This window comes from Ranitomeya imitator, chromosome 10 (genome assembly GCF_032444005.1).
Source record: "Ranitomeya imitator isolate aRanImi1 chromosome 10, aRanImi1.pri, whole genome shotgun sequence".
Classification (NCBI taxonomy): Eukaryota; Metazoa; Chordata; class Amphibia; order Anura; family Dendrobatidae; genus Ranitomeya; species Ranitomeya imitator.
Window position 1 is genome coordinate 134,712,967 of NC_091291.1, and position 218,100 is coordinate 134,931,066.

At 44.6% G+C, this 218,100-nt stretch overlaps 4 protein-coding genes and 3 long non-coding RNA genes across 8 annotated transcripts; 5 read left to right on the plus strand and 2 right to left on the minus strand.

Moving 5' to 3' along the window:
* The first annotated feature begins 31,626 nt into the window (after positions 1-31,626).
* Positions 31,627-33,164, plus strand: BTG4 (BTG anti-proliferation factor 4). 2 transcript variants are annotated; one of them, XM_069741589.1, is made up of 4 exons: positions 31,627-31,799; positions 32,067-32,204; positions 32,278-32,485; positions 32,933-33,164. In XM_069741589.1, the coding sequence occupies exons 1-4, from the start codon at positions 31,627-31,629 to the stop codon at positions 33,116-33,118; spliced, it is 705 nt and encodes a 234-aa protein (XP_069597690.1). In that variant the 3' UTR covers positions 33,119-33,164. The 2 variants fall into 2 exon arrangements, with proteins under 2 accessions (XP_069597690.1, XP_069597691.1); XM_069741590.1 differs by having other exon boundaries at positions 32,278-32,473.
* Positions 33,165-35,712: 2,548 nt separating this feature from the next.
* Positions 35,713-47,551, plus strand: LOC138651094 (zona pellucida-like domain-containing protein 1). The gene is made up of 11 exons (XM_069741080.1): positions 35,713-35,751; positions 36,787-36,883; positions 36,965-37,191; positions 38,142-38,329; positions 39,028-39,100; positions 39,238-39,335; positions 41,751-41,837; positions 41,939-42,098; positions 43,285-43,369; positions 45,330-45,365; positions 47,298-47,551. Exons 2-11 carry the CDS (start codon positions 36,796-36,798, stop codon positions 47,369-47,371), a joined length of 1,116 nt encoding a protein of 371 aa, XP_069597181.1. The 5' UTR covers positions 35,713-35,751; positions 36,787-36,795; the 3' UTR covers positions 47,372-47,551.
* An 11,882-nt stretch (positions 47,552-59,433) lies between these two features.
* On the plus strand, positions 59,434-74,146 carry LOC138651049 (zona pellucida-like domain-containing protein 1). Its single transcript, XM_069740990.1, has 11 exons — positions 59,434-59,447; positions 61,353-61,451; positions 61,575-61,801; positions 63,962-64,149; positions 67,164-67,236; positions 68,116-68,213; positions 69,575-69,661; positions 69,744-69,915; positions 70,567-70,702; positions 72,327-72,350; positions 73,786-74,146. The coding sequence occupies exons 2-11, from the start codon at positions 61,358-61,360 to the stop codon at positions 73,962-73,964; spliced, it is 1,278 nt and encodes a 425-aa protein (XP_069597091.1). The 5' UTR covers positions 59,434-59,447; positions 61,353-61,357; the 3' UTR covers positions 73,965-74,146.
* A 14,165-nt stretch (positions 74,147-88,311) lies between these two features.
* On the plus strand, positions 88,312-202,652 carry LOC138652258 (uncharacterized). The gene is made up of 8 exons (XM_069743025.1): positions 88,312-88,434; positions 93,136-93,356; positions 132,304-132,597; positions 156,807-156,812; positions 170,640-171,054; positions 172,161-172,168; positions 180,399-180,909; positions 202,091-202,652. Exons 2-8 carry the CDS (start codon positions 93,179-93,181, stop codon positions 202,548-202,550), a joined length of 1,872 nt encoding a protein of 623 aa, XP_069599126.1. The 5' UTR covers positions 88,312-88,434; positions 93,136-93,178; the 3' UTR covers positions 202,551-202,652.
* LOC138651565 (uncharacterized) lies at positions 147,995-152,421 on the minus strand. The gene is made up of 3 exons (XR_011315506.1): positions 152,256-152,421; positions 150,463-150,544; positions 147,995-149,463 (listed from the first exon to the last, which is right to left on the minus strand). It is a non-coding gene; the product is annotated as an uncharacterized lncRNA (long non-coding RNA).
* On the minus strand, positions 184,304-198,912 carry LOC138651567 (uncharacterized). Its single transcript, XR_011315508.1, has 3 exons — positions 198,807-198,912; positions 187,578-187,911; positions 184,304-184,667 (listed from the first exon to the last, which is right to left on the minus strand). It is a non-coding gene; the product is annotated as an uncharacterized lncRNA (long non-coding RNA).
* Positions 202,653-207,816: 5,164 nt separating the features above from the next.
* LOC138651564 (uncharacterized) lies at positions 207,817-213,962 on the plus strand. Its single transcript, XR_011315505.1, has 4 exons — positions 207,817-207,959; positions 208,203-208,269; positions 212,797-212,993; positions 213,330-213,962. It is a non-coding gene; the product is annotated as an uncharacterized lncRNA (long non-coding RNA).
* Positions 213,963-218,100: the final 4,138 nt, after the last annotated feature.

The window sequence follows — 218,100 nt, forward strand, 5'->3', positions numbered from 1 at the left end:
CCTCTATAGGCCCCCGCCATTCTCTCCCCAACAGCCCACAGTCTTGGAACTCGCAGGTTTCCAGTTATGTTTTGTAGTGATCTCTTCATTAGATGCTGAATACTCTGCTGTAGTATCGGCATAATAACGACCAGGTATATAATATCCTACTGCCCGTCATTAACTGTGCGCTAAGTGAATAAGAAGCAACTAGATGACTGAACGGATCCAAAAATATAATATCTTGGGCAGAAATATCATTGGTGCAGCCAGTGGCGTAACTAGAACTAGAGTCCGATGGGCCCCGGAGCAAGAGTTGGACTGGGGCCCCTCCATCCATCCTGGTATATATGTCCTCCATACCTGATATATATCTGTATATATACAAGTATATATATATATACTGCTCAAAAAAATAAAGGGAACACTTGAACAACAGAATATAACTCCAAGTAAATCAAACTTCTGTGAAATCAAACTGTCCACTTAGGAAGCAACACTGACTGACAATCAATGTCACATGCTGTTGTGCAAATGGAATAGACAACAGATGGAAATTATTGGCAATTATCAAGACACCCTCAATAAAGGAGCGGTTCTGCAGGTGGGGACCACAGACCACATCTCAGTACCAATGCTTTCTGGCTGATGTTTTGGTCACTTTTGAATGTTGGTTGTGCTTTCACCCTCATGGTAGCAGGAGACGGACTCTACAACCCACACAAGTGGCTCAGGTACTGCAACTCATCCAGGATGGCACATCAACGCGAGCTGTGGCAAGAAGGTTTGCTGTCTGTCAGTCTAGTGTTCAAAGGCTGGAGGCACTACCAGGAGACAGGCCAGTACACCAGGAGATATGGAGGGGGCCATAGGAGGGCAAAAACCCAGCGGCAGGACCGCTACCTCAGCCTTTGTGCAAGTAGGAACAGAAGGAACACTGCCAGAGCCCTGCAAAATGACCTCCAGCAGGCCACAAATGTGCATGTGTCTGCACATACGGTTAGAAACGGACTCCATGAGGATGGTCTGAGTGTCCGACGTCCACAGATGGGGGTTGTGCCCACAGCCCAACACCGTGCAGGACGCTTGGCATTTGCCCCAGAACACCAGGATTGGCAAATTCGCCACTGGCACCCTGTGCTCTTCACAGATGAAAGCAGGTTCACACTGAGCACATGTGACAGAGTCTGGAGACGCCGTGGATAGCGATCTGCTGCCTGCAACATCCTTCAGCATGACTGGTTTGGCAGTGGGTCAGTAATGGTGTGGGGTGGCATTTCTTTGGAGGGCCGAACAGCCCTCCATGTGCTTGCCAGAGGTAGCCTGACTGCCATTAGGTACCAAGATGAGATCCTCAGACCCCTTGTGAGACCATATGCTGGTGTGGTTGGCCCTGGGTTCCTCCTAATGCAGGACAATGCCAGGCCTCATGTGACTGGAGTGTGTCAGCAGTTCCTGCAAGATGAAGGCATTGAAGCTATGGACTGGCCTGCCCATTCCCCAGACCTGAATCCGATTGAATACATCTGGGACATCATGTCTCGCACCATCCACCAACGTCACGTTGCACCAGAGACTGTCCAGAGTTGGTGTATGCTTTAGTCCAGGTCTGGGAGGAGATCCCACAGGAGACCATCCGCCACTTTATCAGGAGCATGCCCATGCGTTGTAGGGAGATCACACAGGCATGTGGAGGCCACACACACTACTGAGCATCATTTCCTTGCCATGAGGCATTTCCACTGAAGTTGGATCAGCCTGTAACTTCATTTACCACTTTGATTTTGAGCATCATTCCAACTCCAGACCTCCATGGGATATTAGTCGTGATCTACGTTGATCATTTTTAGGTTTTATTGTTCTCAACACATTCCACTATGTAAACTCCTGGAGCAGCACGTCCATGTTGAACTTTCCTCCAACCTCTCCACTAACTTGCTCTTCGACAATCTACAATCTGGTATCTGCCCCATCACTCAACTGAGACAGCTCTGACCAAATTACTAATGACCTACTTACAGCCAAAGCTAATGGACAATACTTTGTACTCCTCCTTCTAGACCCGTCCTCTGCTTTCGACACAGGGCTCCTACTACAGATCCTCTCATTCTTTGGCATCAAAGAACTCGCCCTATCCTGGATCTCCTCATACCTTTCAAACCGCACATTCAGCATCTCCCACTCCCACACTACCTCCTCACCCCACCCTCTCTCTGTTGGAGTCCCCCAAGGCTCTGTTCTAGGACCCCTACTCTTCTCAATCTATACACTTGGCCTCGGACAGCTCATAAAGTCCCATGGATTCCAGTACCACCTTTATGCTGATGACACTCAAATCTACCTTTCTGGCCCAGACATCACCTCTCTGCTGTCCAGAGTCCCGGAGTGTCTATCAGCCATATCCCCCTTCTTCTCGTCTCACTTCCTCAAACTCAATGTGGACAAATCTGAACTCATCATATTTCCTCCATCTCATAGATCTTCCTTATGTGACCTATCTATCACAATTAACGACGTCACGCTTTCCCCCGTACCGGAAGTCCGCTGCCTCGGAGTAACCCTTGACTCTGCCCTGTCCTTCAAACCACACATCCAAGCTCTTTCCACCTCCTGTCGCCTCCAGCTCAAAAATATCTCCAGAATCCATCCTTTCCACAACGGTCAACCTATTAAAATGCTTGTGCATGCCATCATCATCTCCCACCTTGACTACTGCAACATCCTTTTCTGTGGCCTCCCTGCTAACACCCTTGTACCTCTCCAGTCCGTCCTTAACTCTGCTGCCCAACTAATTCTTCTCTCTCCTCCGCTTCTCCCCTCTGCAAATTTCTTCACTGGCTCCCATTTCCTCAGCGTATCTAGTTCAAATTACTAATACTGACCTAGAAGGCAATCCATAAACTTTCTCCTACATATATCTCTGAACTAATCTTCTGATATCTTCCCTCACGTAATCTCCGGTCCTCCCAAGACCTCCTTCTCTCCTCCACACTTATTCGCTCCTCACCCAACTGCCTCCAAGTCTTCTCCCGAATATCCCCCATCCTCTGGAATTCTTTGCCCCAACACGTCCGACTATCAACCACATTCGGATCCTTCAGACGGAACCTGAAAACCCATCTCTTCAGGAAAGCCTACAGCCTGCACTGACCCAGCTGCCTCCTCACCACTACCGGAGCTAAAGCCTCACCAACACCAGAGCTCCTGCAACCCCCGACCTACTGTCTCCTCCCCACCATCCTGTAGAATGTAAGCCCGCAAGGGCAGGGTCCTCGCCCCTCTGTATCAGTCTGTAATTGTTAGTTTGCTTACTGTAAGTGATATCTGTAATTTGTATGTAACCCCTTCTCATGTACAGCACCATGGAATCAATGGTGTATATAAATAAGTAATAATAAATAATAAAGATTTACAACTGGAATACTTAATTCAGTCATATGTAGGATGTGGGATTTTAGTGTTCCATTTATTTTTTTGCTTGAGCAGTGTATTTGTCCTCCATCTTGGTACATGTCCCTTATCCTGGGCCCATTTGGTATATATATCCCCAATCCTGGTATATGTTCCCCGCTGTTCGGCCGCTCTTCTTTAATGCGTAGAAAAAAATAAACCATTATATTCCCCTTCCCTCCGCTCTCCTGTGTCCTCATCTGAAAGCTTACTGCAGCATATAAGCGAAAGGAGCGCATGATGTCACTTCCATACACCCCAGTCACATGCACGACAACATCAGCTGACGGCCTCTGATTGGTCGGCAGCGTGTATTGACGTGCATGGACCCCACGGGTCTCTACACCACAATACACTTCAGCTGAATGTGCGTCCTCTGGACCGTGAAGTACAGAATGGCCATGGGACTGCCGACCTGAACTCAGCACCCTCATATAAGCCTATAAATCTGTAAAGCTCAGGTCAGGAGACGCAGGGTCAGTCTGTGCATCATAGCTTATACTCGGACCATGTTTCATGGAGATCTCAACGATTGGGTTCAGACAAAAGTAACTTCAGTCATTGCGGTGCATTGGACAGTGCACTCATCAATGGTAATGAATGTGCTAGTGCATATTATCATTTTTCCAATGGACCCAAGGTCAGTGTGTAAAAAACGTAGCATTATGGAAGGCAGCTTCTGCACTTGTATTTGATGTGGACAAGCACATGGACACGCGTCACTCACGTCCACAATTAGCGAAGGTGATGGGTCTAGGGATGCTGGTGTTGATGCCTTAGGACATGACTGTGCCCTTGTGCAGCCCCGCGTGCAGGTCCGCATTGTGGACAGGTCTACAAACTATGTGCCACTGAAACTGCCTCCATGCCATCTGCAAAATGGATGAAATTAGTGTGTGCAGGAAAATTTGCACATTGCCGTAAATTTGCCAGTGTGCTGTTTATCTGCAGTCGATTGTCCACAAGGCTGCTGCACAGACTGAAACGTCAAAACGTCCGTCTTGATCTCATTTACTTTTTTCACCCATATGGGCCAATTCATAAAGGCTGGCATTGTGAAGGGGCTCGCTTAAGCTGGATTGGCCTACAGGAGAGCAGGAGAATCCTCCGGTGGGCCCCTGTGCAAGAGTGGGCCGCCGCTCTCTTATATGAGCAGTACTTGGCACAATATACATGAGTCACTATGTACAGACAACATCTTATTCATTTAACAATCTACCCAGTTCATTGTTATATAAAATTGTGACTGAGGATAATGTAGCTGAAAAGTGGGGCCCTGGAGTTGGTTATTGGTGGTCCCTTGGCACCCCAGTCTGACCCCGCCTTTCTGGAGTATGATGCATCAAATTTATTAAGAGGCACACACCATTAAATGAATCCAGCACATCTTCTCAGTGGTATGTGCCTGTGTGCACCTCACCAGAAATTCTACTCCAATCACAGACTAGAGTAGCAGTTCTGGAGTAAGAAACGCCAGCACTTTTGCCGAGTTTGGAGGGCGGGCATAGCCATGTCCCGTCTCCTCTCCGCTTTGCTTATTTTGAAGCAACAGCTTCAAACTGCTGTAAAAACTCCAAAAGTTGGTACATTTTTGCCCAACTGTGTATGAGATCAGCACTCGGTCTGAAAATACATTTACTCTAATGGATAGGAGAAGCTTTGCAATGCTTTTTTAGAAAAGAGAAAATACCGGATATAACACTGATGGTAAAAGCTGACACACTCACCAAACACTGATGACAATCTGATCACATATAAAGATGTGTGAATAAGGCTTTAGGTGATCAGAGGACATACCATTTTGCCCCTTATCACATTCACTGTTTTTTATTTACACTACATAAACAGTTTTGCTGACTCCATACAGCTGTGACCCGAAGCTGAACTCCTTGGTAATTTTCCTTTTTCTCATTAGTTTTGATTTGTAAATAATATAACAAATGCACAAAATATATCTTGTTAGTTTTTTTTTATTTGTATCATGTGCAACAAACATGTCAATAAATAAAAGCAGATAATAAAATAACATAATAGATACCTGTACACAGACATCGGTGCACTTGTGCTGGTGGTTAGGACTTCTGGTGAGACGATGTTGCTGCCCTGTCCCCTTTACCTGGCTGTATAGCTAGTGATTGATCGGATGTCAAATCATCTAACTACACTGCCTGGTAACCGGGATGTTACGCTCCATACCCCACCAGGGGTAGGATGGGGAAAACACTGGTGTTGTGGCTTAGTCACCCGCACAGACCTTGCTGCTTGCATGTTGCTTGCAAAGGTAAAGGGGGAAAGTCTGGCAATTCTTCACAGAAAAATACACATCTAATTATCAACAGGAAAATAAATCAATACATCTTGTAAGATTCCAGTCTGTCCATTACGGTTCTTTGTGTTAGGTTTTGATGGTAGTGTAGTTAGTGATTGTGATCTACATCCCCACACAATCAGCTAACTACACTGCCTGAAAACCTAGCACAGGCTGAAGATCCATCCATACTGAAGACCTGTAGAGTAGAAAGCAGCCTATTATTAATAATAATATACTGACCGTGTATAACAGTATATAGGGGCAGTCTAGAAGACCAGATTGCAGACATCATATCCATTTCTTAGACCCCCAGAAATAAGATCCCCATCTACAAGAAGCAGTTGTGGAGCAGCCAGAAGCCTTGGAAGTTCCTCCAAGCTAAAGCGTCTTCTTTTGACTCTTTGGACCTTACCCTAAGTCTATTGAAGTTTCTTTTTCTGTATACAAACCGTATCCATGGACGTGTGTATGTAATATAGCAGAAGGCAGGTGTACGGTCACTGCCCAGACACATGACAGACGGGGCTTGTTACCTATCACTGCACTTCAGAAAGGGTTTCCATGGACAGCAGGAAAGAACACGAAAAACTGAAGTGTAATCAGAACAAGTCATGGTGACCTCTGCCAGATTAGCTAATATTACTGGTGAGAAGGGTACATGCCTGGAGACGAAAAAGATCAACATAAGAGGGGAGGTTTACGTCTAGCTATGGTGAGAAATTGGTCATTACAGCCGGACGAGAAACCATTGTAAGACACACTCTAGAATGCGACACTCTACAGTACGGGACGCTCTACAGTATGTCACTCTCTACCATGTTACTCTCTACAGCAGAAGCTCCAGCCTTTTCGACCTAGAGAGCCACATTCAGCTCCAAGAGACGGTCGCAAGCCACATCCAGCTCCTGCCCCACTCACAATAGTGACACCAAAAGCCCCCCTTATTGGTATAATTCAGCCAAAGGTTTATGGCTGAAATCACACCAAGGCAGTACGCCCGGCTCCAGGGATTCCTACCTTACCCCCATTCAGATCTGCTCTTCTGTGCAGGCTACACACAAAATCCAGCATCTAGAGATCTACTCTTAATAGCTGTTTGGTACACCTGGTGCTAATGCACCGAGCTGGCAGACAGACGTGAGCCACACAGCACGGGCCCACGAGCCACATATGGCTCTTGAGCCACAGGTTGTGGACCCCTGCACTACAGTATACCACTCTTTACAATGTGACTCTCAATACAGTACAGTATGACACACTACAATTCCACCTTCCATTAGGACACACTCTACAGAACGGAACTCAGTCCAATGAGACACTCTCAACAGTACAGTACGGCACTCTGTCCAATGAGACACTCTCTACAGTACAGTACGGCACTCTGTCCAATGAGACACTCTACAGTACAGTACGGCACTCTGTCCAATGAGACACTCTACAGTACAGTACGGCACTCTGTCCAATGAGACACTCTCTACAGTACAGTACGGCACTTAGTACAATGTGACACTCTACAGTACAGTACGGCACTCTGTCCAATGAGACACTCTACAGTACAGTACGGCACTTTGTACAATGTGACACTCTCTACAGTACGGCACTGTTCAATGTGACACTTTCTATAGTTCAGTAAGAACCTCTGTACAATGTGACTCTCTACAGTACAGGAAGGCACTGTACAAAGTTGACACTCTACAATATACTACAACCCTCTGGTATACAATATGACACTCTACAATGTAACAGTTTCTATCCTACAGTATGATACTCTACACAATAAAACCCATCTTTAGCACAGTACGATATTCTACAATATGACACTCTCCACAGTACAGCCCAAACCTACTCTTCAATGTGACTGTCTACAATACAATGCTCTCTACAATGTTACTCTATGGTACAGTACAAAGTTACTCTCTTCAATGTGACTTTACAGTACGATACTTTCTACAGTGTAACACTCTACAGTACTTTACAACACTCTCTCCAATGTGACTCTCTACAGTACTTTACAATACTCTCTCCAATGTGACTCTACAGTACTTTACAACACTCTCTCCAATGTGACTCTCTACAGTACTTTACAACACTCTCTCCAATGTGACACTCTACAGTACTTTACAACACTCTCTCCAATGTGACTCTCTACAGTACTTTACAATACTCTCTCCAATGTGACACTCTACAGTACTTTACAACACTCTCTCCAATGTGACTCTCTACAGTACTTTACAACACTCTCTCCAATGTTACTCTCTACAGTACTTTACAATACTCTCTCCAATGTTACTCTCTACAGTACTTTACAATACTCTCTCCAATGTTACTCTCTACAGTACTTTACAACGCTCTCTCCAATGTTACTCTCTACAGTACTTTACAACGCTCTCTCCAATGTGACTCTCTACAGTACTTTACAACACTCTCTCCAATGTGACTCTCTACAGTACTTTACAATACTCTCTCCAATGTTACTCTCTACAGTACTTTACAATACTCTCTCCAATGTTACTCTCTACAGTACTTTACAACGCTCTCTCCAATGTGACTCTCTACAGTACTTTACAACGCTCTCTCCAATGTGACACTACAGTACTTTACAATATTCTCTCCAATGTTACTCTCTACAGTACAGTGTGACAATTTCTACACTTTATACAATGTGACACGTTACACTCTATAGTATGTTCCAGGCCCCTAAAACTTACAATTGAAACAAATGCATTCAAGATGACCTTAAGGCATATTCACACAGTACAGTGAGTTTGTCTTTATGACCTTTTTTTTGCCACAGTTTTCAAAAAATCATGGCAAATCTATATTGCAAAAGATCATTTGCAAACAATGCAATGTGGATGCACCCTGTGAATATACCCTTACCATGACACACAGTTTGGGGTCAGTAGCACTACATAGAGCAGTGGTCTGCAACAGCTGTTGGAAAACTACATCTTCCGGCATGTCCAGAGGGCCTGTGGCATAATATGCAGACAATCTGATGTGTATGGAGGCCTCCCAGATGTTACAAGAAGTCTGAGATACCAAAGATTGTGCATGATGTATTTTACGGAGTCTGATCCATGTGTTGGGCAATAAGCTGCTACATTATGAAAGATGTTCAAGAGATAACAGCTGGATGAGTGAGCATTCAGTGGGCGGCTTTAAAAGGTGTATAGCTGGCTTAAAGGGATTTTCCATGCATCTGATATTAGTAACCTGTCTTTAGGATAGCCTAATAATATCAAATTGGATAAGGTATGACTCTTGGCTACCCCACTAATCAGGTGGCTAAAGGGAATCTGTGGAGTGCCATGTGCTGTTAAGTGTTTACCAGGCTCAGACCCATACATGTCATGTCGGCTGTGCCTGGTACTGCAGCTCAGTCCCTCTGAAATTAATAGGACTGAGCTGCATTACCAGAACTGGTGTGTGCAAGACGCCTGCGACCGGATACTGAGCAGCAGAATCTCGCAATGCCCCATGCAGATATGAGAGGCGCTGCACAACCCCTTTAAACCAACCTCTTACATGTATGGTGTGGTCCTATGTAGCAGCCTCAGGAGCTGAACTCACTCCACACATGGAGGGTGCCGGCCGTGTTATGCTGCAACCACTGTCACCAGGTCATATGTCTCCGCTGCTCCTCTGTGAGTATTTAGCTTTTTTTTTTTTAAATCCGCCATGATGTTAGGCTACGTTCACATTTGCGGTGTGCGCCGCAGCGTCGCCGCCGCAACAAAACGCATGCGTCGTGCGGCCCTATCGTTAACATTGGCGCCGCATGGGGCCGCATGTACATGCGTTGTAATGCGTTTTGGTGCGTTGTACGCCGCATGCGGCGTTAGGGCGCACCTGTCAGGGCGCGGCAAACGCAACATGTTGCATTCTTCGGGCGGCGCCGACCTTTTAAAAAACGCATGCATCGTGTTTGCGTCGTCGATGCGCCTTTTTCCCCATTGACTTGTATTGACAACGCAGACGACGCAAGTACTTGCGTCGTGGTGCGTTGTACGACGCATGCGTTTTCCAATAAAAGTTGCAAAACATAACACCAACCCTCTTCTAGCCATTGGTGGTCCTTATCTATTGTGTAGACACTTTTTTTTTTGGGGGGGGGGGGATGAAGAATGACTCACTGCACAAAAAACGCATGCGTCGAAAAACGCTGCGTTTTTTGGTCAAAACGCAACTGCGTTTCCAAAAAACGCTGCGTTGTGCATGCGTTTTTTTTTTTGCGTTGTGCGTTGCGGCGACGACGCTGCGGCGCACACCGCAAATGTGAACGTAGACTTACAGAGATAAGGGGCTTTTTATTTAGTGCCAATTATTACGGTCTTTACCGAGGCGGCGGTTCTCATAGGAGAATAAGGCCAAGATGCCTAAAGACCCTCCCCTGAGGAACCAGTGAGCCATGCCCCCCTTGTAAAATGAGAAAAAATAGCTTTAAATATAAAGGGCAATATCTCTGGAAATACAAGGCAAATTTTAAACAAATAAAAAATAGAATAATGAGAACAGTGGGAATAAAATAAGGTAAAAAATGACCACTTATGGCCTGTTTTCGGGCCCTCTGTAACCTCTTACATGCTGCAACCTCTTACAAAATATATATATATATCTGTGTGTGTATGTATATATATATATATATATATATATATATATGTAAATATTCAGCTTGCCATGCAAAAAGCAAGTCCTTACACATCTCCATCAACTAAAGAAAAAAAGTTACGGGTCTTGGAAAATGGTGTCAGAATTTTTTTTTTTTTTTTACTAGTTTTACAAATTTTTTGTTACAACCTAAATAATAAAAAAAAAAATCCTACACAAGTTTGGTATTGCCATAGTTGGGTTACCCAGACATTGTTACCACACAATGAACCCCATAAAAATAAAATACTTTTTTTTTTCCACTATATCTTGGCTTTTTTCCCCCCCTTTTTTTGTAAGTAAATTAAATGGTAAAATAAAAAGTGTCATTCAAAGCCAACATCTAAAATCTTCGTGCGCCCGCCAGCGGAAAATAATAGAAAAGCTTGGAAAATGGGAAGAAAAGAAAAAAAAAAAAAGGAGAAAAATAAGAAAATCTCCACGGGGCTTAAAGGAACGATGAAGCAAATATATTCTTAAATAATGGAGAAAGTGCAATAATAAAGGAGCTGAGGAGGGTATATAGCGATGTACAGCTCCTGCAGGTGATGGAGGTGTAATATAAATGGCCATTACATGCCCCCAGTGTGTATATGTGTGTATATGTATATATCTGTGTCACCCCGTGGGTCCAGTCCATGTGCACACTCTCACCTGTGCCGCCTCCTCCTCACTGACTACACAGGCGGCTCTGCCTCACACCGCTTATATAGGTGACACGTGGGGGCGGGGCTGCCGCGAGTCAGCGGCGGGAACCCGGAGCCGCGCGCCTGCTGCTTCCCTCCTCACTCACCTGTCCGGTATTGTGAGCGGGAATCTGCGCATCGTCAGGGCAGTGAGGGGAGAAGCGGCAGTGACCGGGGGAGAAGCGGCAGTGACCGGGGGAGAGGGCATAATCAGTGATATATACCTCATATAATGAGAGAACTGCCGCAAAGTCACCTCATATAACGAGAAATGCGTCATATAGTGGCAGAACTACCTCATATAATGAGAGAAGTTCCGCATTTAGTGACACAACTACCTCTAATAATACCTGGCTAGTGACATAACTACCTCATCTAACGAGAACCACTCGTCGTATAGTGGCAGAACTACCTCATAATGAGAGAACTACCACATAGTTTGACAAAAGAAACTCGTATAATGAGAGAAATACCACAAGTAGTGACACAACCACCTCTAATAACAACTGACTAGTGACATAACTACCTCATATAATGAGAACAACGTCATACAGTGACAGAACTACCTCATATAATGAGAGAAGTTCCGCATTTAGTGACACAGCTACCTCATATAATGAGAGAAGTTCCGCATATAGTGACACAACTACCTCTAATAATAACTGGCTAGTGACATAACTACCTCATATAATGAGAACAACGTCATATAGTGACAGAACTACCTCATATAATGAGAAGTTCCGCATTTAGTGACACAGCTACCTCATATAATGAGAGAAGTTCCGCATATAGTGACACAACTACCTCTAATAATAACTGGCTAGTGACATAACTACCTCATATAACGAGAACCACTCGTCGTATAGTGGCAGAACTACCTCATAATGAGAGAACTACCACATAGTTTGACAAAAGAAACTCGTATAATGACAGAAATACCACAAGTAGTGACACAACTACCTCTAACACCAACTCAATAGTGACATAACTACCTCATATAATAAGAACAACGTCGTATAGTGGCAGAAGTACCTCATAATGAGAGAAGTACCGCATTTAGTGACACAGCTACCTCGTATAATGAGAGAAGTTCCGCATATAATGGCACAACTACCTCATGTATGGGAAAACGACCACATAGTGACACAACTTCATTTAGTGACACAACGGCCTCATAGCGTGACATAACTGCTTCATATAACGAGTCGACACAACTACCTCATATATGAGAAAACTACCGCATATAAGTGACACAACCAGATCATATATTGAGAACGATGTTATATAGTGACAAAAATAACATATAATGAAAGAAATGCCGCAAATAGTGACCCAACTACCTCATATATGAGAAAACTACTGCATATAGTGACACAACTACGGTAGTTGTGTCACTATATGCAGTAGTTTTCTCATATATAATAATAATCTTTATTTATATAGCGGCAACATATTCCGCAGCGCTTTACAGTTTAACAGTTTCAAACACAACAGTCATAGCTAACAATGTTAACAATACAGTAATAAAGCAAAATAAGACGAAATGAGCCGCCCCTGCTCGTGAGAGCTTACAATCTACAATGAGGTGGGGGAGATACAAAGTACAGGTGTATATTTACAATGATGTATTTACAATGATGGTCCGGCCATCTTCAGTGGATGGGGGATACATGGGGATAGTGAATGGGCTACACACACACACACACAAACATGAAATGTCTTTAATTAGTTAAGATAGGCCGCTCTGAACAAATGAGTTTTGAGCGAGCGCCTAAAACTATGCAAGTTCTGGATGGTCCTAATATCTTGGGGTAGAGAATTCCAGAGGATTGGTGCAGCACGGGAGAAGTCTTGGAGTCGGGAGTGGGAGGTACGGATTAGTGCAGAGGTTAGTCGAAAGTCATTTGCAGAGCGCAGTGGTCTGTTAGGCCGATAGACAGAAATGAGGGAGGAGATGTAAGGGGGTGCCGCACTGTGGAGAGCTTTGTGGGTGAGAACAAGTACTTTGAATTGTATCCCGTAATGAATGGGCAGCCAGTGTAATGACTGGCGAAGAGCAGACACATCCGAGTAACGATTAGCCAGATGGACAACCCTGGCTGCTGCATTAAGGATGGACTGGAGAGGGGAAAGTCGCGTGAGGGGGAGGCCAATTAATAGAGCGTTACAGTAGTCCAGACGGGAGTGGATCAGGGCGACTGAGAGTTTTTGTTGTTTCCATGGTGAGAAAAGGGCGGATTCTAGAGATGTTCTTTAGGTGTAAGCGGCACGAGCTGGCAAGAGATTGTATATGGGATGTGAAGGAGAGATCGGAGTCAAACATAACACCCAGACAGCGCGCCTGCTGCCGGGGTGTTATTATGGTGCCACCCACAGAGAGGGAAATTTCAGATTTAGGGAGGTTAGTAGATGGCGGGAGCAGAAGAAGTTCAGTTTTGGAGAGGTTGAGTTTCAGACAGAGAGTGGACATGATGTCGGAGACTGCAGACAGACAGTCAGTGGTGTTCTGTAGTACAGCGGGGGTAAGGTCAGGGGATGACGTGTATAGTTGTGTGTCATCGGCATAAAGATGGTACTGAAAGCCAAATCTGCTGATGGTCTGTCCAATTGGGGCTGTGTAGAGGGAGAAGAGAAGGGGGCCAAGGACTGAGCCCTGAGGTACCCCGACAGTGAGAGGAAGAGGAGAGGAAGTGGAGCCAGAGAACAGAACACTGAAGGAGCGGTCAGAAAGGTAGGAGGAGAACCAGGAGAGAGCAGTGTCCTTAATGCCTAGTGACTGGAGCCTAGAGAGTAGGAGAGGGTGGTCAACATTGTCGAAAGCTGCAGAAAGATCGAGAACAATGAGCAGATAGTGGTCACCATTACGTTTTGCTGTCAGAAGGTCATTGGTCACTTTGATGAGTGCAGTTTCTGTCGAATGTAGGGGGCGGAACCCGGACTGTGAAGGGTCTAGGAGGGAATGAGTGGAGAGGTAACGGGTAAGGTGGAAGTAGACTAGGCGCTCCAAGAGTTTTGAGATGAAGGGGATATATGAGGTAATTGTGTCACTACTGTATACGCGGTAGGTCGTATTATATGAGATTTTTGTGTCACCATATGTAGCTGTGTCACTATATGCAGTAGTGTTCTCATATATGAGGTAGTTGAACTACTGCATATATATCTTCCTTCATTAGGGAATACTGTCAGCAACAAAGGTAACTTTGTCTATGTATCATATGGTCACATATGTTCAATACATCTAACTTCTGTGGATTATTGCTGAGACCTTTGACGGTCTCCAATAATTGAGGTCTTTAGGAAAAAGGTTTTTAGTGAGTTGATTTTACTTACATTTCATTTCTGTTTTTGCATATTTTCTGCTATTTCCACTTAGGTGTATTATATATACCCTACAGAACAGTAATTTTAGAGTTCCAGATTTCTGGTGAGATAAGCAACCTGGTGCCACTATTTCAACCAGGTGTCTAGGAGGCACACTTTATTAACCATTTTGTGTCTCCGGTGACACTAATAGTTATTCCTCACATTGGGGTCTAAGAGCAAAATTATCTGTATGTTTGCCCTTGAACCTTTTTCTGAGTGAGGACAGATTATATATATTTAGTTTAGGGCTTTCATATGTCTTGCACTGAAGAGTGGGTTTCATCGGGCTACTCTGCCATGAAGGCCCGACTGGTGGAGGCTGCAGTGATAGTTGGCTTTGTGGAGCTTTCTACCATCTCCCTACTGCATCTCTGGAGCTCAGCCACAGTGATCTTGGGGTTCATCTTTACCTCTCTCACCAAGGCTCTTCTCCCACGATTGCTCAGTTTGTCTGGACGGCCAGGTCTAGGAAGACTTCTGGTGGTCCCAAACTTCTTCCATTTAAGGATTATGGAGGCCACTGTGCTCTTAGGAACCTTGAGTACTGCAGACATTCTGTTGTAACCTTGGCCAGATCTTTGCCTTGGCCACAATTCTGTCTCTGAGCTCCTTGGCCAGTTCCTTTGACCTCATGATTCTCCTTTGGTCTGACATGCACTGTGAGCTGTGAGGTCTTATATAGACAGGTGTGCGCCTTTCCAAATCAAGTCCTATCAGTTTAGTTAAACACAGCTGGACTCCAATGAAGGAGAAGAACCATCTCAAGGAGGATCACAAGGAAATGGACAGCATGTGTCTGAGCAAAGAGTCTGAATATGACCATGAGACATTTCAGTTTTTCTTTTTTATTAAATTTGCAAAAAATTCTACATTTCTGTTTTTTTTTTCAGTCAAGATGGGGTGCAGAGTGTAGATTAATGAGAACAAAATGAACTTTTTTTAATTTACCAAATGGCTGCAATGAAACAAAGAGTGAAAAATATTAAAGGGGTCTGAATACTTGACGTACTCACTGTATATCAGTCAACTAGATATGAAGAATTAAGAGAACAGTATCACACGTGGGGCAATGAAGAAGTGGAGGGGAATAATCACAATGTGACTCTTTTATTAGTCTTGCTTCTGCTTTATTAATTATCTGGCACATAGTAAGTCGTCCTATCAAATATTCATATTACAAGCAATGCACAAACACCATGACATCCACATCTAGATCAATAGTAGATGAAATTAGAATCACATTGCACTCAGAGGATTTTTGGGGACTTGGAAATCTGCGATTACGACTGACGGAGATTTGCCCCTTTATTTTTAGAATTGGTTGAGAACATCCACAAAGGATTTTCCGCACTTCCGAACATCCACACTGAAATGTTCTATGGAAAGACTGCGGACTTATCTCAGATCTCATCTTCAGCATGGCATAAAATATCCAAATTATGGCATTGCATTTCATGATTGTCAACAGAGCCTTGCTGCAATCCGGGGTTATCATCACAAGAAAATGCAAACCTGTTCAATTTCCAGTTTCAGCTCACTTACGACTTCAACGTAAACTTGCGTAAAATCACTGCTCTTAAATAGTCCCGCAACCGCATCCTGCGCAGTGTGTAGTCCTAGCCTTATGCTTAAAGGGGATGCCCACCTTTGGGGTCAGTTTTGTTCTTTTTACATAAATTCATGAATTTGGGGCTAAAAAATCATTTTTGGAATTTTTGTAAAGCCTCTTGCCTTTTATAGACTACATGGTGCACTGTCTATTGCTGAGCGCAGACTGAGTTTACTGAGAATCCATCAGGGAGCTTGTTCTGATTGTGAGTTTATAACACGTATCCGTTTTTTTTCTTAGCTCCTCTCTGCTGATTTATGACCACAGACTGTGCAGGGAAACAAAGAGCCTGTAAAAGCCAAACGGTGCAACATTTTTAAGGAAACCCAATCGCAAAAATGATTTTTAAGCCACAAATATATGCATTAAAAAATAAATTAAAAAAATATCACTGACTTAAACGCCACTTAGCAGGCAAGGAAATACAGATGTCAGACATGTAAATGAGTCACCTGTTGGGATTGATAGTCAAGGTAACCATGCCTCACAGCTCTGAGCGTTCACCCCGCCTGCAAACATCTCAGATTCCACCACGCTGCATCCATAGAAAAGAGTTTACTAACAAAGTCATGCCATTGTTGATCCACCGTGCCCCTTAATGAGTGACTCTTCCAACTGTCTTACCTGCAGCGGATTGTCTTAGGGAACCTGCTCAGCAAGACGCTCCAAGAGATGGATGTGCGACCCACGAGGAGGAAAAGTTGATCATCGCCTCCAAACACAAGCCACAAAAAATGAATAAATGTTTATTTCATGTATGCCTGGTTCTGCTGCCTGCGCCGAACACATGAATATCACAACTTTTTTTTTTTAAGTTGTAAAAACTTTTTGGCAATCCCGGTCTTGATTGGGTCCTGCGGTCACCATAGTCACCGGCCGGCGTGACACTTTTTTCTTTCTTGTACAAGCTCAGGCATGTCCGCAGTGCAAATATAATCAGCGTAAGAATGTTTGCTCAGATTCTGATGTCCAAATAAAAATGTATTAAAGGTGATCGGACATATATCGTCATATGCTTTTTTATGTTGCGGATGATTTTACCATTACGTGCTATATATTAGAAGATCAGTTGCTTATTTACCTGAATATTGTAGCAATATGTCAAGACAAGACTGTTCAACAAGACAGACATAGATCAAATTTAGGGCTGTATTTTTGGTCCAAGTGTGATCCTACAAAAGATCGGATCGCACGCAGACCAATGTTATGCTATGGGGCCGTGCATGGGGCTATCTTCAGATAGCACTCGACCATATAAATCAATGGTTTTGTAGAAAACGCCAGAATACACTTAAATGACATCTGAGTGGTTCTGCAGGGGTGACCACAGACCATTTCTCTTTTATCATCCTTTTTAGCTGTTGTTTTGGTCACTTTTGCAATTTGTTATTTCCCTCACCCCTAGAGGTACAGTAGCATGAGGTGGTGTCTGCAACCCACAGATGGTGCTCAGGTAGGCAGCTCATCCAGGATGGTACATCAATGTGAGCTGTGACAAGAAGGGTAGCTGTGTTTGTCAGCACAGTGTCCAGAGCATGGAGCAGATACCAGGAGACAGGCCAGTACACCAGGAGTTGTGGAGGGGGCCGAAGGAGGGCAACAACCCAGCAGCAGGACCGTTCCCGCCTTTGTGCAAGGAGGAACAGGATGAGCAATGCCAGAGCCCTGCAAAATGACCTCCAGCAGGCTACTAACATTCATTTGTCTGCTCATACTGTCAGAAACAGTCTCCAAGAGGGTGGTATTAGGGCTCAATGTCTACAAGTGGGTGTTGAGCTTACAGCCCATGACCATGCAGAGCGACTGACATTTGCCTGAGGCCGTCAAGAATGGCAGATTCAACATGGGTGCCCTGTGCTCTTCACGGATGAAAGCAGATTCACTCTGAGCACATGTGACAGACGTGACAGAGTATGGAGACACTCTGGAGAATGTTCTTCTGCCTGCAACATCCTCCAGCATGACCAGTTTGGCAGTGGGCCAGTAATTGAGTGGGGAGGCAATTCTTTGGAGGGTCGCACAGCCCTCCATGTGCTCGCCAGAGGTAGCCTGACTGCCATTAGGTACCGAGATGAGATCCTCAGACCCATTGTGAGACCATATGCAGGTGTAATGGGCACTGGGTTCTTTCTGATGCATGACAGTGCTAAGCCTCATGTGGCTGGAGTGTGTCAGCAGTTCCTGCATGATGAAGGCATTGACGCCATGGACTGGCCCGCTCGTTCCCCAGACCTGAATCCAATCTATCACATCTGGGATATCATGTCTCGCTTCATCCACCACACCACAGACTGTTCAGGAGTTGACTTGTGCTTTAACCCCTTACCGGCATCGGACGTACTATACCGTCCGATGCCGGCTCCCCTGCTTTGATGCAGGGCTCCGCGGTGAGCCCGCACCAAAGCCGGGACATGTCAGCTGTTTTGAACAGCTGACATGTGCCCGTAATAGGTGCGGGCAGAATCGCGATCTGCCCGCACCTATTAACTAGTTAAATGCCGCTGTCAAACGCAGACAGCGGCATTTAACTACCGCTTCCGGCCGGGCGGCCGGAAATGACGTCATCGCCGACCCCCGTCACATGATCGGGGGTCGGCGATGCGTCTGGATGGTAACCATAGAGGTCCTAGAGACCTCTATGGTTACTGATCGCCCGTCGCTGTGAGCGCCACCCTGTGGTCGGCGCTCACAGCACACGTGCAATTCTGCTACATAGCAGCGATCAGCAGATCGCTGCTATGTAGCAGAGGCGATCGTGCTGTGCCTGCTTCTAGCCTCCCATGGAGGCTATTGAAGCATGGCAAAAGTTAAAAAAAAAAGTTTAAAAAAATGTGAAAAAAATAAAAAAAACATAAAAGTTTAAATCACCCCCCTTTCGCCCCAATCAAAATAAATCAATAAAAAAAATATCAAATCTATGCATATTTGGTATCGCCGCGCTCAGAATCGCCCGATCTATCAATTAAAAAAAAGTATTAACCTGATCGCTAAACAGCGTAGCGGGAAAAAAATTCGAAACGCCAGAATTACGTTTTTTTGGTCGCCGCGACATTGCATTAAAATGCAATAACGGGCGATCAAAAGAACGTATCTGCACCGAAATGCTATCATTAAAAACGTCATCTCGGCACGCAAAAAATAAGCCCTCAACCGACCCCAGATCATGAAAAATGGAGACGCTACGAGTATCGGAAAATGGCGCAATTTTTTTTTTTTTTTTTTTTAGCAAAGTTTGGAATTTTTTTTCACCACTTAGATAAAAAATAATCTAGTCATGTTAGGTGTCTATGAACTCGTAATGACCTGGAGAATCATAATGGCAGGTCATTTTTAGCATTTAGTGAACCTAGCAAAAAAGCCAAACAAAAAACAAGTGTGTGATTGCACTTTTTTTGCAATTTCACCGCACTTGGAATTTTTTTCCCGTTTTCTAGTACACGACATGCTAAAACCAATGATGTCGTTCAAAAGTACAACTCGTCCCGCAAAAAATAAGCCCTCACATGGCCAAATTGACAGAAAAATAAAAAAGTTATGGCTCTGGGAAGGAGGGGAGCGAAAAATGAACACGGAAAAACGAAAAATCCCCCGGTCATGAAGGGGTTAATCAAGGTTTGTGGAGATCCCTTAGGAAAACATTCACCGCCTCATCAGGAGGTCATATAGGCACATGGAGGCCACAAACACTACTGAGCATCATTTCCTTGTCATTAGGCATTTCCACTGAAATTGGATCAGTCTGTAATTTGATTTTCCACTTTGATTTTGAGTATCGTTCCAAATCCAGACCTCCGTGGGATATTAGTTTTGATTTACATTGATCATTTTTATGTTTTAGTGTTGTCAACACATTCCACTATGTCATGAATAAATATTTACAACTGGAATATTTCATTCAGTGATATCTCGGATGCGGGATTTTAGTGTTCCCTTTTGTTTTTTTGAGCAGTGTATATATTGCACATCAGCAGTATCAGTAGGATAGCTTCACATCTCTGGAGCTTCACATCTTGGTACTATGGATTCCCTCCATTGACATAACATGTGTAAAGATAATGGCTATACCTTGTTTAGTATATGTTTTTCACATGCTTATTATAAATTTTTTCACATATCTTATGTTTGTATGTTCAGATGCCCTTGAAAAGCGCCATATAGCCGAAACGTTGTAATACGTACCTGTTCATCATCTGTTGGTTTAATAAGTTACTTTTTTTGGATTCACCTTATCCTACGTATCCTCATTCAGTGACGAAGGTTCTTCTTTTTACAATGGAAGGACCACAAACCGAATATCACAGATACGTCACAATGAAAGCTGGACTGAAGTAGTAAAAGTCAGAACAAATGAGCCGCATTATTCACGTGTGGTTCCTGTTTATTAATAGACGGGATGACGGCACAGTTTGTGCCACGTGTTTCAGGAAGCAGTATTTCTGTGTCTTGGTTTCTTTGTAGAGTCCAGTCATCCATTGTGTCACATGAGAATATCTTAATACTTTGGGCTTGTCTGGGCCTGTAAGAGAATGCCACTCACGGAGAGTATTGTACCATGCATGCCATGCTTCACTTGCTCGCATTTGCCTTCTATACAGACACTATTCACATCTCCTAACAGTTACCTTTAGTAAAATTTGGAATAGAAGATAGAAGTATCCAGAATAAAGACAACATCAGTAGATAATACATACTACCACCTAATTGGACAGCCTTTTTAGAGATACACCCCATTGACAAGTGGAATGGAAACAACCAGTTGACATTTTATTTGTGCATTTCCAGGAATAATATCAGAGACATGGCACAACACGGAAGAAAAGGGTTCACAGCGCTGTTATTTTTATGGGGAATTTATGCATCTACTGAATCAGACCTGCACTCTATGGAGAACAGTATTGAGATCCACGTCTTAATCATTGAATTCTCATTCCCCCGCGTCTATAATATCTGTCCCCATTGCCCCTCCCCAGGTGTATAAGGGCTCACTGTTACCAACATGGTCCTGTAATAGGATCCCCCTGGTGTAACAAGTCCATTAATGACATTTCGTCCTCCTGAATCTTCCTCCATCTCCTGTTAGTGATATTATTGAAAAGTGGGAGGAACTGCAGCAACTCAGCCACGAAGTGGAGACCCCATAATGTTACAGAGTGGGGGCAGAGTACTGAGGATCAGAGGTTAGAATAGTCACCACCGCTCTGCTGACCCCATAACTGCGGAGTCCAGACCTCCTCTGTTATTAACATCAGCACAAAGACTGCGTCCCCGCCGGGAGCTTCATGCCCGAGCCGTACATCACCAAGCACAATGCCGAGCATCGGATGGAGTGGTGTAAAGCTGCCACCACTGGACTCTGAAGGAGACGTGTTCTGTGCAGTGAGGGATCGCACTTCTCTATCTGCGTCTGATGGAAGAGTCTGAGTTTGGTGATTCCAGGAGAACGTTTCCCTCTGACTGCATTATGCCCCCTGTACAGATTATTATTGTTATTTATTTATTTTTATAGCACCATTGATTCCATGGTGCTGTACATGAGAAGGGGTTACATACAAATTACAAATATCACTTACAGTAAGCAAACTAACAATTACAGACTGATACAGAGGGGAGAGGACCCTGCCCTTGTGGGCTTACATTCTACAGGATTATGGGGAAGGAGACAATAGGTTGAGGTTTCCAGGAGCTCCAGTGTTGTTGAGGAGGTAGCTTCAGTAGTGGTGAGGAGGCAGCGGGGTCAGTGCAGGCTGTAGGCTTTCCTGAAGAGATGAGTTTTCAGGTTCCGTGTGAAGGATCCGAATGTGGTTGATAGTCGACGTGTTGGGGCAAAGAATTCCAGAGGATGGGGGATATTCGGGAGAAGTCTTGGAGGCGGTTGTGTGAGGAGCGAATAAGTGTGGAGGAGAGAAGGAGGTCTTGGGAGAGCCGGAGATTACGTGAGGGGAGATATCGGGAGATTAGTTCAGAGATATATGGAGGAGACAGGTTATGGATAGCTTTGTAGGTCAGTATTAGTAATTTGAACTGGATACGCTGAGGGAATGGGAGCCTGTGCAGAGATTTGCAGAGGGGGGAAGTGGAGGAGTAGCGAGAAGATAGATGAATTAGTCGGGCATCAGAGTTAAGGATGGACTGGAGAGGTGCAAGGGTGTTGGCAGGGAGGTCACAGAAAAGGATGTTGCAGTAGTCAATACGGGAGATGTGAGGGCATGCACAAGCATTTTAGTAGATTGACGGTTGAGGAAAGGACGGATTCTGGAGATATTTTTGAGCTGGAGGCGACAGGAGGTGGAAAGAGCTTGGATGTGCGGTTTGAGGGACAGGGCAGAGTCAAGGGTTACTCCGAGCCAGCGGACTTCCGGTACGGGGGAAGGCGTGATGTCGTTAATTGCAATAGATAGGTCAGGTAAGGAAGATCTATGGGATGGAGGAAAGATGATGAGTTCAGATTTGTCCACATTGAGTTTGAGGAATCGAGAGGAGAAGAAGGAGGATATGGCTGAGAGACACTCCGGGATTCTGGACAGCAGAGAGGTGACGTCTGGGCCAGAAAGGTAGATCTGAGTGTCATCAGCATAGAGGTGGTACTGGAATCCATGAGACTTTATGAGTTGTCCCAAGCCAAGTGTATAGATTGAGAAGGGGTCCTAGAACAGAGCCTTTGGGGACTCCAACAGAGAGAGGGTGGGATGAGGAGGTAGTATGGGAGTGGGAGACGCTGAATGTGCAGTTGGAAAGGTATGAGGAGATCCAGGATAGGGCGAGGTCTTTGATGCCAAAGGAGGAGAGGATCTGTAGTAGGAGGCAGTGGTCAACTGTGTCGAAAGCAGAGAACAGGTCTAGAAGGAGGAGTACAGAGTATTGTCTGTTAGCTTTGGCTGTAATTAGGTCATTAGTAATTTTGGTCACGGCTGTCTCATTTGAGTGATGGGGGCTGAAACCAGATTGTAGATTGTCAAAGAGCAAGTTAGATGAGAGGTGGGAGGAAAGTTCAGCGTGGACGTGCTGCTCCAGGAGTTCGGAAGCGAATGGGAGCAGTGATATTGGGCGATAGCTGGACATAGCAGTTGGATCGAGGGTTGGCTTTTTAAGGATAGGTGTGATTGTGGCATGTTTGAAAGCAGAAGGGAAGGTGCCAGAAATTAGTGATAGGTTGAAGAGGTGGGTTAGGGATGGGATGAGAGTGGTGGTGAGGTTAAGGAGGAGGTGGGATGGGATGGGGTCGAGCGCACAAGGTGGTGAGGTGCGCTTTCGAGAGGAGACAATTAAGTGATGTTGGATAGGGAGGTTATGGGGTTTGGGCATTGGTCTGGTATACAAAGGGGTTGTGGTGGTTGAACAATGAAGACGTGGCTTGTTTGGTCGATCTTATTTTTAAAGTGTGTGGCACTCAGTCCTCAGCAGAGATGAGGGAGGTTGGAGCGGGTAGTGGGGGGTGGAGGAGGGAGTTAAAGGTTTTGAATAACTGTTTGGGGTTGTAGGATAGGGAAGATACGAGGGCTGTGAAGTAGGCCTGTTTAGCAGAGGGGAGAGCAGATTTAAAAGCGAGTGTTGCCTGTTTGAATGCAGTGAAGGCATCTTGTGAATGTGTTTTATTCCAATGCCGCTCCGCAACCCTGGACACTTGCCAGAGCCTTTTAGTTGTGTTATTGTGCCAGGGTTGGAGGAGGATAATACTATGGGCTGTTATCGGGGGGACGGCCTCAGCCCCTTAGTTATAGCGAAGGGAAAGCTTAATGCTTCAGCTTTATGTAGGATTTTGGGGACTGCCTCATGACTGTGCCCACTGCACAAGGTCCATACAGACATGGAAGGGGAGAACATGAGCGGCCGCACAGAGACTGGATCTCGGACCCATCCAAGACCTTTGGGATGAACTGGATTGGAGATTGTGAGCCTGGCCTCTCCCCAACATCAATATCTGACCTTACAAAAGGTCTTCTGGATGAAGGGGAAAAAATTACGATAGGCACCTCCAAAATCTTGTTGAAATCCTTCCCAGAAGAGTCAGACCTGTTTTATCTGCAGAGGGCCGACTCCATATTAATATCTATAGAATGAAAGCTCCAGTAGGTGGAATGTGGAGGGGGCACATACTTAGGAGGAACTTTAGGAACTATGAGGCCAATGCTTGGGTGAGTGACTGTGTGTTGCTGGAATGAGTGCTGATAGGAGAGCGAGATGAAGATATGAATTGCTACTTCTATATTTCTGTACAAGATTATTCAAAATTTGGTTATTTTCACCATCCTTCTCACCCCTTATAAATACCAGAGATCCTCGCACAGCCAGCTTTCTACATAGAAATCATGGGGCCCCATAGCAGAAGTTTTAATTCGACCCCCCTAAAAAAAATAGATAAATAATTGTCGGGGTCAAAGGAAAGCATACCTCACAACTTTCCAGACTTTACATAGTAATTTTCCTCTTGCTGAAGTCCTAGATTACTTTTTCATTTCCCCATAAAGTATGATACCAACAAAAGGGCCCCCCAAACACAGTATGATACCCCATAGTGAATTCTTCCACATTAGCCTCCATATGCACAGTATAATGACCCTACTGTATCCCACCTCAACTCCCAAGGCAAAGTATGGTGACCCCAACACAGTATGATCCCCCAACTGTGACCCCTACACAGCCCTCCATGCAATATAATGGCCCCCACACCTCACCATACTGTATAATGGCCCCCACACAGCCCTCCACACAGTATGATGGACCCCACGCAAATCTTCATACTGTATATTTGCTTGCATACAGTATAATGCCCCCCATATAGCCCTTCAAATACTATAATGGCCCTACATAGCCTTCCATATAGTATAATGAGCCCCATATAGTCCTCCATATAGTATACGTCGCCCCCATAATCCTCCATGTAGTATAATGGGCAGTACGTGGCGCAGTGGTTAGCACAGCAGCCTTGCAGCGCTGGGGTCCTGGGTTCAAACCCCACCAAGGACAACATCTGCAAAGAGTTTGTATGTTCTCTCCGTGTTTGCGTGGGTTTCCTCCGGGCACTCCGGTTTCCTCCCACATTCTAAAGACATACTGATAGGGAATTTATATTGTGAGCCCCAACGGGGACAGCGATGATAATGTGTGCAAACTGTAAAGCGCTGCGGAATATGTTAGCGCTATATAAAAATAAAAGATTATTATTATTATAATGCACTCCTATGGTTCTCCATAGAATCTAATGCACCCCCATAGTCATCCAGTTGAAGTTTCTGCTGGCATCGGCGGGCACCTGACCCAGCAGGCCCGGTTGCAGCGGTGACTACTGCAACCATGATTGTTTTGCCCCTGGTTACGGCAGGTTGCAGGCTTGTCGGAAGAAGTAGGCCTTCAGGTTCTAGAAGGTTTTCATGGTAGATGAGAGTGTTGTATGTTGAGATAGAGAGTTCCATAGTAGGGGGGATGCACGGGAGAAATCTAGTGTGAGATTATGGGAAAAAGTGATTAGAGGGGTGTAGAGAAGGAGATCTTGTGAGGATCAGAGGTTGCGTGCAGGTAATGTCATGGTTAAAGTTTTGTACTGGAGTCTAAGGGCAATGAGGAGCCGATGAAGGGATTGACAGAGAGTAGGGGAATAGCGGGGGGACAGGTGGATTAGTCGGGCAGCAGAGTTTAGAATAGATTGGAGGGGTGCGAGAGTGTTCGAGGGGAGGCCACAGAGCAGGAGGTTGCAGTAGTCAAGGCGGGAGATAATGAGGGCATGGATTGGGGTTTTTGCAGATTCTTGGTTAAGTAATGTAGGGATCTGGGAAATATTTTGGAGTTGGAGTCGGCAGTGGTAGAAAGGGTTTGGATGTGTGCTTTGAAAGAGAGATCAGTGTCAAGGATTACCCCGAGGCAGCGAGCTTGTGGGACTGGGGAGAGTGAGCAGCCATTGACTTTGCTGGCCAGGTCTGTTGGGTGTGTTGAGTGAGATGGGGGAAAGATGATGAATTCTGTTTTGTCAATGTTAACTTTTAGAAATTGAGCAGAGAAGAAGGATGGAATAGCAGACAGACATTGTAGGATGCTGGTTAGAAAGGAGGCAATGTCAGGTCCAGAGAGATAGATCGGTGTCATCAGCATAGAGGTGATACTGAAAGCCATGGGACTCTATGAGCTGTCCTGGGCTGAATGTGTAGATGGAGAAGAGCAGGGGCCCTAGAACTGAACCTTGCGTGACATCGACAGATAAGGGGTGAGATGAAGAGGTGGTGCGTGAGTGGGAGACTCTGAATGTCCGGTCTGTTAGGTAAGAGGAGATCCAAGATACGGCCAAGTCTGTGATGCCAAGAGATGAGAGGGTCTGTAGTAAGAGGGAATGGTCCACTGGGTTGAAGGCAGAGGACAGGTCCAGGAGGAGGAGGACGGAGTAGTGTCGCTTAGCTTTGGCGGTTAGTAGGTCATTAGTGATTATAGTCGGGACAGATTCAGTCGAGTGATGCGGTCATATAGGGAGCAGGAGGAGAGATGATAGGACAGTTCAAGATGGACGTGTTGTTTCAGTATTTTTGATTCATAGGGGAGAAGTGATATGGGGCGATAGCTAGACACAGAGGATGGGTGTGATTGAGGCATGTTTGATGCATGAGAGGAAAGCACCAGTTATTAGTGATGGCTGAAGAGATGGGTTAGGGTTGGGAAGAAGACTGAGGATTTAGCCAGCTTCAGAGCAGTGCTCGCAGGAGCTACAGCAGATCATGCAAGTACTCTGCTCCTTGATTACGGGATCGGCCACCGCTGATGGGCTGCAGAGGTGGCCGGTAACATTGTCAAAGAGCAGAAAACTTGAGAATGAAAAAGTTTGTTTTACCAGCAGGTTGCGATTTTACCCATTTAAGAAAATGAGACGAAGCTGGCCAAATATATGAGCTAGCTACTTGCTAAGCTGACAAGTTTATTCAGTAGGAAAGAGGGAGTCAGGCTGCTGCGAAACCATTCACTTCCGTGGGTGTAAATGGAGAAACGCTACAGATATTGTGAGAACCGTGGCCTCAAATCTGACCAATGGAATCATCAGCCTGGAGGTTGTATGAATTTGTGTGAGATTCTCCGGTTTCCGCCAAACACTCCAGAAACATACAATACTGAAAGTTTAAGTAATAGCCTGTGTACATTGCTACAGAATATGTTGGTGCTATGTATATAAAGTAATTATATGTGTTATATATGCAAATAAAGATATGATCGTGCGGTTTAAACTAGTACTCCGCGAGCTGCAACAGAAAATTATGACATTTCTATATAGAACTTCTAAGCGTCATCCACTTGTTGGAAAAGAGACAAGGCCACAACAGACATCCAAAAAAGTCACAAAAGAGTATACGGGGCCCGAACTCTTCTTTACTAGTGCAGATCTCACAATGTGAACTTTGGCGCCATCTATTGTAGAGTCTGTGGTACTGACACCACTACATTCAGCATGGACCCACCATAGAGGAATCCCACGGCACTGCTATGAGTCCAGCACTGAGAATGGGATGGGGTCCAAAATTCTTATTCTATTTTTTCTTTTTTTTTTAAAAAAAGGGTCCAACCAACCCAGAGTTTTTAGACAAAGCCAAGAATTCATCCACTGAGGATGCAACCTGTTCAGAAATACTGGCACACCGCTTATACTGCGTGCTGACATTACCGGGGCTATAACCATCTAACCACCATTAGATCCATGCTAAGATTAAGGTTTCTGTGTATGACCCTGGTTTCATAAATCCTGCAGGATTAGATGCCTGCACCGAGCTAATGAAGTACAATATCCTTGTGGGCAGCGGGTGCACAGGCAGAGGGCACAGGTCCTATGTGCGGATGTCAGAGCAGGGCACCATGATGCAACTGGATTTTAGTGTATTTATATCATGTGTCAGTTTGGGATATCAAGACCCCTGGTTAGCCTGACACTTACCTCTACAAATCAGGCATGAAAAAAAATCATTCATCTGAAATTAACCAAAAACGATTAAAAAAAAGGGGTCAAAACACCATCTCTTAGATCTGATGAGACTGGTGTACTTACTATATGGGAAACAAAAAATAATAATGTCATAACGACTGTATTTGAGCATATTTTAATCCATCCCTGGCTCAGGATAAGAGCATGTGCACACATTGAGTATTTGGTGAGTTTTTTTTACCCCAGTATCTGTAGGCCAAAACCAGGAGTGGAAGAGTCAGAGCTAAAGCATAATAGAAACATTTGCACCCCTTCAGCATTTATCACCCATTCCTGGTTTTGGCTTACAAATACTGGGGTAAAAAAAACGCACCAAATACTGAATGTGTGCATTCGGCCTAATACAGCCATTCTAAATGGAACTTCAAAGTAAGTATATCAGCCTCATCAGGTCTAATACATCTGATTAATAGCGTATACAGCTTGCATCACGACACCTGGTGACAGATCCGCATTCATACAGTTGTCAGTATTATTATATGGCGCTCTAGACCACATTATCCTCATACCAGCAGGGGGCACTCTTAGGCTGCCTTTACACTCACAGATTACCGTGAACGAGCGCTCTTTAAAAGGAGATTATCTTTAATTTTAAAGAGGCTGTCCATCACTCGTTAGATGAGAAAAATGTTCATTCATCGGGTGAAATGATCTTTTGCAGAAGATCCTTGTATTCCGTGGTGCATCTTCCTGTGCAGACGGGACTTGTACGACCGCGAACCGCCGCAGCACGCACGCACTGAGCCGTCCATTACAGGTTGGGGGCTCTAGTACTTTGGTGGCAGAAATGATAAAAGAATTTGCCGTCTTCCGCTAAGCTCAGTTCACTTTTCAAAAAAAGTGCCAAAAGTAGCAAAGTTTTTGCCCAACTACAAGTTGTACTCGTCACATTTGAAAAGTTTTTTTCCCTCCAGATTGTCCGTTACGTTCCTCGGCGTTCATTTTTTAATTGTTAAATTATTTTTTTCGATTGATTCAGACGTCAAATCTGAAACATTTTTTTTTTAAGCCGATGCGCCTCAGAAATTGGAATGTTGCTTCTCTGTCCACGTGGAAAATAAAACAGCACCAATGTGCACTCTAGGTGCGTTTTTCTATGGAAATGAGTAGGACGCTTGTTCAAAGAGTTATGTGAAGTGGTAGTAAATGTGGATTTTGGTGCCAAATTCTTTCCAAAACGTTTTTTTTTTTTCAAGGATTCGTGCATATGACGTCTTTTTCAGTAGATCGCCTGAAAAAAAAAAAAAAAAACCCCCGCAAAAGTGGTGCTGAAGAGGAATATTAAAAACAATATTGCTGCGCATGTGTTCAGTCTATTGTTACCTCTTTTTAGGCTGTGTGCGCACGTTGCGGATTTAGTGCAGATCAGCAGCGTTTTTTTTCCACGCAGAAACGCTGCAGATCCGCAAAGTGATTTACAGTACATTGTAAATCAACAGGAAAAAAAAAATGCAGTGCTGATGGTGCGGAAAATTCCGCATGGAAAACGCAGCGGATTGAAAGAAGGAGCATGTCACTTGTTTTGTGCGGATCTGCCGCGTTACTGCACCCTTCCATTATAGAAATCCACAGGGGTAAAAAAAACGCATAAAATCCGCAACAAAGACGCGCAAAATCCGCATCAAATCTGCACCTGCGTTTTCTGCCAGGAGATGCAGATTTTGTGCAAAAACTTCTGCACCCCAATCTGCAACGTGTGCACATAGCCTAACTGTCTCAGTTAAAAGAAGTAGCATTTTTATTGCTTGTATAGTGAAACCGCCACAAAATGACGCTAAACCCATCAGTTTTCCTTAAGGCTATGTGCACACGTTGCGGATTAGGCTTAGGAATTTCTGGTGCGAATTCTGCCTCTCCTGGCAGAAAACGCACCTGCGGATTTGTCGCGTTTTTTGTGCGGTTCCGCAGCGTTTTTTGTGCGTTTGTGCTGCGGGTTTCTTGCGGATTTGCTGTGGGTTTTTTTCCCCTGCGGTTTTCTATAATGGAATGGGTACAAAAACGCTGCAGATTCACAAAAAAGAAGTGACATGCTTATTCTTTTGAACCGCAGCATTTCCGCAAAGTGTGCACAGCATTTTTTTCTCGTTGATTTACATTGTACTGTAAATCAATTGCGGATCTGCAGCGTTTATACACTGCAAAAAACGCTGCGGATCCGCAGAGAATCCGCAACGTGTGCACATACCCTAAGCGTTTCCATTGGCAGAACAAAGACATAATGCGCACATACCCCAACCTGCATAGAATGGTCATGAGATCCTAGCCTACATGTGGTCAGATCCCTCTGTGAGCTCCCGGTGATTAGTGTCATCTAGATCCACCTGTGGCGGTAAGACTACTCCTATATAATCCTCCATCACAGAGCTGAGTGCTACATCAGAGGAAGCTTGTACTCAGGTGAGGATGGAGACAAGTGGCTCCTTGTGAGCAGAGGCTAACAGGTTGTGGAGTCTCATGGACGGTTTTGCCCTTCTGCGAAAATGTAGACGTTTTCTAAGACTGAAAGTTGGTTTCATGGGCTTGTTTCTGATGACTGGGAATGGTTGCAGGTTGTGCTGAGAACTTAAATTTTGCAGGCTACCCACTGCAGCCCAAAGAGGGAATATACAAGTCCATGCACAGTGGACATTAACCTTCTCTTTTTTTTTTTTTTTTTGCACAAGTGACACTTTCTGCAGTGGACCAACATGAATATCTGTTGCAGGTTTTGGCTTATAATTGGAGGAAAAGTATACTAGGAAACCTGTCACTGCTTTTCACCCATCCCCGGCTTTGGCTTACAAATGTTGAACAAAGCTTTAGAGAACTGCCATCCTCCTGATCAATAGGAGCCCTAAAGATTTATTAGCACATACTAAGCTACTTTCTCACCAGCGTCGGATTCGGCCCGTCGCACTGCATCCGCTGCCCCATTGGGAGGTGGGGGCAGAGTTCCGGCTGCGCATGCGCGGTCGGAAAAAGCGGTCTTTAGGCAGCAAATAAACGTTACATTTAACGTTTTTTGCTCCCGGCGGTCTGCCACAACACGGCGCAACCGTCGCACGACAGTTGCGACGTGTGACAATGTGTCGGTAATGTTACTCTATGGGGCAAAAACGCATCCTGCAAACAACTTTGCAGGATGCGTTTTTTCCCCTAAACGACGCATTGCGATGTATTAAAAGCCAGTGTGAAAGTAGCCTTAGATACTTATTGGTCTTATTGTGGCCCATTGGGTAGGTTGTCCGGCAATGTGGCCCTTGGACTGTAGAGGGAAGGGTAGGGACTCTCCATATCCCAAAAGATGAATGTGTAGTAGTAAAAAAAAAAAAAAAACCCTAACAATTAAACCCTGAATGCACTGGAGAATCAGATGATCAAAGCCCTGTTCACACTGCAAGTCGACCATGTGTGCGCTGTCTTTCCCTTTCTGACATAACTGCAGCACATGCTCACTGGAATCCTGTGTTCAAAGGGTTAACAGCACCAAAGCAACAGGGGATAAGTAACATGCAACGTATTAAAGTGCCGCTTCTTCAAATGCCTTGTGTACTTGTTCAGTCTTCTGCAATAATTCAGTAAAAAAATGCCCCGTTTTATTCCCCTCCACAGCTCTTCCATCACCCAGTGTCATTTACTAAATTAAATAATGAAGGAAGAAATTGCCGCCACCGTTGTCTTCATCACGATGCTGGTGAAGAAGCACCAGAAGCTGAGCAAGCAGAAAATAGAAAAGTTCGGTGCCAAACTGACGACCATCCTATTTGCAAGATATAAATCCCACTGGTATACAGAAAATCCATCAAAAGGACAAGCTTTTCGGTAAGATGGTTGAGATGATCGCTACACCTCTCCCAATATATAGTTTCTCTTTAATCCTCTACATACTGTCTAACTGCAGATATTAGGGACTTGTGATTGGAGAAGGAAGCAGACTTCTGATATCGCAAGTTTCTTATCTCCCAACCCTCCAACATATAGTAGTTTTGGTGGCCACATTGCCAATATGAGTTACTTGGAGGCCAAAGTACCGTAATTGTATAGCAATGTCCTGCTTACCTGCTTGGTAAAAGGCAAAATCTCTTCCAGATGCATAAGAATTAATAAGTGTCAGTCGGTTGACTCAGTCTTGGAGCAAACCTGTGCCGAGAGCGACGTAGACTTTGAGGATCTTGGATTGCCAAAGGAAATGACCATCTGGGTGGATCCGTTTGAAGTCTGCTGTAGGTAGGTGGTGGAGTGTGTTTTGCATAGCTAGTGAGAAGTATGAAGACAAAACTCATGTTCTACTTCTGCACAGATATGGTGAGAAAAACAACCCGTTCACAATCGCAAGCTTCATGGGTAAAGATGATTGTAACGTGTCAAAGAGAATTAGCACCGCCGTAGAGAAGGCCACTTCTGACTATCACTCCGGGACGTCTTCGGATGAAGAGACTTCTGTAAAAGAACCGAAGATCATCCCTACTGTGAGCAATCCCAAGAGTATCTACCGGGCACACCCGAAGGTATGGAGGTCTTCACTTATGGCTTACTGTGCTATAGCAATGATGCGCCGTAGGTTTGGCTTTCTAAAAGGGACTGTCGGCACAGAATGACTGTTAAAAACTAGGTCCTGACTCTCGGCGCTTCACAGCAGAGCTGGCCACTTGGATACCTTTTCCCTCAATCACCCCCTCATTTCACTACCAGCTCTGGTGTTATTGAGACAGCAGTGTGGGGAGTGTATGTAAAGGTTTGCCTCCGCCTTGAAGCACCGAGCGCCTGTAACTAGTTTGAACAGTCATTCTGTGAAGTCTTGGCACAAAATGATCAACCAATGCGCAGGTGCTATGCCACAAATACTGTAACGCTGCCTTTCTCCATTGGTGGAAACCCAATATGGCTCCTTTTGTTTAGGTCTTCATGTTGCACTACTGTCTGTACCCCATAACCCTGTCCTGTCTCTCTTGCAGTGCACAGAATACAGCCAACCTACCCAAACCTGGTCCCAATTCCCTCGTCGAAAGAACTACCCAAATGATGGCTACCACCAGCCCCAGCCTGCGGGTTACTATCCTCAGCACAGAGCCTACAAACCCTACAGAAAGGCCGCCGGCCCTCGCCTTGACCGATATCACTGGGTGAACACAAAACGATGACAAGAAAATGACCTGGTTTTAGAAAAAAAGTGGTGCTCTGATTTTATACAATGTTTTTATGAAAACTGACTATTTATATTTTTATGTTTTGTTCTGTGACATGATCTATGCACTGACATTTTTATTTTTAACAAATGAATAAATTAAGTAATTCTTTTATTTCTTACTGGCTTGATCTGTGTATATGGTGACAGATTCCCTTATACTTCTAATTGCATAGCTCCCCACCGTGAAATGGTCACTCTTGGTACTGCAGCTCCTATATCAGCTGCTGTATGTCTGGCAGGGACTGATGCACAGGGGCCCAAGATGTAACTGGGCCCATTTCCACAGCCAAAGCAGGTGGCCTACAAAAGGTTCATATACTGATCTTGATCTCTCATGCCTGGCCACTTCAGGCCCTGCTGTGTGGAGTTTTGGAACCCCCTCCAATTCAGCATTGATCTCCACAAATAGAAGTCCTGGATAATTCATTCTTACACTTTTAAGAAACCGCTCTATGCCGGACCATGGTCTGTCTGGTATTGTAACTTTGGAGCACAGCTGGTATGCCACTGGCAAGGGTGGTGCAGTTTCTGATCTCAGGTGACACAACTAAATTGGACCTACTCACTTAAATGGGTGTACCGGCTCTAGGTCTTCACACCTAGCATCAAGACTTATTATGATGTTGGAGACTTAACGTCCTATAGAAGGATAAGTGTCCTATGTAGGTCAACTGAGATGTTGGGACAACACGGCTAGACTTGGTACATTGACATAACTGATATCACAAACAGTTGGATGACAACCTACAAAAATATGCTTGCACCTGATATCTTGGCATGTTCATCTACTGTAAGTGGTACAAATGACCGTGTCTCTGGACACCTGATACAGACTGTATTCATGGCCACCCACCTGTATCACTTCACAAGGTGAGAACAACGCTCTTGGCTGTAATGACTCGGGTGCTATTTAATAGTTCATGTAGGGGAACTTCCTTGTAACATTGAAGCCATAAGGAGAATCGGGAGCCACAGAAGTAGGGCATCTTGATCCTGAGCTCAACTGTGTTACTGGATTTTTAGGGAAAAATTCATCCATTGTAATTCCAAAAAAAAAAAAATATTTCAGAAGGGCAAGGTTTATTAAGCAATAATGAAGGCATGTATACTCTTCACCAGTTTCTAGATCAGCTACAGACTTAAAATCCACTACATGTGGATGGGGCCGTTTACAGCCTCCGGTGCAGATACTGAAGCTGTCTACTTTCCACCAACTTGCTCAATTTTCATCAACTCTTTAATGACTCCTCACGTTCTTCACCTCATCTGTGGCCTAAAATAAGCAAATGCTCTGTTAGACTCCACCTTTTTGACTCCAAATGTAATTTCTCAAGCCTGTCCTTTCCTTAATCTTGACTCAACAAAATTGTACTGCTTGCCCTAATCTCCGCTCTCCTGGACTACTGCAACATTTGTTCTTAGGTCTTCCGTCTAACTCTTGTGGTTCTCCAACTACCCATGTGAATCTCTTCACTGACCACAACCCAAAGAATTATACTGACTTAACCTGACCCCTTCCACACATCTCTGATGTAATCTCTTGTTCTCTCCCTCTTTTTACTCGCGCAGTCTTTCTCCTCTGCTTCCCTCATACTGTGGAGCTCGCTACCCAAAAGCCTCCTTCGCCGTCTAAATCTTTAAAAACAACACAAACACTCTTTTGTATAAAGGTACCTTCACACTGAGCAACTTTCCAACGAGAACGACAGCGATCCGTGACGTTGCGGCGTCCTGGATAGCGATCTCGTTGTGTTTGACACGCAGCAGCGATCAGGATCCCGCTGTGCCATCGCTGGTCGTTGCTGGAAGTCTGGAACTTTATTTGGTCGGCGTGATTCGTCATGTTTGACAGCAAAAGCAACGATGCCTGCAATGGTTTTTCATGGAGCTAACAACCGGCGAGAACGATAAGTACGTCACTGGATCGCTCCTGCATCGTTCAGCTGTTGCCGGTGTTTGACGTCTCCTAGCGACCTAAACCGCGATGCTGCAGCGATCGGCTCATTGTCTATATCGCTGCAGCATCGCTTAATGTGACGGAACCTTAAGTCTGCAAACTACAATGACTCCTACTGCCCCACCACCATATCCCTCACCTGCTGTCCTCTCCCCCTTCCTTCCAGGTCTCTGGAATAAAGGGTCTGTTAAAATATTTTGATTATTTATTTTTTTTAAATGGCAAAAAAAACACCTAAATCTTATAAACTGTCTGAAAGGCCCAAAGTAAAAAAACAAACAAACAAACAAAAAAAAAACACTTGTTAAACCATACATATCCTGTAGCATTGTGTCTTTATATTTACAAGGCGTTGTTCGTCCATCCACATTTATATTACAGATTTAGCTGATATCTGTAAAGGAGAATTGTCTCCGCAACTTGATTCTGTCTGGTCAGGTGTCCTCTCTCCTGGGGAAAAAAAAAAAATACAGAAAAGATGAAATTACACCTGATTCCCATCTCCAATTACATATTCGTGTAAAATCTACTGTCCTAATGTGTCATATAAATATTCTGAGCCCCGAACCTGCGGATTCCAGAAGAATATGCCGCAGTGGAATGAGCAGGGGAATCACTTGCCTGTCCCGGTGAGTAATTCTCATTGTTGACTTCAAAATACATTTATATTTGTATTATAATATTATATTTTCATATTAAGATATGGCGATTCTGCATCTCTTGGTAGGAAATAAGCTGCATAAAATACGTGTTTTTGATGCATTTTTTTTTTTTCATGCACAAATACGCAACATGTGCCTGAGACTTCAGGAATCTCATTCCTTTTGGCACTAGAATATCCATGTTTTTTTGTGACAAATCTGCACAGAAAAGTGACAAAAACACGACAAATCTGCTACGTGTGCACAGGCCCTTATACTAAATTTGATTAACTTTCCTATTTATCTCATTCTGAATTTTATGCATTTAAGTTTTGAGAAATGTGTATTCAACATTTTTTTATATTTTTAAGTCTATAATATTTTCCTAAGGATTTCTATTTTATTACCATATTCCACAACCTGCAATTCTAAGACTTTATTTCTAATTACATTTCATTCTATATATTAATCACCTAACTTTACTCTTAAATTGAGCCATATTTTATTTTCAGATTCGTAAAGGTTTGCAATCCATTGGGCTCACATCCTCTTTTATTTTTTCCCCTCCTCTCGTCTTTGCTAATAAAAAAAAACAGCTCAAATCTGTGATTTATGAATGATTCTATCATAATATTTTCTCGTCTTTGCTAATACTTAATAAAAACAGCCCAAATCTGTGACTTATGAATGAATCATAATATTGGAGCATTTTTTGGCATAAAATTCCACCGCTGCGTGATATACACCAACTTAACCATTTCCTTTTGTCTTGTACACCAAACTGGACTACAAACACCAATTTTTAGCATACAAATTGTGTAAAGTATTCTAACCCTGACTTGCATGTATTTTTATCATGATTATTATTTTGTTAAAATTTGCAATTTTCTCGTTTTTCACCACTTTTTTTTTTTTTATCGTATCGTATTCACGAGCAATCCATCCATATTGTATGTAACTTTTTTGGCATGGCGACGACATAAGTATAAATGTATTCTCATGGGTATATTTTGGTATTTGCAGATTTTGAAGATGTATCTCGGCATAGTCCTGCTCATATTCTCCTACTTGGAGCCCCATAATTGTCAGACATGTTCCCCAGCGTATGACCGTCTACCGGGTAAGATGAACCCTTTGAATCGGCTGCTAATCTGAGTTGGATGTTATGTGAGCAGCTTTTATGTTTTTTTTGTTGTTGTAGAAAACAGTGATATATCTGTTACGTGCGGATCCTCAGATATTCACCTGTCCATAAACATCTGCCCGGTTTATTTTGCCAATTTTCTTCCCAATGAGCTTGCCTTGAATGGAAAACATAACTTAACGGAGTGCAAGGGTCTCATGGATATCTCAACAGATCCACCGGTCTTGAATTTCACTCTACATCTCGATGACTCTAGTAATAATACTTGTGGAAATTTCATTGACGTGAGTACTGACAGTATTAAGAAGTTAGAAGGTTTTTTTGTTTTTTTTTTTCTATACAGGAAAATGTTCAATTTATTAAAAGTTTGAGCTCAGATATAGCCGAACTAAATTTACGGGACTGATAGACATCCATCCAGGTGGTCCTATAGAAGTGTAAGGAGTGGTGTCTCAGCATGGAGGCCAGTGCTCCATTCACGCAGATGATGTTGGGATCTACAGGGTCCAAAATTATTGGACCTACAACAAAATTAATCAATGTATAAAAAAAAAAATAGCAAATGTGTCACCTACAGCATGGATAGGTTAAATTTGTATGTAATGGACAACCCCTCTAAAGGTTTTTTCCCATGTTGGACATTGTGATTAATGTATGTAGTACGAACACCCCTTTAAAGGGGTTGTTGCATCCTTTCCAAAATGGAGTCAGCACATGCACTTAATAATTTACAGAACCCCTATAGTAACGAAGGGGGGAGCCGAGCATGTACGGACACCACTCTGCTGGCAACAGGACCCAGTGATTGAGGTATAACCGGAGGAATCATGTGGATAGGCCAGAAATGTCCGAGATGGGTCTACCCCATCATACTGGACATACAATAACACACCCCAGAGAGCTGTGGTGCATACGTGTGCCGAACGTATAATAGGCTATCAACTCTTCAAAGGATAAGTGATTTATGTGCAGATCAGCAAGGTCCTGACTGCTGGGAATCCCCATAGACCCTGATAAAGGGGCTCTGAAATGCCAGTCACCGTCATTCCATTCATCCTCCCTAGGTCTGCCGGATATAACCAAGCACAGAACGGTACTGAACAAATCGCACAAATTCATTTCAGTGCCCATTTTTCAGCAGTGGTCAGAGCTCCACCGATCTGCAAGTTATCCTTTAGGTGGTTGTTATAGATTTTATATTGGAATTCTTTAATATGACTCTTTGCCTCCACAGATTATAAATGAGGTTGGCGTAGGTCAATTCAGTGCCTATTCAAATGTCCAAGCAGTCAGCATCTCGGGATTTGTGGATTCATTGCCAATAGCCGAAATGGGACTTGTGTCCTACAGCACAAATCTATACTACAACTTCTCCTGCCACTACCCGCTGCAGTACATATTAAACAACACCGAGCTGCTAACGTAAGTATGTGGACACGTTTTATTTATTATGCTCTTATGTCGAGGAGTATGGGGAGTGCATTATACTATGTTGAGGACTATGGAGAGTGCCTTATACTATATGGAGAACTATGGGGAGTGCATTATACTCTTATGGAGGACTATGGAGAGTGCCTTATACTATATGGAGAACTATGGGGAGTGCATTATACTCTTATGGAGAACTATGGGGAGTGCATTATACTATATGGAGAACTATGGGGGGTGCATTATACTCTATGGATGACTATGGGGATACATTATACTGTATGGAAGAGTTTGAGCAGTGCATTCTACTATATGGAGGACTATGGGGAGAGCATTATACTATAGGGAGTGCATTATACTCTATGGAGAACTATGAGGAGTGCATTATATTCTATGGATGACTATGGAGGTGCATTATACCATATGGAGGACTATGACAACTTTGCAGGGGTAGTTGAGGTGGGGTACAGTAGGGTCATCATACTGTGCATGTGGAGGGTACTGTGAAGGAATTCACTGTGGGGGTATCGTACAGTGTTTGTGGAGTACTTTTGTTGGCATGTTGCAATGAAAGTGGAATCTAGGGCTTCCGTATGAGGAACACACTAGGCTGACGGGTATCTACTGTGTATAACCAGCTTTACGTTTTTTTCCTATTAAACCTTTCAATTATATCTAATCATTTCCCATAGTTCCTTTGGAGCGGTCGCCATTAACAACAACAGTGGTAGCTTCATCAGTACTCTCCGGATGGGGATTTTCACGGTATGTGGGATCAAAAGTCATCGCTAAAACTTATCAGTAGTCTTTTTCTCTTATAATTTCTTAGATTTTACCCAAGTGTTTTTGGCAGTGTATAATTGTACGATTGTTAACTAGACCATATACATTGTTCATCAAAGGATGAAAACTTCACCACAGAAGCAACTGGAAATGGCAACACTTATGAACTGAGGAAAAAAATATACGTGCAAGTAGCCAGCAATAACACGGCTATGAGGTACAGCATGGGTTCAACTGATGAATGTGTAATTTCTTTGTTGATTTTTTAGTCACATCGTTTCATTGTCAACTATATTGTCACCAAAATGTTTCCAAAGGTATAGTTGAATAGGCTGCTCCAAAAGGTTGGGCCCATTTAGACAAGTCTATAACCGAGAACTAGAGTTCCTAGGAATCCTCAATTGTCCAATATTGGCTCGTCCAAACAAGCCAACAATCAGCTGCCGAACGAGAAAAAAGCTCGTTCAACAGGTGAGATTATTTTTAAGTTTGCCTTAGGCCTCATTCAGATGTCCGATTTTTGTGTACGAGTGCTATCCGTGTTTTTCAAGGATAGCACTCATACCCATGATAGTCTATGGGACCATCCACAGGTCCTATTTTCTTCCACAGACCAAGTGGTCTTGGGCAAATATTGGAGCCATGTCTGATTTTGATCTGAGGGTCGGATCAAAATCGACAATGAATGTCAACAGGTCTGTAAAACAAAAATTGCACTGCATTCGGATGAAATGCGAGTACAGTCCGATTTACACAAACTGTCAGAATGGAGAAGACTCAAATAACACTCTGATCAGAATAATTGGTCAGATTTTCTCGTATGTGAAAAAAATCAGACAAGAAAATGAGGACTAAAAAGTCATCATTCTTGGCAGCACATTACCCGTGTAAACAGGACATGTGCTGCCTGTATAATATTCTGTGTGCTGTCGGCCAGTCTATTAAGGTCTATTAAGTTACCGCCGATCAACTTGTATGTATCCAATTGGCCATCGTTTAACAGCCATGGTTGGGCAGTCTAAATGGGCCTTAACTCTACTGGTAGAAGGTGAATTTTATGTTAAGCCTGCCAAGCCATCTTGCCTCTTCAAGGTAAGTGACTCGACCAGGGCTTACAACTTCCGTATCCTCTGACCAACTGGTTGCAAAGAACGCACCTCCTGACAACCCTATGGAAAAGACTGGTTATTAGCCAGTTTATCCCTAGGAAGCAGTTTGTCCAACAAGATCTAGCAGAGGCAGCCAAACCTTGATTGGGTACATGGAGCAGTTCTCAAAACTAAAACCGTGACTAAATCTACGATAAGTAGATGGTTTCCACTGACCGTGAAATCGTAGTGTTTTGGACCTGGCACAACACTATGGCTTCTACTGCCCAAGGCTGTGTTCACATGTGTAGTAGTTATCTCCATCTTTTGACAAACAGAAATATAATGATTCAGTATAGGACCCATTCATTTGAATGAGGATCGAAAAGTCCTAAGAGGTCTTGACTGCAATCCAGCTAAAATCCAACCAAAAACAGTTAGCAACTGGATCCATTTTTTTTCAACAGTGAAACATTTGTGTTTTGGGGAAATTAATCTTAATGGAAGGTCATCTGTAAAGTCATCCATTAACGGATCAATTATTTTAGCACTGTGCATGCTCTCAGGTAGGCATTAGTTAGCGTTCACATGGGCAATACGATTTTGTCCAAACATGCAGTTTTATTACTTTCATAAAACTCCAAGGGATTCAAACAGAACAACCTCATCTGGGCACAAAGGTATTACAGCAAATAAACAGATCATTCATCAGGCACATATCACATATATCACTGTGGGCTAACCCAAACAGATTACAGTCCTTTCTCCAGGAGCAAACTTTACACACAGAAGAGGTAGTGTCTTACCAGCCTCGGTATCACCTTCAACCTGAGCACCAGCAGTTTCCAGCCCCAAACAGAAGTGTTCAACTCCATACACAGCACACACTAAACAGACTGCAGCTGCCATAAGTTACTCTGCAGCTCCAACACACAGACTGCTCAGCTTTCCTAGCTGACCTGAGCAGTCTGCATTCAGAGAGAGACCTAAGCTTGTCTCTCTCCCAGCTACAGCTCACATTTTGGCTGGTCACTCACCAGCTTCAACACACTCGACTATGCTCAACATCGCCAGCAGACTGAGATCTACCAGGTGAGCACATGCCTTGGTTCTTAGTCAAAGCTAGCCAAGTGTATCGAATCAGGACATAGTGCTAGAATTTAACCAACTACTACCTGGCTTTCTAACTATACCTGGAACACTAGAAAGGTGCAGAGACTCCTCTAGTAAAAACAGATCCGTTACAAATAAAACAAAAAGGTATGTAAAACGGAAACCAAAGTGTGCATCCGGAGAAGTGAACAGAGGCTAATCATCATAGATCGGTATCTGCATAGCGTTTCACTGTATTTGCAAAGATATTATATATGTTGGGCATAAATGTTGTAAATAAAATTGTGCTAATTTTTTAAACTTTTTGAGAATTTGTCTAAACAAAATCAGGTTAGAAAATCTTCTGCTGATTCCCTGTATTTGATATTAACTGTATGACAATTTTGCACAATTACTCTACAAATCCTTTTTTATTTTTGTTTTATTTCTAGCTACTATGTTAATCTGGATGAATGTTTCGCCACACCTGGTCCTATTATCACAACTGTGGGAAATGATAGCTACTCTTTCTTCACAGGGTAATGTAATGCCTGTTTCCAGAGTTAAACTAAGTAGACTGTAGTTTCTATTGTACTGGAGACATTACCTAATCTATGTATTTCATCTTGATTCATTACAGCTGTAACAAACAAAACAAGACGACCATTATTCAAAATGGGCAAGCCACGACTGCAAAATTCAGTTTTGAGGCATTCCGATTTCTGCAGCACAGTGGCCAGAAAACGTCGTCAATATATCTGCACTGCTTCACCCGCCTCTGTCTGGCTGATCAATGTGCTGTAAGGGATCTTCTATTGGATCATACTTATGTAATAGGGACATAAATCTCAGGTCTACATTATCCACATATGTTGCTCATATCTATAAGGAGAAACAACCCTAGAAAAATGGACTTATATATAAATATCAGACAAAGTATATTGAATATAAAATTGCCTTTATTAAATACACATTGGCAAACGGTAATACTAATTAAAAAGAAAAATGTGCACGCGTCTGGACAATTTCTCCAGCAAAAATGTATATCAATTATATAAAGGTTTTAAGAAATCCTAAAATAGAAATCGGACCAAAGGATAATATAATTTATATCTGTATTGCTGACAAATATATAATGATATAAGAGCCCCCCCCAAATAAAAATATGATGCTTAAGAAATTTTATGGATTCATGAAATCATAAAAAATCCTAAAAAATGTTTGTAGTTGTCAAACTCATTTAAATAACAAATCTCAACGTAATATATAGTGCAAAAAGCGCATAGTTATCATTAGGAATAAAACTTGATAGATGGGACTTAACTCACAGTGAATGGCAAGAAAGTGAAACAAAAACTTCACCATTAATGTGGATCCATATTGGATTGTGAGGGTGCAGTAATGCAAACAAAAAAATCCCACAAATATATAAGGGCAATTCTGGGGCAATATATCTTTAAGGTCCGGTTCCGGGAGAGTCACAGACAACGCAAACACCCCGACGCGTGTTTTATATTCAATATACTTTGTCTGATATTTATGTATAAGTCCATTTTTCTGGGGTTATTTCTGCTCTTCTTCTTGAGTGGTTATCACTCTTTGTCACAAACACTTTCTGGCTATCACTGTTATTGAAATATATATATACATGCTTATATTTCTATGATTTAATTTGTGTATACCCATTAAGTGTTGTTTTACTCATATCTATAAGCAGTCAAGTCAGGTGCATTTTTAGTGTTTTTCACCAGAATTACCGGCATACACCAAGGCCCCTGTAAATGAAAAAGTATACACATGTTCACTAGGTTTCCCCACATACAAAATATAAGCGGAAAATATAAAAAATGTCCAGTTTTAGAACAATATAGAACAGCGATTCTTATAGCCTGTGTATATAGTTTTGCATTTTAGGTATAGCAGTATTTTACAAAATGGGAAAATGCTGATAGAAATGTTTTACCAACATCCATATTTCCTGTCTAGAAATGCAGCGGCTCACGAAAAAGGAGAGAAGCTAATGCTAATAAAGAGCAGGTGATGGTTTCATCCGGACCCCTCTATGTAACAGGTACATGTCTGCAACTGAGATTAAAGGGGACCCATCACTTTTAGGACTCCAAACCACAACGTTTAGCTGACAGTGCCGCTCCCTTGCTTTCTAAAGGTGCCATAGCAGATTCTGGATTTTGCTTAGGGAGAACTTTATCTCCCCTGTATGTATAACAATAATGTTTTTGTAGTAAAGCAGGTGGAGATGATCGGGAAAGAAATCTGACATGGTTAACGTAGCTGAAGACAAGGGCTTGTAATGACATACTGTCCTCTGGGATGTCAATCAAATTAATTGGGCAGAATTAGGGTGCAACAGTCCTCTCTCCCATTCACTGCAAGGAGGTTATTAACATACAGCATGCACAGTAATTAAAGGGACTGTCCAGGACTAAAGCCCCAAATACAATACAGATAGTTGTCGGCCAAGTGATGTTTGGGTAGTAGCTAATTTGCCCAACTGTCCCATACACAGGAGCGCTCCTGTGTTCTCTAAACAGACCTTCTGCTAGACTCCTGCCGCAGCGGACTATCTCTCGAAGGACAAAAGCAAAGTCAGTCCTAAATTGGAAATACTGGATCCTTATCTCTCCCCACAATCTTGTCGGGGACCTCTATACACCCTAGACTGTCGGACGATCTTGTGGATATTAGCGGGTTTGGCTGACAACAGTCTAATGTGTATGGTAGTCTTAAGATCCTTAGGATAAGTCATCGGAGGGATGACATCAGACATCCGGCACCTCCACCAGTTGGCCATATCCCGGTCTTGCATCTGATGGATGTTCATAGTGTACAGATACCATTCACATGAGGGGCACCATCAGCTAGTGATGGCAGTTTGGAGACCAAAAAGCTACTGATGAATCCTCTTGGCGGTTGGCATCGGCGTAATAGAACATCATATGACATTATTCATAAACTTTTTTTTTGCATGAGTCACAAGTTCAGGGTCCAGTGCCCCCCGTTTGGTAAGAATTCTGTTCTGTATCTTCATTTTCAGTACAATAAATGAGGTAAAACTAAAGCCAAACAGAACAGCAGAAAACTAGGATCTTTTTTATATAAATAATTACCAGTCGGAAGCTTTTTGCGTGGATTCTTCCCACTGTTCCCTGCTGAAAAGATATGACATGTCATCTATTCGTGTCCTGGTCCAGACGCGTAACATAATCCGAAAAACCCAGGTTTCTCCACCAACCGTGTATCTTTCATCCACTAAATTTAATTGTTTTTGCTTCCATCAGAATTTTACATTAGGAGTGTTCCCCGACATTTATTTCGGACTGAAGTCTCCTTCGCAGGCCACTGCATGTGCATAGAGGATCATACATTGGCACATTGACTCCCATAGTAAAAAAAAGTAACTTTTTACTGTGTCCCTATATACAAAAACCCTAAAGAAATGTAAAACAGATGACATAGTAAAAAAAAAAGGTGTGTGTTCACGCTTTTTCATAGAAGAACTTGGGCACCATGGTTTGAGAACGACTGGAACTTCTGCCCTTATCAGTTACCAATACTTCTCATCTCAATTTTCATCATTTCTAAGGTTACTTGAACACTTTTGGTAATTTTTCTGATAGTTTCTGCTGCATCTGCTCAATGCCAATTTCAGGGAAGAGGTGGCTAAAATTCCCTGGAATAGAAGGCACTCTAAATGGCACTTGTGATTGGCTTTTTTGATTTACTTTTGTTTTATTAAAGGAGTTTTTCTTTCACTCCACCCTTGAAAATTGCCCACTGTGCCTAGTATTTATGTACTTTTAACCTTAATCATGACCATTTGTAATTCGTGGCATCCCTAGCTGTACTGGATTGGTTTCCTGAAAGAAACTATACAGAAAAAAATATCCCATTTTTTTTCCCCCTAGTTATTCATAGGAAATGTTAATTTCTAATTGGCTACTAAGATACAACAAAGCATCTGCGTAATAAAATAAAACTCGGCATGATATTGTCTTTTATCTGTTTTGCAGGGGAAACGGGTGAATGGTCTGGATTTAACAGTGGTGGTATGTGTTCCTCTATGTACAGGTCCTTCTCAAAAAATTAGCATATAGTGTTAAATTTCATTATTTACCATAATGTAATGATTACAATTAAACTTTCATATATTATAGATTCATTATCCACCAACTGAAATTTGTCAGGTCTTTTATTGTTTTAATACTGATGATTTTGGCATACAACTCCTGATAACCCAAAAAACCTGTCTCAATAAATTAGTATATTTCACCCATCCAATCAAATAAAAGTGTTTTTTAATAACAAACAAAAAAACCAACAAATAATAATGTTCAGTTATGCACTCAATACTTGGTCGGGAATCCTTTGGCAGAAATGACTGCTTCAATGCGGCGTGGCATGGAGGCAATCAGCCTGTGACACTGCTGAGATGTTCTGGAGGCCCAGGATGCTTCAATAGCGGCCTTAAGCTCATCCAGAGTGTTGGGTCTTGCGTCTCTCAACTTTCTCTTCACAATATCCCACAGATTCTCTATGGGGTTCAGGTCAGGAGAGTTGGCAGGCCAATTGAGCACAGTAATACCATGGTCAGTAAACCATTTACCAGTGGTTTTGGCACTGTGAGCAGGTGCCAAGTCGTGCTGAAAAATGAAATCTTCATCTCCATAAAGCATTTCAGCCGATGGAAGCATGAAGTGCTCCAAAATCTCCTGATAGCTAGCTGCATTGACCCTGCCCTTGATGAAACACAGTGGACCAACACCAGCAGCTGACATGGCACCCCACACCATCACTGACTGTGGGTACTTGACACTGGACTTCAGGCATTTTGGCATTTCCTTCTCCCCAGTCTTCCTCCAGACTCTGGCACCTTGATTTCCGAAGGACATGCAAAATTTGCTTTCATCAGAAAAAAGTACTTGGGACCACTTAGCAACAGTCCAGTGCTGCTTCTCTGTAGCCCAGGTCAGGCGCCTCTGCCGCTGTTTATGGTTCAAAAGTGGCTTTACCTGGGGAATGCGGCACCTGTAGCCCATTTCCTGCACACGCCTGTGCACGGTGGCTCTGGATGTTTCCACACCAGACTCAGTCCACTGCTTCCTCAGGTTCCCCAAGGTCTGGAATCGGTCGTTCTCCACAATCTTCCTCAGGGTCCGGTCTCCTCTTCTCGTTGTACAGCGATTTCTGCCACATTGTTTCCTTCCAACAGACTTACCATTGAGGTGCCTTGATATAGCACTCTGGGAACAGCCTATTTGTTGAGAAATTTCTTTCTGGGTCTTACCCTCTTGCTTGAGGGTGTCAATGATGGCCTTCTTGACATCTGTCAGGTCGCTAGTCTTACCCATGATGGGGGTTTTGAGTAATGAACCAGGCAGGGAGTTTATAAAAGCCTCAGGTATCTTTTGCATGTGTTTAGAGTTAATTAGTTGATTCAGAAGATTAGGGTAATAGGTCGTTTAGAGAACCTTTTCTTGATATGCTAATTTATTGAGACAGGTTTTTTGGGTTATCAGGAGTTGTATGCCAAAATCATCAGTATTAAAACAATAAAAGACCTGACAAATTTCAGTTGGTGGATAATGAATCTATAATATATGAAAGTTTAATTGTAATCATTACATTATGGTAAATAATGAAATTTAACACTATATGCTAATTTTTTGAGAAGGACCTGTATTTTCCTACATATAAAAGGACCCTAAAGCAGCTTTTATACAAGGGCTGGACAATTTCCTTGATACGCATAACATTGCTGGTTGAAGAAACAACATGATTATTGCCATCAGCTTTGTCCCGTTATTACAGCCCAGCCCCCTTCACTTGAGTAGCGATAACCTGTAATACCAGGCACAGCCTGCTGACGGGTGGCGCTGGTTCTGGGCAAAAAAAAAAAGAAAAACTCGCCAATAATTTGTAACTATTTTTTCCTGATTATTTTACATCATATTAATTTGCCTGTTTTTGTTGATTTACAGGGACAAATCTTCTGACCGGAAACCATGCAGGACTTGCTGTTGGTCTCATCGTCGCTGCCGTCATAAGAGCTTGACTCTAAAATGTCTTTAATGTTGCCGTAAATAAATGACTAAGAGTGCACAAAGCGTATAATGATGATACATAAATTACAAGGATTGCGTACAATGATAGACCGCTGATTGTAAAAATTGTAAAAAAATATTGTAAACTGTATGATTCCTGTGTAATAAAGCACAGATTAAACATGGCTGAATATCGGGTCTGCTTCGTTCTTCCCACGTGTAAGAATAATGAATTGAATGATGCACAATGTGACCAACAAATACATCAAAATTGTCAAACTGTTATATTGTAAAGCGTTATTCCCAACATATAAAATAATCACCTGTGCATAGGACAGGTGGTAATAAATGGTGGATCAGTGGGTGTCCGAATGCAGGGAACCCCAACGAGTCCAAGAACGAGGGTTTGAAATGTGCATTTGCAGAATCACTCCTTTCATTATTTGTGTGTGCCAGAGATGGCCAAGTGTGGTCACCTCTGTATTTCAGATAATTTCCCTCTTTGTCTTACTTACTCTGTCCTATCTAGATCCGCAACCTTTGCGAGTTATAAACTCTAGGCTGCTCTGCTAGGCATCCTGACCATGAACCCGTCTCCAATTGTCACTCTGTTCTTTTGGTCACTTATTTTGCTCTTTCCGCTAGGATCTCGCTATCTCTCAGCTTGGTCTCCTTTTACAGTTTGGACACCCTTGTCATGCGGCACTGATCACAATAGACCTTAGGTCTTCTTTCTATGCACACTGGGCCCTTTCCAACCTCCTAACAGGAAAAAACCTCTATCCCTTCAGCTTGCCCTTCCTACTCTGGGCTAGTCCCAACCATTAACTCTTACTTTTCCACTGTCAAAAATACATCATTAAAGGGAACCTCTCAGCAGGATTGTGCTGAGTAACCTACACACACTGTTAGGTTGGCACCGTTATACTGATTAAAATGATACCTTGTTTGATTAAATGCATCTTGTGGTTGTTGTTTAATCTTTATTCTCAGTTTTTAGTTAATGATTTGCTCGTGCTTCAGGGTTGGGCTGTGGGGGGTCTTCATGTGGTGCTCTGATTAGCTATCCATCAGTATGGCTTCTGACAGGTCACTGATTTTAACAACTGTTAAGAGGAGACTTAGTGCAGCAGGCCTTCATGGTAAAATAGCTGTTATGAAACCACTGCTAAGGACAGGCAACAAGCAGAAGAGACTTGTTTGGGCTAAAGAACACAAGGAATGGACATTAGACCAGTGGAAATCTGTGCTTTGGTCTGATGAGTCGAAATTTGAGATCTTTGGTTCCAACCACTGTGTCTTTGTGCGACGCAGAAAAGGTGAACGGATGGACTCTACATGCCTGTCTCCCACCGTGAAGCATGGAGGAGGAGGTGTGATGGTGTGGGGGTGCTATGCTGGTGACACTGTTGGGGATTTATTCAAAATTGAAGGCATACTGAACCAGCATGGCTACCACAGCATCTTGCAGCGGCATGCTATTCCATCCGGTTTGTGTTTAGTTGGACCATCATTTATTTTTCAACAGGACAATGACCGCAAACACACCTCCAGGCTATGTAAGGGCTATTTGACCAAGAAGGAGAGTGATGGTGTGCTACGCCAGATGACCTGGCCTCCAGTCACCAGACCTGAACCCAATCGAGATGGTTTGGGGTGAGCTGGACCACAGAGTGAAGGCAAAAGGGCCAACAAGTGCTAAGCATCTCTGGGAACTCCAACAAGATTGTTGGAAAACCATTCCCGGTGACTACCTCTTGAAGCTCATGAAGAGAATGCCAAGAGTGTGCAAAGCAGTCATCAAAGCAAAAGGTGACTACTTTTGAAGAACCTAGAATATAAGATATATTTTTAGTTGTTTCACACTTTTTTAAGTATATAATTCCACATGTGTTAATTCATAGTTCTGATGCCTTCAGTGTGAATTTACAATCTTCATAGTCATGAAAATACAGAAAAATCTTTAAATGAGAAGGTGTGTCCAAACTTTTGGTCTGTACTGTATGTGTGTGTGTGTGTGTATATATATATATATATATATATATACATATATATATATATATATATATACATACACACTGTGTGCAGAATTATTAGACAAGTTGTATTTTAGAGGATTATTTTTTATATTGATGAACAACTATGTTCTCAATCAACCCAAAAGACTCATAAATACCAAAGCTTAATGTTTTTGGAAGTTAGAGTGGGGTTTTTTAGATTTGGCTATCTTAGGAGGATATCTGTTTGTGCAGGTAACCATTACTGTGCAGAATTATTAGGCAACTTAATAAAAACCAAATATATTCCCATCTCACTTGCAAATATATTCCCATCTCACTTGTTTATTTTCACCAGGTAACCCAATATAACTGCACAAAATTTAGAAATAAACATTTCTGACATGCAAAAATAAAACACCAAAAAATGAGTGACCAATATAGCTGTGGCGCACCAGGGTCCTGGTCGTCACAGTGTTGTCACTTTCCTCACGGGGAGAGTGTTGTTACGTTTGGAGGCAAGAAAGGATAACTGTCACCAGGTACCACAAGCATGCAACATATTCACATTCCAGGCCACCAGGGGGAGCTTTTGATATTGTTTACTAGTTTACTCCCCATATATATATATAACTGGTAGTCTGTAGGGAAAGTTAGTGAGTTCCAGACAGCTGTCTGAGGAGGATAGAGGGTTCACGGAGCTGTGCATGCCCTAAGAGCTGCAGCTCCCGGGAAAGAGACACATAGAAAGCCGAATACCTTGCAGTGAGCATGCAGGAAAGCAAAGCACGGGAGAGGATACCAGAAGGGGACCAGCCCCGAGCAGGCTGCCTCCTTCTGAGGCGCAGAGAGCCGGTAGCCGGAACACCGAGGTAGTAAGGACCTCTACGCCTTACTTCAGAGACCGGCAGGACAGCTAATTGCACGTTACCTGTCATGCACCTACACCCAGGAGGCACGGTGACACCCCACAGAGCCGGGTTATCTAAGAGACCCTATAAACAGGCTCAAGTCACCAGTCATACGGGTTTTGTCCTATCCTATACGGGGGACAGAGAGAGAGACACCACATCTGTGAGGACCTTATGAGAAGCTTAGCAGTAAGGGACTATACCACTACAGTACAAGGTAAGGCTATTGATTTCCACCTGGACAAGGGGACTCTGGACTTGCCTCCAAACTGGCCCGTACTCTACCTGCCCTGGGATCCAGTGCCCTGGACTGTGGCTGCTTAAGATTTCAGTAAACGAGGTAAAGAGACTGCAAACCTGTGTCCTCGTTCCTTACTGCACCTCTCACCATTCTATCATCTACACACCGGGAAGCCCTGGGGACATACTTCACCTGTGGGAAGGTATACCATCTAGCTGCCATAACATCACCCCAGCGGACCCCTTAAAGCAGCGTCGGTCACCCTGACTGAACACCACAGGTGGCGTCACAAACATAAACTTTATCCCTTTAAAGATCTTTGCCTTTTACATGGGTGCCCAGGGCACCGGACTGGGTCGCAGCCACCGTGACATCCCCCTGTGAACCAGCTGGACCTTGTACCGAGTACCCCACGGCCCTGGTGGGCAACTCATAGCCACCTTTCTTTATGATGACCCTCAGCAGCCTCCATCCATAGATTCTGTCAGTTGCTTGATCTCTTTACGACCAACATTGCGTGCAGCAGCCACCACAGCCTCCAGACACTGTTCCGAGAGGTGGACTGTTTTCCCTCCCTGTAGATCTCACATTTTATGAGGGACCACAGGTTCTCTATGGGGTTCAGATCAGGTGAACAAGGGGGCCATGTCATTTTTTTTTCTTATTTGAGACCTTTACTGGCCAGCCAAGCTGTGGAGTAGTTGGAGGCATATGATGGCGCATTGTCCGGATTGAAAATCATGTTTTTATTGGACGATACCGACTTCTTCCTATACCACTGCTTGAAGAAGTTGTCTTCCAGAAACTGGCAGTAGGTCTGGGAGTTGAGCTTCACTCCATCCTCAACCCGAAAAGGTCCCACAAGTTCATCTTTGATGATACCAGCCCATACCAGTACCTCACCTCCACCTTGCTGGCGTCTGAGTCGGAGGGGAGCCCTCTGCCCTTTACTGATCCAGCCTCTGGCCCATCCATGTGGCCCATCAAGAGTCACTCTCATTTGATCAGTCCATAAAACCTTTGGAAAGTCAGTCTTAAGATATTTCTTGGCCCAGTCTTGACGTTTTATCTTATGTTTCTTGTTCAGAGGTGGTCGTTTTTCAGCCTTCCTTACCTTCGCCATGTCCCTGAGTATCGCACAACTTGTGCTTTTTGTTACTCCAGTAACGTTGCAGCTCTGAAATATGGCAAAACTGGTGGTAAATGGCATCTTGGCAGCTTCACGCTTGATTCTCCTCAATTCATGGGCAGTTATTTTGCGCCTTTTTTGCCCAACACGCTTCTTGCAACCATATTGGCTATTTGCCATGAAACGCTTGATTGTTCGGTGATCACGCTTCAAAATTTGGCAATTGCAAGACTGCTGCATCCCTCTGCAAGACATCTCACAATTGTGGACATTTCAGAGCCGTCAAATCTCTCTTCTGACCCATTTTGCCAAAGGAAAGGAAGTTGCCTAATAATTAAGCACACCTTATATAGGGTTTTGGTGTCATTAGACAACACCCCTCCTCATTACAGAGATGCACATCACCTGATTTACTTAATTGGTAGTTGGCTCTCAAGCCTGAACAGCTTGGAGTAGGACAACATGTATAAGAAGTATCATGTGAACAAAATACAACTTGCCTAATAATTCTGCACGCAGTGTAGTGAATGGATCTCTTGGGGGTTTCATCTGTCATGTCACTTGGAGATTTAGATGGAAACTCTGATGTAAGGGCTTAGCGTGGAGCCCCGGATAAATGTGATCCCAAATGTTATGTAAATTGTTCCTAACAAAAGCTTCAACTCAATCCGCAAAAAACAAGTCCTCACTCAAATCCATCATCTGTTAACGGAAATATAGGGACCTTTCACGTTACTGGTAATACAAAGGATCTGGAAAAGCAAATTGGCTCCTCGCCCCCCAAAAGAAATTCAGAAAATTCTGCACTCCCAAAAACAAATGCCCCTATCCCTTCTGAGCCCCAGTGTGTCTAAACCACTTATAGTGTCCACAAGTTTGGCATTTCTGTAGCGATGAGAGGCCACCTAATTTACAGGTGCATGTCTCCAGAAGGATGAGCGGGGCATGATGTGCTGGTCACTACAACGTACTGGTCACTACAATGGCAGTTTGCAATTTTCATTCAGCAACATCCACTGCTGCTTGCTTCTGCAAAACAGCCATGGAGTCAAAATCGTCACTACACCAGTAGATAAATTCCAAATGGGGTATAATTTCTAAAATGGGGTCACTTGAGGGAGATTCTACCCTTCTAAAACTTAGGGGCTCTGTATATGGAGTCCACAAACTATTCTAGAAAAATCTGCGCTACAGGAGGAAAATAGAGCTTTGTCCCTCCAGTTTCAACATGTAGCTAAGCAGTACTGTACAGCCATACATGGGGTATTTTTACATTCAGCAGTAATTGTAGGACAAATTTTGGTGCCATTTTTACCCATTTCCCAGTGTGCAAATGTAAAATCTCAGGCTAAAACAACATTTTGGTGGTAACAGTGCAATTATTTTTTCTTCATTGCCCAATGATATAAAATCCTGTGGCACACGTTTGGTGTCAATATGATCACTGCACCCGTAGATGAATTCATTGAGAGGTGTAGTTGGAAAAATAGGGTCTCATATGGGGGGAGGGGTTCGGCTTTTCTGGCACCTCAAGGGTTCTGCCAATGTGACATGGCACCCTCAAACCAGTCCAGTAAAATCTGAGCTCCAATATGGCGCCTCTTCCCTTCTGAGCTTTGCACTGTGCCTCAAAAGTAGTTTTCAACCATATGTGAGGTATCTGTGAACTCAGGAGAAATTGCCCAATACATTTTGGTGGTCCATTTTCTCCTGCTATCCTTGCAAAAATGAAAAAAAATTGGGGCTAAATCACCATTTTTGTGGGAAAAATATATATTTTTTTATTTTTACAGATCAATGTTGTAAAATTCTTTGAAGCACCTGTGAGTTCAAGGTGCTTACCACACATCTAGATAAATTCCTTTGAGAGGGTCTAGTTTCCAAAATGGGAACACTTGTGGGGGGTTTCCACTGATTAGGCACATCAGGAGCTCTCCAAATGAGACATGACACCTGCAGAACAGTCCATCATAATCTGCATTGCAAAACGTCACTTCCTCCTTTCTGAACCCTGCCGTGCGCGCAAACAGTAGTTTTCCTCCACATATTTGGTATCGGTGTACTCAGGAGAAATTGTACAACAAATTATATGGTGCAATTTCTCCTGTTACCCTTGTGAAAATAAAAAAATTGGGGCTAAATGAACATTTTCATGGGAAAAAATGTGGTTTTCACCGCTCAACATTATAACCTTCTGTGAAGCACCTGATGGTTCAAGGTGCTCACCACACATCTACATAAGTCCCTTGAAGGGTCTAATTTCCAAAATGGGGTCAATTGTGTGGGGTTTCAACTGTTAAGCATATCAAGGGCTCTCCAAACACAACATGGCGTCCACTAATGACTCCAGCAAATTTTGCATTAAAAAAATCAAATAGTGCTCCTTCCCTTCCGAGCCATGCCGTGCGCCCAAAGAGTAGTTTCCCCCCACATATGGGGTATCGGCATGCTCAGGAGAAATTGCAAAATAAATTTTGGGGTCCATTTTCTCCTGTTACCCTTGTGAATGTAAAAAAAAATGGGTCTAAATTTACAGTTTTGTGAAAAAAAGTTAAATGTTCATTTTTTCATTCCACATTGCAATAATTCCTGTAAACATTTTGCATGTGCTTTTGAGCACTTTGAGGGGTGCAGTTTTTAGAATGATGTACATTTTGGGTATTTTTTTTGTCATATATACCCCTCAAAGTCATTTCAAATGTGATGTGGTTCCTAAACAAAGTGCTGTTGTAAATTGTGTTGTAAAAATGAGAAATCGCTGGTCAATGTTTAACCTTTATAAATTCCTAAGAAAAAAAATTATGATTCAAAAATTGTGCTGATGTAAAGAAGACATTTGGGAAATGTTATTTATTAACTATTTTGTGTGATATGACTCTCTGATTTAAGGGCATAAAAATTAAAAGTATGAAAATTTAAACATTTTCAAAACTTTTGCCAAATGTCCGATATTTTCACAAATAAACGCAATTCGTATCAAAGACATTTTACCACTATCATGAAGTACCATATGTCATGAGAAAACATACTCAGAATCAGTGGGATCCATTGAAGCTCTATCTACAGCATCTAGGTATCACATATTATTGCCAGTGCCGTACTGCCACCCAGTGGCAACATATAAGTATTTGTTTTTTCTTCCGTTCCTTTCAAGAGCCATAACTTTTTTTTTAAGAACATAGCATAGGGAGGGTATTGCTTTTTTTGTTTTACAGGGCAAGTTGTTGTTTTGAATTCACTTTGCTACTTACTATGCTGACAAAACTAAAAAAAATTCCATTTGTGGAAAAAATAAATAAATCTGCGATTGTGTTTTGGGTTTAATTTTTCAATGTTCATTCTGAGGGAAAAATGACTTCACTGCAAGATTATACTGGTCAGTGTGATTACTGCAATGCTTAATTCTGAGGCTTTTTTAATTTACCGTATTTTATTTTAGTAGTTAAAAAATTATGAAGTTTGAAAAAAAAAACATTTTGGGCTACATATGAAGTTTTTATTGCATCTTTTAGAGGGTAATGTGGTGATTGAAAAATGGCAATTCTGGCTTTTCAATGTTTGTTTTCTTTTCAGTGCTTACTGTACTGTTTAAATGGTTTTATATAAAGTGGTCAGAATGTGTAATATACAGTGGGGCAAAAAAGTATTTAGTCAGTCAGCAATAGTGCAAGTTCCACCACTTAAAAAGATGAGAGGCGTCTGTAATTTACATCATAGGTAGACCTCAACTATGGGAGACAAACTGAGAAAAAAAAATCCAGAAAATCACATTGTCTGTTTTTTTTACATTTTATTTGCATATTATGGTGGAAAATAAGTATTTGGTCAGAAACAAAATTTCATCTCAATACTTTGTAATATATCCTTTGTTGGCAATGACAGAGGTCAAACGTTTTCTGTAAGTCTTCACAAGGTTGCCACACACTGTTGTTGGTATGTTGGCCCATTCCTCCATGCAGATCTCCTCTTGAGCAGTGATGTTTTTGGCTTTTCGCTTGGCAACACGGGCTTTCAACTCCCTCCAAAGGTTTTCTATAGGGTTGAGATCTGGAGACTGGCTAGGCCACTCCAGGACCTTGAAATACTTCTTACGAAGCCACTCCTTCGTTGCCCTGGCGGTGTGCTTTGGATCATTGTCATGTTGAAAGACCCAGCCACGTTTCATCTTCAATGCCCTTGCTGATGGAAGGAGGTTTGCACTCAAAATCTCACGATACATGGCCCCATTCATTCTTTCATGTACCCGGATCAGTCGTCCTGGCCCCTTTGCAGAGAAACAGCCCCAAAGCATGATGTTTCCACCACCATGCTTTACAGTAGGTATGGTGTTTGATGGATGCAACTCAGCATTCTTTTTCCTCCAAACACGACAAGTTGTGTTTCTACCAAACAGTTCCAGTTTGGTTTCATCAGACCATAGGACATTCTCCCAAAACTCCTCTGGATCATCCAAATGCTCTCTAGCAAACTTCAGACGGGCCCGGACATGTACTGGCTTAAGCAGTGGGACACGTCTGGCACTGCAGGATCTGAGTCCATGGTGGCGTAGTGTGTTACTTATGGTAGGCCTTGTTACATTGGTCCCAGCTCTCTGCAGTTCATTCACTAGGTCCCCCCGCGTGGTTCTGGGATTTTTGCTCACCGTTCTTGTGATCATTCTGACCCCACGGGGTGGGATTTTGCGTGGAGCCCCAGATCGAGGGAGATTATCAGTGGTCTTGTATGTCTTCCATTTTCTAATTATTGCTCCCACTGTTGATTTCTTCACTCCAAGCTGGCTGGCTATTGCAGATTCAGTCTTCCCAGCCTGGTGCAGGGCTACAATTTTGTTTCTGGTGTCCTTTGACAGCTCTTTGGTCTTCACCATAGTGGAGTTTGGAGTCAGACTGTTTGAGGGTGTGCACAGGTGTCTTTTTATACTGATAACAAGTTTAAACAGGTGCCATTACTACAGGTAATGAGTGGAGGAAAGAGGAGACTCTTAAAGAAGAAGTTACAGGTCTGTGAGAGCCAGAAATCGTGATTGTTTGTTTCTGACCAAATACTTATTTTCCACCATAATATGCAAATAAAATGATAAAAAAACAGACAATGTGATTTTCTGGATTTTTTTTTCTCAGTTTGTCTCCCATAGTTGAGGTCTACCTATGATGTAAATTACAGACGCCTCTCATCTTTTTAAGTGGTGGAACTTGCACTATTGCTGACTGACTAAATACTTTTTTGCCCCACTGTATATATATATATATATATATATATATATATATAGTGGCAGAGTTACTGGTGAAGTGGTAAAGTGATGGAGGGGAGATACGTGTCATTGTGCATGATGGCGTCAGTGATACAAAACCAGAGTAGTTTCCTCCAGCACACTGTTGAGAGTATGAATGAGAATTATGTTATGGGCTGGTTCTAGTAGACCTTCATACAGCGGGTGGGAGGGGGTCCACCATATCTCCCCATGCACAGCCCTTACAGGACCTGTGTAATGTCAAGATCATGTGATCAGTCACATGATGTAGAGTCACATGGTCTGGCCATAAATAGCTGAACTCCAGGGTTAGTCTGGGCTGTTGAGGGCCTGGAGAGGAATACTCCAGGAGAGTGTTTATGCAAATAGTGCTTGTGCAAGGACATTGTTAACCCTGAGTGGGCTGACCCGCACTGGTGCAACGACTGCACGAAGGGCTATGTTGTGTTTTTTTTTCTGTTTTTTGCCCAGAGGGCCATGTTTATTTTTGTGCTTAAAACTTTTGCTTAAAACTTTGGTTTATGCTTTACTAAATAAACAACAAGTGCATCATTAAAAGCGCAGTGTTGCATTTACTACCTCCGTGTGCAGCCGAGTGAGCCGATCTACCACATGTGATGTGCGGGCAGCGTTTCCAGTGAACACGTGTGATTGCCATAAGCCAGCGGACTAAGTCAGGCAAGATGGAGGACCTGCTCAAACATCTACTACAAGCACAGCCGCAACAGCAGCTACAACAGCAGATGCATCAGCAGCATCAGCAACACCAGCAGCATATTGACTGGATTACAGCACCTCCCCCAAGTCCAGGTGAAGACACGTACGTCCGGAAAATGGTAAGAGGAGCCATGCAAAAAATTACCCCGGGTGATGATGTGAGTGTATTTTTGACTGTGTTCGAGTGGGTAGCAGAGCGTGAGAAGCTACTGCCAGAGCAGTGGGCAGAGGTGCTAGCCTCCTATTTGACTGGTAAGCCCCAGAAGGCCTATTATGAATTGGCATTATAGGATGCGCAGGAGTATGCCAAGTTGAAGACTGGAATTTTGGCACGCGCAGGAGTGACTGTCGGTCAGAGCACAACGGGTTCATCACTGGGCATATTATGGGGACAAACCGCCTCGGTCTCAAATGTTTGAACTACTGCATCTGGTGCAAAAATGGCTGATGAACTGGTAGGCCTAGTGGAACAGTTCCAGGTGGTTGAGAGGTCCCTAAGAAAGATGGGGGGGGGGGGTGATGCATCCTCATTTTGGGGTACTCAATGACAAACTGAGCCTCAAAAGAGGGGTAGTAAAGCCACCACTGTGGGGAGTCCTAGATCCCAAGGGGTCACTGAGGAGTCGTCAAAGGCCACGAGTAAAGACTTGCTTTGCTGGAGATGTCGCGGTCCTGGTTATATAGCCGCCCGTTGTGCCTTGTCCTCCGAAGAAATGGACTGTAGCCTAGGGAGGCACTGCGCCTACTATGCCAACCCTGCCTACAGCATAGACTATCAGCCTGGTGAGGGGCCGCAGGCATGTCCCGTGCTGACGTTTCTTATAACGATATTGAAGTTGAGGTTTCTCCATCTTTTTTTAGGCCACCATTCCAGACTTGTGTAATGTGTTTCGCACGGTGCTTACATCGCTGTCTGTGATCTCACTATTATGAAGCATACAAGCCTCCTCCACTGCTGTGTTTGTCGCACCGGAACTGATAGACCTTGTGATGAGCCGACTTGTTGACTTGATATTTTACCTGGACGTCCGTCCACCTTTTGGCTTCATTTCGTAGTCTTCCACCTGTCATGGCGCTCACATGATGCAGTTTGGCAATTTTCTTGGCCGAGAGACCGCATTGATGAGCTGGATGCTGCTGCTTCTCTTTTCTTGGGAAATTGTTATCATGGCTGCACCTCGATTCGAACCAATTACCTTTCTCTTGGGAATCAACCTAATAACACACGGAGCTATTAGGAAATGTGAGAACAGGCGGGAAAACAGTAACAATGCAGTGACATGACAAGAACCTGCATAACTAATCAAATGCAAAATTCTCGTGTGAACGATGGAGGATCGAAACAAGAACAATTGTAAATCCGTACATGAGGACAACAACGCATCTACTGCCAGATTATATTTATTCTGTTTCTAGATAATAGACATTCGTCACAAAAACTTAAATATTATCGTGACACCAATATGAAATGTTCTCTACCCACCTTCTGCCGGGAGGAATAGATTAACATTTACCATGATTCCAGGTCATCGATGTATCATTTCTGCACATAGATTGAATTTATGATTTAGCGCACGATATGTAATCGGAGGGGGGTAAAGAACATTCTCCTGTATCATAATGTCCCAAATTCTTACAGAGAAACCGATATCTTTTAGTTAAGTATTTCCCATTGTATCTATGATGGGATAGTCAGTGACAATGAAATACATACCGCTCTCCGCCCCGGGCCGTAGCCAGAAATTCACTCCTTTCCCAAAATATCACTTTCCCAGCCTGTTAGTATAAATGGTCCTGACGGCCAATTGTCCTACCGTATATTCACCATAGATCCTCTGCAGGTAAGACTGTGTTACTTACTTTGTAGGAGAATATGTGGACTCAGGACCAAACTCCACAAGGGGCATTTTTTTATCAAATATTTGCATCCTCAGCAGCAAATTCTAAATTGTCATTGCATTACGTTATTGTATTACTACATTGCATTGTTTTTTTTATTTATTTTTTGACTTTTTGAAAGTTGTAAATTAAAATGCTTTTATGTAAGGTTGCTAAACACTGTGACACACTTGCATTTCTGAATACTTTTTCCTGAGCTGCGGCTTTGAAAACAAACAAAAAAAAATTCCACAGCGCAAAAAATTTCAAATCCTTTCACTATAATTTAATAAACTATTTTAAAAAATGTTTAGTAAGCAGGAATTTTATATCCCATTCTCAAACAAATAGCCCGTTGGAGTAAGATGCACCAAACTTTATTAAGAGGTAAAATTTAAAAAAAATTCTGTGAACAAGAACTTTATTGATGAACTGGAGTAGATTTTGCAACAGCTTTTTTCATATACTTTATGGTAAATATTTTGCATGATGATGATTGAACCAGCACTCTTTTGCTAAAGCCCTACTTGCTTGAAGAAAAAGTAGCAGGAAACATAAAAAATGGCAAAAAAAGTGGCAACATTTTTGTACAATTTAAATTCTCATCATCACAAAAGGGTAAAATTGCAAAAGGTTGGTAAAAACAAGTAACTTAGAAATTTGCCTCTTATTTAAGATCCTCTCAGTTCTTACAAATGTTTAACCCCACAGTTTAACTTCTCCACTGCTGCAGTCAGAGATGGCCTCCGTACACGCTGTTTGCTATAAAGTTTGCAAGTGCGGTTCTGAAGGTGGCCGGATTGATGCGTCCGGCCAACTTTAGTACCCTTGCATCCCTCTGATGCTGCAGAGGCAAAGCTGCCTTTGCTTGCAAGCATGGGAGAACACAAGGTAAGGGACTCTCATTTATGTTAATCATTCAGGAGCGCATTGCCACCAGCAATCAGAAATCCAAGAAGCAAAGGAACGGTGCGCTCCTGATCAGCCATTATGACAGCAATCCTTAAAAGAGGTTTCCCAGTAACAAAATTTACGATCCATTCAATTACTTGATTGAGGAATAATGATGAGCGAATGTGCTCAGGTAACATCTTATCTGAGCACGCTTGGGTGTTATCCGAGCATCTTGTAGTGCTCGTATATTATGTTCGAGTCCCTGCGGCTGCATGATTTGCAGCTGTTAGACAGCCTGGACACATGTGGGAATTCCCTAACAAACAGGCAATCAACACGTGTTGAGGCTGTCGAACAGCCGCGAATCATGCTACCACAGGGACTCGAACATAATATACAAGCATGCCCCAGTTGCTCTGATAACACCCGAGCATGCATGGATAATACATTATCCGAGCACGTTCCCTCATCACTACTGAGGAACTCACAAGTCTCACCCTCCTCCTGACCAGCTCATTTATGATCAAAATGTGCTTTTTAGATTAGTTAGCGAAATGAATGCTGACATTCACACATCACTGGTGGGAAGGAATTCAGGCCCCACACTAGTGATCGGTAGTCCCCTCATCATCTAACATCTACCACCTATCAGTTGTTGCATCACTCTTGTGTATACCGGATTAAAAAATGCTGTTTGCAACATTATTTCTTGGGCCGACTGATGTATCAATAGTCAGGATCGATTTCACTACCATCTTGAAGAAGAAAAATAATTGGTGGCTGGATACATGAAAGTGAAGCCTAAGTCAGCTAGTGTTCCACCATTGACTCTACCTTTCCGTTGACATTTTTGCCACCTCCTTTTCTTTTATGTTGATATACAGTATTTGTGTTCTTCTTTGACGTCAGAACCTCATAGAATAGTCTGTACCAAGTTCACTATTCTCATAATATTGGGTTTTCTTTTCTTGCAGGCACAATGATTACACTTGTGGTTCTTCTACTTGGTTTAGCCGGGAAAGAATGTCTTGGAAACTACTTAAACTGCTCATCCCTTTATGCTCGATATCCAGGTTAGTTTTGTTTCCGCCTACAAATCTCTGTGATTTTACCTTTTCGTGTTGTCTCAATTTTGCTTCAAAATCTGTATAAAGTTTACATATTGCATCCTAATAGTAACTTTGTCTCTCCTTCAGTGGACAGTGACATTATGGTTAATTGTGGTCCATCCACCATTGTGTTGACCATCAATGCCTGTCCAGTTCAGTTTGCGGAGTTTGACCCTACCAGTTTGGCTCTTAATGGAAAACACACCTTGCTTAATTGCAACGGAACACTGGATACTACGGTAGACCCCCCAGTCGTAAAATTCATTTTTCCAATTAATGACACAACAGAAAATGCGTGTGGGAATAACATTGCGGTAAGTAATGTAACGTGTGTAACTTCTGTATAGTTTACCAGTTTATCAAGTATGTAAAAAAAAAAAATTTGTACAGTCTGAAGATATGTCATTGTTATAATTGTTGAGCCATTGGTAACTTGGAGAATTTCTATAGTAGGACATTACGCTTTCAAGCCACTTTCCAATTGAGCAGCTAATGCGGTCCACAAGATGAACTGCACTCTGAACTTTGAAATCAGTGTTCGCATTGTCATGGCATCCATTATTACAGGAGCCATTAAGAATTCAAAGCATCAATTGTGTAGCAGACCCTAACCTGTGCCAATGACTTATCACAGGGGATATCCAGAATTGAAAATATGGTTAGTAGTAATATTGATGGATGATGTTTCAAGTCTTGAGACCTCCACCAATGTTGGGTGTCATGGGGTTACCGTGACAGTGTGGAGCCAGAAGACCGCAGCATCTGATTGCTCCTACTCTGGCGTTGAGAAGAAGCACTTCTCCTTCATTTTAAATGTGTTTATCTCTTCTGGCAGAACAGGGGTTAATCGGCCATGTTGGAAATCTCTGTGCTCACAGCTGTGCTAGGTTAGCCACTACCTTCCCCTTTATAATCTGGGCTCCGTTACAAATTCTTGTCAGAGCTAGTATTTGCTGCATAGCTAACAGAGGGAGAGGAGCACATATGAGAAGGAGAGTTGGAGGAGTTATCTGTGACTGTTGCTTGCTTTGAATGTGTGATAACTCCCTATCCTTCTCTATTTTGCTTTATTCCCCTACCTCCATGCCCCAGTGCATTCCTCAGTTATATGTGAGTGAATATTTTGTATGCCTGGAGTTTTCTGTTAACCCTTGTTTGTGTTGACATGTTTGTTGGGTTGGTGTACTACGGTGCACAGTAGCACACCTCTTCCCTGGGTGGGGGAAGAGAACAGACGGAGGGCTAACTCAGGAGATAAGGCAAAGGTGGAGGCCCTGGCATCTTCACATTCAGAAGTATCCTGGGGAATAGGGTGAGCTAGGGCGCCCCCTCGTGTTAGGGACAGGGAAGTAGCCCCTGGTCCCAGGTCACCCGACAGCTGTGTCATGACATTGGGTCAGAAGTTTTCAGCTTATCCTCAGTAGTGTTACAGAGCTATGTACAGGTTCACTAGAAAGTACATGGGTCCATACACCACATTGCTTACACTCTGAGAATTGCCCTGACCTCTTCTGACTCTTGGTTTGTGCAAGGGGTCTCAGGACCTGGTACCTTGCCAATCAACCCTTTTGACCCAAATCTCATATGCAGACCAGTAACTTTTCTCAATCCAGTGATTTCCAACACTCCACAATTTTTCCTTCTTGGTGTTACAATTTCAGTGTTGAGGAGTACGTGTTTTCATATGTGACCTACAGAAGTATCCCCAAGTGCCGTGTCTTCCAATATTCACGTAAACAGGAAGCTATAAAGAAATTATGACCCATGCTCTATTTTATGGTTGTAATCTGTTTCTTTGGGTCTTGAAGTCTAAGGAATTTGCTGTTGCTGCTGTTTCATAACTTAATGGACTCTAGTGGAGGAGGCCATGTGAGGCCTGAATGTGGCAAGATGTTTGCAGGTGGCTGACACACTTTTTTGCCCAAGGACCTCCACCAACCTTCATTCATCACTGTCACCTTATATTAATCGTTGTCCAAAATGACCAATACGTTCTACATTTTCTTTGTTTCCACATCTGAATTACAGAATATCTGTTTTCTCCATAGCTTTCATCATATTTCAAGAACTTTTTTTTGTTTTTTTAAACAGTAAGTTTGCTCAGATCTAAACATACTTAACAGTAATTTAGTAGTTGGAGATGCTCGAAAAAAAAAAAAGATATTTGATTTTTAGCTTTTTGTAGATGAAAAGAGGCAACTACATTTTGAGCTAAAAATATGAAATCTGCTCAGGCAGTTGTCACTTTCTCTCCTTTACTCCTAAGAACATTATTCAATCGTGTAGGTCAATCAGCCCATGATTTATACAGAAAACATTGCTGTCCTTTTGTGTTTGACGGGAATAGAATTCAGAATAAAATGGCATTTAATAAGACATATTTTCAAAAATGTGAACACTTATTTCACCACTTTTCTCCCATTAATTCGAACTTTTCGTTACTATTTATTAATAACAATTTTTCTTTTTTTCAGATTGAGGATGACGTAGGAACTGGGATATTCCAGTCTTACTCTATTATCCAAACAGTGGTCATCTCGGGCTTTGTGAACACCCCGGTGATAGAAGACAGCAAACTTATCAGCTATAGCACAAACCTGAATTATAATTTCTCCTGCTATTACCCACTTCAGTACTTCTTGAACAACACTGAGCTTTTGACGTGAGTACAGGACATACTGTATATATTTTGCTTAGCTGAGCAAATGTACTGAAATGAAAAAAATGAAGTAAAATTAAAGATTACATAGTGTTACTCGTGGTCTTACAGAGTATAAAGAACCTGAGTCGACTGTTACAAAGTTTTAGTGAAAAGATTCATATATATATATATTTTTTTTGTGCCAATTTATTATTTAGTGGCTTTCAGCTGGATCTCGCGGCATGGCGACTTGATGGATGAACACTCTTTAGGAAGATCGAACTTGTGCAGCCTAGATAGGTTCTACAGGGTCTTGTTAGTATCAAAACATCAGGTCACTGATCCTCCTCTTCCCCTTGTTTCTTCTTTTCTTCCGACCATGATGTCCTTCTCCAGTGATTGCTCTCTTTGTATGATGTGTCCAAAGTAACATAGTAACATAGTAACATAGTTAGTAAGGCCGAAAAAAGACATTTGTCCATCCAGTTCAGCCTATATTCCATCATAATAAATCCCCAGATCTACGTCCTTCTACAGAACCTAATAATTGTATGATACAATATTGTTCTGCTCCAGGAAGACATCCAGGCCTCTCTTGAACCCCTCGACTGAGTTCGCCATCACCACCTCCTCAGGCAAGCAATTCCAGATTCTCACTGCCCTAACAGTAAAGAATCCTCTTCTATGTTGGTGGAAAAACCTTCTCTCCTCCAGACGCAAAGAATGCCCCCTTGTGCCCGTCGCCTTCCTTGGTATAAACAGATCCTCAGCGAGATATTTGTATTGTCCCCTTATATACTTATACATGGTTATTAGATCGCCCCTCAGTCGTCTTTTTTCTAGACTAAATAATCCTAATTTCGCTAATCTATCTGGGTATTGTAGTTCTCCCATCCCCTTTATTAATTTTGTTGCCCTCCTTTGTACTCTCTCTAGTTCCATTATATCCTTCATTAGCACCGGTGCCCAAAACTGGACACAGTACTCCATGTGCGGTCTAACTAGGGATTTGTACAGAGGCAGTATAATGCTCTCATCATGTGTATCCAGACCTCTTTTAATGCACCCCATGATCCTGTTTGCCTTGGCAGCTGCTGCCTGGCACTGGCTGCTCCAGGTAAGTTTATCATTAACTAGGATCCCCAAGTCCTTCTCCCTGTCAGATTTACCCAGTGGTTTCCCATTCAGTGTGTAATGGTGATATTGATTCCTTCTTCCCATGTGTATAACCTTACATTTATCATTGTTAAACCTCATCTGCCACCTTTCAGCCCAAGTTTCCAACTTATCCAGATCCATCTGTAGCAGAATACTATCTTCTCTTGTATTAACTGCTTTACATAGTTTTGTATCATCTGCAAATATCGATATTTTACTGTGTAAACCTTCTACCAGATCATTAATGAATATGTTGAAGAGAACAGGTCCCAATACTGACCCCTGCGGTACCCCACTGGTCACAGCGACCCAGTTAGAGACTATACCATTTATAACCACCCTCTGCTTTCTATCACTTAGCCAGTTACTAACCCATTTACACACATTTTCCCCCAGACCAAGCATTCTCATTTTGTGTAGCAACCTCTTGTGCGGCACGGTATCAAACGCTTTGGAAAAATCGAGATATACCACGTCCAATGACTCACCGTGGTCCAGCCTATAGCTTACCTCTTTATAAAAACTGATTAGATTGGTTTGACAGGAGCGATTTCTCATAAACCCATGCTGATATGGAGTTAAACAGTTATTCTCATTGAGATAATCCAGAATAACATCCCTCAGAAACCCTTCAAATATTTTACCAACAATAGAGGTTAGACTTACTGGCCTATAATTTCCAGGTTCACTTTTAGAGCCCTTTTTGAATATTGGCACCACATTTGCTATGCGCCAGTCCTGCGGAACAGATCCTGTCGCTATAGAGTCCCTAAAAATAAGAAATAATGGTTTATCTATTACATTACTTAGTTCCCTTAGTACTCGTGGGTGTATGCCATCCGGACCCGGAGATTTATCTATTTTAATCTTATTTAGCCGGTTTCGCACCTCTTCTTGGGTTAGATTGGTGACCCTTAATATAGGGTTTTCATTGTTTCTTGGGATTTCACCTAGCATTTCATTTTCCACCGTGAATACCGTGGAGAAGAAGTAGACAGGTCATAGTGGTGAATTTGATCCTTGCTTCGAGTGACACCCTGTACCAATATTTTGGTGCCAATTACTGATGCAAAGTAAGCCAAATAATAGGTGGTGTAAACTTAGAGTACAGACAGTCTAGAGAGGCGCCAGATTTATCATAGTCTTTCATGCTGGCTAATCATTTTGACTCCTCTTTAATCTACGTTTACGCCACCTATTATTTGGCTTAATTTTGGGCCAACATTTTATGCCAAAATGTTGACCCTTTTTGTGATGTTCGCACTGTTGGAGTTTTGACCGTGCCCATTTCCTTCAAACAATAGGATTAAAATAGCCGCGCTCGTAGGTGAACGCAAATACTAGAAAGTTTTATGTACAATAGTCACCACACTAAGAAATATATTACAATAGGTGATGGTTCAGGAGATAGAATTATGCAACGTTTCGACCCAATCCTGAGTCTTTTTCAAGCATTGCTAGAAGAAATGTACACAAGCATTGGGGTGTCATATGAACGAAACAAAAACAAAACATACAAACCAAACATACAGAGATATGTAATTAATACAGCTTTTTTTTGTAAATTGTTATGTTGGATTAGTCCAGGTCTGCCGGCACCAACCCACCGTTCTGAGCGCGCACCTTTTCTGTAAACCCCACCACTTGTATGGTGAAGTTCTCCCACCACTCGTCAGACATGATGCAGGAAGTGCCTAAAGCAAATCATAATTTCAGAGTAAATCATGGAAAACAATTTTTTTGGGTAAATGTTATACGGACCCCAGTGATGGACATCGACTCTCTCATTTTATCAATCAAGCAAATTATGACAAAGAGATGTGAATGCAAGACAAGTGTGGAAGTGAATAATACTAATATCAATATTTTATTGGCAGCTCTTCAGCTAATGTTGCTGTCAACACGAATAACGGCACCTTCATCAGCACCTTGAGTATGCAATTATTCATTGTAAGTATTTAACCCCAGAAACCTAATTGTGACACTTCTTCCTGTTCTATTAGTAAATTATTATTTATTTTTGTCCTTCCCTACAGCAATTTGATCTCCCCAGGTAGTAGATAATTGGCAATTAATTTTATACTCCACACCGTTAACTAAGAATATTTATTTCTGTAATATTTTTCATTGGACAACCCCTCTAAATGTTCTTTTTATGTCAGAGTCTTTTTTAATGACTTGTGTCGTTTTTTTCTTCTTTAGATTGATTGTTAGATTTTTTCTTATCATTTTTGGCTTCTGTCTTTTCTTTTATAGAATCTAGATCTCTAAGTTTTCTATCTTTCATTACTAAGTTGATCTCACGATAGTGGGCCATTGCCCCCAAAAACGAGGACTCTTAACCGTTTTTTGGCTTTTCGTTTGCAAGGCCCTGCTTGTGATCCAAGCTCCAAGCCAAGAGTGGTGGTGAAAAAAAACTGAAATTGCAGAGACATAGGATTTTTATATGTGTTTGCCTATTTTTTTTTTTTTAAGTTTCAATTTTTTAATTATTTCAATTCTGATTCAGCATTTGAACATTTTCGAAAAAGTCGTACAATTTGTTGAAAATTTACTCCGGTCCACCTAAGTACAATGTTTGTTTTCATGCAAGTTCAGTTCAATTTGACGAAAAGTTACAAAGAAGGTTAAAGACAAAAAAGGGACCGTTTTAGACTTTACGCAAAATTTGTGAAAAGATATTGGTGCAATAAATGGCAAAGAATATCACAACACAAAAATAGAAAAGTGATTAAAATTTTTTTGCACATGATGAGTCGGGGCCATCGTCAGTTTAGTTTGATCATTTGGTGCGAAATCAATATAATATATCAATGTATTTTCTTATAGGATGAAAATTTCACCGTTCCTCTGCAATTTAATGGCAGTGCCCTCTCACTGAAAAAGAATGTGTATGTGCAAGTGACAGCAACGAACCTCACTGCCAAGTAAGCAAGGGCCACATGATCATGGACCAAACTGATAATATGTTGTTTACTGGTAGGAATGAGCGGACTCATGGAAGTCCAGGTTCTAGTGCCGGATCGAACTTTATTTCGAAGTTCGGTCTCCGTACCAGAACAGTACCCAAACTTAAACCAGAACCTGAACCCCATTGAAAGTGGTTGGAAAAAATAGTTCTCTCTTCTCTCCCTTCTGTCTCTTCTCCCTCTCCTGCTCCCTCTTAAAACTGACCTGGAAATATTATTCTCCAGGCCAGTGTGAGTACGCAGACACCAAACATGTATAGTTTTTTTTTAGTTAAGTGGTTAAAAAATTTTGAAAAAAATTTGTAATTTTTTTTTTTTTGCTTTTGTCGTCATTTTCCGAGACCCGTAATGTTTTTATTTCTCGTGATCGGGTGTTATCCGAGTATCTTGGGTGTGCTCATATTATATGTTCGATCTTATCCGATCATGTTCGATCATCACTATTGACAACTCATCGGTGCCCCGGGATCATGTCACGGTCAGGCCGACGGGAGAGTGGACCGACGTGATTGACAGTGGCGTTTAGCAGGCTAACAGCCATGAGTGGAGCTGCACTTCTTCCGTGCTTTTAGAGGCACATGATGGCGGATATAATCAGCCATCATGAGCGGTGAGAGATGTGGGTTTGGTGTGAGAGTCTATTTAAAAGGCAGGGACAGGGACACGACACATTTCATAAGTTTATGTCGTATGTTGTGAAGGGATTAATGATGCAATATTCAATAATACAAGCAAAAAGAAGAAACAATGTAATGTTTCTTATCGGAGAAATATGCTTCTTCCTTCATTTTTGAGCCACCTGGTCTCCTCTCCTTCAATAACTCATCACTCACTCTGAAAATCCAACTTGCTCAAGATAAGATAGATTAGAAACTCACTGAGGTATCAGATTACTGCAGCCCACTAAAGTATACAGAGGGAGGATAATGAGAAAATTAGGGCAGGCAAAGTCAGACAGGCAGGGCTTGCTGGACCTTTGTAGTAAGTGATTAGCTTATCCTAGTGTTGGATTCACAGCTACACTGCTCAGTACTGTTGTATAATGTCCTCCATGCTGCTGCTGCTGCTGCTGCTTCTGAACATGTGCTACATAGAGACAGGAGAGCAGGAATCCCTCATGTCCGTGTGTTCTGTGTATGGGGGACATGAGAACAGCTTATCTCCATCCACGAGATCACAGACAGCTGAAAATTAAAGATAGTACCTGCAGAGGGGAAACTGGTGAAAAATAGAGGATACAATGACCGGTTATAGGGTTATTCCTCATGCACACAGACATAATGGCCTATTCTGAAAAGATTTTCTTTCTTATTTTTTAGCTTCTATGTCCATCTGGATGAATGTTTCGCCACTCCGTCACCATTGTTGACAACTGACGTTGCAAGCAAGTTCTCTCTGCTGTCAGGGTAAGCATTCATGCATTAATGTGAGAATAAGCACCTGATATAAATGTTCTTCATATTCCCTAATTACTCCTTCTCCCCTCAGGTGTAGCACTGCCAACAAGACTAAAGTACTGTCCAATGGACTCGGAAAATCAGCTCAGTTCTCATTTGAGACGTTCCGTTTCTTGCAACACAGCGGTCAGCCTACGTCTACCATCTACCTGCACTGCGCCACCAGACTGTGTCAGCCTGACACCTGCGCAGCCATTAATCAGGTAGCTAGGCGGTATTATAGAAATCCACCATAAGGAAAAGGAAGCTGCTGCCAGACACCTGGTTTAAAAAGAAAAAAAATCAGCCATGTTGAAACCCAACATGCCCAGTCCTAGACACAGGAATATGTATGACCTTAATGGTCGTCCCACAAACAACATTTATCACCTATCTATGGGGCACATAATAAGTGTACGATCTGCCTGATTAGACCCCACTGATCCAATGACCGGGGAGTCCAAGGTATGGAGCTGAAGTGTGCATGTGCGGCCCTCAGCTCTATTAACAGTCAACATAGCAGTGGTCGCACATGTGCACTACTACTCCATTCACACAGAGGATATTGGGACCCCTAATCATGATTGTGGGGGTCTCATTGCCCCTGATATCCACCATTGGTGTTATGGGCTCATCTGATGAGGTGGATTTGCTAAGTCATAGATAAGGGTGAGCAGCACGGACCAGAGGTGTTAGAGCAGCACGGACCAGAGCAGCTGGGTCTGCAGGATGGGTTTCATCTCATTATATAAAATATCAGCAGCAGCATTATCTATATGACCAGTGAAAAGTCTCGTAATAAACAGCACAATAATAGTGAGTTACATATAAAGCCAGACGCAGCTCTAAATGGTATTCTGTATATGCAACATCAGGCGTGTAATGCTGTGTCCGCCACATCGGCTGCACCCAGTTCACAAAGGAGGAGGAGAGCGGCGGAGGTGTCAGCATCAGAAGGGACGACAGAAAGTGTCACCGTGTCTTCTGGCCCCATAACTACCAGGGATGAAGGTAGGAGAATTGGAGAAGTTTCTTTCTTTCTCTTTCTTTCTTTCTTTCTTTCTTTCTTTCTTTCTTTCTTTCTTTCTTTCTTTCTTTCTTTCTTTCTTTCTTTCTTTCTTTTCTTCTTTCTCTTTCCTTTCTTTTTCTTTCTTTTCTTCTTTTTCTGTTTCTTTGTATCTTTTTCTATCTCTTTCTTTCCTTCTGTCACTCTTTCTTTCTTTCCCTACTTTGTATCTTTTTCTTTCTATTTCTTTCCTTTTGTCACTTTCTTTCTTCTTTCTTTCTCTTTCTTTCTTTCTTTCTTTCTTTCTTTCTTTCTTTCTTTCTTTCTTTCTTTCTTTCTTTCTTTCTTTCTTTCTTTCTTTCTTTCTTTCTTTCTTTCTTTCTTTCCTTCCCTCTTTCTTTCTTTCTTTCCCTCTTTCTTTATATCTTTTTCTTTCTTTCTATATCTTTCCTTCTTTCTTTTTCCTTCCCTCTTTCTTTCTTTCTTTCTTTCTTTCTTTCTTTCTTTCTTTCTTTCTTTCTTTCTTTCTTTCTTTCTTTCTTTCTTTCTTTCTTTCTTTCCTTGTCTTTCCATCTTTATTTATTTGTCTCATTCTTTCTCTCCCTTTTTATCTCTTGGTCTCTTTCTTTTGTTCTTTCTCTTTGTCTTTCTATCTAATTTTGTCTATTTCTTTCCCTCTTTCTTTCTTTCCTTTTTTCAAACATTTGACTGCCCCAAAAATCCCCCAAATCTCCAACAATCCGCAGTGCTGAGGAATGTTGCTTCCTGAGATAAACATCTGTAAGTTTGAGATATAACGTAACTGTAGAACATTAAGCCCCCGTCACACAAAGCGAGATCGCTAGCGAGATCGCTGCTGAGTCACAAGTTTTGTGACGCAACAGCGACCTCAGTAGCGATCTCGCTATGTGTGACATGTAGCAGCGACCAGGCCCCTGCTGTGAGATCGCTGGTCGTGTCGGAATGGCCTGGACCTTTTTTTGATCGTTGAGGTCCCGCTGGGTAGCACACATCGCTGTGTTTGAAACCTTACCAACGACCTCATGACAGGATGTCCCTCATTGAGGTCTGTTTATCGTCATGAAATAGCTGTTATGTGACATCGTTGTACAGGTCGCTACAGGTCGCCGCATCGCTGCTGCGTCGTTGGGGAGATCTCACAGTTTGACATCTCACCAGCGACCACATAGCGACGCAGCAACGATCCCTGACAGGTCGTATCGTTGTCGGGATCGCTTTAGCGTCACTAAGTGTGACGGGGCCTTTAGAATGCTGAGAGTCAGAATGAAATATGTTATTCAATAAATACATTTCCACAAGGAAAAGCTGAGGAACAGCACAACACAAAGCACAGATTAGTGACAAAGCAAGTATTTTCCGTGGGCAAACAAGTATTTGCTAAAACATACATATAAGGAGAGAGCAAAGGTCCTGTGTTACTGCTGGTGGCAGGACGTATCTCCGTGTGAAATGTAGGCTCTCCGCTAACTTCTCCTGGTTCTTCCACTTTGTATAGTTCTCTGCTTTCGTGTCCACTTCTTGCATCACAGGAAATGATAAAATAGGTAATTGTTTTATGTTGTTTGCTAAATTGTTATATAATCGCACCTAATTTCCTTATTTTTGTAGAATCCACTGGGAGTCACCCCAGCGGTGAGTATCCTCACATATTACCTACTTATGTCCTCTACAATTCTAGCGCTTCCAGTTTCATCTGTGCACCAGAGCTTCAGGGCCACCCTGCAATATTAGAGAGGAGCATTACTATAAGTGGCCACAACGAAATATCATGGGTAATGTGCAAATTGTCTCTTCAGAGAGGAAAAGCGCCACCTATTGCAAGTAGCAATACTAAAAGTCAATATCGACCCTTTAACAAGACACATGACTTACAATAAAAGCTAAACCAAAATCTCAATTTCCAGGCACATGTTTCGGGGTTTTGCTACTCTTCAGTGCAAAGCAAGATATCTGATTTGGCTGTATAAAATGTCTCTGACCGGGGTCTAAGCAGTCATGTTTCTTCTTGCGGAGAGTGACATGCCTGGTAAGGACTCTTATAGGTAGTGCACAGGCATTCAGTTCTCCATGGCCCAAAACTTCAGAAAAAATTCTGATTCACCAGAACCTGAATATTTTATGATTCAATTCGCTCAAATCAAGAACAATGGCATCCGTCTGGCACTGACCAGGGCTCAAGTAACGTCATTAAGGTGCCGAAGAGCAAAATAATGGAAGAGAAAACTGGACTTGGATGGAGGAAGCAAACAAGTTGAGGACTGGGCAGGGAGCGCTGGACCTAGGCAAACATGGGGGAGAGGGGAGTATAATATATTTTTAAAGACCTTTATTTATTATGCTCTAGAGTCTGGAGAGACCTCAGAACGTAACAAAAAAGTTATTCCAGTGATTCTATTTGCGCCAAAAAATGGTTTTTCACGTGGCCTCCACCAAGCTTGCTGGGCTCCTTCCTGTGGATTCTGAGCGAATGGCAACGTGTTCTGCCGAGTGATGTGGAGGGTGTACCGTTCAGAGCACAATGACAGCCGAATGGCACACAATTTCGGCTAGTCATACACGACGACATGTATCCGCACGATTTGGGATCACAATGTTGCACGGACATGCCGCAAGATGCATTGTGCAAGATGCTGCGTCCGTGACCCGACACTCGTCAGAAGGCCAACCTTGCTGGATTTCTCTGTGACCCCATTCACTGCTTGCGCCCTCACCTCCATCGTTTCAGCACATTTTGCTTCGGCGCTCTCTGTCGGGATTGTAAAAGATGAGTTCTAACGTCAAACATCTGGTGATGCACCGTTCTGGTCTCATGACCGCTGCGACAAATCACTGGCCCTAGAGGTCAGGTGACTGGAGAATTGGACATCATCTCTTGCGGTACCGATGGAGACCTCCGGAGCAGTCTGCCCTGGAGTGCCGGAAGTATAAGTGGGTGGATATTCCTCATTTTTGAATTGTATCTTATTTTATCCATTATCTGCCTACAGAGTGATGTATGTTAGGGTCAGACGACCCTCGTTAACTGTTCACATTAATGAAGATTAATCTTCGATTTTTCTCTTCCCAGGCGTTTCTGAAGTCAATCAGCTTCATGGGACGCTAACGGGACTCATCGTTGGAATCATCATTGCCGCTTTGCTGGGGGTAGCCCTCGCCATTGCCAGCCTGATTTTTTACAAAATGTCCCGACTCCGGAGTCAGAATAATAAGAGCGGGGTGGACAACTTCTCCTACACTGGGAAATAGGCGCTTCCTGTAATGACCACAGCAAAAATAAATCTCTTCTGACTTTAATTGATACGTTGAGCTTCTACTCTAGTGTAATATAATCTATTGTGACGCTGCCATTATGGACTCTAGTATGTTAGGAATTAAGTATTGATTATTTTTATGATCGCCTGTAAAATAAAAAAGAGCCGAATGTTCGATCATTTTTGCCATTGATTGTGTCGATGCTGATATACAGTTACTTGCATTAAAATGTAATGACCAGAGGTCCGAATAAGATCCAGTGAGTCACAAACCAAGACCAAGGCAGAAATCTCCAAAGGTATTTACTCAAAGGCAAATTAATCAAGGTAATATGGAGAATATTAAGGCAGATGCACCCCAAAGATACACTAATTCAGCAGCAGCTGAAATCACTGTGCCACTCAAAGGTCTCCTGAGAACTGTGTACTACAACAGACTAGTAAGAAATTTACCTAACAGGCAACTAAAAACAGAAACAAGTGTAAATTGAATGTAGTGTTATTAAGGGAGCCCCTGGAATGGCACATTGAGTATAACTTACACAACTCTAATATAAGATACACCTCTAAAGTAACAATTTAACACTCTGAGCAGAGATACCCGGGTATCTATAACTATGGTACCGTATCCTGAGATAGATTTCCTCTCAGGCAGGAATCCGCAGAGGCTGTAGCCAGTCCATATCTTCAGCGCCAATAAGTTACAGCAAGCTCCTCTTGTCTCTGCTTCTGTAGCTCCTAGGAATGGTTCCACGACAATCCGTCTGTCTCTGTATCAGCAGTCTGTCCAGACTTGTTCCTCCACTCAATGCACAGGGAATCCACAGACTTCCAAATTCGTACTGGGTTCTTAGCAAAGTCTCCGTCTTTTCTTAGATAAAGGGTTAGCTCCTCTCCAGGAAATGTTAGCAACACAAGTCTCTCACAGAGTTAAACAAAAGGTTAGCTCTTCTCCAGGGGAACGTTAGCAACAAAAAGTCTCTCAAAAGCTTCTTTTCCTCCAAAAACACTTGCAGTAAATCCACACAGTCTCTTTTTAAGATCTCACAGCAGCTTCTCCTTTTCTTCCCGCCTTTTCTCTCTCAGCTCTCACTTCCTACTTTCACTTTACACTCGAGACACTAGACCCCACCCCGCAGCACACATTGTCTCTGGGAGGTCTGTCCTCTGCTGCAACAGGCAAAAACCACAGGGTCCTAGTGCCCTCTCAGTGGGACTACAGTTCACCCTCTTACATGCCACCCCACTAGAGGTTGGCGTCCTCGACATACCTTCCCACTCAAATTCATCTTGAGCATATCGCTGAGGCGGTATTCCTGCCGTAGATCGTGTAGTTCTCCTGAGTCCTACATCAACAGGTGCGACCTTAGAGGGAGCTAGAGTCTCTTCCGTGGTCGTGTTAGTGGACGTAAGTGGAGTTGTCTCCTCCTGCGGCTCGATGTCCTGTGATACAGCGTCAGGACCAAGCAGTTGACCTGATGCACTCTCCTCAACAACATCCTCCATATCCCCAACATTCTCATCACCCGAGGCCAGATCGGTCACAGGGGGCAAATAAGCAGGCGCAGGAGTAAGCACACCATCAAACTCAAGATCATTCAGAGCTTCCGCCCCTTGGAACATGGCCTCTGGCTCTAGGGGGGTAGGCGCTGAATCTTCAAACCAGCACCGTTGTAACATGTTACGATGCAAATTACGGGTTGGCCCCCCTGTCCCCACCGGTTCGACCTCGTACACTGGAATCTCAGGGTTCACTTGTTTTTTTATCAGATACGGTATCGCCTCCCATCGGTCACTCAGCTTTCCTGGCCGTCGTTTTGTCCTCACCAACACTCTGTCCCCCGGAGAGAACAGCTCTGTTTGTACAGGTCGCGTGTCCTTATGGACCACCTGTCGAAGGCGGTCGCCAACCACCTGATGCACCACCCTCAACCGCCGCCGATGCTCTCGTACCCACTCGGATGCAGTCCGAAGGGGGGCGGAGGAGGGATCTGGCATGTTCAAATCCTCAATGTCTCGGCCAGGTCTACCAAACATCAACATGTGTGGTGAGTAACCAGTAGTACTGTGCACCCTGTTATTGTAAGCCCACATCAATTCGGGGAGATACTCAGGCCAGCATGTCTGTTGCTGACTCTCTAAGGACCTCAACATTTGCAACAGGGTCCGATTAAAACGCTCACACGCCCCGTTACCCTGAGGGTGGTAAGGCGTTGTTCTCGACTGCTCGATACCATAGAGCTGGTGCAACTCTTTCATCAGCGTCCCCTGAAAGCAGGCCCCTTGATCTGAATGTATTCTCTGCGGACACCCGAACACTTGGAAGAAATGTCGGCACACTGCCTCAGCCGCCGACTTGGCCGTCTGATCTCTTGTCGGCACCGCTACAGCATACTTGGTAAAGTGATCTGTCATCACCAGGCAATAGGAGTACCCTGACGTAGAGTACCCTATCAACACGTAGTCAATCATGAGTAGCTCCAGTGGAGCTGAAGTCTTAATAGACTGTGTGGGAGCCCGCTGTTCAGGGCTTTTGTTGAGCCCACAAATTCGGCACTGCCGACACGCGTCGGCCACCATCCCTCCCAACTCAGGGCAGTAGAGGACTCGCTGCAACCACTGAAGTGTCTTTTCACTTCCAAAATGGGCCCCCTTCTCATGCGCCTCACGAGCGACCACTGGCCCCATCCCCACAGGAATTATCAGTTGGTACCGATGCTGCAGCTCCGATGGCAGGTCCACCTTACGATACAAAAGACCTTGCTCCACACACAATTTATCCCATTGTCGAAGGAGTTTCATTCCTTCCATGGACAACTGAGCCTTGTCCTCTGCACTGGGCCAGGCCTTGTTTTGTACCCAACGGCGCACAAGTGCAATGTCCGGACACTCATCCTGGACTCTTGTCCAATCTGAGGGTGTTTTACCCAGGACACAGGGCATCCCGGTGGCCACCCCACTTGAGTGTACCACACTTTGGAAGATAGGTATCTGCCCCAAAGCTGGAGTTTCAGTATCCTCAAGTTGTTCGTCAACATCTTCCCCGGATGACCCAAGGGGCACCCTTGACAATGCATCTGCATTGCCGTTCTCTCGACCAGAGCGAAATTTAATGCGGTAATTGAACTTGGCCAGTCTGGCGACCCACCGCTGCTCCAACGCCCCCAGTTTTGCATTCTCTAAGTGAGCTAGCGGGTTGTTATCTGTCATGACTAGCACCTCAGCCCCTGTTAGATACTCGGCGAAGCGTTCTGTCATTGCCCACACCAGGGCCAGCAATTCCAGCCGGAATGAGCTGTAGTTAGCCGGATTTCGCTCAGAGTCTCTTAAAGATCTGCTGCCATAAGAAATCACTCGTTCTCGGCCGTCCTGCACCTGTGCTAGTACTGCCCCCAACCCATGAAGACTACCATCGGTATACAACAAAAAAGGGGTGTCAAACCGGGCGTAGGCCAGCAATGGGGCACTCGTTAGGGCGGTTTTCACTCCATCAAATGCCTTTTTCTGTAGGGGCCCCCATGGAATGGGGCGATTTCGAGGACCCAGCGCTGTCCCTCTCAAAAGTTCATTCAAGGGACTCACCACTTGTGAGAATTTAGGCACAAACCGCCGATACTATCCTGCTAGGCCCAGGAAGGCCCGAACTTCTCGCAGGTCACAAGGAGGTGGCCACTCTTGTACCGCCTTAATCTTACTGGCTAAAGGTAGTACCCCGTCCGGGGTCACCAGATGCCCCAAATATTCAATCTGGTTTCGTAACAGTTGACATTTTTTTGGCTTTATTTTCAGGCCGTAGCTCTTGAGCCGCCGGAGAACTTGACGCAGCTTCTCCAGATGATCTTCAAATGAGGTTCCGAACACCACAATGTCGTCTAGATATATCAGGACTGATTCAAAATTTAGATCGCCCAAGCAATGTTCCATCAGGCGTTGGAAGGTTCCTGGGGCGGTAGCGAGGCCAAAGGGCATCCGGTTGAACTCAAAGAGCCCCATTGGCAAGACAAACGCCGTCTTGGCCCGATCTTTTTCAGCCATTGGGACCTGCCAGTACCCGCTTGCCAAATCCAACGTTGAGAAATACTTGGCCCGACCCAGGGCCGACAGGGATTCTTCAATACGGGGTAAAGGATATGCGTCCCGTACGGTGTGGGCATTCAATTTCCGATAGTCCACACAAAATCGGAGTGTCCCATCCTTCTTGCGGACCAAGACTACAGGGGCCGCCCAGGGACTCCGGCTCTCTCGGATCACTTGGTTGTCCAGCATACTGGCCACCATGCTCTTCACCTCTTGATAGAGCGCCGGAGGAATTTGACGATATCTTTCTCTAATGGGTGGAGTATCCCCCGTTGGAATCTCATGCTCAATCGTCTGGGTACACCCGAAGTCCTCTCCATGTCGGGAAAATGTCTCTTGATGTTCCCACAAAACTCTCTCCAACTGCTCCAACTGCACGAGGGTCAGCTTCTCCCGATCCACTCCCATCTGCTCCATGATCACATGAACATTCCATTCCTCCATAGGAGGTTCAGTCCGGCCTACCTCGACCGCGAATGTCCAGGATGACTGTTGGTCTGGTCGCAATTCGAACCCTGCATTTTCCGGCACCTTCTCTGCCGGCACGAACAGTTCAGCCAGTATGGTCCCAGCGGGAATTGCAACAGCTTCATCTAAAACATTGATGCATCGGACCGGCACTCGTCCATTCTTCACAATCGCCAAAGACCGGGCCACATGTACCTTGGCAAATGAGGAACCCTCTCGGGCGGGCTCAAGTAGCACTTCAAGCCCATTCAATCTCTGTGCAGCTCCCACAGGCAGCATTAAGAGTTCCTCTTGTCTGGGTCCCAGCAGGATCGGGGCCCTCGAAGTCACTCGGACCCGGCCCACCCGGCCACCTGGGACCGCACTTTTCAGCAAGTCGCAACTCAGCACTAGACGGTGTAGAATTCTCTGTGTGGGTCGGTGTCTTGTCGCACGGGCCCAGTATCGGGGTCCTTCACTGGCATACATCTGGTGATTCAAATCTCGCAGCACGTTCATTCCGAGCGTCACTTCCATCCCTCTTCTAGGGGGGTGATCCACCAGTACTACCCCTTTCTGCCCCAGCTCTTGACCAAACATTTTTAGTTGCATCCACACGATCCCTTTGACTGACAATTGACCATTATTTGCGGCGGTCAGTCGTATCACTCGGCCATCCTCTGGAATCACTAGTCGACTGAAGTATCTCTCATATACTTCTAGAGGCATTATAGTACATTCGGATCCCGTGTCAACCAAGCACCTCATCTTCCGCCCTTCAAACTCTGCTTCTATCACTGGACTACATGCAAACAAATCTTGTTCATTCCGTCGAGGGCTTTGTGTGGGTGGGGCCGCTGCTGCTTGCCCTCTCATGGCAGCGGCCGGAAGTTTAAAGCCGGCGACGGGGTTTCTGGGGCTGTAAGCGCCCGGCAGTAACGCGAGATGTGTCCCTGGCGGCCACACTTCCAGCAGGTGATTGTTCCTCGTGGGCGAGGGCTTGACTCATTCTGATAGGACGACCTGGCCATTTGCGGGGTCACCGTTCCAGGGGGTGGGGCAGGAGGTTCCCGTGAGGTGGTAGAGGCGGGATCAACTGTCAGTTGAGACAATTTCAGCTTCAACTCCTTCACCTCAGCACGCAAAGCTTGTACCACGCTTACAAGCCCCTCTCCCCCGACCCTGATGACACACCTTCCTCCAGCTGGGCACTGTTCACTGACCCTTCGGGAACATAGGCTGATTTCTCTTCCCTTTCCACTGCAGCTCGGTAAATCTGCCAGAAAGATAACTCTGGTGCAACCCGGGCCATTTCCAACAGCTTGTCCCGGAGAAGTCTATGGGCTAAACCGGTGATGAATTGGTCCCGGAGCAAGCGGTCTACCTCCCGGAACGCCCCCATGGCCCCCGGGTCTAGTCGCTGCATCTCATTCAACATCTCTTGCAAAATATTAGAGTACTGCATCAGGGACTCACACTCTCTCTGGGGACGATTAAAGAATAGGGACCGAAGCTGGGCCACACGCGCTCGGCCCCCCAAACTCCCCTCTAACAGTTCCAAAATCTTTTCTAATGTATCCCTCTCTGATTCTGGGCGCACCATCACCATATGCCTAATATCACCCTCCAGTGCATTTAATGCCAGCTCAGCGCGTAATGCGGGGGTCAAATTACACATGCGCAGAATACTCCGGATTCTCTCAGCCCAATCTTGCAACGCCATATTGCGCCCATCGTATTTCGGCATGTGCTGAAGTAAAGCTCCTACAGGCACATACCCTCCCGGAGTCGCCGCGGCTGCCAGGGGAACCCCAACCCCCGAGGAGGATGCGGATACAGCGGGGTCATTTCCACCCTCGCCCTCGTCCATGACAAACACTGGATCCTGCCGACTACGCCAAAAATGTAATGACCAGAGGTCCGAATAAGATCCAGTGAGTCACAAACCAAGACCAAGGCAGAAATCTCCAAAGGTATTTACTCAAAGGCAAATTAATCAAGGTAATATGGAGAATATTAAGGCAGATGCACCCCAAAGATACACTAATTCAGCAGCAGCTGAAATCACTGTGCCACTCAAAGGTCTCCTGAGAACTGTGTACTACAACAGACTAGTAAGAAATTTACCTAACAGGCAACTAACAACAGGAACAAGTGTAAATTGAATGTAGTGTTATTAAGGGAGCCCCTGGAATGGCACATTGAGTATAACTTACACAACTCTAATATAAGATACACCTCTAAAGTAACAATTTAACACTCTGAGCAGAGATACCCGGGTATCTATAACTATGGTACCGTATCCTGAGATGGATTTCCTCTCAGGCAGGAATCCGCAGAGGCTGTAGCCAGTCCATATCTTCAGCGCCAATAAGTTACAGCAAGCTCCTCTTGTCTTGTCGGCCGATGCCGAGCCCAAACGCCGGGGACTTAGTTAGTGGTCTCACGATGTTGTCTCTGCTTCTGTAGCTCCTAGGAATGCTTCCACGACAATCCGTCCGTCTCTGTATCAGCAGTCTGTCCAGACTTGTTCCTCCACTCAATGCACAGGGAATCCACAGACTTCCAAATTCGTACTGGGTTCTTAGCAAAGTCTCCGTCTTTTCTTAGATAAAGGGTTAGCTCGTCTCCAGGAAACGTTAGCAACACAAGTCTCTCACAGAGTTAAACAAAAGGTTAGCTCTTCTCCAGGGGAACGTTAGCAACAAAAAGTCTCTCAAAAGCTTCTTTTCCTCCAAAAACACTTGCAGTAAATCCACACAGTCTCTTTTTAAGATCTCACAGCAGCTTCTCCTTTTCTTCACGCCTTTTCTCTCTCAGCTCTCACTTCCTACTTTCACTTTACACTCGAGACACTAGACCCCACCCCGCAGCACACACTGTCTCTGGGAGGTCTGTCCTCTGCTGCAACAGGCAAAAACCACAGGGTCCTAGTGCCCTCTCAGTGGGACTACAGTTCACCCTCTTACAATATTACATTTGAGGATTGTACCTTCGCTCAGTAATGATCTCTGCCTGCCTGGCACGGTGGTGTGATCTCCTGGAGCACAGCACTCTAGGGTCTATCATCCATATCAGCAACAGGTTGAGGATCATTTGGCCCAACCACTATCTGTACAGAGCACGTCCACTTTTAATTACATGCTATTGTTTATTATATTTATACAAGTAGGATGGGTCACCTGTGGGGTCAAACAGAAAATTTGTGAATGTATCTCATGCAGGATCTTATTAAAATGTTGCAAGACAAAGACAGATTGTGCTGCAGCTTTCTAGTGTTTTATCTCACTCCAGAGCTGGATTCACTGCTACATTGCTCAGTTCTGCTGTATAATGTTCTCCATTCTGCTGCTTCTGAACATGAGCCACATAGAGACAGGAGAGCAGGAATCCCTCATGTCTCTGTATGCGCTGTGTAAAGGAAAAATGTTGGGAGACAAAGATAGATTGTGCTGCAGCTTTCTAGTGTTTTAGCTCACTCCAGAGCTGGATTCACTGCTACATTACTCAGTTCTGCTGTATAATGTTCTCCATTCTGCTGCTTCTGAACATGAGCCACATAGAGACAGGCGAGCAGGAATCCCTCATGTCTCTGTATGCGCTGTGTATAGGAAAAATGTTGGGAGACAAAGACAGATTGTGCTGCAGCTTTCTAGTGTTTTATCTCACTCTAGAGCTGGATTCACAGCTGCACTGTTCAGTTTTGCTGTATACTGTCCTCCATTCTGCTGCTTCTGAACATGAGCCACACAGAGACAGAAGAGCAGGAATCCCACATGTCTCTGTATGCGCTGTGTATAGGAAAAATGTTGGGAGACAAAGACAGATTATGCTGCAGCTTTCTAGTGTTTTATCTCACTCCAGAGCTGGATTCACAGCTGCACTGTTCAGTTTTGCTGTATACTGTCCTCCATTCTGCTGCTTCTGAACATGAGCTACATAGAGACAGGAGAACAGGAATCCCTCATGTCTCTGTGTGCGCTGTGTACCGGACACATAATAGCAGCTATTCTCCACCCACTAGCTCAGAGACAACTAAAAATTAACAAATGAGCCAGCAGAGGTGAAAACAAGAGAAAAATGCAGCATACAAATCATATAATGGCCAGAAATAGTGTTATTCCTTATATTCACAAACAATATGTTATTCTGAAAACTCACCAGAAACTACAGGTACAGTCCTCTAATAAAGCGAAGACCTTGCAGTTAGTAAGTTCCAACACATTTTAAGATGTGTATATAGTTTGTTGTACTTAAAGGGAACCTGTCAGTTTCTCCAGGCCCCTCGAATAGCTTCTCCAGGCCCCCCAAACAGCCACTATGTATTTATTACAACCACTTTTTTTTTTGATTATTCCCTTCACGACATGGCCATTTTTTGTTATTTAGTTTTTTCTTTTTTTCCCTCCCCTTCTTCCAAGATCCATAACTTTATACTTCCATCAATACAGCCATGTATGGGCTTATTTTTTTGTGGGATGAGTTGTACTTTTGAATGGGACCATTGATTTTACCATATAGTGTACTGAAAAGCAGGAAAAAAATTCCAAGTGCGGTGAAACTGAAAGAAAAAGAAGAACTGCAATTTCACATTAGTTTTTTTTTTTTTTAATCATTTACCATGTTTCTTATATGGTAAAAGTGACCTGGCGATATGATTCTCCAAGTCAGTATGATGACACAAATACTAAACATGTATATGGTAATTTATTTTTTATTTAAGTGGTGAAAAAAAAAAATCTGAAATTTGTATGAAAAAAAAGTTTTTGGGTTTGTCGGCATTTTCCGAGACCGGTACGATTATCATTTTTCGGGATCTGGTGCTGTGTGACAGGGGGATTTAACTGGTTAACAGCTGATCCACCCCGGCTTCATCAGTGCACTACATATGCCCAGAGAGGCGACGGTGATGTAGGACACAGCCGGCTACGAGAGTCTCCGCTACTGGTGATAGAGGAGGCCGGCGGATGGAAGGAGGGAGGTCAGTAGATCCCATGGGGTAAGGACAAAGTATAGTACAGTTTGGCTATGTAACATGTCAGACTCATGGGGTAAGTGCTCAAAGTATATGAGAATGTTACAAGCAGAGATCTCCCCGGGGAATTCATGCGCAAAGTATTAGAGAAAGTTTAAAACTTTTTCATTACTTGGTTAATATGATTTTTTCACTGAGCACAGACACCTCTGTAAAGACAGCTGCAATATCACAGTATGTACGAGGGCTCTGCCATGTGCCAAACTCAAGGAGTGAGAAATCAGATCACATGATGATTAGTAATGAAGTTATTAGATCCGCGGGCAGTCACCGGGATAATTATAGAAAAGGTGGAATCAAAGGGGAAAACCAAAGAGTCATTTACTGGAATAACAGACACGTTATAAGAAGATGAAAGTAAATTCTTTTTTTTTTTGGATATTAAAAAAAGCTAAAAGTCAAAATTAGCACCACTGCTCTATTCAATGTCTTTCGGACTGTCGAAGATAGTTGAGTTATACCTGAGAGTCCCATAAGCAAGTAATGGGTCTGTGGAATTCCGCTTCACCTTCATGGGTGATTTCAGAGCTCCATTATCAGTATCAGTCGGTGTCCCAGCACTCGGACCCCCAGCGATCAGTAACTTATCCTTGCGGATGGTTTGTCGGCCAACAATTGGATTACTGATTGGAGCTGCCAAGAATATCAGCATTCGTAACGAAAGACTGAAAATAGCAGTGGTGACCAAAAACTTTGTATAAATTATAAAAATTAGCCATTCCTTACGATGTATCAAAAATTACGTCTCTAAAAAGGTTCAGAACCCCCAACCCTCACACATAACATTGGTCTATGTACAGTCAGACATTTGTGAATATTTGCTCAATAACTACAGTATGAGAATAATTTACCTAATGGGGGTACAGATGTGCATCCAAAAGTGTGAGCATACCACCGGTGCACATATGGGAAATGGTCCTCTCCCTCCTGAATCCTGGCACACTGGACTGTTTCTCCTGGGAGCACAGCATTCATGTGTTCGGTCTGAGTCCTAGGTCTTTGATGCAGCGGGTCAAGACTCTATCAAATCTCTGTTGCACCCTATATCGCTCTCCACTGACCTATAACATCCCCATATTGAGTCGCCCCCTGTCTTATCCCTAAATATCAGAATGCGTCTAAAGGAGACAAAAAGCTAGTGGGAACCTCCAGGGTCTGGGTACTAAAACTTCCCGGAAGCTTCAGAAAAACTCATTTGGAACGCATCATGCAAATGCAGCCTCATGGGTTTTTGATGCATATTTAATGCAGTGTTTTAATAAGTTTTTTTTAGTGCAGAAATCCTGGGGGTTCTGAACTTTAAAATACAATTGAAAAATTGAATCCACAGCAAGGAGCAGAGCAAGCTTGGCGGAGGCAATGGGAAAAATCATTGTGGTGCAAATCGAAGTGCTAGTAAATTCTGTTTCGTATGTTCTCAGGACTTTCCAGACCCAAGAACATAATAAATGGAGGGCTTAAAAAAAAAAAAAAAAAAAAAATATTATACTCACCTTGCCCCTTCACCTGTAATGGCTTCAACGTTCCCCAGCGGGTCCTCCACTGGCTCGCTTTCTCCATCCAAGTCCTGTCTTCTCTTCGCTTCCATCTTCAATATCAGAAACACACAAAACACACCCAGATGACATTTGCCTTTGTACAGTGAGACATTTGTGAATACTTGTCCCTTAATGGCCGTACAAGAATGACCTGCCTAATGGTGGTGTAGAAGCACATCTAAAAGTGTAAGTGAACATGTGGAAAATGGTTCAATCCCACCCAAATACTGGACAGATTCTACTGGGAGCACGGCATTCATTTGGGCTTTCTGTTTCTTAGGTCTTTAATGTAGCGCGTCAGGACTCTATCTAATCTCTGCTGCACCCTATGTTGCTCTCCGCTGACCCTTAAAAGCCCCATATTGACTCCTCCCTGACTAATCCCTCAATGCTCCTAAAAGGGACATAGAACTAGGGTGCTGATGACCTGGCCTCACACTTTACAGAGAAAATAGAGAATATCCGTCAGGAAATTTGCTCCCCACCACCATGTGCATCACTCCTCATATCTCCTCTGGCTCATTCTACACATTTGATCCAGTCACAGAAGAAGAAGTCTCCAAGCTCCTCTCTTCTTCTTGTCCGACTACATGCACTACTGACCCTATTCCCGCACATCTCCTCTAGTCTCTCTCTCCTGTCGTCACTACTCACCTAACTAAAATCTTCAATCTCTCCCTCTCCTCTGGTATTTTTCCTTCCTTCAAACACTATCATTACTCCATTATTAAAAGAATCTTCTTTCAACCCATCCTGCACAAATAACTACAGACCAATCTCCCCTTCATCTCTAAACTATTGGAGTGCCTGGACTACTCCCGCCTTACCCGTTACCTCTCCACTCACTCTCTCCTGGATGCATCACAGTCCGGCTTCCGCCCCCTACATTCTTCAGAAACTGCACTTATAAAAGTGACCAATGACCTTCTGACAGCGAAGTGTAATGGTGACCACTCTCTGCTCATTCTTCTTGACCTCTCTGCAGCTTTAAACACTGTTGACTACCATCTCCTACTCTCTAGGCTCCAGTCAATAGGCATTAAGGACAGACACTGCCCTCTCCTGGTTCTCTTCCTATCTTTCTGACCGCTCCTTCGGTTTTTCGTTCGCTGACTCCACTTCTCCTCTTCCTCTCACTATTGGGGTCCCTCAGGGCTCAGTTCTTGGCCCCCTTCCCTTCTCTCTCTACACTGCCCCAGTTGGACAGACCATCAGCAGATTTGGCTTTCAGTACCATCTTTATGCTGATGACACACAACTATACACGTCATCCCCTGACCTTACCCCAGCTGTACTACAGAACGCCACTGACTGTCTGTCCGCAGTCTCCAACATCATGTCTGCTCTCTGTCTGAAACTCAACCTTTCCAAAACTGAACTTCTTCTGCTCCCACCATCTACTGACCTCCCTAAAGCTGACATCTCCCTCTCCATGGGTGGCACCATAATAACGCCCCGGCAGCAGGCTCGCTGTCTGGCTGTTATGTTTGACATCAATCTTCCTACACCTCCCATATACAATCTCTTGTCCTCTCTTGTTGCTTGCACATAAAGAACATCTCTAGAATCCGCCCTTTTCTCACCATGGAAAGAACAAAAACCCTCACTGTTGCCCTGATCCACTCCCGCCTGGACTACTGCAACGCTCTATTAATTGGCCTCACCCTCATTCGACTTTCTCCTTTCCAGTCCATCCTTAATGCAGAAGCCAGGGTCGTCCATCTGGCTTATCGGTATTTGGACGCGTCCGACTTTTTGCCAGTCATTGCACTGTCTGCCCATTCATTACAGGATCCAATTTATTCCTCAACCATGAATCTGCAAAAACCCTAGTCCATGCCCTCATCATCTCTCGCCTTGACTACTGCAACCTCCTGCTCTGTGGCCTCCCCGCTAACACTCTCTCACCCCTCCAATCTATTCTAAACTCTGCTGCCCGACTAATCCACCTGTCCCCCCGCTATTCCCCGGCCTCTCCCCTCTGTCAATCCCTTCACTGGCTCCCCATTGCCCAGAGACTCCACTACAAAACCCTAACCATGACGTACAAAGCCATCCACAACCTGTCTCCTCCATACATCTGTGACCTCGTCTCCCGGTACTTACCTACCCGCAACCTCCGATCCTCACAAGATCTCCTACTCTACTCCCCTCTTATCTCCTCTTCCCACAATCGTATACAAGATTTCTCTCGCGTATCACCCCTACTCTGGAACTCTCTACCACAACACATCAGACTCTCGCCTACCATTGAAACCTTCAAAAAGAACCTGAAGACCCACCTCTTCAGACAAGCCTACAACCTGCAGCTACCACCGATCGACCAAACCGCTGCATGACCATCTCTACCCTCACCTACTGTATTCTCACCCATCCCTTGTAGATTGTGAGCCCTCGCGGGCAGGGTCCTCATTCCTCCTGTACCAGTTATGACTTGTATTGTTTAAGATTATTGTACTTGTTTTCATTATGTATACCCCTCCTCACATGTAAAGCACCATGTAATAAATGGCACTATAACAATAAATAATAATAATAATAATAATACTGCTTGTTCTCACCCACAAAATTCTCCACAGTGCGGCGCCCCCCTACATCTCCTCCCTCATTTCTGTTTATTGACATATCTGCTTGCAATGCTTTTAGAGCGACTTTCGACTAACATCTGCACTAATCTGTACCTCCCACTCCCGGATCCAAGACTTCCCAAGAAATCAGGACTAGCCACATTTTTTACAGTTTTAGGCGCTCCCTAAAAACATATCTGTTTAGAGCGGCCTATCACGTTCCCTGATGGAAGTCCTTTTGTATATAACCCATTCACTTTCTCTGAACATAATTCTCCATCAAACTCCACTGCACCCAACAGCACCACAAACACTGGCTGGTGACTAGCTCATGCAGCCTTTATCTATCCCCATTCCGTCAAGATGGCTGGACCATCATTGTAAATAAGGCCCTGTACTTTTTGTCTGCCCCACCTCACTGTATATTGTAAGCTTTTACGGGCAGGGTCGTCATTATTTTGCTTTGATTATTGTATTGTTACTTATGACTTTTATATGAACTGCTGAATTGTATATGTTGGCGCTATATAAATAAAGATTATTATTAGATTATTGTTAGGGGGTTCCTCTAGGGTCTGGGGATTGAGATATCCTGGATGCTTCAGGGTTTTACCATGTTCATCATTCTGTGTTAATAATAACCTCAGCTGTGATATTTTCATCTCTCAAACATGAAACGAAAGTAAAACTCGACCCACCCTGGATCATATGAGACCCTTCCTATAAAAGCAGATTCCCCAGCCCTGGTCCTCAAAACCTCTGAGCAGCAGCCGGTGACAGCGGCACGGTCCTTACTGAACGGTAAGTGTTTTTGATACAGGATATGTGCAGATTATAATCTATATTATTACATATCGGGTCGGGTATCCAGCACTTGATAGACACTTCAGGGATATAAAATTTAACCCCTTGAGTAAGAGTTACGGCGCAGGCATGCTTGGCTTCCAATAGCACTGGGTCACTAGTGGTTATTGTTGATGTGACTAAAGACAGAAGCAGACGGACTAATTCTGTGTGTACAGGGAGATGATACCTTCTGCTCAGATTCTACCAAATGCAGCAAGGATGACTGAGCAGCAAAGCATTAGAAATTAACATTTTCTTTACGGTAAAGTTAATTTTTACCTATTACTTTTGAGCTCCTGAAATTAGAATAATGGCTGCAATTCCTAAAAGTTTCACACGATATTTTTGTTCAACTCTTTTAATTAAACGTGAAAGTCTGCACTTCAGTTGCATCTCAGTTGTTTCATTTTAAATCCAAAATAGCGGCCTGCAGAGCTGAAGTCATGAAGATTCAGCCACTGTCCAAATAGTTCTGGACTTAGCTGTATATGGCAATGTTTACCATTGTTTTAAAAAGAAGCCAATTTTGCCCAACTTGAAGTGCAACTCTATCTAGAAATGCATTTGCATTGTTGGTTCTTTTATAAAGCTCTTTGCTGTACAGTACATCTAAGAATTGTTCCTCCTGATCTCTGCTTGTATGGCACACACAGCTACATGATCCCCTGGAGCACAGCAGGGTCTATCATCCATATTTAGTGAGAGAATGGGCATCCTTTGGCCCAACCACCATATATAGAGAACATGTATGCATCTGTAAGGGAGGGTGATGCCATGCTTGGAAGCGAGGAAGGATCCCATTAACAGATAACCAGTGCATGCAGCACTGTTCTGACTCAAGGCCAGAAGGGGGAGCTCAAAACCCTGATTCAGGGGAACTTCTCTATATATTCTGGCTGGAGGAGGAGTTAATCAGTCAGTCTGTCAGAGGGACAGAGGAGAGAGGAAGCAGACAGAGAGAGTCAGAGAGAGGAAAGCTGGGACCGTGCAGATAAGTGGATCTGCAGCTCCTGGACGGAGGAAAGAGAAACAGAGCAGTCTGTAGGAGACAGAAAGGGGAAGAAAAGCAAAGGAGAGTGAGGAGCTGGAGAGAAGCTGCGACTGAGCTTCCCCCACGCTGAAGTGCAGGATCTGGTGGCCGGAAGACTGAGGCTGTGTGGGACTGTATGCCCCACAGCAGAAACCGGCGGACAGCTGTTTGCAAGTCGCCTGTCCACCATTAACACCCGAAGGCACAGCAGCACATAGAGCCTGGAGTCATCTGAGAGACACCTGTAAAAAGGCTCTAGTTGCCTGCCATGCAGGTAGTGCGCTACCAAAATGGATAAAGAGAAAGTGAGGACCTTGTGTGCGGCCCAAGGCAGCAAGGGACTACAACACAGCACGTAGTGGAAGGCTTCCAACCCTACCTGGCTAGGGGGATTCCCGAATCGCTTCCAAGCAAGCCAGACAACCACCAGCATCCGTATCCTGGACTATGGCTGCCTTACACCAGTAAAAAGGTAAAGAGACTGCAACTTTGTGTCCTCTGGTTCTTTCTACACCACCTACCACCTGGCCCTGCTACAATGGGAGCCCTGGGGATCCAGCTTCACCTGTGGGAAGCCATACCATCCCTGCTGCTGTACCATCATTCCCCATTGGACCCCTTTAAGCAGCGTTGGTCATCCCTGACCGAATACTACAGGTGGCGTCACAAACAAATAACTTTCATAAACTTTAATTCCTTTTTAACTTGGACGCCCAGGGCCACGGACTGGGTCACTGCCACTGTGACAACCCTTTAAGAACCGGCCCGATTCCGAGTACCCCACGGTCCTGGCAGGCTCTCTGCATCCACATTTAGTGATATGGCATTATTTGAACACATAGGACAGTTAATTAGTATGGTGAAGTAAAATATTTGTGAATGTAGAGGCTGCTGTAGCAGAAATGTTGGGAGACACAGGGATTGTGTTGTCTTTTTCTAATAAATCTTTTTCTCATACCAGGGTTGGATTCACTGCTGCACTGCTCAGTACTGCTGTATAATGTCCTCCATGCTGTTGCTGCTTTCTAACATGTTGAACATGGAGGCAGGAAAGCAGGAATCCCTCATGTCTGTGTGTGCTGCAGTCTCTACCCACTAGCTCAGATACAACTGGAATATAGAGATATAATCTGCAGGGGGGAAACTGGTGAAAAATGTAGGATACAAGCCATATAGGTATTAGAGCCGGCTGTAAGTCAATGCGTGGGCGCAGTTACAGTCACTGTTCTCTATACACCGAACAGTGACTGAAACTGTACTGACACCGCCTGTATGACTGAATACTGTCGGGGGAATAAAGTTACTTTTCTCCTGCCTCTCCGTGCAGTGGACACATGATGGTATAAAGCTAGGATATATTACCATTGCAAAGGGTTGTTTCAGCTTCTTACGCGTAAATAGGTAAAATTGCAATGTGCTTATACAAGCAAGTTCTCAAATAAATTAAATAGTTCACTGCTCTTTGCCCAGGTTACCGGCTACCACTGCAGTCTGTAAGTTGTCACTGCTTCATTGGAATGGATCATTTCAGAACTCCATTACCAGTGCCGGACTGCATTCCAGCACTCAGACACCCAGCGATCAGCAAGTTATCCTTTTGATAAATTGATGGTCCACCGACCATATCAGTTGTCTTTGGCGACCAAAGGGTAACCTTTTTCTCTAGGTTTCTCATACTTCATATGACAGCTATGGCAAAGCTCCTCAGAGGGAACAAAGTGCCCCCATTTTGCCCCCTAGAAAGTAATAATGCCCTCTGTGTGCCCCTTTGACAGTCATAATAATCTGAGTTCCCCTATAAAAATAAGTGCCCACTTAACATCTAATAATGTCTCCAGTCTCCCCCTGTTCAGCCCCTCTATGCACAGTATGATGTTCTCTTATACATAGTAAAATGCTCCCTCACTGTATAGTACCACCCACATAGTATACTGACCCCTTAGCACCCTTCAAACTGTTTGATGGCTTCAACAATCTATGATGGCCCCCACACTGTACAGAGACCCACATTATGCTTTGCACTTTATGATGACCCCCTCACTGTAAGCCCCACACTGTACAATGGCCCCCTAAATAGCCTCCATATAGTATAACACACCAGGTAGTCCTCAATATAGTATAATGGACTCCCCATAGACAGACTCTATATAGTGTAATGCACCCCCATAGGCAGACTCTATATAGTATAATGCACACCCCGTAGGCAGACTCTATATAGTATAATGCACACCCCGTAGGCAGACTCTATATAGTATAATGCACACCCCGTAGGCAGGCTCTATATAGTATAATGCACACCCCGTAGGCAGACTCTATATAGTATAAAGCACACCCCGTAGGCAGACTCTATATAGTATAATGCACACCCCGTAGGCAGACTCTATATAGTATAATGCACACCCCGTAGGCAGACTCTATATAGTATAATGCACACCCCGTAGGCAGACTCTATATAGTATAAAGCACTCCCCATTAAAAAAAATGCAATACTCACGTCTCCTCCTTGTTCCCCCGATGCTCTGAGCACAGCTCACCACCTCAGGACAGCAGGTGTCAACTAATGACGCTGAAAGTGGGAATGATGGGAGAAGGAGCATAACGCTTCCTGTCTCATCAGTGCTTTCAACTGTATAGGCCTTCAGCCGATACAGTTGAACTTACAATAAAAGGGGGGACCCAGTGCTGACACCAAGCCCCCCTTCTGCTCAAGGGTCTGGGTCTCATAGCGGCTGGGTGGCAGACCAGGGAAATCGAGTCTCCCTGCTCTGCCGCAGAGTGTAACTGTTTGGGCATGGTGTGCACGCCCATACAATTAACAGTAGCATAGCCCCAGGTGGGCCTCAGAGCGCAGTGACAGGGGCAACAGCCCCCTCTACCTCTACCCCCCAGTAGCTACACTAATGGATAAATATATTTGATTTTAATTTCAGACCAGAATTTAGTACAAAATAGTGGGTTGTACGCTAGGAGAAAGATGAGGAAATGTACACAACTGAATAACCAAGCAACAGTGTTTAGATAAACAGTCCAAATGCCTCCTCAAACAACCAACCCCTCCAGCTCATGAGCCAGTCAGCAAAAAGCTAACACTGGCATCCTTGATAGCCAGAGACAAGTATGTATAGGAGATGGGAGTGGCCAACACTGAACAGCTGAAATAATCAAAGCTGGAAAGCTCCAGCAGCTCTCAACTGCACTGCTAAATATGATGGTGAGGTGTTTCTAATCAGTGCAGGAGTGCGGGAAATCAGATGACGCGGTCTTCTGGCTCATCTCTGTTGCAATAAACCTGTGAGATCTCCAACCAGTATTCCAAAATGTGTTTACATGATGGGGTATGAGTAGGTGTTAGAAGAAAGCACAACAATGCCGTCTGTTCTAAGAAGGCTTCTGTTTTGCCATTTCATCCCTCTTAGTAATCTTCACCTTTATCCTGCTATCTAACTTCAATAAATGCAAATATAAATTAATTACGCTTTAGCTAGGCACAGTAATGAATGTAAGGGCTATGGACACTCCAGTAATATTTCGAGCATGCGCAGAGAAATGAGAAGTTGTGGTCCCAGCTTCATGTTTGCTTCTCCTTCAGTCAATATATGGTAATCTTTTTCTTTTCTTTTTTTTAGATAAACCATTCTACAGTGCTGTCCTCTATTACCTATTTTTACGATGGATCCATGTAACACTTGGCAAGAAGAGTGTTTACCAACATTTCAGGAAATCTCCCTGCAGAGCAGTGAACATCCAACAGATAACAAGAGCTATACGATGTATCATGGAACCACCTACCATGCAACCAAGAAGATCATCAGGAATGGATTCATGGCATCCCCCGATGGCATGCTAGGCAAAGGGGTCTATGTGAGCCGAGAGATAAACAAGGCTAAGAGATACCAGAAAAGTTAAAGTTGAGGGTGAATGTTGGCAAAGTAAAAAAAATTGAATGAATGAAGCGTTTACTCAACGATTACCGCTGCTGACAACGGCTGTATACTACTCGGCACAAGAATAAAACATGGAAAAGTGATGACTTCACCCTAGCCTTCAATCAAATGTAACTTTATATTTTTAAAATCAAGTAAAATCAATGATTTGAGCTAATCTCCATCTTTTAAGGCAAATCATTTCACATAATAAAAAACAGTATAAAAATTAGTTTTCTAATTGTTTTTTTTCCTTCATAAATTCTGTAATCTAGACACCTTTGTTATATAGTATAAGGACAACTATACAAGCATAATCTCTAATAGAGGGCATTAAAGGGGTAGTCCAGGCAATGATACTGAAGACCTCTTGGCACCCCTACTGAACAGGTATTATACCTGCAGATGCCGCAAGTATACAGTATATGCAGCTGGAACACCCTATTATGGAGTGGTGGCTCTTTGGTACGGCACCTTAGCTCCTATTGAAGTTAACGTACTGAGCTACAGTACTCAATGATGCCCGCGACACAATGTACAGTACTGTAGTATTCTAGCTTCATATACTGTTTGCTCCAGAGATCTCACCATTTCTATTGGTCAAATTTCTGTTGCGGAGACGCCCGCTCATAAACTCGTGCCGCGTGTTAATTTCCGCAGGTGCACATACACGCATGGTCGACATGGGATTTGTAGAAATCCCATCCACTATGCTGTAACATCGGGCCGCTGCAGCTTTTACGGCGGAATATATCCGCAACGTCAAAACTGCAGCAATTCCTGATCGTGGGAACGTACCCTAAGAGGTAGAAAAGAGAAAGCAGCGGACGAGGACAAATAGCTCAAATGGATAAAAAATAATAAATAATAAAAATAATATAATAATAATAAAAATGACACTAATATATATTACTACCCAAATGAGGAAATATGTAAATATATCTAATCCGTAAAAGAAGTCTGCTACTAAAAAATGAATGGCATACCATTCGGTAAAGACAACAACAAAAGCCCTATGTATGGAAGTAAAACCGTAAATGACTTAAAAAGATAACCAAATGAAAAACCCAAGATAGTAATAGAAAACACAAGTATAATAAGGTAAAATGCCTTTATTATAAAAAATACACATATATATTTGGTTTATTATACATCCTTTCCTCTAGTTACAGGCACAGTACGACTGTTGCCATTTATTGCCCAGTGTGTATTTTTTATAATAAAGGCATTTTACCTTATTATACTTGTGTTTTCTATTACTATCTTGGGTTTTTCATTTGGTTATCTTTTTAAGTCATTTACGGTTTTACTCCTAAGAGGTAGAGTAGAGTCAAAGGGGAAAATCAAAAAGTAATTTACTGGAATGACTGAGACATTATCAGAAGATGAACATAAATGGTGATGTCCTCACGTATCTGTATACAGCACAAAGGCAATATCACATATCTATTTATATTAAAAATGAAAATGTAAAAGTAACCTACCTAACCCACGTACACGTCGAACACCAAGCCTATTCCCCATTCCACCACAACCTCGCTTTTTCACACTCATGTTGGATGTACCCGTCCCCTCTTTTAACCTGCTGTTTCACAACCCTACACCCAGACCTGTCAGTCACCTGTGACTAAATTAATAATCAGCAATTATTGGCTGACATAAAGTTGTGCTCAAAAGTTTACATACCCCGGCAGAATTTTTGCTTTCTTGGCCTTTTTTTTCCAGAGAATATGAATGATAACACCAAAGCATTTTCTCCACTCATGGTTAGTGGTTGGGTGAAGCCATTTATTGTCAAACTACTGTGTTTTCTTTTTCTAAACGATAATAAAAACACAAAACATCCAGATGACCCTGATCAAAAGTTCACATACCCCATTTCTTAATACCATGTAATAAATGTCGTGGCTGGGAGATGTCGACATAAAGGTCTGACCAGATGGAGAAGAAGCAGGAGAAAATTACTCTAATCAGACGAGACGTCAGCGATAAGTGCCTGGATGTAGATATTATTCTGTATCTGCACTGTGTGACATGGAGTGATTATGTTGCCAGGAGCAAGCGACACTACTCTGTCCTCCTTCTCCTGGACCTGTCTTCTGCCTTTGACACTGTAGACCACTCCCTTTTGCTACAAATCCTCTCATCCCTTGGCATCACAGACTTGGCCCTTTCCTGGATCTCGTCATATCTGACAGACCGAACATTCAGTGTCTCCCTCCCCCACACCACCTCCTCACTTCGCCCCTTGTCAGTCGGTGTTCCTCAAGGCTCTGTTCTAGGACCCCTACTCTTCTCCATCTACACTTTCGGCCTGGGACAGCTCATAGAATCCCACGGTATGCAGTACCATCTCTACGCTGATGACACGCAGATCTACCTCTCCGGACCTGACCTCTCCTCCTTGCTTACCAAAATCCCGCACTGTCTGTCTGCCATTTCAGCCTTCTTTTCTGCTCGCTTTCTACAACTGAACATGGACAAAACAGAATTCATCATCTTTCCCCCATCTCACTCTACCCCTCCACCAGACCTATCCATCAATGTCAATGGCTGCTCACTTTCCCCAGTCCCACACGCCCGGTGCCTCGGGGTGATCCTCGACTCTGCCCTCTCTTTCAAGCCACATATCCAAGCCCTTGCCTCCTCCTGTCGTCTCAAACTCAAAAATATTTCCCGGATCCGTGCTTTCCTTGACCGCAACACTGCTAGTGCATGCCCTTATCATCTCCCGCCTCGACTACTGCAACCTCCTACTCTCTGGACTCCCCTCTAGCACTCTGGCACCACTCCAATCCATCCTACACTCTGCTGCCCGACTAATCCACCTGTCCCCCCGCTATTCCCCAGCCTCTCCCCTGTGTCAAGCCCTTCACTGGCTTCCTATCGCCCAGAGACTCCAGTTCAAAACCCTCACACTGACATACAAAGCCATCCATAACCTGTCTCCTCCATACATCTGTGACATGGTCTCCCAGTACCTACCTACACGCAACCTCCGATCCTCCCAAGACCTCCTTCTCTACTCCCCTCTCATCTCTTCTTCCCATAACCGCATCCAAGACTTCTCCCGTGCTTCCCCCATACTCTGGAACGCTCTAACCCAACACATCAGACTCGCGCCTACCATAGAAACCTTCAAAAAGAACCTGAAGACTTATCTCTTCCGACAAGCCTACAGCCTGCAGTGATCCTCAACCTACTGAACAGCCGCACAGCCAGCTCTTCCCTCTCCTAGTGTATCCTCACCCACCCCCTGCAGACTGTGAGCCCTCGCGGGCAGGGTCCTCCCTCCTTATGTACTCGTGTGCCTTGTTATCTGCTCATGTTTAATGTATTTGTCTATATTTGCCCGTATTCATATGTAAAGCGCCATGGAATAAATGGCGCTATAAAAATGTATAATAATAATAATAATAAATTATGTTATCTGTAAAATCCCTTAGGCCACATTCTCACATTCGTGTGAAATGTCCGTGTGCTGCCAGATTTTTTTTTATCAGATGGCACATAGACTTGTAGAGTTTTATAGGTCCATTCACACATCCGTGAAAGTCATGGATCTGAGAATGAGATCCATGATTGCCAGAGAATGTCTTGTTCTGATCCGATTTTGAGGATCAGAATACGACATCCTCATTGTGTCTGTAAAAGCTTGCAGCACACAGACAATGCACACTGATACAGATATGTATAGCACAGTCCCTTAGTATATAGTGCATTTACTTATTATGTTTAGAACAGTCCCTTAAAGGGGATCTGTCACCTCAAATTTGGTCTCCCATCTTCACTAAATGATGTCCTCTTCTTGTCTTCCTGCCGCGGCTCCGGCGCAGGCGTACTTTGTCTGCCATGTTGAGGGCAGAGCAAAGTACTGCTGTGCGCAGGCGCCGGGCCTCTGACCTTTCCCGGTGCCTGTGCACTACAGTACTTTGCTCTGCCCTCAACAGGACAGACAAAATACACCTCCGCAGGCCTCGGCAGGAAGACAAGAAGAGGACATCATTGAATGAAGATTGGAGGCGCCAGACCGCAACAACTATCAAACCGGACCGCAACACCCGTCGGACTGGACCGCATCGGGACCGCCTCTGGGTGAGTATAATATAACCTGTTTTTCTTATCTTTCAGGATACATCAGGGGCTTATCTACAGCAATACAGAATGCTGTAGATAAGCCCCTGATGCGGTGGCCTTAGTTTATAGGCCAATTTTGGGGTGACAGATCCCCTTTAATATAGAGTGTACTCACTTATTATGTATAACACCGTCCTTCGTTGCATAGTTTCCTCTTTTATTATATATAACACCATCCCTTATTACGTACCATCCTCTCTAGTTATATATGGTGCCGTCCCTTATTATATAGCTTACTCTGCTGTTATGTGCAGTGCTGTCTTTTACATAGCATATACTTGTTTTTGTTCTTAACGAGGGCACTGTGTAATAAGGGACGGCAATATACATAATAAAGGAGACTATATATTTACATGTATCTGTATGTATGACTATATGTATACAACTCTGGCAAACATTAAGAGACCACTGTAAAGTTTTCTAAAAATCATCATCTTTACATGTCGGACAGCCATTCCATTCCAGTGTCAGTTGAATTCCAACCAAACTACACCTCATTCTACTTAATGTGCTTCTGATTAGGTGATCACCTGAACCAAATCTTATTTAACAAGGGAAAAGTATAAAAAACACTGCTGTGGTCTTCACAATCCTCTTGCAATAGGGCAAGCTGGATGGCCAAACAAGTGCTAAGAATAGCCCAAAATTCATTTGAATGAAAAGATAACTTTTAACCATGTCAAACGAGTTGAAAAGAAAAGTCTTGAGTGAGGAAAAGAAGGGCTCAATTCTGGCTTTACTAGCAGAGAGACACAGTGAGTGTCATGTTGCCTACATACCTAAAATTTCGAAGGCGGCAGTCCATTGCAGTCCATTACAACAAGGTCAAGCTGCAGACATTGGGGACAACAAAGCTACAGACCGACAGAGGACAAAAGTGACTCTCCACTGACCGGGCTGACCGTTATCTAATTCGAATGTCACTCAGCAACCGCAAGATGACATCAAGTGACCTACAAAAGGAATGGCAAATCTCAGCTGGGGTGAAGTTCACAGCAAGAACAGTTCGTAACAGGCTCCTAGAGGCAGGACTCAAGTCATGAAAAGCTAGAAAAAAGCCTTTCATCAATGAAAAGCAAAGGAGAGCCAGGCTGAAGTTTTCCAAAGGCCACAAGGATTGGACCATAGAGGAGTGGAGAAAGGTAATCTTCTCTGATGAGTCTAATTTCCAGCTTTGCCCAACACCTGGTCAAATGGTTAGACGGAGACCTGGAGAGGCGTACAAGCCACAGTGTCTTGCACCTACTGTGAAATTTGGTGGAGGATAGGTGATGATCTGGGGATGCTTCAGCAATGCTGGAATGGGGCAGGTTAATCTTTTTGAAAGACGTATGAATCAAGCGCATACAAGGTTATCCTGGAAAAAACAGTTGATTCCTGCTGCTCAGGCAATGTTCCCCTACTCTGAGGACTGGTTTTTCCAGCAGCACAATGCGCCATGCCACACAGATAGGTCAATCAATGTGTGGATGAAAGAACACCACATGAAATCCCTGTCATGGCCAGCCCAATCTCCAGACCTGAACCTCATTGAAAACCTCTGGAATGTAATCAAGAGGAAGATGGATAGTCAAAAGCCATCAAACAAAGAGCTGCTTACATTTTTGTGCCAGGAGTGGCATAAGGTCACCCAAAAGCAGTGTGAAAGACTGGTGGAAAGCATGCCAAGACGCATGAAAGCTGAGATTAAAAATTATGGTTACTCCACCAAATATTGATTTCTGAACTCTTCCTGAGTTAAAACATGAGTATTGTTGTTTCTACATGAATAATGACTTGTTTTTTTGCATTATTTGATGTCTGAAAGCGCTGTTTCTTTTTTATTATTTTGTTGATTAGTCATTTGCTGCAAATACCGTATTTTCCGGCGTATAAGACGACTGGGCGTATAAGACGACCCCCCAACTTTTCCAGTTAAAATATAAAATCTTAAAAGTCGGGGGTCTTCTTATACGCCGTATGTCATCTTATACGGCCGGTGACTAATGTGCCTTTTTTTTGGGGGGGAGTGGTCCCGATGACGGAGGGGGCGTCTCACAGGGAAGTGTGAGTATGCCCCATTACCTCATATTGTAGCTGCAGCGTCAGCGTGGGGTGCTGGGGAGCGGCGGCGGCTGCTCCTTTGTGCCGCGTGGGTGTGTGGGGCGGCGGTTCCTCTTGGTACAGCGTCGGGGCTCTGTGCTGTGGGGCGGCAGCGGGGGCGGCAGCAGCGGTGTATCTTCAGGGAGAGTCAGTCGGGGCTCCTCCGGCATCTCCTGAAAGCCCGGAGGCGCCGGCAGCTCCATTGCTGCGATGCGGTGGCCTCCAGGAAAATGGCCGCTGGGGGCGGCGCAGGCTCAGATTCAGATCTCGTCTCCCGAGATCTCGGGACGAGATCTGAATCTGAGCCTGCGCCGCCCCCAGCGCCCATTTTCCCGGAGGCCACCGCATCGCAGCAATGGAGCTGCCGGCGCCTCCGGGCTTTCAGGAGATGCCGGAGGAGCCCCGACTGACTCTCCCTGAAGATACGCCACCGCTGCCGCCCCACAGCACAGAGCCCCGACGCTGCAGGAAGAGGAACCGCCGCCCCACAGCACCCACGAGGCATGAAGAGGAGCAGCTGCCGCCGCACCCCAGCACCCCACGCTGACGCTGCAGCTACAATATGAGGTTATGGGGCATACTCACACTTCCCTGTGGACGCCCCCTCCGTCATCGGGACCACTCCCCCCCACCCACCCACCATAGATACCCGGCGTATAAGACGACCCCCGACTTTTAAGAAGATTTTCAGGGGTTAAAAAGTCGTCTTATACGCCGGAAAATACGGTAAATAAAAATTTTTTAGCTTTTAAGTTTCGGAGACCTGTTGTCAGTAGTTTATAGAATAAAACAACAATGTACATTGTACTCAAAAAATATACCCATAAAAGGAAAAATCAGAGAAATTGAAAATTTTGCAGTGGTCTTTTCATTTTTGCCAGAGCTGTATATATACACAAGTGCTTCTCACTAAATTAAAATATACCGGGAATGTCAAGGCGTCATCGCAAAAACATTAGCAACAGCAGCAGTGCAAGTGGCCTAAGCAATTTCTGTGAGTCGTGTCACACATTTTTTAGACCAGTCCGGGTACCAGCAGAACAGAGTACAAGTCTGACACATTGTGAACGACTGGAGAGGATGGTACAGGAGTATCTGGAGCTCAATATCAATGCCTCAGGGGGAATTTGGACCCTTTTGCATTTTGGTCTTTATAAATGAAAGAGTGACCCGAGCTCGCCTGTCACACCTTGGAGGTTTTGTCATGCCCGGCAGCCAGCATTCTCTCAGGACGCTGCCATTGGTGTCCTGACGGATAAGCGCATCCGGCTGTATCCTGAAACTGTAGACCGCCTCACTTTCATCAAAAGAACAAGTCATGGATCTCCAATGACTTTTGCACCCCAGTCGCAGACTGGGCAGACTAGGCGATGGTGTTGTTTTTACTGTCATGCATTGACTTGTCTAATTGCAGTTTGTGCCATTTTTTTTTATGTCTTTTGTGCCTGCTGTTGCTACTTCTGCTAATGCTATAAACATTTTGATGAAATGTGGAGGCTCGAATTTGGATCTCCATCTGGTGTGTTGCCTGTAGTAGACGGTGTGTCAGAGGCCTATTATACTGTTTCTACTCTTTAGAAAATGATGCCACTTTAGTGGTGTATGACAGTTATTTTTTTGAAATGTGGAGACTCCCAGTTGGGTCTCCATCAGGTGGGTTGCCTCTGGTGGAAGGTATGTCAGAGGCCAAGGAAAAGGTTCAATCCCACCTAAATCCTGGCATACTGGACTGTTCCTTCTGCAATCTCCGCATTCATGTGGGCGGTCTGGGTCCTAGGCCTTTGATGCTGCGGATCAGGACTCTATCTAGGGCAGCACGGTGGCTCAGTGGTTAGCATTGCAGCGCTGGAGTCCTGGGTTCAAATCCAACCAACGACACTATCTGCAAGAAGTTTGTATGTTCTCCCCGTGTTTGCGTGGGTTTCCTCTGGGTTCTCTGGTTTCCTCCCACATTCCAAAGACATACTGATAGGGAATTTAGATTGTGAGCCCCATCAAGGACAGTGATGATAATGTGCGCAAACTGTAAAGCGCTGCGGAATATGTACTGTAAACTCATGGGAAACTGCTGTGGATCGGCAGCTGCAGAAACGCTGCGGATCCGCAGCAAAATCCACATCGTGTGCACATACCCTAAGAGAGCAAGCGGACTCACCTCAGATCTGGGGAGTGAAATTTCCTGGATACTTTGGTGTTTTACCGTGTTCATCATTCTGTGTTAATAATAACATCAGGTGTTTGATATTTTCATCTGCTCAAACATGAAACGAAAGTAAAATTCGACCCACCCTGGATCATGTGAGACCCTTCCTATAAATGCAGATTCCCCGATTTTGTTCCTCAGAAACCTCTGAGCAGCAGCCGGTGACAGCGGCGCGGTCCTTATTGAACGGCAAGTGTTTTTGATACAGGATACGTGCAGATTATAATCTACCGGCATATAACTGGGGTCGGGTATCCAGCACGTGATAGACACGGAGATCCTGACTTCAGGGATATAAAACTTAACCCCTTGACTAACCAAACAATTTGTGTGAATTTTTTTTTTTCTTTTAGTTTATTGTCTCCTCCTTCCAAGTGCCAAAACATTTTTTATTTAACAAACATGTCTGTATTCCTTTAATTTGTTTTTTTTTTTGTAGGACAATTCATAACTTTTAATGCAGTCATATAACCTTTAGCGTGTTGTACTGAAAAATGGGAAACAAATCTTTATGAGGTAGAATTGTAAAAAAAAAGAAGCATTTTTTAGTTTTGTTTTTGCAGTGTTCACTGTACAGTAAAAATGACAAGTCCATATTATATTGTGGGTAAAAACTGTTCCGTTGACGCTAAATTTATGCAATTCTTGCTAACCTTTTACTACTTTATAATGCAATAATTTAACATTTTGGTTTCTGCTGGCGTCTGAGAGCCAAAACTTTTTTTTAAAATTTTTTCCAATGATCTAACTTTATGAGGGCTTGCTGTTTGCAGAAAGGATATATTTCTTATTCGGATTAATTTAGGGTGATGACCAAAAAAAATGCAGTGCTAATGCTTTGATGATGCAATAGACCAATTAGATGCTGTGACTGCTGCATTTAAGTGGGTAAACCGTCGCAATTGGTGCTAAGCCACATATTGAAAAGGAACCTGACGGCTTATGACATGCCCACAGGGCAGTGGGATACTCGGTACCGGGTCCGGTCGCAAAGGGGATGTCACGGTGGTTGCGACCCAGTCAGTGGCCCTGGGCATCAACGTTAAAGAGGGTTAAATGTTCAAAGTTTGTTGTGACGCCACCTGTGGTGTTCGGTAAGTATTGGGGACCGATGCTGCATTAAAGGGGTTCCCTGGGGGATTTTGCGGCAGCCCAGATGTTTCACTTCCCACAGGTGAAGTGGGGTCGCCAGGGGTCCTATGGTGTGTGGCCTAGATGGTGTAGCCTGTGACGGGGTGTACGGCAGAGCAAGAAGGGACAACAGGCCAAGGGATGATTCCACAGATTTATTATCAAGAACGCTGGAGCAACACATGCAGGTAGATCTACAGAGTCCACAATTAGTCCAACGGAACAGGTTCGGGGGCACCTCCCGATAATCCTTGTGCCAGGTAACAAAGCAATAGTCCACAATTAGTCCAATGGATCCCAAAACAATCTCCCGAACGATGAGATATGTCCTCAGCTCAAGTCTCGCCCCGTTCGCTTCCGCAGTCACAGCTGGACGTGGGGTCTTGCCTCAGCTAAGAATCCCCACTCCTTCTCCTTCAAAGATCAACAAAATTAATAAAGGGGATGGGAGAACTACAATACCCAGATAGATTAGCGAAATTAGGATTATTTAGTCTAGAAAAAAGATGACTGAGGGGCGATCTAATAACCATGTATAAGTATATAAGGGGACAATACAAATATCTCGCTGAGGATCTGTTTATACCAAGGAAGGTGACGGGCACAAGGGGGCATTCTTTGCGTCTGGAGGAGAGAAGGTTTTTCCACCAACATAGAAGAGGATTCTTTACTGTTAGGGCAGTGAGAATCTGGAATTGCTTGCCTGAGGAGGTGGTGATGGCGAACTCAGTCGAGGGGTTCAAGAGAGGCCTGGATGTCTTCCTGGAGCAGAACAATATTGTATCATACAATTATTAGGTTCTGTAGAAGGACGTAGATCTGGGGATTTATTATGATGGAATATAGGCTGAACTGGATGGACTAACTATGTTATGTTACTATGTTATCAACTCACATCTGATCTCAAAATAAGAATGGATTGTCTGAGCTCCTGGGATCCGCCCATGAAGGGGGGTAGGGGTCACACCTTCTATTCAATGGTTGGGTCCACCAGAAGATTTTAGACTGGTGGGCTCCGCGGAGTCTATGTAGTATGTACATTTGACTAGCCACCTGCTGTGAGGAAGAATGGCTATTCCTCCACTAGTGATGTTGACAAAGCTTAATTACATTATAGCTTAAGGCTGCAAGTATTGGGGGAAGGAGACATATTGTTACAGGTGAACTCCCAGCCCAAGACAATACACAAATTACAGCTAATAGAAACCAGAGAACAGTTACATACATCAAATGGCATATTATTCAAATACAGGACAGGGCAAAACTACATATCATGACAATCCCTTCCCCTCCCAATTTGTGTACGTACTAGGGACCTCTACAGGTCACTGGTTAAGTACACACAGGCAGAGCGTAACTTACATGTGGCTTCATGCAGCCACGAATTGGCATCGTAGCTCTCCCACATCATTGCCCAGGAGAACATCTGCAGGCAGACCACCCATCACCCCAACCACACATCGCCTGACCCCAAAACCAAAGTTCAGATCCACAGTGGCTGTGGGAATAGTCCTCCATTGTCCACCAGCCAGTTCAATGACAATCCCAGGTCCTCGATGGATTGCCTCAGGCCGAACCACTCGGGGATCAGCCAGTGTGAGGAAAGCCCCTGAGTCACAAAATCCAATAAGTCTCTGTCCATCCAGCACGACCTCCTGCAAGTGCTTACCTCGATGAGCAGACGTCGTCATAGCTGCAGGTCGCACACCATAAACTCCTAGTGGTGCAACATGGGTGGGTGATGCACAAGGCCAGTCCTCACGTAGTGGTGACACGTTGTCCTCCATGGCACTTGGCTGTACATAATTAATAATACGACTGGGTACAGGATCAATCCTCATTTGAACAGCTGGGCAGGAGGCTTGCAGATGCCCCGGCTGTCCACATCGATAGCATCTGTGCTGGGTCTCACTCCATCCAAGGCGTCCTCTTGAGCGAGGGGTAAGGGAACCTGGAGGCTGGCCCCCACTTGAAGGTGCTGTAGGGTTTTGAGGACGACTCCTCCATGGGCTGGCTGGGCATGAGGCCTGCAGATGCCCCGGATGCCCACAACCATAACACCTGCGCTCTGCTACTTCCTCTCCTCGTCGTATTCCAGAAAACGCAGTAGAAGCAACTGGAGGCACATTTACACGGGTATCAGCATGAGGTGGTGGCTTAGAGGAACGGGGAACAATGGGGACAGAAGAACAGGGGGCCACCGGTGTTGTGGAGCTGGTAGGCCTCTCTCCATCCTCCAACAGAATCCTCCACTGAGGCTTGATGGTGAGAGCCTCATCAGCTAGAGCTGCAGCTTCCTCCACAGTGGCTGGTCTCCTTTCACGCACCCATTCCCGGATCTCAGCAGGGCACTTGAAGTAAAACTGCTCTTTTAGGATAACCTGGAGGAAGGTCTCCAAGGTTAAGGCCCCCTCTGCCTCCAGCCAGCGATGACATATCTGTTTGAGTCTGTGGGCATACATCTTGAAAGACACTTCCTCATCACAGGCTAAAGTACGGAACTGAGTCCTGTAAGTGTCTGGGGTAACAGCATAATGTTCTAGAATAGTCCGTTTAATCTCCGCATACTCACAGTTCCCCTGAGGGTCCATAGCTCTATAGGCTGCGGCAGCTCCACCCTCTAAGAGCCCCACCAGATGTCGGACTCAGTCCCTTTCTGGGACTTCCATTAATCGACACTGATGCTCAAAGTCCTGGAAGAAGCCCTCAATGTCGCCTGCAGCCTCATTAAAGGGCTTGAAGTCTTTGCGGGACACTCTGGGGAGTTCCCTCATGGTGGGTGCTGGGGTTAGAGTCTGTCTGGAGCTTCTAGCTGCTTCCAAAGTGATCTGCCTCTCCAGCAATGCCATCTCCTGAGCTCTGTCCTCGGCTCTGTGAATGGCCTCCCTCTCCCTCTCCTCGGCTCTGTGAATGGCCTCCCTCTCCTCGGCTCTGTGAATGGCCTCCCTCTCCCTCTCCTGAGCTCGGTGAATGGCCTCTTTCTTATAGTCTATGGTCGCCTCTTCTCCCAGCAATGCCAACTCCTCCTCGTACCACACAACCCACTGACTTTTTGGGGTATTTGCCTCCGGCTGCAGTCTTTCCTCCATTTGCTGTGAGGATCCTTCCTCAGCGTCATCTTGTAGGCGAACTCCTTCCAAAGCCTCAATAAGCTGCTCCTTGGAGAGTCCCTTAAAACGGACTCCTAATTCACGGGCCTTTGATTGTAGGCTCCCCAAAGTCCAGTTCTTGTACTCTGCGGTGTTGGTTCCCGATGTTGGGCCATTGTCCTCTATTCCTTCTGCTCTGATCCCACTGCTTGCCACCAGTTTGTGACGGGGTGTACGGCAGAGCAAGAAGGGACAACAGGCCAAGGGATGATTCCACAGATTTATTATCAAGAACGCTGGAGCAACACATGCAGGTAGATCTACAGAGTCCACAATTAGTCCAACGGAACAGGTTCGGGGGCACCTCCCGATAATCCTTGTGCCAGGTAACAAAGCAATAGTCCACAATTAGTCCAATGGATCCCAAAACAATCTCACGAACAACGAGATATGTCCTCAGCTCAAGTCTCGCCCCGTTCGCTTCCGCAGTCACAGCTGGAAGTGGGGTCTTGCCTCAGCTAAGAATCCCCACTCCTTCGCCTTCAAAGATCAACTCACATCTGATCTCAAAATAAGAATGGATTGTCTGAGCTCCTGGGATCCGCCCATGAAGGGGGGTAGGGGTCACACCTTCTATTCAATGGTTGGGTCCACCAGAAGATTTTAGACTGGTGGGCTCCGCGGAGTCTATGTAGTATGTACATTTGACTAGCCACCTGCTGTGAGGAAGAATGGCTATTCCTCCACTAGTGATGTTGACAAAGCTTAATTACATTATAGCTTAAGGCTGCAAGTATTGGGGGAAGGAGACATATTGTTACAGGTGAACTCCCAGCCCAAGACAATACACAAATTACAGCTAATAGAAACCAGAGAACAGTTACATACATCAAATGGCATATTATTCAAATACAGGACAGGGCAAAAGTACATATCATGACATAGCCCAGAGGTGTCAAACTACATTCCTCGAGGGCCGCAAACCATGCGTGTTTTCAAGATTTCCTTAGCTTTGCACAAGGTGCTGTAATCATTATGTGTGTAGGTGATTAAATTATCACCTGTGCAGTACAAGGAAATCCTGAAAATATGACCTGTTTGCAGTTTGACACCCCTGGTGTAGCCAGTGAATAAATGGAGGAGACAAGTGATAAGTCTTTACCTGGTTTACTTATGGGTGACCGGCCACAGTCCAGGGTACCAGGCACAGATGATGGTGGTCCGGCCGACTCAGAGGCAAGTGAGAGTTCCCTTTTCCCAGTAGAGGTCCATGAGCCTTTCCTACTTGCGCCTTTCTAAGTGAGGTCCCTACTGCTTTAAGCTTCCTACAAGGTCCTCCGGTTTCTCCCTGTCCTGGGACAGGTACCTGCATGACGGGCAGCTTGAGCCTTTTTACAGGGACTCTTAGATGCCCCGGGCTCCTCAGGTGCTGCTGCGTCTCAGGCGTAGAGTCCACGAAAGCCTCAGGCTCCCGGTCCCCGGATTACTGCGCTTCAGCTCCGAGGGTGCCCTGACACAGTTCCCCTCTGAGCTCTGCTTCTCTCCTGTGCTCCTACCCTTCCAGCTGCTCCACATGCAACCCATCAGGTTACTCCTTCCCAGAGGCTGCAGCTCCACGTGGCTGCCAGGCCTCTCACGTCTGCTCCAGACGTCCTTCCCCTTCTCTGTTTCCCTACAACTGAACCAACTTCTCCTCCAGGTCAGGAAGCATAAAGCCTAGGGAAGCTCCCCTGAATCCGGGTCTTGAGCTCCCCTTCCTGGCCTGGATTCAGAATGTGTTGCATTTAAGTGCCTTACCTGGTGAAGAGAACTCCTTTGTCTCTGAATGTGACATCACTTTCCCTGAAGGAAAAGCAACATCACTGCAGCAACCGGTGATCTGGGGTGCTGCACTTATACATTCTGCCTGATCCACAGGCAACATGTATCTAGCGCTGGCTGCATGATCTCAGCCAGGTATGTCTGATTTTAAAACACTGCCGCGTTTCAGAGAAAAACATGCTTTACAAGCCACATGGGAGACTAGTCGGATAGGCATGTCTTTTGTGCTCCTCTGCGTCCCCGCTGCCGGGGACCAAACCACGTGGGAGTCTTGTCGGACAGGCAAGTCTTGAGTGCTCCTCTGCACCCCAGCTGCCGGGGACCAAACCGTATGGGAGACTAGTCGGATAGGTGGGTCTTGGCTCTTCTACTGCACACCTGCTGCCGGGGACCAAACCACGTGGGAGTCTTGTCGGACAGGCAAGTCTTGAGTGCTCCTCTGCACCCCAGCTGCCGGGGACCAAATCGCATGGGAGACTAGTCGGATAGGTGGGTCTTGGCTCTTCTACTGCACACCTGCTGGGGACCAAGCCGCGTGGGAATCTAGTCAGATAGGCGGGTTCCTAATGATTTCTCCCCACCCACGTCACGTGAGCATAAGGTTTCTTCGGGTATGCCTGCATAGGGAGACCTGTCCATCATTTGGGGAGAAGCCACCAGGAACATGCCTGTCCGACTTGACTCTCATACAGTTTGACCCCCAGAAACTTTTAGTCCCTAACAGTGGACGCAGAGAAGCAGCCGGGACCTGCGTATCCAACTAGTCTCCCATGCAGCTTTTAAAATAGGTTTTTTTCTGAAACGCTGTAACACTTCATAATCGGACATACCTGGGCGAGATCATGCAGCCAGTGTCTGATTCATGCTGTCTTTGGATCGGTCATCATGTATCAGTTGTCTGGTTCCCTTTAAGAAAGGGAGAAAGGATTGGACAATCCCCTTAATATTTTTGTAAGTGGTTGGAGTTCATCCTGTTAGTAAAGTGATGGTGCTATAAGGTAGACATTCATTTCATCTAAGCTGTTCCGACATGCCAGAAGACACCTGACTCGAGATTCTTTGGAAACACCACCTGAGAGCTGCGGGGCATGCCATGTCACAGGTAATTCTCACGTGGGTTGAGAGTTTTCAGAGTACAGAGAAAACACCTATATAGGGCTAGGGCTAAATGGTGACTGGCTGATACGAGTTATAGTTCGAGGTTTGTATTGGGGGCTTCATAGACCACTCCTGGTCATGTCTCATGAGCGACATCAGTAACTCAGTAACATAATCGCTCGTGACATGACTGGGAGTGACCTATGGAGCTTAGTTCTCAGAACGATTATCCATAGGTTGCAGTAGAGAGACGGTGGATATTGTGGGACCGCCATGGATTATGTCAGACCTGCAGGAGTTATGTTTTAATAATAAATGGATGAACCAGGGAATGGATTGGGGGAATCTTTGTTTAAATAATCTTTTTTTTCCCAGTGTGTATCCTTTTATTTTTAAATACAGGGTAAGGCCGGCATCACACTAGAGAGTTTTACGGACGTATGAGTGGCGCAAAAACAACGCATTGCACACGGACCAATGATTCTCTATGGGGCAGCTCCTATCTGCCGTTTTTTTCTCGGACGTATTTTACGGGCTGAGAAAAAAAAATCGCAGCAATGCTGCGTTTGTCAGCGTATTGCACAAAAAAATCCGCCAATGAAAGTCTATGGGGTAAGAAAAATACGAATAACACACGGACCATCAGTGTGACTTGCGAGAAATACGCACCATTGTTCTATAGAAAAGCCGGTAATTCAGTGCGGTGTACAGTAAAATCACACTGACAGGTTAGAATACAATAGCTAAAATAAATGTCTACACATAGAATAGGTATATATTTATATATCATGCAGCGCTAGATTGCTTAAAAGCCGGTAATTCAATTGCCGGCTTTTGCTATCTCCTTATCAAACCCGACAGGATATGAGACATGATTTACATACAGTAAACCATTTCATATCCCTTATTTTTTACAAATAAGGAGGAGGTGTGATGGTGTGGGGGGGCTTTGCTGGTGACACTGTTGGGGATTTATTCAAAATTGAAGGCATACTGAACCAGCATGGCTACCACAGCATCTTGCAGTGGCATGCTATTCCATCCTGTGTGCGTTTAGTTGGACCATCATTTATTTTTCAACAGGACAATGAGCCCAAACACACCTCCAGGCTGTGTAAGGGCTATTTGACCAAGAAGGAGAGTGATGGGGTGCTACGCTAGATGACCTGGCCTCCACTGTCACCAGACCTGAACCCAATCGAGATGGTTTGGGGTGAGCTGGACTGCAGAGTGAAGGCAAAAGGGCCAACAAGTGCAAAGCATCTCTGGGAACTCCTTCAAGATTGTTGGAAGACCATTCCCGGTGACTACCTCTTGAAGCTAATCAAGAGAATGACAAGAGTGTGCAAAGCAGTCATAATAGCAAAAGGTGGCCACTTTGAAGAATCTAGAATAGAAGACATAATTTCAGTTGTTTCACACTTTTTTGTTAAGTATATAATTCCACAAGTGTTAATTCATAGTTTTGATGCCTTCAGTGTGAATGTACAATTTTCATAGTCCTGAAAATACAGAAAAATCTTTAAATGAGGTGTGTCCAAACTTTTGGTCTGATAGATATATACATAACTGTATATATGTTTTCATGAATATTTGAGCCCATGGATCTATTCTATGTCCATTTTGCAAGCCGGCGAGAACGGCGGATGCCATACGGGCTCATACTGACTTGCGAGCAACTCGGCACTCAGGAGCGAAGCATGCGTCTGCATGTATTCCTATGTGGCCGCACGCTCCGAGTGCCAGCAGCAGCGCCGGGTATTAACATGTGAGACTCTTCCAAGTTTCTCGGAAGCGAGTATGAGCCCTAAGGATTACATACGGATGACACACGGAAAATTTATAGGGAAAAAAAGAAAAATCGCATCCTCGCGTTCAATACAGATTACTGTTCAGGAACTTTTCTGCGTATTACGCTTGTAAAAAATAGACCATATTTCCCTACGCTAAGTGTGATGCCGGCCTTAGTAATGGGGGTATCTGATAGATGCCTCTCCTTACTAATCCCTGGGTTTGATGCCAGCGGACATTACACAGCTGACATCAACCCCAGAAACTATTACCCCATTGGCAAAGCACCAGGGCAATAACAATGGCTCTTCCCAGCCCATTAATATCAGCCCACAGCTGTCTGATTTGCCTTTACTGCTTACAAAAAATAGAGGACCCAACGTTATTTTTTTTATGGTCTCCCCCATTTTTTTTTAAATGTAACTAACAAAGGCTAAGCAGACAACTGTGAGCTGATATTATGAGGCTGTGAAGCAGGGCCGGACTGGCCATCGGGCACTTCTGGCAAATGCCAGAAGGGCCGGTGCCAGTCGTGGGCCGCTCGATCCGCCTCCCCCCGCCGCCGACTCACCCCCCTGCCGTCGCATTCAACTATACCAGCGTCTATGACGCCGGTACAGTTGAATGCAATGATGGAGGAGAGAGCGTCTACAGATGTTCCCTCTCCCATCATTCCCCGCTCTGCATCTGACACTGCGGGTGCGCGATGATGTCATATCATCGCGCACCTGCTGTGTCCCGGGCAGACTGCAGCCGCTGAGACAGGAGCAGGAAGCAACGCGGGGCACGAGGAAAGGTGAGGAGAGTGTTTTTTTTTGTTTTTTTTTGCTGGACTGTGGGGACATTCTCTGGGGGAGGAGGAGAGATGTGGGCTGTGCTGGATATACCACTGTGCAGGCTGTGCTGGATATACCTCTGTGCGGGCTGTGCTGGATATTCCACTGTGCGGGCTGTGCTGGATATTCCACTGTGCGGGCTGTGCTGGATATACCACTGTGTGGGCTGTGCTGGATATTCCACTGTGCGGGCTGTGCTGGATATACCACTGTGCGGGCTGTGCTGGATATACTACTGTGTGGGCTGTGCTGTATATACTACTGTGTGGGCTGTGCTGTATACTGCTGTGTTATCTACTATGCGGGCTTTGCTATATACTATGGGGAGTATATTATCTTCTATGGGGGGAGTATATTATCTTCTATGGGGAGGCCATGTTATGTACTGTGTGGCATATACTGTTGTGGGGGTATATTATATTCTATGGGGGAGGTTGGGTTATATACTATATTATGGGGAGGTGGGCTGTATTATATTCTATGGGGTTACATTATACTCTGTGGGGTGGCTGCATTATACTGTGGGGTGGCTGCATTATACTCTGTGGTTGCCGCATTATATTCTGTAGGGTGGTGGCTACATTATACTATATGTGGGCTGCATTATACTGTATCGAGGACTATGGGGAATACGTTATACTATATGAAGAACTATGGGGTGCATTATACTATGGGAAGTGAATTGTACTACATGGATGACTATGGCGGTGCATTATACTATATGGAGCACTATGACGAGTATATTATGCTATATGGAGGACTATGAGGAGTGTATTATACTATGTGGAAGACTGAGCAGTGTATTTTAATATATGGAGGACTATAGGGAGTGTATTATACTATATGGAGGACTATGGGGTGTATTTTACTAATCAAGTAAAATGCTGCATATTCAGATTGTTTTTGCCGGAGCAAAAATCATTGTTCTCAGCAGCACATTCAGCGTAAACTGTAGATGTGCTGCTGATAACATGATACTGTATGGGGATCTGTTAGTGCTCTATTAGTGATCGTTCTGTCCCATCATTCTTTCTCAGACGGTGGAAAGAGGCCGGGAAACAAGTGTTGAACAACGTCAGTATTGTCGATCAAACTCATTTAGCGGCCTGATCTCAGCGCTTGTAAATACAACCGAAATGCTTTTGTGTGATGTGCAATACGTTAGCATTTTGGGCCCCATTTTAAACTTTGCCTAGGGCCCCACTTTGCCTAAAACCGGCCCTGCCTACAAGTGTACAAAGATATTATACAGTCACCATGTGACAAGTGGGCCTGTGTAACTTCAAATGCCAGGGCTGAATTTTAGTCCCAGTCCGGCCCTGCTGTGAAGGTCCATGGTTATCTGGCTTTTCCCAGCCTAAAAATACCAGCTCACAGCTGTCTGTTTTACTTTGGCTGGTTATTTAAAAAAAAAAAAAAAAAAGGAGGTGACCACACATCATTTTTTCATTTATGTATTTATTAACAAGAACAATAAATTACACACACAAGGCACTGCTCCACTTAAACCTCCGCCTCCTGGCTCCAAATTATTATTATGATTTTTTTTTATTCTATGTTATTTTAAGCAATTTCCTTATCCACATTTGTTTACAGGGCAATTGTCCTGCTCTTACCCCCATGTTGCAGCCCCCAATTTCTTACTCCAACCAGTTTGCAGCACAAAAGTTGGCTTCTATGGAGTTTGGGATCAAGTTCTGGTACCTGAACCAAACTTTGAACTACGGTTTGATCGAACCCAATCATCCACAGGTCCACTCATCCCTAGCTGTAATGCAAATTGTCATGGCCAAACTTTCCATTTAGCACCAGCCTAAAAAGGTTGCTAATGCTATTTAGTTAAAATAAATATATCTCTGCTTACTAACAACATATGGATTTTTTTTCTATTCGAAGAATGAAAACCTCTACAAACCTAGATTTTGCTTTAATGTATCGGGAGAGCAGGAAAGGAAGCAAACTGTCCGATCTCCAGTTTTGCAACTCCATTGAAGCCTGTAAACTTATACTCTGAAACTGTAGATTTATTCTGTGCTTATAGGTCCATAATTAATATTTATGTCAATTGTTCCATTTTTAGGTAATACCTTTGCTGCTGGGTGTACGGTCTTGGAAAGAACATGTGTGGACCTCAATATTTGCACAGTTGTCAGCATCCGAAGAATAGGAAGATCTATGTAATGTTTCACGGCTAGTGTTGAGCGATACCTTCCGATATCGGAAAGTATCGGTATCGGTTTGGATCGGCCGATATTCAAAAAATATCGGATATCGCCGATACCGATACCCGATCCCAATGCAAGTCAATGGGACCAAAATATCGGAATTAAAATAAACCCTTTCTTTCCTTGTAGGTTCATTCTACATGAAGGAAAACAACTAAGAATAATGTAGGATGTATTGGGGGAGGTGGCGGAGACATTAAAGGCAATGAGGATTAGCCCAATCAAATAGAATAGCATGATTTTTTTTTTTTTTAAAGACGTTCGGATTGAAAAAGATATTGACTATGTAAATTTTTTTTTATTTTGTCAGATATTGATGTTTCACTATTCCACGACCTTCCCCTTCTTTTTTTTCCTTTTCCCACACTTTCATCTTCATCATCATCAGCATCTTTGACATCAACTTCTTCACCTTATTCATCTTCTTCTTCATCTTCTACCTATTTTTTTTTTTTATTACATTCTTCATATTCATTTTCTTCAACTATTATTATTCTTCCTATTCTACATATTCTTTTTATTCCACTGTTATTATTCTTCCTATTCTACTTCTTCATCATATTCTCATTTGTGACAGGCATTCCCGTAGTTGTTATCTATAAAAGTTTGAAGATTACACCTTCCGTTCTGCCAGTCACAAAAGTTACATTTGTCCGCGTTCAGTTTGGCCTGCAGCATCAGGCTTTATCCAGGGGCACCACGAGGAGGAACGGACTCACCCCCATACACTGCTTAGTCTTCTTCTGCATATAATTTAGATAATATCTTTTGCTCTGATATTAAGTGTTATGCTTAATGTTCTTCTGCTCTTTGTTCTGCAGCCTCTTGTTCTTCTGCTTCTCGGTCTTCCATGTCGTCGTCTCCAGGGTCGTCGTCTTCAGTGTCGTCATCTCCGCCGTCGTCGTCTCCGCCGTCGTCGTCTCCGCCGTCGTCGTCTCCGCCGTCGTCGTCATCGGGGTGGTCTTCCGGGTCGTCGTCGTAGTCGTCATCGGGGTGGTCTTCCGGGTCGTCGACTTTAGGGTCTTAAACTTGGAAATGTAGCAGAAGGTACAAGAAGGCTGAGAAAATGCCAAGAACCAGCTGATGGAACTGGAACTCGGATGGCTACCCGAAGGTTCAAGAGCCTATGGAACTACCGAGGACCAGCTGACGTTACTGGAACCCGGTTACTAAGCAGGAGGTACCCGTGCTAAAAAGCACTACCAAGGACCGCCTGACATTGGCGGAACTCGGATACCCAGAAGGAGGCACCTAAGCCAAAGGCTCTGCCCGGAACCAGCTGACGTTACTGGAACCAGGATGGGGAGCAGAAGGTACAAGAGCAAAAGACACTGCCGAGAACCAGCTGACGGTACTGGAACCCGGATGGGTAGCCGAAGGTCCAAGAGCCAATGGAACTACCGAGGACCAGCTGACGTTACTGGAACCCGGTTACTAAGCAGGAGGTACCCGTGCCTGAAAGCACTACCAAGGACCACCTGACGTTGGTGGAACTTGGATACCCAGAAGGAGGCACCTAAGCCAAAGGCTCTGCCCGGAACCAGCTGACGTTACTGGAACCAGGATGGGGAGCAGAAGGTACAAGAGCAAAAGACACTGCCTAGAACCAGCTGACGGTGCTGGAACCAGGTGGTGGACCCGAAGGTCCACAGGAGAGGAGAGAACAGCTAGGCCGCGAGGCAGCCGCAGTTACCGAACCCCAACAGTCCTACATGGGGAGCTGGGCCTACTGGCACTACAGAACCAGCCTTGACTACCAGTTCACGCAGCCCACATAGGAAGCTCCTAAACTGGAGGCACCCTGGAGTTGGCTAACTCGACCGCACCACGACGGGGCAAGCATAGGCGTCTCAGTGAAGTTGACACAACCCGGAAACAGCTGACGGTGCTGAAACCAGGCTTGGCACGAGGGAGTACCTGTGACAAGAACACTGCCGAGAACCAGCTGGCGGTGCTGGAACCCGGATGCGTTGCCCCAGTGTGCAAGAGCCAATGGCACGACCGAGGACCAGCTGACGGTGCTGGAACCCGGTTACTAAGCTGTAGGTGCCCGCGCTTAAAAGCACTACCAAGGACCGCCTGGCGTTGGCGGAACTCGGATACCCAGGAGGAGGCACCTAAGCCAAAGGCTCGGCCCGGAACCAGCTGACGGTGCTGGAACCAGGTGGTGGACCCGAAGGCCCACAGGAGAGGAGAGAACAGCTAGGCCGCGAGGCAGCCGCAGTTACCGAACCCCAACAGTCCTACAGGGGGAGCTGGGCCTACTGGCACTACAGAACCAGCCTTGACTACCAGTTCACGCAGCCCACATAGGAAGCTCCTAAACTGGAGGCACCCTGGAGTTGGCTAACTCGACCGCACCACGACGGGGCAAGCATAGGCGTCTCAGTGAAGTTGACACAACCCGGAAACAGCTGACGGTGCTGAAACCAGGCTTGGCACGAGGGAGTACCTGTGACAAGAACACTGCCGAGAACCAGCTGGCGGTGCTGGAACCCGGATGCGTTGCCCCAGTGTGCAAGAGCCAATGGCACGACCGAGGACCAGCTGACGGTGCTGGAACCCGGTTACTAAGCTGTAGGTGCCCGCGCTTAAAAGCACTACCAAGGACCGCCTGGCGTTGGCGGAACTCGGATACCCAGGAGGAGGCACCTAAGCCAAAGGCTCGGCCCGGAACCAGCTGACGGTGCTGGAACCAGGTGGTGGACCCGAAGGTCCACAGGAGAGGAGAGAACAGCTAGGCCGCGAGGCAGCCGCAGTTACCGAACCCCAACAGTCCTACAGGGGGAGCTGGGCCTACTGGCACTACAGAACCAGCCTTGACTACCAGTTCACGCAGCCCACATAGGAAGCTCCTAAACTGGAGGCACCCTGGAGTTGGCTAACTCGACCGCACCACGACGGGGCAAGCATAGGCGTCTCAGTGAAGTTGACACAACCCGGAAACAGCTGACGGTGCTGAAACCAGGCTTGGCACGAGGGAGTACCTGTGACAAGAACACTGCCGAGAACCAGCTGGCGGTGCTGGAACCCGGATGCGTTGCCCCAGTGTGCAAGAGCCAATGGCACGACCGAGGACCAGCTGACGGTGCTGGAACCCGGTTACTAAGCTGTAGGTGCCCGCGCTTAAAAGCACTACCAAGGACCGCCTGGCGTTGGCGGAACTCGGATACCCAGGAGGAGGCACCTAAGCCAAAGGCTCGGCCCGGAACCAGCTGACGGTGCTGGAACCAGGTGGTGGACCCGAAGGCCCACAGGAGAGGAGAGAACAGCTAGGCCGCGAGGCAGCCGCATTTACCGAACCCCAACAGTCCTACAGGGGGAGCTGGGCCTACTGGCACTACAGAACCAGCCTTGACTACCAGTTCACGCAGCCCACATAGGAAGCTCCTAAACTGGAGGCACCCTGGAGTTGGCTAACTCGACCGCACCACGACGGGGCAAGCATAGGCGTCTCAGTGAGCTTGACACAACCCGGAAACAGCTGACGGTGCTGAAACCAGGCTTGGCACGAGGGAGTAACATAGTAACATAGTAACATAGTTTGTAAGGCCGAAAAAAGACATTTGTCCATCCAGTTCAGCCTATATTCCATCATAATAAATCCCCAGATCTACGTCCTTCTACAGAACCTAATTGTATGATACAATATTATTCTGCTCCAGGAAGACATCCAGGCCTCTCTTGAACCCCTCGACTGAGTTCGCCATCACCACCTCCTCAGGCAAGCAATTCCAGATTCTCACTGCCCTAACAGTAAAGAATCCTCTTCTATGTTGGTGGCAAAACCTTCTCTCCTCCAGACGCAAAGAATGCCCCCTTGTGCCCGTCACCTTCCTTGGTATAAACAGATCCTCAGCGAGATATTTGTATTGTCCCCTTATATACTTATACATGGTTATTAGATCGCCCCTCAGTCGTCTTTTTTCTAGACTAAATAATCCTAATTTCGCTAATCTATCTGGGTATTGTAGTTCTCCCATCCCCTTTATTAATTTTGTTGCCCTCCTTTGTACTCTCTCTAGTTCCATTATATCCTTCCTGAGCACCGGTGACCAAAACTGGACACAGTACTCCATGTGCGGTCTAACTAGGGATTTGTACAGAGGCAGTATAATGCTCTCATCATGTGTATCCAGACCTCTTTTAATGCACCCCATGATCCTGTTTGCCTTGGCAGCTGCTGCCTGGCACTGGCTGCTCCAGGTAAGTTTATCATTAACTAGGATCCCCAAGTCCTTCTCCCTGTCAGATTTACCCAGTGGTTTCCCATTCAGTGTGTAATGGTGATATTGATTCCTTCTTCCCATGTGTATAACCTTACATTTATCATTGTTAAACCTCATCTGCCACCTTTCAGCCCAAGTTTCCAACTTATCCAGATCCATCTGTAGCAGAATACTATCTTCTCTTGTATTAACTGCTTTACATAGTTTTGTATCATCTGCAAATATCGATATTTTACTGTGTAAACCTTCTACCAGATCATTAATGAATATGTTGAAGAGAACAGGTCCCAATACTGACCCCTGCGGTACCCCACTGGTCACAGAGACCCAGTTAGAGACTATACCATTTATAACCACCCTCTGCTTTCTATCACTAAGCCAGTTACTAACCCATTTACACACATTTTCCCCCAGACCAAGCATTCTCATTTTGTGTACCAACCTCTTGTGCGGCACGGTATCAAACGCTTTGGAAAAATCGAGATATACCACGTCCAATGACTCACCGTGGTCCAGCCTATAGCTTACCTCTTCATAAAAACTGATTAGATTGGTTTGACAGGAGCGATTTCTCATAAACCCATGCTGATATGGAGTTAAACAGTTATTCTCATTGAGATAATCCAGAATAACATCCCTCAGAAACCCTTCAAATATTTTACCAGTAGAGTACCAGTAGAGTACCTGTGACAAGAACACTGCCGAGAACCAGCTGGCGGTGCCTATTAAAGATTGTCTTCCTAGAGCCCCAACTAGCGGTGTTGGAGCAAAGGGTAAGCAGGGGGAGATGAGTGTAGGCCGAAGCCTGCACTGGAGGCAGCTTTGTGTCTGCGTTGCGTTTGCAGGACACTTTGCCGGCTACACACTGGGGGAACAGCTGGCGTTGCTGAACCCCACTAACACAATGGCGTGTGTTTTTCTCTGTGCAGCTAGCACTTGCGGGCAAAAACTAGCGATGTTAGAGCCCGTGTTGAAGCAGGAGGAGGAGGAGAGGAGCAGAGTGTAGGCCGAAGCCTAGTTGAACCAATTTCAAAGGAAACCTTTAACCCCCCCCTCAGGTGTTACAAAGTACAAGAGACACACCTTGTGCAGTATTAATGCTGCACAAGTGAAAGGTTGCTCTATTAATTTGTCTACTTGCACACGCTGAATGAAAGACATACACAATTTACCCCATTCTACAGTCAAACTGTAGTGGATGCGTGACTTGGTTTTTTGATGAGACGCAGCACAGGTGTCCAAAATAACGCCTTGGTGCTTGGCGCAGCTTCCTGAGCGTTGTTATTTGCTGTACAGGAGTCTGCGCTCTTGTGTTATCCCTTGGCAATGCCCTGTTAGCGCTGCCCATCTTATGACATCATTTCATGTTGGCCGGTGCGGTTAACGATGGCCATAAATCCCAGACCCACAGTGTCTTTTCATAAAGCCACACTGCGGTGCTGGGATTCGTGGCCTTGAGCAGTAAATATTTTGGCCGCTCACACACGTCCTTACACCTGCTTCAGACTGGGCGGCCTCTGCTGATCCCTTCTCGCATGCCGCGGCCATGAGGCTGCACAGTCTGAAGAAGGCGGAAGGAGATGAGTTAAGACAGGCGAAGATATGCACTGCTCGTGCCCATCAATCACACCCTCGCAGTCAAAATAAGTAAGACAACGAGGAGCATTTTATTCAGGCAGGGCGGACGAACAGGCGCAAGTAGCCAACCAATGATGTCAGAAGACGGGAAGCGCTACCAAGGGGGGTGCTGCGTATCATTAGAAAGGAAAGTCACACCTCAGGGACAGTGGAATGGTCTCAAAGAGACACATTTTGTACGTGTTGAGTTCCACGTGGGCAAGGAGAAAACATCAGCCACCTTGTACAAATGCAGCAGTACTGCTGTACAAGGTGGCTGTTATACATAGAAACACCTGGGGGTGGGGGGCAGGCTCCCTTCAATTTCAGTTCATGTGCCTGCGTGGCGTTTGCAGGTCACGTTGCAAGCTACACAGCAGGGGAACAGCTGGCGTTGCTGAACCCCACTGACACATTGACTGGTGTTTTTCTCTGTGCAGCTAGCATTTCCGGGCAAAAACTAGCGGTGTTAGAGCCCAGGGTCAGCAGGAGGAGTAGAGGAGCAGAGTGTAGGCCGAAGCCTAGTTGAACCAATTTCAAAGGTTACCTTTAACCCCCCCTCAGGTGTTACAAAGTACAAGAGCCACTCCTTCTGCAGCATTAATGCTGCACAAGTAAAAGGTTGCTCTATTAATTTGTCTACTTGCACACGCTGAATGCAACACGTACACTATTTAGCCCATTATACTGTTAAACAGTAGTGGAGGCGTGACTTGTCTTTTTAAAGAAAAGCAGCACAGGTGTCGAAAATAACACCTTTTTGCATGGGCGCAGCTTCCTGAGCGTTGTTAGTTGCTGTACAGGAGTCTGCGCTCTTGTGATCCCTTGGCTATGCGCTGTGAGCGCTTCCTGTCTTATGACCTCATTTCATGTTGGCCGTTGCGGTTAGCGGTGGACATGAATCCCAGACCCACAGTGTTTTTTTAAAAAATCACACTGCGGTGCTGGGATTCTTGCCCTTGTGCACTAAATATGTTTGCCGCTCACACATGTCCTTACACCTGCTTCAGACTGGGCGGCCTCATCTGATCCCTTATCGCATGCCGCGGCCATGAGGACACCCAGTCTGAAGAAGGCGGAAGGAGGTGACTTAAAACAGGCGAACATATGCACTGCACATGCCCATCAATAACACCCTCGCATCCAAAATATGAGACAACGAGGGGCGTTGTGTCGGGCAGGGCGGACGCACAGGGACAGGCAGCCAACCAATGATGTCAGAAGACGGGCAGCGCTAACAATGGGGGTGCTGCGTGTCATTAAAAAGGAAAGTCACACCTCAGGGACATTAGCATTGGTCTCTGATGAGACACATTTTGTACGTGTTGAGTTCCACGTGGGCAAGGAGAAAACATCAGCCACCTTGTACAAATGCAGCAGTACTGCTGTACAAGGTGGCTGTTATACATAGAAACACCTGGGGGGTGGGGGGCAGGCTCCCTTCAATTTCAGTTCATGTGCCTGCGTGGCGTTTGCAGGTCACGTTGCAAGCTACACAGCAGGGGAACAGCTGGCGTTGCTGAACCCCACTGACACATTGACTGGTGTTTTTCTCTGTGCAGATTGCATGTCCGGGCAAAAACTAGCGGTGTTAGAGCCCAGGGTCAGCAGGAGGAGGAGGAGAGGAGCAAAGTGTAGGCCGAAGCCTGCACTGGTGGCAGCTTTTGGTCGGTTGTGCCAGCGTGGCTTTTGCTGGACACGATGCCGGCTACACAGCGGGGGAACAGCTGGCGGTGCTGAACCCCACTAACACATTGGCTGGTGTTTTTCTCTGTGCAGCTAGCATTTCCGGGCAAAAACTAGCGGTGTTAGAGCCCAGGGTCAGCAGGAGGAGTAGAGGAGCAGAGTGTAGGCCGAAGCCTAGTTGAACCAATTTCAAAGGTTACCTTTAACCCCCCCCTCAGGTGTTGCAAGGTACAAGAGCCACACCTTGTGCAGCATTAATGCTGCACAAGTAAAAGGTTGCTCTATTTAATTTGCTCCTTGCACACGATGAATAAAACACGTACACTATTTAGCCCATTATACTGTCAAACAGTAGTGGAGGCGTGACTTTCCTTTTTACGGAGATGCAGCACAGGTGTCAAAATTAACACATAGCTGCTGTGCGCAGATTCCTGAGCGTTGTTATTTGCTGTACAGGAGTCTGCGCTATTGTGTGATCCCTTGGCCATGCGCTGTGAGCGCTTCCTGTCTTCTGACCTCATTTTATGTTGGCCGTTGCGGTTAGCGATGGACATGAATCCCAGACCCACAGTGTGTTTTCAAAAAATCACACTGCGTGGCTGGTATTCGTGGCCTTGTGCAGTAAATATGTTTGACGCTCACACATGTCCTTACACCTGCTTCAGACTGGGCGGCCTCATCTGATCCCTTATTGCCTGCCGCGGCCATGAGGACACCCAGTCTGAAGAAGGCGGAAGGAGATGAGTGAACACAGGCAAACATATGCACTGCACATGCCCATCAATCACACCCTCGCTGTCCAAAAACATAAGACACCGAGGGGCGTTGTTTCGAGCAGGGGAGATGCACAGGCGCAGCCAGCTAACCAATGATGTCAAAAGACGGGCAGCGCTAACAAGGGTGGTGCTGCGTGTCATTACAAAGGAAAGTCACACCTCAGGGACATTGTAATGGTCTCTAATGAGACACATTTTGTACGTGTTGAGTTCCACGTGGGCAAGGAGAAAAAGTCAGCCACCTTGTACAAATGCAGCAGTACTGCTGTACAAGGTGGCTGTTATACATAGAAACACCTGGGGGTGGGGGGCTGGCTCCCTTCAATTTCAGTTCATGTGCCTGCGTGGCGTTTGCAGGTCACGTTGCAAGCTACACAGCAGGGGAACAGCTGGCGTTGCTGAACCCCACTGACACATTGACTGGTGTTTTTCTCTGTGCAGATTGCATGTCCGGGCAAAAACTAGCGGTGTTAGAGCCTAGGGTCAGCAGGAGGAGGAGGAGAGGAGCAAAGTGTAGGCCGAAGCCTGCACTGGTGGCAGCTTTTGGTCGGTTGTGCCAGCGTGGCTTGTGCTGGACACGATGCAAGCTACACAGCAGGGAAACAGCTGGCGTTGCTGAACCCCACTAACACATTGGCGGGTGTTTTTCTCTGTGCAGCTAGCATTTCCGGGCAAAAACTAGCGGTGTTTGAGCCCAGGGTCAGCAGGAGGAGGAGAGGAGCAAAGTGTAGGCCGAAGCCTGCACTGGTGGCAGCTTTTGGTCGGTTGTGCCAGCGTGGCTTTTGCTGGACACGATGCCGGCTACACAGCGGGGGAACAGCGGGCGTTGCTGAACCCCACTAACACATTGGCTGGTGTTTTTCTCTGTGCAGCTAGCATTTCCGGGCAAAAACTAGCGTTGTTAGAGCCCAGGGTCAGCAGGAGGAGTAGAGGAGCAGAGTGTAGGCCGAAGCCTAGTTGAACCAATTTCAAAGGTTACCTTTAACCCCCCCCCTTAGGTGTTGCAAGGTACAAGAGCCACACCTTGTGCAGCATTAATGCTGCACAAGTAAAAGGTTGCTCTATTTAATTTGCTCCTTGCACACGATGAATAAAACACGTACACTATTTAGCCCATTATACTGTCAAACAGTAGTGGAGGCGTGACTTTCCTTTTTACGGAGATGCAGCACAGGTGTCAAAATTAACACATAGCTGCTGTGCGCAGATTCCTGAGCGTTGTTATTTGCTGTACAGGAGTCTGCGCTATTGTGTGATCCCTTGGCCATGCGCTGTGAGCGCTTCCTGTCTTATGACCTCATTTCATGTTGGCCGTTGCGGTTAGCGGTGGACATGAATCCCAGACCCACAGTGTGTTTTTAAAAAATCACACTGCGGTGCTGGGATTCGTGCCCTGGTGCACTAAATATGTTTGCCGCTCACACATGTCCTTACACCTGCTTCAGACTGGGCGGCCTCATCTGATCCCTTCTCGCATGCCGCGGCCATGAGGCTGCACAGTCTGAAGAAGGCGGAAGGAGATGAGTTAAGACAGGCGAAGATATGCACTGCTCGTGCCCATCAATCACACCCTCGCAGTCAAAATAATTAAGACAACGAGGAGCATTTTATTCAGGCAGGGCGGACGCACAGGCGCAACTAGCCAACCGATGATGTCAGAAGACGGGAAGCGCTACCAAGGGGGGTGCTGCGTATCATTAGAAAGGAAAGTCACACCTCAGGGACAGTGGAATGGTCTCAAAGAGACACATTTTGCACGTGTTGAGTTCCACGTGGGCAAGGATAAAAAGTCAGCCACCTTGTACAAATGCAGCAGTACTGCTGTACAAGGTGGCTGTTATACATAGAAACACCTGGGGGAGAGGGGGCCAGGCTCCCTTCAATTTCAGTTCATGTGCCTGCGTGGTGTTTGCAGGACACGTTGCCAGCTACACAGCAGGGGAACAGCTGGCGTTGCTGAACCCCACTAACACATTGGCTGGTGTTTTTCTCTGTGCAGCTAGCAGTTCCGGGCAAAAACTAGCGGTGTTAGAGCCCAGGGTCAGCAGGAGGAGGAGGAGAGGAGCAAAGTGTAGGCCGAAGCCTGCACTGGTGGAAGCTTTTGGTCGGTTGTGCCAGCGTGGCTTGTGCTGGACACGATGCCGACTACACAGCAGGGGAACAGCTGGCGGTGCTGAACCCCACTGACACATCACCTAGTGTTTTTTCTGTGTAGACAACACTTCCAGGTGTCAACTGACAGTGTTGAAACCCAGGGAATCAAAGAGGAGCAGAGTGTAGGCCGAAGCCTGCAGTGGAGCAAGTGTAAAGGGAACCTTTAACCCCCCCCCCCCCAGGCATTTGTTGCTGAAAGAGCCATCTTGTACAGCAGTAATACTGCACATGGAAAATGGTGGCTCCGAAAATAATGCTCCTTGCAAACGCTGAAGTACACACTCATATAATGTGTCCCCTCACACCGTCAAACCATCCCGGAAGTGGGACTTTCCTTTGTAATGTGACACAGCACAGCCGTCATTCCAACCCCCTTGGTGCCGTGCGCCACCTCCTCAACGTTGTTTGGTTCTGTCACGGAGCCCGCGCTGTAATGTTATCCCTTGGCCATGCACAGTTAGCGGTGCCCGTCTTCTGACATCATTTAGGTGTCAGGCTGGCAGTGCCTGTGCGTCAAAGCTGCCCGAGATCCAACCTTGCAGTGTCATCAAATGTAATCCCACTGCGGGCCAGGGATCCATGGGCATGCGCAGTGCATATCATCGCCTCTCACTCACCTCCTTCATGCTTCTTCAGACTGTGCGGCGTCACGGCCGTGGCATGCTATTAGGGATCAGCTGACGCCGCCTAGTCTGAAGAAGCATGAAGAAGGGGAATGAGAGGCTAGTATATGCACTGCGCATGGCCATGGATACCAGGCCCACTGTGGGATCACATTAGACGACACTGCGAGGTGGGATTTCGGGCAGCGTGGACGCACAGGCGCAGCCAGGACGACAACAAATGATGTCAGAGGACGGGCAGCGCAAACTGTGCATGGCCAAGGGATAACATAACAGTGCAGGGTCCATGACGGAATCAAACAACGCTAAGGAGGCAGCGCATGGTGCCAAGGGGGTAGCAATGACGGCTGTGCTGCGTCACATTACAAAGGAAAGTCCCACCTCTGGGACGGTTGGACGGTGTGAGGGGACACATTACATGAGTGTGTAGTTCAGCGTTTCCAAGGAGCCTAATTTCAAGAGCGACCTTTCCCTTGTGCAGTATTAGTGCTGCACATGGTGGCTCTTTCAGTAACAAACGCCTAGGGGGGGGGGGACAGGTCCCCTTACATTTTAGTTGTGCCAGCGTGGCGGTCGCATGACACGTTGCCGGATACACAGCTGGGGATCAGCTGACGTTACTGAACCCCAATAACAGAGGAGCGACTGTTGACTATGCACACAGCACTTCCAGGCACCAACTGGCGGTGTTAGAGCCCAGGGACAGCAGGAGGAGCAGATTGGAGGTATTACCGCACACACAGCTGGGGATCAGCTGACGTTACTGAACCCCAATAACAGAGGAGCGACTGTTGACTGTGCACACAGCACTTCCAGGCACCAACTGGCGGTGTTAGAGCCCAGGGACAGCAGGAGGAGCAGATTGGAGGTATTACCGCACACACAGCTGGGGATCAGCTGACGTTACTGAACCCCAATAACAGAGGAGCGACTGTTGACTGTGCACACAGCACTTCCAGGCACCAACTGGCGGTGTTAGAGCCCAGGGACAGCAGGAGGAGCAGAGGAACAGAGTGTAGGCCGAAGCCTGATTGGAGCAAGTTTAAAGGGAACCTTTAACCCCCCCCCCAAGACGTTTGTAGCTGAAAGAGCCATCTTGTGCAGCGCTAAGGATGCAAAAGGAAAAGGTTGCTCTTTTAATTATGCTCCTTGCAAACACAGAAGTAAACACTAAAAATGTGTCCCCTTATACCGTTAAACCGTCACGGAGGTGCGAATTTCCTTCGTAATGGGACACAGCACAGCTGTCATTCCTATCCCCTTGGTGCCGTGTGCTGCCTCCTCAGCGTTGTTTTAAGCTGTCACGGAGCCTGCGCTGTTCTGTTATCCCTTGGCCATGCCCAATTAGCGCTGCCTGTCTTCTGACATAATTTGGTGTCAGGCTGTCAGTGCCTGTGCGTCCACGCTGCTCCAGATCCCACCTCGCAGTCTCGTCTAACGTAATCCCACTGCGGGCCTTGGATCCATGGGCATGCACAGTGCATATCCTCGACTCTCACTCCCCTCCTTCCCTCTTCTTCAGACTGTGCGTTGTCACGGCCGTGGCATGCTATTAGGGATCAGCTGACGGCGCACAGTCTAAAGAAGGCGGAGGGAAATGAGCGAGAGCCCGAGGGGAAGATATGCACTGCGCATGCCCATGGATCCCAGGCCCGCAGTGTGACTCAATCAGAAGACACTGCGAGGCGGGATCTATGGCAGCGCGGCCGCACAGGCGCAGCCAGCCTGACACCAAATTATGTCAGAAGACAGGCAGCGCAAATAGGGCATGGCCAAGGGATAACAGAACAGCGCAGGCTCCGTGACAGCTTAAAACAACGCTGAGGAGGCAGCGCATGGCACCAAGGGGGTAGGAATGACGGCTGTGCTGCGTCACATTACGAAGGAAAGTCCCAGCTCTGGGACGGTATAACGGTATCAGTGAACACATTTTATAAGTGTTAAGTTCTGCGTGTGCAAGGAGCCCAAAAAAAATAGCTACCTTTTCCTTGTGCAGCATTACTGCTGCACAAGATGGCTCTTTCAGTAACAAACGACGGGGGGGGGGCCTTACATTCAGGTTGTTGTGCCAGCGTAGCGGTCGCAGGGCACATTGCCGGCTACACAGCTGGGGATCAGCTGACGTTACTGAAACCCAATAACACTGGGTCGTATGTTTTGACTGTGCAGCCTGCACTTCTGAGCCGCAACTGGCGGTGTTGGAGCCCAGGAATAGCATTTCAGGTGGTAGAAAGATGAACACAGCAGAAGACCTGGATGACACCCAATTAATTAATCAGGCAGAGGAGTGGCAAATTCCTGCGAGATCCAGGCCTGGTTCATTTTCAGGAAAGTAAGCCGGTCAACGTTATCGGAGGATAGTCGCATGCGACGGTCTGTTAGTACACCACCTGCGGCACTAAAGACACGTTCCGATAAGACACTAGCCGCAGGGCAAGCCAGCACCTCCAATGCATACTGACTTAGCTCTGGCCATGTATCCAGCTTAGAGACCCAAAACTTGAACGGGGAAGAGCCGTCGGGGAGTACAGTAAGAGGGCAAGCCATGTAGTCTGTCACCATCTGACGGAACCGTTGCCTCCTGCTGACTGGAGCCGCCGGTGATGGTGTAGACATTTGGGGCGGGCACACAAAAGTGTGCCAGAGTTGTGCCATACTCGGCTTGCCTTGGGCAGAGGCACTGCTTCTGCTCCCTCTTTGGGCAGAGCCTCCCCCACTGCCTCGACGCACTGAGCTGCTTTGTAAAGCACTAGCAGCACTCCTCTCAGTTGGACAGGAGAAGATGATGGAATTCACCAGTGTGTCGTGGTACTCCCGCAATTTACGTTCCCGGGTCAACGCAGGGATGAGGTTTTGGACGTTGTCCCGGTAGCGAGGATCGAGGAGGGTGAACACCCAATAATCAGGCATGTTGAGAATGTGGTCGATGCGGCGGTCATTTCTCAGGCACTGCAGCATAAAATCCACCATGTGCTGCAGAGTGCCAACCGGCCCAGAAACGCTGTCCCCTGCTTGAGACATGATCTCTGCCCGCTCGTCATCACCCCACCCTCGCTGTACACACTGACCACTGGACAATTGTGTCGCTCCCTCCTCTGGACGGAGCTCTTCCTCGTCCATTGACTCCTCCTCATCCTCCTCACAAATTGGCCCCTGCGTACCCCTTTGTGAGGAACCACGTGGCGCTGACTCTCCAGAAGCTGATGGAAAAGGTGACTCCTCATCCTCCACCTCTTCCACCACATCATCCCTTAACCCTTGCAAAGTTTGCTGAAGCAGGCAGATAAGGGGGACAGTCATGCTGACTAGTGCATCATCTGCACTTGCCATCCGCGTGGAATAATCAAAAGGACGCAAAACCTGGCAGACGTCCTTCAGAGTGGCCCACTCTGTGGTTGTGAAGTCTGATCGGCGCTGACTGCGACTTCTTTGCGCCTGATGCAGCTGGTACTCAATAACTGCTTGCTGCTGCTCACACAACCGCTCCAACATATGTAACGTGGAATTCCACCGGGTAGGTAGGTCACATATGATGCGGTGTTCCGGAAGGCGGAATCTGCGCTGCAGAGCAGCAATGCGGGATCTGGCCAAGCTGGAACGCCGCAAGTGAGCACACTCTAGGCGGACCTTGTGCAGCAGGGCATCAAGATCCGGATAGTCCCTCAGAAAACTCTGCACAACCAAATTGAGCACATGTGCCAGACATGGGATGTGAGTGAGGTTGCCAAGGGCCAAAGCTGCCACCAGATTTCAGCCATTGTCACACACTACCATGCCTGGCTGGAGATTCGCTGGCAGTAACCACACATCGCTCTCCTGCTTGATGGCATTCCAGAGCTCCTGCGCTGTGTGGCTTCGATGCCCCAATGAAACTAGTTTCAAGACGGCCTGCTGACGTTTGGCCACGGCTGTGCTCATGTCGGTCATAGGTAAACGTTCACGGGTCCATGTGGGGCTGGACTGTGACGGATCCTGCAGAGAGGAATCAGAGGAACTGGTGTAAGAGGAGGAGTCGATGCGTACAGACTGGATTCCTGCAATCCTTGGAGTGGGCAGGACACGTCCTGCGCCACTCGCACGATCTGTACCTGGCTCAACAACATTAACCCAATGGGCAGTGAGGGAAACATATCGCCCCTGTCCATGCTGACTGGTCCACGCATCGGTGGTGAGGTGGACCTTGCTACTGACGGCGTTCAGTAGCGCATGTTTTATGTTTGCCTCAACATGCCTGTGCAGGGCAGGGACAGCCTGCCTGCTGAAGTAAAAGCGGCTGGGCACCTTGTACTGTGGGACTGCCAATGCCATCAAGTCACGGAAGCTGTCAGTCTCCACCAGCCTGAACGAGAGCATTTCCAGGGACAACAGTTTGGCAATGCCTGCATTCAGAGCCTGTGCTCGGGGGTGGTTGGCCGAGAATGCCCGCCTTTTCTCCCATGCCTGTACTACCGATGGCTGTAGAGTAGACTGGGAGTGTGAGGATGACTGGGAAGGTGGTGCTGTGGGTGGAATTACACAAGGTCTCTGGGAGGAAGCCAAACCAGCTGTGCGTGAGCTGGAGGAAGAGGCAACACGAGCTGAAGAGGTGGTAGCTGCCGCTGTTGGTTGGCCTACATCTTCAGTGTGTTTCTGTAACTCCACCGCGTGCCTGGTCCGCACATGTTTCCACATATTTGTGGTATTGAGGTTGCTGACATTTTTCCCTCTTTTTACTTTATGATGACACAGCTTGCATTTGACAAAACAAATGTCATCTGCAACTGTGTCAAAAAAGGACCAGGCACTGCAAGTCTTGGGAGCGCCCTTTTTGGCTTTGGAAAGAGACAGGCTCCTAACGGGTGCCAAAGTGGAGGCTACAGGCTCCGCAGTCTTCCCCCTCCCTCTCCCTCTTTGGCCCGTAAGAGGAAGCTCTTCCTCTGAGCTGCTCCCACCACCTTCCTGTTCCTCACGCCACGATGGGTCAAGGACCTCATCATCTCCACTACCCTCTGCCACCAACTGCTCCTCCTGGGTAGTCTCAGCAGCACAGTACGCACGAGAAAGCGGCACCTGAGTTTCATCATCAGATGCGTACTGCGCTGTGGTCACCGGAGGCACTGGCCCACCTGCCTCTTCAGAGTCAGAGAGAAAAAGGTGTTGGGCATCACTGCACACTGCCTCTTCTTCCATTTCTCCAATGCTGCTTGGCTGGCCCCCTGTTTCCAAGCCAAGAGATTCAGAGAACAGAAGTAGAGACGGCTCCTGTCCTGGGCTCTCTGACTGCCTGGCCAATTTGGCAGGTGGTGAAGAGACAGATGGCTGCTCTCCAGTGCTCTGTGCCTGAGAGGATGTGGCACTAACTGAAGTCGATGCCGAGGCGTTAGCTGCCATCCACCCGACAACGGCTTCAATTTGGTCTTCACGCAGCAGCGGTGCACGGCGCTCTCCGACAAAGCTGCGCATGAAGGACTGTTCCCTGCTGAAACTGAGTGACGACGAGTCACCGGCGCCCGCAGCAGGCACAGAATCACCACGTCCTCTCCCTGCTCCTCTCCCTGCTCCGCGCCCACGCCCACGTGCCTTACTCCCTGCCCTCTTCATCTTGGTTGACAGATAAAGATAAGCAGAAAAGTACTAAGGCCTTAGTGTGCTTATTCCTGTAATGCTCCTCCTAACAGGTGTAAGAAACACTAATGTTGTAAATTGTGGACTAAACTTTATTATTTTTCAAATGTGGCCTACACAAGTGTTAAGTTCACCAAACACAACTTAACTTTTTTTTTGGTGCAGATCGGGCTACAGAGCTAGTTTAAATCACACGGAGACCGTGCAGACAGCCGTAAACGGCGCTGCAAGGCCAAAAAACCCTCCTCTAGGTTATCCTATATAGTGTTTTTCCACTATTTAGCTGGATACAAGTGGAAAGACACTAATAGGAATTTTTTTTTTCAAATTTTAAACTGGCTGCACTATTTGAAAAAAAGGAAATTGTTTTTCAAGGTATGAGGCAGTAACGCACCCTGAGCTGAATCCAACCGGCTATGGCTGCACACAGACTACAGGGCGAGCTGCGCTCACACAGAGACCGTGTAGACAGCCGTAAACGGCGCTGCAAGGCCCAAAAAAAAACCTCTAGGTTATCCTATATAGTGTTTTTCCACTATTTAGCTGGATACGAGTGGAAAGACACTTATAGGATTTTTTTTTTTTCAAATTTTAAACAGGCTGCACTATTTGAAAAAAAAGGAAAATTTTTCTCAAGGTATGAGCCAGTAACGAACCCTGAGCTGAATCCAACCGGCTATGGCTGCACACAGACTACAGGGCGAGCTGGGCTCACACGGAGACCGTGCAGACAGCCGTAAACGGCGCTGCAAGGCCAAAAAACCCTCCTCTAGGTTATCCTATATAGTGTTTTTCCACTATTTAGCTGAATACAAGTGGAAAGACACTAATAGGAATTTTTTTTTTCAAATTTTAAACTGGCTGCACTATTTGAAAAAAAGGAAATTGTTTTTCAAGGTATGAGGCAGTAACGCACCCTGAGCTGAATCCAACCGGCTATGGCTGCACACAGACTACAGGGCGAGCTGCGCTCACACAGAGACCGTGCAGACAGCCGTAAACGGCGCTGCAAGGCCCTAAAACCCCCCTCTAGGTTATCCTATGTAGTGTTTTTCCACAATAGAGCTGGAGACTGGTGGAAAAACACTAATAGGAAATTTGAGAAAAAATGTGCAGCAGGCTGCACTAAGAGCAAAAAAGAACAACTGTGTGAGGCAGTGTGAACCCCCCCTGAGCTGAATACAACCGGGTATATGGCTGCACACAGACTACAGAGTGAGCTGCACACACACACACACACAGAGACCTTGCAGAACGCTGTTAAAACAGCGCTGCAAGGCAAGAGCAAGGTGAACAGTGAAGAACACACAGCGTTTTGCTAAATTAGCCTTTGGAAAGGAAAATAAAGCAATTAGCAAGCTCAACTGGCCCTCAGTTAGAACACAGCGTCCTGTCCCTAACTGAAATCACAGCAGAGTGAGCGCAAAATGGCGGCAGCGCTTTTTTATAGTGCAGAGTGACATCATTTCAGCAGCCAATCCCAGCCTTGCCAGTACTTACATGCCCACCATGCTAAACAGGATGTGCCCACACTTTCATTCATTCCTCATTGGCTGCTGCGTTCAATTTGAATTCTGGGAACTTCCGATTCCGGTATCCGATACGCGGGAAGTATCGGAATTCGGTATCGGAATTCCAATACCGCAAATATCGGCCGATACCCGATACTTGCGGTATCGGAATGCTCAACACTATTCACGGCACCACGTACGCATCTGCCAAGCAGATCATCAAACATGGATTCAGACCATCCAAAGATGGCATGTTAGGGCCGGGGGTTTATGTGACCCGAGACATATATAAGGCTATGAAATACCCACTGAACAACGATCTCAGAAAGGTTGTGTTAATGCTAACGGTGAATGTTGGCAAAGTCAAGAAAATAGACCGTCATGGCCACCCATTACAGAAGACGTGGCACCAGCAGGGCTATAACACTGCCTGGGTGCCACCACTCTGCGGCATGAATACGAGCGGCCAGGAGGAAGACTGCATCTACAATCCTCAAAGGATTAAAGTGGTCGACGTCTATGGGAATCCCAATGATGTTTGTAAACTGAAGCGTTATCTTTGACATTACATATACAGACTGCAATGCCTGTCCACCAAGTGACCTGAATATTTCCTATTTTTCTGGTCCATATTTCTTTCTTGATAGTAAAGTAAAAGTAAATATTGCAAACTATTTTTTGCATGTTTGCTGTTCAGTAAAATCAGAGTCATAAATTGCAATTCTGGAATATAATGGCATCAACACAACCAGTGAAACCTTAAAGGGAACCTGTCACCTGAATTTGGCGGGACCGGTTTTCGGTCATAGGGGCGGGGTTTTCGGGTGTTTGATTCACCCTTTTCTTACCCGCTGGCTGCATGCTGGCCGCAATATTGGATTGAAGTTCATTGTCTGTCCTCCGTAGTACACGCCTGCGCAAGGCAAGATTGCATCAATCAAATCAAACACCCGAAAACTCCGCCCATATGACCGAAAACCGGTCCCGCCAAATTCAGGTGACAGGTTCCCTTTAAGGGCACATTCACACGAGTGTAGATTCTGTCATCAGAGCTCATCCGAGAGCGTTGGGTTGATTATGCTAATGACACTCCGATCCCAATGTCAGCACAGTGTGAGCCGTTTCTCTCTGATGAGAGAATGAGAGCACACTGTTAGGAGAAGATGGAGTACATAATGTCTCCATCTTTTCTACTCTGTGAATCCACGGAAATTAGACTGCACTCAGGTTTTATCCGAGTGCAGTCCGATGACTTCCATGCACCCACAGAATTGAATGGGTGCATGTCGTCCGTTTGCGGAGCTACTTGCAGCATGCTGTGTTATTTTCTAATGCAAAATCGATATTAGAAAAAACAAACAAACCTTGATCTGCACTGCCCCATAGTATATAACATTGGTTCCAGTGCCATCTGATAAAATATCTGGTAGCTCTCGTCCGATGTATACGCTCTTATGAGTGAGTCCTTACGGGTTTATCCAGGACTATTTTTTTCTTTTACTATGGGCCTAAAAACTAACAGGCAGGAAACTACTTGCCTGTTCTAACTGGCGTTGGCTCAAAGTAGTCACTGACCGCTCCTGCCCGTGATTCAGCTGCTCCATGTTAACAAGACAGCTCTTTTTTTTTTCTTGGCTGTTTTGTCATTAGGGCAATGACTGCCAACGTCATGCTGATCGACAGCTGGCTCCCACTGCTGGTGTCGACAGTCACACCCTGTCAACAGAGTAGAACAGAAGTGAAGCCACTGCTTGGTTGACATAACGTCAGTTGTATCGCTGGCAGGAGCCGTCTGTGACCATTCTATGCTTGTCAGATATCGGCATCAGACAACAGAAAAGTAGTTAGAAACGACCTGCTTCTTAGTCCTATATTACAGAAATTAAATAGTCCTGGATAACCCCTTTAATATATCTTAAAGAAAAATGTAGTTCCAGGCTAGCTACCAAGTTGTGTGTAGAAGAACAAATAAGCTTCAAATGTTTTGTAAAACATATTGAAATTTTTCAGAATTGAAGCAACGTATTCATAATGTTTCAGCACTTTATTATGCCTTAGGACTAATCCAACAGCACATAATTGACCATTGCTTTGTCGTAGACTCGACCTAAACACTTGACTTTTTCCTGTGACAATGTTATCACTTCTGAATGTGCAGAAAACAAAACATCACTATATTATAAATAATCATCCGTCTTTAGCGTTATTCTACATTAGCTACATACGGCAACTTTTACTGCACAAACAAACAGGAAGGGATAATGGCGAAAAGGCATGAAACAATTCAGTCCAGATTCACGTCACAAAGAAATGTTTGGAATTAAACTTCTTGAAATGTCGCATGACTCAAAGTTGTGTAAAGTTTGGCAACTTGACATTTTTAAACTAGTCCCAGCTCAGTCTTATGACTTTAGTGTCCTCCAGGTAGTGAGGATATGATTACTGAGGACACCACTTCTCCACAGTCGTCACAAGTCAGCTGCTTATAAACAAAACCCAGTGAGATCACCAGGGATTTTTTTGTGTAGTACTGAACACATGAGTGGCAAATTATACTTTTGAGACCTCTAAAGTCAAACACTGCCAGAATGAAGACCTCAACAGAAAGTGGCTGCAGCTGCTTCATAATGGACAGTTCCATCTGGCTTCTGTCCAAATCCCGGTTTAGGCATTCAGAAGGAAGCCCAAAAACATGAGGCCTGAATGTGATGGGATCATAGCCTAATGCTAATGGACTCTATGGTTGCAGAAGAGCAATGCCCAACATGCTGTAACCACCGAAGGGTGGAGATCTTCATATAGGAGGTCGCTGCATTAGTATATAATCATGCCATTGTACACGTAGTCATCTAAGCTACCATACATTTTGGACTGAAACCAAACATTTCTGGAGATCAAAAAAGTTTTTTTTTTTTTTTTTTTTTTAAATGTAAACCTCTGATTCACGCAACCCAGAGCAGTAGTGTTGTATTGTATAGTAACAGCTTTCTAAGGAAACAAATGCTGACATGGGCTTTGCAGCATAAAGAGACACATTAAAGTTATAAAGTAGTGCACACAATAGATGTATAGAGTCAAGTGGGCGGTCCCAGCCACCTCCAGAATCACGCTGTCCTGACATTATAAGTCAACTCTGCTTGTATCCGGCGCATATGCAGATGGGGCAGTATATTTGTTAACAGGTTCCCTTTGTAGTGCAACTCTAACCTGAGGATAAAGTTTTCACAAAGTATGAGAAAACTCCTAGAATAAGTTTATGATTCATTCACATTCACGAGAATTTTAGAACTTTAGGTTTTTCTGCCAATTAACTGTTTTAAATAAATGACGTGCTGAGCAGGACCACCGACAACATCGGTCACTTTAATCCTCCAAGGCTCATAAATACAGTCTTCTTCTAGGTTACTCTGCACCATGCCACATCCCGGAGGTACCCAAGCGCTGTCGTATCCTTCATCATGCCAGGTGAGCCGCATTGGGTGATCTTGGCTGTCAATCTTCTTAACCTTTCCCACTCTTACAGAAAGCTCCAAAACCACTTTCTGATCTGCCTGCGTCACTTTTATTGGATATCTTGATGCTTTCTCTACATCTCTACTAACGTAGACTCCTTTCCCCAACATCCCATCATCGGAAACTTGAAATCCGTCCTTGATGATACTCTCAGCTGCGTCTACAGTTGTCCCATGGTACATGGTATAGAACCTTCTTCCAGGATATTTTACTTCCATTTCATCGAAAAGGAATTCAATTCTGAGAATGTTCAACCTGGAAAAGAAGAAGATTTACTGGGCAGCATGATGGATGATTCATCAAATCCAACCAGACCCCTTTTCACCTCCATATTGCTGCCAGTCCACTGGTTCCTCTACCGGTAAGGGGACATCAGGTGGCCACTGATCAGCTACAGCAGTCACTTTTCATTTGGGCCTAAAGAAAGAGCTAGAGTCATATGGAACGTGACCACTGCAGCCGATCAGCAGCCCCATGATATCTCTCACTGAGAGAAGAAGCCAGGAGACCAGCGGGGGCCACTAGCAGCAATATGGAGAAGTTACACAGGCATAGAGGAGTATATTTTGTGTGTTAGCACCACCATGGGTCTATTTATTCCATCAGTAAAATATAGCCAGTTTACATGTGTTTGGACCCCCCCCCCCCAAAAAAAAAAAAGCGCACCCAAGAGATGATTTTGCTCACCTGGTTCTGTTGCATAGTAAAACGGGGATGGTACAATTTGGGTTAAGAAATACGGCTGCTGTTCTTATCCAAAGTCTCAGATCTAGAAACAGACAAAAAAAAAAAAAAAAACACTGATGAGAATACATCAAGACTTCATGGGAAGACTCGAAGGGGACGGCCATGATACAGCTGCACGTTCTACAACGATTGTTAAAGGTTTTTACTGGAAGAAAGTCATCTCATCCTGTAAACCAGATGACTTTATGCCACCTCAATATTTGGCCGTGTCAGTGCCACCTCAGCTGGCACTAACCTCCTGAGATGGCAGAGGCAGCTTAATACATCACCAGCGCAATAGTCTCTCGTTCTCTATACTGAACCAAGATTGTGGGGAGACTCGTGCCAAATCTGCTCCTTCATGATGAACTTCAGAGCTGCGTCACAAGTCAGCTCTCCTCACAACTTCTGTACCCGAGCAGTCTAACACCTCATTCAGATGTCAGTTTGCTTTTGACGTACGAAAGAAAAAAAAAAAAAGTCTGAATGTCAGTGATTTTTCTATTTTTTTTTCCCACTGGTTATGAAAAAAAATAAAAATTCTCCACCTTCTCCTATTAGTCAGTGAAAAACAGAGCGTGCACGTGGCATCCAAGTGCTCTCAGACCTTTCTTTTTTTCACCGACCGATTTTGATCGGACATTTACGCTGTATATGGAAAATAAATAAAAAAAGAATTGATAGCACTCGTACGTCAAAACTGGTGTGTGACTGAGGCTGAAGTTATTAGCTCCAACGATATTTGCCGGAACCAGGCATAAATACACTGATGGGAATGCACTAGTTTAATTTTTTTTTTTATTAAACAAGTCCAACTTTGTGTCATGGTGCCCATAACTAGGCCTCTGGCAACACAGCACACAGGATTTCTCACCCATCTACCATGTTGTATAATGCAAAGGAAAAAAAGTCAATATACGGTCAAATTTGCAGCAAATTAAAGACACAGTATAGCACCATTTGGATACCGTTGCATGGACCTAAACTTGTTTTCTGGTGCCACTCGCTCCTGTGTCAAGGGGCTAGTGGTGCCAACGAGGAAGCATCTGCACGAGGCTGCTAGGAACTGTGCCCGGTTGGCAAGTCACACACTTCTCTTACTATATAGGTCATGTGCACCATGCCTACTGATCGTGTGACGGTACCAGCAGATACCTGTAGACGTGTTGTCCATTGTGCACCGCCAATCATCTGATGCGCAGTGACCCCAAATCAAAATCCTACATGACCCTAGACTGGAGAATGTAATCAAGGGTCTCACCGGCTTTCACACTTCGCTCCTCAGAATGGTAGAACAGACGTAGTCACATACCCAGAATAGTCACCAGTTGGCAGCCAGACGCAAATGTGGCAACAGGACAAGACTGGTTTGACGAGGATAGAATCACAGGTAGTCACTACAACTACCATCTAGCCTGCGCCAGCGCACACCCCAACCCCAGTGGTGACTGCACTGACGCTCAAGCAATGAATGAAAGACCTGTCTGGTATAAATAGCAGATCCTCATGACCTCATTGTAGATGCAGCTAATGTAGCAGATCCCAGCACAGAAGGAGTTAACCAATGCTACCTGCAGGGCAAGGTGCGGTCTCATGCAAGGAAACTACTACTCCAGTCCCCCCCCAAGTGATTTTATGTACATCTGTATAATTTGTGCTAATTTTGTGACAATATAAAGAAACCTGCTACATTTTGCACTAAAAAGTTGCAAAAGGAGGACAAAAAAAGAAGACAAAGAAAGGCCTGTTGTATTTTGAGCTAAATTCATGTGTGCCATTTTGAAATGTTTTGGTGAAAAAAAACCTTCGACGAATACCACAAGACATAAAAAAGATAGGTGCCTTAAAAAAAAGAGATCTCAAGCTCATAATAGACCACATTTGTAAAAAAAAATAAAAATAAAAAATTGTTAGTCCACGTTCACACGTTCAGTATTTGGTCAGTATTTTACATCAGTATTTGTAGCCAAGACCAGGAATGGGTGAAAAATACAGAAGTGGTGGTGACGTGATTTTTTCCTCTGATTGTTCCACTCATGGTTAAAAATACTGACCAAATACTGATAGTGTGAACGTGGCCTTAAAGAGGTGGAAAATGTTACTCAAGGTAAATTTTATCCATTGTTTTTCTGTTTTTTTTTTTAACACCACTGCTCAGATGAAGTGTCTTCGCACATAGAACATGTGCTCATTATAGTCAATGGGGCTGTTCACATGTTCATGAATTTTAGGAAAAAGGAGGGAAGAGATCGGGTAAAACTTATTAGGCCGGGATCACACATACGCGAGATACGGCCGAGTCTCGCAGGTGAAAACCCAGCTCTGGCGCTGGCACTCCGGAGTGGAGCGTGCAGCCGCACAGCAATACACGGAGCTGCACGCTCCGCTCCAAAGTGCCGGCGCCAGAGCTGCGTTTTCACCTGCGAGACTCGGCCGTATCTCGCGTATGTGTGATCCCGGCCTAAAAGAGGAAAGAGATGATGTGAATTAGAAGGTTGGATACTTTGATCCCAAATGGTTTAAACTAAATAAGCCCGGATTCATAAAAGCTTTTACGCCAGACAATTGCTGTACAAAACTCCGAAAAGTCTAAAAAATTTGGTGCAATGTGAGGCTGTGCAAAAATGTTGCCACCTTTGGGGTTTTCACATCATTTTTGCCCAGACCTGACAAAGCTGGGGTGTGGCAACCCCCTAGTCGTCAAATTTATGATGCGCGGTGGCGTTCCTATTCCATAAATCTTACTCCATTTTTGGTAAGGTGCACGTCTTATAATGAATAAAGTGACTTATATTCCACCCTGCCCCTCATCAAGACTGGCAGGAAAAACACAATTCTTGATGAATCAGTGCCATAATCCATTTATCCAAATACTTCACTGATCCCTAATTTATGTGCTCGGCCGTAGGATGAAGTTCTGCTGTGTCTATGTTGGGTGAGGGTACAGGTGTATATGTTTACTGTGGGATAAAGCTGGGATACTTTCCAGTGTTATTTTATATTACTAGGTTTTTCTATATTCAGTATGTATTTAGGATATTAGAGGAGCACAAATGAATTTTCATCCTGAATCTCTATGTATTTAATGCCATAATCTAATCTATTTTCTTATATGTTAATTAAAGAATCCCTATCTTTCCCAAACTACACAATGTAACTTCTTTTGTTTTGTTTTTTTGTTCTCCCTTTTTGATGAAGCTTTGTTTGAGAATCCAAGTGCATGCTGGTATAGTCAAACAAGTGTCATCAGAGGCTGAAGTCCCCGCCCCTTCCCTGAAACCAATCATCGTGGGTGACCTTTGGTTTAGTGGCTGGGCTAATTCCTACTCTGTTACCACGCAGTGTTCACAATGACAGTGCGCTCTCTCATTGGCTCAGATCAGTAGAGGGCAACTGAGTGCACTGTCAATGCACTTTGTAAGATGAATACCAGGCTTTCAAAAAACAGCACTGTCCCCGCAAGTCAAGTGAAGTCACTTGTGGGGGTAGCGCTGATGTTTGTACCCCAGGTATTCTTGCAACATTATTGTTTGGAGGTGCGATGTATGGAGACTCGGCAATTGTTGCCAATTGTGGAATGTTGCGGTTTCCACTGTATCCTCAGTGTGTGGTACCCCTGAGGGTCCAGTCACCACATAGGTACTGCACCTCAGCCAGAGGTGTGGTTCTCCACTCTCGGGTAAGGAGGGGACACTACCCAGGACCCACACACTAGCATCCAACACTAGATCACTATAGGCCTGGAGGGAACTAGGTAGAGGGTGTGGGTGGAAGAAGTAGAGAGGAGTTGTCATGAAAACAGGAGGGAGGAGTCAGGAAGACTCTGGAAAGGCAGTAAGTGATTAGATGAGTTCACTGTGAGAGTGAGAGAGAGTTGCAACTGCAGACTTGAGCAGTGAGGAGCTTGTCCCAGCACCAGAGAACAGAAAGAGAGAACAAGGAAGATAGAGAGAAGCTCCTGACAGAAAGAAAAGAGAGAAGGGGTCCTAGGGGCACGGGTAGTGAGGAATCCACCCATGGAGCCTGTATCCACGCTGACTGTGGTTGGGTGAAGGGACCAGGTTGCAGTGGGGGACCGGCCCACAGACTAGTGGAAAACTACAAGGCTCAGCTAGCCAGCCGGAGACTGTGGTGTCTGTTTGTGCCACAGCCACAACCACACACACTCGCTGAAAAGGCAGCTACATAGGATCAAGGGGACCAGAAGGACATGGCCCGACAAGATTCGAGGCTGCTGGTTTGGGACACTGTGTGTGAAGGCTTAGGGCAGGAGAGGCGGGAGCTAGCGCAGTGAGAAGGCCAGGGAAGGAACATAAGAAGGGGGTTCTGTCAAAATGGATCCCAAATTACCTGAGAGCTGGCTGGACCACAGACCCGGAGGACACAGCACCTGGCTGGGACTCCATTTAAGAACTGTGAGTAAAAGTGTGGAAACTGCACCGTGCTGTGTCCTCTGAATTATTACTGCGTCACCTGCCCTGCATCACAACATTCACTGTTGTGAATTCTGTTATCGAACTCCCTCCTGTGGTCATGAATGGTACTTCGGCGAGTTCTGTCCATGGACTCCCTCTGGTGGCTGTGAGTGGTGCTGCTGCTTCTGAGGTTCCTTCCACAGGTGACGGAGTTTATTCATTGGCTGGCTGCTCTATTTAACTCCACTCAGATCGTTACTCCATGCCAGCTGTCAATGTTCTTGTACTGGTTCAGTTCGCTCTTGGATCTTTCTGGTGACCTGTCTACTCCAGCAGAAGCTAAGTTCCTGCTAGTTATTATTTGTTCATTGTTTTCTGGTCCAGCTTGCTATCATGATTTTGTTTTGCTAGCTGGAAGCTCTGGGATGCAGAGTGGCACCTCCGCACCGTGAGTCGGTGCGGAGGTCTTTTTGCACACTCTGCGTGGTCTTTTTGTAGTTTTTGTGCTGACCGCAAAGATACCTTTCCTATCCTTAGTCTGTTTAGTAAGTCGGGCCTCTCTTTGCTGAAACCTGTTTCATTTCTGTGTTTGTGACTTTCATCTTTACTCACAGTCAATATATGTGGGGGGCTGCCTTTTCCTTTGGGGAATTTCTCTGAGGCAAGGTAGGCTTTATTTTCTATTTCTAGGGCTAGTTAGCTCTTAGGCTGTGAAGAGGCGTCTAGGCCTTGTTAGGTACGCTCCACGGCTATTTCTAGTTGTGTGATAGGATTAGGGGTTGCGGTCAGCAGAGTTCCCACTTCCCAGAGCTTGTCTTGTGTGAGCCTAACCACCAGGTCCATAACAGTACAGCTGGCCATCTCCCCTGATTTGCGGCGTGTGCTGCAGAAATTTCAGGCTGATAGACCTGACCGTTGTCCAGCGGAGAAACTGTTTGTCCCTGATAGATGGACTAGTAGAGTTATCTCTGAGGTTCATTGTTCGGTGTTAGCGGGTCATCCGGGAATCTTTGGTACCAGAGATTTGGTGGCTAGATCCTTTTGGTGGCCTTCTTTGTCACGGGATGTGCGTTCTTTTGTGCAGTCCTGTGGGACTTGTGCTCGGGCTAAGCCCTGCTATTCTCGTGCCAGTGGGTTGCTTTTGCCCTTGCCGGTCCCGAAGAGGCCCTGGACGCATATTTCCATGGATTTTATTTCAGATCTCTCTGTCTCTCAAAGGATGTCGGTCATTTGGGTGGTTTGTGATCGCTTCTCTAAGATGGTCCATTTGGTACCCTTGTCTAAATTGCCTTCCTCCTCTGATTTGGTGCCATTGTTTTTCCAGCATGTGGTTCGTTTGCATGGCATTCCGGAGAACATCGTCTCGGACAGAGGTTCCCAGTTCATTTCGAGGTTTTGGCGGTCCTTTTGTGCTAAGATGGGCATTGATTTGTCTTTTTCTTCGGCTTTCCATCCTCAGACAAATGGCCAAACCGAACGAATTAATCAGACTTTGGAAACATATCTGAGATGCTTTGTTTCTGCTGGTCAGGATGATTGGGTGTCCTTCTTGCCTTTGGCTGAGTTCGCCCTTAATAATCGGGCCAGCTCGGCTACTTTGGTTTCGCCCTTTTTCTGTAATTCTGGTTTCCATCCTCGTTTCTCTTCAGGGCAGGTTGAGTCTTCGGACTGTCCTGGTGTGGATACGGTGGTGGACAGGTTGCAGCAGATTTGGACTCATGTGGTGGACAATTTGACATTGTCCCAGGAGAAGGCTCAACGTTTCGCTAACCGCCGGCGCTGTGTTGGTCCCCGACTTCGTGTTGGGGATTTGGTTTGGTTGTCGTCTCGTCATGTTCCTATGAAGGTTTCCTCTCCTAAGTTTAAGCCTCGTTTCATTGGTCCGTATAAGATTTCTGAAGTTCTCAATCCTGTGTTATTTCGTTTGGCCCTTCCAGCTTCTTTTGCCATCCATAATGTGTTCCATAGGTCGTTATTGCGGAGATACGTGGCGCCTATGGTTCCCTCCGTAGATCCTCCTGCCCCGGTGTTGGTCGAGGGGGAGTTGGAGTATGTGGTGGAGAAGATTTTGGATTCTCGTATTTCGAGACGGAAGCTCCAGTACCTGGTCAAGTGGAAGGGTTATGGTCAGGAAGATAATTCCTGGGTTTTTGCCTCTGATGTTCATGCTGTCGATCTAGTTCGTGCCTTTCATTTGGCTCGTCCTGATCGGCCTGGGGGCCCTGGTGAGGGTTCGGTGACCCCTCCTCAAGGGGGGGTACTGTTGTGAATTCTGTTATCGAACTCCCTCCTATGGTCATGAATGGTACTTTGGCGAGTTCTGTCCATGGACTCCCTCTGGTGGCTGTGAGTGGTGCTGCTGCTTCTGAGGTTCCTTCCACAGGTGACGGAGTTTATTCGTTGGCTGGCTGCTCTATTTAACTCCACTCAGATCGTTACTCCATGCCAGCTGTCAATGTTCTTGTACTGGTTCAGTTCGCTCTTGGATCTTTCTGGTGACCTGTCTACTCCAGCAGAAGCTACGTCCCTGCTAGTTATTATTTGTTCATTGTTTTCTGGTCCAGCTTGCTATCATGATTTTGTTTTGCTAGCTGGAAGCTCTGGGATGCAGAGTGGCACCTCCGCACCGTGAGTCGGTGCGGAGGTCTTTTTGCACACTCTGCGTGGTCTTTTTGTAGTTTTTGTGCTGACCGCAAAGATACCTTTCCTATCCTCAGTCTGTTTAGTAAGTCGGGCCTCTCTTTGCTGAAACCTGTTTCATTTCTGTGTTTGTGACTTTCATCTTTACTCACAGTCAATATATGTGGGGGGCTGCTTTTTCCTTTGGGGAATTTCTCTGAGGCAAGGTAGGCTTTATTTTCTATTTCTAGGGATAGTTAGCTCTTAGGCTGTGAAGAGGCGTCTAGGCCTTGTTAGGTACGCTCCACGGCTATTTCTAGTTGTGTGATAGGATTAGGGGTTGCGGTCAGCAGAGTTCCCACTTCCCAGAGCTTGTCTTGTGTGAGCCTAACCACCAGGTCCATAACAATTCACCATCATTAACTTTAACTCTTTAACTGCCCTGGGGCCTAGCTCTTTCCGTGGAGAGCTAAAACATCTCTGCTGTGTCACCATTTGCCCCAGTAGACCAGAACCGCAGCGTCGGCCATTTCCCTATTGCCGAGCACCACAGGTGGTGTCACAAGCAAATCCCCTATAAACTTTATTTTCCCCTTTAATTGCCTTTTATTGGACTCCCAGGGTCACAGACCGGGTCACTGCTGCTGTGATATCCCCCATAAGAACCGACGGACCCGGCCCGAGTACCCCACGGCCCTGGTAGGCTCTCCAAATGTGTTATATCAACAATGTTCTGTGGGTTTACCTTGGACATGAGATCCGATGGGTCTTTGGCACCATAATAATGGCAGGGGTGATACCAATTCCACCTCTTTGAGACTACCTGTATTATTCACAGGCGTGGTGACGACATTGGTCATGTGAAGGCGGACATCAATTTTTAGTATCAGAGACGCTGACTCATTGGTGCCATGTTCTGTTCACCTTTTCTAAATCATTGTAGCATTCTCTGGTGAAATGGTAATCTGTCGGGGTATAAAGAGGAGTACGTCAGAATAGTTTGGTTTCACCACCTCCATGATGATTAGAGTGATCTGTTTGATGTGACCAAGGCCGGCGAGATGGGGGGCCCATTCAGGGCCGACGGTAGGGGCAGGCAGCTGCCTAGGGCCCCCGCTCCCCCAGGGACCCTCAGCTAGCAGCACATCACGCAGCCGCTATGGGGCCCCTGTGAGGCAAGGGGGCCCACCTGCCGCCAGCGCCGACTCCCCCGCCGCCGCATTGAACTATACCGGCGTCTGCCAGTACAGTTCAAGGCAATTATGGAGGAGAGAACGTCACCTGACGCTCCCTCTCCCATCATTCCCCGCTCTGCTTCTGACACTGTGGGTGCTCAATGATGTCACCGCGCACTCACTGTGTGCCAGGCAGTGCAGCGGCACCCACCGAGACAGGAGAAGGGAGCAGCATGGTGCGGGCACGAGTAGAGGTGAGGTTTTTTACTATAACAGTGAGTACTGGACTGTGGGGCCATTCTTGGGGGGCTGTGCTAGTGCTATATACTACATGGCTGTGCTATATGCTACGTGTCTGTGTTATATACTACATGGGCTGTGCTATATGCTACGTGGGCTGTGTTATATACTATGTGGCTGTGCTATATACTACATGGCTGTGCTATATACTACGTGGGCTGTGATATATACTATGTGGCTGTGCTATATACTACATGGCTGAGCTATATACTATGTGGGCTGTGCTATATGCTATGTGGGCTGTGCTATATACTACATGGCTGTGTTATATACTACGTGGGCTGTGCTATATGCTACGTGGGCTGTGTTATATACTACATAGCTGTGCTATATGCTATGTGGATGTGCTATATACTATGTGGCTGTGCTATATACTACGTGGGCTGTGCTATATACTACATGGCTGTGCTATATGCTGTGTGGGCTGTGTTATATACTATGTGGGCTGTGCTATATGCTACGTGGTTGTGCTATATACTACATGGCTGTGCTATATACTATGTGGGCTGTGCTCTATGCTACGTGGCTGTGCTATATACTACGTGGGCTGTGATATATACTACATGGGCTGTGCTATATGCTACGTGGGCTGTGTTATGTACTATGTGGCTGTGCTATATACTACATGGCTGTGCTATATACTACGTGGCTGTGCTGTATACTACGTGGCTGTTCTATATACTATGTGGCTGTGGTATGTACTACGTGGCTGTGCTATATACTATGTGGGCTGTGTTATATGCTATGTGGCTGTGTTATATACTACATTACTACGTGGCTGTGCTCTATACTATGTGGGCTGTGCTATATGCTATGTGGCTGTGCTATATACTACGTTGCTGTGCTATATGCTACGTGGCTGTGGTATATACTACGTGGCTGTGCTATATACTACATGGGCTGTGTTATATGCTATGTGGCTGTGTTATATACTACGTGGCTGTGCTCTATACTATGTGGGCTGTGCTATATGCTACGTGGCTGTGTTATACAGTATACTACTGTACGTGGCTGTGCTATATACTACGTCGCTGTGCTATATACTACGTGGCTGTGCTATATGCTACGTGGCTGTGCTATATACTACCCATTTTTAACTTGTACAAATGTTCTACGTTAATACTTTCTAATGTTTACTTTAAAAAGTTTTCCATTAAAAAATTGTCATATTCAATGCATGCAGTTTTTTTCTTTGCAGCAAGTTCAGCTAACAATAAAATGCCTACTGGTAACTGAGGAAGAGGGAGTAGGTCACAAAAATTGACATATAAGGGGTTGACTTATATAAAACCCCTCTGCTGTATGGTATTGTAGAATTTACAATAGCTATCACTCATGTAAGAAGTGAAATCTGGCATTGTACTATACCTATATTTCTCTGCTGTATATGTGCATCATGAATCGTGGTATGTGTTAAAAGGGGGGGGGGGACCGCTGAGACTCTTTCGTCCGGGGATCTCAAAAACCTGGAGCCGGCCCTGGATGTGACCATTTCATGCTGAGCTACCTTGGGTTCATTGATTCATGTCACTTGATTTTTTATCTCTACAGTATATCCCTTTATATGATTGAGTGTTTGATTTTAAATCAAGATTTGTTTTCCTTTTATACATTATATAACTTCATTTCTTAAATTGTTTATAGTTTCCATGTTATTGGAGGAAGAGGGAGAAGATTGCAAGAGGAACAATGGGAAAAGATTGGATAAGGATAGTCCCTTGTATCGAACAGGATAAAGTGGCCTGTATGTGTTTAAAGGGAATCTGTCAGCAGAATTTCACACCCCAAACTATTTATATGTGCATGGAGCTCTTTCAAAGACAAATCCAGCAATACCTTTACATGGTCGGTCACTTCCTCCATTACTGAGAAATTGGCGCTTGAACCGATATTCTATTGAGCCCAAAGAGCTACAGTATTTGTAGATCTGAAGCCCTTGTCACTCCAGCTCTATTCCCCACCTCCTCCTGCTTGACTCACACCTGAAATCACACAGCATAAAGGCTGTCAGTCAAGCAGGAGGAGCATGTGGCACCGGGCGGGCAGTAGAGCTGGAGTGACGAAGGCTTAATATGTACAAATAGTTCTTTAGACTCAATCTTTTCAGCAAAGTTCTTGTAAGTGCTTCTCTCCTTGCCCCGAAGACTAGCAACCGCTACAAGACTGCAGAAGTGGCCAGTAATCTAGGCCACGAGCACCAAACAATAGAATTAGCAATCCTGCCAATCTTGGGAGGATTTTTAATAAGAGTTAAGTTGATCTAGCGTTAAGTTATTTCTAGAAGCAGTTTTACATTTTACCCATTTAAGAACTTGAGAATGACGCTTTAAACTTTTAATTCAGCACTTTAAAAAATTTTTTCTCATCCTGTCTAGCTACCCATATGTTGTAGTGTAAGAGCGTTAATATACTTATCGATTGCCATTATACGCAGTTTCCAGCTCTGCTCCAGTCCTCTGCCAGGTCACGTGAGCGCTCCTCCTTCTTTGCCGGTTCACACAGGGACCGTTGTGTTGAGAAGTGCTACTTTCTTAATATAAGCCTATGGAACCTTGAGGAAGCGACTTTCGACTCACACTATAATGAAGGAATCCTTCACACATGGCGATCTCTATCTCCAGTCACTGTCTCTGTGGTATCTGTTTTTGGAATCCTTAACATAAATCCCTTTTACAAGTAATTCAATTCACAATTAATAAATTGAATACAAACACAAATTTGCGGAGAAATTTGATCGAGTCCGGCAGATCGCGCTGTGGCAGTCGTGCTCATCACTACTATAAATCCAGTATCGATCCTTTATGATCCTGAGGAATAAATCATCACATATATAGTGAGCTATATATAGTTTGTAAGTTTGTATATATATATAGTTATGTATAGTGAGCTATATATAGTTTGTAAGCTTGCGAGCAGGGCCCTCACTCCTCCTGGTATCTGTTTTGAACTGTATTTCTGTTATGCTGTAATGTCTATTGTCTGTACAAGTCCCCTCTATAATTTGTAAAGCGCTGCGGAATATGTTGGCGCTATATAAATAAAATTATTATTATTATTATTATATATAATTAAGGAACTCAGAGTTATTAGCCCGACATTAAACATCTGGGACTTTTTGATTAAAACTTAAGATTTCCTAAATATTTGGACCTTTTCCCATTACAAGTTCTCAATTTTGAATGCATAGAAAGTAAAAGATTTGTAACACAATCATATTTATTACACAGATTTGGAAATATAATAATCACAATTATTATCCGTGATCTTCACAGCAACAGAGCCAAAGCGTCCATGATTAATGAGCCAAAGAAATATTTCATTTTTGTGCTTGTGCTTCACACGTTCAGCTGAGTTTCATTAACTTGGCCAGTAGACGGGACCCCTTCACCCATCTACCGGCATCCCTTTAACTCCTCTGGACCAGTGCTCCTGGCGGCAGGTAGGAGGAGGTTCGCAGGGTTCTGGTCTCTGAGCCAAGGACCACCGACATGGAAACTAGATCAGAGTCTTGGAAATCTTTCTGCTCAAATCTACTGAGCAGTGATACCAGTAGCACCACATGTGAGAGCAGATTGCCTGACCGGGGGACTGCCGGAGCATCAGAACTGGTCCAGTGGGGACTATAAAAAGTTAGTTTGAGTTTTTTCTTATAATGGTGAGTTAATCGTTTTAAAGTATTGTGTTCATATCCTCACATTTAGGAGAGGTGCAGATGACCATGTGTTCTCCATCCGAGGAAGACGGTCTGATTACGTTGCTCACTCTCTGACCAGAGTGGAATCCGTTTTGCTCGGATGTGGAGAAATAAAAATAAAGTAAAAAGGCATCCCACAGTGTAAAGTAAACCAGTCATCACATATACCAACCCTAAACGGCAATACATTCTCTTCCAGAATGGGCCTTGGAGCATGAAGGTAAGAGCAGAGTTCTAAAATAGGGGATCAGGTCAAGGGGCCAGGTTAGTCTCCTTCAAAATAATGCAATCCTGGCACTATAAGCTAGTTACGATGCCCTCTGGTGTACATGCAGATGAACCTAAATGCACCGCTTTAATAAGCTAACACTATTGTGTATGCTACATTGGACAGCGGACAGTATATTTGATGACCGGCTCCCTTAAAAGTGTACTTATGAGAAAATTCTCTTTATAGAAACTTTATAGAAACTTTATAGAAACTTTATAGAATCTTTATAGCAAATACTCAAGTTCTTGAAAATTCTGCCACATCAATGTTTTGCGGCAATTAATTTCTTTAAAGAATCAATATGCTGAGGCAGACCTGCCACTGCATCGGTCACTTTAATTCTATGAGGGTCATAAATACAATCCTCTTCTAGGTTACTTGGCACCATGCCACATCCTGGTGGTACCCAAGCGCTGTCGTATCCGTGATCATGCCAGGTGAGCCGCAAAGGGTGATCTTGACGGTCAATCTTCTTAACCTTTCCCACTCTTACAGAAAGCTTCAATACTACTTTCTGATCTGTTTGTGTTGACAATAGTGGATATTTTGAAGCCTTCTGTTCATCTTTACTGACGTAGACTCCTTTCCCCAACATTCCACCATCAGAAACTCGAAATCCATGGTTGATGATATTCTGAGCAGCATTTACAGTTGTCCCATGGTACATGGTGTAGAATCTTCTTCCAGGATGTCTGTTTGGCATTTCTTTAAAAGAAATTCAAGTGTGAGAACGTACAACCAAGACATTACCAAAGACATCTTATGACATTGTATAAAGATGGAGCCTCCTCATTCAATGGTTGAAGGAGGTAACCACCTATTACCCTGGTATTACAAGCCTGTAGTGGTAGGAAAACCACAGAATTAACCTGTCGTAGGGGACTGGCAATCTGATTTTTATCTAATTAAATGAAAGATTGGTTTACTGACCAAAAGTTAGACTGAAATGGACCGATGGGAGATCTCTGCTTGGTCAGATTGATAATAAAGATGAGTGGATCTATTTGCGACAAATCGGATTTTACAAAAAATTGAATTCTTCCAAATGTCTTTTTTCTTTTGTGATTTGCTTCTAAGAATCCAGCAAAATGCAGCCAGGAGTGTGAAATTTTGCAGATTTTTAGATGTCCAGAAAAGGAATGGAAGAAAAAACTTTAAGAACAAATGCCTCTCTGGTCACCTGTCCCACCACTGCAGCCTCCTGCCCGGTTCACCATGTGGCTTACCCCGAAATCTCCTGGGCAGAGTGAAGATAGAGAAAGAGGACATTGCATGCCATGGAGAAGTAAAGAAGAGGCCGGAGGAAGCTACGCCGAGGACTGGATAGGGAGCTGCGGCAGTGGGGAAGGTGGTTGGAGAAATTAAATAAGAATCAAATTTCCTGGACAAATTCAAACAAACTGGTGAATTCACATTTCGGCAGACTTGCTCTTCCTAAGTTTATGATCCTATTAAAACTCTTCAGATCTTGAAGCAACATCTTATGTCATACAGTGTGTTGGTTCATAGGACCTCATAGTGACGCAAGTCTGGTAAAGGTATCATTCCTGCAAAGACCACCGTGGCCAGATGTTGGCTGTCAAATGATGGGTAGCAGATTTTTTTTCCCATCACATTTGAACATACCCCGATAGGCATAAGACGTTCCCAATACAAATCTGTGTCAGAAAATCTGCTGCGTATCAGTCCATGATTTTTGCTCACCTGGTTCTGTTGGATATCAATATTAGGCACAGTACAATTTCGGTACCAGATACGATTGCTGCTGTGCTCCAAGCTCTTGGACCTAGAAATAGAAAATGTATATGAGTCAGACTAATATTTTTCAGGGGAGGACACACTAGAACTTTTTGGCTGTCCTGTGGCCTACGGAGTGACCATACCTGGCAGCTAATTAATCTGCGTGATATCCCACATAGGACGTGCTGCAGGGAAATTAAACACTTGCTGTAAAGATTTCCGGCTGATCACAGCTGATCACTAGGGAGGGGTCTCAAAAGTTGGACACCTTGTGATCAGTTTATTGTCATGGCTTCTATCGGGGCTTCCTCTGAAATCGTCCCTAATGTTTGTGCTCCTGGTATAGGGATAAAATGAAGGAATGGAATTTTGTGAATGATAATGTGTGTGCAGTCCCATGGAAAATGTTGCGGCTATAAAAGTAACGAGATGCCGAATAAGATGAACAATTCATTGAAAATATGGCATAAATATCAATGACCTAAAAAGAACCAGTTAGGGTATGTGCCCCATTGATCTAGAATTGCTGCAGGTTTGACTATGCATACTTATGCAGTGTCCAACCCACAGAGTTCAGATGTTGAAGACACAAAAGCGCACAGAGAGGTAAAAAAATACTCTGTTGTAAAAAAGTCACAGTAAATAAGTGCTAGTCAAAAAATGAAAAAATACAAAAATACAGGGTATTTAGTTAATACGTTTTTTTGCAAAAAAAAGTATGTTAAGCTGCTCCACCAATCACCAAGGTATACCCATAATAGAGCAGTCCTATCTAATGTATATAATCCCTATCTGATGTATTTAAAAAATGCTCATACAGGTACTATACAGATGATCAGGTTTTTAAATACATCAGATAGGGATTATATACATTAGATAGGACTGTGACTTTTTTACAACAAAGTATTTTTTGACCTCTCTGTGCGCTTTTGTGTCTTCAAGTTCTTTGGTGGTATGAACAGGTTTCTACAGACTTGTTCACTGTGCAAGTAGCCCATGTGTTTTTGGTTCTATAATTGTTCTCTTGTTTCTACCACTCCTCTGTGGGTCATTTGCATTGTAGCTGTTCCATCCTGCAAGTTCCACATGGATATTTTCTCTCTGAAACCTGCTCATACAGGTACTATACAGATGATCAGGTTTTTAAATACATCAGATAGGGATTATATACATTAGATAGGACTGCTCTATTATGGGTATACCTTGGCGATTGGTGGAGCAGCTTAACATACTTTTTTTTGCAAAAAAACGTATTAACTAAATACCCTGTATTTTTGTATTTTTTGACTAGCACTTGCTTATTTACTGTGACTTTTTTACAACAGAGTATTTTTTTACCTCTCTGTGCGCTTTTGTGTCTTCAAGTTCTTTGGTGGTGTGAACAGGTTTCTACAGACTTGTTCACTGTGCAAGTAGCCCATGTGTTAGAGTTCAGATGTTACAGCATAGTGGATGGGATTTCTAGAAATCCCATGTCCTCTATGCATCCATAGACGCCCTCGGATCACATGTGGAGACGGACGTGCACCGCGTCTTTCCAGACCGCAGAATTTCAGTTTCTCTTGCGGAGACGCAAGTCTACATAAGAGAAATTGCATCAATAGAATATATTATGTATGTGCATATACATATATATATATATATATATATATATACCTATATGTGTGAATATATGAGTCTATAGATAGATAGATGATAGACAGATATATCTACAGATAGATAGAGGTACAAGATTGGGCATGGTGGCCAGGGCTCACCTGGTGTCGCTCTCCCGTGTGCACAACGGTGCAGATGGGTCGTAATTCTGGAATTGGCTATGAGGCTGCTGTTGTGGAAAGGTCCTGGTGACTTGTCGGGTTCATGAAGAAATGTACAATGTATAGATATATATGTGCACTTATTAAAGACTATTTCTTGAGGGGTTTTCCTTTTTTTCTCAGAAGCAGTGCTCAAACAAGTTTTACCACTTCCTGCATTTTTGTCTAATCCACGATGGTCTCCTCCTTGTTACATGCGTCATTTTTTGGTTTTGTAACACTTTTAGATTCTAAAGTTCAGACAAATTCCTGTAAGTTTCGTTTCTAGAGAAATTTTTTCTGTGCTATGTTGTGCATAAATATGTGATTCTTCAGAATTTCTTTTAGTCTTTGCCTGATGAAGAGACCTGTGTAGTCTCGAAAGCTTGCAATTTACCATCTTTTCAGTTAGCCATTAAAAGGTATCAACCACTGAGGACTCTCATTTCTAAATATTTTTTTAGAGAAATGAAAGTCAGATTTTGTGCATCTATATCAGAACCTGCTCATCCATTAGTACCAATTAGATTATGCCCCGATCATTATGACTGGTGTTTTGTGAATGGAGCGCGGGAGTGAGATTTGCCCAATTCATTGAGTCATGTGCCTCTTAATGAATTTGCAGCATCTTTCAACTGAAGTGCCCAACTACCAAAAATGTACACTAGCCGGCCATTGTGCCATTGACAAAATATGTAGACACTTTTTACGCCTCACTTGACAATTGGGGTGAGTTCCTAGAAATTGGTCAGGGGCTGAAAATGCAACAGCAGGTGCTCAACTTTTGGCAAAAAAATATTGGCTCAAACTAAGCCATCCAATATCGAAGAAAAGTTAAGAGAAGGTTGGATCAGGGGGGCAGGAAGGCATGAACGCCCTGCGTCAGTCTCCTTGTTGTTTTGAGTTTTAATGGGGGCTACATGGAGATGCCCAAAGCTTAAACTAACCACTAAACTCTGGCCGCTACTTCTTAAAGATGACATGGGTTGGGTGAAGGTGCCAGCTGTAGCCCACTGCTTGGAGGGAGATATATCCAAAGGTATCTATAAATATGAGACAAATCTGGGCTGATGGGCAGTAAAAAACAAACATCTCAGACAGTATCAGTCATGTTATGATGATGCAGCCAGTGCTTATTATTGGCGAAAAAAAATACAACATTTACGATCCATCTTCTGAATGATAATGAACGTTCGTCGGTAAGCCATTGTTGGAAACGAACAAATATTTATGATAAATGTTCTCAAATTGTGAACATTACGAACATAGAGAGGGGTGGGGGGCAACATACTGTATGGGAGGCTATGAGGAATGTTATACAGTATGGGTATGTGGAGGAAATGACACTGTATGTGTGGCTGTGGTGACCATAATGTGTGTGTGGGGTGATGGGAACTATGGGGGGTATCAGTCTATCTGGGGGACCTCATGCTGTTATGGGGGCATCATACTGTATGGGAGGCTATGAGGGATATTATACAGTATGGGTATGTGAGGGAAATGACACTGTCTGTGTGGCTGTGGTGACCATAATGTGTGGTGAATATGAGGGTATCAGTCTATATGGGGGACCTCATGCTGTTGTGGGGGCAATATACTGTGTGGGGGTCTCAGAATTTGTCTCTCTTTTCTTTCTTTGAAGGTTGGGAGGTCTTCTTTTCAGCCTTTTTACTAGAACACGAAAACAAAGGTTTTTAGATTTCCCGCTGTCTCTGTCATCCACATCCTCACCCACCCCCATGGTTGAAAATGAATAGCGACCTTGTATTCATATTATCTTTATATGTAACTGTACAAGAGATGTCAAAAGGTGTTTTACATTTTGAAAACTGTTTTGACCACTGTGTCCAGTTGCGATCCACTGTCATGTTTGGGGGAACAAGTGTTTGGTCTACTTACAGCGCCACCCAGGGGGAATGATAAACTACACAATCCAGGCCCCGGTGACTGAGGAAGACAAGGTCCCTTATGCTACATAACAATACATCAGTATTATAACTGACACAGATAGACAAAGAGTATCACAAATTTTGCACTAGAGACCCAGCATTTCAAGTTTACATGTCCAAATGGCACTAGGTGCCTACAGAGGAGGTGTTCATGAAAGAACACAATTTAAGGAAAGTATCTACTTACCCTAATGTTTTTTCAGAGGCTACAATAACTAGGGCTGAAATATTTATACTAAATACCCTGTATTTTTTCATTTTTTGACTAGCACTTGCTTATTTACTGTGACTTTTTTACAACAGAGTATTTTTGACCTCTCTGTGCGCTTTTGTGTCTTCAAGTTCTTTGGTGGTGTGAACAGGTTTCTACAGACTTGTTCACTGTGCAAGTAGCCCATGTGTTTCTGGCTCTGTAATTATTCTCTTGTTCTCTACAAGACTGGGGAATCCACCACTCCTTATGGGTCATTTGCATTGTAGCTGTTCCATCCTGCATGTCCACATGGATATTTTCTCTCTGAACCCTGCTTATACAGGTACTATACAGATGATCAGGTTTTTAAATACATCAGATAGGGATTATATACATTAGATAGGACTGCTCTATTACGGGTATACCTTGGCAATAGGTGGAGCAGCTTAATGTACATTTTTTTTGCAAAAAAACGTGTTAACTAAATACCCTGTATTTTTTTTCATTTTTTGACTAGCACTTGATATTTACTGTGACCTTTTTTTACAACAGAATATTTTTTGACCTCTCTGTGCGCTTTTGTGTCTTCAAGTTCTTTGGTGGTGTGAACAGGTTTCTACAGACTTGTTCACTGTGCAAGTAGCCCATGTGTTTTTTGGTTCTATAATTTATATACTGTATGTTAGATTCCGGTTGTGACCTGCCCAACTCCTACCTGTATGTAAGTGCTGCAGCCGTGCTCCGAAGATGGAGATCCCTTACAGCAGGGGTGTCAAACTGCATTCCTCGAGGGCCGCAAACCATGCGTGTTTTCAAGATTTCCTTAGCATTGCACAAGGTGCTGCAATCATTATGTGTGTAGGTGATTAAATTATCACCTGTGCAGTACAAGGAAATCCTGAAAACATGACCTGTTTGCAGCCCTCGAGGAATGCAGTTTGACACCCCTGCCTTACAGGATATCACAAGTTTCCTCTTATCTCAGTGATTTGCAGTATAGCATAATGTGTCATATAGTGATACTCCACGATCAACCCTGACACCATTTACTCGTTCAGACAGATGACGGTTGGATGACGCTTAGAGATCAGTCCGACAATTTGATGTTGATGATGACATTTTTTTTGTCTGATAAATGTATGATTCAGCAATGTCATTAGCTGCAGTGTGATGAAAGGGGTTTTACATCTCATACATAAATATATACTATATATGGTTCCCACAAATGGGACCTGCATCTATCCGAAGAACAGAGTCAGGAGGCACGCCATAGTCAGTGGAGAAGTGGTCCCATTCATATGTATGGAATTTCCGATCATCTCTCCGGTGACTGCAGTACACAGTCTCGGTGTCCAGACAGATGCAGTTCACATTTGTTGGGTTCTGCGTCTTCTATACATTTTTGGCATATACAGTAGAGGTCATAAATGTATAAGATGTGATTTAAAAGAGTCTTCTTTTCTTTGGGTAAAAGAGGGAATTTCCAATCTATACATTTTCAAGAAAGCAAAACTAAAGTTTCTACCAAGTCCTTATAAGAAAAAAGAACCAAAATGAACTTACAGGAAATGTCACCATTGCATAGGTTTAACCCTTGCAGGAAGTGTTGAAGAAACCAGTAACAACAAATCAGTTTAAGCACAGAATGTCACAGTTACAGATATACAATATATTTTTATAATTATTGGTTTGTGACATTTGAGCAAATAAAAATGTGATTCTTATATTTAATGCTTTAATTATTTATTTATATCACATTAACTTTCTCAACTTAAGTCGATTTATGAGTCTTCAACTTTTCAGCATTTATTCTTTTTTTTTGTAGTCTGCATATTCCAATAGATTACCTTCTTTTCAAGAAAAATGCACAGACAACTGATGGAGTATACATAACAACAGGGCCGCCATCAGGGCATTACAGCCCTTACTGGCGTATGGGGCCCGGTGAGCAGAGAGAGGCTTCGATCGGCCCCTCACTTCTGCTCTCCTGGTACAGCCGGCGTGCTGGAACGCCCAAATGCAAGTACTTGATAAAGACCTATAACAGGTCAAAATGTTGTATCCCTGGCGGAATAAAGCACCTTTAAGTCTCTTCACCTGGACTGGACGCTGTTCTCATTTGTCTTTGACTCCTGTTGCTTTTCCAAGTGGGTTCCTTGGATTGAGAGTGGGCGTCCATACTTGGTGAATGCTGTCAGCTTCTCTTTATATGTTTTACCAGCCCCCAGCTGTCTGCTTTAGCAAGGCTGGTTGTCAAAAATGGGTGGGACCCCATGCCTCATTTTTTTTTTTAATTATTTATTTAAATAATTAAAAAAACAGCATGGGGACACCTCTATTCTTGATAACCAGCTTTGCTAACACTGACAGCTGAGGGTTGCAGCCCTCAGCTGTAAGTTTTGTCTGGCTGGTTATCAAAAATACAGGGGAACCCATGCCTATTTTTTTTAATGGTTAGCACTGCAGCCTTGCAGCACTGGAGTCCTGGGTTTTATATCCCACCAAGGACAACATCTGCAAGGAGTTTGTATGTTCTCCCCGTGCTTGCGTGGATTTCCACCGGGTTCTCCGGTTTCCTCCCACATTCCTAAGTCATACTGATAGTGAATCTAGATTGTGAGCCCCATCAGTGACAGCTTGGGAACCGCACCTGTCTGACTGGTGGTAATGATTTTACCAACGATTAAGAGCAGTGATTGCCGTGCTGTCAAGCACATGACAGCATGACAAACACCTGGCGTTCGGGGAGCCGGGCCCAAACAGTAACACGGACTTTCTAGTGAAGTCCGTGTTTGGTGTCTTTGCTCATTGTTTACAGGACCGGAGATAGCTGAGGGCCGTACTTGAGTAAGCAGTTCAATAATTGATGGGTCGATGGGTCTATGGGATTCATGCTCAGCTACTACATGATTGGAATGGATCATTTCAGAACTCCATTACCAGCATCGGTTTGTGTTCCAGCACTCGTACCCCTATCGATCAGCAAGTTATCCTTCACATAAATTGATGGCCCACAGCCATACCGAACACCTACTGTTCGGGTTTGCCCATCTCTACTCCTGGTGCAAATCTGGTTGGAGGACTGGCCATTTTTAGAAAAGGGACACCCCCTTTAATTTTTTCTTTATGTGGATATAACATTAAGGGCTCGTTCATACAATTGACGATTGCCAGAGAATCAGATTGATTATGGTATGTTATGGTTTGGGTTACTGTAATCTCATTCTCTTGCATGAGAGAATGGTATCACAGATGTGGAGAAGATGGAGAACTTAATTTCTCCATCTTCTCCATTGTTGGTGTTTGCTTAAATCAGACTGTCTGATTGACGTCCGAGTGCCGTCAAAAGCATCACATGCACCCATAGACTTGTACGAATTCCGGAGGCACTCACAGCATTCTGCAAATTTTTTCCCCCACAGATCGATTTGGTCTTTAGAAAACAATGCAGATCTGCATTGCCTCATAGTATAACATTGGTCCGAGTGCTATCTGGCAAAACATCGCGCTGCACACGGCCGTTTTATGCGCCAGTGTGAACGAGGCCTTACTGTGCCAAACACATTCTCATCTGTATTCCTCAATACAAAAGTAAAAGAATTGAATGAGAAGTAACAAGAATGTGTTGGCAAATCGCATATTTATGCTTACGTGACAACTGCCGAACCGTATGGTAAAGCCAAATCCCAATGTTACACTTTTTTTCGTATTCAGCAAGCTACACTGATCACTAACAATGTGCGCTGTGTGGAAAACCCCTTTAACACTGTGGGAGGATGGGCTGAGTGAATAAATTATAGTTATTATAATATGCACTGACCTTTGGTCCTCCTGCAACTAGGGACTTACACAGAAGTCTTCATTTTGGTTTCCCCTTCCAAAACCAAAAATTGTCAATGGGGTCAGGGGGCATAGGCGCCATCACAGAATGCCATATCTCCCAACTTTTAAAGACAAGGAAAGCGACATATATTGTACTTTGCCACCTATTGAACATCCTTAGTGTTCTCACCCAGAAACTACAGAAAAGGATACATAGAAAAGATACACTCCTATTTAAAAACAAGGATTTGCATGTGTGCCAGGTCTGATTTTCAGTCCCAGTCCCGCCCTGACCGAGCCTCACCCCCCAATGCGCTGCTCCGGTTTGTGCACTGAGGCTGTGCACAGGAGGAGTGGTGTAGTGACCCTCAAATGCACAGGCGCAATGGTGGAGCAAGGAGGTGACAGCTCGGCCATTGCATTCAACTGTATCTGCCCCCATTAAAGTTGTGCCGCCAGGCAGGTGGGGCCCAGTGCCATTCTCCAACGGACTCCCCCCAACTCAGTGGCCCCACTATTAGCGGTGCACCACGACTCACACAGCTAGATTGACACAACAATATCGAAGGTATGGATCTCAGAAACTAAAAGTAATACCATTAAAAATGTAAAGTGGTAAAATGTTAACACAAACTATATCATTTTGGCATCGCAAAAACTGTACTGACCCAATGAATAAGAATATCATGTCATTTTTATCGTACAACAAACTCCCATCAAAAAAAAAAAAAAAAAAAAGTTTTTTTCAGTTTAATTCCACCCTATAAAGATTCCATGACCATTGTTTGGCACAATCTGCTCTAAATTAAATATTGCCATCAGATGTTAAAAAATGATCCACGATTCTGATATCCTTATGGAAAAGACAAACAAAACAAAAACAACTTATGGTTCTTGAATGACGAGGATGAAAAACATAAATCATAAAAAAAAACAAAAATGGCTGGTTCCTGAAGGGGTTTAAATAAATAACCCTGAACTCAGGATCTCCCCATCGATCACATATTGCCCTCGGACAGCCGACCGGACGAACAATAAAATAAATTTTAATTCGCACATTTAACTGCATAAATAAGACTTACCCTTCACGAGGTCCGTGCCGATTCCACTGGCTGGAATTTGTTTAGTGACCACAGTCAGGAAAGCTATTAATAGGAGGGGTCTCATATATCCATGGGTGGGTTGAGTTTTACTTTCAATTTGGAAACTCTAATAACAAACAGCTGAGGTCATTATGAACAAATCAGTTTTATATTTATTTTTAAATTGATATATTTATTTAAAAAAAATTATTTATGTACATTTTTAGTCCCCATTGGGACTTGAACCTGTGATCATCTGTTCTGCAATGCCAGAGTACTGTAATATAAATGGAGAACAATGGTCTCCTAAGTCCAGCCTGTGGGCCTCACCGTAGCACCAAGACAGCAGCCATGGAGCTGTCACGGGTGTGTCAGAGGCTGCAGTCACATTGCATCTGGCTGCAGAAGGTCTCAGTGGTTGGTTTTTCAGATGCCTTCCTAATCCTTGGGACTATTGGACCCAATGGCAATGTCCCCCTGACTGTAATTGACACACCTGAACCTAGGTGTTTATAGACTCCCAGTTACCGGTCATATTTACATTTCCCCCATTAAGGCTTGGAGCTATAGCAATCAGCTATCTTCCTCTTTGTTGTTTGGAGTATGTCTGTGTTACCTCTCTGAGTCAACTCAAGATATGTGTTCCCATTGTTTGTCTATCCCAGCTGTCTTTAGTGGTAGTGGGGATAGACTAGTTCCCAAATCTGTCCTTCCCTAAGCAGGTATTGACAGGGTCAGGCAGGGCTTAGATTCGTGCTTGGCGATATGTGCAGAACCTATATAGGGACGTTTAGGGCAGACAGGGTGACTTTAGATCTAGGGGTCTCCATTCCCCCTTCCTTAATGTTAGGCTCCTTCCCCTTGCACTGTCTTCCCACACTGTGCATGACAGGAGCGTCTAGCCGAACGCATCCCAGATGGGAAAATGACAGTCCAAAATTGAGTGCCACCTGAATTTGGATAGGTTTAACATACCTCCTGACTCATATTGCATGGCTTATAAGTCTCCTCACTCTGACATGCCAGGCTTGGCTTTTTCACTCTCCTCAAGGAAAAATGTTACCACTTAGATCTCAAAATATAAAATGTAACCTGTACAGTAAACACCGTAATGCCCAAAATAAAAAATATATATAAAAAAATTGAAATGCCAGCATTACGTCTTGTTTGGTTGTCATTTCTATTCTGAAAAATGCAATACAAAACATCTAACATACCGGGAATTTCTGTCAATAACAACTGCAGCTCAAGGTGCAAAACAAAGCCAGGCCGTCTCACAGTTCCATTAATGGAAAAATGACACCAAGCACATTTTTTCTTGTTTTCTTTTTGTTTTACAAATTTTTAAATATTTTCATCACTTAAAAACAATCTGTAAAAATATGGTATTGCTGGAATTGTAGTGATTTTGAAGAATCCAATTTCCACATAATTTTTACTGTACAAAAAAAAAGCTTTAAAAATAAACCCACCAATAAACAATGGCAAAATTGCGTTTTTTCACCATTTCACCCCACATAGATTTTCCCCCTTATTACTATCAGCACATTATATGGTAAAATGTTTGATGTCATTCAAAACTACAACTCGATCTGAAAACAAAAAAGGCTGTGTGGATGGAAATATACATTAGTCCTGGCTTCTGGAAGAAGACGAGAAAAAAATGAAAGAATGAAAAGGGAAATGTTGCCGCAGTGTGAAGCGATTATTACATACATTGTCCTCCCTTATTATGTGCAGCACCCTCTGTGTATGGTTTGCATTTTCTTAGTGGCTGTGCTATGTATCAATTATGGGGTGTGATGAATACGGATTCATATGTTATTTTTACGAGTCAAATGCTGTAGGTTGGTGGTCCAAAACTGTTAGCTATCCATGTTACACACTGAGATGTTGGCTACCTTAGGTAAATGTTCCAGACAGAAGCAACCACAGCCGATATGGAATAATCCAAGAAGAGCCACCAGACAGGGATAAGGTACAAGAAATGTCTTTATTATATCTGATTGGCAATTATTAACAATAATAAAAAATCAAAAAATTGTGCGCACAAAGGGACAATATAATTTGTAATTAAAATCAATACAGAATGGTACAGGCTGACCCAAATAATAATAATAATAATAATAATAGTAATCTTTATTTATATAGCGCCAACATATTCCGCAGCGCTTTACAGTTTAACAATTTCAAACACAACAGTCATAGGTAACAATGTTAACAATACAGTAATAAAGCAAAATAAGGCAACCCTGCTCGTGAGAGCTTACAATCTACAATGAGGTGGGGGAGATACAAAGTACAGGTGTGTATTTACAATGATGTATTTACAATGATGGTCCAGCCATCTTCATGGAGTGGGGGGTAGATGGAGATACTGAATGGGCTACACACACACAAACATAAAATGAGTTTGATTAGTGAACGTGATAGGCCGCTCTGAACAAATGAGTTTTGAGGGAGTGCCTAAAACTATGCAAGTTGTGCATGGTCCTAATATCTTGGGGTAGAGCATTCCAGAGGATTGGCGCAGCACGGGAGAAGTCTTGTAGTCGGGAGTGGGAGGTACGGATTAGTGCAGAGGTTAGTCGAAAGTCGTTTGCAGAGCGCAGTGGTCGGCTAGGCCGATAGATAGAAATGAGGGAGGAGATGTAAGGGGGGCCGCACTGTGGAGAGCTTTGTGGGTGAGAACAAGTACTTTGAATTGTATCCTGTAATGAATGGGCAGCCAGTGTAACGACTGGCGAACAGTGGACACGTCCGAGTAACGATTAGCCAGATGGACAACCCTGGCTGCCGCATTAAGGATAGACTGGAGAGGGGAAAGTCGCGTGAGGGGGAGGCCAATTAATAGAGCGTTACAGTAGTCCAGACGGGAGTGGATTAGGGCTATAGTGAGAGTTTTTGTTGTCTCCATGGTGAGAAAAGGGCGGATTCTAGAAAATATATAGATAAATGTAGAAACAGGTACATACACCCCCAGAAAATTTATAAATAACTAAAATCATATGGCCAGAGATTACATATACTTATGGATGTTCCAAAAATGTGCAAATTATAGCAAAGAGTCCTTGATCATAAATGCCAAGATGTGCGTGCAAAACTGCAGTATAAAGTGCAAAAAAAAAAAGGGAGAAAACTTATATGAAAAAATAATAAATTAATATGGCATTTGATAAAATGTCATAAGGTGTATAGTGCAAAAAAAGTGCAATGTGCAATATTGTGCAAGGACCGTAGAGGTTGTAACTAGCACAGAAAAGTGCATAGACCAAACAAATACAGAGTTAATGGCAGTGTATAACTAAATTAAAATGTGCAAAAAAGCGCCAAGAATGGTCATATGTAAATAACTGAACGTTTGTACAATAGCATAAGATCTTAATGCTGTCCAAAGACAGGAGAAAGCTGCCACTGCCTGGCCACAGTTTAGCCTAAATACTACAGCGAGAGCCAAGTGCCAGTATGATAGCACAAAATAGAAGGGGAATGTATGTTATATTGAATATACCTGTAACAATGGGTCAGCCAGGTCCCAGAAAGGCGCACCCCGACGCGCGTTTCGGATCTCAGTCCTTCGTCAGGGGGTGGCCACTGTATCAAATGTGGGGCCTTTTATATAAATCCCACCCCCTGACGAAGGACTGAGATCCGAAACGCGCGTCGGGGTGCGCCTGGCTGACCCATTGTTACAGGTATATTCAATATAACATACATTCTGTGCTATCATACTGGCACTTGGCTCTCGCTGTAGTATTTAGGCTAAACTGTGGCCGGGCAGTGGCAGCTTTCTCCTGTCTTTGGACAGCATTAAGATCTTATGCTATTGTACAAACGTTCAGTTATTTACATATGACCATTCTTGGCGCTTTTTTGCACATTTTAATTTAGTTATACACTGCCATTAACTCTGTATTTGTTTGGTCTATGCACTTTTCTGTGCTAGTTACAACTATTATTATTGTTAATAATTGCCAATCAGATATAATAAAGACATTTCTTGTACCTTATCCCTGTCTGGTGGCTCTTCTTGGATTATTCCATATCGGCTGTGGTTGCTTCTGTCTGGTACGTTGGTGTTTCTTACACTTCTTTTTCCACAGGACACTAGCCACTGATATTTATATATACAGTTTATTTTTTATTCTTTATATCGGTATTTTCATTTGGTATTTAGTGATTGGTGTACTTGTGGTTTTTATTTAACTTAGGTAAATGTTAAATACCTTTGCATGGAACGCTACTACCACAGCTTTTCATTTATCTCTTCCAGATTTCGCAAATGTCTCCCCAAAGTTGTCAAGTATAGCTATGTCCTAGATCTCCTTGAAATGAAGGTTTTTAGTAATATCCTTGAGCAGTGATGTCCTTCACATGTAAACAAAAGTGGTCTCCAATTGCTGCTTGTTTTCTTGTGTCCTGTGCCCTGAACTAGGGTTTAAAAGGTTGGTCCACTTTTCATAATCCCTTTTGGCTAAAGGTGACCTATCAGGCGATTCTTGCTGCCCAAACCACAGGTAGTGTGAACCAGTTCTGGGCTGCATGACTGCAGATAGGTATATTATTCCCTCATGTGGTCCAGTATCTCAAAGAAAGTGTACTTTGAAGAACTGGTCAGTGATTGATAGATGGAGATGAGACTATTCCATAGCTGACCCCGGCCGGCTTCTTCCAGCCACCACTGGTGATTGACAAGTCTCTCCCTATGAACATGAGAGTGAAAGTGTAACAACTCTGCTGGCATCACGGCATGGCCTCTCATTTCTCACACAATCTTACCCACTGCTCCAGGCCATGATGCGGTTTCTGTTTCATGCCAGCTCCATGTTCTGTGTCTCTGCTCTCTGCATGCTTCATGGCTGTGTGTATAGGGGGCCGGCGCCTGAACTCTCTGGTTCTTATAGGAATCAGGTGCATCTGTCTAATCAGTTCCTGACCAATTACCAAGAGGCCTCCAGTATTTAGTGCAGCTCCACCCAGTGTTCTGGGCCTGTGCAATGTGTTAGCTCAGTTTGTGTTTAGCTGCTGAGTTTGCCAGGCCTTGCTCTGAGTTACTCCCTCTCTGGAGGCTTTTCTCTGTGCTATTGCCTTGATCTTGTTGTCCGCCCTCCAGGAGGCAGAATATCCTGGTCCCTGTGTCTTTGTCCCTGTGTCTTTGTCCTTGTGTCTTGTTCCATTGCCTTGTCTGTACTTAGTCTTATCTCGGTTTCCTTGTCTGTGGCTTCCTTCCCTGCTGTGTCTTTCCTTGTGTTCTCAGTCTGCTTACACTCCACACACTTGCGGCTCTGCCTGCTCTGTGTCTTAGTGGCTTTACCACTGTTCCACACTCCTGCGGTTCTGCTCCATTCTACTTTGCTCCGCTCCCGTTGCTGCAGTAATCTATTGCTGCAGCTCCTCTCCGCAATCCTTGCGGTTCCACTCTGCTTAGCTTCAGCAGTATCTCTTGCTGCAGCTCCTCTCCACATTCCTTGTGGCTCCACTCTGCTTAGCTTTTAATGCTGTGCTATCTCTTGCTGCTCTACCGCTCCTATTCGCAGCCTTGCAGTTCTCTTCCAGTCTGAACAGGTCCCAACCTGTTCTCTCTTACTTCTTTCTGCTTGTTTCCTTATCTGCACCTCCAGTGTGAACAGGTCCCTTCATGTTTATTCATTCTTCTTGCACCTCCAGTGTGAACAGGCCCCTACCTGTTCCTTCATAACCAGTCCTGAGTTCTCTGCCGTGCCTTCCAATCCAGTGTTCCCGCCAGTCCTGCCATTCCTGCCGTGCCTTCCAGTCCTGTTTCCTGCCATGCCTTCCAGTCCTGTGTTCCTACCGTCCTAGCCAGCCCTGTGTTCTCTGCCGTGTTCCTGCCAGCCTTGTGTTCTCTGCCGTGTTCCTGCCAGCCTTGTGTTCTCTGTCATGTTCCTGCCAGCCTTGTGGTCTCTTCCATGTTCCTGCCAGCCCTGTGTTCTCTGCCGTGTTCCTGCCAGCCCTGTATCCTCTGCCGTGTCTCTACCAGCTCTGTGTCTCAGCCGTGCCAGCCTACTCGTCTGAATCTCATCCGTGCTCATCTGCTAGCCCTGCCTGATGCCCACACCAATCCTAGTGTTCCTGTCTCCCAAGTGGGATCAGCAGCCTCAGCCAGACACCACACTGGAGTAGCACCTGGCAGCTGCCTGCCGCACAAGCCTGACCTCACCATCAGAGGCTCCAGTGAAAACCCAGGCAGCTGTCATAGTCACGCCCCTTCCAGAGTAGTCTGGTTTGTGGCACAGTGGGGCCACAAACCCCCCAAGCTCACGCCCACTAGTCAGGGCGTGAGCGTGACAGAAAGACCTTACAAGCACCTCTATAGTAGACTCACCAGATGAGGTGGATCCTCTAAGCCCAAGGTCCAGGTGGGCACATGTAACACCTCAGGAAGCCGGTTGTTACAGTGGTTTTGCCTTCCTCTTGGGGAGGGTGATGCCATGCCTGGAAGCAACAAGGATCCCTTTAACAGTTAACATGTGCACACAACACTGTTCTGACTCCAGGCCAGAAGAGAGAGCTCTAGACCCGGTTTGAGGGTGGCTTCCCTATATATTCTGGCTGGAGGAGGAGTTAGGAGTTCAGTAAAGAGGAGAGCTGGAGCCATGCAGACACGAGATTCTGCAGCTCCTGACCGGAGTTAGACAGATTGTAGGAGACTGTGAGGGGAGAAGAGGCAAAGGAGAGGAAAGATACTGGGAGTGGAGCTGCGAGTGGACTTACTACGGAATCAGTGCAAGAAACCGGAGGCCGGTGGCTTCCCTATATATTCTGGCTGGAGGAGGAGTTAGGAGTTCAGTCAAGAGGAGAGCTGGAGCCGTGCAGACACGAGATTCTGCAGCTCCTGACCGGAGTTAGACAGATTGTAGGAGACTGTGAGGGGAGAAGAGGCAAAGGAGAGGAAAGATACTGGGAGTGGAGCTGCGAGTGGACTTACTACGGAATCAGCGCAAGAAACCGGAGGCCGGAATTCCGAGGTTGTGGGGGTGACTGTATGCTCCACAGCAGAAACCGGAGGGCAGGAGATTCCAAGTCTCCTGGCCACCATTAAACCAGAAGGCACAGCAGCATATAGAGCCCAGACTCACCACGAGAAGGGACACCTGTAAAACGGCTCGAGTTGCCTGCCATACGGGTAGTGTCTACCTAAAAGGGACAGAGAGAAAGAAAGGACCTTGTGTGAAGTCTCAGACAGCAAGGAACTTAAAACACAGCGCAGTAAGGAAGGCTTCCAACCCCACCTGGCTAGGGGATCTCTGAATCACTTTCAGGCTGGTCAGACCTCACTATCACCTGTTACCGGTACCCTGGACTGTGCCTACATACTACCAGTAAAAGGTAAAGAGACTGCAACCTTGTGTCCTTCAATTCTTTCTGGCATTACACCATCTATCATCTTTGCCTACTACACCGGGAGCCCTGCGGACTAAGCTTCACCTGTGTGAAGCCACACCATCCCTGCTGCAATAACATCATCCCCAGTGGACCCCTTTAAGCAGCGTCGGTCATCCCTGACGAATACCAGAGGTGGCATCACGAACATTCTTTATTCAAAACAACCCCTCTAAAGGCCTTTCCTTTAACTTGGACACCCAGGGCCACGGACCGGGTCACTGCCACCGTGATAACCCCTTTGATGACCACTGGACCCGGTACCGAGTACCCCATGGTCCTAGCGGGTGCTCCACACATGCACCACGAATGTCAGTGCAGCATATAGGTGGGGTACACTGGACACGGACAGCTGATGAGAGACAAGAGACCACCATTAGATAGGCGGGATGTAGGAAACCGCAGGCAGGCAGAATACATCTAGGAGACCACAGGCAAGCGGGCGGGATACTGGAAACTGCAGACAGGTGGGAGATGTCCAAGAGACCACAGGCAAACAAGCGGGATGCAGGAAACTGCTAAAAGGTCGGCGATGTCCAGGAAACCACAGGCCACTAGGCGGAAGACATCCAGGAGACTGAAGGGAAGCAGACAGGAGATGTCCAAGCGACCAAAGGCAATTTAATTGGGCACATTTGAAATTTCCTATAAGTTATGGAACAATGATGCAAGACCCAATTTTTAGAATATTTTCTATTTTGTTCCTCCTCATTGCCATAATGTTTATTAATGTCTATGAAAGGTAACTCTAAGTTTTTTAGGCATTCTACCTTTCAGTAATGGAATCTGATCTAATATTGGCCAGTGTCTTTTAAAAGTATAATGATCTTTAAATGTTATAAAGTTTATATGATCTTCCCTTCCTGTTCCATCAGGAGTATTTCTATTCTTATTGTTAATGAAATAGTCCTGTAAGGTTGCAGGAAAAGGAGGAGAAAACAACATTTCAAAACGGAAATTGGCCATCACAAAAACATTTTCAGCGCAGCATTACTCGTCATTTGTTCCATCTCTCCCCTTATGGTCTCCTTTTTACAACACTGTCAAGAAAGCCAAAGGAACACTCAGTAGTTGGTGTTATAGGTGTTTTCTCCAGCTGTGACATCTGCAATTTGTTGCAAGGAGAACAAGAAGCGCTGAGTGCAACAAAGGAGCTCGGAGAGAAGACGAGGCTGAGAGAAAGGACAACTCACGTAAAGGGGTGAGAAATACATTTTTAGTTCATTTAAAATTTTCAGAAACTTTTTTTCCTACAAATTTTAGCTCCAAGATAACTTTTTAAACCTTTTGTGACTTTATGTATTGATCCATCAGGTATCGACGCGTCTTGTTGATTTGAGTTGTTATAAGCGTTTTCTGCCAACTGACAATGTTCTATCTGTTACGTTTGTTACTAATACTTTCTTGTGCTGTGTTATCTGTAGGTTTATTGCACTTGTATTTTATATAATGTGAGGATTTAGCTCAATAGTTACAGACAAAGACACAGAGAGACTTCAAGTGTCCAAAGTTCAGCCCCCCTCTGGCTTTTAATAACCCATTCATGACTGATCCATTTTCATTTTTTTTTTTTTTCGTTTTCATTTTTTCCTCCCCTTCTTCCAAGAGCCATAACTTTTTTTTATTTTTCCATCCATATAACCATAATATATATATATATATATATATATAATTATTATTATTATTATTATTTATTTATATATATTATAACTATACAAGGGTTTGTTTTTTTGTGGGCCGAGTGTCAGTCATTATCTGTCGGGAAAGATGTGGGATCAGTGTATGAGCCTGCATCAAAGGCAGGAACATGACTTTTCACGTACAAGTACATCAAAAATCGTAAAGTGGTTAAAGTGAATATGTTACCTCCAGAAATGGTATGTACCTGCAGATATAGTCTTCATCTGCACACATTTGCTGCAGAGCAGGATGTCAATGAATCCATCAGGGGAGAAAAACCATTGGCTTTTATTGATCTGAAAATAATCTGCTTTTTGCACAAACATATTTTCCCTGAGTATGCGAAAAATGTAAAGAAAAAAATAATGTTAAAATAAAAATTTATGGAGTCTGCTTATAATAAAACCAGGCCCTGATCTCAGACAGATCACTACAAATCCTGACAGGCACTATTGATAGATATTCTGGCTTTTATATCGCTGGAAAACCTGAGAGAAAGCATGTAATGCAAAAGTGAACCTGCAGAAAGTGACCTGATGATGGATTACTGTTTGGGGTGTTTTTGGACTATTATAGTAAAATTATGGCTTATCTCATGCCATTGTATAAGTCATGGAAATTTTTATTTTGTAATTGAAGTACATTAAAGGGATTGTCCACTACTAGGACAACCCCTTCTGGATCAAAATGTTATGCCCCCATGAAATAATAAAGCCTATACTCATCTCCCGTGCCGGTGCCGTTTCCACAGTGTCGGCAGTCGCTCTCCCCAGGGCTCTCGTGGTTGTTGTGACACGCCACCCCAACACCCAATCAGCGCTGGCGTTACTGTCCCCGCCTTCGGACAAATCGAACAGGAAGAGGAAGTCCGGGCTGCAGCTCATCGTTCCTGGCCATGCCACTGCATCTTCAGCTCTCCGTAGGAGAACTCATGTCCCAGTATTTCGACTCTCCAGCCTCTTCTCTAATATAGATAATTATTTGCTTATAATCTGTTTGCCTGAGAGATGAGGACCCTTCCTTCAGCTAAACCCCTTTAATTAGGCCTCCTGTCCTGCAGCCCACCTGAGCAAAGTTCCGTTCTGTTAACTAGGCCTCTTGAACTGAATTAAGGACCTCATCCTGCTCGTCACCTAAGCACTATTTCTTCCCGTTAAGTAGGCCTCTTGGCCTGAACTAAGGACCTCATCCTGCTCGTCACCTAAGCACTATTTCTTCCCGTTAAGTAGGCCTCTTGAACTGAATTAAGGACCTCGTCCTTCTCGTTACCTGAGCACTATTTCTTCCCGTTAAGTAGGCCTCTTGGCCTGAACTAAGGACCTCATCCTGCTCGTCACCTAAGCACTATTTCTTCCCGTTAAGTAGGCCTCTTGAACTGAATTAAGGACCTCGTCCTTCTCGTTACCTGAGCACTATTTCTTCCCGTTAAGTAGGCCTCTTGGCCTGAACTAAGGACCTCATCCTGCTCGTCACCTAAGCACTATTTCTTCCCGTTAAGTAGGCCTCTTGAACTGAATTAAGGACCTCGTCCTTCTCGTTACCTGAGCACTATTTCTTCCCGTTAAGTAGGCCTCTTGGCCTGAACTAAGGACCTCATCCTGCTCGTCACCTAAGCACTATTTCTTCCCGTTAAGTAGGCCTCTTGGCCTGGACTAAGGACTTCATCCTCCCTTATTTTCTGCTAGGCTCCTGCCTGAAATCCTGAAGCCACTTAATCTTTGCTTCCTTCAGAATGTACTATCTGACATATCGTGGTCTCTACTGTTTGCACACAACATTTCTTCCATGCAGGTCTGCAAGCATCTAGACCAGAGATCTGTTCACTTATAAATTCTACCCTATCTAAATAATCAACTGGAAATTGTTTTCCTGTGTGCCCATGTACTGTACCTCCTCCCACCATAGGCTGTTCCCAATGATTAACCCTGTCTGCTGCTAACTGTTGCTGGGTAGAAAATAGTTAAAACAACATTTTAAGCATAGCAGTGCATTATATAATCATCATATCTTCAAGGGGGGTGTGGGCAGCGTCCCCGATCCTTTATACATGTGTTACAGGTATTCGGACCTCTGCTTGCTCAGGATGATGCTGTATACCACTCACCGTATTGTCTCTTTATTTTAGTAATCATGGCACATCACTTTGGAAATGTTGAAGATTTTTGGGCAGAGGAAAAATCACCGTTGTATCAGGAGCGTGATATCAGCTATACTGAAGAGCCAGAAGATGGAAGGATCTATGTGATGTACCACGGCACCACATTATCTGCCGCTAAAGCAATCATAACCTATGGATTTCAGCAATCTACAGATGGGATGCTGGGAAGAGGGGTCTACCTCACTAGAGACAGGAAAAAAGCTCTCAGATACCCAATAGGTGATAAATCACAGCAGGTTGTGCTGAAGCTCAGAGTGAACGTGGGCAGGGTCATCATGATTGATCGCCAAAATCATCCTTGCCAGAAGATATGGCATAGCTATAGCTACGATACCGCCTGGGTGCCACCAAATTGTGGGATGGTGGCGAGTGGGCTAGAAGAGGATTGTATCTGGGATCCAAGAAGAATCAAAGTGGTGGGCGTTGAAGTAGCCCCACGACTATTTTTTATGCTCTGTCAGAACAATAGTTGGTAGTAACGAAAGCCAAAGAAAGAAATTATTAAAGTCGTTTAATAAATCACATATGTGTCTAATTTATTTAGGAAAGATGCTGCCCCATTTATGAGTAAATCCCACCACCGCCCCCTGTCCGTGGCCCAGCTCAGGATATATGAGAGGGTATTGATATATAGTTAGCCCAGCCTTGAAAAAAGGACATGCTTTCCAAATAAATATCATTCATCATAACCATATTTCCACTCTATACATTTATTGCATTGCTAAAAAAAAAAATTCTAATCTTTAAAAAAAATATACCCTGTTCTGCAAATCGTGACTCCACAGCATCAATTACCGTCTCGATTATAGTAAATTTTCATCCATTTAATTATTTTATTTTTTTCTTGAGTTTCGGTAGTGGGTTATAATTTTAATCAGATAGAGCAAGATCAAAAGAATATGGTGGGTGATCAACAATTTGCAAGACAATTTCCTTGAATTTTTTTCAGGGCAGTACGAGATTTGTGAGAGTATTACGGTAATTTTTCTGCAAAAACAAGAGCGTTTTTTTTTTTGCTGAAGTTCCAATCATCACCTGGCGGAGTTAATTTTCGACTGCCAGAACAGTTGAGATGGAAATAAGGAGCCATCGCATGATTTTTCACCTTTTCATGTTAGGGAAGGTGGTCGTTCTGTTCTTGGTAGTGGTGTACCACCAATAGCGGCAGACCAGGCCGCTGCTGTGGAATCGGTGAGTTGGGGATGCCCAAAGCTGAACAGCACTGCCCTCTTCCCCCAATAAGTGTCTCGATTTCAGCAGTATTTGCATCCTTAGGACCCTCCCTGCTCCACCAAATACTTTGAGTTGGGGCCAAAGCACTGTACGGAGGGTGGTCATTATTGGGGGAATCATGTCTGTCTGAGGGGCATAATACTGTGTGAGGCTTCATGAGAGCTCCCCACCTTCCCGAATTCCGATGGACTGTCCCAATAGGTGAGGGCTTTTGTCCCAGCTTCTAATACCCATCCAACATTTTTATCGCTCTGCAGCTCCTCCTCCACGGGGGGTGGGCACACATCTCTCTGCTCAGCGCATACAATAAATTCTATATTCACCCCTTTTTCTTTTCTTGTGATTGAGTCTACTTGGTAATCAATTTCGCATGTCTCAGGCAGCAGAAAGCACATAATGATAAACAATGGAGAATTTGGTAATCTTGACATGTATTGCAGATTATACATGTACATTCTATACAGCAGTGTATCTCTATGTTTCTTCAGTTTTTTTTTGTTCCTATAAAACTGCCAAAAATAATGAAAAGCAATTACTAAAATTCCATTTTTGCGAGTCTCTCCAGGTCTCGAACTCACAGCCTTCAACATTACAGGCAGCAGCTAAAGCAATTGAGCCAAAATCTCTTGTAATGTTATGGAGAGAATTTTGTATACTTGATCTGTATTGCAGGCTCCGACTCCACAGGCAGATTGTACGGATACATTGTACACAGCAGTCTATTTCTATTTGCCTGGACTCTAGAGAGAGAATAAAAGTGTTTTTTTTTTTCTTCTTATAAAATATAATGAAAAACAATTACAATAATGTCAGTTTTAATTTGCTTTATTAAAAAATAATAAACATCACAAGTCAGCAAATAACAGACATATTTGGTGTCCCTGTAATCGTAACAACCCACACAACACTGCTCGTATATTATTCATGGGGTACGGTAAGTGGCAAAAAAAAAAAAAAAAAAATAGATGATTGATATTTTTTCTCTATTAACCCACCCATAAAAAATGTAATAAAAATGTAACCCTGAGCCCGTGTTCACACGTCGTGTAAATGCTTCGTTTTCTACTGCTTTATTTCACGCACGTTTTCTACAGCTGTTCACACCATACAACATAATAACAATCTTCTCTTATTATTGCGTGTTTGCTGCATTTCTTTTATGCACGTTTCCCCCATATTTGATGCGTTTTTGGTGCAGATGGGAAGTCGTATTTGTAATAGTATAGAAAAACTTTGATTCTGCACATAAAAATGTAACAGTGATTTTTTTACATAGAAGCCTAAAGAGAAAAAAAAAGCACCGAAACCGCAGAGTTCAACAGCGTCTTTAGACGCACCGAGGGAGAAGATTTCATGGGATCACATCCACTTTGCTTGACCATTTAGTCTGTGTTCACATGTAGCGTAAATGCTGCATATTTTTCTGCTGATTTAAGCAAAGTGGATGTGATTTCATGAAAACGGCGCCTCCTGTGGTCTAAGGTTTTGGTGCTTTTTTCTTCTGTCTTCTCTAGTATGTGGAGCCTAAAAAACGTATGTAAAAAACTGCAGTTACTTTTTTAAGTGCAGAATCAAAGGTTTTCTGTATTATAAAAAAAAAAACACATTAAAAACGCGGCTTCACACCTGCACCAAAAATGCATCAAATTATGAGGAGAAGGCCGGGGTCACACTGCGATCGGGAGCCGAGTGTCATGCGTCTGTGCTCCGAGCCTCTCGCAATGCTGCGATTGTCTCGGACATAGGAAAATGGCCGACAAAAAAAATCGGTTGCTGGGAGCTGCCCCATAGTGTAACATTGGTCCGAGTGCAATGCGATTTTTTTATCGCATTGCACTCGTCCGTTTAAGTCGCCAGTGTGACCCCGGCCAAAGGCGTAAAAATGCAGCAATAATCACATAAGATTGTTATTGTGTAGTTTGGTGCGGATCCTGCAGAAAACAAAAAACACAGGATTTCTGCAACATGTGAACACGGCCTTACAGGCAGCAGATGTCGTATAGAGAGACTACATAAAGATGAGAACGTTTCTGGCAGCTCCGACTGTGAATGAAGAAACAAAAAATAAATCCACAAGCCCCAACTAGAGATGAGCAGGACGCACAGATGACGTTGTGCCGACCCTGGGTGATCAAAAGCCGCGCTGGGGACACCGAATGGTAAGAGATACGCGGCCTCCCATCCAACCGCCAGGTAGCACTGACCTGGACCAGAGACCCGGGAATCGATCCGCTCATCTCTAGTCCTAACTGTCCAGGACACAGCGCACAGTCCCGGATTTGGGTCTACGCCCTGCAGTCCCAGGCGGCGGCAGAATGTCCCTCACTACCAGCGCCCCTCTGACATCTCCTCCTGTCAGGGAGAAAGAAATGGGAAATGGGCCTGGATTGGGGTGTGGCCAGGGGCGTGACCAAAATGTTCAATATGCGCATTACGCATGATCTGTCCTTCTTTCTATTCTTCAAAAGTTGGGAGGAATGGCTTCATACTGTATTGGGGGCATTAGACTGTGCTGCAGCCAATGTGGGGGCTTGTTCTTATTATGTATTGAGGACATTGTGGGGTATAACACTGTGTTGGGTGCACTGTGGGGGGCATCATACTTCGCTTAGGTCACGGTGGGAGCATCATACTATGTATGTGGGGTGTACTGAGGGGCCAAACTGTATGGTGAAAATCACTTTAAGGGCATTATAAAGTGTGTGCAGTGAGACAGTTTTGGGGGCTTCATACTGTATGGAGGGGCATCATTTAGCATGGTGACCGCAGGTGTACTGAGCTCCTGTGCTTAGTTTGCTTTGACTCCCTTTAAGTACTTTCCTATAAATATACTGCCATGCCTATCAGCAATATATACCTCCTGTCTTATTTCTTCATTTTTAACAATGTATTTGACACATACGCCAAATCATCATTCATCAAAAATTTGTTTAATCTCATCTAAGGATCTGTATTACGGCTCGCGCACACTTGCCAATAAATCAGACCAATGCAATCCGATTACAAAAAAAAAAAATCGGATTGCATTCGGACCAACGTTCTGCGATCACCTCAGATCGGATCGAGATCAGACTGAACAAAACAAAAAATGCTGCGATTGCATGCCAAATTCGGATCGCACCCATACAAGTCTATGGGTGCGTGTGAAACATTGCACTGCACTCTGATGTCACCCGAGTGCAGTGCGGTTCCCGCGGACGCTGGAAATGGAGGAGATGGAGAAATTACTTTCTCCGTCTCCTCTGCAGCTGTGCTGCGATTCTCTGATGCGAGAGGATGGGAGCACAGAGCAAAGTTTATACTGACATATAGACAAACATCATAATATCCTGTGGTGCCGGCCTCCTGGTCATCAGTTAGCTCAGGTGTCAAGAATCAGTCACTAATGTGAGTCCTGTCCATGGAGCTGCCATTGTCTGAGGGGATTTCTCCTCTTCATACAGAGCACAAACCTGGGAACTGAAGGTAAAGAGACGAATGAATGAGGCACCGGCGCTTGTAGCAAATTTGAGGCTGTTTTTCTGCAGCAAAACATGCAAGTGTTACATGTGAATTTTCTTGCTGATTTGTGGCAGATTTCACCTTGTACGCTGCAAACTTTGCAACGAAAATCTACAAAAAGAATCAAGGTGTTGCACATTTCAGCATCTCTACAAGGTGCAGTAAATCTCATCTGCTGAGCTGGTGCTGTATTTTGAGGTGGTTGCTAAAAAAAACTCACCATGTGGGCGAGATTGAGTTAATTCTATTACTTTGCCGCTGCGGACTTTGTGTGAAAAATTCACGCCAAACATGCAAGGTGTGAACCCAGCCTAAAAGGTCAGCAGGGTCTCCGGGGTCACTGGGTTTATGTGAGGGTCTAAAAACCCTCACTCCAGGCTGCGGACACAGTCGATACCTGGGGACTGTATTTTGGGACTCATTGCCACTGCGGATCCCTTAAGGGCACGGACTCTATATGGACCTATACGGACTCCATTTGAATGAACCTTTTTCTTGGACTATTTGAACGGACCCACTGGTTATTGCCTTGCACTAAATAGAACTCCCCTGATGATTCTCCCCTATTGGAGTTGAAACGCGTTGGGAGATATAGAGACATTGCATTCATCCTGTTTCTTTTTTTTTTCTTTCTTTGGTTGGTGGGTGTCCATAGCAGGACTTATTTGGGGCCTGTCCTTGTTAGGGCAGGAGCTCTTTAGGGGGGCTTACAGGGAAGATAGTAGTGACACATCTTTTTCCTACCCTCCAGTCTTATGTTTATTCTTGATACCACTCCCCTTACAGAAGCGTGAGGGGGTTCCTTTCATGTCCGTCTAATTGGTAAGACTGCTCCAATTTTTTATCTTGAGCACTGTTTCACTTGAGCACATTGTTCAATGTCTATATATGTGTTGGTTAGGATCCTAGTTTTTTATTAATTTATATATATTAAAAGTTACGTTTTATTTAGTGGATATCCTCCACAGCTACTTCTAGGTCTAAAAACCTGTCCAAGTTTCATCTAGAAAACCAATGTTGTTTTTTTTTTGGCTTCCTCAGGCTAGCTCCCACAATGAGTTTTTGGTGAGCAAGTTTCACACTAGGTGTTTTTTTTTTTTTTTTTTTTCTCTGCGCTAAAACCTGATCTCTTGTCAGGATAGAAGCTGCCGATGAAAGCATGTTTTCCCTGCATTTTTCGCTGCGTTTTTCGTTTTTGCAGCTATTTTGGCATGCTAGATTTGTCTATTGTGCGTGCCGTGTCTTTTGTGCTCTGCAAAAAATGATACCTGTAGTTTTTTGGCATTTTTTTTTTTCACCACTCATTTTAGTCAATAGGTAAAAAATGCTGAAAGAAGTGACATGCTCTGGGTCCAAAAAAAATCATGCAAAGCACAAAATATTGATGACAGAAAAACTAATGTGCGTGCATGAGATTTCTGATGTCGCATAGGCTTTGCTGGTACTGTAAAACGCAGCTGAAAATTGGCATTAAAAAAAATCAAAATAAAAAGCAGCAAAATCGCCCAGTGTGAACATAGCCTTATTGTATATTTTAATTGAAAGAGGGGTAAGGTAAAGCTTCTGGGTCCTAATATAGCCTGTACACCAGGGCCCACCTACCACGGATCATCTGTAGTGTCAAGTATCACTGTAGGACACATTTATTTCTAGATCACCCCGAGGAAGCGCTGATTTCCTGTAAGGGAGCTCTGACCTCCGTGCACGGCTCCAGCACTCGCGTGTAGTCCGGAGACCGGCAGGGCGTCTCCAAGATCAAGAAAATAAAGAGTAATATTGGGGAGAAAAAAAACCCTGGAAGATTTCAGCTCTGAAGCACACCAAGGTAATCATCTAGTAAGAGACTTTGTGATAAAACTTATTGGAGAAATCTTTTTTTTTTATCTCTCCTCCGGGACTGATCTTTCATTCCCAATATTATTTTCATCTTTACTATTGATTTATGAAAATAAAAATTTAAACCAGCTACTCTTCAATTCATTATTTTTTTTTATTTTAAAGGGACTCTGTCACCTGAATTTGGCGGGACTGGTTTTGGGTCATATGGGCGGAGTTTTCGGGTGTTTGATTCACCCTTTCCTTACCCACTGGCTGCTTGCTGGCTGCAATATTGGATTGAAGTTCATTCTCTGTCCTCCATAGTACACGCCTGCGCAAAGCAATCTTGCCTTGTGCAGGCGTGTACTATGGAGGAGAGAGAATGAACTTCAATCCAATATTGCAGCCAGCATGCAGCCAGCGGGTAAGGAAAGGGTGAATCAAACACCCAAAAACTCCGCCCATATGACCCAAAACCAGTCCCGCCAAATTCAGGTGACAGGTTCCCTTTAAAGGCAAATGTTTTCATTTTTTTGGGTTTTTGTTTCCCCTCTTAGCATTACAAACTGCTCAGTTTTGCACTAATGCCCCTTTTGGTTGGTATTTCACAAGGTCTCTGATATGGTCTCTCAGGGCAGTTGTCCTGCTTCCTCAATATTGTCTCTGTCACGTGTTTAACGTGTCAGAGAGGAGCCAGAAGATCGCAGCGTCTGATTTCTCCTGCGCTGGTCAGAAGCACTTCACCTTCATATTAAACGGTGTAAATTTCTTTTAGAAGTGCAGGGCTTAATCTGCTCAGTTGAGAGCTCCTGGAAGCTTTCCTGCATTTAGGCTCTCGGCTGTTCACTGTTAGCCACTCCCATCTTCTTTATGATCTGGGTCCTGGCTAGCACTCATAGTCAGAACTAGCTTCACCCTGAATCAATCTACTCCCACCTATTGTCAGTGATAAACCTACACTGGACTACCTATAACTTCTACATTGTGGGCTCCTTCATAATGCATACTCTCCTGGCTGGAAGGCAGAGGTGGGTACTCTCTCTGACTTCAAAATGTACCCGGTTTATGAGGGGGTATCGGCATCTAAGCAATTAGGCCTCACCTTTTTTTTGGAGATGTCCAGCTCACCAATGTTCAGGATTCCTGGGTGCATGGTTCTCAACAGTTCAACCTCTACATCAGTGTTCCCCAACTCCAGTCCTCAAGAGCCACCAACAGGTCACGTATTCAGGATTTCCTTAGTATTGCACAGGTGATGTAATTCTTGACTTTCCAAGTAATGCAATTATCACCTGGGCAATACTATGGAAATCCTGAAAACATGACCTGTTAGTGGCTCTTGGGGAACACTGCTCTACGTCAAGGCTCTGCATTTTGAGATGGAATCATTCAGGACATTCATTGCATGGAACCTGGAAAACTTCTCTTCCATTGACCTCAATGATGTGCACTCACACACCCCCATCTGCCAGACTCCTCTGTGTTTCCCTTGTTTCGACACTAATCCCATTCAATACCAATTTGTTGACCTCCCATTCGGCCAGCCTTCAGCCTCATGGGGCCCTTGCCTCTGTGATAGCCATCCTGCACTGCAGGGTGGTTGTAGCCCAAACTTCACTTATATCGTGGTAAAAACACAATCCAGAGTGGACAACTGGAAGAGCCTTTACATCACTCTGAACATGCTGAATTGCTTCCTTCCCTCTCTCTAACTTTCCTAGAAGTTTTAACTCTGCACTAGCTAGAATTTTGTTTCCCATTGACTAATTACACATCTTCCAGTAGCCTGTCTTGCCTCGCCCCAATCTCCCCTATGAGATGCAAGTGCTGGAACTCACGATTTCCTCTATAGAACAGTTTCCATAAGCCAAGTTTTTCCCACTTCTGTGAGTAATGGTTGTGCAATGGAACAAATCCAAGTAGTCTCTAAACCTACTCCTCTAATCAGTACATCACTCTCTTAAGTGGTGGTTCCAGTCTCCTTTTCGCTCTCTGGGATGGCCCTAGCTCCTATATCACTGGAGATTCTTTACGTTAGATGTCGGGCTAAACAATTGCAAAAGAGTCCTAAAAGTTGAACAACTCAACAAATGTGCTTGGCCTCATGGGTTTTCACTCCTGCTCAATGTCTTTGGAACTCCAAGCCATCCTCCTGTGTGTGGATATGTGACTTATCTCATGACAAGTGAACTTGTCAGAGTCCAGACAGACAATGTTGGAGCTGTCACTTACCTGAGCTACTAGGATGGCACCCAGAGTACAGCCGCCATGAAAAAATATGCCAAAATCCTGTGGTGGGTCAAAGAACACACCCCATTGAACAAATGGATTGATATCTTATTTTTAATTGATAGGTACTTGGCTCGGGAAGTAGAGCGCTACATCTCAAGGTGTCTGTAAAGTTCAACTCCAGAATGGCCCTCTTGATTGGTCTACTATATGGCAGACTCGACCTCAAGTTGCCAAGATTTGCATCCAGATGTCCCACAGCTCTTGTGTTGAATACTTTAATTACAGACTCTCCTCCACTGATTCCTCAGCAAGGTTGAAGCGTAGGTCACACCAGTGATTCTCATCAACTGGTGCACTGATAGACAGTTGATTATCTGATGTTCCCTGGTTCTTTGATCTTTGGATAGATTTATCCAAGTTGAAAAAGTGCCTACTGTGATTATAGTATAGCATTTACTGACTTGTGTTGGTGAGGGTCTCAATTACTAAAAATTCACTATTTAGCATTCTGCTCAGTGGACAGAAGCATCGGGCTCCTGTCGAGCATGCAGAGTGGAGCATGCATCAGTTTCGCAGTAACCCATAATAAACTATGGTGCTATGCACATGTCCATGTTTTCATTAACCGTGTGCATGTGTAAAATGCACGGTGACATGTCCGTTTTTGTTTTTCCAGCAGTAGGGATGTAAAGCACCAATAGAAGTCTATAGGTCTGTCAAAACAAAGTGTTAGCATTGGCAGCTGTGTCTTCTAAATAGTCTTTTATGGTTTTTCATCAGGATACCTTTTTACCCCCAAGAAATACTATTGGTGAAGTGCATGCACCCCTTCCATGTCCTATCCATCAGTTATGCCTTTGGTGGTTCTTCTATTTTTTTTTTTGTTTATAGTTAAAGCTGAGTAAAACTGAATGGTGTCCCCAATGGAAGGAACATGAAAAGGCTTTTGCTGATAAGTGACTGACAGTTTTGTTGACCTCTTACTGCACCATTTGCTGCTTTATTCTCTCCCCATTTCTTACTTCTCTATTCCAGTAATCATGGCACATCACTCCGGATATTCCCCGAACTACACTGAAGATTATTGGAGAGAGGAGGCTTTGCCTGGATTTCATGAAGTCATTCTCCGCAGTTCTGATCTTCCGCAGGATGGAAAGGTCTATGTAATGTACCACGGGACCACGTTCTCTGCAGCTCAAGAAATTATCGGAAATGGATTTAGGCAATCTGACGATGGGATGCTGGGACGAGGGGTCTACGTCAGTAGGGACAAGAACAAAGCTCTCAGATACCCCATACGTGACAAAACAGATCAGGTTGTCCTGAAGCTTAGCATCAATGTTGGCAAGGTGAAGAAGATTGATTATCAAGGTCACTCTATGCAAAAAACATGGAATGACCATGGCTACGATACCGCCTGGGTGCCGGCGTATTGTGGGATGGTTGACAGTGGGCTGGAAGAGGATTGTATTTGGGATCCCAAAAGAATTAAGGTGGTGGGCATTGCTGAAGCCTCATCGCTTCATCTGGAATGTCTAAATATGATGTTAATATTGAAGCAAGCAAACGGTATCCTCCACCAAGTGATTGATACAATTAGCATTATGATTAACGGGTTCTAATTTCTCTGTTAAAATTGATGCCTTATTTATTAGGACCTCCACCATCCAGTGTCTGTGGCCTCACGGTAACATTACAGGAACAGCTCAGGCTGTACGAGACTGCTCCTCATCTTCCGACTGCGCACAAGATTTTCCAAGTGGCCAACGGGTATAACATCAGAAGCTACTCTTTCCACCCAGTGGGAGAAGAAACAGCATCTGGATGACTCCATTAAAGCTGAATTAAAACTAACCCTATGCCACGTTCATTCCCTGGTTCTACCATTACAACTTTAAATAATGTCAATTCTTGAAACCAGGAAAATTCTGACCAGAAATCATATCTGCACCATGTACACAAGAATTAAGAATGTGGGTTATCCAAGATTTGCATATCCTCGTCTCACGGTCCCAGTATGGTCCACGATACTCGGATTGAAAAACTATTGTGAATGATTAAAGGGAACCTGCTCTGTAGCAACAACACTATTTAGTTGTTGATATAGGGTTTTTCTGCTTCAGTGCTGTCTGGCTGCAGCCCTGAAAGTGCAGCTACAGGTAGAAAATTACGGTAACTTATTTCCTCCTGCTATCCACCGGCTTTCAGTCATGGGACAGCGCGTGTCACCACTCAATATTCTGTGTCTGTAAGCACTCTTTGGCACTATGATAGCTCACTGTGAAAAGTGCTGGAGTGTTCTTACAGGCACTGCTCACAGAATAGCGAGCGATGACTGTAGCCGCTTTGGGCTCACTTCTATGACTGAAAGCTGGCGGCTCTCGGTGGGAAAAAAAAAAGTGCATTTTCTCCTGGAAGCTGCTCTTTCACTACAATGGCTAGGCAGCATTATAGCGGTATGTACCTGCAGGATAAAGCTGAAGCAACTTTCATTTTGCTTGTTGACAGGTTCCATTTAAGTATAACATGATATTCCTCCTAACCATCATCTTCGATATTAGAGATGTGATGTCACGGTATTAACTAAATCTTAACTCAAAAGTAATTTTTTTTTTTTTTTTTTTTTTAATCTTACATCATCTTAAAAAAATATATATAATTCTATTCAAAAGATTAAAAAAAAACAAAGTCTCATTGAAAGAGAAGGAAGAATAAAGGAAACATCCTACTGCATTAAAAAAAAACCCCACGGGTATTCCTTGAACCTCTCGTTCCATTGTGCTCCCTACTCATTCAGTTCTTACCTGTAGGTAACGCGTATCATTTCTTTATTGTACACCCATTTATCTTAGAACATCGCCCAGATGATGTAGCACAAGACGCGCTACTTCTCAAATTACTTGTGATTGACCTTTAAGGCAAAACTTGTGCTGTAGGTACAGTCACAATTATAGAGTACTTTTTTTTTTTTTCTGCCCATTTTTATATATTTTTGAGGTGTTTAAGTGCATGCAGATAAGCGGGGGTCCGGGTCCTGAGACCACCACGGATCATGCTCAGAAGCGAGTACGGATTTAAGAAAAAGTTTACGGCCCTGATTCATTGTTGCTGTTTCTCCACTTTTCTGGAATACTTTTCTCCTTTTAGTAGCTTTAGTATCTGCACCTCATTCTCTCTACATTATATACAAAAGAATTTGCCTTTCTTTTGCATATCTATATACATAATTGTCTAAGGGGCACTTCCGTCTGTCTGTCTGTCCTTCTGTCACGGATATTCATTGGTCGTGGCCTCTGTCTATCATGGAAATCCAAGTCGCTGATTGGTCGCCGCAAAACAGCCACGACCAATCAGCGACGGGCACAGTCCGGAAGAAAATGGCCGCTCCGCTCCCCGCAGTCAGTGTCCCCGGCGCTCCGCTCCATACTCCCCTCCGGTCACCGCTAACACAGGGTTAATGCCGGCGGTAACGGACTGCGGCATGGGTAACGCATTCCGTTACCGCCGCTATTAACCCTGTGTGTCCCCAACCTTTTACTATTGATGCTGCCTATGCGGCATCAATAGTAAAAGAAAGTAATGTTAAAAATAGTAAAAAAACAAAAAACCTGCTATACTCGCCCTCCGTTGTCCGCTGAGCCACTCGCGCCTGCCGCCATCTTCCTTTCCCAGCGATGCTTTGCGAAATTACCCAGAAAACCTAGCGGTCTTGCGGTAATTTCGCAAAGCATCCGGGGAACGCAAGATGGCGGCAGCCGCACGCCCATCTGCACAGCGCCGTTGGATCTCAGGAAGTGGAAAGACAGGACGCTGAGGAGCAGCGACCAGAATGGTGAGTATGTTCAACTACAAGGGGCCCTCGGATCGTTAGGTGAGTATGTTTATTTTTAATTTTTTTTAACCTGTGACATTCTTGGCTCGGTAATATACTACGTCACTGGGCAATATACTACGTGGCTCTGTGCTGTATACTACAAGGCTGGGCAATATACTATGTCGCTGTGCAATATACTACGTGACTGGACAATATACTACCTCGCTCTGCAATATACTACGTGGTCATGCATATTCTAGAATACCCGATGCGTTAGAATCGGGCCACCATCTAGTATATATATAATTGTCTAAGGGGCACTTCCATCTGTCTGTTTGTCTGTCACTGAAATCCCGCGTCGCTGATTGGTGACAGGCACAGCCCTGCCGAGAATTAGTCCCTACCTACTTCCGTCCAGTCAGTGCCCGGCGCCCGCTCCATACTCCCCTCCAGTCAGCGCTCACACAGGGTTAATGGACCGTTCTATGCCGCGGTGTAACGCACTCCGTAACCGCTGCTATTAACCCTCTGTGACCAACTTTTTTTTTACTATTGATGCTGCCTATGCAGAATCAATAGTAAAAAACTCTAATGTTAAAAATAATAAAAAAACAAAAACCTGCTATTCTCACCTTCCGTTGTCCGCCGATGCGCGCGCGGCTGCCGCGAGCTTCCGTTCCCAGAGATGCATTGCGAATTTACCCACAAGACTTAGCGGTCTCGCGAGACCACTAAGTCATCTGGGTAATTTCGCAATGCATCTCTGGGAACGGAAGCTGGCGGCAGCAGCGCGCGCATTGGGACAGCTTCGCTGGACGCCGAAGGGTGAGTATATAACCATCTTTTATTTCAATTATTTTTTTTAACAGGGATATGGTGCCCACACTGCTATATACTGCGTGGGCTGTGTTATATCCTGCGTGGGCTGTTATATACTGCGTGGGCTGTGTTATATACTGCGTGGCTGCTATATACATACATACATACATACATACATACATACATATTGCGTTAGAATCCAATGCGTAAGAATCGGGCCACCATCTGATAAAAAAAAATATATATATTTATTAATTAATTTATTTATTTTTAATTATATATACCTTGACAACTTTGCCAATCCAGTGCTTCAGGCAAATTAATAAAATATGACTTTAGCTAAATGGAAAATCTTGCTCCGTCACCACCCCCTCTTCAGGTGCTCAATTTGAACTTTTATTTGTGATTCTTTTTTCAAGGTTTTTTGTGACTTTGTGCAAAAAAAAAAAAAAAATTTAAAAAAAAAGAATTTGAAGAATTTGGCACAAAAAATGTCAGTGAATACCACAGGACAAAAAAAAGTGACTTCAGTAAATTGCAAATGATAAATTGGGGCCACAGACTGAATTGAATCTGTACTTCATTCTGTGCTTTCTTGTCTTCTCAGCTGCACTCTTCTCAGACATCTTTGGAGGGATTGGTGGGGCACTCAGGATTTTAAATTAAGGGACCTAAAAAAAAAAAAATTAAAAAAAAATTATATAAATTATCTAGAGTAAAGTATTAACGACTATTCATTTCCCGAAAGATGTTTATATCAGAAGTGATATATATAATTTTTCAATTGAGTAGCATTTAACGGCAGAAAAAAGTCATTATTACTTTGTTCTTGCAGATCTATACATTCTCTAACTTGATTTTTGTGTAATATCTGACTAATCCACAATTCTTACTCTAAAACGCATCACTACACAATGTCTTAAAGGGAACCTGGCAGAAAAAGGTTAGTATCAAACTACTGGTATGATTGTGCAGGTCCTAGTAAAACAATAACATTTTTCTTTGTATTGTAAATTGTCTCTTCAGAGAGGAAGAGGACTAGAACTCTAGTGCCACCTATTGGAGGTAGCAATCCTAACAGTCAATGTCGACCCTTTAACGAGCCTTGTCACATGACTTAGGATAATAGCCAAACCAGAATCTCAATTTGCAGACAATTTGCAGTACCCCGAAACAGTGTCTGCAAATTGAGATACTGGTATGGCTTTTATCATAAGTCATGTGACAAGGCTCATTAAAGGGCCCTGGGCGCTCATGTTAGGCCGGCGTCACAATGGCATATTGCATCCGATGCGAGATCGGATGCGATATGCTAATGACCCTCGGAGCACAGGGAGGATCGGAGCACAGCTGCGGAGGAGGCGGAGAAATGAATTTCTCCATCTCCTCCATTACTAGGGTCCGCTTATAGCACACATCACTCGGATGACATCCGAGTGGTGTGCGCTGTCTCACTCGCCCCCATAGGCTTATACGGGTGCGAGTGAGCTGAGCGTTTTCTGCGGTCCGAGACAATCGCAGCATGCTGCGATTGTCTTGGACCGAGAAAAACGGCCGACAAAAAGTCAGCTGCTGGGAGCTGCCCCATAGCTTAACATTGGTCCGAGTGCAATGCGATTTTTTTTTTTTTTTTTTTTTTTATCGCATTGCACTCGGCTGTTTTAAACGCCAGTGTGACGCCGTCCTTAAAGGGAAAGTCCTTAAAGGGGTTTTGAATAAAGTTTGTGTTCGTGACACCACCTGTGGTGTTCAGTCAGTAGAGACCGACGCTGCTTAAAGTTGTCCTCTGGGGTGATGTTAAGGCATCTGAGATGGTATAACTTCCCAGAGGTGAAGTAGGTCCCCAGGACTCCTGTTATGTAGGTGAAGATGGTGAGTGGTGCAGTAAAGAACGGAGGACACAGGTTTGCAGTCTCTTTACCTGGTTTACTGATGGTAGCAGGCAGCCACAGTCCAGGGCACCAGATCACAGGTACAGGCAGGGTCCGGCCAGCTTGGAAGCGAGTTCAGAGTCCCTTTTACCAGGTGGAGTTAGAAGCGTGGTGGTGTTGTAGTCCCTTACTGCCTATGGCTTCTGGCAAGGTCCTCACAGTCCTCTCTGTCCTCCTTAAAGGTGGGACACAAACCCATATGACAGGTGTCTCGAGCCTTTTTACAGGGTCTCTATCACGACCCGGGCTCAATGTGCCACTGTGTCTCCTGGATGTTAGGGCGGACAGGTGATGTGTAGTCCAGTTGCCCTGCCGGTTTCTGATGTAAGCCTTAGAGTCTCTCACAACCTCGGTCTTCTGGCTACCGATATCTGCGCTTTTAAGGGAGGTAGTCCAATTGCAGCTGTCCTCCCCAGGTGTCACTGTCCTGTGCTTTGCTCTCCTGCACGCTCACTACAAATCTGTTCGTTTTTCTGTGTTATCTCTGTCCAGGAGTTGCAGCTCTTTTTTGTGGCTGCACGGCCCCTCAGTCCTTTATCTCTCTTTCTGCCAGGAGCTGCAGACGCCCATGTCTGCTCAGCTATACTCCTTTCTTACCAGCTCCGCCTGGCTGAAGTTCCGTGACAAGCTCCTCTCTGGCTTTCTCTCACTCTCTGACTGACTTTCCCTCCAGACCAGAATATTTATATAGGGGAGCCACCCATAAACTGGATCAGGTCTCCCCCTTCTGGCCTGGAGTGTGAACATGTATGCTCGCATTTACCTGGTAAAAGAGATCTTACTTTGCTTCCAAGCGTGACATCACTCTCCCTGTGAGGAAAGCAATGCCACTGTGACAACCAGGACCCTGGGGTGTCACACGTGTGTGTGTGTGTATGTAATGTGTAAGTATATCTATATGTGTGCATGTATATGTAGTTTGTTTTTTTACCTACGTTTGTTATGCTCTGTCTCCTGGAAAGACTTAAGAGCATAATAAGACACATTTTGATTTGATTGGAGTCATTAAAAACGACAACTGGTATTGCAGAAAACAAGCCCTTGGTACAGCTATGTCAGCATAAAAAAAGTTACGGCTCTTGGAAGCTCTCGTGGTCCTTAAGGGCTTAGTTTGCCACATTTGATAAATCTGGAGGGTCGTTGTTGAAGTGAGTGTATTAAAAATAAGACAAATTTATGCCATTTTTGGAAAGGGCTTGTTCACAGGCTGCACTTTTTTTCCACAAGTACAAAATGCAGTGTTTTACCGCACTTGGAAATGATTGGATTTCTGAATTCTCAATCACATGCTAATAATATTTTTTCTTGCATATTTGAACCATAAAAGCGTTTTTTTGTTTGTTTGTTTTTTTTAATCTGCAGCCTGTCAATTCTTTCAACATTTCTGCAGCATTTTTCACCCATTCAAATGAATAGGAAAAAAAAAGCTAATAAAAAATGCAGGTAAAAAAGTGACACAAAAGTGGCTTCTTTCTGCCAACACTCTTGATTTTGGTGCAGAAAAATCTGCTGCAAATATTCAAGGTGTGAACATACCCTAAATGTGGCCTTGTAGCTCCAAGCTTCATTTATGTCGTGGAAGCCATCTTTGGATTCAGTGGAACAAATGTACTATTGAGCCTTTATTTTATTGCGCAAATCAATACTTACCATTTTGTAGCGACTGTTGGCCGAGGTGTTATCGATTTACTGTTGACCTCTTGTTGAATGTTTGCCGGCGGTGAGAGAAGCTGCCGGTGCTTTTACAAATAATCTCTTATCAGGAGCAGTTTACAGACTATTAAAAGTTTTTACAATGCAGTAGGAAAACCTGGTTACCCCTCCAAGAGCTGATCTCCAGAAACGAAACTAAAGAAATCTCCAGGAGGTGAAATCTTCAGGAGGTGAAGTCCTCTGTCGTCCACCACTCCGCAGCAGAGGAGCTCTGGTAAGTACATGAAACTTTCTGGGGTCCATAAGGTGGCTCCTCGGGTCTTGTTAGGCTCTGTTAATATTTCCAGTAAAAAAAAAAAACTGATCTGTTAAACACTTTAACATTTTTTTTCTCAAAAAACGCACACTTTATTTTTTTTTTTAACAGATCTTTCTTAACGTTCTGGGGCTGCGCAGTGTTAGAAAACAGATCGGTTAAATAATTCTTATGATTTATTTCCCTTAGGCCGGCTTCACACTCAGCGTATGAAAATACGGTCAGTATATTACGGCCGTAATACGCTGAAATGTCCCGAAAATAGTGGTCCGTAGCTCCTCCGTAGGCAGGGTGTGTCAGCGTTTTTTGCGCATGGCATCCTCCGTATGTAATCCGTATGGCATCCGTACTGCGTGGTTTTCTCGCAGGCTTGCAAAACCAACATACCGCTATAGAAATGATCCATGTGTCCCAAAAAGAAAAAAAAAAAAAAAAAAATATATATATATATATATATATATATATATATATATATATATATATATATATATATATATATATATATATATATATATATATATATATATATGTCATTAGACACATATATGTATATATATTAATATTTATTCCAGCGCTAGCCTGGGAGCTTTCTAGGAAATTTCCCACAATCTATGAACATCCAGCAGAGGGCGCCTCACCGAAAATGAAGCTAAATATAGCTCATTGATCTATATTTAGACTCATTCCCCGGGGTTTTGCAGCGAGGAGCAGCCTGCATTAGCAAAGCTCCTTGCTGCAAAATGTTTTAACCCCTTCAGAAGGATTTACATCGTTGGACGTTACAGATCTGCGGAGGGTAAGTATATTGTTGGTTTATTATGTTATTTCTTTCACAGAACGAGGGTCTTCAGTGACTGGATTGGGCGTAGAATAAAATACTCAAACAACCATTGTTTTTATTTCATTAAAATAATTTTAAATAATGTGTTTGTGTTTTATTTAACCCTTTACTACAATTGGATTAATAATGGATAGGTGTCATAATTGACGCCTCTCCATTATTAATTAGGCTTAATGTCACCTTACAATAGCAAGGTGGCATTAACCCTTCATTACCCCATATCCCACCGCTACACGGGAATGGGAAGAGAGTGGCCAAGTGCCAGAATAGGCGCATCTTACAGATGTGCCTTTTCTGGGGTGGCTGGGGGCAGATATTTTTAGCCAGGGGGGGGCCAATAACCATGGACCCTCTCCAGGCTATTAATATCTGCCCTCAGTCACTGGCTTTACTACTCTGGCGGAGAAAATTGCGCGGGAGCCCACGCCAATTTTTTCCGCCATTTAACCCTTTATTTTAAGAGCTAGAACGGCCAAATTTTGCAGATACACTCTACTGACATTAGTAGTGTGGAATCTGCAAAAAAAATGGAGAGAAGACATGGTTTACTGTATGTAAACCATGTCTCAAATCATGTCGGGTTTTAGGAAGGAGAAGGAAAAAGCCGGTAATTGAATTACCGGCTTTCAAGCTGTATAGCGCTGGAAAAAATATTAATATATATACATATATGTGTCTACTGATATAGATAGATATATATAGACAGTATATATATATATTTTTTTTTCTTTTTGGGACACATGGATCACTTCTATAGCGGTATGTTGGTTTTGCTAGCCTGCGAGAAAACCACGCAGTACGGATGCCATACGGATTACATACGGAGGATGCCATGCGCAAAAAAACGCTGACACACCCTGCCTACGGAGGAGCTACGGACCACTATTTTCGGGACATTTCAGCGTATTACGGCCGTAATATACGGACCGTATTTTCATACGCTGAGTGTGAAGCCGGCCTAATACTGATCAGTAAAATACGGCAGATAGGAGCAGGGGCATAGAGAATAATTGTGCCGTATTTTTTGAGAGTTTTACGGACGTAGTTTCTGCGCTCTTACGTCCGTAAAACTCGCAAGTGTGAAGCCGGCCTTAGACTTTAATGTTTAAGGCTAAGTTCTCACTGGGCGTTTCTGCAGCTTTTTTTTTTTTTTTTTAACACATTTTCAGCTCCGTTTTACAGTACCAGTAAAGCCTATGAGATTTCAGAAATCTCATGCACACACATTGGATTTTTTTGTCAACAGTATTTTGTGCTTTGCATGTTTTTTTTTTTTGTTTTTTTTTTACATGGAGCACATCACTTCCTTCAGCATATTTTCATTGAAATGAATGGGTGGTGATGGTGAAAAAAAGCAGGTATCAGGTTTTGATGCTTTTTTTTGTGTGTGCTAAAACCTGGATTTTTTTTTTCAACACTAAACTTTATCAGCATTCACAAGACCCAAATCTAGCTGGTCACAAACACAGCAAAAAACGCATCAAAACCATAAGAAAAATCAAGGAAATCCTGTTTAATTTTTTTGTCCTGCCAAGAGATCAGATCTTGCTGCAGAAAAAAACACTTAAACGCCTAGTGTGAACTTCCCCTTAAAAATTAAACTGTGTTTATCCAGATATATATATATATATATATATATATATATATATATATATATATATATATATATATATATATATATATATATATATATATATATATATATATGATCAGGATAAAATAATGTACAAGCAGAAGAAGCTTCAATAAACTCACTCTCATACCCTCACATACTCTCTCTCTTGTACTCTCACTCTCTCGTACTCTCACATACGCTCTCTCACATACTCTCTTACTCTCACTCTCGTACTCACTCTCATACTCTCTCTCGTACCGTCTCATACTCTCTCTCTCATACTCTCTCTCATACTCTCTCTCTCATACTCTCTCTCGTGCTCACTCTCTCTCTCGTGCTCACTCTCTCTCGTGCTCACTCTCTCTCTCGTGCTCACTCTCTCTCGTGCTCACTCTCTCTCGTGCTCACTCTCTCTCTCGTGCTCACTCTCTCTCGTGCTCACTCTCTCTCTCGTGCTCACTCTCTCTCTCGTGCTCTCTCTCTCTCGTGCTCTCTCTCTCTCGTGCTCACTCTCTCGTGCTCACTCTCTCTCGTGCTCACTCTCTCTCGTGCTCTCTCTCTCGTGCTCTCTCTCTCGTGCTCTCTCTCTCGTGCTCTCTCTCTCGTGCTCTCTCTCTCGTGCTCTCTCTCGTGCTCACTCTCTCTCGTGCTCTCTCTCTCGTGCTCTCTCTCTCGTGCTCTCTCTCTCTCTCGTGCTCACTCTCTCTCTCGTGCTCACTCTCTCTCTCGTGCTCACTCTCGTGCTCACTCTCTCTCTCGTGCTCACTCTCTCTCTCGTGCTCACTCTCTCTCTCTCGTGCTCACTCTCTCTCTCTCGTGCTCACTCTCTCTCTCTCGTGCTCACTCTCTCTCTCGTGCTCACTCTCTCGTGCTCACTCTCTCTCTCGTGCTCACTCTCTCTCTCTCGTGCTCACTCTCTCTCGTGCTCACTCTCTCTCTCGTGCTCACTCTCTCTCTCTCTCTCTCTCGTGCTCACTCTCTCTCTCTCGTGCTCACTCTCCTCTCTCTCGTGCTCACTCTCCTCTCTCTCGTGCTCACTCTCCTCTCTCTCGTGCTCACTCTCCTCTCTCTCGTGCTCACTCTCCTCTCTCTCGTGCTCACTCTCTCTCGTGCTCACTCTCTCTCTCGTGCTCTCTCTCTCGTGCTCTCTCTCTCGTGCTCTCTCTCTCTCGTGCTCACTCTCTCTCGTGCTCACTCTCTCGTGCTCACTCTCTCTCGTGCTCTCTCTCTCGTGCTCTCTCTCTCTCGTGCTCTCTCTCTCGTGCTCTCTCTCTCGTGCTCTCTCTCTCGTGCTCTCTCTCTCGTGCTCTCTCTCGTGCTCACTCTCTCTCGTGCTCTCTCTCTCGTGCTCTCTCTCGTGCTCTCTCTCTCTCTCGTGCTCACTCTCTCTCTCGTGCTCTCTCTCTCTCTCGTGCTCACTCTCTCTCTCGTGCTCACTCTCTCTCTCGTGCTCACTCTCTCGTGCTCACTCTCTCTCTCGTGCTCACTCTCTCTCTCGTGCTCACTCTCTCTCGTGCTCACTCTCTCTCTCTCGTGCTCACTCTCTCTCTCGTGCTCACTCTCTCTCTCGTGCTCACTCTCTCTCTCTCGTGCTCACTCTCTCTCTCTCGTGCTCACTCTCTCTCTCTCGTGCTCTCTCTCTCTCTCTCGTGCTCACTCTCTCTCTCTCTCTCTCGTGCTCACTCTCTCTCTCTCGTGCTCACTCTCCTCTCTCTCGTGCTCACTCTCCTCTCTCTCGTGCTCACTCTCCTCTCTCTCGTGCTCACTCTCCTCTCTCTCGTGCTCACTCTCCTCTCTCTCGTGCTCACTCTCCTCTCTCTCGTGCTCACTCTCCTCTCTCTCGTGCTCACTCTCCTCTCTCTCGTGCTCACTCTCCTCTCTCTCGTGCTCACTCTCCTCTCTCTCGTGCTCACTCTCCTCTCTCTCGTGCTCACTCTCCTCTCTCTCGTGCTCACTCTCCTCTCTCTCGTGCTCACTCTCTCTCTCGTACTCATACTCCGTTTTTCTTGCTTTCTCTTATACTCTTATTCTTAGGCTGCCGTCACACTAGCAGTATGTGGTCAGTATTTTACATCAGTATTTGTAAGCCAAAACCAGGAGTGGGTGATAAATGCAGAAATGGTGCATATGTTTCTATTATACTTTTCCTCTAATTGTTCCACTCTTGGTTTTGGCTAGTGTGACGGCAGCCTTACTCTCGCTCTCTATACTCTCTCACACTCATTGTCACTCTCATACTCTCTTGCTCGCACACTCTCTGATACTCTCAGTCTAACAATCTCTCACTGTCATACACTGGCACTCTCTCTTGCTCTCTCTCTCTCATATAGTCTTTCTCTCTCTCTCGTCAGACTAAATGTATGGAAAATTGGTCCAAGTCTCCCTGCCGAGAGTCGCACAAGTGTTCTCCGTATGGTCATCCGTGTGTAATGCGTTTGCAATGCGATGATATGATTGTCTCGCACCTTCAGTGCCTACAAGTAGTATTCAACCCCCTGCAGATTTAGCAGGTTTACACATTTGGAATTAACTTGGCATTGTGACATTTGGACTGTAGATCAGCCTGGAAGTGTGAAATGCACTGCAGCAAAAAAGAATGTTATTTCTTTGTTTATTTTTTTTTTTTAAATTGTGAAAAGTCTTTTCAGAGGGTCATTTATTATTCAACCCCTCAACCCACCAGAATTCTGTTTGGTTCCCCTAAAGTATTAAGAAGTAGTTCAGGCACAAAGAACAATGAGCTTCACATGTTTGAATTATCTTTTTCCAGCCTTTTCTGACTATTTAAGACCCTCCCCAAACTTGTGAACAGCACTCATACATGGTCAACATGGGAAAGACAAAGGAGCATTCCAAGGCCATCAGAGACAAGATCGTGGAGGGTCACAAGGCTGGCAAGGGGTACAAAACCCTTTCCAAGGAGTTGGGCTTACCTGTCTCCACTGTTGGGAGCATCATCCGGAAGTGGAAGGCTTATGGAACTACTGTTAGCCTTCCACGGCCTGGACAGCCTTTGAAAGTTTCCTCCCGTGCCGAGGCCAGGCTTGTCCGAAGAGTCAAGGCTAACCCAAGGACAACAAGGAAGGAGCTCCGGGAAGATCTCATGGCAGTGGGGACATTGGTTTCAGTCAATACCATAAGCAACGTACTCCACCGCAATGGTCTCCATTCCAGACGAGCCCATAAGGTACCTTTTACTTTCAAAGCGTCATGTCAAGGCTCGTCTACAGTTTGCTCATGATCACTTGGAGGACTCTGAGACTGACTGGTTCAAGGTTCTCTGGTCTGATGAGACCAAGATCGAGATCTTTGGTGCCAACCACACACGTGACGTTTGGAGACTGGATGGCATACGACCCCAAGAATACCATCCCTACAGTCAAGCATGGTGGTGGCAGCATCATGCTGTGGGGCTGTTTCTCAGCCAAGGGGCCTGGCCATCTGGTCCGCATCCATGGGAAGATGGATAGCACGGCCTACCTGGAGATTTTGGCCAAGAACCTCTGCTCCTCCATCAAGGATCTTAAGATGGGTCGTCATTTCATCTTCCAACAAGACAACGACCCAAAGCACACAGACAAGGAAACCAAGGCCTGGTTCAAGAGGCAAAAAATCAAGGTGTTGCAGTGGCCTAGTCAGTCTCCTGACCTTAACCCAATTGAAAACTTGTGGAAGGAGCTCAAGATTAAAGTCCACATGAGACACCCAAAGAACCTAGATAACTTGAAGATCTGCATGGAGGAGTGGGCCAAGATAACTCCAGAGACCTGTGCCGGCCTGTTCAGGTCTTATAAAAGACGATTATTAGCTGTAATTGCAAACAAAGGTTATTCCACAAAATATTAAACCTAGGGGTTGAATAATAATTGACCCACACTTTTATGTTTAAAATTTATAAAAATTTAACTGAGCAACATAACTTCTTGGTTTGTAAGATTTATGCATCTGTTAATAAATCCTACTCTTGTTTGAAGGCTCTAACTTATCTGCATCTTATTAAACCTGCTAAATCTGCAGGGGGTTGAATACTACTTGTAGGCACTGTATGTATCCGTATGACATGAGTATGGCTTTATATTTCTCACTGATTTCCCCCTTTGAATTTAATGGCTCAATGGGCTGAAATGAGGAAAATGTGTGCGTATCTGTCGCAAGTCACACGGATGGTCCATTTGCTGTCCGAGTTTTTCTCGCACCCTCTTGGAGCCAACATGGACAGTTTATGTATTATAAGAGCAATGAACATTCCTTGAGCTCTACAGAACAGCTAAATCCTACATCAAAGACACTGACCATAAGATGTGATTGCACAGGAAGGCAATTATGTCCTGGGCTGTGAAGTCTTTTGTTCTTTATTGAGAATCTCCTTTGTAGATGGACATTGTTTCTCCATCCTCTTGGATGATACATAACCCCTGTGGTGTTGGGAGTATAAGCTATTGCTCCTGAACTGAACATCTTCTCTTTGCTACACATTCCATGTGGAGGTTAATTACAAGCCAATGTTCTTCAGAAGGACATCTAGTCTCCGGCCTAAATGGAACGCCCTCAGGCCTTCTGACACCAGGACTTTATCCTAAATCCAAGGACACCATCCAGGGGAAAATGATGACCACTGCAAACGTAATTTCTCATATTACCAGAAGATGATTGGACATTCCACTACAAAGGAGCAAGGGTGGACTCATGGCTTGTATGTGGGTGTGGATGTGTATTGCTTTAGTATGTCTGTAAGGATCCGTTAGATCTCTATTAAGGTACCGTCACATTTAGCGACACTGCAGCGATATAGACAACGATGCCGATCGCTGCAGCGTCGCTGTAGGAGACGTCAAACACCGGCAACAGCTGAACGATGCAGGAGCGATCCAGTGACGTACTTATCGTTCTCGCTGGTTGTTCGCTCCATGGAAAACTAGTGCAGGAATCGTTGCTTTTGCTGTCAAACATGACGAATCACGCCGACCTGACGACCAAATAAAGTTCCGGACTTTCAGCGATGACCAGCGATGGCACAGCGGGATCCTGATCGCTGCTGCGTGTCAAACACAACGAGATCGCTATCCAGGACGCTGCAACGTCACGGATCGCTGTCGTTCTCGTTGGAAAGTTGTTCAGTGTGAAGGTACCTTTAGATACTTGGGGTTGGAGAGCCAGCAGGAAATCTGGACCAACACACCCATAGACTTTCATTGGCGAGTCTCGGACGATATACGTGTACAGTCACGGCATGCTGCGATTTTGCACGCACGTCAAATACGGCTGAGAAATAACGACGGTAATGTGAGCTGCCCCATAGATTAACACTGGTCCGAGTGCTATGCGATGTTTTCTCACAGGGCACTGGTCGCCGAGCACTCGTCAGTCACCAAACCTCCACCATCCCGGATCCAGCCGGCATCTTCCTGTCCTGCACTGGTGAGAACAGCGGACACGCCTCCGCCTCCCCTCTGCTCGTCCTACAGCTCAGCTCGTCTCCTGCTACTTCCTCCTGGACTGAGGTAATTTCTGCAGCAAAAGCAAGAAGACCCCTGACCTCCAGCAGCCGCAGGTCCTGTGCGCCCCATTGTGGCTGCTCCCCGTGTACCTGCATCTCATGACGGCCAGTCACAGCAGTGAAGAAGCCGGCACACACGAGGACAGCAGCCAGAATGGAGCATGCAGGACCGTGAGGAGAAGACACAATGTGCCTTTTGCAGGCACAGCACAGTGTGGCTGTAGCAGAGCCGCGTGTGTGCGTGGTGTACGAAGCAGAGCCGTGTGTGTGCGTGGTGTACGAAGCAGAGCCGTGTGTGTGCGTGGTGTACGAAGCAGAGCCGTGTGTGTGCGTGGTGTACGAAGCAGAGCCGTGTGTGTGCGTGGTGTACGAAGCAGAGCCGTGTGTGTACGGCGCAGAGCCGTGTGTGTACAGAGCAGAGCCGCGTGTGTGCGTGGTGTACGAAGCAGAGCCGTGTGTGCGTGGTGTACGGCGCAGAGCCGCGTGTGTGCGTGGTGTACGGCGCAGAGCCGCGTGTGTGCGTGGTGTACAGAGCAGAGCCGCGTGTGTGCGTGGTGTACGAAGCAGAGCCGCGTGTGTGCGTGGTGTACGAAGCAGAGCCGTGTGTGCGTGGTGTACGGCGCAGAGCCGTGTGTGCGTGGTGTACGGCGCAGAGCCGTGTGTGCGTGGTGTACGGCGCAGAGCCGTGTGTGCGTGGTGTACGGCGCAGAGCCGTGTATGCATGGTGTACGAAGCATAGCCGTGTGTGTACAGAGCAGAGCCGCGTGTGTGCGTGGTGTACGAAGCAGAGCCGTGTGTGTACAGAGCAGAGCCGCGTGTGTGCGTGGTGTACGGCGCTGAGCCGTGTGTGTACAGAGCAGAGCCGCGTGTGTGCGTGGTGTACGAAGCAGAGCCGTGTGTGCGTGGTGTACGGCGCAGAGCCGTGTGTGTGTCTGCAGGGGTACGGAGTGGAGCCGAGTGTGTACAAGGTGTACGGAGCGGAGCATGTGTGTACGAGGTGAGAGGAGCCATGTGTGTAAGACATGTACGGAGCGGAGCCATGTGTGTAAGACGTGTATGTAGCGGAGCCATGTGTGTAAGACATGTACGGAGCGGAGCCATGTGTGTAAGACATGTACGTAGCGGAGCCATGTGTGTAAGACTTGCGGAGCCATGTGTGTAAGACGTGTGCGGAGCCATGTGTGTAAGACGTGTACGCAGCGGAGCCATGTGTGTAAGACATGTACGTAGCGGAGCCATGTGTGTAAGACGTGTACGTAGCGGAGCCATGTGTGTAAGACGTGTACGCAGCGGAGCCATGTGTGTAAGATGCGGAGCCATGTGTGTACAAGGTGTACGGAGCGGAGCCATGTGCACTAGGTCAACGGAGCAGACTGTATATAACAGAAGTTCTGGGTGTAGGCTACTCGCAGAGCGGCAACGAGTGTGATGCTTCAGATATATAGTCCGCAGTGCAGATACGTCCCGGATCCAGCGGGACAGTCCCGATTGAGACTCTGTTCCGCTGTCCCAGCTGGGATCTTACTTTTCCCGGACTGCTGAGAATCAGAAATCCCCCCCCCCCTCTTCACCATGCACCCCATCCTCGCCCTCCCAGAGAGACCCACTGCTAATAAATCCCAGCAATGACGTCGCTCCATCCCCCCAAAAAAAAGCCCCCTGTGAGTCCCAGACCATGTGACAGGCACTGTTATGTGATCTCCTGACGTCAAGAGGTAATCGCCGAGCAGAACTGCTGGAGCTGCCTGCGATAAAACTGCCCGCAACCGGGTGGTGCCTGTCAGCTGCAAATCGGAAGGGTCGGGGGTCTCTGCAGCACACAACTGGTGAGGAGCAAGCGGGGCGGCTGCGCACCGTTGTGTACCCGCGGCTCAGTGCAGACAGCGGCGAGCAGTGGCTCCCGCACATCACTAGGCAGCTCATTATGAGGTCACACTGAGCAGAGCTCAGCATGCCCATGCCAAGGTGCAGTGTCCTTGACATTGTGCAGGAGGAGCAGGTATGTGAGGTGGAGGGCACTACTTGTCCCAGCAATGCCGCAGATGGGGGATGGGTGTATGATTGTGTCTGTGTGTCTGGACCTCAGTCATTGCAAAGGCTGTTCCACCTAATCATGTACAGAGGCAGACTTAGGGGGTGACAGTCACAGAAAATAGGTTCTGTCCAATGTGATGATGATGATGACGGCACAGAGCCCAGTTTCTGTCCAATGTAATGTGATTATTGCACAGAGCCCAGGTCCTGTCCAATGTGATCGTGATGATGGTTATTGCACAGTTGCACAGAGCCCAGGTTCTGCCCACTGTGATGATGATGATCACTGCACAGAGCCCAGGTCCTGTCCAATGTGATGATGATGAGTGACAGAGCCCAGGTCCTGTCCAATGTGATGATGATGACTGCACAGAGCCCCAGGTCCCAACAGATGTGATGATGATGACTGCACAGAGCCCCAGGTCCCAACAGACGTGATGATGATGACTGCACAGAGCCCCAGGTCCCAACAGACGTGACGATGATGACTGCACAGAGCCCCAGGTCCCAACAGATGTGATGATGATGACTGCACAGAGCCCCAGGTCCCAACAGACGTGATGATGATGACTGCACAGAGCCCCAGGTCCCAACAGACGTGACGATGATGACTGCACAGAGCCCAGGTTCCAACAGATGTGGTGATGATGATGACTGCACAGGGCCCAGGTCCCAACAGACATGATGATGAGAATACTGCGCAGAACTCGGTCAGACCTCCCAGCTGTCCTGGATCCAGCGGGACCGTCCCAATTTTGAGACGCTGTCCTGGTCGGGATCTTTTCACGCACTGCACTGAAGTTGTACCAGCGTCAGGAGAAACTACAAAAGCAGCGCATGGACACGTGGGTCACATGACTGCGATAAGTCAGAACTTGTCTAGTTGGGAACCTGAACCCCGCCCCTCTAGTGACGTCACTCACCTATTTATGCCTCATCCTGAAGCTGCAGGAGCTCGGAGTCACTGATGAGGAGTCTTCATTGTCCTCACATGATGCCCGGTCTGCCCATCCTGTTGCGTCTGTCTACGTTTCCGGGGGAGCTGTGTAGTTACCGGAGCCACTCCTGACGCGCTCCCTCCTGAAATGAAGACGCTTACAACCTGGAGTGAGGTGTGTGGACGTGTCCGGGGTCACGTAGTGTAAACATCAGTGTCGTTTACCCCAGATTACTAGCACAGCATGCAGTGTCAGTAATCCATGATAAAACTACTACTCCCAGCATGGTAAAACTACTACTGAGTAGTTTTTACCATGCTGGGAGTAGTTTAACATGTATCTCTGACACAGCATGTTAGGAATAGTAGATTTATCACAGATTACTGACACTGCATGCTGGGAGTAGTAGTTTTATCATGTATTACAAGCACAGCATGCTGGGAGTAGTAGTTTTATATATAGTGTACAGGGTATATGTACAGAGGGAGGTGAATAGTGTGAGGAGACAGTATGGGGGGGAAAAAGTGAGTGGGCACTGAATAGAAACTAGTAGTGCGGTGTAGAATGTACTCATTCCTTGTAAATATTTTTTTTTTCTGTTTAAGTATTGTTTATGATGGTGTGATCAGCAGTGCTAACTGGGTGTGATTGGGGCATGGATATGGGTGTGACTAGTTGTGAAATGGGTGTGGTCAGGGGCGTGGCCTAAAATTTGCCGCAGTGCGCCGCAACCTTTGTCCCTCTTTCCCTTCTTCAAAAGTTGGGAGGTATGGACTCCAGCCTTATACTCTCGCTCCTCTTCCCTATGTGTATTTTCCCAGCAATTACAAGCTTTCCATCATTGAGATTCGCGCAAATTTCTTTGCTGCAAACCACGAATTGCGAACGATCCTTTAATCTGTCTCTATGTAGTCAAGATATTAAATGTACTTGAGTTGTCTGTAATGCCTGTAGCTACATGTGAAATGTGAGTTATTGGATAGTTGCTTTACACACACTGAGATACATAAGTATAGATATTACACATACAAAAGATGAGTAAATTGATATAATGCAACTATAATTTGCATAAAATTTTACATAATTCACTGGACATGGCCAATTCTAATAATATGCGATTTTATTTGTGCAAATTGCCTAAAATGGCGGCTATCATTTTAAACAATGCAGACAATTGCGTCAGCCAAAGAATTATCACATGACTTCAACAAATTAAGCTTCTGTGTACTGCCTTGCAGCTATCACATCACATACTATATTGCAGTCAATCAGCAGAGACTCCCACGCCTCTATAAAAGCCAAGGCAGGGAATGCAGCTACCATTTTTGGATGAACTTGGATCGTAAGCGGGTGTCATAGCTTATCCATAGAGAGAGAGTGAAAAAAGCCATAAAACACTGAATAAACATTACATTTAGTGTGCGACTATTTACAGTGGGGGAAAAAAGTATTTAGTCAGCCACCAATTGTGAAAGTTCTCCCACTTAAAAAGATGAGGCCTGTAATTGACATCATAGGTAGACCGCAACTATAAGAGTCAAAATGAGAAAACAAATCCAGAAAATCACCTTGTCTGATTTGGCAAGATTTATTTTGCAAAATATGGTGGAAAATAAGTATTTGGTCACCTAAAAACATGTATGATTTCTGGCTCTCACAGACCTGTAACTTCTTAAGAACCTCCTCTGTCCTCCACTTATTACCTGTAGTAATGGCACCTGTTTGAACTTATCAGTATAAAAGACACCTGTCCACAACCTCAAACCCCACTATGGTGAAGACCAAAGAACTGTCGAAGGACACCAGAAACAAAATTGTAGCCCTGCACCAGGCTGGGAAGACTGAATGTGCAATAGGCAATCAGCTTGGTGTGATGAAATCAACTGTGGGAGCAGTAATAAGAAAATGGAAGACATACAAGACCACTGATAATCTCCCTCGATCTGGGGCTCCACGGTCTCCACCTCGTGGGGTCAAAATGATCACAAGAACAGTGAGGAAAAATCCCAGACCCATGCGGGGGACCTAGTAAATGACCTGCATAGAGCTGGGACCACTGTGACAAAGGCTACCATCAGTAACACACTATGCTGCCAGGGACTCAGATCCTTCAGTGCCAGACGTGTCCCCCTGTTTAAGCCAGTACATGTTTGGGCTCGTCTGAAGTTTGCTAGAGAGCATTTGGATTATCCAGAAGAGTATTGGGAGAATGTCCTATGGTCTGATGAAACCAAAGTAGAACTGTTTGGTAGAAACTCGTCGAATTTGGAGGAGACAGAATGCTGAGTTGCATGCAAAGAACACCATACCTACTATGAAGCATGGGGGTGGCAACATCATGTTTTGGGGCTGTTTCTCTGCAAAGGGACCAGGGCGACTGATCCGTGTACATGAAAGAATGAATGGGGCTATGTATCGTGAGATTTTCAGTGCAATCCTCCTTTAATCAGCAAGGGCATTAAAGATGAAACGTGGATGGGTCTTTTAGCATGATAATGATCCCAAGCACACCGCCAGGGCAACGAAGGAGTGGCTTCGTAAGAAGCATATTAAGGTCCTGGAGTGGCCTAGCCAGTCTCCAGATCTCAACCCCATAAAAAACCTTTGGAGGGAGTTGAAAGTCCGTGTTGCCCAGCGAGAAGCCCAAAACATCACTGCTCTAGAGGAGATCTGCATGGAGGAATGGGCCAACATACCAACAACAGTGTGTGGCAACCTTGTGAAGACTTACAGAAAACGTTTGACCTCTGTTATTGCCAACAAAGGATATATAACAAAATATTGAGATAAACTTTTGCTAATGACCAAATACTTATTTTCCACCATAATTTGCAAAATGAATCTTGCCAAATCAGACAAGGTGATTTTCTGTATTTGTTTTCTCATTTTGGCTCTCATAGTTGTGGTCTACCTATGATGTCAATTCCATGCCTCTCTCATCTTTATAAGTGGGAGAACTTGCGCGATTGGTGGCTGACTAAATACTTTTTCCCCCCACTGGAAAAAATGCCACTATAATTATGCTTAAAGACCAAGCTTACCGTTTCTTAGTGTTTCTGGTGATCTTGGATATGAAAAAGCTGTCATTTCAAGTTTCATTTGATGACCTCCTTTAAAAATGGTTTGCCAACCCCGAAAATGTGCGCTCAAATATTGTAACTTCAATTTTAATACACATTTTTCTTTGTAGGGAACATGGCCAGCGCATATGTTGAAAATTTTTGGGAAGCGGAGACCCTGCCTAACTTTCGTGAAATCAAACTTCGCAGCAATGACATCCCGAAACATGGAAAGATTTATGTGATGTTCCACGGAACCACACTGCAGGCGGCCCTAGAGATTATTAAGCATGGATTTAAGAGATCAAGTGACGGCATGTTGGGGGCCGGAGTCTACGTCAGCAGAGACCAAGAGAAAGCCGCGCAGTATCCATTAGAAAATCGATGGAACCAGGTCATCCTGAGGCTGAGAGTGAATGTCGGAAAAGTAAAGATGATCGATCACCAAGGCCATCCACTGCAGAAAACGTGGCGCAGTAAAGGGTATCACACCGCCTGGGTGCCTGAGTACTGTGGCATGGTGAACAGCGGATTAGAAGAAGATTGTATTTGGGACCCAAAAAGGATCAAAGTTGTTGGAATTGCTCGATCTCCACCATTCTCTGTGCACAAATATATGCAGCGGTTTCTTTCGATGTATACGGATGATGATGATGATGATGATGAATGATCCCACCAGCAAAATATTCACAACTCCAATTTTCCATGTACCTGTAATGGCGTATAATGCCGCTATACTTTCATTTATTCAATAAAAGATTTTAGAAAATTACCATCAATAACATTTATAGCATTATTCATAAGGCTACGTTCACACCATGAGTTCTTGATGTTGCAGATTTTCTGCACCCATTAAGTAAAGTAGGTTACTTGCAATTTTTTTTTTTAGAAAATATACAGCTTGATTCCAGCGATGTGTCACTTAAGGAGCTGCTTGCTGTGATTTTGATCAAATCACTGTTTTCTCTGCTGTAGATGTAGCAGTGCTCTGAATGCTGAGCTGTGTATAATCCCGCCCCCCCCCCGCCACTGATTGGCTGCTTTCAGTGTACACAGAAAGCTGCCAATCAATGGTAAGGGGAGGGGTTGGACTACATGGCATGACGTTTATTAGTCCTGTAGTGATAATCTCCTGCTGATAAAATCACTGTTTTATCAAAACTGCAGCAAGCAGGCCAGTAAGTGATACCGCCAGAATCGGGCTCTCTGTCTCTACATCAGAATAGGTAGCAAAAATCTGGTCATAATTCTGGTAAATAGTCGGTCAGTCCACACACTATTTTTTTTATAGACGCATAACAAGATCCATGTTTCTTTTTTTTTTTTTTAATTTTGATGTAGACTGAGTTGAATTTTTTATGACCATTCTTTTTAGGGTTCATACATGCGATTTGACAGTTATAATTTCTTTTTGTTAAGTGTGTGGATTAAAAACAGTAATTTTGCATTTTTTTTTTTTTGGAGGGAGGTGGGTTTTATTTTCATGTTGCTCACCATGTTGAATGAATGAATGACTTTGTTCTAAATCATTAGAAAAGTTTTGGGGTTTTTTTTGCAGAAGAAAAAAATCTGCATGTTACAAAATGTTTATTTTTTTTATTGCACACTTCTTTTACCAGTCCAACTACATCCCGGTACACCACATCAGCACAGAGCAGCGCATGACGGACGTTTTCAATATTTACCTACTTGGCGTTTCTCGTTATATCCTATTTATTATTTTAAAAAAGGTTGTTCAAAAACAAATTTTTTTTTTACATTTTTCATTTTACTTTTTGCATACCCCGATTTACAAGTGTAATTTGGCTACAATACCGCGGACTGTTGTCACGTTTTGCTTTTTTAATTTATTTGTGATGGCCTCTTAGGAGGGGGAATAATATAAAAAAAAATGAATTCTAAATACTTACAAAAATACAGAATGCTGTTCGTGTGTTGTCGGTGTTTTTCAGGGATCCAAAGACTATGTTCACAAATTGCGTTTTTTTGTTTTTTTTTTAACTGCAGCAGCTTTCAGCGGTTTTGCAGCGTTTTTTCAACCGTAGGAAACAATGGGTAGGTGCAAAGTCACAGGTATCAGGTTTTGCTGTAGTTCTGTTGTAAAAACCTAAAGAAGTTGAATCATGATTTTTTTTGGGGGGGTGGGTGTTATGGACCTGGTGGTTAGGAGCACCCGGAAAGACCTGATGGGTAAGTAACACAGGACAAGCTCTGGGATGTGGGAACTCTGCTGACCGCAATCCCTAATCCTATCACACACACTAGAAATAGCCGTGGAGCGTACCTGACATAGCCTAGACGCCTCGGCACAGCCTAAGAACTAGCTACCCCTAGATAGATAGAAAGTAAGGCCTACCTTGCCTCAGAGAAATTCCCCAAAGGAAAAGGCAGCCACCCACAAATATTAACTGTGAGTTAAGATGAAATACACAAACACAGGAATGAAAGAGGTTTCAGCAAAGGGAGGCCAGACTACCTAAACAGACAGAGGATAGAAAAGGTAACTTTGCGGTCAGCACAAAAAACTACAAAAGACCACGCAGAGTGTGCAAAAAGACCCCTGCACCGACTCACGGTGCGGAGGTGCCACTCTGCATCCCAGAGCTTCCAGCTAGCCAGACAGAATCAGATTAGCAAGCTGGACAAGAAAACAAGAACAACAAAATAAACTAGCAGGGACTTGGCTTCTGCTGGAGTAGACAGGTCACCAGAAAGATCCAAGAATGAACTGAACCAGTACTGGAACATTGACAGGTGGCATGGAGTAACGATCTGGGTGGAGTTAAATAGAGCAGCCAGCCGAAGAATAAACCAGGTCACCTGTGGAAGGAACCTCAGAACCAGCAGCTCCACTCACAGCCACCAGAGGGAGTCCATGGACAGAACTCGCCGAAGTACCATTCATGACCACAGGAGGGAGTTCCAAAACAATTCACAACAGGTGGGGCACCAAACTCTATCAGCATGCACAAGAGACAACAAAAATGTAGCAAATATGCAGCAAAACCGGCTTTTTTGTAGCTGCTTCATGCATGTTTTGCCTGCGTAAAAAAAAACAAAAATGCATTATGTGAACGTAGCCATAGACTTGCAGCTGTGATTTCATTTGTGCTGCTGGAAAAAATGGTCATGTCTCTATAATTTTATTCAGTCTGCAAAAATAACAAGGATATGTGAAAATCAGCATAGACTAATGTGTAAGTGTACTATTTGTGAAAAACATGGACATCCGAATGAGTCCTGAGGGTGCAAACCTGGATACTGAAAGGCATCCTTACCTCCACCCAATGATGTTCCAGTTAGGGCTCGTGCACATGATAGATAATTTTGGACAAGTGTTATCTGTGGGTTCATGGATCGCACTCGTACCCATGTTATTCTATGGGGCTTTGCCCATGTCCGAGGAAAAAATTGGATCCATTTCTGATTTTAATCCAAGTGTCAGATCATAATTGGCAATGCAAGTCTATGGGTCCGTGAAAAACATCGGACCGCACTCAGATGACCTCTAACTATGGTCCCATTTTTCCTGGACTGACAAAATAGAGGAGGTAGAGAAACTTTTTTTTGTCTCTCCACCTCCGAGAAAAACTGATCAAACTCTGATCAGTATCATAGGACCGTTTTTTCTCAGATGGAGAGAAATCAGTCTTGTGCACCTATCCCATCAGATGTTGGATGACTTCTTTAACCTCTTGACACCTCATAACATACAGTCTATATCCATCATGGTGTATGTCTGGGTGTGTGAATCGAGCTCATGAGCTGAATCTACTCCATGAAGAAAGGTGTCGCTGCTTTTTACCCATTAAATTATGATGTCCATCACTGACAATACAATTGAATTCACGCCATCCCTTTGGCACAACCGCTTGGCCCGCATCGACCCTCCCGCAATGTGATCACAACGTGCTAATGGTTTTCCATGGAAGCTGAGGATCACTGCCATCTTGGTGTGAAGACCATAATTAGTCCAATACTGGAGTATATGTGGCGCCCCAGGGTCCTGGTCGTCGCAGTGGTATTGCTTTCCTCTCGGGGAGAGTGATGCTATGTTTGGAGGCAAGGAAGGATAACTGCATCCAGGTATCACAAACACGCAACACACATTCACACTCCAAGCCACCAGGGGGAGCTCCTGACCCTATCATGTCACTATATATATATATATATATATATAATCTGGTAGTCTGTAGGGAAAGTTAGTCAGTTCCAGACAGTAGTCTGAGGAGGACAGAGGGTCAACGGAGCTGTGCATGCCCTCAGAGCTGCAGCTCCCAGAAAGAGACATTGAAAGGTAGAATTGTATTGCAGTGAGCGTAAATGAAGTTAAAGCAAAGGAGAGGATACCAGAAGGGGACCAGCCCCGCTCAGGTTGCCTCCTGTGGCGCAAAATCCCGGTAGCCGGAACACTGAGGGAGTAAAGACCTCTACGCCTTATTTCAGAGACCAGCAGGACAGCTAATTGCAGGTTACCTGTCTGCACCTACACCCAGGAGGCACGGTGACACCCACAGAGCCGGGTTATCTAAGAGACCCTATAAACAGGCTCAAGTTACCTGTCATATGGGTTTTGTCCTATCCTATACGGGGGACAGAGAGCGAAACATCGCATCTGTGAGATCCTTATGTGAAGCCATAGGCAGTAATGGACTACACCACTGCAGCGCAAGGGAAGGCTACTGATTTCCACCTGGACACGGGAACTCTGGACTTGCCTCCAAACCGGCCGGATTCTGCCTGCCCTGTGCTCTGGTGCCCTGGACTGTGGATGCTGAAGTCTTCAGTAAAGGTAACGAGACGGCAACTTAGTGTCCTCTCACCATCCACCCTCTACACACTGGGAAGCCCTTGGGATATACTTCACCTGTGGGAAGGTATACCATCTAGCTGCCATAACATCACCCCAGCGGACCCCTTAAAGCAGCGTCGGTCACCCTGCCCGAATCCCATAGGTTGCGTCATGAACATAAACTTTATCCCATAAAGACCTTTCCCTTTTACATGGGCGCCCAGGGCCACGGACCGGGTCACAGCCACCGTGACATCCCTCTGTGAAACAGCAGGACCCGGTACCGAGTACCCCTAGCCCGTGGGGCGACTCATACACTTGAAGGATTGAAGTATACAGAACATTGAAAGATAAAAGATAAAATAAAATCCAGCTCACCGTGATTGCATCTTGAAGATGTCCGAAGCCCGGAAGCGCCTTGTCAAGGCACGGAAAAAGCAAAATGAAGAGACTCCAGCTCCACGAACTGTGAATCTTTATTCGCATAAGCAGTTTGGAGAACATACACAGTCAGCGACACAAATTCACACGACCCGCATCAACGCGTTTCAGGTGTCTGCGCACCCTTAATCACCGGACACCTGAAACGCGTTGATATGGGTCATGTGAATTTGTGTCGCTGACTGTTTATTTTCTCCGAATTGCTTATGTGAATAAAGAATCACAGTTCCTGGAGCTGGAGTCTCTTCATTTTGCATTATACAGATAATAATAATCTTTATATAACACTAACATATTCCGCAGCGCTTTACAGACATTATTATCACTGTCCCCGTTGGGGTTCACAATCTAAATTCCCTATCAGTGTGTCTTTGGTATGTGGGAGGAAACCGGAGAACCAGGAGGAAACCCACACAAACACGGGGAGAACATACAAACTCTTTGCAGATGTTGTCCTTGGTGGGGTTTGAACCCAGGACCCCAGCGCTGTGCTGCCCAGATCAAATCCCCAATCTCCAATTCCCCAATTGGACAAAAAAAGGATGATATAAAAATAGTTAAAAAAATATTCAAACACCTTCCCGGCCTGTTCACGCTTATGAATTATTGTTATGATTTCCATTTTTTTTTTGTTGCCTTAGAGATTAGGACTGGACGTCCAATGAACGTTTGCCAGCGATGAGGTAAACTGAGTGGATGAACTCTGAGCAGCTCGCTATGTACATATCAGAAAATCCTCTTTCTGGTTACGCCTCCAGGAGTTAATATTTTAGAAACGAAAGTAAGAGAATCTTCATGAGGATTTAGTTGTGTGTTCCCCACCTCTCCGGCAGAAGGGGAACTCTCGTAAGTACATGAAAGACCACAGGCATTTCCTGCTCTGGTAATTTCACGTGATGAAGAAGGCAATGTCAATAGGAAGGACTTGAATTCCTTGTTTATCAGTGCTGCTGCAACCTATGATATATATATATATTTTTATTGTCGCCCTGTCCCCATGCAGGGAGGTGAATTATCAGCTATTATCTGCATGTATATTAATTGCTTGATGTTTTTAGCTTTCACTGTCTTCTTAATAACATATTGCAGTTTCCTGCTAAAGAAAAACAAAGACGAGATCAAGACTTGGAAACTATCATTCCACCGGAGGCACGAGGTACAGTCATTGTAGGATAATGTCCTTCGTTTACGAAGAAGTCTCAAGAAATGTAAGACATAAACTGTTTTTTTCTACTTTAGGAAGTGATGGCAGATCACTGTTTTAACCCCTTACCGACCTTAGACGTACTGGGTAGGTCATAGCTAGAATGCTGCACCTTGACTGCTGTGGAGGTGATCGCTTCCATGTGCCTGCGCCATTTTGAAACAGGGCACATGGCAGTGGCGGCCCGGGTGATGTCACCGCCTCCTCTCAACTACAATCGCTGTGATTGGCTCTTTAATCCTGAACAGCCAATCAGAGCGTTTTCAGTGATTCAGGCAATCAGATTTTTTTAGCCCCTTTTTGCACCACGTCCGCGTGTGCGTCCCACAGTCGTCAACTGCTGCTCGGTGACGAACATAACTGACAGACCTTCGGTTGTTTTTTTGTGAAAAAAGAATTGAGTAAAAAATCATTTACATTAGTTGATAGGATTAAATTAGGGACTGAATTGAGTCAGTGTCCGAGCGAAAAGAAAAATCATCTGTGCGTCCATCCTACAGCCGTAAAAAGCGGAAAGCCACACTGATCACTGATCAATCTCCAGCAGGTTTTTTTTGTGTGAAAAGAGTGTAAAAATAAAAATTTGACTTTTATCAATGATCAACCTTCCGTTGTTTTTTTTTTTTTTTTTTAAAAAGGAATAAAAAATAATTTAGATTAGGGACAGTGCAAAAACAATATACCGTAGTAATCATCATTTACTACTGTATTTTTTTACTGAATTAAGTTAGGGTTAGCGTCAGTATGGAAATAAGAATCACATCAGTGTATCCGTAAAGAGCGGATCAGCAAGACATCACTGAGCGATCTCCTGCTGGTTTTTTGTTATGCTTTTTTGTGTTAAAAAAGAAAAAAAATATATATATATTTTTGATTAGTTGATAGGATTAAATTTTTTTCTCTTCTAAATAATAAAAAGAGTTTACATCAAGTACTTACACACACTTACACCTGAATACAATTTAGTACACATTCAAACACCACAAATGTGAAAAAAATGTCCTCTCACGCATTTTCGTTGCCCACCTTCCTTTATTTTTCAGACTCATCCTCTTCCTCAAGTAATACAGAACTGCCACATAGATGCCCCAGGAAAAAAAAATTAACCAGTGCCCACTGTTACTGACCCTGTATGGATCTCACCCCTTGAAAACTATGAGCCAAAGGATCCTGATCTTGAAGCGCAATTAGGAATCCAATTTGACACCACCGGCCTCACAGAAATAGACTTTTTCAAAGTCTATTTTTCTGAGGATTTTGTAAACCTCATGGTGGCCGAGACAAACTTGTACGCCCATCATCATTTTCTAATTGGACTCCTGCATACGCAGTAGAAATGATGATGTTTTGGGGACTGGTCTTTCACATATTGTTAATGAAGAAGCCAGACCTTCGGCAATATTGGACTGTTGAAGTTTTGTATAACACTCCACTCTTCCACATGGCCATGACCCGTAAACGTTTTGAGGTCATCCCCAAATTTTTTCAGTGCAATGATAATGCGTGGTGTCCTCCCCGAGATTACCCCAACTTTGACCAACTTTTCAAAGTTCGGACAGTCATTGATCACTTTAGCAACAAGTTTGTTAAGGTGTACGTGCCGCAAAGGTACATCTGCGTGGATGAATCCTTAATCCATTCAAGGGGAGGCTCAAATTCCAATAGTAACTGCCCAGTTAGAGGACCAGATACGGAATTAAAATACGAGCTGTGCGAGATCACATTAGGGTACACTTACAGGTTCAGAGTTTATGAAGGGAAGGACATCCCCTGAATTCCCCACTGTCATGGGAGTGAGTGGGAAAATTGTGTGGGATAAGGTGCATGCACTGCAGGATCATGGTTATCACCTCTATGTAGATAACTTTTCTACCAGCGTCCCACTGTTCAGGTCCCACCCTGAGGGAGGTACCGCAGAAGTGTGATACTGTCCTCAAAAATTAGAAAGGCCTCCCTAAAGGTACCTTCACACATAACGATTTCGTTAACGATATCGTTGCAACATCACGCTTTTTTGTGACATAGCAACGATCCCGCTAACGATATCTTTATGTGTGACAGCGACCAAAGATCAGGCCCCTGCTGGGAGATCGTTGGTCGTGGGGAATGATCAGGACCTTTTTTTGGTCGCTGATCACCCCACTGTCATCGCTAGATCGGAGTGTGTGACGCCGATCTAGCGATGTGTTCACCTGTAACCAGGGTAAACATCGGGTTACTAAGTGCAGGGCCGCGCTTAGTAACCCGATTTTTACCCTGGTTACCATTGTAAAAGTAAAAAAAAAAAACACTACATACTTACATTCTGATGTCTGTCACGTCCCCCGGCGTCGGCTTTCCTGCACTGTGTCAGCGCCGGCCGGCCGTAAAGCAGAGCACCTCGGTGACGTCACCGCTCGTCTTTACGGCCGGCGCTTACACAGTGCAGGGAAGCTGACGCCGGGGGACGTGACAGACATCAGAATGTAAGTATGTAGTGTTTTTTTTTTTTTACTTTTACAATGGTAACCAGGGTAAATATTGGGTTACTAAGCGCGGCCCTGCGCTTAGTAACCCGATGTTTACCCTGGTTACCCGGGGACTTCGGCATCGTTGAAAACAGTTTCAACGATGCCAAAGTCTTTCCCCAGATCGTTGGTCGCTGGAGAGAGCTGTCTGTGTGACAGCTCCCCAGCGACCACACAACGACTTACCAATGATCACGGCTAGGTCGTATCGCTGGTCGTGATCGTTGGTAAATTGTTTATTGTAACGGTACCTTAAGACGCAAATTGGACAGCTGCTCAGGAAGGGTGAGAGCAGAGTCCAATGTGGCAACAACATGCTGGTGTTCAAACACAAGGACATGAGAGAGGTCCTTTCCTTGACCACCATAAATGGTGATGACCACACCCCCACCACTGTACGAAGTACCTTTATGAAGGTCCACAAACCACACTGTGTACTGGGACACAACAAGAACATGGGGGGAGTTGATCTCTCTGATCAAGTCCTCCAGCCATACAGTGCCAAGGTGTGGTACAAGAAGCTGGCCATGCACGTCGTACAGACGGCAATGTACAATGCTTTTGTGCTGTCACGATGTGCAGTGAGTTCCAGGAAGTAGTGCATAAGGCCCTGATACTTGGCAGTCAGGAAGGACTGGGCCCCAGTACTTCCTGAACTGAAGGCGTTCCCATCATACCAGGCCAAAATTTTGTCAGTGAGGTCCATCAAACCACAAAGAAAGGAAGGTCCAAAAAAGGTGCCGAGCCTGTTACAAAAGGGGAATACGCAAGGACACCATTTGGCAATGCGACACGTGCCCTGACAAACTTGGTCTGTGTATTAAAGAATGCTTCAGACTCTACCACACATCCATGAACTACTAAATTCATTTCTGACTTACACATCTGATGTATGACAACCTAACAAACACTACACAATTTCCGTATGACAACCTGACGAACACTACACAACTGACATATGATAATCTGACAAACATTATGCAACTCATGTATGCCAACCTGACATATACTAAACATCTCACGTATGCCAATCTGATGCACTCTACACAATTTACATATATGCCATCACATTATAAAATTAACATACCAGGAAAGCACTAGACGATTTTCAATATAGGGTCACTTGTGGTGGGTTTCTACTGTTTAAGCACATCAGGGGCTCCGCAAACACCACATGATGCTCGTAGACCATTCCATCAAATTCTGCATTCCAAAACATCACTCCTTACCTTCCGAGCCATGTTGTGTGCCCAAACAGTAATTTTCTCCTATATATGGGGTATCGGGATGTTGAGGTGACATTGGTCAGAATTGTAAAATTTGGCCTGGTCATGACGGTGCAAACAGCCTTGTGGGGTGAAGGGGTTAAGATATTCCAGATAGTTGGGATCAGCTGCGTGAAGTGAACAAATCTTATACAGAACCACATTTTTTTTCTTTATTTGGTCAGCAGTAGGTACTAGGCTCAGTTTCTCAGCAAACAAACACAATTCTGGAAAAAAAAGTCTTTATCAGTTATCACCACTTAGAGAAAGATAAACTTGGATCTCCCTACCTGGCTACATTCCAATAGTGGCATCTGTCTTAAGCCGTCCCTTACATAATACACTAACATTGGATGAACCAGCCGATATCAACTAATATGCCCTACTAATTTTCCACAGTGAGCCTCCAGGCATACTCAACACTGCTATACTGCTACAGGGACATTCAGATATATCCAGCTCTGCTGCTTTGCCATAATTTGCCTCCTGTCATACTCAGGTCTTCCAAACAGACTCGAAGCGCCTCCTGACCTATACAGCTCTGCTTCGTTGCTGGGCTCTGCTACTTTGTGCCTTCGGACCTACCCAGCTGTGCTACATGGCAACAGCCTGCCTGCTAACATTCTCAACTCAATTCTCTGGATTTTGTTATTTCGCTATTGAAAGTTATTGGAACTACCCAACTGACCTACTCGATTTTATTACAGAGGATCCTGCTTCTTCACTTAAGTGAATCTCCTGTTCCTGTTTTGGTCTGCTACTTCTGCTCTACCTCTCCAGTGGTTGTCCAGTCTTTACAGCCTCTGAATTTCCAATCAGACCATCTTGTTGCATCCACGTCTTCAGTCCCTTCCGAATACCACCTGCTCCTCTTGGCCGAAGGCTTTGAGAATCTACTTCCCAGGTGAGATATACACCCATATACTTACACACTTTACACAGTTACACCCACACTCTTGACATACAGAGACCCATGTCATATGCAGTCTACTCATCTCTATCTCTTTGTGCCAGAGGTAATTGCCCCCAATATCTTCCCTTGCTTCATCTCTGATGATATTAAGTGTTTAAATAATGCAATTGTAATATAACTAATTTCTTTTGCCTACAAGTAATGTAAGGTTGCACTTGATGACCTTGACCTAGAAATGGGACTGCCAATGCCTTCAAATGTGTAGTTTTAGACAAATACAGTAGCTTTACATAATGAGCCTAATATATATATATATATATTTTTTAGGGAACATGGCTTATGCATATGATGAAGATTTTTGGGAAGCTGAGACCCTACCTAACTTCCGTGAATTCAGACTTAACAGCAATGATATCCCAAGAAACGGAATGATTTATAAGATGTACCATGGCACCACATTGGAGGCAGCCTTGCAGATTATTCTGAATGGTTTTAAGAGGTCACGTAATGGCATGTTAGGTCCAGGAGTCTATGTCAGCAGAGATATAGAAAAAGCCGCTCGGTATCCTCTGGAAGATCGATGGAATCAGGTCATCTTGAGGTTGAGGGTGAATGTGGGTAGAGTAAAGAAGATAGAGTACCAAAACCATCCACTGCAGAAACGCTGGCATGAGAAAGGGTATGATACTGCCTGGGTGCCTGAGTACTGTGGCATGGTGAGCAGCGGATTAGAAGAAGATTGTATTTGGGACCCAAAAAGGATCAAAGTTGTCGGAATTGCTAGATCCCCACCATTTTCTGTGCACAAATTTCTGCAGAGGTTTCTTTCAATGTATACAGATGATGATGATGAGTAAACTCTCAGTGCTCAAATTTTCACATATCCACTATGTATGCCAGTGACTATGCATATAATACTCAATTACACTCATCAAAAAGATCAATAAAACTCATTAGTAATCTCTGTGTCTTCATAAATCATGGTGGCATCATCATAAATGGTATTGTTACCCTTATAGAGGACCTATAACTTCCTGGGAAACTTTAAAAACTCAAAGACCAAAATATAAAAATTGTCTCAGATATACTTGATATTGAATAGTAAAATACTTCCTCTCAAATTTGGTAAGTAAAGGGGTTGTCCAAGAATAAAGAGTTTATGGCCTACCTTTGGAATAGGTCATAAATATGAAATTGGTGGGGGTCTGACAACCAGCACTACGGTCAATCAGATGAAACCTGCTTCAGCAATTAAAGGATATAAGCAATGTATGGCACGGACCACAGCAGCCCCGTACAATGTTTAATGGCTGCTGCTGGTTGTTGCAGCATATCTTCTGAAGTCGGGCTCTCTGCTGTTTAACTATTTTGACAGCTTTGTAAGACTTCCTGCATCTGAGCTACTTCTGTGCGTCCAGACTGTGGACAGCGTGTACACACCTTAGGGAAATCTATGCTGGAGTTTCACTTCATTAATTTCATTCTGGATGGGTTTTTATGTTGTAATGTAACAAGGAGTTTGTTATATTATGAAGCATTAAGAAGAGGAGGAATCTAGAGAAAGCAGCCATAAAGGTAGCCATAAAGCCACTCACTGTAGATGCTGAGAGGTATGTGTGTATGTAGTGAGAAATTCATATTATCCCTTTACAACTAAGCTCTCCTCTAGTTAATTAACTATTTACAAACAGCTATGATATCCTCAAGCCAATAAACCATTTAGAAGCAGATATGTCCTCCTCTAGTTAAAGGCGTTGGCCACATTCTCCTATTAGTGCAGTTTTCAGCACTTCAGCCATAAAATTGCTGCAGATGGAGGAGCATATGACCAGACCAGTCAATTAACTTCCTCTAATTCTAAAACCCCTCACATGGGAAAGATGTTTTTCTATTGAAGGCTGATGAACTGGTCTGGTCACATACTCCTCTATCAGCAACAATTTTAATTATTTTGCTTGACGACCCCTTTAATGATTACATTTCAGTTATAAATCTCCCATTAGTCCATCTTCATATTTTCTTAATTTTTTTAATTGTTCATTATGTTTTATTGTTCTTTTATTTAACAGAGAACGGATATAATAATGTTTTCAGCTGAATATATACAGCAAAAAAATGGGTCTTGTGCAAGGACAAAATTAGTCATACTAATAATTAAAATAATAAACTTATTTAAGTACAATTGATAAAAATATAAAAAATGTACAGATAAATTCGGAAGTACAGACAAGGATTAAAATTACTGGGTGAGCACCTGTGAGTACCCCATTAATACAAGGTATAATGTATAAAGCACAGATAAATATACTTGCTTTTCTTTGTATTGAAACCTTCACATAGGTTGATGTTTATATCTTTTTGATTGTTGATTCATATTTACTTTTATTCTATATTAATCTGCGATTTCAATATCAAGAAAAGCGCGTTTAATGAATGCTTTGTCAGGGGTCACAAGCAATTGTGAAACGTGCGTCGATTGTTTGATGGGTAAGCTTAGCACAAAGCCAATCCACATTTGATTTCCATTACCTCCCCGTGGGCTACACTAGCTTTTCTAGGTATTGAAACCTTCACATCGGTATATTATTAATATTTTTTGAATACTGATTCATACTTACTTTTAACCCATATTGACCTGTGATTTATACATTGTACTTTTATTAATGGGGTACCCATGGGTGCTCTTCCACTAATTTTAATCCTTGTCATTACGGCCGGATTTATCTGTACATTGCTGTTTTTATCAGTTGTACTTAATAAAGTTTATTATACTTTATTTATTGGTATTGTTGTGATATTTGACTTGTCGGTTGTAGTTCTCCTGGTAGGCACGTGTGTAATGGTAGCTGACATCTTCATAAAATAAAATTCCTTGTACTGTCACGTCAGTGCAGGGAGATGCCCACTAAGCGGGACAAAGGGAGAGGGGGAAACGGGAAAGGGAGTGCTCTGGTGATTGGGAGAGGGGGAGAAGGATACCTCTCGACACTCCTATAAATTTGAAACCCTTCTCTCCCTATCGCCCTAGATGGGTCCTTCCCCCCGTGCGCCGTCACATGCCTAAGCCCTGGCTGACCCTGGGAGTGGCTCTGGCTAATGAGATTGACAGCAAGATGCTGGTCTTACTACTACAACAAAACAACACAGGGAAGGAGACAAGCAAGAGAAACGCACAGCCAAATAGAACTCCATGGCTTCAATGAAAGACACAACAGCTTCTTCAGGAACGTCTTTCTCCAGAGAAGTCAGGGTCAGGATAGAAACTCTATTGCTGGCAAAAGAGGAAGCCAAAAGTAGGTTTAAATAATGAAGGGGAGTGGTCCCATTGAGAAGAACCTGAGCCAAAAGCGAAGTGGAATCTCAGCAGATTTAAACCAGGAACTCTTATCCCTTTCCATACCATAAGAAACAATAAACCGGCACCACTCATGTGAATGGCCGTGTAGACTCCAAAGAAGACCTTTGATCAGTCAATCTCTGTGATGTTCTGATCCCAGACCCACAACAGGTTCCAGCAGAGTGCGGCACATTCGTGACAGATCCTGGAAGAAGAAACAACCATAATAATAATAATTTTTATTTATATAGCGCCAACATATTCCGCAGCACTTTACAATTAAGCTGGGACATGTACAGACAATAAATTCGTTACGAGTTAAGACAATTTTACCAGTGACATTAGGGGTGAGGTCCCTGCTCGCAAGCTTACAATCTACAAGGAAATGGGGGGACACAATAGGTGAAAAGTGATTGTTATTTCAGGTCTGGCAATTATAATAAATAGGGATTTTCATATAAAGCTGCATGATCCGGTCATCAGCCCGTGTGTTTAAGTGCAATAGTCAAGTATCAAGTGCAGATATTATGTGTATGGAGGATGTGGAGACAGATGAATAGTAGGGTGCAGATTCAGAGTAATATTTGGGAACAGGACAAAGTTAGTTTACCGAGTAGTTGATGTGGTAGGCTTGTTTGAAGAGATGGGTTTTCAAAGCGCGCTTGAATAGGTCGGGGCTAGGTATCAGTCTGATCCTCTGGGGAAGTGCATTCCAGAGAGCTGGCGCAGCACGAGAGAAGTCTTGGAGACGGAGGTGTGAGGTTCGGATTACAGGGGATGTTAGTCTTAGGTCATTTGTAGAACGGTGGGCACGTGTAGGGCGATAGACGGAGATGAGAGAAGAGATATAAGGCGGTGCAGAACTGTGGAGAGCTTTGTGGGTGAGAGAGATGAGTTTATACTGGACCCTGAAGCGAATGGGTAGCCAGTGTAATGACTGGCACAAGATGGAGGCATCGGTGAAGCGGCTGGACAGAAATATGACCCTGGCTGCTGCATTCAAGATGGATTGGAGAGGAGAAAGTTTGGTAAGAGGGAGACCGATCAGAAGAGAGTTGCAGTAGTCCAGACGAGAATGAATAAGAGCGACAGTAAGAGTCTTAGCAGTTTCAACCATGCAGAATAAACATAAAAGAACACAAAACTATTATTAAATCACTATGTGATTCAGGAGATTAATCAGCCACGAAAAGATCCCCCCTTTATATAATAGGAATTATATTTATACATACGGTATATTTTAGATCCCGATGGTGACTGGCCGATCTCCTGACTCCATGCGGCTTCACAGATGACAGAATTCCTGTTGAGGTCTCACGTTTTCCTCTAAGCAGAGGGATCTAGAGATCAGGGCGGTACGTGCGGATAACAGATTGAGACTACGTGATATGTAGCAGGATTTAGCGGAATCCTCATAAACATAAACTTTTACACCTCGAGATTATGAGTTGAGAATATCATTAGAAAGGGAGTTTCAGTACAAGGGTTACGGGAAATACATGAATAATTTACAGCAGGGGAATCCCTTTCCTATTGCTTGTGAATCTACTGTCTGCTATTACTTTCTGTTATCATTATCCAGTAATAATGCCCCCTGAGTGCCCTCTTAAAATGAATGCTCACTTTAGACTGGATTCATGCTCTCCCACTACACTGTTAAAAGGTAATAATGCATCCTATTCCTGAGTGTCCCTTTCAAAACAAATGATACCACCAACCTCAAAAAGGAAAAGATAAAATTTATACTCTCTTAATCTGAGC

Coding starts and splice junctions, on each gene's coding strand:
- BTG4 (XM_069741589.1), top strand. CDS start 31,627: ATGAAGGAAGAAATTGCCGCCACCGTTGTCTTCATCACGATGCTGGTG. Junction 32,205..32,277: donor CCGTTTGAAGTCTGCTGTAG/GTAGGTGGTGGA, acceptor ACTTCTGCACAG/ATATGGTGAGAAAAACAACC. Junction 32,486..32,932: donor TCTACCGGGCACACCCGAAG/GTATGGAGGTCT, acceptor TCTCTCTTGCAG/TGCACAGAATACAGCCAACC.
- LOC138651094 (XM_069741080.1), top strand. CDS start 36,796: ATGTATCTCGGCATAGTCCTGCTCATATTCTCCTACTTGGAGCCCCAT. Junction 36,884..36,964: donor AGCGTATGACCGTCTACCGG/GTAAGATGAACC, acceptor TTGTTGTTGTAG/AAAACAGTGATATATCTGTT. Junction 45,366..47,297: donor GTCTGGATTTAACAGTGGTG/GTATGTGTTCCT, acceptor GTTGATTTACAG/GGACAAATCTTCTGACCGGA.
- LOC138651049 (XM_069740990.1), top strand. CDS start 61,358: ATGATTACACTTGTGGTTCTTCTACTTGGTTTAGCCGGGAAAGAATGT. Junction 61,452..61,574: donor CCTTTATGCTCGATATCCAG/GTTAGTTTTGTT, acceptor TCTCTCCTTCAG/TGGACAGTGACATTATGGTT. Junction 69,662..69,743: donor AAGTTCTCTCTGCTGTCAGG/GTAAGCATTCAT, acceptor TTCTCCCCTCAG/GTGTAGCACTGCCAACAAGA.
- LOC138652258 (XM_069743025.1), top strand. CDS start 93,179: ATGGATCCATGTAACACTTGGCAAGAAGAGTGTTTACCAACATTTCAG. Junction 93,357..132,303: donor ATCCCCCGATGGCATGCTAG/GCAAAGGGGTCT, acceptor ATGGCATGTTAG/GGCCGGGGGTTTATGTGACC. Junction 180,910..202,090: donor CTGGAATGTCTAAATATGAT/GTTAATATTGAA, acceptor CAAACTTCGCAG/CAATGACATCCCGAAACATG.